The 220000-nt window shown below is 45.8% G+C and overlaps 2 protein-coding genes and 1 long non-coding RNA gene across 4 annotated transcripts in view; all 3 read left to right on the forward strand.

The window, feature by feature from the left end:
• LOC112259590 (glypican-5-like) overlaps nt 1-6443 on the forward strand; it is a 222053-nt gene extending 215610 nt beyond the window's left edge. The window contains exon 8 of the mRNA XM_042328696.1: nt 3063-6443. Coding sequence (XP_042184630.1) covers nt 3063-3238 — 176 coding nt within the window. The 3' untranslated portion in view covers nt 3239-6443. The remainder of the gene's footprint in view (nt 1-3062) is intronic.
• Nucleotides 6444-34785: 28342 nt separating this feature from the next.
• Nucleotides 34786-155409, forward strand: LOC112236614 (glypican-1). Of its 2 annotated transcripts, XM_042328698.1 has the most exons (12): nt 34786-34941; nt 35051-35590; nt 86529-86614; nt 86843-86915; nt 127904-128131; nt 129728-129891; nt 140875-141040; nt 141147-141277; nt 149804-149929; nt 150437-150570; nt 150757-150932; nt 151965-155409. In XM_042328698.1, the coding sequence occupies exons 2-12, from the start codon at nt 35428-35430 to the stop codon at nt 152171-152173; spliced, it is 1656 nt and encodes a 551-aa protein (XP_042184632.1). In that variant the 5' UTR covers nt 34786-34941; nt 35051-35427; the 3' UTR covers nt 152174-155409. The 2 variants fall into 2 exon arrangements, with proteins under 2 accessions (XP_042184632.1, XP_042184631.1); XM_042328697.1 differs by lacking the exon at nt 86843-86915 and having other exon boundaries at nt 86529-86687.
• A 2980-nt stretch (nt 155410-158389) lies between these two features.
• LOC112236616 lies at nt 158390-164468 on the forward strand. The gene is made up of 3 exons (XR_002951251.2): nt 158390-158509; nt 163542-163668; nt 163800-164468. It is a non-coding gene; the product is annotated as an uncharacterized LOC112236616 (long non-coding RNA).
• Nucleotides 164469-220000: the final 55532 nt, after the last annotated feature.

Consider the following 220000-nt stretch of genomic DNA (forward strand, 5'->3'; position numbering starts at 1 on the left):
GTGGGGTTGTGTGGGGTTGTGGGGTTGTGTGAGGTTGTGTGGGGTTGTGTGGGGTTGTGTGAGGTGGGGTTGTGTGAGGTTGTGTGGGGTTGTGTGAGGTTGTGTGGGGTTGTGTGAAGTTGTGGGGTTGTGTGGGGTTGTATGGGGTTGTGTGAAGTTGTGGGGTTGTGTGAGGTTGTGTGGGGTTGTGTGAGGTTGTGTGAGGTTGTGTGGGGTTGTGTGAGGTTGTGTGGGGTTGTGTGAGGTTGTGTGAGGTTGTGTGGGGTTGTGTGAGGTTGTGTGGGGTTGTGTGAAGTTGTGGGGTTGTGTGAGGTTGTGTGGGGTTGTGTGGGGTTGTGGGGGTTGTGTGAAGTTGTGGGGTTGTGTGAAGTTGTGGGGTTGTGTGAGGTTGTGTGGGGTTGTGTGAGGTTGTGTGGGGTTGTGTGAAGTTGTGGGGTTGTGTGGGGTTGTGTGAGGTTGTGTGAAGTTGTGGGGTTGTGTGGGGTTGTGTGAAGTTGTGGGGTTGTGTGGGGTTGTGTGAAGTTGTGGGGTTGTGTGGGGTTGTGTGAAGTTGTGAGGTTGTGTGGGGTTGTGTGGGGTTGAGTGAAGTTGTGGGGTTGTGTGGGGTTGTGTGAGGTTGTGTGGGGTTTGTGTGAAGTTGTGGGGTTGTGTGGGGTTGTGTGAAGTTGTGGGGTTGTGTGAGGTTGTGTGAAGTTGTGGGGTTGTGTGAGGTTGTGTGAAGTTGTGGGGTTGTGTGAAGTTGTGGGGTTGTGTGAGGTTGTGGGGGTTGTGTGAAGTTGTGGGGGTTGTGTGAGGTTGTGTGAAGTTGTGGGGTTGTGTGAGGTTGTGTGAAGTTGTGGGGTTGTGTGAGGTTGTGTTGTGTGGGGTTGTGTGGGGGGTTGTGTGAAGTGTGGGTTGTGGGGGTTGTGTGGGGTTGTGTGAGGTTGTGTGAAGTTGTGGGGTTGTGTGAAGTTGTGGGGTTGTGTGAGGTTGTGTGAGGTTGTGTGGGGTTGTGTGAGGTTGTGTGGGGTTGTGTGAGGTTGTGTGAAGTTGTGGGGTTGTGTGAGGTTGTGCGGGGTTGTGGGGGTTGTGTGAAGTTGTGGGGTTGTGTGGGGTTGTGTGAAGTTGTGGGGTTGTGTGAGGTTGTGTGGGGTTGTGTGAGGTTGTGTGGGGTTGTGTGAGGTTGTGTGGGGTTGTGTGAAGTTGTGGGGTTGTGTGGGGTTGTGTGAGGTTGTGTGAAGTTGTGGGGTTGTGTGAGGTTGTGTGGGGTTGTGTGAAGTTGTGGGGTTGTGTGAAGTTGTGGGGTTGTGTGAGGTTGTGTGAAGTTGTGTGAGGTTGTGTGGGGTTGTGTGAGGTTGTGTGGGGTTGTGGGGTTGTGTGAGGTTGTGTGAAGTTGTGGGTTGTGTGAGGTTGTGCGGGGTTGTGTGGGGTTGTGTGGGGTTGTGTGAAGTTGTGGGGTTGTGTGGGGTTGTGTGAAGTTGTGTGGGGTTGTGTGAGGTTGTGTGGGGTTGTGTGAGGTTGTGTGAAGTTGTGGGGTTGTGTGAGGTTGTGGGGGTTGTGTGAAGTTGTGGGGTTGTGTGAAGTTGTGGGGTTGTGTGAGGTTGTGTGAGGTTGTGTGAGGTTGTGGGGTTGTGTGGGGTTGTGTGAAGTTGTGGGGTTGTGTGGGGTTGTGTGAGGTTGTGTGAAGTTGTGGGGTTGTGTGAGGTTGTGTGAAGTTGTGAGGTTGTGTGGGGTTGTGTGAGGTTGTGTGAAGTTGTGGGGTTGTGTGAAGTTGTGTGGGGTTGTGTGAGGTTGTGTGAGGTTGTGTGAGGTTGTGTGGGGTTGTGTGAAGTTGTGGGGTTGTGTGAGGTTGTGTGAAGTTGTGGGGTTGTGTGGGGTGTGTGAGGTTGTGTGGGGTTGTGTGGGGTTGTGTGAAGTTGTGGGGTTGTGTGAAGTTGTGGGGTTGTGTGAAGTTGTGGGGTTGTGTGAGGTTGTGTGGGGTTGTGTGGGGTTGTGTGGGGTTGTGTGAGGTTTGTGGGGTTGTGTGGGGTTGTGTGAGGTTGTGTGGGGTTGTGTGAGGTTGTGGGGTGGGGTTGTGGGGTTGGGGGGTTGTGTGAAGGTTGTGGGGTTGTGGGGGTTGTGTGAAGTTGTGGGGGTTGTGTGAAGTTGTGGGGTTGTGTGGGTTGTGTGAGGTTGTGTGGGGTTGTGTGAGGTTGTGTGGGATTGTGTGAAGTTGTGGGGTTGTGTGAAGTTGTGGGGTTGTGTGAGGTTGTGTGAAGTTGTGGGGTTGTGTGAGGTTGTGTGGGGTTGTGTGAAGTTGTGGGGTTGTGTGAAGTTGTGGGGTTGTGTGAGGTTGTGTGAGGTTGTGTGGGGTTGTGTGAGGTTGTGTGGGGTTGTGTGAAGTTGTGGGGTTGTGTGGGGTTGTGTGAGGTTGTGTGAAGTTGTGGGGTTGTGTGAGGTTGTGTGAGGTTGTGTGAAGTTGTGAGGTTGTGTGGGGTTGTGTGAGGTTGTGTGAAGTTGTGGGGTTGTGTGAAGTTGTGTGGGGTTGTGTGAGGTTGTGTGGGGTTGTGTGAAGTTGTGGGGTTGTGTGAGGTTGTGTGAAGTTGTGGGGTTGTGTGGGGTTGTGTGAGGTTGTGTGGGGTTGTGTGAGGTTGTGTGGGGTTGTGTGGGGTTGTGTGGGGTTGTGTGAAGTTGTGGGGTTGTGTGAAGTTGTGGGGTTGTGTGGGGTGTGGGGTGTGTGGGGTTGTGTGAAGTTGTGGGGTTGTGTGGGGTTGTGTGGGGTTGTGTGAAGTTGTGGGGTTGCACGTAGGCCAACAGTACATTTCAATTATTGATTACACTCCCATTCAACTATGGTTACAAATAGCAGCTAAAAATTGCTCTACTGTTATGTCTTTCTTATCTTATCATGTTCTCTCTCTCTCTCTCTCTCTCTCTCTCTCTCTCTCTCTCTGTCTCTCTCTCTCTCTCTGTCCTCTCTCTCTCTCTCTCTCTCTCTCTCTCTCTCTCTCTCTCTCTCTCTCTCTCTCTTCTCTCTTTCTCTCTCTGTCTCTCTCTTTCTCTCTCTCCCTCTATCTCTCTCTCTCTCTCTCTCTCTCTCTCAGCCCCTGATGGTCGACCAGAGGTTTCCAGCGACAAACCCGTAGGAAGTAACCCTGGTGGTCGTGCTCCCCCGGTGGTGAGGCTGAGAGGTGCAGGGTGCCCCCCTGCCTGTCTGTCTCTACCCACGGCCCTCACCCTCCTCCTGGTCACTCTGGCTCTACAGTGGAGCATGCTGTGATCAAATCATAGTGCCCCCTACTGACCTGGCCCCATCCACACACACAGTGGAGACTACACCCCTACACCACCTCCTATGTACCCCAACCCCAATGCACAGACTGGACTGGGGTAGAGGAAGGAGGATGGGTGAAGAAATGCGAAGAGGACGGAGAGAGAGGGAGGAGGGGGTGAAGAGAGAAGGAGAGAGAGAGATGTGTGTGTGTGTGGGGGGGGGCTCCTCACAAGCAGATTGTTACAGTACTCAGCCTGCTGCTTCCTGTGTGTATGCTGTGGACTAGTCTCCCTCCACAGCTCTCCTGCTCTCTGCTTTAACAATGCACTCACATTCTCTACCACTGAGACGGACTACCACACGGTGGGATGGACTACCACGTGGTAGGACGGACTACCACGCGGTGGGACGGACTACCACGCGGTGGGACGGACTACCACGCGGTGGGACGGACTACCACGCGGTGGGACGGACTACCACGCGGTGGGACGGACTACCACGCGGTGGGACGGACTACCACGCGGTGGGATGGACTACCACGCGGTGGGACGGACTAACACGCACTGGGACGGACTACCACGCACTGGGACGGACTACCACGCACTGGGACGGACTACCACGCACTGGGACGGACTACCACGCACTGGGACGGACTACCACACACTGGGACGGACTACCACACACTGGGACGGACTACCACACTGTGGGACGGACTACCACACACTGTGGGGACGGACTACCACACTGTGGGACGGACTACCACACACTGGGACGGACTACCACACACTGGGACGGACTACCACACACTGGGACGGACTACCACACTGTGGGACGGACTACCACGCGGGACATCTGGGCCTCAATATGCAAAACTCGCTCACATACTCACGTGCACACTTTCACACACACACACACACACCTAAACTAACGCATATGCAGGCAAGCATGCATACACTTGCGCACGCACACACTTTTCAATCTGCTGCTGGTTTTCTGTGTTGTCAGCTACAGTACTTACCTCTGTGGATACTTTTCATCTTTAGCCAATCTTCTCCCGGGTTTCAACGCCATTGGGCAGACTTCTCTCGGCTGTTTATATGCTCTAAAGGATTAACACATATAAGAAATGCATGCCGGATGAATAATACAATCCCTTTCCCACCAGGCCAGCGTAGCCGATTGGACCCACTCTAATTGATTAATCCTAATCCACGTCCTCATTTTGTATTGCCTGTTGCTGCAGGATTATTTTCCCTCTGTGGCAAACTGACTCAGACGAGGACCCCATGTCTGTATGCAACAGTAGAATGTATCGATCTCATTGGTAGAGAAGGGCAGGGAACGCACACGCTCGTCAGACGCGGCATGCGTGTGTGGGCGGCCATGTACTGTGTATAGACCGATTGATTTGTTTGAGTATATTTAGATATCGTTCTATCGAGCTCTCCCAACATCAGCCCTTTATCGATAAGAGTTGAATGGATGAAAGGTGCCTGAATAGATTCTATTTTTGTTTCTATTTTCGTTTCCTGAATAGCTTTGAATGAACTGCGCTTGTCCCCGGATTAAATGAAACGCAATGCAATAGTATCAGAGATATATTTTGTAATCCGACTATACCGAGAATGTGCACGTGTCTTTTGGTACACCAACATGCTATACGTGAAGTGTTGGCAACCTCCTTTCACCAGAAACCATCGGTCAAAGCCTGTTTGTACATTGTTGATCCACCATTGTTCGTCGTTCGTCCACTTTCGTCGTTGCCGTCTGCGTTTCGCTCTTTGAATTGCTCATATGCATGTCTACCCTTCATAGTTATCATTGTTTTGTTACGTTAGTAACTTGAGACAGTGTACTGTATTACATTGCAACAGTCTGTTACCTCTACAGGAAAAGAAGGGAAAAAAAACATTTCATGCTGCTCTGCACCTCTCTCTTTTATCTCCCTCTCTCGCTCGCTCTCACTCATCTGTCTCTCTTTTCCATAACCCATTCAATTGCTTTAGTTCTGTTTGGACAAGGTGATCAAAAGACGTAACCAGCTTATTCTACAGTTACCATATTAACCCATATTTAGGATAACAACCGTTGGACTATACATTATATCAGTCATGCAGAAACATACACAATGCAGTTACATCCACGGCAGGGCATTTCTATCGCTTCCTCAAAATATTCAATCAATCTTGTTGTTTGATTTAATATTTTGATTGGAGTCTGTTTTATTTTTAATTTTTAAACATTTTTAGAAGGGAATGTTGGTACCGTAGAGGTTTGTACACTTGGAAGTGATTAAAACCAGCAGAATGAATGTCTCAAAAAACACAGAAGTTTATACTGTTAAGGCCATTCGGTTTCTGCTGACCACGGGATCTGACGAGTAAAAAAAACGATGCTACATTTAGCCTACACCTGGGTCATGTTCAATAGGGCACGCAAAGGAAAGTGAAAATGAGACGTTATCATGACCTCTTTTTTTTATTTTTAACGTTTTTTTTTTCTTGCTGCCTAAATGAACACAACCCTCGCCTCCTCTTTCTGCTGACAAGGGCGTGACCTATATTGGGCGAAAAGTACTTTACTGTGTCTCCAAAGTTGGAGTGGTGCATTGCTTCCCGCAGCATCTGTATTGAACTGAGTTGGCCTCATGCAAAGTTGGCCGACAGACATTTTGTTTTCAGGCCACATTCAGAGCTGTACTGCCGACACATCACCTGATTCTCTGCTACCATTTCTTTAACTCGCATCCAATGCATTCAGATCACTTCTTATCGCATGTGTATAAATGTATATATTTTAAGTCCCTCTCCATTTGTGGTTTCATTTCCTTTCTTTTATATTGGAAACATCACAGTGTAAGAAATGTGGTGTTGTAAAGGTATATCACATTTATTCTACTATAATGCTGGACTGAAGATTTCCCCCCCATCAGCAAGATTACTATCGTAATGGCCATTGAGTGTGAATGCAGTGGACATTTGCCTGACAACTGATATTGTCTCTTTCTCAATTCATCTTTCTCCAATTCATTGTATCCTCTCGCCACGCCTCATTCTCAAACCGCTTTGGAGAAGGAAGCGAGCGGAGGGACCTTGGACCTTCTCCAATAGGGTTGAGAAGGTGGTGAGGAATCCCGGGAAGGACTAGTTAAGATAGGATGAGAACAACGGCTCTATGTGACTTATTCCTTATTAAAGGGCTCCCACTGTTACTGCCGAGTGTTGGGTAGTGTGTAAGTAAGGACTCTTTCTTCACCACACACATTTATGTACTTCTGTCGTTGAGCTCTTCGTGTGTGTTCATGTTCTGTATTGTGTCATGTTTTCGGGTGGACCACATGAAGAGTAGCTTCTGCTTCAGCAACAGCTATTGGGGATCCTAATAAAATACCAAATACACACACACACACACACACACCGCCAGGTGCCCAGAGGAGAGAACATCCTCACACTGTTCACCTGCCCTCTGTAGCACACGGCATGATGGGAAATGGAACTGACAGGTGAGACAGCCAATCAGTGAAGAGGAAAGGAAAGGGGGGAAGACAAAGAAGGAGTACGGGGAGAGGTGAGGAGTTTCTCCTGACCTTTTCTCAATGTAAAAGTCTTTCAAATATTATGTCGGCATTTCCAGAAATGTTGATGATATTAGATGTAATGTCAGATACACAGTAACCTAAGGGGCGAGACTGTCAGGTCAGGTCGAGAGTTTTTCTAACATGAGATTTGAGAGGGTTGATCTGTGGACGTGTGTGGGCTCCCTGTGAAGGAAAACACCATAGCCAGCAATGCCCTTCCATCCTACCACCTGTCTGGGTGTTCTTCAGACAGCATTAGGTTGGTTACCCGCCTGGGTAACTCCCGGATAGGGTTACACTATCCTAAAGACTGTCTGTCTTTTTCCACTGCAGTGGACCTGAGCCCTCTGCTTCCTCCTTGGTCCTTCTGAAGAGTCACCCAAGCTGAGCTGCTTGAGTCCACTGATTTGTTGACCTGATCTTATGTCACAGACATCTCCAGTTCTCCCCCTTTCCCCATCCGTTTGGTAGTGAAAGAGCACGGTCTCTTGTTGTGTGTGTGTGTGTGTGTGTGTGTGTGTGTGTGTGTGTGTGTGTGTGTGTGTGTGTGTGTGTGTGTGTGCAACCAGGTCAGAGACTATAGCTGGTGCCACTGCCACTGAAGCGCTGATGTGGGCTGCAGTTGAAAATAGACCAGACAGACCAGGCAGGGAGCAGCTGTGACCCTGGATCCCCCTCACTCTCACTCTTTACATGTACACGGTGTGTGTGTGTGTGCATTAATATGTGTGTCTGCCCATTTTTTCTGGCCTGAATAGTCAGCACTGCAGAAACCCAGCCAATCAGCCATCTGAACACAATGTGGGCTCCATCTTTAATTTGATTACAATATACTGTCTTTGATCAGCTGTGTGTTTTATAGACTAGGAAAGGAAATGGAGATACCTAGTCAGTTGTGCAACTGAATGCTTTCAACTGAAATGTGTCTTCTGCATTTAACCCAATCCCTCTGAATCAGAGAGGTGCAGGGGGCTGCCTTAATCGACAGCCACATCTTCGGTGCCCGGGAAACAGCAGGTTAACTGCCTTGCTCGGGGGCAGAACAACAGATTTTTTACCTTGTCAGCTCTGGCATTTGATCCAGCAACCGTTTGGTTACTGGCCCAACGGTCTAACCACTAGGGTACCAGCCGCCCCTAACTAAACTGCTTACGCACACACATTGCATTCACTTGCGTCAGTATCAAGCTGTACGCTCATATAAAGTCATTAGTCATGTCTCATCTCTCTGAGTCCTGTCAGAGACCAGTCAGAGTACTCATCCAGAGATCTAATACTCATCCGTATAGATCAGCATCCTGTTTCAGTTTGGCGCTCTGGACTAATACAGATGTAGAAACGTAATTTGAGGCAGTTTGCCACAGCTGGAAAATAATCCTGCAGCAACAGGACATGTTCATTATTATTTGGATTATAATTAATGGACATTTTTGTAGGAGTTGATACATTTCTCAGAAGGGAAAATCAAGTCTGAAATTTCAAAGTGGAAATTACAAACTTGAAAAGCCTTTTTAAACCTCAAATACACGACAAGTTCTCCTGCAACAGGGTGATCAAATTAAGATCCTACTCCTCTCTCGCTTTCTCCATAGACAAGTATTTATGCATGCACACACACACACACACACACACAGATCTTCTACTCATGTGTGTGTGCGTCAGTGTAGGTGAGATGACACAGACGTTCCCAGGCACAATGTAGTCCAATTAATGTTGAGCCTGTGAAGTGTCAGTATGTGGCCTTGGACTGTAGACTGTCCTCTCTCCTCTCATCCTTTTCTCTCCTCTTCTCTTTATTCCTCTCCTGTCTCCTAGCTAGACACTGACTCACTGTCTCTCAGTAAGAAGCATTAAATAGAGTCACTGTGTGAGTGTGTGTGTGTGTCTACATGTGTTCGTGTGTGTCTACATGTGTTCGTGTGCAGTGTGTGGGCAAACATCTGTGTGTGTGTGTGTGTGTGTGTGTGTGTGTCCAGTCTCAGTGCAGGCCAGGAAACTACCATTACTGATCTGTTTTCACACTGATGGTTTTAACAGTGGGAGGTGTGGTCAGGCTACAGATGTAGGACCTTAATTTGAGCCAATTTTCTACAGTAGGAAAATTCTCCGGCAGCAATAGGAAATGTGAATTGTTATGTGCATTATAATTAATGGACAGTTTTGTAGGGTGTGATGCATTTTTTTGTAAGAGAAAATTAAGTCTGAAATTTAAAAGTTTAAAGTTTAAAAGTGAAATGACAAACTTTATAAACCTCAAAAAGTTCTCCAGCAAAAGGGTGATTAAATTTAGATCTTAAATCTGTAGTGTTGCCCGTCTATCTAATGTGTTCACAGTTACAGTGGAGCGATGGGGAATGTAACTACTGCCGTAAGGCAGTGAGGAGTGTTGTAAACGATGATGATGATGGAGATGACAATTAAGTCAACAACGATGACGAAGATGACAGTGATTATAATGCATGATGATGATCATGACAAACGACAATCAGGACTTGTTTGCCTGACGTGTTATGAGTGGAGGATGTAAGCCCTGAGGATGCCCTGTAAGCCCTGGTCCCGCGCGCTCTAACGTTGGCCACCCCAACGGGTTGCAACGGGGGGTACTGGAAACGTTCACCAGTTCACCAGTTAAACTACCAGAATTTTGACATCGTTCAAGAATTGTATGTAGTCTATCACAAGGCATCTAATGGCCCTTTTGGGTACCTCAGATTATCTCAGTTGTCTGTACTTATCTCTGGCCCTCTGTGTGGCCTAATCACATGTCAAATATATGAAGTCATTAAAGAAGATGATAAAAACAAATAGATGTACAACATGATCATACATATACACCATCAACTTAGTGAACACCATTGGTGTTTAGTATGATGGTTTCAGCATGAAATATCCTTTCAAAAAATATGTTTTACAAACTTGTATTTATTTGACTATGTCAAGATGTATTTGTTGTCAATGTTTTGGCGTCAAACTGGTGGCAGTTGTGAACACAGTCAATAGTTGGAAGAGTTACAGAGTTAATTGAAATAATCCCGTTGTTCATTAATTAGGCTATTTTCTCTTAACCATATGGTCTGTCTACTAGAAACTCATGGACAATATGGACACAGATATAATTAATGAATACTATATATTCATATATATTTTTGTAAGTTATTCAAGTACAAAATGACCAAAGTTACGATAGATTGCCATAGTTTTCTGTTAACTACCAAAATTACTGGTAGCTTTGCAACCCTAGTCGCCCCAGCCCGAGCCAGGACAGAACGACAGTGGGTGCACCATCACACCGCATGTCTCTAAGGACACATACCTCTGGCTGTGTGTGTGTGTGTGTGTGTGTGTGTGTGTGTGTGTGTGTGTGTGTGTGCGTGCGTGCGTGCGCGTGTGTGTGTGCGTGTGTGCGTGAGTAGATCGAACACCACTGGCTAATTCTGGGCAATTATCTTCCATAAATAGCAACGTTTCCTCCATTGGAACTTCCATCCAGCCAGCCAACCAGCCATACAGACTCTGAACTAGCCAGCCAGTCAGTCACATCAGCTGAGAGAGCTACAGTAGCTGTCAACATCGATGCCAGTGTCACCACCACTAACTCACTACTGGGACTATCCTTCCAGCAGCAGTGACTTTTCCAGCCAGAAGTGTCTTTAAAGTATTCCTGGGGCTTTTGGCACATGCTGCTCTCTGCTCTGTTGTCACACAGACACACAGTTACGTTCAGCCAGTGGCTTCCTGAATGGAAATAGAGATGGTTGGAGATGCAACTCTGCCCTACTCTGCTCTTCTCCAAAGTCCTCTTAGGACTCTCCTAGATAAAGGAGACAATGGGAATGGAGCTCTGAGAGTTTCTACCCTGGTCCAAGATCTGTTTGTGCTGTCTTGCCAATAGCGCACACAGGTCTAGGACCAAGCTACAGGGTGTCTGCTCAAACTGATCAAACAACCACTTTGCAAAAAATGAACTTACTGTGACATTCTCCAACATTCACTTCTTTCTGCAGTATATTTAGAAATAGATCACAAATGCTGTATGTATTAATACACTACATTGACTTCATGTCCTATGTAGTCTGATCCCACTTGGCACAGAAGTCAATTCAACATCTATTCCATGTTAGTTCAACGTGGAAACATTGTGGAAACCATGTTGATTCAACCAATGGATGCCCGGTGGGATGTGGCATTGCAAAGAGGGGGTGGGAACAGGTAAGGAACTGCCCACTGGGCACAAACCGCTTGTTTCAATGTCATTTGTCAACATATTGTAACTTGGAATCTACATGGAAAATACAGTACTTTACGTGTAAAAAAAAAGAAGAAGAACGTAAACTGTCATCAACGTAAACTGTCATCAACGTAAACTGTCATCAACGTAAACTGTCATCAACGTAAACTGTCATCAACGTAAACTGTCATCAACGTAAACTGTCATCAACGTAAACTGTCATCAACGTAAACTGTCATCAACGTAAACTGTCATCAACGTAAACTATCATCAACGTAAACTGTCATCAACGTAAACTGTCATCAACGTAAACTGTCATCAACGTAAACTGTCATCAACGTAAACTGTCATCAACGTAAACTGTCATCAACGTAAACTGTCATCAACGTAAACTGTCATCAACGTAAACTATCAACGTAAACTATCATCAACGTAAACTGTCATCAACGTAAACTGTCATCAACGTAAACTGTCATCAACGTAAACTGTCATCAACGTAAACTGTCATCAACGTAAACTATCATCAACGTAAACTGTAAACTGTCATCAATGTAAACTGTCATCAACGTAAACTGTCATCAACGTAAACTGTCATCAACGTAAACTGTCATCAACGTAAACTGTTTTTTTGATGGTAAGATTTCAACCACTGGATTAATTCATCATGGTAACCAATTTTCAACGTGGACATACCTTGAAACAAAATATGTTGAATTTGTACCCTTGCAACAATGTCAGATGTTCAACGTAATATCAAGTATAAGAGACAAAACAATAGCCTGGGCAGCACCTACAGCTATCCCTTCTGTCTCCCAACCAGGGTTTCAACCAGACCCAGCCCTGCTTAGCTTTGATGTATGTCACCCTCTGACTATTACCAATGTGCTAGCATGAGAATGATTGTTGTGAAATGTCCACTTAATAGATTCAGTGTTGCTATCGTAGTCATTCCAGAGGGTAGGTTCAACAGAGCAAATGAATGGTAAACATTTGTGAACAAGTCACGAGCGGCTATTGTTTAAATTCAGCCCAGGATTAACCTACAGTTAGACAATGCATACAGGCCAGGGGTTTCAAACGGTGGTCGGTTTCAAATGGAATCTACAAGTTAATAAGAAATATGTTGGATTCACGTCTCCATCTCAAGCAGATAACTTCCACCTTTAAAAGTTGATATTTGGTTCCAATGGTAACCAAACACAATTCAATATCACTTTTTTTTGCAACACGGTAAATACCCTTATTAGCTTGTCGAAAAGTTAACAAATGACATGCTGGATTCATGTCTCCATTTGAACCAAAAATGAAAGTTAAAGGAGAAGATTAAGCCATTGGCTCAGATGGAACTAATCCAAGCAGTAGATACATCTCCTTTAAAATGTTGATATTTGGTTGTGTTGTCAACCAAACACAATTTAACATGACTTTCTGTAAGACAGCAAATAGGCTAAAGTTAAGAATATCTTACAAACTAATATACAGTATTTATTTAACTTTAGAATGTGCAACACATTTTAGGTTACTGTAACAATGCATTTCTTCTTATGTAATCATAGAAAGTGTACATGTTCAGGGTCGCAGGTCTGTGGAAATCTTCGCAATTGCTATAATAGTCTGCACAGAATATCAAACGGCAATTTGCACCGTGTACTTCAGTGATCTCAGTTGCAGTCCAGATCATTTGGTTGTGCCGTTAGATATAGCACGGTGACAACACATTCTTGTTGTTGTATAAATGAACAAATGATCCGACATTGTATTCCCATTCAAACTTTGCTGTGCTATTAAAAGGTTGAAGAGGCAGTGATAACAAATTGGGAAATCAACAGACTTTTGTCTGTCTTTATGAGTGGCTGGAAATAGGTTGGAATCTCATTGATCAACGTATCAACCAAATATTAGCCATTTCTCCAACTTTGATGTATGTGCCTGGTGGGAGGTCACCTTGTGTGTGTTGAAATACTGAATAGAAGTTTCTTTATCACTGTATGGAAGTTTGCTTTTGCTTTGCTGAAGTATGTGTGTGTGTGTGTGTGTGTGTCTTTCTTTCTTGAGATGCACACACACACCACAGATTCCTAATAGCACCTTGGTCCAATACCCAGTAGAGCCTTTTGGCGAGTCATTAGAAAGCATCTTGAGGAGGACAAACATAGATGATTATGATCAAAATAAGGCTGAGATACACACACACACACACACACACACACACACACAATCCGCTCCCTGCAATAAAGCTGTATCCCAGAGGAATCCACAGTTATTTTGGAGGTTATTAAAGGAAAATAGAGAGAGGCACGAACAGCCCTGTAACCCAAAGCCTAGTCTGGACCCCTCACTGACTGACTGACCGAGGCAGGGACTGAGAGGGGACAGAGGGGTGAGGAGATCCTAGTCGCCCCCCTACTTAAGTGCCTACGGGTGGGTTAAGGCAAGGTGACAGAGGCGCATGAGAGCAGAGAAGGAGGTTTAAATCACTTCCTGTTCATTGTACACGCATTGACGCACACACACACACACACACACACACAGCCCTACCCCCTCTCACAAAAAGTCTTACCCCCTCACACACACACACACACCCCTACCTCCTCACACACACCCCTACCCCCTCACACACACACACCGTACATCCCAATGCTCCTCTCCCTCTTCTCTCTAGTGGAGTGTACAGTGAGCTAGTTGTCATTAGAATATATTGTGTCTTAATAAGGTGGAGAGTAGTAGGGCCCAGGGCATTACTCACAGTGAAGCTGTGACTGTTAGGGAAACAGATTAGTCGCATCGCCCCGATGAGTACGGCCCTGCCGTGGAGATATGTGGCCCCGCAAGGCGTCCACATCCTCACCAATTCCAATTAAACGCTAGACTGCGCTGAGGGTAGGTTTGTGTGTGTGTGAGTGTGAGAGGATGTGGGGCCACTGGGGGGATGGGAGGGTCTGCCCTGGTCTTGGGCACCGAGCATTACTCAAGCCTACCGCATCGTAAGCTGAATCACTGAGGAAATGGTACAGTGTTCTTTCTCTGTGTGTGTTAGTTTGCTGGCAGTGAAACGTGCAGTCTGGTGCAATCCGGGTTTTGAGTCAAGTTAACATTCAGTGGCATGTAAATCATGTAATCATGTACAAACAATGCAGGCGGCAAAGGGAAAAACAGACGTCTGCAATACAGGGTGGCCCAAAACAAGCTCCTCTTGTCACTAAATCACATACAAAGACCAGTAGATCATCCCTGCAGATGAAATGATAGAAACCTGTAAGAGATCGTTTCTCATCTTCTATCCATCAGACGGAACTGACATGCTCTGTTTGGCGTTCTGCCCTGTTCTCCTTCCTTCATGTCTAAAATCGAGGAACGCTTCTGTGAATGCTCCTCCCGTCCTCCTCTCCTCCCTCCTCTCCTCCCTCCTCTCCTCCCTCCCTCCTCTCCTCCTCCCTCCTCTCCTCCTCCCTCATCTCCTCCTCCCTCCCTTCTCTCCTCCCTCCCTCCTCTCCTCCTCCCTCCTCCTCCTCCTCCCTCCTCCCTCCCCTCCCTCCCTCCTCCTCCTCCTCCCTCCCCCTCCTCCCTCATCTCCTCCCTCACTCCTCTCCTCCCTCACTCCTCTCCTCCCTCCTCTCCTCCCTCCTTCCTTTCTCCCCTGGGTGCTATTCCTCCACCTAGACCGCGGTTAAATCCCCCTCTACCTTTCACTCATCCCCCCTACCTCTTTCTCTCTCTACCTCTTCTCTCCCCCTCTTCCCCCTTCTCCTTATTCTTCCCCCGGACACTCCTCATCTCAAAGGGTAGAGATCATAGGGGAGTGTCGGAACCACGATTGATGTGCTTGTGTGTACGTGTGTGCCTATGTGCACTTGTGTGTGTGCGTCACAGTGTGTGTGCGTCACAGTGTGTGTGTATGCGTGTGTATTACATGATGGATGTGTGTGGAGATCCTGGGGGGGGTCATTGATCTAGTGTGTATCCTGTGAGTGTCTGATGGTCCCATGCTGCCTGACCAGTGTGGAGATCGATGCTGCTGTGGCTCTCTCCTCTGACTCATAGGGACAGGAGTTTATACTGACTACATAAGCTGACCAGTAAAAAAATCTGGGTCCTAGGTAAAGCATCAAGGATGAACACTCCAAAATAAAAATGAATGCTGGGTTCAAAACATCCTTGGACACGGAACACACTCTGGGTTATTTGGAGGGGTTGGGTTTGTGTGAATAACCGAACATGTTGGGTTGTTTGGAGCGGTTGGGTTTGTGTGAATAACATGTTGGGTTGTTGGGAGCAGTTGGGTTTGTGTGAATAACATGTTGGGTTGTTGGGAGCGGTTGGGTTTGTGTGAATAACCAAACATGTTGGGTTGTTTGGAGCGGTTGGGTTTGTGTGAATAACATGTTGGGTTGTTTGGAGCGGTTGGGTTTGTGTGAATAACATGTTGGGTTATTTGGAGCGGTTGGGTTTGTGTGAATAACTGAACATGTTGGGTTGTTTGGAGCGGTTGGGTTTGTGTGAATAACCGAACATGTTGGGTTGTTTGGAGCGGTTGGGTTTGTGTGAATAACCGAACATGTTGGGTTGTTTGGAGCGGTTGGGTTTGTGTGAATAACCGAACATGTTGGGTTGTTTGGAGCGGTTGGGTTTGTGTGAATAACCGAACATGTTGGGTTGTTTGGAGCGGTTGGGTTTGTGTGAATAACCAAACATGTTGGGTTGTTTGGAGCGGTTGGGTTTGTGTGAATAACATGTTGGGTTGTTTGGAGCGGTTGGGTTTGTGTGAATAACATGTTGGGTTGTTTGGAGCGGTTGGGTTTGTGTGAATAACATGTTGGGTTGTTTGGAGCGGTTGGGTTTGTGTGAATAACATGTTGGGTTGTTTGGAGCGGTTGGGTTTGTGTGAATAACATGTTGGGTTGTTTGGAGCGGTTGGGTTTGTGTGAATAACATGTTGGGTTATTTGGAGCGGTTGGGTTTGTGTGAATAACCGAACATGTTGGGTTATTTGGAGCGGTTGGGTTTGTGTGAATAACATGTTGGGTTGTTTGGAGCGGTTGGGTTTGTGTGAATAACATGTTGGGTTGTTGGGAGCGGTTGGGTTTGTGTGAATAACATGTTGGGTTGTTTGGAGCGGTTGGGTTTGTGTGAATAACATGTTGGGTTGTTTGGAGCAGTTGGGTTTGTGTGAATAACATGTTGGGTTGTTGGGAGCAGTTGGGTTTGTGTGAATAACATGTTGGGTTGTTGGGAGCAGTTGGGTTTGTGTGAATAACATGTTGGGTTGTTGGGAGCAGTTGGGTTTGTGTGAATAACATGTTGGGTTGTTGGGAGCAGTTGGGTTTGTGTGAATAACATGTTGGGTTGTTTGGAGCGGTTGGGTTTGTGTGAATAACCGAACATGTTGGGTTATTGGGAGCGGTTGGGTTTGTGTGAATAACCGAACATGTTGGGTTGTTGGGAGCGGTTGGGTTTGTGTGAATAACCGAACATGTTGGGTTGTTGGGAGCGGTTGGGTTTGTGTGAATAACCGAACATGTTGGGTTGTTGGGATAACACAGTCAAACATGGATTTAACCCTCTGGCTCATATATCATATCTCAACAACCCAGCATCAACAACCCAACCTGGCTCTTTATAAAGACATCAACCCAACGAAGCAAACCAATGCCTGCAGCCCAGCAGTTGGGTCATCTTAACAACCCAGCATTTTCTTTTTGAAGTGAAGAGGCTAATGGGGATTGAACTGAGAGCTAAACCACAGCAGAGACTGGGGCAGTGGTCACCAGCAACTGAGTTTCACGTCGTGCTGGAGAAAGTCTCTCCCTATGCCCATGCAGAACACAGCACATAAGGAAAACGAACCACTTATTACTGGTATGACACATACGGTACGAAACTCATTGTTTCCCATGTAATTGCCCATAGCCTCATACACAAACCCATGTAATTTGTGGCCTTACTAAATGGAGCTCCAGTCAAGTGGCCTCTATTGTAAATCAATAGAAAACACACAACACGTTCCATCCCCCGCCTGCCTACAAGAAATGTACCAGCCGTATTGCAGCCTCATTGGATACGCGACCAAAAAAACAGAATGTTTTTCCCCCTAGACAGCTTTACAAGATTTGTTTTACAATGCAGTTTACAACACCAGATGAGGAGTGTGCTGAAATGACTTCATCTAAATGCCAATTCGCCATTAGCCAGGCACTGCTCTGGGCTCGTTTGCCGATGGCGATGGAACTTAGGCTTACGAGTCTTTTAACAATGCATCGTTCTTACAACGGCCGAAGATGTAACTAGCGTTTCCCAAAACACCGCTCAGAGAGAACGGCTGCCGAGTGCGTCGCTGGGGAACGTGTCGATACTGATAGGATCGTAGAGAAAGGGAGCACTGCTCTCAGATCAGCTTTCTACATTCAAATCTTTCCTTAAAACATTAGAATGATTTCACAGTACTGATGCAGGATCAGCTCCCAGAGCGATATTACCACCTATGGCTGCAAATATTGAGGCGGCTTTATACTAATGCTTACCGCACGTGCTACACATCAGGAAACATATTGAGACGAATGACAGACCGCAGCCTCTACACGTAGCAAAAATAGATCTCAATTGATTGAACACAGCTTACTGTTTATATTTTAATGCAGTTACATTAATACAACATATTTGTATAGGTCACTTGTTTGTGTCAAGACATTGGCAACTTTGTATTCCTCGTCAAAGCTGAAGCTATCCGGGTCACAGAGAGACGGAGAAACGTCTCTATGTTTTGATTCTATGTTTGGCGGAGATCTGTGTAGAAACCACGCGCTTAGCCGTTCTACGAGTTGTTTGAGGCAGGCGTTAGACTTCGAGTTGTTTGAGGCAGGCGTTGGACTTCGAGTTGTTTGAGGCAGGCGTTGGACTTCGAGTTGTTTGAGGCAGGCGTTGGACTTCGAGTTGTTTGAGGCAGGCGTTAGACTTCGAGTTGTTTGAGGCAGGCGTTAGACTTCGAGTTGTTTGAGGCAGGCATTAGACTTCGAGTTGTTTGAGGCAGGCATTAGACTTCGAGTTGTTTGAGGCAGGCGTTAGACTTCGAGTTGTTTGAGGCAGGCGTTAGAATTCGAGTTGTTTGAGGCAGGCGTTAGACTTCGAGTTGTTTGAGGCAGGCATTAGACTTCGAGTTGTTTGAGGCAGGCGTTAGACTTCGAGTTGTTTGAGGCAGGCATTAGACTTCGAGTTGCTTGAGGCAGGCGTTAGATTACGAACGTCTTCAAGTGCTACGTCAATAACGATGGTTTTTGAGAAACAGCTCAGAGATTGAACAATGGTCATACGAAGGTTCTAACGATGAACTTAGCCTTGAGATGCATTTGGGAAACCGGGCCCAGATCACTGTGGACTGTAGAGGCCGGTATGCCAGGCCCCATGCCCAAATCACTGTGGACTGTAGAGGCTGGTATGCCAGGCCCCATGCCCAGATCACTGTCACCACTGGGAGAAAGGAAGAGAGAGAGAGAGAGAAAGAGTGAGAGAGAGAGAGAGAGAGAGAGAGAGAGAGAGAGAGAGAGAGAGAATACCTATACCATCTATCACTACAAGTGCTGAAATGAAGACAGTTTCTCCCAGAAGGTCAATTCATTATGAAAACAAACAGACAGAGATGGAGGAAAGTTTGAGTAACTTGATAAAACTGAAGAGGAAAGTATTGGAATGCTGTAGGAATGTTCCGGAGTTCCCAGCGTTCCGGAGAGGCTGTGGGAACATAATTAAGAGTTCCACACAGGGGTCTGAGAAGCTCCCAGAGATATGACCCCCCACACACACACACACACATAGTGAACCGATCTCGGACATGGACAAGGTGCCAATTGTTCCTGTTTGTTTGGGGTTGAGGACTGGAGGTTACTCCTGATACTTTGAGCTGGACACAACAGATGGCGTGGGATATAGACTTGCAGCTTGACTTGGGAGCTCTTTTGAGGTATGAAAATGTGTGACAAACGACCCTTTAACCACTTCCCATAACATCCCATAATGAAGCTATGCAGGTACAGAACCTGTGTTGCGGCAATAGGTTATAACACATTAACAAGCACTGCATTGCAGCTTCGTAAGCTCTGCGTCAACGTTCATAAATGCTCCCGTCAAATGCACCCGGGCGGCAAACTTGTGGCATGTCACACGATAGCGCAAAACGTAGGGCCCTAGTCGCGCAGTCTACATCGACCTGCAGTTCTTCACCTCGGCATGCTTTTTAATGGTCTGAGTTGTTTGTGTCCATGGCTTGCCATGCGAAAGGCCCAGAGTGTGGTTTGTGTCCCCTGACTCACTCCCCAGCCTGCCGTATCCTCCTCACTCCCTCCCCGAGACGTCATGAGTTCTTAGTATTTCTCCAAGGCAGCCGCCAAGAGAGGTTCATTTATCCACCAAGACGCATTACAAATAGATAAGCTGAAATATGTATACGGGAACAGAAGCCAGCGAAAAGAGTCATTGGATGAAGGGGTCGGTAGAGGAGTGGAGAGCCAGATGGGTACAGTGATGCTACAGTATGTAGGTGTGTAAGGAAAACCGAAGGAAGAAAGAGAGAGGGGGTTATACTGTCAGTGTGAGATAGACGTTGATGCTGTATAGGGCATTGGGTTTCCTGTGTCTATCATCTCCCTCTGACCAAACAGCCGACCTCCATCCATTCTCATCCATTCCTAACCACTTTCGTTCTGTCCCTCCTCTACGTCTCCCAACAACTTCTCTCCGTCCATGCCTGCAGTCACAGTACCGAACCTTACTGCCATTCATTTCACCACTCTGTCACATAAACGCTTGCTACCGACACCCGACACGGAAAGACCCAGTTGAGCTGATGAGGTGATTGATTGAAATATTTATGGCCTGGAAGACGGTTTAATGAGACTGTGTGGAATGTGTTCAGATTGGTAATTACCTAGGAGACGTGGTGGTTCAGAGTTACCAGGCTACCCACAGGGAGAGGGAATGGCTAACAGACCTCTACCCACACTCCCCCATGGGGCACCGCTCAGCCCCAACAATGGCCCTCCCACTAGGACAACAACAGAATATCTGGGAAAGGAGCATGTTGGCTGGCGGGGCTTCTACGCCTCCGCTCCTTTCCCTCTTTCCTTTCTCTCCTCCCTCTTTCCTTTCTCTCCCTCTGACATCTCTGTCTATAGGCGGTTCATTGGTCTTTCTGTTTTCTGTGCTCTCACTCCATCTTTCTAGTTTCTCACTCTCTCTCTCTCTCTTTCTCTGCCTCCCCATTCTATTTCTCTCTATTGTTTTCTCAGCCTTCTCTTTCTCCTCCCGCGACTTTCATCGATATTTCTCCCTTGCTGCCTCTCAGCCTCTTTCCGTCTCTCTCTGGGCTCTGTGTGGAGGATAATTCAGCTCTGGTATTTGTGTAGACACTGATAGACAGCGTGCCAATGGAATCGCCGTGTGATATAGCACACGTATCCAATGGCCCAGATACTGGAGAACGAGAATCCTGAAAACATCCCTTTGAGTTATACGCGACCTCGAGAAAGAGGGTGAGAGTGAGAGGGAGGGGAGAGCGAGCGATGGGAGTGAGACAGAGAGTGAGAGGGGGGAGAGCGAGCGATGGGACAGAGACAGAGAGTGAGAGGGGGTGAGAGAGCGAGCGATGGGACAGAGACAGAGAGTGAGAGGGGGTGAGAGAGCGAGCGATGGGACAGAGACAGAGAGTGAGGGGGTGAGAGAGCGAGCGATGGGACAGAGACAGAGAGTGAGAGGGGGTGAGAGAGCGAGCGATGGGACAGAGACAGAGAGTGAGGGGGGGGTGAGAGAGCGAGCGATGGGACAGAGACAGAGAGTGAGAGGGGGTGAGAGAGCGAGCGATGGGACAGAGACAGAGAGTGAGAGGGGGGGAGAGAGCGAGCGATGGGACAGAGACAGAGAGTGAGAGGGGGTGAGAGAGCGAGCGATGGGACAGAGACAGAGAGTGAGAGGGGGTGAGAGAGCGAGCGATGGGACAGAGACAGAGAGTGAGAGGGGGGTGAGAGAGCGAGCGATGGGAGTGAGACAGAGAGTGAGAGGGGGGGTGAGAGAGCGAGCGATGGGACAGAGACAGAGAGTGAGGGGGGTGAGCGAGCGATGGGACAGAGACAGAGAGTGAGGGGGTGAGAGAGCGAGCGATGGGACAGAGACAGAGAGTGAGAGGGGGGTGAGAGAGCGAGCGATGGGACAGAGACAGAGAGTGAGGGGGGATGGGACAGAGACAGAGAGTGAGAGGGGGTGAGAGAGCGAGCGATGGGACAGAGACAGAGAGTGAGAGGGGGTGAGAGAGCGAGCGATGGGACAGAGACAGAGAGTGATAGGGGGAGAGAGAGCGAGCGATGGGACAGAGACAGAGAGTGAGGGGGAGAGCGAGCGATGGGACAGAGACAGAGAGTGAGAGGGGGGTGAGAGAGCGAGCGATGGGACAGAGACAGAGAGTGAGAGGGGGTGAGAGAGCGAGCGATGGGACAGAGACAGAGAGTGAGAGGGGGAGAGAGAGCGAGCGATGGGACAGAGACAGAGAGTGAGAGGGGGGTGAGAGAGCGAGCGATGGGACAGAGACAGAGAGTGAGAGGGGGAGAGAGAGCGAGCGATGGGACAGAGACAGAGAGTGAGAGGGGGGAGAGAGAGCGAGCGATGGGACAGAGACAGAGAGTGAGAGGGGGAGCGATGGGACAGAGACAGAGAGTGAGAGGGGGAGCGATGGGACAGAGACAGAGAGTGAGGGGGGGGCGATGGGACAGAGACAGAGAGTGAGAGGGGGTGAGAGAGCGAGCGATGGGACAGAGACAGAGAGTGTGAGGGGGGAGCGATGGGACAGAGACAGAGAGTGAGAGGGGGTTGAGAGAGCGAGCGATGGGACAGAGACAGAGAGTGAGAGGGGGTGAGAGAGCGAGCGATGGGACAGAGACAGAGAGTGAGAGGGGGGCGATGGGACAGAGACAGAGAGTGAGAAGGGGGTGAGAGAGCGAGCGATGGGACAGAGACAGAGAGTGAGAGGGGGGGGAGCGATGGGACAGAGACAGAGAGTGAGAGGGGGGATGGGACAGAGACAGAGAGTGAGGGGGAGCGATGGGACAGAGACAGAGAGTGAGAGGGGGGAGCGATGGGACAGAGACAGAGAGTGAGAGGGGGAGCGATGGGACAGAGACAGAGAGTGAGGGGGGAGCGCGATGGGACAGAGACAGAGAGTGAGAGGGGGAGCGATGGGACAGAGACAGAGAGTGAGAGGGGGGAGCGATGGGACAGAGACAGAGAGTGAGAGGGAGGGAGCGATGGGACAGAGACAGAGAGTGAGAGGGGGGAGCGATGGGACAGAGACAGAGAGTGAGAGGGGGGAGAGCGATGGGACAGAGACAGAGAGTGAGAGGGGGGAGCGATGGGACAGAGACAGAGAGTGAGAGGGGGGGAGAGAGCAAGCGATGGGACAGAGACAGAGAGTGAGAGGGGGGAGCGATGGGACAGAGACAGAAAGTGAGAGGGGGGGGAATGATGGGACAGAGACAGAGAGTGAGAGGGGGGGAGAGAGAGCGAGCGATGGGACAGAGACAGAGAGTGAGAGGGGGTGAGAGAGCGAGCGATGGGACACAGAGACAGAGAGTGAGAGGGGGGAGCGATGGGACAGGGAAAGAGAGTGAGAGGGGGGTGAGAGAGCGAGCGATGGGACAGAGACAGAGAGTGAGAGGGGGGAGCGATGGGACAGAGACAGAGAGTGAGAGGGGGGAGCGATGGGACAGAGACAGAGAGTGAGGGGGAGCGATGGGACAGAGACAGAGAGTGAGAGGGGGAGCGATGGGACAGAGACAGAGAGTGAGAGGGGGGGAGCGATGGGACAGAGACAGAGAGTGAGGGGGGGCGATGGGACAGAGACAGAGAGTGAGAGGAGGGGGGCGATGGGACAGAGACAGAGAGTGAGAGGGGGAGCGATGGGACAGAGACAGAGAGTGAGGGGGGGGGAAGCGATGGGACAGAGACAGAGAGTGAGAGGGGGAGCGATGGGACAGAGACAGAGAGTGAGAGGGGGGAGCGATGGGACAGAGACAGAGAGTGAGAGGGGGAGCGATGGGACAGAGAGTGAGAGGGGGGAGCGATGGGACAGAGACAGAGAGTGAGAGGGGGTGAGAGAGCAAGCGATGGGACAGAGACAGAGAGTGAGAGGGGGGAGCGATGGGACAGAGACAGAAAGTGAGAGGGGGGGGAATGATGGGACAGAGACAGAGAGTGAGAGGGGGGTGAGAGAGCGAGCGATGGGACAGAGAAGAGAGTGAGAGGGGGTTAGAGAGCGAGCGATGGGACACAGAGACAGAGAGTGAGAGGGGGAGCGATGGGACAGGGAAAGAGAGTGAGAGGGGGTGAGAGAGCGAGCGATGGGACAGAGACAGAGAGTGAGAGGGGGAGCGATGGGACAGAGACAGAGAGTGAGAGGGGGGAGCGATGGGACAGAGACAGAGAGTGAGGGGGGCGATGGGACAGAGACAGAGATTGAGAGGGGGGAGCGATGGGACAGAGACAGAGAGTGAGAGGGGGGAGCGATGGGACAGAGACAGAGAGTGAGAGGGGGAGCGATGGGACAGAGACAGAGAGTGAGAGGGGGGTGATGGGACAGAGACAGAGAGTGAGAGGGGGGCGATGGGACAGAGACAGAGAGTGAGGGGGGGAGCGATGGGACAGAGACAGAGAGTGAGAGGGGGGAGCGATGGGACAGAGACAGAGAGTGAGAGGGGGAGCGATGGGACAGAGACAGAGAGTGAGAGGGGGGTGATGGGACAGAGACAGAGAGTGAGAGGGGGGGCGATGGGACAGAGACAGAGAGTGAGAGGGGGGAGCGATGGGACAGAGACAGAGAGTAAGAGGGGGGAGCGATGGGACAGAGACAGAGAGTGAGAGGGGGGAGCGATGGGACAGAGACAGAGAGTGAGAGGAGGGGGGGGGCGATGGGACAGAGACAGAGAGTGAGAGGGGGAGCGATGGGACAGAGACAGAGAGTGAGAGGGGGGAAGCGATGGGACAGAGACAGAGAGTGAGAGGGGGAGCGATGGGACAGAGACAGAGAGTGAGAGGGGGGAGCGATGGGACAGAGACAGAGAGTGAGAGGGGGAGCGATGGGACAGAGACAGAGAGTGAGAGGGGGGAGCGATGGGACAGAGACAGAGAGTGAGGGGTGGGGAGCGATGGGACAGAGACAGAGAGTGAGAGGGGGGGAGACGTTTTTGTTGTTATTATTATTATTGAACTTTTATCTTTATTTGTATTAATATTTGCTACCATTTTATATTATTCTTCTTTATTCTTCATTTTCTTTACAATGTATATTGTATTATATATATTGTATACATTGTTGCTTTGGCAATATTGCCGCAATGTTTTTCATGCCAACAAAGCAGCTTGAATTTGTACATTTGAGAGAGGGGGTGATGTGACAGAGAGAGAGAAAGAGAGTGGGAGAGGGTTGGAGGGAGAGAATGGGATGGGACAGAGAGAGAAAGAGAGACAGGGAGAGGGTTGGAGGGAGAGAATGGGATGGGACAGAGAGAGAAAGAGAGAGAGAGACAGGGAGAGGGTTGGAGGGAGAGAATGGGATGGGACAGAGAGAGAGAGAGACAGGGAGAGGGTTGGAGGGAGAGAATGGGATGGGACAGAGAGAGAGAGAGACAGGGAGAGGGTTGGAGGGAGAGAATGGGATGGGACAGAGAGAGAGAGAGACAGGGAGAGGGTTGGAGGGAGAGAATGGGATGGGACAGAGAGAGAGAGAGACAGGGAGAGGGTTGGAGGGAGAGAATGGGATGGGACAGAGAGAGAGAGAGACAGGGAGAGGGTTGGAGGGAGAGAATGGGATGGGACAGAGAGAGAGAGACAGGGAGAGAATGGGATGGGACAGAGAGAGAGACAGGGAGAGGGTTGGAGGGAGAGAATGGGATGGGACAGAGAGAGAGAGAGACAGGGAGAGGGTTGGAGGGAGAGAATGGGATGGGACAGAGAGAGAGAGAGACAGGGAGAGAATGGGATGGAACACAGAGAGAGAGAGAGACAGGGAGAGGGTTGGAGGGAGAGAATGGGATGGGACAGAGAGAGACAGGGAGAGGGTTGTAGGGAGAGAATGGGATGGGACAGAGAGAGAGAGAGAGAGAGAGAGAGACAGGGAGAGGGTTGGAGGGAGAGAATGGGATGGGACAGAGAGGGAGAGAGAGAGACAGGGAGAGGGTTGGAGGGAGAGAATGGGATGGGACAGAGAGAGAGAGAGAGAGAGAGAGACAGGGAGAGGGTTGGAGGGAGAGAATGGGATGGGACAGAAAGAGAGAGAGACAGGGAGAGGGTTGGAGGGAGAGAATGGGATGGGACAGAGAGAGAGAGAGAGACAGGGAGAGGGTTGGAGGGAGAGAATGGGATGGGACAGAGAGAGACAGGGAGAGGGTTGTAGGGAGAGAATGGGATGGGACAGAGAGAGAGAGAGAGAGACAGGGAGAGGGTTGGAGGGAGAGAATGGGATGGGACAGAGAGAGAGAGAGAGACAGGGAGAGAATGGGATGGGACAGAGAGAGAGAGAGAGACAGGGAGAGAGTTGGAGGGAGAGAATGGGATGGGACAGAGAGAGAGAGACAGGGAGAGGGTTGGAGGGAGAGAATGAGATTGAACAGAGAGAGAGACAGGGAGAGGGTTGGAGGGAGAGAATGGGATGTGACAGAGAGAGAGACAGAGACAGGGAGAGGGTTGGAGGGAGAGAATGGGATGGGACAGAGAGAGAGAGAGAGAGGGAGAGGGTTGGAGGGAAAGAATGGGATGGGACAGAGAGAGAGAGAGACAGGGAGAGGGTTGGAGGGAGAGAATGGGATGGGACAGAGAGAGAGAGAGAGAGACAGGGAGAGGGTTGGAGGGAGAGAATGGGATGGGACAGAGAGAGAGATAGACAGGGAGAGGGTTGTAGGGAGAAAATGGGATGGGACAGAGAGAGAGAGAGAGAGAGAGACAGGGAGAGGGTTGGAGGGAGAGAATGGGATGGGACAGAGAGAGAGAGAGAGAGAGACAGGGAGAGGGTTGGAGGGAGAGAATGGGATGGGACAGAGAGAGAGAGAGAGAGAGAGACAGGGAGAGGGTTGGAGGGAGAGAATGAGATGGAACAGAGAGAGAGACAGGGAAAGGGTTGGAGGGAGAGAATGGGATGTGACAGAGAGAGAGACAGAGACAGGGAGAGGGTTGGAGGGAGAGAATGGGATGGGACAGAGAGAGAGAGAGACAGGGAGAGGGTTGGAGGGAGAGAATGGGATGGGACAGAGAGAGAGAGACAGGGAGAGGGTTGGAGGGAGAGAATGGGATGGGACAGAGAGAGAGAGAGCGACAGGAAGAGAATGGGATGGAACAGAGAGAGACAGAGAGAGAAAGAAACAGAGAAAGAGAGAGAGAGAGAGAGACCATGTTAGACCGCACACATATTAGAGACACATATTTCCCTCAGATTACACAGACCCACGAAGAATTAAAAAACAAACCCAATTTTGATAAACTCCCATTTCTATTACAGTGTGCCATCACAGCAGCAATATTTGTGACCTGTTGCCACAAGAAAAGGGTACCATTGAAGAACAAACACCATTGTAAATACAACCCATATTTATGTTGATTTATTTTCCCTTTTGTACTTTAACTATTTGGACATCGTTACAACACTGTACATAGCCATAATATGACATTTGAAATGTGTCTATTCCTCTGAAACTTGTTAGTGTAATAATTACTGTTCATTTTTTATTGATTATTTCACTTTTGTTTATTATCTACTTCACTTGCTTTGGCAATGTTAACACGTTTCCCATGCCAATAAAGCCCTTTGAATTGAACTGAATTGAAAGAAAGCGACACACACACACACACACACACACACACACACACACACACACACACACACACACACACACACACACACACACACACACACACACACACAGACACACCACACACACACACTCAGAGCAGCAGCTATGGGGTTTATATGTAAATGCCTGTGTGCTGGCTTAACCTCTCCTTAGGTGTAATCCTGGGGTGAAACAGAGAGCATCCGCTCACCGTGTGTGTGTGTGTGCGTGTGTGTGTGCGTGTGTGCGTGTGCGTGTGTGCGCGCGTGCGCTTATACTAATCCTAAAATGTTTTTAACTCTATGATTTGAGGTTACTAGAACAGTATAATTTATAAAGAACAGTTTATCACTCCCTAAAAATGCCTGTCATGTAATAAGATGTGTGTTTCCCTCTCACCCTCTCACCCCCTGGGCCTCTCTCCTCCCGCCTCCTCCCCCTCACCTCCCCCTCCAACCAACCAACCAACCAAACACACACACACACACACCCTGCATCCTGCTACTCGTTAGGAAGGCTTTTATGGTCAGGCCCAATAAAACTTCAATGGTGGAGCCTGGAGACAACATGCCTGTGTTGTGGCTTTAACCCACGTTAATTGCATAACCCCCATACCAACCACTGGAGAGCTTCCCTATCAAGCTGTCCATATATACCACAACCAAGGGCCAACCTAGGGCCAACCAAGGGCCAACCTAGGGCCACACGTGTTTGATAAACACTCACATAGACCTGCAAACACACTCTTGAGCAGATTTCCATTTGAGTCATTTAGCAGACGCTCTTATCCAGAGCGACTTACAGTTAGTGCGTTCATCTTCAGATAGCTAGGTGGGACGACCTCATATCACAGTAAGTACATTATGCCTCATTAAAGTAGCTATCAGCAAAGTCAGTGCTGGTAGGAAAAGACAAGTGCAATTTTCGACGAGGGGAGGACGTCTCCTAATAATGGAAACCATGTGTGCGGTGTTCGATAACACTCATTCTGTTCCTGCCGACACTACGAACCCGTCCGTCCTCCCACCAGAAATTTGAGACACACACACCAACCTAAGGCCATGTGTGAGACACTCTGCTCGGGTAGCAAGTCACACAGGATAAAGCGAGGGGAAAGGGAACAACAAGGCAAAAAAAGATGTCTTGACGGTACCTCACAGCATTTTGCTCGGTCTACAGTAGCCAATGTGGGGTACCTAGAACTACCTTACTACCGGCCGTGCCTGTGGGACCCAGAATATCTACAAAGTACACTACAAAGTAAAACAAAAACCTACAAAGTAAGACAATAAAATGAGGCATTACAATGCAGGAGAATTAATGTTACAATAGCAATTCATTTCCACTAAGAATAACTATTATGTGTTATAGGAGAGGGGGTGGGGGGGGGGACTATGTATTTGTGGGTGTACTGTGATATGTGAGGCCTGTAGCTAATGTTAGGAGTGATCAAGTCACATGGAACACCTAAGAATAGAGTGACCGTCGCTAATGTATTCCTCAACATTATCAGATGATCACAAATAGATTCATGAGGTAGGATGGATATGACTATTTATGGCATATGGCACACTTTCTCTCTCTCTCTCTCTCTCTCTCTCTCTCTCTCTCTCTCTTTCCTTCCCTCCCTGTCTTTTAACAATGTACAAATGGTTTAAGGACACAAGATAAAATAAATAAGCATAAATATGGGTTGTATTTACAATGGTGTTTGTTCTTCACTGGTTGCCCTTTTCTAGTGGCAACAGGTCACAAATATTGCTGCTGTGATGGAATTTCACCCAGTAGATATGGGAGTTTATCAAAATTGGATATGTTTTCGAATTCTTTGTGGATCTGTGTAATCTGAGGGAAATATGTCTCTCTAATATGGTCATACATTGGGCAGGAGGTTAGGAAGTGCAGCTCAGTTTCCACCTCATTTTGTGGGCAGTGAGCACATAGCCTGTCTTCTCTTGAGAGCCATGTCTGCCTACGGCGGCCTTTCTCAATAGCAAGGCTATGCTCACTGAGTCTGTACATAGTCAAAGCTTTCCTTAATTTTGGGTCAGTCACAGTGGTCAGGTATTCTGCCGCTGTGTACTCTCTGTGCAGGGCCAAGTAGCATTCTAGTTTGCTCTGTTTTTTTGTTAATTCTTTCCAATGTGTCAAGTAATTATCTTTTTGTTTTCTAATGATTTGGTTGGGTCTAATTGTGCTGCTGTCACCTCTCCCTCTCTCTCTCTCTCTCTCTCTAGCCCTCCTTCCTCTCTCTCTCTCTCTCTCTAGCCCTCCTTCCTCTCTCTCTCTCTCTCTCTCTAGCCCTCCTTCCTCTCTCTTTCTCTCTCTAGCCCTCCTTCCTCTTTCTTTCTCTCTCTAGCCCTCCTTCCTCTCTTTTCTCTCTCTAGCCCTCCTTCCTCTCTCTTTCTCTCTTGCCCTCCTTCCTCTCTCTCTCTCCCTCTTTCCCTCTCTTCTCTCTCTCTCTCTCTCTCTCTCTCTCTCTCTCTCACTCTCTCTCTAGCCCTCCTTCCCCTCTCTCTCTAGCCCTCCTTCCCCTCTCTCTCTCTCTCTAGCCCTCCTTCCTCTCTCTTTCTCTCTCTAGCCCTCCTTCCTCTCTCTTTCTCCCTTGCCCTCCTTCCTCTCTCTCTCTAGCCCTCTTTCCCCTCTCTCTCTCTCTCTCTCTCTCTCTCTCTCTCTCTCTCTCTAGCCCTCCTTCCCCTCTCTCTCTAGCCCTCTTTCCCCTCTCTCTCTCTCTCTCTCTCTCGCTCTCTCTCTAGCCCTCCTTCCCCTCTCTCTCTAGCCCTCCTTTCCCTCTCTCTCTAGCCCTCCTTCCCCTCTCTCTCTAGCCCTCCTTCCCCTCTCTCTCTAGCCCTCTTTCCCCTCTCTCTCTAGCCCTCTTTCCCCTCTCTCTCTCTCTCTCTCTCTCCTCGCTCTCTCTCTCTCTAGCCCTCTTTCCCCTCTCTCTCTAGCCCTCTTTCCCCTCTCTCTCTAGCCCTCTTTCCCCTCTCTCTCTAGCCCTCTTTCCCCTCTCTCTCTAGCCCTCTTCCCCTCTCTCTCTAGCCCTCCTTCCCCTCTCTCTCTAGCCCTCCTTCCCCTCTCTCTCTAGCCCTCTTTCCCCTCTCTCTCTAGCCCTCTTTCCCTTCTCTCCCTCTCTCTCTCGCTCTCTCTCTAGCCCTCTTTCCCCTCTCTCTCTCTCTCTCTCTCTCGCTCTCTCTCTAGCCCTCTTTCCCCTCTCTCTCTAGCCCTCTTTCCCCTCTCTCTCTAGCCCTCCTTCCCCTCTCTCTCTAGCCCTCCTTCCCCTCTCTCTCTAGCCCTCTTTCCCCTCTCTCTCTAGCCCTCTTTCCCATCTCTCTCTCTCTCTCTCACGCTCTCTCTCTCTAGCCCTCTTTCCCCTCTCTCTCTCTCTCTCTCTCTCTCTCGCTCTCTCTCTAGCCCTCCTTCCTCTCTCTCTCTAGCCCTCATTCCTCTCTCTCTCTCTCGCTCTCTCTCTAGCCCTCTTTCCCCTCTCTCTCTCTCTCTCTCTCTCTCGCTCTCTCTCTAGCCCTCTTTCCCCTCTCTCTCTCTCTCTCTCTCTCGCCCTCTTTCCCCTCTCTCGCTCTCTCTAGCCCTCATTCCTCTCTCTCTTCTCTCGTTCTCTCTAGCCCTTTATTGGCTCTCTCTCTCTCTCGCTCTAACTCTAGCCCTCTTTCCCCTCTCTCTCTCTCTCTCGAGGTAGATAATTCCCCTCTCTCTCTCTAAACTCTGCTCTCTAACTAGCCCTCTTTCCCCATCTCTCTCTCTCTCTCTCTTACACTCTCTCTCTAGCCCTCTTTCCCCTCTCTCGCTCTCTCTCTCGCTCTCTCTCTAGCCCTCTTTCCCTCTCTCTCTCTCGCTCTCTCTCTAGCCCTCTTTCCCCTCTCTCTCTCTCTCTCTCGCTCTCTCTCTAGCCCTCTTTCCCCTCTCTCTCTCTCTCTCTCGCTCTCTCTCTAGCCCTCTTTCCCCCCCTCTCTCTCTCGCTCTCTCTCTAGCCCTCTTTCCCCTCTCTCTCTCTCTCTCTCGCTCTCTCTCTAGCCCTCTTTCCCCTCTCTCGCTCTCTCTCTCTCTCACCTCTCTAGCCCTCTTTCCCCTCTCTCTCTCTCTCTCTCTCTCTCTCTCTCTCTCTCTAGCCCTCCTTCCTCTCTCTCTCTAGCCCTCATTCCTCTCTCTCTCTCTCGCTCTCTCTCTCGTCAGCCTCTCTCCTCTCTCAATTCAATTCAATTCAGTTCAATTCAAGGGCTTTATTGGCATGGGAAACATGTGTTAACATTGCCAAAGCAAGTGAGGTAGATAATATACAAAAGTGAAATAAACAATGAAAATTAACAGGAAACATTACACATAAAAAAGTTTCAAAACTATAAAGACATTACAAATGTCATATTATATTTATATATATACAGTGTTGTACAAATGTACATCTCTCTCTCTAGCCCTCCTAACTCTCTCTCTTTCTCTCTCTCGCTAGCCCTCCTCTCTCTTTCTAGCCCTCCTTCCTCTCTCTCTCTAGCCCTCCTATCTCTCTCTCTTTCTCTCTCTCTCGCTAGCCCTCTCTCTCTAGCCCTCCTTCCTCTCTCTATCTAGCCCTCCTTCCTCTCTCTCTCTCTCTCTCTCTATCTAGCCCTCCTTCATCTCTCTATCTAGCCCTCCTTCCTCTCTCTCTCTCTCTCTCTTCTCTATCTAGCCCTCCTTCCTCTCTCTATCTAGCCCTCCTTCCTCTCTCTCTCTCTCTCTCTCTCTCTCTATCTAGCCCTCCTTCCTCTCTCTATCTAGCCCTCCTTCCTCTCTCTCTCTCTCTCTCTCTCTCTCTAGCCCTCCTTCTCCTCTCTCTCTCTCTCTTTCTAGCCCTCCTTCCTCTCTCTCTCTCTAGCCCCTCCTTCCCCTCTCTCTCTCTCTCTCTCTCTCCCTCTCTCTCTAGTCCCCTTCCTCTCTCTCTCTCTAGCCCTCCTTCCTCTCTCTCTCTCTCTCTCTCTCTAGCCCTCCTTCCTCTCTCTCTCTCTAGCCCTCCTTCCCCTCTCTCTCTCTCTCTCCCTCTATCTCTAGTCCCCTTCCTCTCTCTCTCTCTAGCCCTCCTCCCTCTCTCTCTCTCTCTCTAGCCCCCTTCCTCTCTCTCTCTCTCTCTCTCTCTCTCTAGCCCTCCTTCCCCCCTCTCTCTCTCTCCCCACTAGCCCTGCTTCCTCTGTCTCTCTACCCCTCCTTTCTCTCTCCCTTTCTCTCTCTCTCAGTTCAATTTAAATTCAATGGGCTTTATTGGCATGGGAAACGTGTTAACATGTGTTAACATTGTAGATAATATACAAAAGTGAAATAAACAATAAAAATGAACAGTAAACATTACACATACAGAAGTTTCAAAACAAAATACATTACAAATGTCATATTACATATATATACAGTGTTGTAACGATGTACAAATGGTTAAGAGTACTCTCTCTCAGCGAGGGCCAGCTTTCAGACTGTGATCAAACAAGGAAAAGGATGTTCCAATTCAATGATAGACATTTATATCATTATACAGTGCACTTCAGAGTATGGTTTTGTGCAAGTAAGCCGGTAGAGATGTATTTTATTGTGCTTCACTGGCCATTGAGCCCCATTCGATCTGTTAGCTAAAAAAAGATACAACCGAGAAAGAGATGTCGTTGAGTAAGACCGGCTTTAGAGAGGAAGGTGTGAGAGGAACGAAGGACTAAAGAACTGAAGTGTGTGATTACACAGCCGGCTGGCGAGAGAACCAGTGGGACGCTTTCTCACTGACGCATCCGCTCACACGTGTACTGCCCTTAAAAATACACGGACATCACACTTACATAACCACACAAAGGGATACGCCGCCAAGAGAGGGGCATGAGAAGAAGAGAGAGAGAGAGAGAGAGAGACAGACAGATGGTAGGAGAAAGAGACCAGACAGACAGACAGACAGACAGACAGACAGACAGACAGACAGACAGACAGACAGACAGACAGACAGACAGACAGACAGACAGACAGAAAGAAAGAAAGAAAGAAAGAAAGAAAGAAAGAAAGAAAGAAAGAAAGAAAGAAAGAAAGAAAGAAAGAAAGAAGGGAAAACAGATACAAATCTGTGAAACTGAAATGTAGAAAACTCTTCAGGTATCCAAGACAGGTGATAAGGCAAGAGAGTATGAGTTTCTATGCATATCCCAATGTTGGGATAGTTACTACTTTGATATAATATGAAACGAATCATGTTGTTAATTTTAGAATAAAATATGTAATTTGCAACACATATTTAAGGAAAATTGAAATTTGCACTGTAAAAACCTAACATGAGGAACATGAATGACGTTTACTCTCACTTGTGAGCCAAAAATAACTATCTGAAAGCCACGCCCCCAATAGGCCATGCCTTTGGATTACTCAAAGGTGTTCATTTAACCATCAGTTGGGTTTTTAGACACTTTCATGCTGGGTTGATCCAGCAGCTGGGTCCTTTTTGAGTAATAGATATGCAATTCCCATTTAAAGGAAGTCTAAGAAGTGGTAGATCTGTTCTATGTGTGATATTTTTATGCTTCCCGTTCTGAAGTTTCGTTTTTGTGTCTTTTACTTTCGGTTTTGTACACCAGCTTCAAACAGCTGAATATACACTCTTTTTGGTTATGAAAAATATATATCACAGCAGTTTAGAGGTGTACAATGATTCTCCACAAAACGACTGCTTGTTTTGTCACAAACTGAAATAAGGCAAACTATTAGAATTTTTGAAACCAGGAAATGGCAGAGCGATTTCTGCAAAGTGCATCTTTAATGTCATCCATAGGTTATTTTCAGGTGCTGTGGCCCCTCTGTCTCGCTCTCTCTCGTTCTGACTCTCCACCTCCTCTTCCTCCTCATTTGACTGTATCGGCGCCGGAAGAGCATCATTAAAGTGACCTAGACTGGATGATCTCCGTTACTGCAATTTTACTGGACGCTCCTCTGCTGAACGCTTTCAAATAGGTATTGTGGGCCACCCATGAGAGTAAATGTCATTACTTTTCATCATGTTTGTACACTGCAAGTTGACATTTCCCAAAAATATTTTTGCACATGACATATTTTAATATACAATTAATAACATTATTGTTTCAATATCATGTCAAAGTGGTAACTATCCAAACATTGGGACACACATACTGTAGGTACTCGAGGAACTCAACTTGTGTACACCTCATTATGCTACAGAAGTGTCACTGCTCAACCTTAACATGTGTTGACAATACAGCAGGACAGATTAACCGGGATGACATTTACTCTCACGGTTGGCCAAAAAGAAATATAGCAACTAAGCCACATGTCGAGTCGTCTGATCTGACCTTGGGTTGTTGAGCTATGATCCACAACGATGTGACCCAACTGTCTGAGCCAAAAATAAATCTAACTGTCCACTATTTACCCAGCACTTGGTTGTTTTTAACCCATCATTTTTTTTGTGTACTTTACACATGCATGGATAAGTCCACATGTCCAATGTAGCCTCAGCTAATGTATTTTCTGTACTGCATTTAATCATTCAAAAATATGTTATACAGCGTAAAACGTCCCTAAAAACGAACTTGATCTAGGAATTTACCCAAGTAGACCAGACAAGTTAGTAAGGATGGCCTGGTGCCCCAGGGAACAGCTCACCAACCACCCAAGCCTAACTACCCATCATTAGGGGCTATTGCAGATCTCAGAACGGTTTAGCGTCCTCATCGCCAAAACAAGGCCGTTTCGTGAGTCTGTGGCACACGCCACCAGAGGAATGAAGTCCGTTTCATTGGCCCGATCAACGGTTGGTTTGATGCAACATCCTGTGGGGAAGCTCCGTCGCAGTCACGAGCTCCGCCGTGTCCTCCAGCAGTCGGTGCCTCTCTCTTTCTCTCCCTCTCCCCCTCTTTCTTTCTTTCTCTCTCTCTCTCTCTTTCGTTCTGACTCTCCGCCGCCTCCTCATTCGACTGAGTGGCAGCGCCGGGAGAGCATCATTAACTTGAACTAGACTTGACGGTCTCCCTTACTGCCGTTTTACCGGGCTCTCCTCCGCTGAAAGCTGCCTTATGGGCTGTCATCGCCGGTAATACCATAAAGTGACGTTATTTTCCATTAATGTCACCTGTTGATTTTCTGGAATTTTGTAAATTCATGTTTTGGCTACTAATCATGTTTCTATTGCCTTTCCTCAGGTGACTGCACATTGTTAACGGAACTGTCTATGAGAAGGCGCAGATCATTTGTGTGAAATTGCTCCAGTGGTTGATTTATCTACACCGCGTCCAAAAAGGCCTGCAAGCTGCCCAGAGAAGAGACGGGACTGCTCTCCCCCTCCACACACACACACACACACACACACACTCCCTCTCATTCCGTGCAGCACAGCGCAGAGACAGGACGCAGCGAACCAACCACGACAGTATAGCGAAGCCCAACGCAACTGAGAAGTTTTGACGAGCGCCTGCTATCGGGGCAGCGGGAGTGGATGTCTCCGGTTGTTTAGGACTTAACTCAATCACACGACACCCCTCTCTCGGATTTGCACTTGGCCGTGTGGCTGTACTACTGTATGATGGATTTCGCGGTGGTTATAGCTCTGGTGCTTTGCGCCCTGACGGTGCCGGGATTCGGGGATACCGGGAGCGGAAAAGCTCAGAGTTGTTCGGATATCCGACAGTTCTACAACGGCAATGGTTTTAGTCTGAAAGGAGTGCCCCAGTCGGAAATATCAGGTAGGTTAGCCAATCTCTGTTACTAAAATGATGCTTTGCGCACCGAATTGACTTTGTTTGTGTACGAAATATATGTAACGCCCCTGACCACCTGCAACTATGGATTCTTAACCGTTCTGAGAAATAGCTAACCTGGTAGTAAGTACCTGTCTGATAAAAATGATGTTCCAATAACAGAACCCCAAACTTCCCATCCCCTGCAAATACACTAGGCTACTTAGGTTCACTCAGGTTTGCAGGTTCAATTGATAGTTATTGTGCCTCAGGATTCCTTGTCACGCCCTTAGAAACGGTTGGCTATGTTCAGTAGTGTTATTGCGAGGATATGAATTGTCGTATATGGCAGTGGCACAAGTTAAACATGCGACATTTAAAACTATGTACATTAAATATTGTCCTTTACATTTTGTAGCCCACTGAAAATATTTCAGTTTGGCAGAACATTTCAGTTTCAAATTGAACCACACCTTGGATTAATATAAACAGTATGTCAACAAGCCCTCATTGACTTCCTATTGCAATCGGTGCCAGCAGTACTTCTTCTGATCTAGCCAGTATTGATCATGAATATCCTTCATCTTGCTGAGGGAAAAAAAAAATCTCTCTCTCTCTCTCTCTCTCTCTCTCTCTCTCTCCCTCTCCCTCTCCCTCTCCCTCCCTCTCCCTCTCCCTCTCTCCCTCCCTCTCTCCCTCTCTCTCCCTCTATCTCCCTCTCTCTCCTCTCTCTCTCTCTCTCTCTCTCTCTCTCTCTCTCTCTCTCTCTCTTTCGCTCTCACACTCTCTCTCTCTCTCTCTCTCTCTCTTTTTTTTCTCTTTCTCTTCCCAGGAAACTCCCGCTAGCCAGACGATCACTTGACCACAAGCATAACCGCGCAAATATGATGATACACACACTAACCTCACACACTGACTGTGTGTGTATTGCACTGTGATGTCAGAGCTAGCTCTTTTCAAAGACACAGTCACAAGTCAGCATTCAGCACAGCTGATTATATGTGTGCCTTCCCAGGAATTCACCATGCATGGGCTGACACAAATGGCACCTTATTCCCTATATAGTACACTACTTTTGACCAGAGTCCTATGGGTCCTGGTCAAAAGTAGTGCGCTATATATGGAGTAGGGTGCCATTTGGGACGTGACCATGGTGGTTAGTTACCACACTGTGCTGGCTCCGCAGTCCACACTCTAGCCACATTGAGAAAGCGATCACTAAATAATATACAGTAGGTTAAAGTCAGATACCATAGGGAGTAATACTTATATTCGATGCACTGGCCAACTATTTACAATTCAAATACAATGTGCCACAATGCAGGACACTTGCAATAATAATGAATTGATAATTAACAACATGGGTGTTGTGAACCCGCGTCTATATATCCTCCAAACACCAAACACCTAATGCCTTTGAGGGCATTATCACTTTTTTTACAACGGGTTACCATATTTAAATAATGAATAACATATTTTCATAAAAAAATGTTATGTTGATTAATTTATTCAAACTATTTCCTACTTCCACAAGATATAGTCCCGACACAAATCTAGGGTTGCTACCCAAGCCGGCTGGTTATTCGTTCTATTGGTTCGGTTGCCAGAGACGTGACCCAGTCGTTCAGTCTTTTTGTTCTGTATCTATGGAAGCGACCCAGTCGTTCAGTCTTTTTGTTCTGTATCTATGGAAGCGACCCAGTCGTTCAGTCTTTTTGTTCTGTATCTATGGAAGTGACCGAGTCGTTCAGTCTTTTTGTTCTGTATCTATGGAAGCGACCCAGTCGTTCAGTCTTTTTGTTCTGTATCTATGGAAGCGACCCAGTCGTTCAGTCTTTTTGTTCTGTATCTATGGAAGCGACCCAGTCGTTCAGTCTTTTTGTTCTGTATCTATGGAAGCGACCCAGTCGATCAAGTTGATAAATTGCCTGGCTGGGCTGATGAGACAGTGGATTGCACAGTCAGATGGAACAGAGTAAACAGGCATTTTAACGTCATAGATTTAGCCGGTGGTAACTTGTGGAATAGACACCAGATGGAATGTGCTTTTAACCAATCAGCATTCAGGATTAGATCCAAATTTAGGCTATTGGTACATATATTATTCCATATATACCGATACCCATAGTTTACAGTAGTATTAGCATTATAGAGGTAATATTATGTACTTTCTTCCAATGCTAATATATTTTCAAGTACTTCTCTTCCTGAAAATATCTTTACCGCTATGCTCAATCCATAGCCTAATGCTAAAGTTTATCACTATGGGGCTGCGTTTCAAACTCATAAAAGACACACCCTCCTCCACTTACCCTCGTTTTATGCCCTTGGGGGAATCCCCGCGGCCATCTTTGTCGTTGGACAAATGATTAGCCAAGCAAAGGAAGTTGGCAACGTAAACCCCTCAGCTCTCGTTTTTGATGGAGTTTGCGAGTGTACAATTGTGTTCACTCTGGGGCCTGAAACTCCCCATAATTCAACTCGCAATGATTGTACATCCGCTAAGAAAAGTCTGCCAAAACTTAAAGCCAACGTTAATATGGAGAAGTCGACATACAATTGTAAGTAAAAACAAATGTAAATAAGTTAGAAATTGTGCTACTAATGACACGTGACGGCTCAAACACGTATCATAAAATGAATGCTGTTTTTCTTTGGTTAGCTTTTGGAAACGTTAACTTGCTCACATAACTTTCCCCGACGTCACAATTATACATTGTCATTTTCAATTGACCTGATATAGTAGGATGGCTAACATTCACTGTCTGCGGATGCCTTGTCTTCTAGCCAAAATATGCAATGCAATCATAATTGACTGTAGCGCATATAAGCCACACGCAGCCGTTCCATGATGACTGAAAACACAACCGTGGGATGAACGAGTGACACATTCCCGGGCAAGAGCGGCCCGTTTTTTAAAATGAATTCATTCTTCCCCCGCCCCTTGCCCTGCAAGTGTCAACTCGTCAGACATCATGATACGTCCTCAGAAGTGTCCACTTCATTTGAGGGCTGAGGGGAGAAGGTGTGTTTTTTTCTAAGTGCTTGGAATGCAGCCACTATGTGATTGTGATTGCTTACAGGAGTCATGTGATGTGATAGATAAAATGGGACCGTGAAGTGATTGTAATGTTGCTGTGTTGACATGTGGAGAGAGATGTAATGTGGTGAACGTGTCAGCGGCCATACATCATAAAGCCGGGAGGTCGCTGTGCTAATGGGACAGTCTTAATCAAGTTGATTAACCGTGTAAATCAATGGGCGGATTTAACGCCAGTGACAACCCCTTTTTCTTTGAAATGTCTAATCCATAGGGTGTCGAGAACAAATCTGTCTTGACAGTACGTGATTTATTTCTTATTTTTGGTGCTGTGGACTTTACTCTAGTCTGAGGTCAGAGAGAGAGAGAGAGATTGTGGGAGAGAGAATGAGGGAGAGAGGGGAGAGATGAGAGGAAGAGAAAGAAAGGAGGAGAGAGACTGTAACAGAGTGGGCAAAGGAGTGAGAGAGAAACAAAGAGAAGAGTAAGAGTGAGAAAGACAAACAGAGAGAGAGAGAGAATGGGAGAGATAGTTTATATCAGTGCCCTCCATGCTAAGAAAAATAATGTCTTTCTCTGGCATATTAAACAGCTCAGTGAAGTAGTCTCCCAATTATGAGACACCTGAATGTTGCATCATGGCCATTCTTTCTTCCCAGGCAGGGACAGTAAGACTGTGGGCTTGATCAGACTAATGTATTGTCTTTGGCTGGTTCAAGGTTGCACACCAAGTCCATCATTGTGATTCACTCTGGGAGAGAGAGGAGAAGGAGAGGTTCAAATCAAATCAAATGTATTTATAAAGCCCTTCTTACATCAGCTGATATCTCAAAGTGCTGTACAGAATCCCAGCCTAAACTCCCAAACAGCAACCAATGCAGGTGTAGAAGCACAGTGGCTAGGAAAACCTCCCTAGAAAGGCCAGAACCTAGATAGAAACCTTCACACAGGACACCGGATAAGACAGGAGAAATACTCCAGATATAACAGACTGACCCTAGCCTCCTGACACATAAACTACTGCAGCATAAATACTGGAGGCTGAGACAGGAGGGGTCAGGAGACACTGTTGCCCCATCCTATGATACCCCCGGACAGGGCCAACCAGGCAGGATATAACCCCACCAACTTTGCCAAAGTACAGCCCCCACTCCACTAGAGGGACATCTTCAACCACCAACTTACCATCCTGAGACAAGGCCGAGTATAGCCCACAAAGATCTCCGCCAAGGCACAACCCAAGGGGGGCAAAGTTACTCAACCCACTCAAGTGACACACCCCTCCTAGGGACGGCATGGAAGAGCACCAGTAAGCCAGTGACTCAGCCCCTGTAATAGGGTTAGAGGCAGAGAATCCCAGTGGAGAGAGGGGAACAGGCCAGGCAGAGACAGCAAGGGCGGTTCGTTGCTCCAGTGCCTTTCCGTTCACCTTCACACTCCTGGGCCAGACTACACTCAATCATATGACCCACTGAAGAGATGAGTCTTCAGTAAAGACTTAAAGATTGAGACCGAGTCTGGTTATAGGAGGTGGTGGCTGGGTCTCAATACTGTAATATGGACGCCTTTGCTTTTACTGTTTCTTGTTTGTCATCATTAGGACCTGGAGTTTTTCCTGGTCAGGTCATGGGGCAGGAACAGGGAAATCTGCTGTCCTTATTCTTTATCTCTGGTTGGTGAAGGGACTAGAATAGGTTTCCTCCATGTTGCTTAGACCTGGCAGGTGTTGTCAGATCATTGATTGTGGAGTAAAGGACACAAGGAAAGGAGGGTAGTTAATACTATTCAGACACAGCCACTCTCCTTCTCAGTTTTGATTGGAAGAGGCATCGTCAGATGACAGGATAGGCAGCATAGTCATGAGCAGTGGGTTAGCAGATGTTTTGAGGAGTCCACTTTCCATTACGGACCTAGTAAAAACACTGAAATTCACATGTAAGTAATACTGTAAATAATAATTACATATCAATAAATCCTACTTTAGTGTGTATTTCTAGTGTTACTAGCCTACTGTGTAAGATTTATGTAATGTAAAGTGCACATTATCATGCCTGATTATCATCACAGATGTTCACTGTGTTTACTGTGAGGGGAGGTAATGATTTTGTGTGGATCATTCCTCATCACACAGTCACACACACACACACACACACCCTGTCCCTCTTTCTCATTACCCTCATGATGGCTTAACGATTGTTTTGTCTTTGAGAAGATGACATTATGACGTTTATCAAACTGATCGACGGAAATTAATGAGATTTCCGACCTTGATTCATCAAAGCTGTCATTGGGTGTCTGGTCTATTTTGTTTAGCCCTTAGTCACCTCTGGTGTTACTTGATGTAACCTTGTCTTTGTTGTTTTTATGCCATTCTTCAAGCACTTATGCCCTGACTATCACTAAACAAAAGTGTTTGGAAGGCTAAATGCAATTGTCAGCTTTTCAGGATAGCGCCCCCTAGCCTCGGGAGAGGTGTGTGTGTCTGTGTGCATGCCTTTGTGAGCAACAAGATGTCATAGTTTCCCTTCGAAATTCAACGTATTATGGAAGGATAGCTATTTTTGACGCATTAGTTCTGCATGGTTACAGGGTTAATTCCACATGGTTACAGGGTTAAAACAGAAACAACTTAAAAAGGTTAACAGTTTAGGTCTTCATTCCAAGTGGTTACGGTTAGAGCTATGGTTTGGGGAAGGCTTAACAGAATTGTTCAACTTCATATTCATCATCTCCGGCACCACCCCAACATCAATGTAAGGACAGACGCTGGGAGACAAGAAGCAAGTACAGGGAGTGAACATTTAATAAACAACGGACATGAAACAGAAAACGGACAGCATCTGGACAGGGGAAACAAAACGACAATAACGCTGACACGGGGATGAAACAGGAACAGACAGATATAGGGAAGGCAATCAAAATGTGAAGGAGTCCAGGTGAGTCCAATGAGCGCTGATGCGCGTAATGATGGTGACAGGTGTGTGTAATAATGGGCAACCTGGCTCCCTCAAGCGTCAGAGAGGGGGAGCGGGGGCAGGCGTTTCAGTGCCCCCCTCCCCCCCAGGGTGCCGCGCTGCGTCCCACCTGGCAAGCCTGACGGGCCCGGCCGAGGCATGGGCGCTGGACAAGCCGGCTGATGCGTAGAAGCCAGACAAGCCGGCTAAGGCGTGGGATCCTGACGAGCCGGCTGAGGCTTGGGAGCGTGACAAGCCGGCTGATTCATAATGTGGGGTGGGAGCCTGGCAAGCCAGTTGAGGCGTAGGAGCCTGATGAGCCGGCAGAGACGTGGGAGCCAGACGAGCCTGCAGAGGCATGACATGGGGTGGGAGCCTGCCGAGCCACCGAGGCAAGGAGACCTCTCGAGCAAACTAAGGCGTGGGAATCCCGATGAGCCAGCTGAGGCGTTTCAATCGGTGGTGGCACCCGGACCCGACGTCACCAACAAAATCAAACAAAAACTCCCTGGTGCTTCAAATTGTGGTGTCAGCATTCTGTAAGGACAGACGCTGGGAGACAAGAAGCAAGTACAGGGAGTGAACATTTAATAAACAACCGACATGAAGCAGAACATGGACAGAGTCTGGACAGGGGAAACAAAACGACAATATCACTGACACGGGAAAGTAACAGAGGAACAGACAGATATAGGGAAGGCAATCAAAACCTGAAGGAGTCCAGGTGAATACCAAGAGCGCTGATGCGCGTAATGATGGTGACAGGTGTGCGTAATGATGTGCAGCCTGGCACCCTCGAGCACCAGAGAGGGGGAGCGGGAGCAGGCGTGACTATCAACATATGTAAAAATGTCTTGTTTCTATGTTTTTTTAGTAAAAAAAAGATAGAGAAAGATAACTGTTTCCAATGACATCATCAACCAATTTGTAGAAAATTAGTAGGCTAGCCCACTCACAATTGGTCAAAATCACAAGATGCACACTGATGATGTAATTGGAAACACATAGCTAGTTTCCCTTTAACCTTTTACTGCAGTGGGATAAATTTAGGGTCACACAAGGTCAAACAAAAGTATAAACCTCCTCACAAGAAGACACCTGTACCATGTCAGATATAGAGTAGGACTGTATTATATTTTGAGTTTGCATCCCAGTATTACACTTTCTAGACATGACAGAAGACTGAAATATAACAAAACCGTTTGACATAGAAACACCGGCCTTTCGGAGGTAAAAAATAAATACATGTTTATTAATGATGAAATCCTGAAAAATATTATGAACATTCCATCCATGAGGTCCACTAGAGGGCACTTCTGGTCATGCGACTGCAGGAAAGGGCTATAACAAAATAATACAAAACGACGTGTTTGGTATCATCAGTATTCATCGTATTTCCACGGCGTTATAGAGCATTGTGAGCTGCCGTAGCGCAGTGGTCTAAGCAGCATGCTCAGCTCCGAGCCTCATGAGTTTGTGCCCGAAGCAAGGCCTTTTTTTTGTAGTTGAAAGCGACTAGGAAGTCATATATTGATGTTCTTAGGACCTTTTCAAACGTCCGAAATTGCCGTCTATTTCCAGTGACCAGCCTGTCCGTGAGTGTTTGTGTATGCACGTGGCATGTGTACGCGTGTGCACGCTTGTGCAAGCTCGTGTGTGTGTGTGTCTGTGGTGTGAAGCATGAAGGAACAACACACACACTCCCAGTGGGCAGCTCAATTTCACCTCTTAGACTGGGGGCTAATGATATGCTAATAGTGTCTGTGTGTCTGCTGCCCTTACACACTGCTCTCAGCCCAGAGGTTAAATACAGACATTTGGAACACTGCACACTGGCGCAACAATGAGGATCAGCTGACGACTCAAAACTAGTCAACTACAACATGCTATGAGGCAAATGCTATTAAGTATTGTAGCCTACGGATGTTGTCGAGCTTTTAAACTACTGTAAAATGTATTTTGAAGGAAGATTTCCTCAACTGACTCTCCCTTCTCTTTTGTGAGTGAAGATTGCTTACACTCTTTGACAAAAAAAGGTGCTAAGTAGAGCCATGTAGGGGGAACTCTCTTGGTGCCAGATAGAACAAATTATTTACTATGTGTATTCACTAGATGACTGAAAGGGGGCGCTGTTCAGGTGTCACCGTCCGCCATTATGTTACTCCTCATAAGGAACAGCCTCCATAGGAATTCATGGGATTTTACAGTATTTCAATGTAATGTTTCAAAAACACATGCATTTAAGTATGTTGTTGTTGTTCTGGGGACTGAGACGTAAGAACTCTATATGAAACATTTTCCATTTTTATTGAGAAATTATGAGAATCTGTTTTGTTAATACAATACAATATGTATTGTTTAAAAAAAGTATGTGTGCTGACCAATTTAAGATCAATCTGATTTGAAGTTACTCCCCCATGAAGCCAGTAAAGTCATGATCAATAAAGTACAATAAACCTAGGAACAGGTCCATTTTACATTCGCATCATTTAGCAGACACTCTTATCCAGAGTGACTAGGGTTAAGTGCCTTCCTCAAATGCACAGGCAGATCTTTCACCTAGTCAGGTCTGGGATTTCAACCAGCAACCTTTCAGTCACTGGCACCAACGCTCTTAATCGCTAGGCTACCTGCCACCGTCACACACGGACTGAAAAACACTGTTCACCGGGGCCCTTTTTGTATACATGGTGTCGCGTGGTACTTGGCTGGCTGCTAACATTTTATATCACTGACTGTTACGTTAATGTAACTCCTGAATCAACAGTAGAAATGTTACACAGATAATTCAACATGGGGTAAATCTGGCCAATTTGTTGTCTACCATATAACACGCGGCTGGTTCAATCATACTCCCTCCTATTCTACCACTCTCACAGACTTGAAATATCACAGAAAGCACGCTACAATAAAAAAAAAGCTTATTCAGACTCAGAAGGGGTTGTTCTCTGTAGAACCCTTCACGCTTCCCAAAGAATCGCCAAAGAACACTTTCTTCCAAACAGGGTTCTTAGGATGTTAAAGGTTAAAAAAACTTTACCTTACAAAGAGCCCTCGTCTTCCAAAAATGGCTGATGAAAACAGTAAAACCCTATCCGTCTGCAAAAGAACCCTTTTTTCCTAAGTGTACTTGATTTCAAGATAAGGATTAATGAGGACCATTTGAAGGTTAATGTTAGCATATGGCAATGTGTTCGGCTATAGACGTCTGATAGATAGATGTGTGTTAGATAAAAGGACTTGTGCTATCTCACTGTCTGTCTGTTTTGTCTGTCTCACTGTCTGTCGAGCAATAAATCCTTCAGCAGTTCAAAGTCTGTGAGCTGGGCGTTGATGTGTGTGAACATGGGTGTTTGAACATGTGTGTGTGTGTGTGTTTGAGCGTGTGTGAGCGTGCGTATTGTTGTCAGTCTCGTAATAAATCCTCAGCAGTTGAAAGTCAGCATGCTGCTGTGCATTGGTGTGTGTGTGTGTGTGTGTGTTGAGACTGTCTGGTGGACGTGCAGGAGTTGTTAAAATGCTGGTGTCAATAGTCAAGTCTCTTGAAGCATTAAGCCGTGATGGTGTGCCGGGAGCATGAAACAGACCACCGTGTGTTTGATGTTCTCCAGAGGGGAACACAGGAGGTTGGGGGGCCCTGCTCTGCTTGGCCCTGTACCTTGGCCAGGCTCTGGCCTGGATGTCGGGGAAGAGAAGACAGGAGGAAGAGGAAGAGGAGGTGGACGATCCTTGATTGGTCCAGCTCTATGTTCCACATTGGCGAAAGAGAGAGGATAGGGGGAATAGAGGAAGAGGAGGTGGACGATCCTTGATTGGTCAAGCTCTATGTTCCACATTGGCGAAAGAGAGAGGATAGGGGGAATAGATGAAGAGGAGGGGTGAAGAAATGTTGTTTGGCATTGCTCTGGTGTTCTTTAACAAAAGAAAGAGGTTATGGAGGTGGTACATTTAATTTAATAAGTTGGTCAAGTTGTTTTTTAGTTGGTCATACCAAGGATTATTTAGCTAGTTGATTTGGAAATTTAAGACCCCTTAAGGTATCAAAAAAATATATAAAACAAATATTGGGTTAAACATTGAATTTGGCATTACTGCTATTAGCCAATAGAAACACATTGAATAAGGGATACATAGGCAAAAAATAATAATCTAAAGGAAGTTTGTTCTGAAGTGTCCTATATCTGAGAGATACAGTGCATTCGGTAAGTATTCAGACCCCTTGCCTTTTTTACACATTTTGTTACGTTACAGCCTTATGCTAAAATGGATGAAAAAAACAACCCTCATTAATCTACACACACAATACCCCATATGACAAATCAAAAAACTGTTTTTTAGAAATGCTTGCAAATTTATTAAAAATAGAAAACAGAAATACCTTATTTACATACGTTTTCAGACCCTTTGCTATGAGACTCGCAATTGAGCTCCATTGATCAACCGATCGACCGAAACAGATGTTTCTACAACTTGATTGGAGTCCACCTGTGATAAATTCAGTTGATTGGACTTGATTTGGAAAGGCACACACCTGTCTATATAAGGTCCCACAGTTGACAGTGGATGTCAGAGCAAAAACCAAGCCAGGATGTCGAAGGAATTGCCCATAGAGCTCCGCGACAAGATTTAGTTGAGGCACAGATCTGGGGAAGGGTACCCAAACATTTATGCAGCTTTGAAGGTCCCCAAGAACACAATGGCCTCCACCATTCTTAAATGGAAGAAGTTTGGAACCACCAAGACTCTTCCGAGAGCTGGCCGCCCGGCCAAACTGAGTCATCGGGGGTGAAGCGCCTTGGTCAGGGAGGTGACCAAGAACCCAATGGTCACTCTGACAGAGCTCTAGAGTTCCTCTGTGGAGATGTGAGAAGCTTCCAGAAGGACAACCATCTCTGCAGCACTCAGCCAATCAGGCCTGTATAGTAGAGTGGACAGACGGAAGCCCCTCCTTAGTAAAAGGCACATGACAGCCCCCTTGAAGTTTGCCAAGAGGCACCTAAAGGACTTTCAGACCATGAGAAACAAGATTATTTGGTCTGTTGAAACCAAGATTGAACTCGTTGGCCTGAATGCCAAGCGTCACGGCTGGAGGAAACCTGGCAGCAGCCCTACGGTAAAGCATGGTGGGGGCAGCATCATGCTGTGTGGATGTTTTTCAGTGGCAGTGACTCTGGGGACGAGTCAGGATCGAGGGAAAGATGAACTGAGCAAAGTACAGAAAGATCCTTGATGAAAATCTTCTCCAGAACACTCAGGACCTCACACTGGGGCGACGCTAAGCACACAGCCAAGTTAATGTAGGAGTGGCTTTGGGACAAGTCTCTGAATGTCCTTGAGTGGCCCAGCCAGAGCCCGGACTTGAACCCGATCGAACATCTCTGGAGAGACCTGAAAATAGTGACGCTCCCCATCCAATCTGACAGAACTTGAGAGGATCTGCAGAGAGGAATGGGAGAAAGTCCCCAAATACAGGTGTAGCCAAGCTTGTAGCGTCATACCCATGAAAACTCAAGGCTGTAATCGCTGCCAAAGGTGCTTTAACAAAGTACTGAGTAATGGGTATGAATACTTGATATTTAAGTTTTTAATTTTTTATAAATGAGCAAAAATGTCTAAACTAGTTTTTGCTACGTCATTATGGGGTATTGTGTATAGATTGACTCAAGAAAAAACGAAACAATTTTAGAATAAGGCTATAACAAAATGTAGAAAAAGTCAAGGGGCCTGAATACTTTCCGAAGGCACCGTATAAGAAAGATCAAGAAACTATTTATATATTTTTTGACATGTATTTATCCCCTTATATTAGGCATTAAAACTATCTCCATATATACTTCCATTAATTTCTTTAACCGGGACCTTCAGACAAGTCTTTTGAGGCTTCTGGGCATCCTAGAGCAAAACGGAGGACACCATCGTGTAGGCCAAACTGTTAGGACGCTACAGATGTTTTGTGAGAAGACCGATTTTTCGGGTGGTCTGACAAACACCCCTCCAGCTACCATTCACCGCAGATGCGGAAGGGCGATACCGGCGGATGCGGTGGATTGAGACGCAGCCCATGCAAAAAAATAAAAAACAGATATCTCTAGCTTAAACAGAGAGCTTGCTGGGGATTTGTTATTACGTTAATTAGATTCCCACCGGCTGTGGAAATGGTAGGCTAAAGGTTAACTGACAAGTGGCCTGTGCAAAGCTGGACACCTCAAGGTCTGCTACTGTTCTCCCCCATTTGTTTTCTCTTCTTTTCTCCTTCAATCTCATTGGCCCCTGTTGTTCTTCAGATGTGAGAGGGGGAGTTAACCGATACAGTTATGCCCCCCCAAGATGCAGACACACACACACACACACACACACACAAAGCACAGAACAGCCCCCTGCAAGGTCACAGCAGTTCAGAGGAGAGCTGCCCAGCATGTCTCACTTTGTGTGTGTGTGTGCGTGTTTGTGGTTGGGTGTCAGCGTGTTTGTATGTGTGTCAGTGACTGTGCCAGGGTGTGTGACTGTGACTGCATGTGTGTGTGTCTGCGGGGGTGGCAATGTGTCTCAGCTTTTGTCTTCAGAGGAATGGGTTCTGTCAAACGCAGAATTGTAACCCCTCATTACAGCAAGAGGGCTTGTGTCTACCCTGCTCCTCTCTGGCAAAGGCTTTGTGTGTGTGTGTGTGTGTGTGTGTGTGGTTTGTTTTAACAAGGATAATAAAACAAAGAAAATGTAGACAAGTGGGGACATTTCACCGGTCCCCACAAGGGAAAAGGCTTTTTAGGTTTCGGGGGTTAGGATTAGAGTTAGAATTAGGTTTAGGGGTTAGGTTTAGGATTAGGAGTTAGGGTTAGTTTTAGGGTTAGGATTAGGATTAGGATTAGGAGTTAGGGTTAGTTTTAGGGTTAGGATTAGGGTGAGGCAACCTTCAGGGGCTGACATTTTCCATGGAAAGACTTGCTGCCATAAAGTTGAGATGTGGGGGAAGCAGTAACTAGGTTCCAGGCAGGTTTAGAAGTGAATAATGTTTGAGGATCGGAGCACATGCCAGAGCAGTAAAAGAAAGGGAATAGAAAAGTAATAGAGCCAGAGGAAATTAATGTAGCTTCTTGTCACTTCAGACGTTCTACTGACAATACCGCTAGCAAGGACATGATCCACAAAAGATTGACTTGGCTGGCCTATATGCACGTACGCACACACAAACAGCAACAGTGCAGCGACATTGGCTAAGGTGACCCAGCCCGGCCCGCCCCCTCACGTGGGTGATGCCATGTTTGATGGATCTCCTCTGTACTGACAGAAAAAGAAGGGGTGACAGTGAGAGGTTGAGAATTGTCCGATCTGTACATCAGACTACAGGATGTCTCTCTATGGTTGTAATAGGGTTTGGTCTGTGCTGTGCGATCTAATCACTGTACTGCCAGCTGACAGGACGACTGAGTGTGTGTCGGCCAAATCCCCCCTCTGTCAATATATACACACTCTTTCACTAGGTTAGCCATGTCAGCTTAGCACTACAAACCTCCCGTTGGCAATTATTTTTTGCTTTTCTCTTTTCATCTCTCTCTCTCTCTCTCTCTCTGTTGCCCTAGAGAGTGCCTTCTCTCTCTCTCTCTCTCTCTCTCTCTCTCTCTCTCTCTCTCTCTCTCTCTCTCTCTGTTGCCTTTCCCTAGAGAGTGCCTTGGCTCTCTCTCTCTCTCTCTCTCTCTCTCTCTTCTTCCTCTGTTGCCTTGTCCTAGAGAGTGCCTTGGCTCTCTCTCTCTCTCTCTCTCCCTCCCTCTGTTGCCTTGCCCTAGAGAGTGCCTTGGCTCTCTCTCTCTCTCTCTCTCTCTCTCCCTCCCTCTGTTGCCTTGCCCTAGAGAGTGCCTTGTCTCTCTCTCTCGTTCTCCTGCCTCTCCGCTTTCACCCCTCCTTCACTGTCCTCTGCTCTCTCTCTTTTTCTCTCTCTCTCTGTTCTGCTCTCTCACCTTCTCTCCATTTCCCCATTCCCTCTCTCATACAGACTGAAGAAATTGAATCAGATCCTAGGTAATTGTTCTGGGGATGATAATGTTGCCAGTGTGATTGATGATCTATCCTCTCTTTTTTGATTTTCTTCTACCTGGCTACATGCAGGTCTGCATTGAACACTTTATGTTGTAGCTACCTGAATGAAAACGGGGCTAGATTGTGTGTAAATAAGACTATGTGCCATATTCACGTAGTGTCTCAGAGTAAGAGTCCTGATCTCGGATCAGTTTCTCGTTTCAGAGTGATAAGATCACACATGGACAGCGGGGACGTGATCCTAGATCAGGATCCCTACTTTACCCCTGATTCCATAGTCTAGACAGAGCTTGTATACAACCTGTTCTATTATGTAGATTGCATGTAGAACTCGACAGATTACATCATACATGCCCGTATGCACGCACAGAGCATATGTTTTACTATCCTTGTGGGGACCTACAATGTATTTCCATTCAAAATCCAATTTTTTTTTAAACAAGTGTTGTGTTCGAGATGACCTAAAGCGAGACCGGTTCAAGACTAAGACCGGAGCAAATCGAGTCCGATTCAAGACTAAGACCGGGGGGTGGTAAATCTAGTTGGCTAAGTCATTCATTGGCTAGGCCATCAAGAAGCTAGATAAAGGCATCTGCCATTTGACTGAATTAGGGCAACATTTTGGAGTGACAGTGGAATCAACCAATCACATTTTGACTTAATGGGTGGGACCGTTTTTACAAAAACCTAGCAGAGCTGGTTAGACTGTTTACATGTTATCTAGAACGTTCTTGACTAACTGTAACTTTTTCCCCTACGTTTACTGACACGGGTCATATTCAGCGGGTGTTGCCTGTTTGTAAATTCATCAGTTATTCTGAGTAGAGTGACCACAGTGAATTTGACAACATAAGAGATATGCTAACTGGATAGCAGTCGTTCAAGATCTTGCCAGCTAGCTAACCAAATGACACCTGCATCTCTAGCTGTGTATAGCCACCGAAAAATGATATGAGGGGAAAAAGTCACCCACTCCTTCAATGGCACCTTCCTAGCAGATAGCTGGGTATAGTCTAATGTTCCCAAACGGCCCACCCAGTAAAGGAAAGGCACGGTGTGCGAAAAATACAATGTTTTACCATAGTTTTTATGAGGTGTCTTATAGATTTTTCAGATGATTTTCACATCATACTTTTGTCAATGGAATAAAGACAAAATATGTCATGATCTAAGTCCACAACCATGCTTAACCCACATCAATCTGATCGAGGGGCCTGTCAGGGCCTGGCTCCCCAGTGGGTGGGCCTGTGTCCACCCAGGCCCATCCTTGTCTACGCCCCTGATGCAAATGGTGACAATTGCGCATCACAAATGGCCAACTAACCAACACTTCGGAATAAACTTTTCAAATGTCAAATTGGTTGAAACGTCTTTCCTACCCTACCGGCTACTGGTGTCATAATTCTGTGAGCTGCTCCATGCCAAAACCAGCTGAGAGCTGCACACACTGAAACTAGGCGGTGTGCGGCGCGCAGGTGAATATATTTCACATGTTTTGTGTTTGTGTAGGCTACTTTGTGCATGATTTCTCTATTGTACAACGTAATTGATAAGTGGTATACCTCCACTACACTACTTTGATACGCATCAGTAGGGATTAAGAAGTGAGTATACGCAATGCCCACTGAAAATAAAGTGGGTACACGGTTTATACATGCATATACAGTACCTTCCTCTACACCACTGACCCTTTGTGTTTCACAAAAAGTGCACTCTCCTACATGAGACCTGTCACACGCTCAAGGCCTATAGGTTGGCCACTGCAGCAAACATGTCTACAATAGATATAAAGGCTCATAAGATATTCATGTTTCAAGAAAGGTGTGTATATATTTGGGCTGGAGAAGCAGTTTTATGCGGAGACTTAATGGAAGCTGATAATTTAGTTTTTTTCTTCGCTGGTCTCGGGAAGCAATTATGAGGCTTCACTGTCCGAGACTGAGTCAAGACCCAGTACAAATGTATCCGACTAACTTCTAACCATAATAATAATCTTAACCCCTAAACCTAACCCTAGTTTTAACCCTAACACTGATTCTAACCCCTAAGCCATAAAATAGCCTTTGTCCTCATGGGGACCTGGGAAATGTCCCCACGAGGGAGAATTTTCCTTATTTTACTTTCCTTGTCGGGACTTTTGGGGGATTTCCAGTACCCATGAGGATAGTAATACAAGCCAACACACACACACACACACACATCATTAGAGGAGTTGTAAAGTGCAGACTCTCTCAGTTCCTAACCACTACTGCCCCCTCCTCTCTAAGACGACCCACGTCATTCCCTCAGTGTACTCTCTTTATTTAGTGTTGGTGTGTAATGCCAAGCAGCTCTCCTCATTTTATTGAGTGCAGCCACTGTGATCCACCCCCCCCCCTTATGGTCAGTTTAATCAAATACCTTCACTGTACATCAAGTGTTGATGAATACTGTAGTTGTGTGTGTTCCATTAAATTACCAGGTGGCTATTTTAGACGAGAATAGATGACTTACCTGGCTAAATGTTTTTTATTTTTTAAATCATTTGCAGGATGAAATCTCTTGAGATGCACCATCTCGTTTTCAAGAGTTTCCAAATGAAAAGCAAACAAACAATACCGAGTAACAAGAATAATATGACAATATGACGCTAAAAGAGGAAATGAATAAAGAAACGTGGGTCTCCAGGGGCAGGATTTAAGAACCTGGGTATAGTATACTGGAGGGCATGTGTTCCTGCTGTGTGATGGATGAGAGGAACAGGTTCAGACAAACAAACCCTCTGGCACAGGAACATACAGACATATAGTACAGAACTAGTGCATATAGACCTGTCTGAATGGACACCATTTACGTCTTCAAATGGAAATTTCAAGAGATGTTCTTTCATGTGTCAGTTACAACTTTTTTTTTTATACCGGAGGTCATTCTATTTTAATCTTTGCCTTTCAGTTTCTGTCTCTCTTCAAACAGTCTCTCCTTAAAGGCCCAATGCAGCCATTTCTTTGTGTCACTATCAAATCATTTCTGAGTAACAATTAAGTACCGTACTGTAATAGATTTCCATTCAAATAGGTTTTTTAGCAAAAAACTATTTCTCAAGCAGGGATTTTGCTAGGACTGCCTGGGAGTGGTCTGAGTGGGGAGGGGGAAACTGAAAACCAGTTATCAAATCAAATGTATTTATTTATATAGCTGATATCGCAAAGTGCTGTACAGAAACCCAGCCTAAAACCCCAAACAGCAAGCAATGCAGGTGTAGAAGCACCAAAACCTAGAGAGGAACCAGGCTATGAGGGGTGGCCATTCATCTCATGGCTGTGCCGGGTGGATTTTTATAACAGAACATGGCCAAGATGTTCAAATGTTCATAAATGACCAGCATGATAAAATAATAATAATCACAGTAGTTGTCGAGGGTGCAGAAAGTCAGCACCTCAGGAGTAAATGTCAGTTGGCTTTTCATAGCCGATCATTAAGAGTATCTCTACCGCTCCTGCTGTCTCTAGAGAGTTTAAAAGAGCAGGTCTGGGACAGGTAGCACGTCCGGTGAACAGGTCAGGGTTCCACAGCCGCAGGAAGAACAGTTGAAACTGGAGCAGCAGCACGGCCAGGTGGACTGGGGACAGCAAGGAGTCATCATGCCAGGTAGTCCTGAGGCATGGTCCTAGGGCTCAGGTCCTCCGAGAGAGAGAGAAAGAAAGAGAGAATTAGAGAGAACATACTTAAATTCACACAGGACACCAGATAAGACAGGAGAAGTACTCCAGATATAACAAACTGACCCTAGCCCCCCGACACATAAACTACTGCAGCATAAATACTGGAGGCTGAGACAGGAGGGGTCAGAGAGGTTTGGAACTCTCTTTGTTATTGTTTTATTAACCAATTTACCGCATGGTGATGTCACCTGGGAAAGCGTAAACTCCCACCCATGCTAACCTGCTGATTAGAAGGGCCTGTGTAGATTGTATTTTTAATCAGCCACTATCAGGAAATGATCAAATGTTGATCAAATGTTGTCACACTATTAACATGCTACTTATAACAGTTGTTGTAGGATATGTTACAAAACACAGGAGAAACTGAATTTTGACTGCACTGTGCCTTTAACATATATCCAAAGTGTGGATCTGCGTCTTGGAACCCAATGTATAATTCTGGTATGGATGGTCTAATTCTGGTATGGATGGTCACAGGGTTGTAGACATCATTCAGGATACAGAGAAAGACAGAGAGCTGACGGCATGCCTTCAAAAGGACTAAAAGGGTCCTCTCCCCTTTTCCCCACTCCACTTCCCTAAGTAAGAGGCGAGCATTGATCTAATGAACGTGAAATGCAACAAGCTCTCACAGTCTCACGTCAGAATGAGACGTTCATCCAAATGTCAGATTCTGAAGTTGTTCCAAACGTCAAATTTCAACGTTTTTACGGTCAGGTTTAGGCAATAACTCTGAATTGTTAAGGTTACGTTTAACTTTAGGCATTGACTCCCAAATCTTAAGGTTAGGCATTAACCACAAATGGTTAAGGTAAGGGTTAACGTTTGGGACAGGCTTAAAACAAAAATCTCAAAAACAACTTTCTATCACTGGTTTCCAACACAACCTTTTGCCCCAGATGCCAAGCCACCATCCGCGTCCACAGCATCCTAGCAAAACAGAAACCTACTTGAAGGTAACAGCGCTCACTGTTGCCCCTAGTGGCTGATTTCCACGTCACCTCCCGACGTCCTCAGATATGGATGGACGTCTAATACACGGGTGACCTGGCTGGCAAATGACAATGACTTATTCAGTGTTCATACAGTATCTTCTACTGTAACGCAGGGCATCTCAGCCTCTCTCTCTATCCCAACCTCCCTCCCTCCCTCCCAGTTCCTCTCAATTTTCATCTCATCTCCCCCCTGCAGAATTGTCTCTCATAAATATTTGACTTGTCTAAAACGAACCCCCTGAACTCAGGCTTTGTGCACAGCTGGATGGCCTGTGTGTTTTTGGTATCAGTGCGTGTGTGTTCGATGTGAATGTGTTGATTTCTACTTTCTTCACTTCTATGCCTGTGTGTACATGCAAGATGTTTGTAATATACCATGTGACTGTAGTATGCATCTCTGTGCCACGTCACAGGTATGTACACAGTGTATATGCCATTGGCATGGTGTTAGAGCATCTAGGGAATGTGTGTGTGAGCGCGCATTTGTGTGCAGTCGTGCGTCTTGTTGTGTTGCCAGCTCTGGATCGGGAGTAGCTGCTATGTCGCTCAGCCAACCCTGCCCATTATGTGTATGTCTTAGAGGCCCAGGCTTTACTAAGAGCCTGTCTCTGTAAATCTTTGATGCTCTCGCTGCCTCCCTCCTGAGACACATGGAGTGAGGGAGGAAGGTAGAGAGAGGGATGGAGGAAGGTAGAGAGAGGGATGGAGGAAGGTAGAGAGAGGGAGGGAGGAAGGTAGAGAGAGGGATGGAGGAAGGTAGAGAGAGGGATGGAGGAAGGTAGAGAGAGGGATGGAGGAAGGTAGAGAGAGGGATGGAGGAAGGTAGAGAGAGGGAGGGAGGGAGGAAGGTAGAGAGAGGGATGGAGGAAGGTAGAGAGAGGGATGGAGGAAGGTAGAGAGGGAGGGAGGAAGGAGAGGGGAGGGAGGAAGGTAGAGGTGGAGAAGGTAGAGGGGGAGGGAGGAAGGTAGAGAGAGGGAGGGAGGAAGGTAGAGAGAGGGAGGGAGGAAGGTAGAGAGAGGGAGGGAGGAAGGTAGAGAGAGGGAGGGAGGAAGGTAGAGAGAGGGATGGAGGAAAGAACGAGTTGCGGCTCTGGCTCATGGTTTGGAGACAGCCTTTCACTACCAAGCTTTCTTTTTGTCCTTCTCTCTATCTCACCCTCTTCTCTCTGTGTCCCTCCCTCCACCCCTCTCTCCCTCTCTCTGAATTTATAATCTCCACTCGCTCTTATCTTTCACATAATCCCTCCAGTTTTATCTTTCTCTCTTTCGCCAATTGTTCTTTTCTCTTACATTCTGTCCATCCCTCCTTTCTCAATCCTCCTTACCCTAGAGAGTACGGTATATCTCCCCTATAGCCCTCTCTCTCTCACCCTATCCTAATGATATTCCCTTTCTGTCTGCTTTTCTCTGATCCAGGATGAAATAGTTTACTATTCTAGTTCTCTGACTGTTCTGTGGGGCTATCTTAACTCTGAACTGTGTATGTGAAAGTGTGTGTGCGTGCACATACCTGTGTGTGTAAATCTTATTTCCTCTACCTCGGACTATAAACCAGTGCTGTCCTTTTACCCTCGTCCCAACACCCCAACCCAACACCCCAACCCAACACCCCAATCCAACACCCCAATCCAACACCCCAATCCAACACCCCAATCCAACACCCCGACCCAACACCCCGACCCAACACCCCGACCCAACACCCCGACCCAACACCCCGAACACCCCGATCCAACACCCCGATCCAACACCCCAACCCAACACCCCAACCCAACCCCCCAACCCAACCCAACACCCCAATCCAACACCCCAATCCAACACCCCAACGCAACACCCCAACCCAACACCGAAACCCGACAGCCCATCCCAACAACCCAGGCCTGAGGACATCACTCAGATAAATTGAAATCCAGAGCTGTGCTAGAGGCAGAGAATAGAAATATGAAAGGGCCTGCTGGTCTCACTGTCTGACGGCTGCACTGACGGATGGCTGGGTCTAGAAGGTCTTGGCATACTACTGAGATTTACTGGCGACTTTGCTGTAGGACTACTGTACTGTACTGTTTGGAGGTACCCGGCCATACAGGCCTGCAGGCTCAGTGGCTAGGTTGGTTGAGAATTACAGTTTGGATGAGTAATAGATGTCTCCATTACTCTATCTCTCTATATGGGGTGGCAGGTAGCCTAGTGGTTAGAGCATTGGGCCAGTAACCGAAAGGTTGCTAGATTGAATTCCCGAGCTGACAAGGTAAAAATCTGTTGTTCAGCCCCCGAGCAAGGCAGTTAACTCCACTGTTCCTAGGACGTCATTGTGAAAAAGAATTTCTTCTTAACTGACTTGCCTTGTTAATAAAGGTAAAAATATATATATACAGTTGAAGTCGGAAGTTTACATACACTTAGGTTGGAGTCATTAAAACTCGTTTTTCAACCACTCCACAGATTTCTTGTTAACAAACAATAGTTTTGGCAAGTCGGTTAGGACATCTACTTTGTGCATGACACAAGTCATTTTTCCACCAATTGTTTACAGACAGATTATTTCACTTATAATTCACTATATTACAATTCCAGTGGGTCAGAAGTTTACATCCACTAAGTTGACTGTGCCTTTAAACAGCTGGAAAATTCAAGAAAATTCTGATAGGCTAATTGACATCATTTGAGTCAATGTACCTGTGGATGTATTTCAAGGCCTACCTTCAAACTCAGTGCCTCTTTGCTTGACATCATGGGAAAATCAAAAGAAATCAGCCAAGATCTCAGATTTTCTTTTTGACCTCCACAAGTCTGGTTCATCCTTGGGAGCAATTTCCAAACACTTGAAGGTACCACGTTCATCTATATAAACAATCGTACGCAAGTATAAACACCATGGGACCACGCAGCCTTCATACCTCTCAGGAAGGAGATGCGTTCTGTCTCCTAGAGATGAACGTAGTTTGGTGCAAAAAGTGCACATCAATCTCAGAACAACAGCAAAGGACCTTGTGAAGATGCTGGAGGAAACCTGTACATAGGTATCTATATCCACAGTAAAACGAGTCCTATATCGACATAACCTGAAAGGCCGCTCACAAGGAAGGAACCACTGCTCCAAAACCACCATAAAAAAGCCAGACTAAGGTTTTCAACTGCACATCAAATCAAATCAAATTTATTTATATAGCCCTTCGTACATCAGCTGATATCTCAAAGTGCTGCACAGAAACCCAGCCTAAAACCCCAAAGAGCAAGCAATGCAGGTGTAGAAGCACGGTGGCTAGGAAAAACTCCCTAGAAAGGCCAAAACCTAGGAAGAAACCTAGAGAGGAACCAGGCTATGTGGGGTGGCCAGTCCTCTTCTGGCTGTGCCGGGTGGAGATTATAACAGAACATGGCCAAGATGTTCAAATGTTCATAAATGACCAGCATGGTCCAATAATAATAATAAGGCAGAACAGATTAAACTGGAGCAGCAGCACAGCCAGGTGGACTGGGGACAGCAAGGAATCATCATGTCAGGCATGGGGACAAAAATCGTACTTTTTGGAGAAATGTTTGGCCATAATTACCATCGTTATGTTTGGAGGAAAAAGGGGGAGGCTTGTAATCCGAAGGACACCATCCCAACCGTGAAGCACGGGGGTGGCAGCATCATGTTGTGGGGGTGCTTTGCTGCAGGAGGGACTGGTGCACTTCACAAAATAGATGGCATCATGAATTAGGAAAAGTATGTGGATGTATTGAAGCAACATCTCAAGACATCAGTCACCAAGTTAAAGCTTGGTCGCAAATGGGTCTTCCAAATGGACAATGACGCCAAGCATACTTCCAAAGTTGTGGCAAAATGGCTTAAGGCAACAAAGTCAAGGTATTGGAGTGGCCATCACAAAGCCCTGACCTCAATCCTATAGAACATTTGTGGGCAGAACTGAAAAATCTTGTGCGAGCAAGTAGGCCTACAAACCTGACTCAGTTACACCAGCTCTGTCAGGAGGAATGGCCCAATTTAAAGGCAATGCTACCAAATACTAATTGAGTGTATGTAAACTTCTGACCCACTGGGAATGTGATGAAAGAAATAAAAGCTGAAATAAATCACCTCTCTCTACTCTTATTCTGACATTTCACATTCTTAAAATAAAGTGGTGATCCTATCTGACCTAAGACAGGGAACTTTTACTAGAATTAAATGTCAGGAATTGTGAAAAGTTGAAATGTATTTGGCTAAGGAGTATGTACATTTCCGACTTCAACTGTGGGCCAAACTGTGGGCCAAATACCAGCAACAGTGTGTGAAAACCGTGTGAAGACTTACAGAAAACGTTTGACCTCTGTCATTGCCAACAAAGGGTATATAACAAAGTATTGAGATAAACTTTTGTTATTGACCAAATATTTATTTTCCACCATCATTTGCAAATAAATTCATAAAAAATCCTACAATGTGATTTTCTGGAATTGTTTTCTCTCATTTTGTCTGTCATAGTTGAAGTGGTGAAAATTGCAGGCCTCTCTCATCATTTTAAGTGGGAGAACTTGCACAATTGCTGGCTGACTAAATACTTTTTTGCCCCACTGTATATATATAGTATATATATATAGTATATATACAGTATATATCTGTCCCTGTCTTTCACTTCTCTCCTTGTCTTTTTACTCACCCCAACCCCCTGTTCTTATCAAAAGTTTAAGGAGGTTTCTGTTCACCAACGGCTGATACCTCTACCCTTTCAAATCCCTCTCTCTCTCCTGTTCTATTTCTCTCTCTCTCGCTCTCTCTCTTCATCTCTCTCGCTCAGTCTCCCTCTCCCATGGCTTTGTTCACTTGATTAAGCCCAGCTGTCACCCTCATCCGAAACCGTTCTAGTTGCATTGTTACATAAATTAGCTGTGGTTCTCAGGCCCCTAGCTAGCACTGTTGATTCGGCCTGACGTCACTCTCCCTTGTTTATGCATTTGACACACAGCTCATTTGCTTTCCACTGCACTTTGTCTCGGGCCAGCCAGTGTGTGAGTCTGTGTGTGTGTGTTTGTGGATGTGTCTAACTGTGTTGTGTGGCGTACACCAGCCATTAAACTCAAGTCAATCATGTCCTCCTTCTCCAAACACGTCTCTTCCCTCCATTGCTTCTCCCAGAGTTGATTATTATCTTTCATATTTTGGCAGGCCAATAAAATCAAACCCTGACTAAAGGATTGGTCTGGGTGGGTAGGAATAGATTTGGCTGGCGCTTCTGCTACTGCTGTGTTTTGCCTTCTCAAATCTTCCAGGCAGAGGTTAGTGTATGTGTTTGTGCGTGTGCGAGAGATATATAGAGCGAGGGAGAGTGTTTATGCCCCATGTGTGTGTGTAAAAAGTGTCTCAGAGTGTGTGTCTGTCTTTAGGGTGCCAATGCTTACAAGAAGACCTCACAGTTTGACCAATTTGACTTCCGATTCTGACGTTTGTCCGTTGCTATCGCCTACGCCTCGCGGCTGGCAAAGTTTAGGCATTCATTCCGAATGGTTAAGTTAAGGGTTAAAGTTTTGGATAAAAAATAATTAAACAAGGGCCTATCGCTGGCTTAGGCCCACCCGACACCACTGTACACAACGCCCAAATCTACTTGATGGTAATAGCGCTCACTGCTGCCCCTAGTGGACAGTTGAAGGCATCTCTCAATGTCCTGGACGGACGTCGAATTTTGAAGTTGATCTTGAGCAACCTGGTTGGCCAATGCAGTGTGTGTGCATGAGCGTGAGTGCATTGTGTGTGTGTGTGTGTGTGTCCACAGCAGGGTGCCAAGACACTTAGCGCATGGTGCATGGGCCAGGGTGGACGTGGCTGTGACATTGAGGTGACGGCAGTGTAAATCATTTGTTGCTCTCCCAGGCTGGGGTAAGAAGCTTGACCACTGGAGAGAGAGACAGAGAGAGAGAGAGAGAGAGAGAGAGAGAGTCTGAGGGAAGAAGAGGGGGAGAGAGAAAGAGAGAGGGAGAGACGTTGGGTCTGTGTAGGGAGAAAGAAAGTAAGACTCTAGCCAGGGCCAGGAGATTGTCCTGACCACATGACTCGACAAGGAAAAACTCTGTACCCTAGTGTTGCTGATCAAGTTACATGTCCAGGGAAAACTCCTGGCACTAGTCTGAGTTACTGTCCTTCTGAACAGTCCGTATGAACCTAAAGCAGTGTGATTTTCTTCTGCTGCTTTATTACACAGCGTCTGTTTCTCATTGTCTCTGGGTGGGTGTGAGCAGCATGCGGATGCCGCAGTGTTGTTGTAGACTACAGCATTAGGCAGATAACCAAAGAAAACCTTCATTAAGTAGGACACTGCTACAAAGCGATGCGAAACCAAACCACTCAGACGTCTAGTGAAGATACTTCTAGTGAAGATACTCCCCACAATGAACAACAACAAAAAATACTCTACCTCTCTTTCCCTACCTTTTTTCACCAAACCTTTCTTTACCTTTCGCTCAGTCCACTTTCGTTTCTTCAGTTTTTAACGGACACACGCGCTTATTGTATTTGACGGCCTCAGAGTCTCCGTCGTCTTTCGTCTGACAGACGACACGCAGCCGCTGTTAGGAGCGGGAGGGTTGAACGCTACCCTAGGGCTGTCTCTTCACGCTGCAGGCTTCAATGTGAAGAGACATCTCGTGGGAACACAGCGCCTAATGCGCCGTTATACAACTAAATATACAGCAGACACAGACCCTAGATGACACTTAGACGCTCTCTGGTATATGCTCCTGCCATTAGATAATGATTCATTTCACAGTCCAGACCGATGTTCAGTGCTCTTCGATGCTGGCATGGGCCCACTTCCGCTCTCTGTCTGTCTCAGATTATGTTATTGTAGAGAGAGAGAGAGAGACTGTGTCTGTGTTAGAGGTCGTCCGATTATGATAAAAAGCCGATACAGATTAATCAGATGATTTTTTAATTTGTAATAATAACAATTACAACAATACACTTATTTTAACTTAATATAAAACATCAATAAAATAAATTTCGCCTCAAATAAATAATGAAACATGTTCAATTTGGTTTAAATAATGCAAAAACAAAGTGTTGGAGAAGAAAGTAATATGTGACGTGAAAATATGAGCCATGTAAAATATGTACCATGTGAAAATGTGTGCCATGTAAAATATATGTCATGTAAAATATTTGTCATGTAAACATATGTGCCATGTAAAATACGTGCCATGTAAAACATTTGCCATGTAAAATATTTGCCATGTGAAATATGTGCCATGAAATATGTAAAAATATGTGTCATGTAAAAAAACTAACGTTTAAGTTCCTTGCTCAGAACATGAGAACATATGAAAGTTGGTGGTTCCTTTTAACATGAGACTTCAATATTCCAAGGTAAGAGGTTTCAGGTTGAAGTTAATATAGTATTTATAGGACTATTTCTCTCTATACCATTTATATTTCATATACCTTTGACTATTGAATGTTCTTATAGGCACTATAGTATTGCCAGTGTAACAGTATAGCTTCCGTCCCCCTCCTCGCCCCTACCTGGGCTCGAACCAGGAACACATCGACAACAGCCTCACTCAAAGCTTCGTTACCCATCGCTCCACAAAAGCCGCGTAACAGGCAGGCTACGCGTGGAGTGTAATGGTTAGAGCGTTGGACTAGTTAACTGTGCGGTTGCAAGATTGGAACCCCTGAGCTGACAAGGTAATAATCTGTCGTTCTGCCCCTGAACAAGGCAGTTAACCCACAGTTCCAAGGCAGTCATTGTAAATAAGAATGTGTTCTTAACTGACTTGCCTAGTTAAATAAAAGGTATAAAAATATATTTAAAAATATATTTAAAAATATTTCAATTTAAAAAATAATCGGAAATCAGCGCCATTCCGATTAATCGGTCGACCTCTAGTCTGTGTCTGTGTTTGTGTGTCTTTGTCAGAGTGTGTGCCTGGCTTTGTCAGTGTGTGTGTTTGTGTGTGTCTGTAAGAGGGAGAGAGTGAGCGAGAGACGAAGAGAGGGAGAGCGTGAGCGAGAGACGAAGAGAGGGAGAGCGAGAGACGAAGAGAGGGAGAGCGTGAGCGAGAGACGAAGAGAGGGAGAGCGTGAGCGAGAGACGAAGAGAGGGAGAGCGTGAGCGAGAGACGAAGAGAGGGAGAGCGTGAGCGAGAGACGAAGAGAGGGAGAGCGTGAGCGAGAGACGAAGAGAGGGAGAGCGTGAGCGAGAGACGAAGAGAGGGAGAGCGAGAGAGAAGAGAGGGAGAGCGTGAGCGAGAGACGAAGAGAGGGAGAGCGAGAGACGAAGAGAGGGAGAGAGTGAGCGAGAGACGAAGAGAGGGAGAGAGTGAGCGAGAGACGAAGAGAGGGAGAGAGTGAGCGAGAGACGAAGAGAGGGAGAGCGTGAGCGAGAGACGAAGAGAGGGAGAGAGTGAGCGAGAGACGAAGAGAGGGAGAGAGGGAGAGAGAGCGAGAGACTAAGAGAGGGAGAGAGTGAGCGAGAGACTAAGAGAGGGAGAGAGTGAGCGAGAGACGAAGAGAGGGAGAGAGTGAGCGAGAGACGAAGAGAGGGAGAGAGTGAGCGAGAGACGAAGAGGGGAGAGAGTGAGCGAGAGACGAAGAGAGGGAGAGAGTGAGCGAGAGACGAAGAGAGGGAGAGCGAGAGACGAAGAGAGGGAGAGAGTGAGCGAGAGAGGGAGAGAGTGAGCGAGAGACGAAGAGAGGGAGAGCGTGAGCGAGAGACGAAGAGAGGGAGAGAGTGAGCGAGAGATGAAGAGAGGGAGAGAGGGAGAGAGTGAGCGAGAGACTAAGAGAGGGAGAGAGTGAGCGAGAGAGGGAGAGAGTGAGCGAGAGACGAAGAGAGGGAGAGAGTGAGCGAGAGACGAAGAGAGGGAGCGAGAGACGAAGAGAGGGAGAGTCTCCCTGGAGTTCTCACTATATTGTCCAGTCTGATTATTCTCAAGTTGGATGGCAGTGGAGATCGGTTAGTGTTTTTCTTAACTGCCCCCCAGGGGATGAATAGAGTTTGTCTTGTATTATACTGTACTGCACTATATAATGTGCTTATGTTGTTGTAGTACATTTTTGTCAGTGTAGCACAGACAGGCAGTGAAGGTCTGCAGGCTCATTCCCATCTCAGTAAGCTCATTCTACTTAAGAAAAAGGAAACAAGGAAAGAAAACACACACACACACACTGCGTTGGGTCAGGGAAATTGCCAGGCCACTCAGTCCATCCAGTGTTTACCATCGGATTAGACGCTCCGTTTTCATAATAGAATTTTCCTGGGAACGCCACGGCTATAATCTGTGTCTAAAACACATACTTCACCCACCGCAGACGCACCCGAGGGTGCAGAAGTACCTACCTCATCTAATGGGAAGTAGCAACATGGGGTTTAGATGGCTAAGTGTCCTTTTATTGGTGTTTCTGGGCCCAAACGGATATTGGGTTGTTGGGTTGTAATGAGGTTTTAATGAAGAAATCTGTTTTGTATGTGCATGTGTGTGTGTGTGGATGTGTGTGTGTGTGTACGTACTTGGTGTGTGTGTGTTTTGTATGTGCTGTGTGTATGTGTGTGCCTGTGTGTGTGGAGTGTGGTGCGTGTGTGTGTGTGTGTGTGTATGTGGATGGGATGAGTGTGGTGTGGATGGATGGGGTGTGTGTGTGTGTTGATGATGTGTGTGTGTGTTGATGGGGTGTGTGTGTGGATAGGGTGTGTGTGTGTGGGTGGTGTGTGGGTGGGTGGGGTGGTGTGTGAATACGGTGTGTGTGTGTGTGTGTTATAAGCACATATGGTCTCCCTTTTCTGAGTCTGACTTACTGAGTACAGCATTTCTACTCTCTAATGAAAAGTGTCCTTTCTGTAAAGAGAAAGTCAGTGCTGCTGTAAAGGAACTCCAGAGGAATTTTAGGTAATAAAGACATCTGTCTTGGCTTGGTTGGTGTAGTTAAGGACTACTGCTGTTACAGTGATACAGTGGTGTAGAGCTGCTGGGAAGGAAAGTTACATGTCACTTCGATGGCTGTACTGTTAATGAGACTCCCTGGGCCGAGAAAGTTAAAGGAAGAGCTGTTCTTTTTTTGTTAGGACAAGACTGTTAAGGAATCGCCCCTTTTTTCCAATTTTCACCTAAAATAACATACCCAATGTAACGGCAGATTTCCTCCTCTTCGTCTGAAGAGGAGGTGTAGCAGGGATCGGACCAAAACGCAGCGTTGTAAGTCTCCATGTCGTTTATCATAAAACATAAACTGAACACTAAGAAATACAAAACAATAAATGTGAACATGAATGAAAACCAAACCGAAACAGTCCCGTGTGATGACAAACACAGAAACAAACACCCACAAACCAACAGTGAAACCCAGGCTACCTAGGTATGATTCTCAATCAGAGACAACTAACGACACCTGCCTCTGTTTGAGAACCATACTAGGCCGAAACAGAAACCTAAACATAGAAACACAAAACATAGACTGCCCACCCCAACTTACGCCCTGACCATACTAAATAAAGACGAAACAAAGGAAAATAAAGGTCAGAACGTGACACACAAATCTAACTGCCTGTAGCTCAAGCCCTGAAGCAAGGATATGCATATTATTGATACCATTTGAAAGGAAACACTTTGAAGTTTTTGGAAATTTGAAATTTATGTAGGAGAATAACACATTAGATCTGGTAAAAGATAATACAAAGAAAAAAACAACCGTTTTTTGTATTTTTTTGTACCATCATTTTTGAAATGCAAGAGAAAGGCCATAATGTATTATTCCAGCCCAGGTGCAATTAGATTTTGGGCACTAGATGGCAGCATTGTATGTGCAAAGTTTTAGACTGAACTAATGAACCGTTGCATTTCTGTTCAAAATGCTGTATCAAGACTACCCAAATGTGCCTAATTGGTTTATTAATAACTTTTCAAGTTCATAACTGTGCAATCTCCTCAAACAATAGCATGGTATTCTTTCACTGTAATAGCTACTGTAAATTGGACAGTGCAGTTAGATTAAAAAGAAAAGCTTTCTACCAATATCAGATATGTCTATGTCCTGGGGAATTTTCTTGTTTCTTACAACCTTCTGCTAATCGCATTAGCCTACGTTAGCTCAACTGTCTCGCACGGGACCCACAGATCCTGTAGAGGTTTTAAAATCTGTTCTCTCTAACTCTCGTTTCTGTCTTTCTTCCCGTTTCTCCCACATATTCTCTCTGACTTTTTACCGTTCTGATTCTCTGTTCTACTCTCTCTCTCTCCCCCCTATTGCTCTCTCTCTCATGGGCGTGGCCTGCTGTAAGCCAGTGCCCTTTCTCCGCTCTCGTCTCTCTGTCCCCATCTCCCTCTGTTAGTCTTTGATCTCCAGTCCTTCTCTCAGCACCACTGCTTCACCACTGTACAACAAAAAGGTTTCTCTCCAATTTAGAAGCTGCAGGTGGGAACAGACCTGTGCTTTATGGCTGGCCTTGTTATATGAGCACTGCTATATTATTCACACAGCAGGAGTGTTAAACTCAGGTGGAGCTATTGTATGCCAGCGCATTTTGTACCCTCATTATTTCTGGGCTGTTCGGGGAAAAATGCATGTAACACTGTAGTTATGATGGCAAAACTGGAAAATTAGATGTTTCACGCAAAAGGTCACGCTATGCCAATTTGCCTTTCTTACAATTTACCTCCTCTTGCATGGCTGTAAAGTTCAAACACTTAGGGGAAGTGTTACAAGGAGATACATTGTGAACCTACTGTTACGGTTTTCCTCCGTCGAAAGAGAGTCGGACCAAAATGCAGCGTGGTTAATTCGATACATGTTTAATACACGGAAAAACACGATCAATACAAAACAACAAACGGACCGTGAAAACCTATACAGCCTATCTAGTGACAATAACACAGAGACAGGAACAATCACCCACCAAACACTCAAAGAATATGGCTGCCTAAATATGGTTCCCAATCAGAGACAAAGATAATCACCTGCCTCTGATTGAGAACCACCTCAGGCAACCATAGACTTTACTAGAACACCCCACTAAGCCACAATCCCAAAACCTACGAAAAACCTCAATACACAAACACAACACAAAATAAACCCATGTCACACCCTGGCGTGACACCTACACATTGAAGAAGGCTGTAAAGCCAAAACGTCTTGTGTCCTCGATCCCCGATGCAGCGAGAAAATAAATCAAATGAAGTAAACTTTATGCAAAAACCTTTTTTAGTGCGGACCCATTACACCTGTTGTTTGTTCCGCGGGTTGTACGCACCAGCCTCTGGGAGAACGCCACTGTCCCCTTTTCATCAGATACAACGTGAACCAACACAAATTCTCCTCAACTCCTGTGTTAGTCTTTTGTATAGTAGCTTGACAAAGTGAATGAATGCGTTTTTAAAAAATGAATTGAAGTTAATTGAATGAATGAATGTTCGTAAATACCCAGAACACTCGCTGTGTTGCTGTGGATGATGGGGTTGATGGTCACTGTGTCTCCAGGACCTGTAATTGGTCTGAGCGTGTGCTGACATGCAGGTGTCTGTTTCCCAGTTGACACACTGCTCTTTGTACAGTTTCATCAACACATGTTAAGCTTTCCTCACTTCAAATGAACATGGAAATGATCCCAGTGCATTAAAGGTCCAATGCAGCCGTTTTTATCTCAATATCAAGTCATTTCCGAGTAACAATTAAGTACCTTACTGTGATTCTTTTCAATTTAAATGGTCAAAAATAAACAAAAATAACTTCTTATCAAAGAGCAACTTCTAAAGCAAGAATTTTGCTAGGACTATCTGGGCGTGGTCTGAGTGGGGAGGGGAAAACTGAAAACCAGCTGTTATTGGCAGAGAGGTTTGGAACTCTTCCTTATTGGTCTATTAACAAATTTACCACCTGGTGATGTCACCAGGCAGACCAAAACTCCATCCCACCAAAACAGGCTGAAATTTCAGGCAGTCTTTTCAAACAGCTTTTTACACTGAAAGAGCATTGTCATAATTTTCACAATTCCACATTATTATTCCAACCTCATAGTGTGGAACTGTAAAGCACAGAAAAATCGTGTTCTTGACTGCACTGGGCCTTTAAGTCATTTCATGTAGCCCATAGAGGCATTGATTGATGAACATTGTATAGAAAGTCTGGCTAGTTATCAACAAAGCATCAGTGAAGTCAGAGTTATGCCATCCAGTCTGGACATGTAGAAAGAGGCTGCTGTTTGAAGACATGTTCATTACTGTACTGTAGACACAAAGAGAAACACACACACACACACACATATTTGTGCCTGTGGGCATATTTTTGTGTTCATTGAAATCAAGTGCAACAATATAACCTAAGTAACCTATACAAAAAAGATCGACCACTGCAATCTCTCACTGGTCACGAGACTGTATGAACTTCCTGGTTGACTTTCGAATCACCATCCCATCCTGCTCTCCCATAGACTCCCAAAGATAAAATCCCCCTAAAGATCAACTGTTGCATGATCTGACATGCTCTTTCTGGCATGGCTTGTCGTGTCTGACAGATAAGAAGTGAATTAAACGTGCTATTCTGTCCATTCAGTGTCATTCTCTGATGCCAGTGTGGCATGATCTCAGGGAGTGACTGGCGAGCCACGGTTGGAGAGTTTGACACACAAAGGAGGGCTTTGTGGCTGGCTGTGATGCAGGGGAAAGAGTGCAATGATGTCAGAGGAATACACGCCTGTTGTGTGTAGCTACACGCAACGGGTGATTCTCACGCCCACTCAAAACACACTTTCACTCTGCGTCTCAGAGTGGTTGGGATGAAGATGGTGATGATGATGATGATAATGAGGATGATGATGGGGATTTCATTATGACAAGGATTAACAAGATAAAGTTTAGAATACTAATGATGATGATATCAGTTTGACAAGGATTAGGAAGAGTACTTTTCCCACCCTGCACTGTGAATGTTTACACGGTGTGTTCAATACAGACATGAAATACCTAGAATTGTTTGTGTGTTATTAGTTTAAGCAGTCTGTGTTTGTCTATTGTTGTGACCTAGACGAAGTTCAGATCAAATTTATGCGGAAAACCGGGTATCTCCAAAGGGTTCACAATACAGTGGCAAGAAAAAGTATGCTTGGAACAAATCAAATCAAATTTTATTTGTCACATACACATGCTTAGCAGATGTTAGTGCGAGTGTAGCGAAATGCTTGTGCTTCTAGTTCCGACAATGCAGTAATAACCAACAAGGAATCTAGCTAACAATTCCAAAACTACTACCTTATAGACACAAGTGTAAGGGGATAAAGAATATGTACATAAAGATATATGAATGAGGTTAAGGCGCCGACATTTTATCACAATAAAATCTTAGTATCGAATCACAATGCATGTCGTATCGACACCTAAGTATCGTGAAGTAGAGGCTCCTCAGAGGAGGAAGGAGAGGACCATCCTCCTCAGTGAATTTCATAAGAATAAAAAAGTGAAACATTACAAAAGTTATCCTTTTCAGATAAAACTATGCTATATTCACGTCACCAAAGCATTTATTAAAACACACTGTTTTGCAATGAAGGTCTACAATAGCCTCAACAGCACTCCGTAGGGTAGCACCATGGTGTAGCCGGAGGACAGCTAGCTTCCGTCCTCCTCTGGATACATTGACTTCAATACAAAACCTAGGAGGCTCCTGGTTCTCACCCTCTTCCATAGACTTACACAGTATTATGACAACTTCTGGAGTACGTCCTCCAACCTATCAGAAATCTTGCAGCGTGAACTGACATGCTGTTCACCAGAGAATGAATCTAGTACTAGCTAGCACTGCAGTGCATATGTGGTGAGTAGTTGACTCAAACAAAGAGAAAGACAATAGCTTAACATTTCTGAACAAAAGGAGGAGAGAGTTAGAGAGCTAGCTATATTTTGTTGTATTTTTTAGCTTTCACTTTCACTTAGCTAGCAAATGCAGCTACATAGTTAGGCCTACTCAAACACCCGGCTCAAATAGAGAGGGATGCTATGTTAGCTACCTGGCTATGGCTATCCAATACTGGAACTCTTCCAAGTCAAGGTAAGCTTTTGGTTTTATTAATTTATTGCCACCCGGGGCCCGACAGTGTAACTGCTTGCTGTACACTGTACTGCATGATTGTAGCGGGTTTTCTAACGCGTTAGTCCTAGTAACTATGTTGACTATGACGTTAGCTAATATGGTGACAACGATGTAGGCTGTGTGTGCTGTTAGCAGTTATGGTATGAAGGTTTGGCTTGGAAAGCTTTTTCCCCTGGTCACAGACAGCTGTTGTGTTGTGTACTGAAGTCCAAAAGTGAAGGGAAATGGTGAGAGGAGCAGAGCGCGTAGATGTCAGAAGGAATTATACAACGAGCAAAGTGATCATGCTGTTGTATATGGCTGCTTGAAAGTGAACTGTGTTTGCGGGTGATCAGGGCTATATTCATTCAGCCAATTCTGTTGAAAAAGGTTTCTTAAACGGAAGGAAACGATACGAAATGGGGATAAACATACCTGAATTTGTCCAATACAAATTTTCAAACTTTCGTCTGCAAATGTATGGACTAATGATTACACCGTAGATCAGCTAGATGAAGGCAAGAGTGTCCAAGGCGGTATTGAATGTGTCAACGTCTGGCACCTTGACTACTCCAATTTGTCTGGCAACCTGTTCATCTGCGTTCTAAACTGTCATTTGTAGGCTAGGTTGTGGCAACATCATGATGGGTATAGGACAAATTCGAGTATCATGTAGTAGCCCAAACCTATCAATGTTACATTGACCAGGGTGAATGGAATATGAATGACCGTCATCCAATATGCTGTAATAGAAATAAGGCCGTGCTCATAGAGAAATATATAATACTCCCTCATCTTAAACTGCACCGACCGCCACTGGTATCGTGGTTATATCGTATCACGAGGTTCCTGGTAATTCCCAGCCCTACTGTCTATTCTACTTCTCCTCTTTCTCTCCCTTACTCTCTCTCACACTATTTTTGTCTCTCTCTCTCTGTCGCTCACTCACTCTCTTTAGGTAAGGATAACCATCTACCCTTTCAGCAGAGGCCAGCTCTCTTTCTTTCATACTTTCTCCTTTCCCTCTTTCTCGCTCCGCTACCGCTCTCTCTCCTCTCTCCATCTCTTCCTCTCAGTAGAGAAAGTACAGAGGTAGATAACCATCTACCCTTTCAGCAGAAGCCATCTCTCAGTAATGAGTGTTTGGAGCATGGTAGTGATAGTGGAGAATACCACCTTTGTCCTCTCCTCTGTGGTGCGTTCTAACAGCTCAGGAAAGGGGAGGTTATTTTCTGATTAATATTTGGGCAGCAGCGAGATAAGTTTGTCTAATTTTAATGTGTTGGTTGGATGAGACGGCGTGCTGTATTAACAAGGCTGATTGGTCTATAGATGAGCCTCTCGTGTAATCATTTTACAGGTCATTTTCAGAGGACAGGCTAGCATTGTTAGCATGGTTGCGCAGGTTTTGTCAGGTAGGCATTAATGAATTAGCCTCATGGCTAACGCCTCATTCACCAGACACCATTGGAATATCAGTTATGTTTCATGAGCTAAAATAAAATATCAGATTTTTTTTACATATGCACAGAAAGCGTATTTCTCTCAACATTTGTGCACACATTTGTTTACATCCATGTTAGTGAGCATTTCTCCTTTGCCAATATAATCCATCCACCTGACAGGTGTGGGATATGAAGAAGCTGATTAAACAGCATGATCATTACACAGGTGCACCTTGTGCTGGGGACAAATAAAAAGGCCACTCTAAAATGTGCAGTTTTGTCACAAAACACAATGCCACAGATGTCTCAAGTTGAGGGAGCGTGCAATTAGCATGCTGACTGCAGGAATGTCCACCAGAGATGTTGCCGGAGAATTGAATGTTCAGTCCAGGACCTCCAGGACCTCCACACCTGGCTTCTTCACCTGTGGGATCCTCTGAGACCAGCCACCAAGACAGCGGATTAAACTGAGGAGTATTTCTGTCTGTAATAAAGCCCTTTTGTGGGGAACATTTTTGGGTGGGCCCAGTGGGTGGACCGCTCCCAGTGGGTGAGCCTATGCCCTCCCAGGCCCACCCATGTCCAGTCATGTGAAATCCATAGATTAGGGCCTAATTTATTTATTTCAATTGACCGATTTCCTTTTATGAACTGTAATTCAGTAAAATCGTTGAAATTGTTGCATGTTGCGTTTGTATTTTTGTTCAGTATAGTTACTTCATGCATACATGGCCAGGAGTTTTTCCTAATCACACACGGTCAGGAAGAACTCCTGGCCATAGTCAAACAAACATAGCAGTGGCACACAAATGCCTCTGTTAGCTCGCTAGCAAGCATCTCACATTTTTTACCAGTGAGATCTATTCATATGTATTTCTATAGGGAGCAGGATCTGAGTCAGAAAGACAACCAGACGCTTTGACACTGCAAGCACGTCCTAGCATTTACTCTGCCGGGGGAAGGCAGCCACCTGGCTGTCAAAGTGCTAGATCAGACAGCTTGACAGGTACAATGAGTAAGGGGGAGGGAGAAAGAGAACGAGGGGGTTAAGAGAATGCAAAGCAAAAGAAACCCACAACAAAGGTACAGACCGAGATAATTCTATGTTTGGGAAAGATGGACATGAAACAAGCTGGAATAAAGGGACATACTGTATAGGGATACAGAAAGAGAAAGAGAAGAAGGTTTGGAGACACAAATGCAAAAGAACGAGAAACAAAGTTAGCAGAAAGAGCGTGTCACAAGGGAATGAAAGGAATTGTGAACAGAGGAGAACAAGGGAAATGAACGAGAGAGCGAGGGAAGAGCGGGCGGGAAAGAGCTGTGTTGTCATCCAGGTTCAGAATGAGTGCAGATTTGACAGAAGCGTTTAGTTTTTTTTTCATCCTATGTTTTCATCCTTCCTCCGAAGAGAGCTCGGAGAAAAGCGTCTTTCAGTACGCCGTTGAAAGGGCGGATTAGCGAGAGACTAGGCCAAAGAAGAATGCAAACATTCTTCTGCACACCTTGTGCATTTACCTTGTCATGGTGTCTCAATAAAGCTGGATTCGTGTGGGCCGCAGGCCAATCTTTTGAACTCTACAGACATGACAGAGATTTTCTATGGTTTGTTTTGAACAAGGCTATCTCCAAGTTGATGGAGAGGTCTTTCACCCATGATCCTCATGTGTGTGTGTGTGTGTGTGTGTGTGTGTGTGAGAGAGTCCCCCTGAATATGAACTAAATGTGGCTCTCTGAGGTTCTTCCCCTTTGACCCTGTGGTTCTGTGGATGATGTGGCCCCTGTGGGCATCCTGAAGAATGATAGGCTGCGATTACAGCTGATAAATGTGTGACGAATGCTACGATTGCGCTGCGCAGGACATTATTGTCACGCCGTACATAAATTGCAACTTTCGCTGCCAGCGGGATGGAAACGCATGACATGTTGCGCCGTTACGATCATTCAAGTGTGTGTGAGGGTTGGGAATTGCCAGGGGCCTCACAATACAATATTATCACGATACTTAGGTGACGATATGATATGCATTACGATTCTCGCGACTCTGTATGTAATGCGATTTGATATTTTGCGATTTGATGTTCCAAACATATTGCTCACTATATGTCTGCTGCAGAGGGACCAGAGAGCACGAAAACATTTTGATCAGTCATGGGGGAAAAAAGGGCAGAAAATCTGTTGGCTCACTATTTATAAAGAAGTTGGAGGATAAAGCTATGAAGGTAAAATACCAGAGTTTTGCCTTAACAAATGGTTGAGTGGTCCGGACTCAGGGGGAGGATTTTCCCTGTGGAATGTGTGCAGGCTTTTTCTTCCAGGCAGGGCACACGGGTCTGGCTCTGACAGGTCAAAAGAAAGATGAACCAACCCAGTTTGAGCTGGTGCTGCTGGGCTGGCTTGCTGCTGCTTCCAGGGAGGTTGGTTGGAGCTTGTTTTCACTCAAAGATAACTCAAACACCACACAAACATTTGGGAGGAGGACTTATGGTCACTGAAGAGATTTCTGAGCAAACAACTGCAATGTATGTGCAGACTTGAGCTATGTAGGCCTAAACCTCATACTAAAAATAAGGAGGACAAACATACCAAAACAACAGTGAGCGTAGTGTACGATTCACATTGGTGCTCCCATATCAGAGAAAGGAATTGCAATGTTGAGAGCAATATCAATGGACTTTCCCATATGATGATGTCACTCTATGCCTTACACGATCACACTAAACCAGGGGTCTCCAACCCTGTTCCCTCCAACCCCAGTTGGAACTAACCTGGTTCAGCTCATCAACCAGCTAATTATTACAATCAGGTGTGCTTCATTAGGGTTGGAGTGAAAACCTACAGGATGGTAGCTCTCCAGGAACAAGGTTGGAGAGCCCTGCACCAAACGATCTAAACAACAGAGACCCAACCCTATCCCATCCAATCCCCCTACTGCTACCAAAGGTCAAATGACTCATCTTCCCAATTTTGCCTGGTATTTGCTCTGTGACCGTGGGGGAAGCTGGGAGTTGCGGTCTCTGAAACATGATTTTGAATTACTGGTCAAGCTCCACGCTGCTCTGCAATGAACATGAAATGTTGTGGCTTACATTAGCTTGTGGCCTACATTGAACAATGGGCAACGGTGGTGGCCTAGTGTTCGGAAGTAGCTGCTGTACTGTGATGTTGTGTGCTGTTTTGGGGTTTGTGTCATTGTGGTTTGGATGGAAAACATGGTGGTTTACATTCTAAATGATCACTCTCTTTCTCTGTCTTTCTTTCTCTCTCTGTTTACCTCTCACTCTTTCTCCCTTTTATTCTGTATCTTTCTATCTCTCATCTCTCTGTCCCCCTCTCTCCCTACCTCTTTTTTTTTTACTCTGTCTCTCCCTCTCTCTGCCTGTCTCTGTCTCAATCAGTGTGTCTAATAGAAGCCTGGAGGACTAGCCTGTCCTGACCCGTTTAGAAATGAGACCCCCCAGCCTGCTCCTCATATGCAACACACTCACAACATTCGAACGACATTATTTTCAGTGTGAAACATGATTTCCCATGTCAGTGAGTCTCTCTCAACCGGAGGACGCTGCATGTTAGGATTCATCCTCAGCCACAGTACAACTGTACACAGGCGCATTGAAGACCGTCAAAGCGGTCTACGTTGGTAGTACCAAGACCGTTAGAGCCACTCATTTATTCATGCTTTGTTGTTTTCCCTGTTTAGGAATTGATTTAGGTGTGGGTTGTTGTATTCTGAACAGAGCTGCAAGAGTACCCAACACTGACATCCCTGCTACCAGACTACCCAACACTGACATCCCTGCTACCAGACTACCCAACACTGACAGCACTGCTACTTACAATATATTGACCCAACTCAAACCAAATACTGCCGCAAAGCATGAATTTCCATTTCCAGGTCTCCTTTGGGAAAGAGGCCTGATTGACAATGGGGCTTCCTGGTGTGGTTAAATAAAAGTTCAATATATATCTGTTATATACACGGAACAAAAATGTAAATGCAACATGCAAAGTGTTGGCCCCATGTTTCACGAGCTGAAATAAGATTCCAGAAAATGTCCATACAGACAAAAAGCTTATTTCTCTCAACTTTTTGTCTGAGACCAGCCACCCGGACAGCTGATGAAACTGAGGAGTATTCTGTCTGGTTCACCAGCGTGTGAGCCTATGCCCTCCCAGGCCCACCCATGGCTGCACCCCTGCCCAGTCATGTGAAATCCAGGGCCTAATAAATGTATTTCAATTGATTGATTTCCTCATATAAACTGTGGACACTCCTTCATATTATTGGATTCGCTATTTAAGCCACACCCGTTGCTGACAGGTGTATAAAATCGAGCACCCAGCCATGTAATCTCCATAGACAAACATTCGTAGTAGAATGGCCTTACAAAGAGCTCAGTGACTTTCAACGTGGCACTGTCATACGATGACATCTTTCCAACAAGTCACTTTATAAGATTTCTGCCCAGCTAGAGCTGCCCCAGTCAACTGTAAGTGCTTTTATTGTGAAGTGGAAACATCTAGGAGCAACAACAACTCAGCCGCGAAGTGGTAGGACAATCAAGCTCACAGAACGGGACCGCCGAGGGCTGAAGCACGTAAAAATCGTCTGTCCTCAGTTGCAACACTCACTACCTAGTTCCAAACAGCCTCTGGAAGCAACTTCAGCACAATAACTGTTCGTTGGGAGCGTCATGAAATTGGTTTCCATGGCAGAGCAGCTGCACACAACCTTAAGATCACCATGCACAATGCCAAGCGTCGGCTGGAGTGGTGTAAAGATCGCCGCCATTGGACTCTGGAGCAGTGGAAACGTGTTATCTGGAGTGATGAATCACGCTTCACCAGTCCGACGAACGAATCTGGGTTTGGCAGATGCCAGGAGAACGCTACCTGCCCGAGGTTTGGGGTAGGCCCCTAAGTTCAAGTGAAGGGAAATATTAACACTACAGCATACAATGACTTTCTAGATGATTCTGTACTTCCAACTTTGTGGCAACACTTTAGGGAAGGCCCTTTCCTGTTTCAGCATTACAATGCCCACTTTCACAAAGCGAGGTCCATACAGAAATGGTTTGTCGAGATCAGTGTGGAAGAACTTGACTGGCCTGCACAGAGCCCTGACCTCAACCCAATCAAACACCATTGGGGTGAATTGGAACGCCGACTGAGAGTGCCCGACCTCAATAATACTTGTGGCTGAATGGAAGCAAGTCCCTGCAGCAATGTTCCAACATCTAGTGGAAAGCCTTCCCAGAAGAGTGGAGGCTGTTATAGCAGCAATGTTCCAACATCTAGTGGAAAGCCTTCCCAGAAGAGTGGAGGCTGTTATAGCAGCAATGTTCCAACATCTAGTGGAAAGCCTTCCCAGAAGAGTGGAGGCTGTTATAGCAGCAATGTTCCAACATCTAGTGGAAAGCCTTCCCAGAAGAGTGGAGGCTGTTATAACAGTGAAGGGGGGGGACCAAATCAGGTCACCCTACCAAAATGCCCTGCTAAAACATACCGTAGGTCTGTCTGATCCCTTTTCTTCTTGTCACAGCCTAAATGCCAATCACAAACGAGGGAATTAATGCAAATGTGGATGAAATCGATTTTCGCACATGCTGTCAAGAGGCTACATTCTGGAATAGGAACAGGAGTAACAGCAACCTCATTTTGTTGACAACATTGTACATAAGACAATGCTACCGCGGTGCTCTTTTTACAGTTGTATAAACTCAGCAGAGAACGTCCTCGCTCCTCATTCAGCTCCACTCTAATCTTGAGGGGCGTTTCTTTAAAATGCGCATCCAATGCCCTTTATCCCTTACGTAACTAGACCATTCACATGCTTCAATGAACTGCGTTTCACAATGCTGTGGCAAGAAAGGACAATTATAGCGGGTCTGCTCGTAATGTTACATTTCAGGCGCAGATGCTTCTATTTCAAAACGGTTTGGAGCACAGTTGAAAAGGTAACGCACTCACTATACAATGGATTCATTCGACAAATGAAACCAGTACTTTTGAATGCGTGAGATATAAGAGGTGTGGCGTGTAGGCGTGAGAAGATGGTCCAATACTTGCGTCTCGCTTCTCTGACAGACTGTCCCCAGTCATGTGACAGGGGTGTTCAGTATGAAGCGTGTCAACCTGTGAGTCATGCTGTCTAAAGACCAGAGAACCATTCACGCCATATGGCAGGAGGAAAACAGAAATGCGGTCATCACAGGCGGTTGTTGTCTTGCTTTTTAAATGACCTAAGACAGACCGAAACTGTTACGAGTCACACACACACACAGAGAAAACACAGACACACACACTTGCCCAGTCATGTCTATGACCCAGAGGTTTGTTTATGAAGGGGCTAACTAGTACAGGATGGTGATTCGTCTGTTTTGGTGATGTTGTAGAGAGCTAGGAAGCTGTGTTGCCACCGTGTCTTCTTGGTTCATCAAAAATACAATACGACAACACACTTAGGTGACCTCATGTAGATGTTTTCATGCTGCTGTGCGTTGTGACTGGTTCCTGTTGTGTTTAGACACTAGACATACTGTCAATTTGACCCAGATCAGGGCTGTATGTTTAGACAAAACACCCAAACGCATGTGTGTCAAACACTTTAGAAGCCTGAGGAGCCCATTGACTGTGCACATGCTGTAAACGCACACATCTGTAACAGTGTTGCCTGCGTGGTGATGCTCACAGTCCCAGCTCATACACCCATTGGTTATTCATCGGGTGACATTACCACTGGGATGTGTGTGTGTCTGTCACATGCCTGTCATGGAAGGCAGCCATGTTTCTGCAGGCTACAGCAACTTAATTACAAAACCTGTTATAATCCATCATATTCCTGTCTCCTGTGTTTGAGCCAGTGTGTGTGTGTGTGTGTGTGTGTGTGTGTGTGTGTGTGCGCGTGCGTGCGTGCATGCGTGAGCAAGTGAAGCGTATTGTGTGTGTGTGAGTGTGTGTGTGTGTGTGTGTGTGTGTGTGTGTGAGTGAGCAAGTGAAGCATATTGTGAGTGTGTGTCTATCAGGGTCTCAAATTGTTGGTGGGTACCTAACAGCAACATTTGAGGAGCCTGTGGGAGTCTCAGCCCCCCAGACTGCAGACAGACATAAGACGAAGGTGAAGCAGCTAGCGAGGTACTGCTCCTTGTCAGCAGTCATGGACAGCCTTGCTGTACGGGGAACAAGGTGCTATCTCTTTCCCTAGGTGTCCAGATATCCCTTTCCGGAAATCTTTGAATCATTATTGTATGATTTGTGGATTCAAATAAAGTATGTCAAATGTGTATGTTCCGGTACGTGGTGTGTGTGGGTGGCCTGTGAGAAGGTGGATTGGTTTAGGTTGTACATAGCCCAGAGGTCAGCCAGCCCAGCCAGCCACCAGTAGTCATGTGTTATGACCTGCTGCTATTGCTGCTGGAGGGAGGAAGCTATTTCTGTTGCCAACCTCTAGATCACATTACAATACCAACCTGGTGATCAGACACATGCACCAAGGGGATATTATTGCCTGGGTGGGCTGAAGACGCGTGTGGGTGTGTGTTTGTGTGTGTGTGTGTGAGAGAGAGAGAGAAACAGAGAAAAATAGAGTCCACTACACTAACCTCTCCACACTATATCCCAGTGATTTCCAAATGCCTATTCCGAACCCACTTATGAGTGACAGACAGTTTCTCTTGGGCCGCGGCTAAGGTCTAGGGACTGAGTTGTGGTTAAAATCATTTTTTATTTCTATTACGTAGGTTACAGTCGCATTGGACAGTCTTTAGGTAAATCCCAGGATTATTAGACAGTCTTTAGGTAAATCCCAGGATTATTGGACAGTCTTTAGGTAAATCCCAGGATTATTAGACAGTCTTTAGGTAAATCCCAGGATTATTGGACAGTCTTTAGGTAAATCCCAGGATTATTGGAAAGAACTCTAGGTGGGTCACTGTGCAACAAGCTCAGTGACCACTGCTGTGACTTTCTGTCAACCCTGTGGAGTTTTCACCTGGCTTGTTTTATAATCCTCAGCAGGACACAGTGATTCTACTTCTGCGTTGGTTGCTGTTTGGAGTCCTAGGCTGTGTTTCTGTATAGCACTTTGTGACATCGGCAGATGTAAAAAGGGCTTTATAAATTTGATTGATTGATGGTGTCATCATCTCATCCCTGGTGATGTTGGGTAGTTCCTCTAGCAGTGACGTCAATGTGCCCAGCTGCGGATTACACACACACTGGCAAAAAATGTTGGGAAAGTTACCAGAATTTTGCATTTAATTTTTGTTTTGTTTTAACCTTTATTTAACTAGGCAAGTCAGTTAAGAACAAATGATTATTTTTCAATTATGGCCTAGAAACAGTGGGTTAACTACCTTGTTCAGGGGCAGAATGACAGATTTTTACCTTGTCAGCTTGGGGATTCAATCTTTCAGTTACTAGTCCAACGCACTAACCACTAGGCTACCTGCTGTCACAGTTTTGAGAGTATTACCAAATATTTTTATGAGTAAACAAAGAATGGTCCACAGCCTGTCGTTTCCAATGGGAACAAATTAGTCATAGTGGGGAGAACAAGCAAGGAGGTGGGCAGAGTCAAGCATGAGCTAACGGGATCCTATCGGTGCATTTTTGTTACATTTGCATATTTCTGTTACTGAACGCCTACTCTGTGAAGTGCGCATTTGCAAAAACTCAATTCACTTTTGCATTCCCTCTAAACTCAATTTGATAGTGAGAGGAAACACTAAGTGGATGCTTCACAGTCCAGTGAAATATATGTCTCATTTTTCTATCTGAGGTATTACTGCTGAACTGATTCAAAACTTAAGTGCTATGGCTTTTCAACCTCTTCCATATCGTGGATTCAGAGCTACCTTTTCTAATAGGTTTTCTTTAATGGAGGCATCTCTGTCAAACATGTAAATTGTGGTGTACTGCAGGGCAGCTCTCTAGGCCCTCTACTCTTTTCTATTTTTACCTGCCTCTGGCATTAAACAAAGCATGTGTGTCCATGTATGCTGATGATTCAACCGTATACACATTAGCAACCACAGCTAATGAAGTCACTGAAACCCTTAACAAAGAGTTGCAGTCAGTTTTGGAATGGGTGGCCAGTAATAAACTGGTGCTGAACATCTCTAAACCTAAGAGCATTGTATTTGGTACAAATCATTCCTAAAGTTATAGACCTAAGCTGAATCTGGTAATGAATGGTGTGGCTGTTGAACAAGTTGAGGAGTCTAAATTACTTGACTTTAGATTGTAAACTGTCATTGTCAAACATATAGATTCAATGGTTGCAAAGATGGGGAGAGGTCTAGCCGTAATAAAGAGATGTTCTGCTTTTTGACAAAGAAAAAGCAAAAAGCAAGTTCTGCAGGCTCTAGTTTAGTCTAATCTTGATTATTGTCCAGTTGTGTGGTCCAATGCTGCAAGGAAAGACCTAGTTAAGCTGCAGCTGGTCCAGAACAGAGCAGCATGTTTTGATCTTAATTGTAATCAGAGGGCTGATATAAATACTATACATGCCAGTCTCTCATGGCTAAGAGTTGAAACATAAAATGTGTTGAAAATCCCAAATTGTTTGCATAGTAAACTTACACACAACTCTGATATACATACTTATCCCACCAGACATTTTCATAGTCCCCAAATCCAGAACAAATTCAAGAAAACGTACAGTATTATATAGAGCCCTTATTGCATGGAACTTCTATCTCATATTGCTAAAATAAACAGCAAACCTGGTTTAAAAAAACAGATAAAGCAACACCGCACAACGCCTCTCCCTTATTTGACCTAGATAGTTTGTGTATGCATTGATGTAGGCTACGTGTGCCTTTTAAACAATGTATGTAGTTCTGTCCTTGAGCTGTTCTTGTCTAATGATGTTCTGTATTATGTTTCATGTTTTGTGTGGACCCCAGGAAGAGTAGCTGCTGCTTTTGCAACAGCTAATGGGGATCTTAATAAAATACTAAATTACAACTCTCCTTCAACAAAGCCAAAGGATTTTTCGGTAATCAGCGTCTGGGACAGTCTGTTTCAACAGGTCATTTTGTTGTTGTAAATCTCTGAGTAATTTGTCACAACGGGGCATCAGAGATAGGACACATTGAAGGACAGCTCTGACAAATTGCTCTTCCTGTCATTTGTATATTCTAGCAAAAAGGCAGACTGTTTGTGAAGGCGCAAGGCAACCATTTCTAAATGTAGGCTATAGCCAGTGTCACTCCTTCAGCTTTGTGTAATTTGTTCAATATGGAAGTTCTATGTTGACAAGTATTATTCAAATGGTTTTTAGACAGCCTACTTGACTGGCCGTCTTAGACGGTGGTCCTTTCAAACGGGTCATTATTTCATTGTGGATCTCCCTTGGGCACCGCCTCCTTCTCTTTTCTCTCTATCCCTCTCCCTTCCCTTCCTCTCTGTCTTTTTCCCCTGACTCTTGTATTCACCTCTGTCACAGCAGCCCAGACCGATAATTGAAACAATCCGGCAATGAACCCCTTTGATTCTCTCTTTATTTCTCTCTTTTATTCCCCCCAACATCCTCCCATTCTTTAAAAGCCCTGTCTATCTGTTTCTGGACGGGTTTATTGGAGTGTGCGCAACATTATTTAGCCCCCCCCCGATTGGTTTTTAATAGTGGTTTTCCTCCCTGGTGGCCTATGATAAGTTAATGGCCTGAGAATTGTTCCCTGTTTAGTGACTCTTATGTGTGTGTGCCTGTGTGTGTGTGCGTGTGTGTGCAAGGAGGAAGTGGCTCGGGGGGGAACAAGGAAACTTAAGTGCTTCATAACATCCCTCCTCTCGCTCACGCCCCCTCTAACACCCTCTCCCGGGGGGCTAAGGGGTGAGGTGGGGAGACACAAGGACATGGGAGGCTGCTTTGCTGGGGTGTGTAGGAAGGGTCAGACCAGGTCAAGTTTGTGTGTCTGTGCGCGCGTGTGTGTGTGTGTTTGTTGTCGTTACTCTGAACATAAATAACGTGCATGGCTGGCACAACATCTTTGTGCTTATTCCTCCAACATTTGCATTTAAATATTTAAGAAGAAAGGTCACTTTTATAGAGCCATTCCATATACCCATCCCTTATCCTCATTTTCCCTGTGCTTTCCGACAGGATCATTCCACAGCTTCAAAAGAATATAACTTGTCCGCAACCAATACCTCCCAATACCTCCCAATACCTCCCAAGCACAATACATCCCAATACCTCCCAAAACCTCCCAAGCACTATACCTCCCAATACCTCCCAATACCTCCCAAGCACAATATCTCCCAATACCTCCCAATACCTCCCAAGCACTATACCTCCCAATACCTCCCAAGCACTATACCTCCCAATACCTCCCAAGCACTATACCTCCCAATGCCCTTTGAAAGCACTATCAATACCTCCCAATACCATCTTAAAAGTCGTGTGACTCTACGACAGTAAAGTATGTGTTCTTCAGTAAGAATACTGTTGTGATTGCTCTAGTGTCCTCTGGGAAGGAAATGGAGTGTGAGTGATGACTGGCGAGGGGGGGACAGAGACTACCGTTAAGGAACGCTGCTTCTTCAATCTGCTCTACCATCTGATTGAAAGTGATTTGGCTGGCTTGCCCACGCACAGGCACAGGCACGGACAAATGCACTCACACACACTCATACAAACGTACACACACTCCTACACACCTTTGAGTGTATGAGTGTAATGCGGAGGTCTGTTCTGCTTCGAACCGACTGGAGAAACAACACTATTACGGATGAGCTGTGCAAGGTGGAGGTTTAGGAGGCTGTGTGTGTGTGTGTGTGTGTGTGTGTGTGTGTGCCAGCTCACTTAGTTCAGACGTCCTTCAGACAGCAGGCAGCAGGCAATAGACCAGGCAAACACACACCCACGCACACACAGACCCCCCCCCCCCCCAACCGCACACAGCTTCACACACATGAGTCAGAGGAATGAGTGTATGAGTCCGCCGTGGTCTTGATGTAATTGCGGTGACATGGTAAGATGAGGGCTGCTCAGTGTCACTCTACCTTCCATACTGAGGCAATCTCCTCGCCAGTACCTCGAGAGGAAAATAACAGCTAATTCATACACTGACATAGGACTGAAGAGACACTCCGGGACTATATACACACAAGTCACACACGCACACAAGCACACACACACACACACACACACACAGTCTTGTTTATTAACTAACCTTGTTGGGACACACAATTGATTCCCATTCAAAATCCTATAACCCTAACCCTGACACTAATTCTAACCTTAACCGTAAACCCCCTAGAAATAGTATTTTGTCACCGGTTGGTCAAATTGGTTTTGTTTACACTCACGGCACAGCACACACAGTCATAAATGTAGAAACACACACACACATATCGATTAATGGCAGGCTACAGCTAAATGAGGGCAAAATGATTGGCCTTAACAGTTGAGGTCCCGCACAGCAGATCAGTATCTTTGATCAGTAAAACTGTTGGGCTATCATTCTGATATTCCCCTCTGTGTGCCAAACATACCCTTCTATAGATGCCAGCCTGGTCACTGGAAATAGAAGGCGATTTCAGACGTCTGAAAAGGCCCCGAGAACGTCGATATACTGTATACCTTCCTCAGTGCTCACCACAACAACAACAAAAACATTGCCCAGCACTGGTGCTGCTCGGAGCCGGAGCACTCTGTTTAGGCCACCGCGCCACCACAGTTCACAATGCTCTAGCAAGGCGCGGGAATACTTGATGATAGTTGATTGGAAAACAGCGTGTTGTTTTTAAATGATTTCCTTTTACGCCTCTCCCAAACCGTAGCCCCTCGAGAATGAATAACCAAACTTAACCCTTTGAGTTGTTTCAGTTTAAACCCTGTCAACCACGCGGAATTAACCAGGTAACCATGCGGAATGAATGCGCCAAAAATAGACGTTTGTCCGTAATAGGGGAACTATGAGATCTGGTATCAGCAAGATACAGCATTTGCATCCTAAATTGACACTATTGGACACCTGAAATGGACACTATTGGACACCTGAAAGAAAATCACTACCACAAGCACTTAGTGTGTGTTTTCTACGTCATATTCACTGTGTAACGTTGTGTAATAGACTATCATTGATCAGTGTGCAGCCAGGTGTTACTCAATCGACAGGCAGTCTCTGCGTGTCGGTCCCGGTGTGAGTGTGTGTGTGTGTGTGTGTGTGTGTGTGCGTGCGCGCGCGTGTGTGTAGAGCTTTCTGTATACACTATGAGTCACAGAACAAAAGATTTCCAGTCATTTAAGAGTTGTTGGTGAGCCAGACCTCTGTCTACTTTAGCGAGAGAGAGAGAGCAACATGATGTGAATACAAAATGGTTTTCTTTGTTAGATACAGCCCACACTCTCTGTCTCACCTTGGCAGGACTAGAGCAGTGATCAGAGAGAGAGAGAGAGAGAGAGAGAGAGAGAGAGAGAGAGAGAGAGGTTTGTGTGCCAGAGGCTTAATACAGCCTCTTAAGAAAGGGAATGTAATTAAACAGTGAAAGGATGTTGACATGCTCCATCTGACAGTATGCATAGCGTGTGGGTGGATGTGAACACGTTCGGAATGTGATGAAGAATCTATTCAGTTGAACCTCTTAAATATTGTATCTATTTTTGATTGGCTGATAACTGTTCCCAATCTCCACACTGTGTGAGGCCTATGTGTGAATGTTTGCAGAAGGTTTATTGCCTGAGGCCAAATAACAGCAACGTGTATAATATGTCATGTACAATTGAAGTCGGAAGTTTAGCTACACCTTAGCCAAATACATTTAAACTCAGTTTTTCACAATTTCTGACATTTAATTAAGAGGTTTACATGCACTCAATTAGTATTCGGTAGCATTGCCTTTAAATTGATTAACTTGGGTCAAACATTTCAGGTGGCCTTCCACAAGCTTCCCACAATAAGTTGGGTGAATTTTGGCCCATTCCTCCTGACAGAGCTGGTGTAACTGAGTCAGGTTTGTAGGCCTCCTTGCTCGCATACGCTTGTTCTGTTCTGCCCAAAAGTTTTCTATAAGATTGAGGTCAGGGCTTTGTGATGGCCACTCCAATACCTTGACTTTGTTGTCCTTAAGACATTTTGCCACAACTATGGAAGTATGCTTGGGGTCATTTGCGACCAAGCTTTAACTTCCTGACTGATGCCTTGAGATGTTACTTCAATATATTCCCATAATTTTCCTTTCACGTGATGCCATCTATTTTGTGAAGTGCACCAGTCCCTCCTGCAGCAAAGCACCCCCACAACAGGATGCTGCAAAGCACCAGCACAACATGATGCTGCCACCCCCGTGCTTCACGGTTGGGATGGTGTTCTTCAGCTTGCAAGCATCCCCCTTTTTCCTCCAAACATAATGATGGTCATTATGGCCAAACAGTTCTATTTTTTTTTCATCAGACCAGAGGACATTTCTCCAAAAAGTACAATCTTTGTCCCCATGTGTAGTTGCAAACCGTAGTCTGGCTTTTCTATGGTGGTTTTGGAGTAGTGGCTTCTTCCTTGCTGAGCGGCCTTTCAGGTTATGTCGATATAGGACTTGTTTTACTGTGGATATAGATACTTTTGTATCTGCTTCCTCCAGCATCTTCACAAGGTCCTTCACTGTTGTTCTGGGATTGATTTGCACTTTTCACACCAAAGTATGTTCATCTCTAGGAGACAGAACGCGTCTCCTTCCTGAGCAGTATGACAGCTGCGTGGTCCCATGGTGTTTATACTTGCGTACTATTGTTTGTACAAATGAACGTGGTACTTTCAGGCGTTTGAAAATTGCTCCCAAGGATGAACCAGACTTGTGGAGGTCAACAATTTTCTTTCTTTGGTCTTGGCTGATTTCTTTTGATTTTCCCATGACGTCAAGCAAAGAGGCACTGAGTTTGAAGGTAGGCCTTGAAATACATCCACAGGTACACCTCCAAGTAACTCAAATGATGTCAATTAGCCTATCAGAAGCTTCTAAAGCCAAGACATAATTTTCGGGAATTTTCCAAGCTGTTTAAAGGCACAGTCAACTTAGTGTATGTAGACTCCTGACCCACTGGAATTGTGATACAGTGAATTATAAGTGAAATAATCTGTCTGTTAACAATTGTTGGAAAAATGACTTGTGTCATGCACAAAGTAGATGTCCTAACCGACTTGCCAAAACTATAGTTTGTTAATAAAACATTTGTGGAGTGGTTGAAAAATGAGTTTTAATGACTCCAACCTAAGTGTATGTAAACTTCTGACTTCAACTGTACATACATACCTTTTTCATGTAAAGAACAATGTATTCATTTCAAGGTTGTAGTTGTAGTTCCAGAGGTGAAGCATCTCAGAGTAGCATTTCACCTTTTAGATCACAATGAATAATATTGTAACGACAGGTCCTAGATCAGCACTCGGAGACACTTTGCGGCTACGGGCCCTGATCTTGGTGTTCGGTATGCTGTTTCTGCTTCATCGTTCGACGAGCCCTCGCCTAGGGCTCGTGAATAGTAAACAAGGGCTCGTCCATAGCGTCTGTATCGCAGTGCAACTTGCTGTCGCTTCAGTAAGGCTCTTGCCGTGCTGTATGTCCTTAGATATAACGGAAATGTTTTGTGTTGATCTGTGGACGGTACCAGATAATCAATCAATCAGTCAATGACACTGACAAAACTAAGCAACTACAGTGTGGCCAAACCGTACCTGTCAAACCTGTGATGCTAAGTGACCTATAGTGTTAATCGACTCTCTGCTCTCTCTCTCCCTCCACTAGGAGAGCACCTGAGGATCTGTCCCCAGGGCTACACGTGTTGCACCAGTGTCATGGAGGACAGCCTATCCAACCTGAGTCGCACCGAGATGCAGGGCCTGATCAGAGACGCTGGACGAGCCCTGCAAGCCTCCCTCAACGGACAGTACAAGGCCTTCGACGGTGAGTGGGGAGATTGATCAAGGTGGGGGAAGGGGGGACAGATGCAGGGCCTGATCAGAGACGGGGGGAGCCCTGCAAGCCTCCCTCAACGGACAGTACAAGGCCTTCGACGGTGAGTGGGGGAGATTGATCAAGGTGGGGGAGGGGGGGGACAGATGCAGGGCCTGATCAGAGACGCTGGACGAGCCCTGCAAGCCTCCCTCAACGGACAGTACAAGGCCTTCGACGGTGAGTGGGGGATTGAGGTGGGGGGGACAGATGGAGGGACTGGTGAAGCATCCCTTATTGGCTTTACAAGGCCTTAGACCCTGAGTAGGAGAAAGGGAGGGAAGAACAGACAGAGATTGAGAGGGAGAAGAAACCCTGTGTCTCTTTCCCTCCACATCTCTGCTATCTCAATCAGGCCTGTGTCATCTCTGTTCTCGTTAATTAATTTCTCCATCGTTCTGATTGGCTCGGATCACTGTGTGCTAGTTAACCAAGATGTCGGAAGGTCTGTGTGTGTGTGTGTGTGTGTGTGTGTGTGTGACAGTGAGAGAGGGGCTGTTTAACTGCATGTATATGTTTGTATGTGTTTGCCTCTATGTGTGTCAGACTGAGTGTGTGTGATTGCTTTGCGTTCATGTGCTTGTACGTCGTGGTATGTGTCTGTATATAAATACAACCAGCTGGTTGTCAGTACATCACTGTGAGCTATTTACTGTGGAACCATTCAATTTATTTCAGCGGAAGTGTTTTTCCTAGCGCACTCTTTGAGTAATGCTGGTACGTGTTGTTCTTGGTCCTCAAGTCCAGACAGGACAGCTGGGCTGTCTCCCCCTCCACTCCCTCCATCCCTCTATTCTAACCCGCTCTCCATACACAACACACTTGACAAATCATCCCTTGCTTTTCCTCTCCTCCGCCTACTCAAGTCTCAACTGTCACTCTACTATCAAGCCATATAGGGTTTCTCTTAATCACCTTGTGTCCTATGGAGGGAACCCCCCCCACACACACACACACACACACGCACACACACACTCGCTCCAGAGTATTCCTGTGTGTGAGAAGATAATATTGCTTTAATCCTCCCTGATTGATGAGGAATCTCACACACACACTCATGGTCCTGCGGCATAACTGACTGATCAATGCAGAGTAAAGAGGTTCCATAATATCAAGCCATCTAAAGTACACGAGAGAGAGAGAGAGAGAGAGAGAGAGATGGTCAAGCTTGGGTAGTGTCAATATACAGAAATATCATAACATACACCATTTCTGTTTGTGAAGTAAGAGTCTATTTGTGTAGCATGTACAGTATACCGAAGTATGATATCATTCCATATTAAATACATTGATATCCTACCATTTTATATACATTCATATGATTACTGTATGTTTAATGAACAGTTGTGTATTTATTTTTAGTGAAGGTGAATTTCAAGCTGTTCTGTGATTCAGGGGTCCGGCTGAACCCAGATTAAAGTGATTAGAACGTACAGTGATTGGGACATTGATGATGTGATTATTTACGTTTAATGTTACAGTACAATCTGTTCCAGTCGACAGGAAGTGACTAAGCATCTGCCTCTGCTCCACTCGTTCCTCTGGTTGATTGATCTGTCATATGGATCTGTTTGTCAGCCTGACCTTTCTGGGCCCATCCTGATTAGTGGATGAGTGACGTCTGTGTACAGGGTATTCTCTCTCTCTCTCTCTCCCCTCTCTCCCTCTCTCTCTCTCTCTCTCTCTGTCTGTCTCTCTCTCCTGTCTGTCTCTCTCTCCCTCTCTCTCTCACTCTCTCTCCCTCTCTCTCTCTCTCTCTGTCTCTCTCTCTGTCTGTCTCTCTGTCTGTCTCTCTGTCTCTTTCTCTCTCTCCCTCTCTCTCTCTCTGTCTCTCTCTGTCTGTCTCTCTGTCTCTCTCTCTCTCTCTGTCTGTCTCTCTCTCTGTCTCTCTCTCTGTCTCTCTATCTGTCTGTCTCTCTGTCTCTCTCTCTGTCTGTCTCTCTGTCTGTCTCTCTGTCTCTTTCTCTCTTTCTAGCTCTCTCGTCATCCTCTCTGTACCCAGGGTGTTATAGCAATGCCAGAGCAGCATCCGTCTCATTTCATGGACAACCTGTCCAAAACGTACAAATACGCACACACACACACACACACACACACACCAACATGGCCCATTCAAGACACACAAACACGTTTATGTGCTTGAGAAGTATCTGGACGGCACCCAGCATGCAGGAAACAACTCTTCCACAATCACACAGCCCTGATAAACTACACAAAGCACACAGAAATGCTCCGTCAAGCATCACTCACTCAGCTACGTAAACACACTAACGAAGTGCTTCAAACACACACACACACACACACACACACACACACACACACACACACGTACAGTCGTGGCCAAAAGTGACACAATGAGAATGACACAAATATAAATTTACATACAGTTTGCTGCTTCAGTGTCTAGATATTTTTGTCAGATGTTACTATGGAATACTGAAGTATAATTACAAGCAGTGTCAAAGGCTTTTATTGACAATTACATGAAGTTGATACAAAGAGTCAATATTTGCAGTGTGTACCCTTCTTTATCAAGACCTCTGTAATCTGCCCTGGCATGCTGTCAATTAACTTCTGGGCCACATCCTGACTGATGGCAGCCCATTCTTGCATAATCAATGCTTGGAGTTTGTACGAATTTGTGGGGTTTTGTTTGTCCACCCACCTCTTGAGGATTGACCACAAGTTCTCAATGGGATTAAGGTCTGGGGAGTTTCCTGGCCATGGACCCAAAATATCGATGTTTTGTTCTCCGAGCCACTTGGTTATCACTTTTGCCTTATGGCAAGGTGCTCCATCATGCTGGAAAAGGCATTGTTCGTCACCAAACTGTTCCTGGATGGTTGAGAGAAGTTGCTCTCAGAGGATGTGTTGGTACCATTCTTTATTCATGGCTGTGTTCTTAGGCAAAATTGGCTGAGAAGCAACCCCACACATGAATGGTCTCAAGATGCTTTACTGTTGGCATGACACAGGACTGATGGTAGCGCTCACCTTGTCTTCTCCAGACAAGCTTTTTTTCCAGATGCCCCAAACAATCGGAAAGGAGATCCATCAGAGAAAATGACTTTATCCCAGTCCTCAGCAGTCCAATCCCTATACCTTTTGCAGAATATCAGTCTGTCCCTGATGTTTTTCCTGTAGAGAAGTGGCTTCTTTGCTGCCCTTCTTGACACCAGGCCATTCTCCAAAAGTCTTTGCCTCACTGTATGTGCAGATGCACTTACACCTGCCTGCTGCCATTCCTGAGCAAGCTCTGTACTGGTGGTGCCCCAATCCCTCAGCTGAATCAACTTTAGGAGACGGTCCTGGCGCTTGCTGGACTTGCTTGGAAGCCTTCTTCACAACAATTGAACCTCTCTCCTTGAAATTCTTGATGATCCGATAAATGGTTGATTTAGGTGCAATCTTACTGGCAGCAACATTCTTTTTTGTGCCCTTTTTGTGCAAAGCAATGGTGACGGCACATGTTTCCTTGCAGGTAACCATGGTTGACAGAGGAAGAACAATGATTCCAAGCACCACCCTCCTTTTGAAGCATCCAGTCTGTTATTCGAACTCAATCAGCATGACAGAGTGATCACCAGCCTTGTCCTCGTCAACACTCACACCTTTGTTAACGAGAGAATCACTGACATGATGTCAGCTGGTCCTTTTGTGGCAGGGCTGAAATGCAGCGGAAATGTTTTTTTGGGGGATTCAGTTAATTTGCATGGCAAAGAGGGACTTTTAAATTAATTGCAATTCATCTGATCACTCTTAATAACATTCTGGAGTATATGAAAATTGCCATCATACAAACTGAGGCAGCAGACTTTGTGAAAATTAACATTTGTGTCATTCTCTAAAACGTTTGGCCAGGACTGTATGCATGCACACACACACAAACATTTGCGTGAAAACCCAAATGCATGTGCAAACACACAAGCATGCACCTGCACAAAGACAAACTTTCAAAATATAGATTTTTTATTGATATAAAATAGACAATAGCCTTACTATACTTATGAATCTTATCTTATCTTTCTACTACTTTGCAAAAATAAATCAGACATCAGAGAAGGCCATCTCGGGAGCCAACTCCAACCGTCGGTAATGGCTTCCAGTTTCCCCATCTCTTCATCAGAAAAGAGCCACTCCTCACTCTCCTGGAAAACGCCATCTTGGGTCTCATCTCCGTGTGCCTGTGGAAAAGACGTTGTTCTCCTGCTCAGGCATGTGCTGATTGTGGTAGCGGAAGCTGGCTATGTTTAGGGACTTCCAGTATCACTCACAATGCAAGATCTCTGAGACACCTGACCCAAAGGCACACATAGATCCATTTGTAGATGTACCTAAATTCATTCAAAATAAGCAATTAAACAACTCATGTTAAGAATGTACTTTCTGATTCTTACCATTGATGATGGCAGGAAGATACTGATACTGTCCCTGTGCCATTCATTGTCCAGACTGGTTTAATCCCTGGGTGTTGAAGCTCATTGTTGGATATTGAAAATCTTGCAAAGCAGAAGCAAGTCGCATGTCTAGGCTTGGGGGTTGTTGCCACCAAAACTGAGTTCCAAATCAATATTGCCTATCAACCGAACATTCTAAAATTCAAATTCTACTCAAGTTGCTCTTCTCAATTGTGATATTATCATAACTGTCATATTATGAATTAAATCACCATGGAATGAGTTTTTAAATCTACACTGTTGCTCTTATCAACCACACATTCTACCAACTTTGCTTTGCATGATTCTGTATTTTTAGGATTCTGAATTGCCATGGCAATGTAAAAGAGAAATGAATTGGTGTGATGTGCATCATCATGTAAAATCATTTTTACATTGAATCCACCATATAAATATTTTGATTTCTAAATCGATGGAAGCCACTAACACCACAGCTAGCACATATCGTTAACGTTCACATATCGTAGCACATGTTTTTCTTGGTATTTCATTACTTTAACAGAAGGTTTCCAAAGTGTTCAAACATGGTTACATTTCATTTCAATGATGGTAATGTTCTAGGAACGTTATCCAACTGGTTTGACATTGTGTTCAGAGAACGTTAAGAAAAATCGTGGGAATTTCAGTACTTCAGCATAACGTTTCCTACAGGTTTCCTCATGGTTCTTTTTAAAGTCATGTTCTCAAATTGTTCAGAGAATGTTAAGAAAGCATATTTTTATGATTAGATTTAGGATTTTTTTGGGGGGTTCAATACCAAACATACATATACATACAAATGTCAAAATACAGATGCACACAAACTTCCACAACATCACCCCTGCCCAGACCCACATCTCCAGCACCCGTATCACTCTTCACCACATGGCCTCAAAATGCGCAAAATGTTTCTCTCCATCACCAACACGCTTTCAACATTTAGATAATCAAGCATTTTACATGTTCATTGTGTTAACAATGGAGGATTGGTTGATTTCCAGTTTTCTAGAATACGCTCTTTCAAGATGATTGACGAGAAAAGTATCGTCCAACCCGTCGGGTATCTCACTGCACCGTCATATGCCATGTCTTTGTCACGGATGAATAGGAGTGGAAGGTAGGAGTCAGGTGCAGAGAGCAGAGGGTTCAAGAAAAAAATAGGTCATTTATCCCGGCACAAACGGTCGTGCCCAAACACAGGGCGGAAAACACCGACCAACCCAAAACACAGGGTAAAACGGTCCAGAGCACAAAACCACCTCCAACACTAAACGTGAACACAAAATAATCCCGCACAAACTAGAGCGAACCTAACAAGCTTAAATAGACTAGAAAATCAAGAAAACACAAATATGAACAGGTGCAACTAATACGACTAAATTAACAGAAAAGGAAAAAGGGATCGGTGGGGGCTAGTAGACCGCCGAGCACCGCCCGAACAGGCAGGGAAGCCACCTTCGGCGGGAGTCGTGACAGTCTTGAAATATTTATTTATTTATTTTTACTTATTTAACCTTGATTTAACTAGGCAAGTCAGTTAAGAACAAATTATTATTTACAATGACGGCCTATGCAGGCAGACGGACTAAAAGTACATTTACAATGTATTCTGACAGCCAACTTTCTAACTCTGCCCATAACTTTTGAACTTTATAGCATTCCCAGAAGGCATGGATTATTGAGTCAGTGTTAGTTTTACACTTAAGACATGACTATGCTGTTGTGCTGTAGAATTTGTCTCTTGTATAATACATTCTATACATTAGTTTATACTGGATTAAGCATACATTTTTGTAAACTGTAATTTCGTTAGTTATGTTCCAACATTCCCTCCACATTCCCTCCAATTATACGTTATCAGTTCCAGCAGTTTCCAGCAGAGATTGTCAGTTGGATAGGCTCTCTGTAAGGTTTTGTCAATCTTACCTATCATATAAATACAATTCTGACTCAAATAGGGTTCCCTCAAGATTACTCTGATGTCCAAAATATTTCAATTTGAAATGTCTTGATATGAAACTATTAAGTTGCATGTATTTGAAAATATCTTACATTGATCAGTCCAAAATAGCTTTTTATTTCTGTCATGGAAATATATTGATTTCCTATTACCAAGTAATTTAATTTACATTTATTTATGCCTTTGGACCCATTTATCGGCTAGCCTCTGGATTGTTCCACTGGGTTGTGTTTTTAGGGCGTAGAATTAATTACACTTTCTTCCATATTGTTTTAGTGTTTTTAACTATGAAGTTGTTAATGTTCTTAGCTTTATCCTGAGAAAATCGACACGTTAAAAAGGTTCTGGGGATACAATTCCAAGTCTGAAAGGTTAAAGCCATCCTCTGACATAGGAAGATGTAAAACTTTACTTTTTATTCTATGAGTTTTATTTGCTCATATAAAGTCTGTTATGTCCGAATATACTTTTTTAAAGAATGTCTTCAGTGGGGTAATTGGTATTACCGAGACTAATTATATAAACTTTTGGAGCCATTCTCTTCTGAAGAGGTTTATTCTACATGTAAGATTTATGCGAAGATTGTTCCATTTAATTAGATCTGATTTCACATGGTTGAGTAATGGGATAAAGTTATCTTCATGTATTTGTTTGTTGTCACTTATTAAGCATCTTAAGTATTTTATATTTTTTGTGGTCCACTTAAAGTATTTCTGTAGATCATGAGTTATTCATTAGTATTTCTCACATTCATTTTAAATAATTTGAGAGTTTTCTGAAAATATTTTTAGCAAGGAGGGCATTGTGTTTTCAATATTGGTCAGGTATATCAGAAGATCATGTGCAAATAAGTTTAGTTTATTGTCATGTTTACCAATTCTGATACCTGTTACGTTTGGGTCTATCAGCACACGATTCAATTGCCAGTGCAAACGAGGGGGGAGAGAAGACATCCCTGTCTTGTGCCCCTTTCTAAAGCAATTTCATCAGATATACAGTACACTACCTTTCAAAAGTTTGGGGTCACTTAGAAATGTCCTTGTTTTTGAAAGAAAAGCAAATGTTTTGTCTATTAAAATAACATGAAATTGATCAGAAATACAGTGTAGACCTTGTTAATATGAAATATCTACATTGGCGTAAAGAGGCCCATTATCAGCAACCATCACTCCTGTGTTCCAATGGCACATTGTGTTAGCTAATCCAAGTTTATAATTTTAAAAGGCTAATTGATCATTAGAAAACCCTTTTGCAATTATCTTAGCACAGCTGAAAACTGTTGTTCTGATTTAATAAGAAGCAATAAAACCGGCCTTCTTTAGACTAGTTGAGTAACTGGAGCATCAGCATTTGTGGTTTCGGTTACAGGCTCAAAATGTCCAGAAACAAATAACTTTCTTCTGAAACTCGTCAGTCTATTCTTGTTCCGAGAAATTAAGACTATTACATGCGAGAAATTGCCAAGAAACTGAAGATCTCGTACAATGCTGTGTACTACTCCCTTCACAGAACAGTGCAAACTGGCTCTAACCAGAATAGAAAGAGGAGTGGGAGGCCCCGGTGCACAACTGAGCAAGAGGACAAGCACATTAGAGTGTCTAGTTTGAGAAACAGATGCCTCACAACTGGCAGCTTCATTAAATAGTACCCGCAAAACACCAGTCTCAATGTCAAGAGTGAAGATGCGAGTTCCTCTGTCCAGTGTCTGTGTTCTTTTGCCCATCTTAATCTTTTATTTTTATTGGCCAGTCTGAGATATGGCTTTTTCTTTGCAACTCTGCCTAGAAGCCCAGCATCCCGGAGTCGCCTCTTCACTCTAGTTGTTAGAATCACCTTTGGCAGAAATTACAGATGTGAGTCTTTTGAAAACCTGGAGTGTACAATATTTGCACATTATTCTTTAAAAAGATATTCAAGCTCTGTCAAGTTGGTTGTTGCTAGACAGCCATTTTCAAGTCTTGCTATAGATTTTCAAGACGATTTAATTCAAAACTGTAACTAGGCCACTCGGGAACATTCAATGTGGTCTTGGTAAGCAACTCCAGTGTATATTTGGCCTTGTATTTTAGGTTATTGTCCTGCTGAAAGAGGAATTTGTCTCCCAGTGTTTGTTGGAAAGCAGAAAGAACCAGGTTTTCTTCCAGAACTTTGCCTGTGCTTATCTCTATTCCCTTTCTTTATGTTAAAAACACTCCGTAGTCCTTTCCGATGACAAGCATACCCACCACCATACTTAAAAATATGAAGAGTGGTACTCAGTGATTTGCCTGCCCCAAACACCACGCTTTGTATTCAGGACATAACATTTCTTTGCCACATTTCTTGCAGTTTTACTTTAGTGTCTTATTGCAAAAAGGATGCATGTTTTGGAATATTTTTTATTCTGTACAGGCTTCCTTCTTTTCACCTTGTCATTTAGGTTAGTATTGAGGAGTAAGTACATTGTTCTTGATCCATCCTCAGTTCTCTCCTATCACAGCCATTAAACTCTGTAACTGTTTTAAAGTCACCATTGGCCCCCCTAAAAATCAAAAGGAACTGTCAGTATCTGGCGTGGCCACCAGCTGCATTAAGTACTGCAGTGCATCTCCTCTTCATGGACTGCACCAGATTTGCCAGTTCACCCCTGGTGAGGCAAAACCGCAACTTGTCAGTGAAGAACACTTTTTGCCAGTCCTGTCTGGTCCAAACAGGTCACTGACCATCTCGAATCCCACCGTACCTTCTCCACTGTGCAATCTGGTTTCCGAGCCGGTCACGGGTGCACCTCAGCCACGCTAAAGGTACTAAACTAAGCAGTTTCTATGGGGGTGCCACAGGGTTCAATTCTCGGGCCGACTCTTTTCTCAATAATGTTGCTCTTGCTGCGGGCGATTCCCTGATCCACCTCTACGCAGACGACACCATTCTGTATACTTCCGGCCCTTCCTTGGACACTGTGCTATCTAACCTCCAAACGAGCTTCAATGCCATACAACACTCCTTCCGTGGCCTCCTACTGCTCTTAAACGCTTTTCAACCGTTCAATGCCTGCACCCGCACACCCGACTAGCATCACCACCCTGGATGGTTCCGACCTAGAATATGTGGACATCTATAAGTACCTAGGTGTCTGGCTAGACTGTAAACTCTCCTTCCAGACTCATATCAAACATCTCCAATCTAAAATCAAATCTAGAGTCGGCTTTCTATTCCGCAACAAAGCCTCCTTCACTCACGCCGCCAAACTTACCCTAGTAAAACTGACTATCCTACCGATCCTCGACTTTCGTTCCAGTTCTCTGCTGCCTGTGACTGGAACGAATTGTAAAAATCGCTGAAGTTGGAGAATTTTATCTCCCTCACCAACTTCAAACATCTGCTATCTGAGCAGCTAACCGATCGCTGCAGCTGTACATAGTCTATCGTAAATAGCCCACCCAATTTACCTACCTCATCCTCATACTGTTTTTATTTATTTACTTTTCTGCTCTTTTGCACACCAGTATCTCTACCTGCACATGACCATCTGATCATTTATCACTCCAGTGTTAATCTGCTAAATTGTAATTATTCGCCTACCTCCTCATGCCTTTTGCACACAATGTATATAGACTCTTTTTTTCTTCTTTTTTCTACTGTGTTATTGACTTGTTTATTGTTTACTCCATGTGTAACTCTGTGTTGTTGTCTGTTCACACTGCTATGCTTTATCTTGGCCAGGTCGCAGTTGCAGATGAGAACTTGTTCTCAACTAGCCTACCTGGTTAAATAAAGGTGAAATAAAAATAAATTAAATACAAATCTTTGAAAGACAGGGTCCTGAAAAAGGGACGTATGTGTAGGGTACAGAGATGAGGTAGTAATTCAAAAATGATGTTAAACACTATTATTGAACACAGAGTGAGTTCATGCAACTTATTATGTGACTTTACTCCTGGCTTACCACAACAAATGGGATGAATAATTAATGACTCAAGACATTTCAGTAAAAAAAAAAAGACATTTCGCTTTGGCATTATGGGGTATTATGTGTGGGCCAGTCATACACAATTTCAAATCTGATGCATTTTAAATTCAGGCTGTAACACAACAAAATGTGGAAAAAGTTAAGGATTGTGAATGTTTTCTGAAGGCACTGTATGTATTAAGTCTTGCCAAGACTTTTTCCATTCTGTGTTGTTATTTTATAGTCACAATGTATTAAACGTATGGGTCTGTAATCAGCAGGGAACTCTTCATATTTTCCTGGTTTTAATATAGCTGAAATAACTGTATAACACATGGAAGTGGAAAGCACTGATTTGAGTGACATGTGTTGTGTAAATAGGGTGCTTTTTGTGTAAATTGGGTGCTTTTCTCTTTGCTAATGTTTTGTGTCAAATTACTGACTTGTTGGAAAGGTGGCATCCGATGTCACTGACCTCGTTCGTAAGGCCATTCTACTGCCAATGTTTGTCTATGGAGATTGCATGGCCGTGGGCTCGATTTTATACACCTGTCAGCAACGGGTGTGGCTGAAATAGCCAAATCCACTAATTTGAAGGGGTGTACACATTTTTTGGAATATACTGTACAGTGCATTCGGGAATTATCCCATAATGACAAAGGGAAAACCATTTTGAGAAATGTTTTTTAGAAATACCTTATTTAAGTAAGTACTCAAACTCTTTGCATGAGATGCGAAATTCAGCTCAGGTCCATCCTGTTTCCATTGATCATCCTTGAGATATTTCTACAACTTGGAGTCCACCTGTGGTAAATTCAATTGATTGGACATGATTTGGAAAGGAACACACTTGTCTATGTAAGGTCCCACAGTTGACAGCAAAAACCAAGCGATAAAGTCGAAGGAATTATCCGTAGAGTTCCGAGACAGGATTGTGTCGAGGCACAGATCTGGGGAAGGGTACCAAAACATTTCTGCATCATTGAATGTCACCAAGAACACAGTGGCCTCCATCATTCTTAAATGGAAGAAGTTTGGAACCACCAAGACGCTTCCTAGAGCTGGCCGCCTAGCCAAAATGAGCAATCGGGGGAGAAAGGCCTTGGTCAGGGAGGTGACCAAGAACCCAATGGTAACTCTGACAGAGCTCCAAAGTTCCTTTGTGGAGATGTGAGAAACCTTACAGAAGGACAACCATCTCTGCAGTACTCCACCAATCAGTAGCCAGACGGAAGATACTCCTCAGTAAAAGGCACATGACAGCCCGCTTGGCTCGGAGTGCTGCATTGTGCCCTACTCCCTGAGTGGTGCGTGCTCCGAAGCACCTCTCACTCACATGGCTCTCCATCACTCGATCGGGTCTTTCTCACAGGCTACAAGTGAAGACATACACACCGGGGACGCAACTGCGCGCATCCTTATCCAATTCAGAGGTGCATATTGACGATATTGGAAGAACTGTCCACATTTACTTTTCGTCAGCCAACAACATGGGTAGACCTAACGAACAGCAAATGCACTAGCCTATGTCAATCTACTATCCCCCATAGTACAAAAGTTGATCTATTCTGTACGTTTGTACAGATGAACGTGGTACCTTCAGACATTTGGAAATTGCTCTCAAGGATGGACCAGACTTGTGGAGGTCTACAATATGTTTTCTGAGGTGTTGGCTGATTTCTTTTGATTTTCCCATGATGTCAAGCAAAGAGGCACTGAGTTTGAAGGTAGGCCTTGAAATAGAACAGGTACACCTCCAACTGACTAAAATTATGTTAATTAGCCTATCAGAAGCTTCTAAAGCCATTACCTAATTTTCCAAGCTGTTTAAAGGCACAGTCAATTTAGTGGATGTAGATTTCTGGAATTGTGGTACAGTGAATTATAAGTGAAATAATCTGTCTGTAAACAAATGTTGGAAAAATTACTTGTGTCATGCACAAAGTAGATGTCCTAACCGACTTGCCAAAACTATAGTTTGTTAACAAGAAATGTGTGGAGTGGTTGAAAAACGAGTTTTAATGACTCCAACTTAAATGTATGTAAACTTCCGACTTCAACTGTAAGTGGTCGTTTGTCAGAAAATGTTCCTTAAGGGGGTGTAAATGAACAGATGTGAATAAGAGTTCATGTTGCTACAACTGTATGTGTGAAATTTGTTTTGATTTAGAATGTACCGTTATCATGCACCTGTCTCGAAACAGGTGCAGGGAGGACGCTTTTTCTGTGCACTTAAAATGGCGAATGGAGGACGCTTTTCCTGTGGCTCATTTTCATGCCGGCCAGGTCGGCTATACTCCTGTTTTACAGAGATACAATGTGCTTTATATAAGGAAAGTTGATAAATAAATATAGTAGGTCTAGCCTATCGAAAGCTGATGATATCCTCCTGTGTGTAATAGAGGCCATCACTCTGTTTTCTCATAATTACAGAGCCTATAGAAATGTTGAGCAACATGAGCTTATAGGCGCTCATGAAGTGTTTGATTCGATTTTCAATTACATTTGCATTGATGTCAGAGTGATTAAATGGACAATATAGTGCTGAGTAGCAGACCGTTAGCAAGTTTGGTAGGCTAGTAATGACCATTAGCAGCATCAGAGCTTGGAGATGCCTAATTACCGTGACTAAACAGTCACATGAAATTTAACTGCCTTCATGACTGGTGACTGCCAGTGTGGCGGTAATACAGTCACCACAACAGCCCTAACCTACACCCCTGATGTTACTACAGTACTTGGCAGCATAGACCTTTCCAACCCAGCGCCTCTTTAAATTTTTTATTTCTCCTTTTTTGAAATGTAACTCTTGCAAGAAAACCACATCTGCTGACAATCTCTTTAAGTGTTCACATTCCATGTAATAATAAGCTGGATTTTTTTTTTGGTCTTCACTTGTATACAATCAAAGTTAAACTGTTCCTTCTATCACTGAAGAACCTGACAAAACATTTTAGTAGCGTTCAGAGAATGATCTAAGAATCTTATTTAAACAACAGACATTCCGTTCTCAGCATCAACAAACTCTCTCTCTCCTCTATCTTGATAAGTGTGTTCAGGTGGGTTGGCTGCAACCAGTAATTGGCCACACCTGATCTTAATGAGTGCTTGTTTCCTTTGAAATTTGGTCTGTTTGAATAGTCTAAAATGAACAGCTTTGTATGAGTAAAAAAAAAACGCGGCATGCTAGCTCCACCCTGGTGGCGCCGTGAACTAATTCCATGGATAGAGAGCAGAAGATCATAGGTTTGAATCTCATTGAAGCTGTGCCGCCACAACAACAAAAAATGTGTTTGGAAGATTAATGCCTAAGCAACCGATTTTTTTCATGTGCCATATCTGTGCCTGGAGTTTAAAACAGTTTACCCAAACTAAGCTGGAAGTGTTAGTAAAAGTCTTATTGTAACACGTCTGTACTGGTGCATCAAAGCTGAGACCGAGAGACTGAAAAACTGCTCCTATCTCAAGGCCATCACTAGCTGGTCTCCACCTAGTACCCTGCCTTGAACTTAATCACTGTCACTAGCTGGCTACCACCCAGTTACTCAACCCTGCACCTTAAAGACTGCTGCCTTTATATACACTGCTCAAAAAAATAAAGGGAACACTAAAATAACACATCCTAGATCTGAATGAATGAAATATTCTTATTAAATACTTTTTTCTTTACATAGTTGAATGTGCTGACAACAAAATCACACAAAATCTATCAATGGAAATCAAATTTATCAACCCATGGAGGTTTGGATTTGGAGTCACACTCAAAATTAAAGTGGAAAACCACACTACAGGCTGATCCAACTTTGATGTCCTTAAATCAAGTCAAAATGAGGCTCAGTAGTGTGTGAGGCCTCCACATGCCTGTATGACCTCCCTACAACGCATGGGCATGCTCCTGATGGCGGATGGTCTCCTGAGGGATCTCCTCCCAGACCTGGACTAAAGCATCCGCCAACTCCTGGAGAGTGTGCAATGCTGTCATCAAGGAAAAGGGTGGCTATTTGAAGAATCTCAAATATGAAATATATTTTGATTTGTTTAACACTTTTTTGGTTACTACATGATTCCATTTGTTATTTTATAGTTTTGATGTCTTCACTATTATTCTACATTGTAAAAAATTGTCAAAATAAAGAAAAACCCTTGAATGAGTAGGTGTTCTAAAACTTTTGACCGGTACTGTATATATATGTTTATATTTATACTCCGGACTCCGACATTGCTCGTAGTAGGGAACCATAGTAAAACGTTTGCAGAACCTCTCTGCAACCTAAAAATGTAAGTTCCCAGAACAGGCAACATTTTATTTAAATTTCTATTTTACCAGTCAGCAAACTTATAGCTTTGTTCCCAGAACCAATGGGAAACCAAAAACATACGTTCCCACAACTTCCAAGGAACGAAATGTTCTAGCTGGGACAGTGGCAGAATATTAACACAGAAATAACACGTACACACACAGACACACAGCCCTATTAAAGGCCACTCAAGCGATCAGTAGCTCAAAGCAGGAGCGGGGTTTCATCAGTCCACTAACACCGTAGATTTCTTATTGGGATTGCAGTGTACTGCATACACCAGATGCGTGATGGATGTCAGAATTTTGGTTTGGTTTGCAGGTCAAGTCAAGGTCGTTTTCTCTCTGTTGATTGTTTTTGTGTCGTGTTCATGTAGTGGTGAAAGTGTACAGCCCTGTCCATTCTCTCTCATTACCTCCAGTCATGCGATCTCTCCCTTTTTGTGTGCCTTCTCTCTGCTTGTTTCTCCCCAATGGATTGTGTGTGCGTGCCACTATTTGCAACATTAAAATGCATCATTACTAGACATCCTCAACCTCCCTAACCTCCCCTTTCTCCCCTCTTCTTCCTTCATTCCTAACTAGCATACTTTTCCCTTCTCTGTGAAAAAAGAGTGTTTGACCCTACCTGACCTGAAACAGTGACCCGACCCATCCCCTCCACCCTCCTTCCCACCTCCTCATCTATCTCACTTCCCTGAGCATCAGAAGTAGAAGACAGCAGGATGGGGGGGGAGGGGGGATCACAGAGGGATGGAGGGATGAGAGCGGAGAGAGAAAAAGAGAGACGGTCAGATGTAAACCATCTGTTGTTGAGTTTCTTTTATTATGAGATTAGAAGTGGAGCGTGTTAATTGGAGTGTGATAAGCCACATTAGATACAGTATCACAGCTCATCACTTCCCTGCCTCCTCCTAGTTACCTCTGTGGACACATCAGACTGTCTGGATAGACATTTGATTTGATTTGGCTATTTTGAATAGATTAAAATGTTACACCAGGCAACAGATACAGATACCAAAATAGCATAGGACCACTGCATCTATATTTATGTAGCCAACGTTTGGGAGGAAAGACCACACCCAAAACATTCTCAATCCCTCCCCTCTAATCATTGCCTGCATTTATACTTTTTCTACCACTAACCTGTGTGTTTGCTTCCTGCGTTATACCAGAAGTCGCAAGCTTTCGTAGTTCGCTACTCTTGCCTGCCCAACAGCTTTTGCGATTGCCATTTCTATGGCTAATTTGACCAACTAGCCACTTTAACCGCTAGGTCTTTGTTTTCACAGTTTCTGCTTAGTTATTCAATAATGATTAGTTTGTTTGTTACTCACCACCTCCGCCATGGAACAGCTCTCTCCTTCCGATGATGACCTGTTCTAGGATACTCAGTTACAGCGCTCAGCCAGACCGAGCCAGCCGGTTCAACCATCCACTTGCTCCCCCACTAAACAAAACCGACTTCAAGACCCGCGCCCCCGTCACTCCAGACAGACACTGGGAGCCAACGAGATCTCCACGATCCACCCGAAAAAAGCCATGCACCGCCGGCTTCTTCTGAGCACCACTTCTGAGCACCTGGGACCCCAGGCCCAGATACCCAGCCAGACCTTCCAGACCCATCCGCCGGCCCAGTGAATCCCTGTCGTCTCAAAGCGACTCCCAGCCTCCTCCACTTGACTCTCTTGCCAACGCCGCACATCCCCGGTGTCGCCTGACAAGCGCCATAAGGCCCACCACACCAGCTACCTTGGCTAACTCCTCTTGCTACTCTCGAGGGCGATTTGCGGCCTACAGCGGCAACAAGTGCAAGCCACTAGCCATCACAGACTGGATGGTGGTCGGCCTCAAGAGGTTCCTCCGCGAGCAAGCAATCAATTTTTACCATGGAGATCCCATGCTTGCTCCCCTCTCCATATTGTCTTCTCTGTTGTCCGTTTCTGCTGCCTCTTCTGGCTCTGCTCCGCCTGCTGGCTCAGAAGAGGAAGTCATCTCGTTCTCATGCCTGGAGGCCAAAACTCCATCCTTCCTCACCCCCAGCACAACACGCAACACACCCCAACCCCAGTGCAAACACCCCCCTGCGCAACGTACAAACACCCCACCCCACCCCAATCATTAAATCTACCTCTCTTCCTTCCAATCTCTCTCGGGTACAGTTCCTGACACCACCACCGCTCCATCCTTCCTCTCTCCATCCCCTGCCTATCCCAGATCTCTCTTTCCCTAAACTCTCTATATCCAACATCCCCCTCATCCCTTCTTCACAGGCACCCTCCACGCCGGTTGGGCCGGAGACCTGAACCCACTACCGCCGCCATTCCATCCACAGCCGACTTCTTCAACATGGAAGTGAACCACACATCAACAGCTTTACTATCCCAACCATCTCCCAGCTCACCTACGTCTTTGACCCAGCCTTCACCAGTCTTCAACCCAGCCCAATCTTCCACACAGCCTCGTCGGTGTTCGACACCAGCCTCGGACCCGGCCCCACCAGTCTTTGTCCCAACCTTTGACCCAGCCTCATCAGCGGTTGACCCAGCCTTCACCAGTCTTCATCCCAGCCATCGACCCAGCCTCATCAGCCGTAGACCTAGCCTTTAGCAGTCTTCAACCCAGCCTCATCGTTGTTCAACACCAGCCTCCTCAGCCTTCAAACCAGCCCCGTTGGCCAACGACCCAGCCCGTCATCCTTCGTGCCCACAGCCTCCGAATTAGCCTCCAACGCAAGCCCACAGGCTCAGATTAGCCTCGGACACGACCTCTAAGTTAATAACCTATTCCCTGCTCCAGCAGGCCACACCGCAAAGCAACTTCCTCTGCTCCACATACCAACCATATCCTGACCGTTTGCGATCACACTCCTTGGGCCTTCAACCTCCCAACGTCCTCCTCACACTTCACTGAAGCCTGTCTATCCTCTTCACCCGGTTCAAATCCGATAAGCAACAGCGTGTCTCTCCATTCCCCCACACAGCTCACCACCATCCCTCAGCCTTCAGCCGGCCCCTGTCTCAGCCTCCAAAGCCTTCTTTGTGATGGCTTCCATCATCTGGTGCCCTTGCTTGCAACCTGCCAGAGAACCACACCCCTCCACCAAAAGTGCCTGCTCTTCATCGTCCTACGGACAACCACGCACCTCCACCAAAAGAAACTGCCACACTTCATCGTCCTACGGATAAAAACACCTGCACCTACCTCGATCATTACGATCCCCCCCTTCACCAAGCTACCTCAACTACCACCCCATTCCCTTACAAAAAAATAACACTATTGTGTTAAAGGTGTGGTCTATATCTAGTGAATATACACAAAAGAAATCAAAAGACTTGCTTCCATTGTGGACCTCTATTGGTAGGCAAGGGCCCCCTTTGACTTGTCCAGCTGTGCCCTACCATTACTGGACTGTCCATTGGACTGGACAGAGTCTTAGCTGTGCCCTACCATTACTGGACTGTCCATTGAACTGGACAGAGTCTTAGCTGTGCCCTACCATTACTGGACTGTCCATTGGACTGGACAGAGTCTTAGCTGTGCCCTACCATTACTGGACTGTCCATTGGACTGGACAGAGTCTTAGCTGTGCCCTACCATTACTGGACTGTCCATTGGACTGGACAGAGTCTTAGCTGTACCCTACCATTACTGGACTGTCCATTGGACTGGACAGAGTCTTAGCTGTGCCCTCCCATTACTGGACTGTCCATTGGACTGGACAGAGTCTTAGCTGTACCCTACCATTACTGGACTGTCCATTGGACTGGACAGAGTCTTAGCTGTGCCCTACCATTACTGGACTGTCCATTGAACTGGACAGAGTCTTAGCTGTGCCCTACCATTACTGGACTGTCCATTGGACTGGACAGAGTCTTAGCTGTGCCCTACCATTACTGGACTGACCATTGGACTGGACAGAGTCTTAGCTGTACCCTACCATTACTGGACTGTCCATTGGACTGGACAGAGTCTTAGCTGTGCCCTACCATTACTGGACTGTCCATTGGACTGGACAGAGTCTTAGCTGTACCCTACCATTACTGGACTGTCCATTGGACTGGACAGAGTCTTAGCTGTGCCCTACCATTACTGGACTGTCCATTGGACTGGACAGAGTCTTAGCTGTACCCTACCATTACTGGACTGTCCATTGGACTGGACAGAGTCTTAGCTGTGCCCTACCATTACTGGACTGTCCATTGGACTGGACAGAGTCTTAGCTGTACCCTACCATTACTGGACTGTCCATTGGACTGGACAGAGTCTTAGCTGTGCCCTCCCATTACTGGACTGTCCATTGGACTGGACAGAGTCTTAGCTGTGCCCTACCATTACTGGACTGTCCATTGGACTGGACAGAGTCTTAGCTGTACCCTACCATTACTGGACTGTCCATTGGACTGGACAGAGTCTTAGCTGTGCCCTCCCATTACTGGACTGTCCATTGGACTGGACAGAGTCTTAGCTGTACCCTACCATTACTGGACTGTCCATTGGACTGGACAGAGTCTTAGCTGTACCCTACCATTACTGGACTGTCCATTGGACTGGACAGAGTCTTAGCTGTGCCCTACCATTACTGGACTGTCCATTGGACTGGACAGAGTCTTAGCTGTGCCCTACCATTACTGGACTGTCCATTGGACTGGACAGAGTCTTAGCTGTGCCCTACCATTACTGGACTGTCCATTGGACTGGACAGAGTCTTAGCTGTGCCCTCCCATGATAACAATAACTTATTTGTCTTTTTGAATGTGCAGGGCATGAATTGTGTGTATCATGAAGCGTATGAGGTTTGAGGACTTCAGTGACTTTTACTCTATCCGAGCAATTCATCATCTGGTAGTAGTTTAGTATTTTTGCTTGCTGTGGTGATGGTTAAGTAGTTAAGTGACAGAAGTGTTGATGGAGGAATGTACAAGTGCATAAGATTACAAGTGGCCTAGTCGGTTGTTTCCACATCATTTCAACCAAACAATTCAATGTGATGACATTGAATCAACTAAAACTAACATTGACATGACGTCTGTGCCCAGTGGGGAAGTGTATAACTTATGTCCTAGTCCCGTCTGGAGTCTCTCCTCATCAGTGTGTGATTAGCTGGGTGTGGGCCTGTGCCATGTGGCTAAGTGTAGGGTGTTACCGTCCCAGCCGGGATAGGCAGGCAGGCTGTACTGTAGACCCGAAGGACTGTGGAGGTCTAACTCTAACCCATTAAGAGCAGAGCACATCTGTTTCAGAAGACGCTATTCCACACTGCAAGTGTGACTCTCACCAAGAGGAAATATAGATGTGCTATCTTAAACTTGGCCCTGCTTCTCACAGCAGGAAAATCATTTTGCAGCAACAGTAGATGTGAATTATTATGTGGACGATTTGCATTTCCTGCCATGACAACAGAGGGATCAAATTAAGATAGCAGTATCTGTATTAACTCGCTAAGTTTCGGAGAACTGTAACATGTAAAATGTCTGTGTGTGCGCTCCTCCTTCCTCTGCCTGAGTCACCTTTGTGTGTGTGTGTGTGTGTGTGTGTGTGTGTGTGTGTCTGCATGTGTGTGTTTACAACAGATCCACCCTCCTTTGTATCACTATAAACACAAATCGAGAGACATAAACAATTCGTCAGGCTTGGGCAAATATATCTGTTGAATAGATTTGCACCGAAGCATCAGCTTAGCCAAAACCTCTAATTCTTCATAAATGAGGGGTTTATCATAGTTTCCCTTCTCATGGACTCCTCATATGGTCCTATGGAAAAGACTGTGGAGCCGTGGAGGCAGAAGTGCGTGTGTGTGTGGAGAGAGAGCAGTGGGTGCTACCAGCTGCCAGCTGCTAACAATGGAAAGAAATGGACAGCAGGGGTCAGCTTCCACTGCCCACAGAGGAAAGTGGGTTGGAGCTCTGTGACGAAAGAGAAAATGAGAGAAAGAGAGAAATAAATCACGATAGAGGGCGAGTGTGTGTGTGAGGATGAGAGGGAGTCAGAAAGTGACAGGCGAGGCCAAGTGACAAACACCTGAAGAGACCAAACGAACATTGGCGGCTGAAAGTCAACGAGAGAGAGAGAGAGGTGGAGGAGTAGAGGTCAAAGAGGACGTCAAGGAAAGACACCTAAGGGAGAGGTGTTGGATGGCGGGCAGCTGTGCCAGACAGAAGGTGCTGTTATCCTGGCAGGTGGTGGAGGGGCTGATGGTGTCATGCCAGGCATGTGAGAGTGAGTGAGTGAGTGAGTGAGTGAGTGAGTGAGTGAGTGAGAGAGAGAGAGAGAGAGAGAGAGAACACAACCCTGGCACTTTGAACAGCAGCCCTTCACACACACTCGACAGACACAACACTCCAGTATCACTAGCCAGTGGGTTATTGCCTTGTGTATGTCAGCCAATTTAATTTTGTTTGCCTGCGATGCAGATTACTCCTCATTTAAGTAGATGTGATCACAGAGCTCTGGCTGACGGGCACACTCAGTTCTACACTTAGAATAAAGGGTGACTCCGTGAACCCTGGAGATGTTCAATTCTTCGAGCGCGTTCCACAGCCAAGGCCCTCGACGCGACAACCAATGGCTGCGTGCCACGCCATCGACTGTGTGATCGACTAACAAACTGCTACAGCATATGATGTGGCTAGCTGACACTTAAAACAACCACACAGGCGTTCTAAGATCTGTCAGGCGTCGGCCACGTCTAAGCTCTGCAACACGGCCCTTATTAAAGAAGGTTCAAAATGGAACCCCTCGCGTTACGTAAAGGTTCCATTTCAGAGTTCTTCGAGGAACCTTTTTGAACTGGAAGGATTCCCCGTGTGACTTTTACATTCATGACATGTCGATATCGATTCATGAAGGTTATAATTTAGAAATGCCTCTCGGGCTTAGTTCAGCTGTCTTACCCCGATCAGAGACCCCAATATCAGCTTGTTTTATCCCTTTGTTTGTAAACAAACACAGTACAGCCTCAAAAGATGGTTCAAAGTATAATGCTGATATCACGGATGGTCAGCAATTGCATCTGTAGTTCTGTCTGTGAATTTCAGAGGGTTTACATTTCCAGCCCCATCCCCCTTCTTTTTTTTTTTTACGAAACAGTGATGGGGTAACCACTGTGATATTGTTTAAACTGCAGATTGCCCCGTTAAGAAACTCTGTTTCAAATTGGGTTGGCTGGGATTGAATGTCCCGAAGAAGTTGTTTTCATGGTTGTCTGAGCAAAACAGTGGGCTTTCATCAAATGACGAAGTCGTTATATAGTTCTAGGATTATACCACCTATAAGCAGAAAGAATCATATCATAATCTGTTAGGATTTATAAGCAGTTCAATGAGGTTTAATACATGAATTTAAGTGTCTTGGAACCATCAGTAAACATTAGGATTGTCCACATTACGTGATTTTTTCCCCCCTAAATTAGACCCAGCATGGCGTTTATTTTGGCGCCAACACATTTGATTCATTCTCAGACAAATGTCCTGCTTTCAGGGTCACCTCTGCTGATGTCATAAGTGCCAAGGACATATGCTCCATTAATGCCGCCTGATTGGCTCGTGGTCTCAGCATGCAAATCACGTCGGGCAGCAGCCAGTGTTACAGCTTTCTTAATACACCAAGCACATTACTTACTGCGAAGAGAGGATGGCGGGAGGGAGAGGAGGGACGCAGGCGGGCGACAGAGAGAGGAAAAGGAGGAGAGAGGAATATGGAGAGAGGGACGGGAGACGGTTAGAAGGAGAAGAGGGAAGAATGGAGAGACAGGAGAGAGGTAGAGGAGGAGGAGAGAGTTGGCAGGAGAAGGAGAAGAGCAAGGGGGAAAGGGATGGACAGCGAGCAATGAAGGGGGAGAGAGATGGAAAAATATGACATTTTGGAGAGGGACAGCGAAAGAAAGAGGGAGTGGAGGAGGGAAAACCAGATGAAAAAGAGGTGGGAGTGGATATAGGGAAGAGGAGGGAGTAGATAGAGGGAAGAGGAGGGAGGAGTAGATAGAGGGAAGAGGAGGGTGTAGATAGAGGGAAGAGGAGGGAGTAGATAGAGGGAAGAGGAGGGAGATAGAGGGAAGAGGAGGGAGTAGATAGAGGGGAAGAGGAGGGAGTGGATAGAGGGAAGAGGAGGGCGATAGATAGAAGAGGAGGGAGTGGATAGAGGGAAGAGGAGGGAGTAGATAGAGGGAAGAGGAGGGAGTGGATAGAGGGAAGAGGAGGGGAGTAGATAGAGGGAAGAGGAGGGTGTAGATAGAGGGAAGAGGAGGGAGTAGATAGCGGGAAGAGGAGGGAGTGGATAGATGGAAGAGGAGGGAGTGGATAGAGGGAAGAGGAGGGAGTAGATAGAGGGAAGAGGAGGGAGTAGATAGAGGGGAAGAGGGGAAGGGTGTAGATAGAGGGAAGAGGAGGGAGTAGATAGAGGGAAGAGGAGGGAGTAGATAGAGGGAAGAGGAGGGAGTGGATAGAGGGAAGAGGAGGGAGTGGATAGAGGGAAGAGGAGGGAGTGGATAGGGGAAGAGGGGAGTGAGGAGGGGAAGAGGAGGGAGTGGATAGAGGGAAGAGGAGGGAGTGGATAGAGGGAAGGGAGGAGGGGGAGTAGATAGAGGGAAGAGGAGGGAGTAGATAGAGGGAAGAGGAGGGAGTGGATAGAGGGAAGAGGGATAGGGAAGTAGATAGAGGGAAGAGGAGGGAGTGGATAGAGGGAAGAGGAGGGAGTGGATAGAGGGAAGAGGATAGGGAGAGATAGAGGGAAGAGGAGGGAGTAGATAGAGGGAAGAGGAGGGAGTGGATAGAAGAGGGAAGGGAGGGAGTGGATAGAGGGAAGAGGAGGGAGTATAGAGGGAAGAGGAAGGGAGTAGATAGAGGGAAGAGGAGGGAGTGGATAGAGGGAAGAGGAGGGAGTAGATAGAGGGAAGAGGAGGGAGTGGATAGAGGGAAGAGGAGGGGAGTGGATAGAGGGAAGAGGGAAGAGGAGGGAGTGGATAGGATAGAGGGAAGAGAGAGGGAGTAGATAGAGGGAAGAGGAGGGAGTAGATAGAGGGAAGAGGGAAGAGGAGGGAGTGGATAGGGGAAGAAGAGGAGGGAGTGGATAGGGGAGAAGAGGAGGGACTGGATAGATGGAAGAGGAGGGAGGGATAGAGGGAAGAGGGAAGAGGAGGGAGTGGATAGGGGAAGAGGAGGGAGTGGATAGGGGAAGAGGAGGAGGGAGTGGATAGATGGAAGAGGAGGGAGTGGATAGAGGGAAGAGGGAAGAGGAGGGAGTGGATAAAGGGAAGAGGAGGGGAGGGAAGAGGAAGGAGTGGATAGAGGGAAGAGGGAAGAGGAGGGAGTGGATAGGGAAGAGGGAAGAGGAGGGAGGAGTGGATAGAGGGAAGAGGGAAGAGGAGGGAGTGGATAAAGGGAAGAGGGAAGAGGAGGGAGTGGATAGAGGGAAGAGGGAAGAGGAGGGAGGGAGTGGATAAGGGAGGGAAGGGGAAGAGGAGGGAGTGGATAGAGGGAAGAGGAAGAAGGGAGGGAGTGGATAGAGGGAAGAGGAGGGAGTGGATAAAGGGAAGAGGGAAGAGGGAGGGAGGGAGTGGATAGAGGGAAGAGGGAAGAGGGAAGAGGAGGGAGTGGATAAGAGGGAAGAGGGAAGAGGAGGATAGAGGGATAGAGGGAAGAGGGAAGAGGAGGGAGTGGATAGAGGGAAGAGGGAAGAGGAGGGAGTGGATAGAGGGAAGAGGAGGGAGTGGATAGAGGGAAGAGGGAAGAGGAGGGAGTGGATAGAGGGAAGAGGGAAGAGGAGGGAGTGGATAGAGGGAAATAGAGACATACAGAGTGAGAAACATAGTTTAAGAGAGAGAGAGACTGAGGCATCAGAGTGTGGTGTTTCAGAACAGCTCTCCATCCATCACAACACTTATCAGCTGTGCGGTTAGCGCCATTAGCCGATGAGTGCAACGGCCCCTTAAGAAGCATTTAGACGCCATTAAAGACCACTATATTAAACAGACACACACACACGCTGAGAGACACCATTCATCAACTGATGTCTGCAGGCTAACATCCCCCTGTTGTCTCGCTCTCTCTCTATTTATCTCTCTCCGTCTCTCACCACAACATCCTCTTCCACTGTCTGACTATGGCCTTGGGAATGTGGTCCATTGTTTGGGCAATGTGAATATACAGCTGGAGGTAGTTGAGACTCATTGAGATGTATGATTTGACAGAATTATGAGGGCGTTGAAGCATCAAGGGTCATTATGGTAGGCTGTTGTGATGGAGTGTTTTGTAACAGAATAGGTTACATTTGGCCCCAACCAAGGCCCAGAGTAAATTTGTTGGTTTTGTTTGTTGTGCATGAGAGAGAGAGAAGAGAGAGAGGGAGAGAGAGAGAGAGCGAAAAAAGAGAAAAGAGAGAGAGAAGAGAGGAGAGAGAGGGAGAGAGAGAGCGAAAAGAGAGAAAAGAGAGAGAGAAGAGAGGAGAGAGAGAGAGAGAGAGAGAGCGAAAAGAGAGAAAAGAGAGAGAGAAGAGAGGAGAGAGAGATAGAGAGAGATAGAGAGAGAGAAGAGAGAGAGAGAAAAGAGAGAGAGAAGAGAGAGAGGCATCAATGAACGGCCAAGCTAGCCAGGCCTAAAGCAACCACATGCATCCCATCCAACTCTCCCTCCTCTCTTCCCTCGATCTCCTCGCTGTCTCACTCAGTCCATCTCTCTCCCTCCTCTCTTCCCTCGATCTCCTCGCTGACTCACTCAGTCCATCTCTCTCCCTCCTCTCTTCCCTCGATCTCCTCGCTGACTCACTCAGTCCATCTCTCTCCCTCCTCTCTTCCCTCGATCTCCTCGCTGACTCACTCAGTCCATCTCTTTCTCTCCTCTCTTCCCTCGATCTCCTCGCTGACTCACTCAGTCCATCTCTTTCCCTCCTCTCTTCCCTCGATCTCCTCGCTGACTCACTCAGTCCATCTCTCTCCCTCCTCTCTTCCCTCGATCTCCTCGCTGCCTCACTCAGTCCATCTCTCTCCCTCCTCTCTTCCCTCGATCTCCTCGCTGACTCACTCAGTCCATCTCCCTCCCTCCTTCCCTCAGCGAAGGAGCATACTGTTAATCTGATCATTCACTTGTCAAACTAGACAAATGCAATTAGGAGGACGGGATACATTGGCGCCGAGGCCTCGACAGTTCACTCCTCCTCCCTCTCTCCATTTATCTCTCTCTCCCTCTGTGTCTCCATTTCCTGCCTCACCACAAATTAATGCACAGGCTATCCGTGTCCAGAACCATACAGAGCTATTACAGTGTGTGCGTGTGCGTGCGTGCGTGCGTGCGCGTGTGTGTGTGTGCAAATGTGTATGCCAGTTTGCTACAGCGGGAAAGAAATCCTGCAGCAACAAGAAATTTGAATGATTATGTGGATTATAATTAATGGACATTTTTGTAGGGTTTGAAAACCTAGTCTGAAATGTTCAACTGGAAATCACATAGTTCAGAAGATTTTTAAACCTCAAATACACTATACGTTTTAAATGTCCGTCATCGCAGGAAAGTTCCCCTGCAACAGGGTGATCCGATGATGATCCTACATCTGTACATGTGTGTGTGTGTGTGTGTGGTGAGATGGAGAGGTTTCAGATGACCCTCATTAGTGCTGTTCTGTAGAGGACAGAGTCGGGAGAAGGGCCTGACAACAGATACAGCTAGTCTGTTTCTTATCCAGAGAATGGCCTGAGAATGACCCAGGAGGATAGCATGCCTTGTGCTGACCTATTTTCACACGAGGTTACACACACAAACGCAGGCACGCACACACCCCTCTGGATATAGCTCTGGTGGTGGTAATGTCATACGGTATCATGATGTCAGAGTGGTGAGTGATCAGATTGGGATCATCAGGTTATCACATCAGCATCACTATGTATAAGGCTCCTGTGGGGGACAGTAATCCAGGATCATTAGGATGAATAGCAGTGGTGCAGTACACTGAGCCCCCTGGGTCAGAAACTGATTCAAGATCAGTTGTTTGTAGCCAGGCCACAGTAAGCCCTCTGAAGGAGAAACTGATTCAGGATCAGCCTGCAATGAGCAGACATGGTACAGGGTAGGCCCAGTAAGCTTTCAGTAGGAGTAATTGGTAGTGGGAGGAGGATCAACATCAACTCTTAAACACAAAGGCACTGAATCCCACATCAATACCAGGGCTTATCTTGTGAGGGGTGAGAGGAGAGAGAGGGGAATGGAGGAGAGAACGAGAGAATCAACAGGATTATGGAGAAGGATAGAACGCGTAAACTACTGAGAACACTGTGTGTGTGTGTGTGTGTGTGTGTGTGTGTGTGTGTGTGTGTGTGTGTGTGTGTGTGTGTGTGTCCGTGGGTGCATGTTTTTGTGGACTATGCAAAGTGGCTGGTATTGAGTATGTGGTTTCCAGTAGTCAGGTATGAAGGGTGAATATTTCAAACAGAGAAAGGGAGTTAGTTACACTACCGTTCCAAAGAAAAAATTGTCCATTAAAATAACATCAAATTGTCCAGAAATACAGTGTAGACATTGTTCCAGAAGAAAGTATTTGTTTCTGGCCATTTTGAGCCTGTAATCGAACCCACAAATGCTGATGCTCCTTATACACCAGCATCCCAAAGTCGCCTCTTCACTCTTGACATTGAGACTGGTGTTTGCGGGTACTATTTAATGAAGCTGCCAGTTGTGAGGCGTCTGTTTCTCAAACTAGACATTCTAATGTGCTTGTCCTCTTGCTCAGTTGTGCACCGGGGCCTCCCACTCCAGTTTGCGCTGTTCTGTGAAGGGAGTAGTACACAGCATTGTACGAGATCTTCAGTTTCTTGGCAATTTCTCGCATGGAATAGCCTTCTTTTCTCAGAACAAGAATAGACTGATGAGTTTCAGAAGAAAGTTATTTGTTTCTGGACATTTTGAGCCTGTAATCGAAACCACAAATGCTGATGCTCCAGTTACTCAACTAGTCTAAAGAAGGCCGGTTTTTATTGCTTCTTTAATCAGAACCACAGTTTTCAGCTGTGCTAAGATAATTGCAAAAGGGTTTTCTAATGATCAACTAGCCTTTTAAAACGATAAACTTGGATTAGCTAACACAACGTGCCATTGGAACCCAGGAGTGATGGTTGCTGATAATGGGCCTATGTAGATATTATAGTGCTTTTCTTTAAAAAACAAGGACATTTTTAAGTGGCCAGAAACTTTTGAACGGTATACTGAACAAAAATATAAACGCAGCATGTAAAGTGTTGGTCCCATGTTTCATGAGCTGAAATAAAAGATCCCAGACATTTTCCAAACGCATAAAACTTTTATTTCTCTCAAACTTTTATTCCTCCTTTGCCAAGATAATCCATCCACCTGTCAGGTGTGGCATAAGAATAAACTGATTGAACAGTGTGATTGTTACACAATGCATCTTGTGCTGGGGACAATAAAAGGCCACTCTTAAAATGTGCAGTTTTGTCACACACTAACGCCACTGATGTCTCAAGTTTTGAGGGAGTGTGGAGTTGGCATGCTGACTGGATGAATGTCTACCAGAGCTGAATGTTCATTTCTCTACCATTAGCCACCTCCAATGTTGTTTTATAAATGTTGGCAGTACATCCAACGAGCCTCAAAACCATAGACCGTATGTAACCACACCAGAACCTCCACATCCGGCTTCTTCACCTGCGGGATGGTCTGAGACGAGCCACCCTGACAGGTGATGAAACTGTGGGTTTAGACAACCAAAGAATTTCTGCAAAAGTGTCATGAACTGTCTCATGGAAGCTCATCTGCGTGCTCATCATCCTCACCAGGGTCTTGAACTCTCTTCTCTGTATATATCAATGATGTCACTCTTGCTGCTGGTGAGGCCCTGATCCACCTCTACGCAGATGACACCATTCTGTATACTTCTGGCCCTTCTTTGGACACTGTGTTAACAACCCTCCAGACGAGCTTCAATGCCATACAACTCCCCTTCCGTGGCCTCCAACTGCTCTTAAATGTAAAACTAAATGCATGCTCTTCAACCGATCGCTGCCTGCACCTGCCTGCCCGTCCAGCATCACTACTCTGGACGGATCTGACTTAGAATATATGGACAACTACAATTACCTAGGTGTCTGGCTAGACTGCAAACTCTCCTTCCAGACTATTTTGCAACAAAGCATCCTTCACTCATACTGCCAAACATACCCTTGTAAAACTGACCATCCTACCGATCCTCGACTTTGGCGATGTCATTTACAAAATAGCCTCCAACACTTTACTCAATAAATTGGATGCAGTCTATCATAGTGCCATCCGTTTTGTCACCAAAACCCCATATACAACCAACCACTGCGACCTGTACGCTCTCGTTGGCTGGCCCTCGCTTCATACTCGTCGCCAAACCTACTGGCTCCAGGTCATCTACAAGACCCTGCTAGGTAAAGTCCCGCCTTATCTCTGCTCGCTGGTCACCATATCTGCACCCACCCGTAGCACACGTTCCAGCAGGTATATCTCACTTGTCACCCCCAAAGCCAATTCCTCCTTTAGTCGCCTCTCCTTCCAGTTCTCTGCTGCCAATGACTGGAACGAACTGCAAAAATCACTGAAGCTGGAGACTCATATCTCCCTCACTAGCTTTAAGCACCAGCTGTCAGAGCAGCTCACAAATCACTGCACCTGTACATATCCCATCTATAAATAGCCCATCTATCTACCTCATCCCCATACTGTATTTATTTATTTATCCTGCTCCTTTGCACCCCAGTATTTCTACTTTGCACACTCATCTACTGTCAAATCTACCATTCCATTGTTTTAATTGCTATATTGTATTTACTTCGCCACCATGGCCTATTTATTGCCTTTACCTCCCTTATCTCACCTCATTTGCTCACATTGTATATAGACTTATTTTTCTACTGTATTATTGACTGTATGTTTGTTTTACTCCATGTGTAACTCTGTGTTGTTATATGTGTCGAACTGCTTTGCTTTATCTTGGCCAGGTTGCAGTTGTAAATGAGAACTTGTTCTCAACTTGCCTACCTGGTTAAATAAAGGTGAAATAAAAAGATGTAAGCAACTTCAGTGGGCAAATGCTCCCCTTCGATGGCCATTGGAACACTGTAGAAATGGGCCCTTCACGGGTTAATCCTGGTTTCAACCCCTCTTTCCTTTCAACAGGTAAGTTGACTGAGAACACATTCTCATTTACAGCAATGATGTGGGGAGAGGAGGGGGAATGAATGAGCCAGTTGGAAGCTGGGGATGATTAGGTGCCAGATTGGGAATGTATCCAGGACACCAGGGTTAACATCCCTACTCTTACGATAAGTGCCATGGGATCTTTAGTGACCACAGAGAGTCAGGACACCCGTTCAGCGTCCCATCCAAAAGACGGCACCCTACACAGGGGAATGTCCCCAATCACTGCCCTGGGGCATTGGGATATTTAATTTTAGACCAGAGGAAAGGGTGCCTCCTACTGGCCCTCCAACACCACTTCCAGCAGCATCTGATCTTCCATCCAAGGACCGACCAGGACCAACCATGCATAGCTTCAGAGGCAAGCCCGCAGTGGGATGCAAGGTGTGTGTGTGTGTGTGTGTGTGTGTGTGTGTGTGTGTGTGTGTGTGTGTGTGTGTGTGTGTGTGTGTGTGTGTGTGTGTGTGTGTGTGTGTGTGAGAGAGAGAGAGAGAGAGAGAATATATTTAACCTTTACTTTGTTAGGGAGCCATGTTGAGACCAAGGTCTCTTTTGTAAATGAGCCCTGTAATTACAAAGATACACATCAACTACAAAATGCAAAACAGGATCATAGAAGAACACATTCCTCATCAAAAAGGTCCTCAATCTGCAGTGTACTGTCCTCCTTGAGGTGTCTCTAACCAAAATTAGACATCCAGCCAAGCGACATGGGTCAGAAAGTAGCCTCCTACCTCCAGTGGTTTGTTGAAGTCATACGGGAAGTCAATGAATACGGAGTGAAACCGGAAAGATAGATTCAGTACGAAAGCATTGTCCCGACAAGCTCTCTATACATAACAGGAATTGCTTGCGCCAAATACTGTTAGATTGAAAAGCTTAGCTGACAGCTGTGTTTTATACAGAAATACAGCATATAAGTTCAAGTGCACTGTTCCAAGCACCTAACATGCTAATTAACTCTGCTGATGTGAAATAATAGGCTATACCAATGGTAGCCAGCATATGTACACTGGACGGCAAGCGGCTAACATAACTAGCAATGTAAAGGTACATAATCACAATGTTCTAAGCATTAGAAATGCAAAATACTTCCTAATGTAATTAGATGAATGGCTAATTAAACATTTTAATATTCACAAGCCATGCCTACGCAGGCATAAAAGGATGGCACATAATCATGAGTCCATTGCTGGCCTGACCAATGTGCTTCATCAAACGAAACACTTCCTGCTTCCTGTTTTACAGCGCCACAGAACAAAGTCCCATAGAAGAAATACGAGGTGCCATACATGATATGGGCAGCAAATGGCACTAAATCACAAAGTGCGTACAAAACATGAATGAGAGGCAGAACAAGCAGTCTGAAATTGGCCTGGACGTACCAAAATGTAGAAGTGTGTGAGCAGGTACATGTGCAGGTTATTATATGCATGTGAAATAATATTCCTAATTGTACATTATACCTGGGTTATTGTGTTAGCATATGCCCAGTATGGAGCAGTGTATAGCTTTACAGCGCCTAGAGCCACCTGTAGGCACTCTCCTATCCCTCTGGTCACCACAACCCGGTGCTCTGTCACTGGGGATGATTATCTCTCCACCCCCCGGAGGTCATGGTGCTGATGAGGGAGAGGTGGAGAGGAAAAGGTTGAGAGGGGGATGAAGGGGAGTTGGAGGGCTAGATTGTGGTCCCTCTGGGGTCCCTTAGAAACAAAATGGAAGAGCAAGGTCATACACACACACATGTTCGTGCCCGGGCACACACACACACGCACACACTGTGTCATGTTAATGATGGTCATTAGTCACCAGGGCTGAAGGGCACTGGCTGGGGACTGGCTGCCCTATGGAACAGTAGGAGATTACTAAACACTCGCCCTGTTCTGGAAAGAAATGTCTAGGATTTCTGACATGCCCATGTGTAAATCTTATCTGAAGGGATACCATGTATTGTCTGACTGCTATTTACTCTGTTGTATAAAAAATATACATGACTTTGAGCCAAAGCATGGCTGTTCTGTATTTTTCTATTTTAGCCAGTGTGTCTTCTAAGCCAGCTAAGACAACCGTAAAACCCCAGCAACAGTCTGCTCGTGTCACAGGCTGTCAGTCTGTAAGTACTGTTTACTCTTGGACAGGGCTCTCCAACAGGTCTCTCAGCCCACCTATGAGGAGCTCGCCAAACAATTCTGAAAGTGCATGGAATTTACACGTGTTCCACCACAAACTGTCATAAACAAATCTCACGAGTATCAGACACAGCCAAGCACCCAGCTACTATCTAATCAACGCAACATTGACATCATCCCACCCCTGTTCAGCCACTATTGGCTTAAAAAGCCAAACCTAATACAATATCTGCCAATTCAGTTCCAACAATATTTCCCCTGTATGTCTGTGTGGTGCGTGCATTTTGTCTATCACTCTGTGTAAAGCCAGTTGATGTGATAACCGTCTTGTGGGTTGACAGAAAAACTATCCCCAAAACCTTAAATGTTACCTGCAAAATAGACTTTCCTGGCAGAAGCATATCATGAGTAAGTATATCATTTGTATGTATTATTTGTTATTTGGTAACTTTGCCATGAAATGAGCAGCAGCTGTACAGAACCATCACTAGACCGGCACAGTAGATGCACATTCCTCAGTTGCTAGATGTGCAATTAAAGGGAAATTACAATCAAGAATCAAATGTCTTCTGATGTGATTTGAGCGAGGACATGGACTCAGAACATCACATTTCTGTTGTTTCTCTATGAACAATTGGAATTTTAGTAAAACGGAGAACATCATTTGTGAAAATATAAAACAGAATTTGCAGGGGAAAATCACAGATTTTATAGGGGCCTCCTTAGAGTTGTTTATGAACCATTATTTTACGAGGTATATTTGCAGAAAATTCTCTTGTACACTAAGGACCCGGAGAGGAGTTGACAACATAGTGCACTACTTTCTCTTTTACACTAAGGACCCGGGGAAGAGTTACAGGGGAGAGGAGAAGAGATGAATGTGCCTATTTGAAAGCTATATACAGTATATATATATTTTTTCATTTAAAAAGTAGCTCTCATGCTACAAAAGGAGACCCCTGCCCTAGGATAAACACACAGACAGTGTCAGTCTCTCTGAGATTTTAGTGTATGTGTGCGTGCGTGCATGAGTGTGTGTGTGTGTGCGTGCATGAGTGTGTGCGTGCGTGCATGTGCTCTAAGAGTTCAGTGTGTGTATGTGTGTGCGTGCATGAGTGTGTGTGTGTGTGCGTGCGTGCGTGTGCTGTGCTCTAAGAGTTCAGTGTGTGTATGTGCGTGCGTGCATGAGTGTGTGTGTGCGTGCGTGTGCTCTAAGAGTTCAGTGTGTGTATGTGTGTGCGCATCTATGTGAGTGTGTGCCTGCCTGCGTGTGTGTGTGTGTGTGACAGCAGAGCGGCACTCCCGGCTAATCCTAACAGACACAGAGTTCTGGAGAAGTCTGTTTGACTGGCATTGGGTCAGGTGGCAGGGGAACGATCTGTCATCCAGACAGAACCACTGCGACCAAGCGCTGCTCTGAAAGGCCTGGAATATCAGGCCTTTTTGTGTTTTTTTTTATTTTTACCCTGAGCGTTCAGGTAGCTGCTGGGGATACAGTATGTTGTTGTTGTAGGTCTTCTCGCGGTGTCTGTGTCTCAGTCGCCCACCTGTCCCACTGTGTAGGCATTTGGTTGAATTCAAAACAAAAGCCTTTAGCGATGCTTACTGCTAGCTTAGAATCCGCTACACATCAGTTGCACTGTACAGCAACGTTTGCATTGCCTTGAAAGGCTCAACTTTGTCCCCCAGCTAGCCCTGAAATGTCACCATAACAAAGCCCATTATCAGTATAGACATCCAGTAAACACTCTGTTCGCCTCTAGTCATTATTTCTCTCTGTTAGTAGTGTTGGCTTTAATGAGGATACTTGATACTTGAGGAAACAGTAGAAAGCACATATTCCCAAAAATCTCACTTTTCCCCCCATTTAATGTCTAGTAATAATGAGCAGGACTATAGGAGAATAGTGACACATCATCAGACAAGGCCATGCTTAGATAACACTGAGCAATGATTACCATTATATTCTATCATTTATTCAACACTGTCGTATCATCTTCAGGCAGTGTGTCTGCGTGTGTACTGGATGTGTGGTGAATGTATGCTGTGTGTGTGTATGACCCCATAGGGACCACAATCTAACAGGGGTGAGTGTTTGAGTGTGTGAGTGAGAGAGAGAGAGAGAGAGAGAGAGAGAGAGAGAGAGAGAACAAAACATTACTATAGGTGAGGTAATCTTTTTCCACTCCTCAATTGTCCAGTGTTGGTGATCACGTGCCCAGTGGAGCCACTTCTTCTTGTCTTTAGCTGATAGGAGTGGAACCCAGTGTGGTTGTCTGCCGCAATAGTCTGCCGCTCCGAGATGCTGTTCTGCACTCCACCGTTGTTCTGCGCCGTTATTTGCCTGTTTGTGGCCCGCCTGTGAGCTTGCACAATTCTTTCCATTCTCCTTTGACCTCTCATAAACTAGCTGTTTTCGCCCACAGGACTGCTGCTTGACTAGATGTTTTTTTTTGTTTGTTGAGCCATTCTCGGTAAACCCTACACACTGCCCCAGGAGGCTGGTTGTTTCGGAGATACGCCTGGCACCACGCTCAAAGCCACTTAGGTCACTCATTTTGCCCAGTCTAATGTTCAATCGAGCAGTAAGTGAATGCCTCAATGCCTGTCTGCCTGGCTTATATAGCAAGCCACAGCCACCTGACTCACTGTCTGTTGGAGCGATCCATTTTCACAGACTGACCAGGTGAATCCAGGATAAAGCTGTGATCCCTTATTGATGTCACCTGTTAAATCTTCTTCAATAAGTCTAGATGAAGGGGAGGAGATATTTAAGCCTTGAGACAATTGACACCTGGATTGTGTATGTGTGCCATTGAGAGGGTAAATGGGCAAGACAAAATATTTCAGTTCCTTTGAACAGACTAGGTTAGTAGGTGCCGGGCGCACCGCTTGGAGTGTCAAGAACTGCAACGCTGCTGGGTTTTTCACGCTCAACAGTTTTGCTGTGTGTATCAAGAATGGTCCACCACCCAAAGGGCATCCAGCCAACTTGACACAATTGTAGGAAGCATCGGAGTCAACATGGGCCAGCATCCCTGTGGAATGCTTGTCGAGTCTATGCTGTTCTGAGGGCAAAAGGGGTGTAACTCAATATTAGGAAGGTGTTCCTAATGTTTTGTACACTCACTGTATTGTATGCAAACAAAAAAGGGAAATTATATTATTTTATACCAATACAATTGCTCAGAGAAAGATTTTGTTTAACAAGTAATAACTTTTTTTCTCAAAAAGGTAGGGGTCAAAAAGATTGTGACCCCTGTTTTCCATACATGTCAGTACCTCACCTTGCAAGGATACCAGTACTGAGCCTGTTCTAAAAAGGTTTTATGAGATTGGAGAACACATTGGGAGGAATCTTGCACCATTCCTCCATACAGAATCCTTCCAGATCCTTGATCTTTTTCATCTGCCCTTATGGTCTGCCTTCTTCAATTCAAACCACAGGTTTTCAATGGGTATCATGTCTGCAGTCTGAGTCGTCCATAGGCAAAATGTTGATTTTTGTGGCCAATTAACCATTTCTTTGTGGATTTAGATGTGTGCTTGGGGTTTTTGTCTTTCTAGAAGATCCACTTGTGGCCGAGTTTCAGCCTCCTGGCAGAAGCAACTCGATTGGAGTGGATTTAACAAGTGACATCAATAAGGGATCACAGCTTTCACCAGGATTCACTTGGTCAGGCTATGTCTTGGAAAGAGCAGGTGTTCATAATGTTTTGTACACTCAGTGTAGTTCAGTATGTTAATTCTTTGTTTTATATTGTAATTTTTTCTCATATTTATCAATAATTTTGGACACCACTGTTTTATTTTTATTTATTTAAACTTTATTTAACCAGGCAAGTCAATGAAGAACTAATTCTTATTTACAATGATGGCCTATCAACCTATAACCTAAGCTTGATGCCCTCAATCTCACACAAATTATCAATGAACCTACCAGGTACAACCCCAAAGCTGTAAACACGGGCACCCTCATAGATATCATCTTAACCAACTTGCCCTCTAAATACACCTCTGCTGTTTTCAACCAAGATCTCAGTGATCACTACCTACATCCGTAATGAGTCTGCGGTCAAACGACCTCCCCTCATCACTGTCAAACGCTCCCTGAAACACTTTAGCAAGCAGGCCTTTCTAATCCACCTGGCCCTGGTATCCTGGAAGGATATTGACCTCATCCCGTCAGTAGAGCATGCCTGGTTATTCTTTAAAAATTTGGAAATTTAGAACCAGGAACAGATATAGCCCTTGGTTCTCTCCAGACCTGCCTGCCCTTGACCAGCACAAAAACATCCTGTGGCGTTCTGTATTAGCATCGAACAGCCCCGTGATATGCTTTTTAGGGAAGTTAGGAACCAATATACACAGGCAGTTAGGAAAGCGAAGGCTAGCTTTTTCAAGCAGAAAATTGCTTCCTGCAATACAAACTCAAAAAAGTTCTGGGACACTGTAAAGTCCATGGAGAATAAGAGCACCTTCTCCCAGCTGCCCACTGCACTGAGGATAGGAAACTATGACACCACCGATAAATCCACTACAATTGAGAACCTCAATAAGCATTTTTCTACAGCTGGCCATGCTTTCCACCTGTCTACCCCTATCCCGGCCAACAGCCCTGCACCTCCCAAAGCAACTCACCCAAGCCTCCGCATTTCTCCTTCTCCCAAATCCAGTTAGCTGGTGTTATGAAAGAGCTGCAAAATCTGGACCCCTAAAAATCTGCCGGGCTAGACGATCTGGACCCTTTCTTTCTAAAATTAAGAAACCTTTTTTTGCAATTACGGAGATCATACGTTTCCTGTAGTTCTTGACCAGGTTTGCACACACTGCAGCAGGGATTTTGGCCCACTCCTCCCTACAGACCTTCTCCAGATCCGATCCTTCAGGTTTTGGGGCTGTCGCTGGGCAATACGGACTTTCAGCTCCCTCCAAAGATTTTCTATTGGGTTCATGTCTGGAGACTGGCTTAGGCCACTCCAGGACCTAGAGATGCTTCTTACGGAGCCCCTCCTTAGTTGCCCTGGCTGTGTGTTTCGGGTCGTGGAAGTCCCAGCCACGACCCATCTTCAATGCTCTTACTAAGGGAAGGAGGTTAGAATTGGCTTCCTATTTCGCAAAACAAAGCATCCTTCACTCATAATGCCAAACATACCCTCGTAAACCTGACCATCCTACCGATCCTCGACTTCTGCGATGTCATTTACGAAATAGCCTCCAACACTTTACTAAATAAATTGGATGCAGTCTATCACAGTGCCATCCGTTTTGTAACCAAAGCCCAATATACTACCCACCACTGCGACCTGTACACTCTCGTTGGCTGTCCCTCGCTTCATACTCGTCGCCATACCCACTGGCTCCAGGTCATCTACAAGACCCTGCTAGGGTTAGGGATAAAGCCCCACCTTATCTCAATTCGTTGGTCACCATAGCAGCACCCACCCGTAGCACGTGCTCCAGCAGGTATATCTCATTGGTCACCCCCAAAGCCAATTCCTCTTTTTGGCCGCCTCTCCTTCCAGTTCTCTGCCGCCAATGACTGGAACGAACTACAAAAATCACTGAAACTGGAGACTTATATCTCCCTCACTAGCTTTAAGCATCCGCTGTCAGAGCAGCTCACAGATCACTGCACCTGTACATAGCCCATCTGTAAATAGCCCAAACAACTCCCTCTTCCCCTACTGACTTGATTTATTTATCTTGCTCCTTTGCATCCCAGTATTTCTACATTGCACATTCATCTTCTGCACATCTACCATTGCAGTGTTTCATTTCTATATTGTATTTACTTTACCACCATGGCCTATTTATTGCCTTTACCTCCCTTATCTCACCTCATTTACACACATTGTATATAGACTTGTTTTTCTACTGTATTATTGACTGTATGTTTGTTTTACTCCATGTGTAACTCTGTGTTGTTGTATGTGTCGAACTGCTTTGCTTTATCTTGGCCAGGTCGCAGTTGTAATTGAGAACTTGTTCTCAACTTGCCTACCTGGTTAAATAAAGGTGACATTTTAAAAAATGAGGCAGAATGAATCCTGTGAGGATGAGGCCTGGGATTCAAAATAAGAATGTTGAACAAAACTTGCATCACGACAAAGAGAGACCTAAGACAGCAACACAAAATGGTAGCAACACAAACATGGCACAAACACTGTTAGGCACAGACAACATATACATATATACAGTTGAAGTCAGAAGTTTACATACACTTATGTTGGAGTCATTAAAACTCGTTTTTCAACCACTCCACAAATTTCTTGTTTACAAACTATAGTTTTGGAAAGTCGGTTAGGACATATACTTTGTGCATGACACAAGTACTTTTTCCAGCGATTGCTTACAGACAGATTATTTCACTTATAATTCACTGTATCACAATTCCAGAGGGTCAGAAGTTTACATACACTAAGTTGACTGTGCCTTTAAACAGCTTGGAAAATTCCAGAAAATAATGTAATAGCTTTTGAAGCTTCTGATAGGCTAATTAACATAATTTGAGTCAATTGGAGATGTACTTGTGCATGTATTTCAAGGCCTACCTTCAAACTCAGTGCCTCTTTGCTTGACATCATGAGAAAATCAAAAGAAATCAGCCAAGACCTCAAAAAATAATTGTAGACCTCCATAAGTCTGGATTGCTCATTGGGAGCAATTTCCAAATGCCTGAAGGTACCACGACCAACTGTACAAACAATAGTACGCAAGTATAAACACCATGGGACAACACAGCTGTCATACTGCTCAGGAAGGAGATGTGTTCTGTCTCCTAGAGATGAACGTACTTTGGTGTGAAAAGTGCAAATCAATCCCAGATCAACAGCAAAGGACCTTGTGAAAATGCTGGAGGAAACAGGTACAAATGTATCTATATCCACCGTAAAGCGAGTCCTATATCGACAACCTGAAAGACCACTCAGCAAGGAAGAAGCCAATGCTCCAAAACCGCCATAAAAAAGCCAGACTACGGTTTGCAACTGCACATGGGGACAAAGATCGTACTTTTTGGAGAAATATCCTCTGGTCTGGTGAAACAAAAATAGAACTGTTTGGCCATAATGACCATCGTCATGTTTGGAGGAAAAAGGGGGATGCTTGCAAGCCGAAGAACACCATCCTAACCTTGAAGCACGGGGGTGGTAGCATCATGTTGTGGGGGTACTTTGCTGCAGGAGGGACTGGTGCACTTCACAAAATAGATGGCATCACTAGGAAAGAAAATAATGTGGATATATTGAAGCAACATCTCAAGACATCAGTCAGGAAGTTAAAGTTTGGTCGCAAATGGGTCTTCCAAATGTACAATGACCCCAAGCACACTTCCAAAGTTGTGGCAAAATGGCTTAAGGACAACAAAGTCAAGGTATTGGATTGGCCATCACAAAGCCCTGACCTCAATCCTGTAGAACTTTTGTGGGCAGAACTGAAAAAGCTTGTGCAAGCAAGGAGGCTTACAAACCTGATTCAGTTACACCAGCTCTGTCAGGAGGAATGAGCCAAAATTCACCCAACTTATTGTGGGAATCTTATGGAAGGCTACCTGAAACGTTTGATCCAATGTTAACCAATTTAAAGGCAATGCTACCAAATACTAATTGAGTGTATGTAAACTTCTGACCCACTGGGAATGTGATGAAAGAAAGAAAAGCTGAAATAAATCATTCTCTCTACTATTATTCTGACATTTCACATTCTTAAAATAAAGTGATGATCCTAACTGACCTAATACAGGGAATTTTTACTAGGAGTAAATGTCAGGAATTGTGAAAAATTGAGTTGAAATGTATTTGGCTAAGGCGTATGTAAACCTCCGACTTCAACTGCATATATAATAGAGAGGGAGAGAGAAAGACAGAGAGAGAGAGACACACAGAGAGAGACAGTACTGCTGAGCTACGGGAATTCTCTAACCCATACTTGGGGGTTTCATAGAGGCTCAGTGATTCCTCTCCTCAGCTGCTCCCCATCTGGGGTGTATGGCGGGCCGGAGGAGATAAGAACGCCATCAAAGAAAACGACACAGTCAGACACACGCACACGCATTAAAGACCATGCAATGAAAATGTATTCTTGAACAGTGCAGTCGCTGCGCAGCCTGTTATTGTGTAGTGTGGTTTTGGTCACAGCCATGATACTGACAGATTGGAGAGTCCCATTCCAGCAGGACTGGGTTTGTCTGCTGTCGATTTTGCTCTCTGCTTTTTGTTTGTGTGTGTCTCTGCAGGCCTGTATGTGCCTGTGTCTGTTGGTGCCAGTTTATGCTGCATGCCTCTGACTGTGTTTTTTCTACTGTCTCTGTATCCCACTCATTGTGTTTTATGTGTTTGGCGTACAGTGCACATCCTATCCTTATCCTGAGAATACATTTCAAACACTTCCTCTCCGGGTTCATCTCTGTGGCATCTTTTCATACGCAGTACAAAGCCATGAGACGCAGAGAGAGAAGTGGTGTAAAGTTTCGGCGAAGTCGGTGCAGAGCCCCAGTCCTCACAGCTAAACTACACTAAACGTCAGGGAGCTGTATCATAGGCAACACCGCTCTTTGAGACTGACCTTTGTCCTACTGTTGTTTGTCGCAAGGGGGATTCTGGGAAAGAAAACACATAAAAGGGAAATTATACCCTTTCATTTTTGCATTTACTCTGCTTCCAAACCCCCTGTGAAGAGATGACTGTGTCATGTAAAGAGGGTGAGAGAGAAAACAGAACAAGGAGGAAAACATCGATCAACAGCTCAGCTAAGAACCACTAAAGCTATGCACAACAAAGTAAAGCACTACCACTGCCTGAACGTGACGTCTGTAGAGAACATAGACGGCCTATCTAAATCCTCCTACTAGGACGGCTAGTAGCCTAGTTCACTGGTTCTCAATCCTGGTCCTGAGGACCCAAAGGTGTTGCACATTTTTGTTGTTGCCCTAGCACTACACAGCTGATTCAAATGATCAACTCTTCAAAAGGCAAAAACTAAAATGTGCTCCCTTTGTGTCCCCATGACCAAGGTTGAGAAGCACTGGCCTAATTGTTTAGAGCATTGGGCCAGTAACCAAAATGTTTCTGGTTTCCCCAAGATGACTAGGCCCAAGATGACTAGGTCAAAAATCTATCAATGTGCCCGTGAGCAAGGCACTTAATCCTAGTTGCTCTGGATATAAGTGTCTGCTAAACTGTAAATGTAATCCCACCAGATTGGACTTCCTGTTTTACACTGTTTTACACTTCCTGTTTCCTGTCACATTCCAGATTACCTCCTGGAGCTGCTGAACCGTTCTGAGGTTGTCCTGCAAGAGTCCTACCCCCCGGTGCTAGGTTTCCTGTACACCCAGAACACCCGCGTGTTTTCTGACCTGTACACAGAGCTGAGACGGTACTACCGCGGTTCCAACATCAACATAGAGGAGGCGCTCAACGAGTTCTGGGCCCGCCTGCTGGAGAGGCTGTTCAAGGGAGCCAACGGACAATACCTCATAGGTACGTAAACATTACACATTGAACTTAAATATGATCTTTGAAATATTCACTTTTAAAATCTCCATTGAAAATAAATGCTGCTCCCCCCCAACTTATCCAAACATTAAGTAGAATAATAATAAAATGATTTCATCAATCTGACTCCAATGTTATGTGAATGAATGCAACCGGCCCTGTGCGTCTCTGGAGGATCGAGCAAGATAGCGAATAATTGCATCAGTGACTCAGTATGTCTATAATGAACATGTGTCTGTTTTGCACCGTTATGCAATTATTAAGAGGCTGGGTACAAACAGCTAATCCCGGCGACCAATGTTCCAGCATGAATTTTTTTGCGGCTAGCAGCTCTGGGATATTAAGTTGGTACCCAAGCATGTGCTCTGTGTGTAGTGTAGTTAATTTAACATCTATCAAATTATAAGCATATAGCCAATCAAATAATGACTCTGTGAAAGGAGGAATGGATTTACCAACAGAATGTATTAGTCACAAAATAATTGACACTCAAACAATTACAGTGTACATGAAACATGACAAACCACTCAGAATAAATGGCTATAACCAATAGGCTCAGACCTTTATTTAACCAGGCAAGTCAGCTAAGAACAACTTCTTATTTACAATGACGGTCTACTGGGGAGCAGTTGGTTAACTGCCTTGTTCAGGGGCAGAACGACCTCAGGGGTTCGATCTAGCAACCTTTCGGTTACTGGCCTAACGCTCTAACCACTAGGCTACCTGCAGACATAAAGTGGTTACACTTGTCTTCAGTTCAGAATATTCTCTAAGAGACACACACACAAAAAGGACGCGTGTCTGACATACACAGGAGCTTAGTAGCAGGTTCTCAAGGTGTGAGCCAATTCACGGCTCTTTAAACCACATTTCAAATAGCTCAAGTGGGAACCCAACCTGAATGAACATTTCTTTCGAACATTTCTTAACACTTTGCTAGTGAAAGCAAAAGACAGCAAAACACCAGGCAGATTCGAATCTAATCATCTCAATTTGAATGTTATGACCAAACAACAGGAATGTGCCTGACAAACCAGTCAACCCGACATACCATTTCAATTCCAGTCAGACATCGGCCAGAAGACACAATGCCATCAGACATATTAACATGTGCAGCCCTTGGAACAAACCCAACACGACAACTTAATTCACACGGTAACATGAATTGAATTTGTTTCGAGTTTACGTCAGTCATCACACCTCTCCTAGCGCCAATGTCCCTAAGGACTTCCGTCGGGACGTCTCTTTCCCGAGATTGCCACGGCCAAGGTGTTGACTTTCTCCTATGAGATGTAAATATACAGCCGTCCATCCAGACAATGCCAAATTGTATGAACGTGCCAGGCCGGCGTCTATCACTGGCCTTCGTCATCGTTCACATTTGTTCACTCTCTATTTTTCCACCCCACAAACTCTTGCGTTGAAATTGAATAACCTCAACCCTGGTAAATATTGTCATGATTTTCATCTTGTTTGCTGTCAACTTTTATTCTTTACTATGTGAGGTTGTTATATTGCTTTAGCTGTCATTATGAGGGAAGTATGAAGGGTGTTTCACTAATAAAGTTGTTTTGATTGTAGGTGATGACTACCTAGAGTGTGTGTCCAAGCAGTCGGAGACGCTGCGACCCTTTGGTGACACCCCCCGCGACCTCAAGTTGAAGGTGACACGTACATTTGTGGCGGCACGCTCCTTTGTCCAGGGACTGGTGATCAGCGGGGAGGTGGTTCGCAAGGTGTCACAGGTAAGACAGATTTATGTTTCTCCCTCTTATGTTTGCCAGTGTCTTTGTCTCTCTCGCTCTCTCTCGCTCTCTCCCTCTCTCTCTCTCTCTCTCTCTCTCTCTCTCTCTCTCTCTCTCTCTCGTGCACGCTCTGTCCCTCTCTCATCCTGTCAATTGAACCTACCGTACATCAATCTGCCACTTTATACACCAAGTATCTGGAGCTTTTTGATACGTTCATGAGAAACGTTCTACCAAACTAATGCCACGGCATGAGAGAAGAATCCCCTGTGCCTCTTCTTCTAATGTAAACAAAACACCCACACTACAGGCAGCTAAATGGACGGCTCAAATCCTCCATGAATCCTACAGAATCCGGCATTTATTTTGTCTTGTCGTGTTGTCTGTGGCTTCGGACCTTTGTAGCGGCTGTGCGTCACACTGTGTACAGTAGTTCTATGGCGGCTCTGTACTGCTTCTCTAGAACAGTGTGTGGTAAACACACTCAGTCACGGGGCCCATTAACAGCCTATAAATAGGGCTGTGCGTCTCATTACTGGCCAATTAATCTCTGATAGAGTTACGGCGCATCAGAGGGAGAAATCTAAGAGCAGAACACTAGGTCGTTCACACATACAGTGTTTACAGGAGAGCAGGGAGAGAAGGGAGAGCAGGGAGAGAAGGGAGAGAAGGGAGAGAGTGAGCCACAGCTCTGGACAATGTCAATGGAGCTACCTGAGGTAGAGGAAGGGGAGGTAGGAGAGTAGAGGAATGGGTTGAGAGTAGAGGAAGGGAAGGTAGGAGAGTAGAGGAATGGGTTGAGAGTAGAGGAAGGGGAGGGTTAGAGGAATGGGCTAGGAGAGTAGAGGAATGGGTTGAGAGTAGAGGGAATGGGTTGAGAGTAGAGGAATGGGTTGAGAGTAGAGGAATGGGTTGAGAGTAGAGGAATGGGTTGAGAGTAGAGGAATGGGTTGAGAGTAGAGGAATGGGTTGAGAGTAGAGGAATGGGTTGAGAGTAGAGGAATGGGTTGAGAGTAGAGGAATGGGTTGAGAGGAATAGAGGGAATGGGTTGAGAGTAGAGGAATAGAGAGTAGAGGAATGGGTTGAGAGTAGAGGAATGGGTTGAGAGTAGAGGAATGGGTTGAGAGTAGAGGAAGGGGTTGAGAGGAATAGAGGAATGGGTTGAGAGTAGAGGAATGGGTTGAGAGTAGAGGAATGGGTTGAGAGTAGAGGAATGGGTTGAGAGTAGAGGAAGGGGGTTGAGAGTAGAGGAAGGGGTTGAGAGTAGAGGAATGGGTTGAGAGTAGAGGGTTGAGAGGAATGGGTTGAGGGTTGAGTAGAGGAATGGGTTGAGAGTAGAGGAATGGGTTGAGGAATGGGTAGAGGAATTGGGTTGAGAGTAGAGGAATGGGTTGAGAGTAGAGGAATGGGTTGAGAGGAATGGGTTGAGAGGAATGGGTTGAGAGTAGAGGAAGGGGTTGAGAGTAGAGGAAGGGGTTGAGAGTAGAGGAATGGGTTGAGAGTAGAGGAATGGGTTGAGAGTAGAGGAATGGGTTGAGAGTAGAGGAATGGGTTGAGAGTAGAGGAATGGGTTGAGAGTAGAGGAATGGGTTGAGAGTAGAGGAAGGGGTTGAGAGTAGAGGAATGGGTTGAGAGTAGAGGAATGGGTTGAGAGTAGAGGAATGGGTTGAGAGTAGAGGAATGGGTTGAGAATGGGGTTGAGAGTAGAGGAATGGGTTGAGAGTAGAGGAATGGGTTGGAATGGGTTGTAGAGGAATGGGTTGAGAGTAGAGGAATGGGTTGAGAGTAGAGGAAGGGGAGGAAGGGGGTGAGAGTAGAGGAAGGGGTTGAGAGGGTTGAGAGTAGAGGAATGGGTTGAGAGTAGAGGAATGGGTTGAGAGTAGAGGAATGGGTTGAATGGGGAAGGGGTGAGAGGAATGGGTAGAGGAATGGGTTGAGAGTAGAGGAATGGGTTGAGAGTAGAGGAAGGGGTTGAGAGTAGAGGAATGGGTTGAGAGTAGAGGAATGGGTTGAGAGTAGAGGAATGGGTTGAGAGTAGAGGAATGGGTTGAGAGTAGAGGAATGGGTTGAGAGTAGAGGAATGGGTTGAGAGTAGAGGAATGGGTTGAGAGTAGAGGAATGGGTTGAGAGTAGAGGAATGGGTTGAGAGTAGAGGAATGGGTTGAGGTAGAGGAATGGGTTGAGAGTAGAGGAAGGGGTTGAGAGTAGAGGAAGGGGTTGAGAGTAGAGGAATGGGTTGAGAGTAGAGGAATGGGTTGAGAGTAGAGGAATGGGTTGAGAGGGTAGAGGAATGGGTTGAGAGTAGAGGAAGGGTTGAGAGGAGGAATGGGTTGAGGAGAGTAGAGGAATGGGTTGAGAGTAGAGGAATGGGTTGAGAGTAGAGGAATGGGTTGAGAGTAGAGGAAGGAGGAAGGTAGGAGAGTAGAGGAATGGGTTGAGAGTAGAGGAATGGGTTGAGAGTAGAGGAAGGGAAGGTAGGAGAGTAGAGGAGGAAGGTTGAGAGTAGAGGAATGGGTTGAGAGTAGAGGAATGGGTTGAGAGTAGAGGAATGGGTTGAGAGTAGAGGAATGGGTTGAGAGTAGAGGAATGGGTTGAGAGTAGAGGAATGGGTTGAGAGTAGAGGAATGGGTTGAGAGTAGAGGAATGGGTTGAGAGTAGAGGAAGGGGAGGTAGGAGAGTAGAGGAATGGGTTGAGAGTAGAGGAATGGGTTGAGAGTAGAGGAAGGGGTTGAGAGTAGAGGAATGGGTTGAGAGTAGAGGAAGGGAAGGTAGGAGAGAGTAGAGGAATGGGTTGAGAGTAGAGGAAGGGGTTGAGAGTAGAGGAATGGGTTGAGAGTAGAGGAAGGGGTTGAGAGTAGAGGAATGGGTTGAGTAGAGGAATAGAGGAAATGGGTTGAGAGTAGAGGAATGGGTTGAGAGTAGAGGAATGGGTTGAGAGTAGAGGAATGGGTTGAGAGTAGAGGAATGGGTTGAGAGTAGAGGAATGGGTTGAGAGTAGAGGAATGGGCAGGAAGGGGTTGAGAGTAGAGGAATGGGTTGAGAGTAGAGGGGGAGGAAGGGAAGGTAGGAGAGTAGAGGAATGGGTTGAGAGTAGAGGAATGGGTTGAGAGTAGAGGAATGGGTTGAGAGTAGAGGAATGGGTTGAGAGTAGAGGAAGGGAAGGTAGGGTTGAGAGTAGAGGAATGGGTTGAGAGTAGAGGAATGGGTTGAGGAAGGGGTTGAGAGTAGAGGAATGGGTTGAGAGTAGGGGGTTGAGAGTAGAGGAATGGGAGGAAGGGGAGTGAGAGTAGAGGAATGGGTTGAGAGTAGAGGAAGGGAAGGTAGGAGAGTAGAGGAAGGAAGGTGGGTTGGGTTGAGAGTAGAGGAATGGGTTGAGAGTAGAGGAATGGGTTGAGAGTAGAGGAAGGGAAGGTAGGGAAGAGGTAGAGGAATGGGTTGAGAGTAGAGGAATGGGTTGAGAGTAGAGGAAGGGAAGGTAGGAGAGTAGAGGAATGGGTTGAGAGTAGAGGAATGGGTTGAGAGTAGAGGAATGGGTTGAGAGTAGAGGAATGGGTTGAGAGGGTTGAGAGTAGAGGAATGGGTTGAGAGTAGAGGAATGGGTTGAGAGGAATGGGTAGAGGAATGGGTTGAGAGTAGAGGAAGAATGGGTTGAGAGTAGAGGAATGGGTTGAGAGTAGAGGAATGGGTTGAGAGTAGAGGAATGGGTTGAGAGTAGAGGAATGGGTTGAGAGTAGAGGAATGGGTTGAGAGTAGAGGAATGGGTTGAGAGTAGAGGAAGGGTTGAAGGTAGGAGGAATGTAGAGGAATGGGTTGAGAGTAGAGGAATGGGTTGAGAGTAGAGGAATGGGTTGAGAGTAGAGGAATGGGTTGAGAGTAGAGGAAGGGAAGAGGAATGTAGAGAGAGGTTGAGAGTAGAGGAATGGGTTGAGAGTAGAGGAATAGAGTAGAGGAAGTAGGGGGTTGAGAGTAGAGGAATGGGTTGAGAGTAGAGTAGAGGAATGGGTTGAGAGTAGAGGAAGGGAAGGTAGGAGAGAGTAGAGGAAGGGGTTGAGAGTAGAGGAATGGGTTGAGAGTAGAGGAATGGGTTGAGAGTAGAGGAAGGAGGAATGGGTTGAAGGTAGGAGAGGGTTGAGAGTAGAAATGGGTGAGGTTGGGTTGAGAGTAGAGGAAGAGGAATGGGTTGAGGGTTGAGAGTAGAGGAATGGGTTGAGAGTAGAGGAATGGGTTGAGAGTAGAGGAAGGAGAGTAGAGGAATGGGTGGGTTGAGAGTAGAGGAATGGGTTGAGAGTAGAGGGGTTGAGAGTAGAGGAAGGGTGGGTTGAGAGTAGAGGAAGGGTTGAGAGTTGAGAGTAGAGGAATGGGTTGAGAGTAGAGGAATGGGTTGAGAGTAGAGGAATGGGTTGAGAGTAGAGGAATGGGTTGAGAGTAGTGGAATGGGTTGAGAGTAGAGGAATGGGTTGAGAGTAGAGGAAGGGGAGGTAGGAGAGTAGAGGAATGGGTTGAGAGTAGAGGAATGGAGGAGAGAGGAAGGTGAGGAGGAGAAAGGGGAGATTTATGCATTATGTGGAGTTTTGAGTCTGATTGGACCAGCCAGGGGTGCAGCGGGCTGAGCAGAATGCCAGATGGCATGCTGGGATATGGGTACGCCCCCTCCCCCCATCTCTCTCTCCTCCCTGTAGTTCCAATCAGACTGTAGTTGGGATTGTGTGGTTAGGAGAAAGGGAAACGGAGAGAGAAAGAGCCGGTAGAGAGGGTTTAGATGAGGTAGAGAAGAAAGAGCGAATGGAAGACAACGGGTAACAGAGGAGTGAGAGGGACAAACAATGTTGACCTTGGCTGTGACAATAGATCACTGTGAGATGTACACCTTCTCTCCCCCCTCCCCTGCCATCAAATCACAGCGTATCCCAGAGTACTGTCTGTGTGCCTGTGTTAATGCGTGCCAGAATACTCCCTGACCTCATTGAGAATAGCAACGGTTGCCCTGCGCCCCGGCATTAGTGCAAGGATGACATTTTGTCATTTGTAAGAGCCGCACTCATTACTTACGCATTTTCCCCAGCCAATGCCGTTTAATGGACACATCGCTGAATGTCCTTCAGCAGCAGCAACACGGCTATAGTCAGGAAATATGGATCAGATCAAGAAGCTCTGGGGGAGAGGAGGAGAAGGGAGGGGAATAGGTGTGTGGGGGTGAGATAGCTAGCAACTGCTTATCAGCCTGACACCCTGCGGGCTGGCAGTGCTCTGTAGTCCAGCCTAGCAGGTCTGGAGAGTGGATCCACAGGGTATACGTCATAAATAGAAATGCCAGCTTAGCGTCTGGCTGTCTGCCCATGCTAATACTATTCCTTGTTCCCCTGCTAGGCTAGGCTACACTAACTGTTGCCATGCTAATGCCTGGCCTTTTACCCTTAAGCCCATGCTAACTCTAATGCCCACTTACAGTATGCCTGTGGCATGGCTAGGCTAACTTCTGCCATGCTTTCCCTTATTCCCCCGGCTACGCTAGGCTACACTATGCTAGCTGTGGCCATGGCAATTCTGGGCCTTATTCCCTTATGCTCGCGGCTTCGCTTCGCTAGGCTTCGCTACCTGTGGCCACTGTAATTCTAGGCTTTATTCCCTTATGCTTGCAGCTAAGCAATGCTACGTTGTGCGCTTAATTGAGTTACCCGAAGGTCCCTCTTTGTGGGCTGTGTGTCTTATCCCCTCTATAGGGACACACTTAGAGAGGTGCATCACGCTAACACGCTAACCTTCACATCAGCACAATACCCTGACCTTGCCTTATGGAGAGGACAATTATATAGTAGTGAACACACTTTTAGTAGGCTATACCTCCTCATGACTGTTGCAAAGAGATGACCTCAAACAGTTTATAAAAGCCTAATTTCACTTTAATAACTGCACTTTCCGTATTTCAGAATGTGAGAGAGTGTGAACTGTATCTTTCCCTATTGCGGTAATATCAACAAATGTCATTGGTGCGCTGATTATAACACTCCCCTTGCACTATGCATGACGGGGGGGACATTTTTCACCATCGCATCAATATTGACCCCCTACAGAAGAGCGGATGTTTCTCGGTAGTAGTGCTCTGATTTGAACCTTACTCTTGTCTTGTGTGTGGAGGGGGCCATTTCTCATGGGTGCGTTGACATTAACTGCTGTAGCAGGAGCTGATTGCCTGAGCCCAGGGCTATACTTTATGGTGCCTCTCCTTTCCAACCGCCTGCAGATGTGTGTGTGTGTGTGTGTGTGTGTGTGTGTTAATCTGTGAGTGTGGGTTAGTGTGCACACATAAAGGAACAGGAAAGATTGAGAGAGAGAGAGAAAGAGAGAGAGAGAGAGAGAGAGAGACAAAGAGAGGCTCAGAGGTAGTTCTCTCTCTCCTCCCTGTGTGTATTCCCTACCTTCCAACATCACCACCAGTTTTCAGGGACGCTCTCTGTCCTGATGGTACAGTAGGAAGTAGGCCACAGCACGCGCCATATATATCACTACGAGGCTTGGAGTCTAGTACGGCTAACGCAGGGGGAAGAGGCTACTCATATATCTTCATTAATTACACAATGAGAGAGAGAGAGAGAGGCCACCCTATTCCCAGGACCTCTCTGACATGTATACAGTATATGGAGATGTAGTGTAGTCAGGGTCACAGTGGTAAGGTTGAATAATGTACTGTTTACATGTAGTACTGATAATGTCATTGGTGTGGCACGTGCGCGCACACACACACACACACACTTGCTCTTAATTCACAATTCTCCAAAGGTTACCTAATTAGTGTAAGGTCGGTGTGTAGAACTGTGTAGTTTGTGTCTGTGTCAGTTAGCCAGGCCCAGCATCTCTCTCTCTCTCTCTCTCTCTCTCTCTCTCTCTCTCTCTCTCTCTCTCTCTCTCTCTCTCTCTCTCTCTCTCTCTCTCTCTTTCTTCTTGGTGTGCATCCAAAGAATTACAGGGAGGGAAACTGTGAGCATTAACCTCAAGCAATCAGGGCATGGATGATTTGCTCACTCCATTAAGCCTATTGTCTATGGTTTGGGATGTCAGAGCTACAGTATGCTAGTCTGAACCCAGATTTGTTTGTGTCCCTCTCATTGCCTCATTGTTTGGCATGACAATGAATGAAAAGGAGTTGACAAGACAGCACAAACAGATCTGGGATCAGGCTAAACAGTATAGCGTCGCTGTCTGATGAAAACCTCTCATCTTTGACAGTTTACTTTTTTTTTTAAAAACATTTATTGAAGACAATGACTCCCTTCCATGTACTCTGAATATTTCAAGACTCTAGGACCAAGAAAATGTATGGAAAATAGCTTCTGACGTTTCAGAACTGTATGTTCTGTAATGGGAAAATATTTGTCCATTTCCTGAAAAGTTTCTGTTTTGGAGATAAGAGTTTTCCATCAGACGGTGACGATAATAGGCTTCTCTGGCTGCAGTCGTGCTACAAAGCCCTCAGTTCATTGAATGTGTGCAGGATGATAACATTAACTCAAATAAAGGAAAAATCCTTCCTTTCAAATATTCTGTCTCTTCCTTTGTGTCTACTCCCTGACTCTAGGTCTTCGTGTTCTCTCTCCCATCTCTCCGTTTGCTTTCTGGGACTTTATTATTGTCAACTCTTTTCTTCGGGCTCCACATATGCCTTTTCCACCCCCAACCCCCTCCCAAACAGCCCCCCCCTCTCTCTCTCTCTCTCTCTCTCTCTCTCTCTCATCAAAACAGTGATTGCCTGACTCATTCCTTTGCCTAACGAGCGGAGGAGAAAAGGAGTGAAGGAGGAGAGGAGGGGGGACACGGGGCGTGCTGTCGAGTCAGGATGTGAAACAACACTATTTTATGTCATCACCAGAACCCTGCATTCCCATTGATTCATATTGACTGTTTCCTAATCAATAGATAGTCACTGACCTGCTGTCAACATCAATATCATCAACAGTCTATTTTTATGTAAAGTCAACTGTCTCCTGGTACGATATCAATAGCAGGTTAACAATCCCATTATAATTAGTAGATAAGGAACCTAGCTCATCAGTGCCATCACTGTCAGGTATCATTAGAGGAAGAGGCTTCTGTCCGTGGTCCTGAGACCATGTGCACAATCGAGAGCATCCTGGCGGGCTGTATCACCGCCTGGTATGGCAACTGCACCGCCCTCAACCGTAAGGCTCTCCAGAGGGTAGTGAGGTTTGCACATCGCATCACCGGGGGCAAACTACCTGCCCTCCAGGACACCTACACCACCCGATGCTACAGGAAGGCCATAAAGATCATCAAGGACATCAACCACCCGAGCCACTGCCTGTTCACCCCGCTGCCATCCAGAAGGCGAGGTCAGTACAGGTGCATCAAAGCTGGGACCGAGAGACTGAAAAACAGCTTCTATCTCAAGGCCATCAGACTGTTAAACAGCCACCACTAACATTGAGTGGCTACTGCCAACACACTGTCAATGACACTGACTCTACTCCAGCCACTTTAATCATGGGAATTGATGGGAAATGATGTAAATATATCACTAGCCACTTTAAACAATGCTACCTTATATAATGTTACTTACCCTACATTGTTCATCTCATATGCATACGTTGATACTGTACTCTATATCATCGACTGCATCCTTATGTAATACATGTATCACTAGCCACTTTAACTATGCCACTTGGTTTACATACTTATCTCATATGTATATACTGTACTCGATATCATCTACTGTATCTTGCCTATGCTGCTCTGTACCATCACTCATTCATATATCCTTATGTACATATTCTTTATCCCCTTACACTGTGTATGACAGTAGTTTTTTTTGGAATTGTTAGTTAGATTACTTGCTCGTTATTACTGCATTGTCGGAACTAGAAGCACAAGCATTTCGCTACACTCGCATTAACATCTGCTAACCATGTGTATGTGACAAATAAAATTTGATTTGATTTGATGTTCATTTGTCTAGAACATTGGATACTGTTAGCTAATGTCTGCATGTTTCTGCTAACTACGCTTTGTCTGACTTTGGTATGACAAGGGTGGCGGTTTCCAGGAAAAGCATCACACCGCCCCCGATGTCAGCTAAGAGGAGTTTGGTATTCCGAGCTGAGCTCTCAGTCTCCCTCTCACACAGATACACACACACACACACACACTTATACTGGAGTTTTGTATGCGTAGCCGGGGCTCTCTTACTAGCAGGGCTTACTGGTATTAACCCAGTTTCAGTCATAATGCACCAAGGCCCTTTCCTGAGGGAACAGCCCAGTGGGATAGCGAGAGAGAGAAAGAGAGAGGGAGAGAGAGAGAGAGAGAGAGAGGCGGAAGAAAAGAAGGATGGAGGGATCTGGTGGAAAGTGAAGACGGATGTGTCATGCAGTGGGGAAAAAAGCTCATTCTCTCGGCTGATCAGTTTCCACGGTAACCAGGTTGACTAAAACCTACAAGCGCGGCGCTAGCGTAAAAGGATGGCCATGGGAAGTGAACTCCCGCTGTATTGTGTGTGTGTGTGTGTGTGTGTGTGTGTGTGTGTGTGTGTGTGTGTGTGTGTGTGTGTGTGTGTCGTTTGTTCGCCCATCGCCAAGGAAACTCGCGTATTCACAGGATCTTAAGCTGTTCTCCTTTCCACATATCTCAGGACCCATGATAGCGAATGACAATAATGGAACTATTGTAGTAGTGGCAGAAGCAGTAGTAACCGTTGGAATGGCAGGGACAGTCACTGGAGGGCCTGATGCATTTCTTTCAGTCTTGTTTGTCATTAGAACATATATGCTATTGCTCATAGAGGTGTTGGAACGGCCAAGGCTTTGTATGAAAAGAAAACCATAAGAACTCACAGGGACATTAATTTCATGATTGAAGGGAAACATGTCGGTCTGTATTTAGCCTGGATGCCAGGCTGTTTCTGCCTCTGATTTGTCAATGCTCACAGGGGCATTTGTGTCTTTCCTACACTGTGTAAAGTACCTCAATTGAGTGTATGCATTAATATTGAAAGGTATTTATGATATACAGTACCAATCAAGAGTGTGTTGGGTCATTGTCCTGTTGAAAAACAAATGAGAGTCCCACTAGGCGCAAACCAGATGGGCTGGCGTATCGCTGCAGAATGCTGTGGTAGCCATGCTGGTTAAGTGTGTCTTGAATTCTAAATAAATCAATGACAGTGTCACCAGCAAAGTACCATCACACATCCTCCATGCTTCACGGTGGGAACCACACATGCAGAGGTCATCCGTTCAACTCCTCTGTGTCTCACAAAGACACGGTGGTTGGAACCAAAAAATCTCACATTTGGACTCATCAGACTAAAGGTCAGATTTCCACCGGTCTATTGTCCATTGCTCATGTTTCTTGGCCCAAGCAAGTCTCTTCTTCTTATTGGTTTCCTTTAGTAGTGGTTTCTTTGCAGCAATTTGACCATGAAGGCCTGATTCACGCAGTCTCCTCTGAACAGTTGATGTTGAGATGTGTCTGTTAATTGAACTCTGTGAAGCATTAATTTGGGCTGCAATCTGAGGTGCAGTTAACTCTAATGAACTTATCCTCTGCAGCAGAAGTACCTCTGGGTCTTCCTTACCTGTGGCGGTCCTCATGAGAGACAGTTTCATCCTAGCGCTTGATGGTTTTTGCGACTGCACTTGAAGAAACTTTCAAAGTTCTTGACATTTTCTAGATTGACTGACCTTCATGTCTTAAAGTAATGATGGACTGTCGTTTCCCTTTGCTTATTTGAGCTGTTCTTGCCATAATATGGACTTTTACCATATAGGACTATCTTCTGTATACCCCCCTACCTTGTCACAACACCACTGATTGGCTCCAATGCATTAAGAAGGAAGCAAATTCCACAAACTTTTAACAAGGCACACCTGTTAAATTGAAGTGCAAGAAAAACTTTTGAATGAGTAGGTGTGTCCAAACTTTTGACTGGTACTGTATGTGTCATCTGTTTTGTTGTGTGCTTCCTCTCCCAGGTGCCCCTGAGCCCAGAGTGTGTGCGTGCCATCATGAAGATGACGTACTGTCGCCACTGCCGTGGCGTGCCCTCTGCCAGGCCCTGTGCCAACTACTGTGCAAACGTGCTGAAGGGCTGCCTTGCCAACCACGCCGACCTGGACACAGAGTGGAGAAACCTGGCTGGTGAGACACTCATGCAGACATTTGCACACTCATTTCATTCAATGCCTATAAGCATACATTCGCATTTTAATATTGTATCCCCCCCCCCCTGTCTCTGTCTCTGTAGATGCCATGCTGCAGGTGGCTAACAGGTTTGAGGGTGCATCCAGTGTGAATGTGGTGTTCCTCTCTCTCCCCAAGCGCATCTCAGAGGCTATCACCACCATGATGGACAACATAGACACCTTTAACACCAAGGTCAGTACAGCAGTCAGCACACTCACACACGCGCACTCACACACGCACATGCACACTCACACACAAAACACGCACGCACACGCACACTTACAGATATACTACCGCCAGTCCACACTTTATAATATTATTACCGATCAAACTAATACGGTGTTGATCAGGGCTCATAGCCATATCACGTATTCAGAGCCTGATGTTGAATACCTGTGCTGATTTAATGTAATAATGTTCCACATACCTGAACAGGGACTCATAACACAGTCTCAAGGCCAGCCATTAACTTCTCCTTTTAATGGTGTACGAGCACCACTTTTATGTGCCTGTTAAAAAGCATAAGGAGCCATGAAATCTTACTTTTTTTATTTAGTGAAGGTGGGAAAATATGTAAATAGTGTTGGGGAACAAAGGCTTCTCTGTACTGCGCAGGTGTCGAGGTCAGATTTGGCCTGAGGCTCTGCCATGACCTGGCAGACTAGCCTTCACAACACCAGACAGGATCAGATTACATGATTCTAACCTTAACCACTAGGGAGGAAACCAGCTGACCTGAGATTAGTGTCTAGGGACAGCTTCACCTGCTTATTGACAGTCTTCTATCGATGATCGATGATCTTCTATCGATGATGTATAGGCCTATTCGTCCTACCAGGTTTAGAAAGTCAGTTTGATTCATAAAGTGTTTCAATGTGCAACTACTGCTATTGCAGCTGCCCTGGTTTCATTAGTTATCACATGTCAACAGAGTTACAGTTAGGATTGGGAGTAGGACAAATTAGTTCTACATCCGTGAGTAGGGGCACCTTCTACCTCAGGTTGGTACCATACAGTATTTCATAGATGTGTGTTTACGTGTTTTATAGAACAGTTATTTATGCAGGAGAGGCAGAGAGCCTCAGAGCTATCCAAAACAGACTAAACAAGAGGCCAGTTTAACTTAAATCTGAAGGAGCGTAGGAGGTGTGTGTGTTCTTGGCATTGAAATTCTTAGGTTACTATATGATGTTAAATCTGAGTCCTCTGGCATTGTATGTAGTGCTAACTACTGTAAGTGGTGCGAAGTAGTGCTAACTACTGTAAGTGGTGCTAAGTAGTGCCCAGTACTGTAAGTAGTGCTAACTACTGTAAGTAGTGCTACAGTAGTAGTTCTTAGTGGTGCTAGTAGTGCTAACTACTGTAAGTGGTGCTAAGTAGTGCTAAGTACTGTACATAGGGCTACAGTAGTAGTGCTTAGTGGTACTAGTACTGCTAACTACTGTAAGTGGTGCTAGTAGTGCTAACTACTAAAGGTGGTACTAGTAGTGCTAACTACTGTAAGTAGTGCTAACTATTGTAAGTAGTGCTAGTAGTGCTAACTATTGAAAGTAGTGCTAGTAGTACTAACTATTTTAAGTAGTGCTAACTATTGTAAGTAGTGCTAGGAGTACTAACTACTGTAAGTAGTGCTAACTATTGTAAGTAGTGCTAGTAGTGTTTACAGTAGTAATGCTAAATTCTGTAAGTAGTTATACAGTAATAGTGCTAGTAGTGCTAACTACTGTAAGTAGTGCTAGTAGTACTAACTATTGTAAGTAGTGCTAACTACTGTAACTAGTGCTAACTATTGTAAGTAGTGCTAGTAGTGCTATCTACTGTAAGTGGTGATAAGTAGTGCTAGTACTACTAACTACTGTAAGTAGTGCTAACTATTGTAAGTAGTGCAAGTAGTACTAACTATTTTAAGTAGTGCTAACTGCTGTAAGTAGTGCTAACTATTGTAAGTAGTGCTAGTAGTACTAACTACTGTAAGTAGTGCTAACGATTGTAAGTAGTGCTAACTACTGTAAGTAGTGCTAACTATTGTAAGTAGTGCTAGTAGTACTAACTACTGTAAGTAGTGCTAGTGGTGCTAACTATTGTAAGTAGTGCTAACTATTGTAAGTAGTGCTAGTAGTGCTAACTACTGTAAGTAGTGCTAGTAGTACTAACTACTGTAAGTAGTGCTAACTATTGTAAGTAGTGCTAGTAGTGCTAACTATTGAAAGTAGTGCTAGTAGTACTAACTATTTTAAGTAGTGCTAACTATTGTAAGTTTTGCTAACTATTGTAAGTAGTGCTAACTATTGTAAGTTGTGATAGTAGTGCTAACTACTGTAAGCAGGGCTAGTAGTGCTAACTACTGTAAGTGGTGCTCAGTAGTGCTAGTAGTGCTAATTACTGTAAGAAGTGCTAACTATTGTAAGTAGTACTAACTATTGTAAGTAGTGCTAGTAGTACTAACTATTGTAAGTAGTGCTAGTAGTGCTAACTATTGTAAGTAGTGCTGGTACTACTAACTACTGTAAGTGGTGCTAGTAGTCCTAGTAGTGGTAACTACTGTAATTAGTTATTGTAATGCTAACTACTGTAAGCAGGCTATTAGTGCTAACTACTGTAAATAGTGCTAGTGCTACAGTAGTAGTGCTAAATTCTGTAAGTAGTTATACAGTAGTAGTGCTAGTAGTGCTAACTACTGTAAGTAGTTCTACAGTAATAGTGCTAGTAGTGCTAACTACTGTAAGTAGTGCTACAGTAGTAGTGCTAACTATTGTAAGTAGTGCTAGTAGTGTTTACAGTAGTAATGCTAAATTCTGTAAGTATTTATACGGTAATAGTGCTAGTAGTGCTAACTACTGTAAGTAGTGGTAGTAGTACTAACTATTGTAAGTAGTGCTAACTACTGTAACTAGTGCTAACTATTGTAAGTAGTGCTAGTAGTGCTATCTACTGTAAGTGGTGCTAAGTAGTGCTAGTACTACTAACTACTGTAAGTAGTGCTAACTATTGTAAGTAGTGCTAGTAGTACTAACTATTTTAAGTAGTGCTAACTATTGTAAGCAGTGCTAACTATTGTAAGGGAACACCCTCCTGAAATGGACAGAAATGAATGGGAACACATTGGCACCGTACGAAACATATACACGATGTACAATACCACTCAATTGGACAACATTTCATTTCAATGCCATGTGGCAAATGCCAAGTGTAACACTGCAAAAATCCAATAGATGGCGAGTGCGCTCTACCGTAATTTTTCATATTGCAAATGTAACACAAGTCAAGACCCAAGAGTAAAACGTATGACCCCCTTAAAAAGTGCTTTCTGGACCGTTTTTCGAAATTCTTTGGATTTTTTTTGTTGTCAATTACACATGTATAAGAACTGTATGAACACACTTTTGTCAAATTTTAGCATCATTATTTATTTTTTATTTTTTATTGTCTATAAGGCATATGTTTGGTCCATTTGCAAGATGATTTCATAGGAAGTCAAAAGTCAAAAATGTGAAAAGAAAATCAAAAACTTATCAACCCTTAAAAAAGTGTTTTCTGGACCATTTTTCGAAATTCTTTAGATTTTTTTGTCAATTACACATGTATAAGAACTGTATGAACATACTTTTGTCATATTTTATTACCATAAAAAAATGATTTACTTGTCCATAAGGCATATGTTTTGTCCATTTGCAATATGATTTCATAGGAAGTCGAAGTCAAAAGTCACTTTTTTTGTTGCCAAATGCCATAAGAAATGTACAAATGCATTGTGAAAGATTTGAAAGTGCCAAATCAGGATGTTATATCTATTTGCCATGTATAATCAATGGAAGTTGGTTTGCAAACCCAAAAGTCAGTGAACCATGTCCAAAAGGCATTTATACTGCCCAAATGATATATAGCACTATGTTAAACCATGAATCAACCTAGATGGTCTATTTGTCATGTATACTGAGGGAGAAGTGGGACGTCCAAAATGACAAGGGGCGCCCCCTATTGGATGGGCACGGGTGGGGGCTACTCCCTACCCAACCGTGGACCCCTTGCTACCCTGAAATGGCATTAAAAAACATTTTTTTAAATGTGCTCCTGGTAACCCATTCCAATCACCAGGTGCACGGCTGTCCATTTGCAATATGTTTCAATGGGCAGTTACCGTCACGAATTTGACATGCTCAAAAATTCAGCAGAAATGCAAAATTGACTGGCCTGATGAACTCGGGATGGCCGGGCAGTGCTAGTGGTACCTCTCCATCGCTCGATGGTGACATGAGAGAAGTGGGACTCGTTTTTTAACGTTTTTTGAAAAACGTCCAAAATCCTCTCCATCTCTCGTTGGTGTTGATTTCAGAATGTAATTTTGGTGATTTTACCTCACTGTTTAAACATATTGCAAATGGACAAAAGTCAGCCAGCAAGTCACCGTCCATCAGTAAATTAGATCTCATTCTGACACCAAACTGACACCACACCCACTTCTCTAACTCGTTTAGAGGCCAACTATCACATATTTCAGGGCAGGCCCAAAATTCACAGCGCCTTCTGTTCAAACCATAATAAAAACATAAACCACATAGTTACGTTCTAGCTGCGGGTCCAGTTCTGACATTATATGTAGGCCTAGCTGAGGCAACCCCGAATCCCAAGTTTCGGCTCGATAGGTCATTTGGAGCCTGAGTAGCGACCTTAATTGGTGTTGAAAATCCATATTTTCTGGGCATTACTACAGGGTCCTTGAATGAGCTATCGGACAGAAACGTTAGGGTCCATCTCTATGGGCCGAGGCGGTTTCAATGCACCTCGTCGTGCGACTCTGGGACATTTCTAAATGTCGTCATTTTCGTGATGTCAAAATGAATTGAAATTATTGCAAATGTACGAGGCTGTTTCTCGTTCTGAGAACCTCTAGAGCCACATAACTCACCGTGCAATCTCGACTTAAGCTCTAGAACGGGTTTCTAAAGTTTTAGAGCTCTAGTTCTAACGGTTCTTTGATAGTTTGAACAAAGGTAACTATTGCAGGCTCTGTCTGTCTCTAAGCCCCACACGGTGTCACTTCATCCTTGCTGTGTGCGTGTGTGAGTTTTTCTTTGAAATTTGATGGGATGAATGACTGATTTACAGTTCATGAGTGTTGCCTAATCACACATATGAAGTTTTGGAAAGATCTGACTTTTTTAACCCTTCGAAACAGCCCCTTTGACCCCAATTATGGCACTTCCGGTTGGCACAGGAAGCTAAAAGTAAACACATATCCTCATTGGGGTAGGCTTTTACGTAATCCTGAGTTTTAAGTCTATATATTAAGAACTGACTGATTTACACAGGGTTGAATGCACTATTTCTATCAAACTGCAGGTTGGGCATGGCAAAACACTTTTAGGGTGATTTTAACCACTTCCGGTTGCTTCAGGAAGCTTAGAATCGACACAGGTAGACCTCATAGTGGCCTGATGGATTGTCATCGAAGACAGGTTCATAAGGCATTCATAACCCACATAGGCTACAGGTTGAATTTAGAGGAGCAGGCAATGTATTCCTATGGGGAGAGATGTCATTGTAAACTATGAGATGAAAAAACCCTGTTTTCACTGTTAAGGGTTAATGCCACATGGTCAAGGTTTGCACAGATCGGGAGGACCTCAGGAACGTTCCTGAGGTCAAATTGTGCTTCTAACCTTAACGGTTCTCTCTCTGTCTCCCAAAAGCACTTGAAATTTAGGTCCAGGCTTCATTATGGGCCTTCTTTTTTTGACGGTCACTGCACTCAGACCAAGCGAGCTACGGTCAAGGTGGGCATCTCGTTGAACTCGGCACAGCCTAGACATAATGGTAATGCCATTGCAGGCTCTGAGTGTCTTTAAGCACCGCACTTTTTCACTCCATCCTTGCTGTGTGTGTGAGAGAGCTTTTCTTTGACATTTGTTGGGAGAAATTACAGATTTACAGCTCATGAGGGTTGCTTAATCACACATATGAAGTTTTGAAAAGATCTGACCTTTTTAACCCTTCGAAACTGCACCTATGACACCATTTTAAGGCACTTCTGGTTGACACAGGAAGCTGAAAGTGAACACATATCCTCCTTGGGGTAGGCACTTGTAGAATTTTGAGTTTTAAGTCTTTTATGTTAAGAATTGATTTATTTACAAATTACTTAAAAAATATTTGTCTGAACACGCTGCAACTGGATCTGTAACTTTTTTGGTAAAAAAACACAATTTTTTGAACATCACCAATTGTACAATGTACGATTTCTCTTAAATTACAATAGATAAATGGCTGGTTCTTTTTTCCCTGACACCGTAGGTTTATGTACTTTGACGTGAGGGGTCAAATTAGTGCTCTATTTTAGTTTTTGACCTTTAATCCCAGAAAAATGGCCATAACTCAAAAAGTGTTGAGGCCTCGATGCCATCTTGTTTGGGACCAACTCCCCATTATGCCAAACCTATCCTCACCAAGTTTCGTCTTCAAAGTCTTTTCCTTTTAGGAGAAAAGGCCACATTGTGATTGGTGATGTGTTGTACATTTGCAATATGATTCCATTCGCCCTCTGGCGGGATTTACAGGGACAGCGGAAAAATGAAAAAATTTGAAAATTTTATAAAATGGAAACCGAATGTCCGAGAGACTTCGTTCGATGACTTCCCGGAAGATCTGGCCCAGATCTGGCCCGCCGCCGTCCGCAAATTTTAGAAACATTCGCGGACGTCTAGTAAGGGACCGTACATTTGCAATATGGAGTTTCTCATCAACCATATGGCAAATGTCAAAATGTTCCCTTCATGTATGTAAGTTGTGCTAACTATTGTAAGTAGTGCTAACTATTGTGAGTAGTGCTAGTAGTGCTAACTATTGTAAGTAGTGCTAGTAGTGCTAACAACTATACGTGGTGCTAGTAGTGCTAACTACTGTAAGTGGTGCAAAGTAGTGCTAGTACTACTAACTACTGTAAGTAGTAGTGCTGGTAGTACTAACTACTGTACGTTGTGCTAACTACTGTAAGTAGTTCTAACTAATGTAAGTATTGCTGGTACTACTAACTACTGTAAGTAGTTCTAACTACCTTAAGTGGTGCTGGGAGTGCTAATAGTGCTCACTACTGTAAGTAGTGCTACAGTAGTAGTGATAGTAGTGCTAACTATTGTAAGTAGTGCTAGTCGTGCTAACTACTGTAAGTAGTGCTACAGTAATAGTGCTAGTAGTGCTAACTACTGTAAGTAGTGCTACAGTAGTAGTGCTAGTAGTGCTAACTATTGTTAGTAGTGCTAACTACTGTAAGTAGTGCTACAGTAGTAGGGCTAGTAGTGTTAACTACTGTAAGTAGTTATACATTAGTAGTGCTAGTAGTGCTAACTACTGTAAGTAGTGCTAACTACTGTAAGTAGTGCTAACTATTGTAAGTAGTGCTAGTAGTGCTAACTACTGTAAGTAGTGCTACAGTAGTAGTGCTAACTATTGTTAGTAGTGCTAACTACTGTAAGTAGTGCTACAGTAGTAGGGCTATTAGTGTTAACTACTGTAAGTAGTTATACAGTAGTAGTGCTAGTAGTGCTAACTACTGTAAGTAGTGCTACAGTCGTAGTGCTAGTAGTGCTAACTACTGTAAGTAGTTATACAGTAATAGTGCTAGGAGTGCTAACTACTGTAAGTAGTGCTACAGTAGTAGTGCTAACTATTGTAAGTAGTGCTAGTAGTGCTATCTACTGTATGTAGTGCTACAGTATTAGTGCTAGTAGTGCTAACTACTGTAAGTAGTGCTACAGTAGTAGTGCTAGTAGTGCTAACTATTGTTAGTAGTGCTAACTACTGTAAGTAGTGCTACAGTAGTAGTGCTAGTAGTGCTAACTACTGTAAGTAGTTATACAGTAATAGTGCTAGTAGTGCTAACTACTGTAAGTAGTGCATTAGGGCTAGTAGTTTTAACGACAGTAAGTGTTGTTGTGTGAGATGTTAAAGAGATCACACACAATTCTGTATTGTTTCGTCATGTATAAGGTGGCTAAGTACTGGGTTTAGAGTTTTCAATTCAGAAGGGGAAGTTTCAGTACTGGAGAGTAAGAGTTTAGAGGACAAAGTTTCATTACGATGCTGAAAGTTGAGTTCAACTGTCATTTTGACATTGTAGTTTTTGTCCCTAAATATTCAACCGAATATTTTTCTCACTTTCTCCCTCTATTCTCCCTTTCTCTCCTTCTTACTCTCCCCTTTCTCTCCTTCTTACTCTCCCCTTTCTCTCCTTCTTACTCTCCCCTTTCTTTCCCCTTTCTCTCCTTCTTACTCTCCCCTTTCTCTCCTTCTTACTCCCCCTTTCTCTCCTTCTTACTCTCGCCTTTCTCTCCTTCTTACTCTCCCCTTTCTTTCCCCTTTCTCTCTTTCTTACTCTCCCCTTTCTTTCCCCTTTCTCTCCTTCTTACTCTCCCCTTTCTCTCCTTCTTACTCTCCCTTTCTCTACTTCTTACTCTCCCCTTTCTCTCCTTTCTCTACTTCTTACTCTCCCCTTTCTCTACTTCTTACTCTCCCCTTACTCTCCCCTTTCTCTACTTCTTACTCTCCCCTTTCTTTCCCCTTTCTCTACTTCTTACTCTCCCCTTTCTCTCCTTCTTACTCTCCCCTTACTCTCCCCTTTCTCTCCTTCTTACTCTCCCCTTTCTCTACTTCTTACTCTCCCCTTTCTCTCCCCTTTCTCTCCTTCTTACTCTCCCCTTTCTCTCCCGTTCTCTCTACTCTCAGGTGTTTCAGGCCTGTGGGAACCTGAGGGAGGGAGGAACCAGCAACATTGGGTTGGAGGAGGTGAAGAAGAGGGGGAAGGTTACAGTGCAGGACAGCCCAACCTCTGGGGCCAGACTGGAGAAACTGGTCAGTGATACTGTCGATAGTACTCTCTCTCTCTTGCTCTCTCTCTCAGTCTCTCTCTCTCTCTCTCTCTCTCTCTCTCTCTCTCTCTCTCTCATTTCTCAGTCACTTGAGATATGATACTGTTCCTGTTTAGTCATGTTTATTCTTAATCTGTGAAGAATGCATAAATAGCAAAGCTACAGTCAAGAATGCAGTGAGTCAGATGCATATCAAATGTGAGGGAATGGAAACAAGAATCATTGTTTTCCTACAATAAACAAACTGTTTGTTGCTAATACAGAAGCTGTCTGCAGAAAATGTAAATGCTTGAACAAACTTGATATCGAATAGCTTTTGATAGCAGTTTCCAGTACACAGGTAGTTTTCATTAGGCACCAAACGAAAGAAAAGGGACTGAAACAGGGAGGGTCTACCTGAACTTGTCCAATAAGAAATGCTCATTTTCATTTTCCATTGTAAAACGTTTTGCTACTGTATGTACTAATGACATAATGTCATGGTCCCCAGGTTTCTGATGTGTCGAGAAGGCTGAGGGACATGCAGTCCTACTGGGTCTCATTACCCAGCACCCTTTGCAGCGACAGGGTGGCAACCAGGGCCCAGGGCGACGACAAGTGCTGGAACGGGATGGCTCGTGCCAGGTATGACCTTAAACCACGTCTGTATGTGTGTGCGCGCAAGCATGCTATATGTGTGTGTATACTGTTTGTATATGTGTGAGTGAGTGTGCATGCTTTCGGGTGTCTCTGTGCGTGTGTGAGTGTGTGCATTTGTGAGTGTGTGTGTATTTGAGTTCTCCCCAGTCATCCTCTCTCCTTGTCTCCCAGGTACCTTCCAGAGGTGATGGGTGACGGCCTGGCTAGTCAGATCAACAACCCTGAGGTAGAGATCGACATCACCAAGCCAGACATGACTATACGCCAACAGATCATGCAGCTCAAGATCATGACCAATCGCCTCAGAAACGCTTTCAATGGCAACGATGTAGACTTTCAGGACACCAGTGAGTACAGACCTAGGATCAGCTAATACAATGTGCATACTGATTCAGGTACAACATCCTCCAGCTATGAAAGAGATTGTGTCATGTTGACATCATACGACTGCCTGGAAATATTTGATATGCTGTTTTAATTGTCTTCAGCTTGTTGTTTTGCGTAGAAAATAAATTGTCCCTTTTATAGCTATTCTGAAAGCTATTGTTCTACACAATAAAGGAGGCCTAGAGAAAGAGAGAATATTTAACCATGAAGAGCTCACTTTCCTACTTCTGTGACGTGTGTTTGATTTAAATAGACAGTGCAATTTCAGTTTTTATAGGATGGAGCTGGAATTAAGTTACGGAGAAAAGAACTTGGCCTAAATTGTGATGCCGTTTCTAACAATTGAGGGCAGACTTTCGTGCTGCATTATTGTCAGTCTTATTTCCTTATATCTGGGGCTTGAACCCGAGTGCCCTCTTCCTGCTTCTGAGGTGTCTATCACATGCCTGATTTAAATGCTGTTTGTAGTTACTAGGAATTATAACAGGATAAGGTATTAGAGAATATATGTCTTCATTTTGGGATTCCAGCCAATGAAGTATTCTACATGTACAAAGTGGGCTGCAAATGGAAAAGCACCTTTCAGCCAGCAGAGCTTGCATGTATTATCAACTCTTTAAAGAGCAATTCCACCACTTTTTAACTCATATTCATTATCTCTAGCACAATATCAGTGTCTTCATATGTGAAAACGGCGCATTTGTATGTTCTGTGGTTAAAAAGGTAAGAAAGGTCCTTAAAAAGTACTTCTCAATGACATCAAAGTGGGATTAAATGTAAAAAACAGGGATTTTGGAAACCTGTAACGAGATTCTTCACATGTAGACACTGGAATGGTGCTGGGACATTATGAATGTAAGATTGAAAAGGGGTGGTATTGCCCGTTTGACTTAGTGATTACTGGCACATAAGGCAGAGACATTTTCTTGCTGTACCATACAGATCAGATTCTTTCTCTAAAAATGTATTTTATTTTTCTGCTCTGTCCCCAGGTGATGATGTCAGTGGTTCAGGAAGTGGCATGTGTGCTGACGATAACTGTGCTCGGGGCCCACGCCTCATGGCCCCAAACACAGACAGACCCAAACTCTATGCCTACCCCCCGGAGAACAAGAAGGTTGTGAAAGCCTCAGCCAACCACAATCTCCCCTTCATCGCCCTCTACCTGCTCTCATTGGTCACGTTGTTGCTCCGGCGGTAATTGACAGGGGATTCCAGGGGATTCCACCAATTGGGACTGAGTTTGGTACATGGGGGGCAGGACGAGGGGTGGGAGGAGAGGCGAGGAGACGATGTCGGGGGTTTACCTAGTTAATTTGCCAAAATAAAACTAAAATAAGGAAAAATACTTCCTTTTGGTCTCAGATCAGAACAAAAATGGAGTAATGAGTATTATATTATTCATAGATTTTGGGGTTCTGTTCTTGTCTTTTATTTTACGGTATACGGCACCACTACAGCTGGTCTTTTCACATTTTTCTTTAGTTTTGCTTTCTGGTGTTTGGGTGCTCTAACATATCTGTACCGAAGACATGTTAAGAGTCAGTCTATAGACCATAGCGATATAGAGGATGTAAGTCTTGGTTGACACTGTGTAGGGGGGACTTTTCAGCCACGTTGAGCCAAATGTTTGTTTTCCCACTCTTTTAAACAGTCTTTATGTCTGAGGACATCATTTATTAAAAACAGAATATCAAACCCCCTGGAGCATCTTTGGGGCGAAAAAGTGTTCCCAAACTCAAGTGAAATAAAGTATTGATGAGTTTTAAGGAGGATAAGCTGGCCCCAGGGGTTTTGGTAAGATCCTGAAAACGTCTTAGCGTTAAACCCACACAACATCACAGGGCACAACAGTGAGAAAATGAAAGCGCTTTGCATCAGCAGTTTTTTTCCCCTCCTCTGCTTGGTAATGTAAGCTGTAATATTAGGCGTGATCATATTCACAACGACTTGATCCTCTGCTGTGGGAGTAACATGACCCTTCCATCCCTCTATCCATATTTCCTCCCATCCCTCCACCCCTTGTTCTATCTCTCCCAAAGCAGATATGTTTCTCTAGGCTTTAGTTGGATTGGGGAATTTGTTGGAAACATAAAACATATTTGTGTCAATGTGACCACAGTAGTCCTCAGTATCGACATTATATTGGCAGTATATGGTAGAACCTGTATTTAGGTTGAAGTTTGTGCTCTACCTTACAGAAAGAAGGGAAACTAGGAGAGGGCTGGGTGTGTGTTTGTTCTGTCTTCGGGTAATGGAGCTCAGTTAGCATTATAATGTGTTACTTTGTAGCTAATGATTGAGTTGTTATGGTACCAATGACCAATATTTTCAGACTGAGCCAGTCAGCTACAGTGGAGGGGTTATACTGCACTCAAACCACATGTTGCAAAGCAGACTGTTTGCATGTCTGAACGACTGCTTCTTTGCTTGGACTAGTTGACTTAGCGATTGGAACTCCGTGACGCTGACTTGTTTGTCTCCAACCCCCACCCTCTCTCTGTCTTTTCCGTTGCGTCCCAGCTCCCTCCGTCCCCGATCTTGCTCCCTTCCGTCTTATCTCCCACGTTCTTCTCCCTCTTCTCCCTCACACTCCCAACACTCTTTAATCTCTCCCTCCCAGGCTGTCCTTCATGGCATACTATTCATTTGCAAATGACGACCTTCTGTGCTCTCCGAAGCTTTGACGTGACAGCGTGGCTTCATGACAATGACACAGTGCTTCATTATACTGCAAAAGTGTGTGGTCGCTTGACAAAGAAGGTCTATTTGGGCTTATTCGACAAGATGGAAACGGATAGAAACGTTTTGCAATAAGAACTGATTCCGTGTTTTACTCCACATGATATTGAAAGCATTGAACAGCCATAGATTCTTACACAATGTTGCGGACATTTCCATTAGACTGAATGGGCCCCCTGAGGGCCAGATGGAGAGGTTTTGATACGGACTGTGCTCGTCAATAGCCAACATCGAAAGTGCGATGAATGAGGAGATTGGGGAGAGTTAGGGCTCCAGAGATATGGTCACACACTATAATTGAGGGTCTTCAGTCTATGGCTGTACCCCAGAACCGGGGAAGCTAAGCGACCCGTCCGCTAGGCCTGTACTTCGGCTTCTGAGGCAGAAAATGCTGAGAATTCAGGAGGAACACACAGGAAATAACATGACCCCATTCAGAATCATAGAGTTCAGAGCACTCACGCAGGAGGACTGCAGCTGTTATCAAAGCCGGTCCTGGCGGAGTCAGGAGCTTTTGCATCCAGGTTTTCCTTCCAGCCTTCACACAATTCTATTCCATTGATCTGATATGCACTTCATTATTCAATCAATTGGCTCAATTGAACATAATTAAGTAAAGGTTGGGTGAAAACCTAAGAGTCCTCTCGGACTGACTATGAACCTTGGTCTCAGAACACATGTATTGAATAGGTGAAAACGCCTAGAAACAAGCATTATGATAGTGACACTGGGTAGTGATCTGATGAACAGGTTATTATGTGAGTAGGCATAGGGTTCCCTAGAGCGTACCATGTGAGCTGCCCGTGGCTGCCCCACAGTGACATTCCAATGCAAAAACACAGTTAACCACTCACTCACGCTGACTTCACTCACTTTTAATGGCCACGCCTCTCAATGCCACTGAACAAAATTTGCACAGCACCCCCCCCTCTCCCCCAGCACCCTTCATCCCCCTCTCCTGTCCTCCTCTAACCCCTCTCCCGCTCTCGTCTGTATAATTCAAAATCCCCCCTCTTTATAAACGCTGCACTTTTATGACGTAAGAGGCCTAGGAAGTCGATAAGATGGTATTGTCTGCACAAAGACTGAGATCAGAGATCACAAGATGACGGATCGATAGGTGAGTCGACACTCTCCATAAACGTCTATCGATGAGTGTTTGTGTATGCAGATAAATATGGACCACTGAGATGGCTGCAGTTTGAGACGGGTGAAATAGCATAATGTATAACTTGAACCTGGGTTCAACTACTATTTGAAATCTTTCAAACACTTTGTGTTTGCTCTACCCTGCCTTTGTGTTTGCAGATGGGTGGGGGTTGCAGTTTTGGGACTATTCTATTGGTCCATTAAGCCAGGCCAGCTCAATCAAGCACAGATAAAGTATTTGAAATAATTTCAAATAGTATTCGAACCCAGGTCTGATATAACCAGGGGTCCTGGACATGTTTATTTCCCCTTTATGAGTTGAATGTGGCAGGCATTTCTGAAAGGTGCCAATTTGAAAGAAAACCATTGGAATTTAATTTTAAATTTTTTGGGTTCTATTTGTTTTCAGAAAAAAAACCTGTGGAGATTTTGTGTTTATGGTGACGATAGATGCAAGAAAAAACAGGTTGAATAAATATGTGTAATTTGCTGTTGTTTGTTCCTGGAACCTTGTGTCAATTATATGCCTTGTAAGATTTTAAAGATGCCCTGTGTCATGTTCATTTTGTGGTGGATGTTTGTGTGATTGATGAACGAATGAATGAACTTTATCAACCCGCAGAAGGGAAATTCCAAGACAGGACAAACCAACAGGAGAGCAGTCAAAGAGAGAAAAGCAGGGTTCACACAGACACAACAAAAATCTGAATGTTTAATAGTCAACAATGCATTTTATTCTGGGCTTTTTTTTAGGGAGTTTGCCAGCCTCACTCTAAACTATACTGAACAACAATATAAATGCAACATGTAAAGTGTTGGTCCCATGTTTCATGAGCTGAAATGAAAGAGAAGAACTTTCCATAAGCACAAAAAGCTTATTTCTGTCAAATTTTGTGCACAAATGTATTTACATCCCTGTTAGTGAGCATTTCTCCTTTGCCAAGATAATCCATCCACCTGACGAGTGGCATATCAATAAACTGATTAAACAGCATGATCACTCTAAAATGTGCAGTTTTGCCACACAACACAATGCAACAGATGTCTCAAGTTTTGAGGGAGCGTGCAATTGGCATGCTGACTGCATGTCCACCAGAGCTGTTGCCAGAAAGTTGAATGTTAGAGAATTTGGCTGTTAGTCCATCCGGCTTCACAACCGCAGACCACATGTATCCACGGCAGCCCAGGGCCTCCACATCCGGCTTCTTCACCTGCTGGATGGTCTGAAACGAGCCACCCGGACAGCTGATGAAACTGTGTTTGCACAACTGACGAATTTCTGCACAAACTGTCAGAAACTATCTCATAGAAGCTCATCTGTGTACTTGTCATCCTCACCAGGATCTTGACCTGACTGTAGTTCAGCGCCATAACTGACTTCAGTGTGCAAATGCTTACCTTCGATGGCCACTGGCCTGCTGGAGCAGTGTGCTGGTCACGGATGAATCCCGGTTTCAACTGTACTGGACAGATGGCAGACAGTGTGTATGGCATCTTGTGGGCAAGCGATTTGCTGATGTAAACATTGTGAACAGAGTGCCCAATGGTGACGGTGGGGTTATGGTATGCGCAGGCATAAGCTACGGACAACAAACACAATTGCCTTTTATCAATGGCAATTTGAATGCACAGAGATACCGTGATGAGATCTCGAGGCACATTGTTGTGCCATTCATCCGCCACCATCACCTCATGTTTCATCTTGATGATGCACAGCCCCATGTCGCAAGGATCTGTACACAATTCCTGGAAGCTGAAAATGTCCCAGCCTGCATATTCAACAAGACATGTCACCCATTGAGGATGTTTGGGATACCTTGGATCGACGTGTACGACAGCGCGTTCTAGTTCCTGACAATATCCAGCAACTTCGCACAGCCAGTGAAGTGGAGTGGGACAACATTCCACAGGCCACAATCAACAGCCTGTTCAACTCTATGCGAAGGAGATGTGTCGCGCTGCACGAGGCAAATAGTGGTCACACCAGATACACTGGTTTTCTCATCCACAACCCTACTTTTTTTTTAAAGGTATCTGTAACCAACAGATGCATATCTGTATTCCCAGTCATGTGAAATCCATAGATTAGGGCCTAATTCATTTATTTCAATTGACCGATTTCCTTATATGAACTGTAACTTAGTAAAATCTTTCAAATTCTTGCATGTTGTGTTTATATTTTTGTTCAGTGTACATCCCCATCTCCTATCAGACTGGGATGAGCACTGCAGATCATTTAGCCTGTAACAGGAATCCTTAAGTCCTTTTCCAATCTGTCTGTTCTGTCAGCGACTCATCACATGTCAGTGAACAGTTTCCATTATCATTACAATACAGCTACTATACACCGTGTTGACAGTAAACTGGGTTGGAACGCAGTGTACGTTTCACTGCCTTGCGATGGTGAACTAATAAAACCCATACAGTCTGATTGAATGTGAAATGCACTTTGCCATTTTAATAGCACCACAGTCCTCACCTATGACATATTTTGATATCCACAGTAAGGTTACAGACGTGTGTTTACTTGGATGTAAGAGAGAGAGAGAGAGAGAGAATGAGAGAGATATAACACAAACAGTAGAGCTCCACGGGACATCCCAGACAGCCCTCGCCACCACAAAGACAAGCGACCAGAGAGGGAGAGAGGGGAAGAACAGTTCAACGTCTAGTTTTGCTATACATTTGGTTGAGTTGTCAACTAACGTGAATTTAACGTGAAATCAACCAAAAAAAGTCACCATGTCTTTGGATTTAGGTTCAAAGTTGGGTGGAAAAAATGCGATATGCCCTTACGTTGATGGCTTTTTGCAAATCTAATCAGTTTTCCAAGTTTATTCAATGTCATCACAGGTTGTATGGGTTGAAATGACGTAGAAACAACATTGATTCAACCCCCTTTGCCCAGTGGGAACAGCGAGAGAGACAGGAACAACACACGTCAACACACGCATCCGCTCAGTGGATGATGTCAGAGATGACATCTGCTTTAAGGTCTATCTGGTGAACAGGGACTTGCCGGTAGCTACACTGTGTGCTAAGTGGTTTGTCTTATCTGTGTGGATGGACACTTAAGTGGCCAGTCAAGCCACTCGCTTTCCGTTCATCCCCAAGGGAAGTTTTAGCACATTTTACTAGTCGATGATGCTCTGAGAGACTAACAAGTTCTAGTTCATAGAAAATGTATTCTCTGTGTTCCTCTGGGAACCCAGGAGAATACAAAAACGTGTGCTGTTACTCAGTGGAACATTGAAGAGCTTAGATACAGGTTCATGAGCATTTGGACTCTTTAGAAAGTTTGATGAACAAGTGTCTGAATGTAACCTAACCAGCTCTCTATCTGCTAGTGAGAAGATATCAGTCCCTCCCAGGACAGATCCCAGGACAGATGCCAGGACAGATCCATTGCTCACAGCAAAGAGAGACATTGTTTGATGTCACAACACCAAAGGAATTTGAACGAGCCAGACACCAGTTGATAGCCTCATTCTGTGGTATAAATAAAGACTTCGAAAACCATTACACAGAGACTTACCACACCAGCGCCATACCCTTTGGTTATTTTTCTCCCAGACAGATGAGACAACCTCTGCGTGACCCTGGCCAGGCCCAAGGGAAAGAGTAATATCCACTCTTCTGTCCACAGGTAGGTGCTAGACAAGACGTAGGGTTGCAACGTTGTAACTTTCCAAACGTTCTTAGGTTTTTCCAGAAATCGAGTTTTGGAAGATTCCCCGGGAATAAGCAGGACATCCGGAGTCTTCCAACCAGGATTTCTGGAGAACCAGCGAATTTAGGGAAAGTTACCAGCATTTGCAAACCCGAGACAAGAATCACTCATGACAGGATCAAGCTGAATCCTCTAAAGCCTGGAGAGATTATTTGACAGGAATGCATGTCGGCTCAAACCACATTCTGCTACAAAACATGATCAACTGCAGCTTCATTAGATGTAAAGATATTCAGGTACTGATAATAATACCTTCCTACTAATTCTGTCCAGCTGTATTGATTACTGACCGCGTATTAGGATGATTGGACATTCAGACAGGAGTGTGCATTCACGAACACACACTACCCGACTAAACTCTCTCACTAGCCCTCTCTAACTCACAACTGGACCCTAGTCGTGCTCTGATAGACACGTACCGGAACTTGAAGATTGGATTATACAAGTGCACAAGAGGATGAAGGATTCTACCCTATTAAAGGAGCTACAGTGGGGAGAACAAGTATTTGATACACTGATGATTTTGCAGGTTTTCCTACTTACAAAGCATGTAGAGGTCTGTAATTTTTTTAATCATAGGTACACTTCAACTGTGAGAGACGGAATCTAAAACAAAAATCCAGAAAATCACATTTTTAAGTAATTCATTTGCATTTTATTGCATGACATAAGTATTTGGTACCTTAGAAAAGCAGAACTTAATATTTGGTACAGAAACATTTGTTTGCAATTACAGAGGTCATACGTTTCCTGTAGTTCTTGACCAGGTTTGCACACACTGCAGCAGGGATTTTGGCCCACTCCTCCATACAGACCTTCTCCAGATCGTTGAGGTTTCGGGGCTGTCGCTGGGCAATACGGACATTCAGCTCCCTCCAAAGATTTTCTATTGGGTTCAGGTCTGGAGACTGGCTAGGCCACTCCAGGACCTTGAGATGCTTCTTACGGAGCCACTCCTTAGTTACCCTGGCTGTGTGTTTCAGGTCGTTGTCATGCTGGAAGACCCAGCCACGACCCATCTTCAATGCTCTTACTGAGGGAAGGAGGTTGTTGGCCAAGATCTCGCGATACATGGCCCCATCCATCCTCCCCTCAATACGGTGCAGTCGTCCTGTCCCCTTTGCAGAAAAGCATCCCCATAGAATGATATTTCCACCTCCACGCTTCACGGTTGGGATGGTGTTGTACTCATCCTTCTTCTTCCTCCAAACACGGCGAGTGGAGTTTAGACCAAAAAGCTATATTTTTGTCTCATCAGACCACATGACCTTCTCCCATTCCTCCTCTGGATCATCCAGATGGTCATTGGCAAACTTCAGACAGGCCTGGACATGCGCTGGCTTGAGCAGGGGGACCTTGCGTGCGCTGCAGGATTTTAATCCATGACGGTGTAGTGTGTTACTAATGGTTTTCTTTGAGACTGTGGTCCCAGCTCTCTTCAGGTCATTGACCAGGTCCTGCCGTGTAGTTCTGGGCTGATCCCTCATGATCATTGATGCCCCACGAGGTGAGATCTTGCATGGAGCCCCAGACCGAGGGTGATTGACCGTCATCTTGAACTTCTTCCTTTTTCTAATAATTGCGCCAACAGTTGTTGCCTTCTCACCATCCCAGCCTTGTGCAGGTCTACAATTTATCCCTGATGTCCTTACACAGCTCTCTGGTCTTGGCCATTGTGGAGAGGTTGGAGTCTGTTTGATTGAGTGTGTGGACAGGTGTCTTTTATACAGGTAACGAGTTCAAACAGGTGCAGTTAATACAGGTAATGAGTGGAGAACAGGAGGGCTTCTTAAAGAAAAACTAACAGGTCTGTGAGAGCCGGAATTCTTACTGGTTGGTAGGTGATCAAATACTTATGTCATGAAATAAAATGCAAATTAATTACTTAAAAATCATACATGTGATTTTCTGGATTTTTGTTTTTAGATTCCGTCTCTCACAGTAGAAGTGTTCCTATGATCAAAATTACAGACCTCTACATGCTTTGTAAGTAGGAAAACCTACAAAATCGGCAGTGTATCAAATCCTTGTTCTCCCCACTGTATATAAGTGATGTTACAGAAAAACAGGTTTATTATTGTTCTTTTTGTTTGTATTTTTTATTTAGCCTTTTTAAAGTTAACGAGGTCAGTGATTTGCGTAGGCTTCAAGTACTGTACTTTTCAAAGCAAGGTAAGTACTTTAGTCTTACAGGGGAGTTTCAAGATGCTGTGTCCACGTATGAACAAACTATGTGTCTCTTTCTGTCCCTCTACTCAGAAGGACACTGTTCCATTATAATCATCATTGCAGTTCATTGCGTTTCGCAACAGGTGTGTGGGGGTGTGGCTACAGCTGTGACCTACTGTATATCAGATGATAAATCTCCAATCATCTGATCTAGGATTAGTTGTGCTTTTTGAAATCATGGGGGAAACTGGTCTTAGATCAGCACTCCTACTCTGAGAATGTTACAGGCCCAGTGTTTGATACGGTTATGAGCTCAATTTATTGTTTCAGTCCTTCATTCGCATCTGTCTTTGAGAGAGGGTTACAGAGATAACAGCCTTGAACTGTAATGCCACAGATTCATAACTGACTCAGAAATCCCCTTTTAAACATTCACTTCAGAATCAAGAGATAGGGCCAAAGGAAGCAGTTTGGTTCAACTAAATCTCCTTAAAGGGCCTGTGGACTCACAGCACTGTGTCTCTTGGCTCGGAAGTGTGATATTTCTCCGTTAATATGTCATGTGATAGATGTTTTTTTTTACAACAACACATGTTTATAAATTACATTTAGGGAATTCCAATGGCCATCTGTAGGTCATTTGGTCTGTCTATCTGTCTGTCACACATACACACACACACACTCTCTCTCTCTCTCTCTCTCTTTCTAGATGACACAGGTCAGTTTAAGTTGTGTTGTTGATTCAGCCCTCAGCTTAAACTGGCGGCGTCAGAGAATGAAAATAGCCTAATTTGTTTTCTTTGTCAAAGATGTAGTTTTACTCAGTAATTCATCTCTCTGTCCTGTTTCCTAACCATGAGTCATCATTTGATCATCTGTTTCATGTAATAAATCTACAGCGCTATCTCTGTTCTCGTTTCCAAAAGCAATGCTGTCGACCTTGAGTTGTATCATCTGGGAGGTCAATTAAATCTTGTCTATCATCAAGCCAAGATCTCTGTCCAAAACTTCCATCATATTGGGTCCTAGGCTTTAAACTGTTTCAGTCCTAGTGTAAAAGATAACTCAGTCAACCACTACGACACTGATGCTTTTAGGCTTGTATATACCTCCACCTTGTGGCTGCTTTAGTTCATTACAGCATCCCTGCACAGACAGAGTGTACCTTGAAGAGCCAAATACAATCAAAGCCAATCCATGTGAAGCACTTTTTTTTAATGCATTACCAACATGAGTGTAGTAAGGGTTCATGTTCAGGTTTGAGAGACACACCGTGGGGGTCAGGGGTCAGACTGGGGGGTGAGGGGTGACTTTGTCCAGTCCAGACACAGCCATTTCAAAGGCGTGGATGACCTCAGAGCGAGTCATGGTGTCCTCTTCATTCTACAATAAGAATGACATAACTGTCAATAATGGGGCTTGCAGCTACTTGAAGCTGTTTTATAGGTAGCATGGCTACATTCTTTCTACAGTAGTAAGGTCACTGCCGCCCTTTACTGAAATCCATATAGATCGGATGAAGCCATACATTCTGTAGCACAACACAACAGTACCACCTTTAATATGACACTAGTGAGGTCTTACAGGACAGTCATGTAGAACTTACAATGGTCTCCGAGACCAGTAGACGGCACATAATCATTTTTCTGTTTCCTGAGTCAGAGGGAGAATGGAGCGTCATAAATACAGGACATGAACAGATACAACATAAAAAATGGTTTTATTATCAACGTTGTTCTCATATTGAAAAGGAGAGATACCATTATGTTTACTTCAGAAACACCTTTACTAACATAACACCGGATATGTTACACAGAGCCTGATGGGTACTGTAGTCCATCCTACTACAGCTCTCAGTCAGAAGGCCTTGTGAGATGTATGTCACTGTAGTGTTGGGAATGTTAACTGTACCTGAAGTTTTTGTAGCGCTCGTCCAGCTTCCTCTGGCAGAGAGGGTAGAGGTCCTGGGATTAATTGCCCCACATGGTCCTCCAGTTCCTTGGGTTGGGTCACAGAACGTTCCTGGGCCTGGATCAGAATGTCCCTCAAGGAAGGAACACTGACCGTGATGTCATGTATGCATATGAAGGTCCAAGAATGGCTAAAAACAGGAGCCTTCACACAGGGAAAGAGAGGGGAGGGGGGAGAGGGAGGACGTGAGAGAGAGAGAGACATGTAATTACTGCCCCAGAGGACTGTTGCCTTACACGTTACTCCTCCCCCCAGTACATTACATGGGACTGGAGGGGAAGGGGGAGAAACAGTGGGAATGAGAGAGGTATGAAAAAAAGAGAAAGGTGAGTGTCTGTGTGTGTGTGTGTGTGTGTGTCTGTTTGTGTGTGACTGCGCACGTGTCTGTAACAGTGTTGCCTGCGCGGTGATGCTCACAGTCCCAGCTCATACACCCATTGGTTATTCATCGGGTGACATTACCACTGGGATGTGTGTGTGTCTGTCACATGCCTGTCATGGAAGGCAGCCATGCATGTTTCTGCAGGCTACAGCAACTTAATTACAAAACCTGTTATAATCCATCATATTCCTGTCTCCTGTGTTTGAGCCAGTGTGTGTGTGTGTGTGTGTGTGTGTGTGTGTGTCTGGGTCTCAAGTTGTTGGTGGGTACCTAACAGCAACATTTGAGGAGCCTGTGGAAGAATCAGCCCCTCGAATAGGCTGGTCCCCGGTGGCAGTGCTCATTTTCTGCGTGTGTGTGTGTGTGTGTGTGTGTGGGCATCTCACTGGGTTCTCCCTCACTCTTCCTCATTCCTCTCATTCCCAGCCACAACATCTACATTAGTGGCCTCCTCTAGCTCCAGAGTCTCAAAGTCCCACTACTCAAAGACATCGGGGGCTGGACAGATACCTGGTGTGATAAAGAGAGAGAAAGAAAGAGAAAGACCAAAAAGGTAAACCATTCCTTTAATGGTATTCCATGAGAAAATGTACTGATTACTCCTCCATGGAAGTGGCAAGCTTCCCTTTCTCTCTGGCTGTTATGATCTGTAACTGCTGTCATTTCTGTTTGTCTAATTCTCAGTGAGGGTGTGCAGCGTCACCTCCTGCCCACTGGGAGGCAGTGAAGCACACCGGGATGAGGAAGGCGTCACTGCGGATGGTGCTGCAGGACTGGGGGAATCACCCGCAGAAGCTGCTGTACACCGTCTGGACCAGGGTACTGGGGAACTCCTCGAGGAAATACTACTATTTAGAATATGATGTTATAATATACTGTATGATATCAATATGGAAAATGGTTTGATCATATAGGCCACAGGTATCCTAGTGGTTATGAGCATTGGGCCACTAACCGGAAGGTTGCTGGTTTGAATCCCTGACTAGGTGAAAAATCTGTTGATGTGTGTCCTTGAGCAAGGCAACACTAGTTTCTCTGGAAAAGAGCATCTGCTAAGTAACTCAACTGTAAACATAAAAAACACTGTGCTCAGTTGAATCGTACAATACTGAATGTTGTGTGCGGGATTATTCCTTATCATTGTACACAGGAGAGGAACAACTACAGGTTCCACGTCAGTAGACTGCACTGCAGGGATCATCAACTAGATTCAGCAGCGGACCGATTTACTAAAATCTTGAGAGGATATTTTTCCACACAGATATGATAGTTGACAAAAAAAAACAATCAGGGGCCTCCCGGGTGGCGCAGTGGTCTAGGGCTGCCACCAGAGACCCTGGGTTCGCGCCCAGGCTATGTCGCAGCCGGCCGCGACCGGGAGGCCCATGGGGCGACGCACAATTGGCCTAGCGTCGTCCGGGTTAGGGAGGGCTTGGCCGGTAGGGATATCCTTGTCTCATCGTGCACTAGCAACTCCTGTGGCGGGTTGGGTGCAGTGCGTGCTAACCAAGGTCACCAGGTGCTTGGTGCATGGTGTTTCCTGAGGCTGGCTTCCGGGTTGGATGCGCGCTGTGTTAAGAAGCAGTGCGGCTTGGCTGGGTTGTGTTTCGGAGGACACATGGCTTTCGACCTTCACCTCTCCCGAGCCCGTATGGGAGTTGTAGCAATGAGACAAGATAGTAACTACTAACAATTGGATACCATGAAAAGGGGGTAAAATTCAAATAAAACACAATAATTTAAAAACATTATAATCACATATCTCTCTATTATGCGTAGGAATACTTTGGAACAGATTTCCAAAATTCAAATCACTTGGAGATGATTTGCTGGTGTTTTTACAGTCGTGTCCAACAAGTAAAAATCAAAGAAAGTCTCCTCCATGATAGAAACGGGATACTTTGGAACATTACCTTGTACCTAGGCTACAGGAAAGGGTTCAAATTGGTTCAAAATCCACTGAGGAATATTGAACATTAAAAATGAATGTTAAAGAGCTATATAGCCTGAGTATCAAACTCATGTTTCAGATTCAACACTCCACAATTGTCTCACAAAAGCAGACATGTTGGATAGAGCAGAAAAGACTCAAACTGCTTAAATTCAGGAAGTCATATTTGATTATGAGGAGCTTCCTGACAGACGGGGCAGTGCTGTATCTTGTGGGTGAGTTGTGGCTGTGCCCTCACTACGTGGATGACGATGGTAGAGAAGGCGATGCTGTGTGACAGGGGCACTGGCATGTCGTCTCTGAACCCTGGGTATTGATACAGCTCCACCAGCTTGGGCATGCTCTCCTCACGCTGAGGGTTAGAGAGAGAAAGCAGAAAGATACACATCATATCTCAATGGGCACAATTGGAAAATGATGTCATTGGGACTTCCCATACCCACTTTTGCCTGCTGGACAACACGCATTGCTATTTGAACACAAACACAAAAGATTATCAGTTGAATTCAGTCACAAAGCTGTTGAATGTGATACATATGTTACTGTACAGAAGGGCCTATGTCATTAATTCCATGATGTATTTAGGAGAACACCATTGACTAGTCAGCCTCAGGTTGTGGCCTACTTATCTTTACCAGCTCTCGCTGATTATAGATCAAAACACAATTTACATAATAGGCAGGTGACATTTGGGTTTCACAAGCGATACGTCACTCCTCATCATTGTGACCTCTAACCCATGACCTTTGACAAATCGTTATAGTATTTTTTTGTTGCAACTCATAAAATAGATGAACTGCTCCTACTGTACATTCATTTCCTCTCATTCTTTATCAATGTAATGCATGGAGAACATCATGTGTAACAATGTTCAGGTAACCTCTGTGAAATTAGCTAATGATCAAGGTCAGTGTTTCTATTCGAAAAATTTGTCAATAACTTTTACTCTGTGCACTTGTAAATGAGTTACTTTTTACTTTTACTTGATTCTGTTTTTTTTACACCATTAGTTTTACGTCTATGTGAGTACAAATTAATTCAAGTAAAAGTAGCCTACTTCTAATTGAGTAGGATATTTCAGGACTCTTTCCACCCCCGTGGGCATAGAAAGCCAAGCATCCCATACTTGGCCCTCTGTAATAGCAGCTAGGTGAGTATGCAGCATTGGTCCGTGGTCATAAAACACAGGCAGCATCCAGTTGATACAAATACTAACTATGAGGTGTGTGTGTGTGTGTGTGTGTGTGTGTGTGTGTGTGTGTGTGTGTGTGTGTGTGTGTGTGTGTGTGTGTGTGTGTGTGTGTGTGTGTGTGTGTGAAGAGAAACAGTTTGGAGGGAGCAGATCGACGGTAGTTGATGTTTAACAAGGCAGCTCAGCAGCTTTCGCCATGTTGGTGTTGTAACACAGGGGGCATGGTGTCACATTTTGACTCAGGTAGCACACATCACACCAGGTAGCCCCCAGCAGCAGGCCTCACTGTAGTGGAGGGAACCATTACCTCAAAGCCTCTAGTTTCCTCTAGTTCCTCTCACAGGCAAACCTTTGACTGGGAGAGGCTAACCGTGAGGTGTTTTACCCAGGTAATCAAATCCAAAAGCTAACAACTGTGTGTGTGTGTGAAGGGTACACTCAAAGAGCTGAAGAGGGAAGGTAGACGGACGATCCTTTCACTGACAGTCCCCATGGAACCCACCAAACAAGCTGTCGCACCTCGTTAAGGCCAAACAAAAAGTCCAAATGTAACTCTATTATTTAAATATTTATCTAAATATTTATCTAGAATATTGTCGTGGAAATTCTACACAGGGACACCTGAAGTCAATCTTAAATAAATCACTATTTATTTTCAGCAATATTACTTGATGCTAAGCAGTAAAAACCAATGTAGGAAACTACAGACCTGTGTCAATCCTCAGCACAATCTCCAAAGTGGTTGAGAGATGAGTTTTTAATCAATTTGAGGGATACTTTTTTGAGCACAAACTTCTTCATGAACTACAATCTGGCTTTAGAACAGCTCATTCCACTGCCTTATCCACCTTTTTGACCACATTAAGCAGGAAAGTGAGAAGGGGAACTATACAGTTATGGTCATGTTAGACTTGCATAAAGCTTTTGACACTGTGAACCATGAAATTCTCCTGATGAAACTGAAACGTATGGATCTAAATTATGTAGCAGTGAATTGGTTTGGGTCTTATCTGACTAACAGAACAGAAGTATTTAATGTTGGTGATGTTCTGTCAGAGGCCAAGGAAATAGCCCGTGGAGTACCGCAGGGATCCGTTTTAGGACCTCTCTTATTTCTTATATACGTTAATGATATGCCAGATACAGTAAAGGGAAAACTCCTGCTTTATGCTGATGATTCAGCCATACAGGTATCAGGGAAGGATACAGTTTACATAGAGGAGACCCTGAGTAAGGATATGCATTTTGTTAGAGATTGGTTGTCTGACAACAAATTGTCACTACATTTGAGAAAAACTGAATCGATTTTGTTTGGAAGAAAATGTAGATTGCTTAGGGCTGATAAGATAATGGTAAACTGTGAGGACAAGAAGATTGAATCTAAAACAAGTGGATCTTATATTGGTGTGTCCCTAGATCAATCCCTTTCTGGAGACCTGATTGCTGCTAAAATTCTTTCTAAAATGGCAAACAAATTGACATTTTATATCGTAACACCAGATATTTTAACATTAAAGTTAAGAAACTGCTTGTCTCAACATTGATTCAGTGTCATTTTGATTATGCCTGCTCAGCTTGGTATAGTAGGCTATCAAAAAAGCTGAACTGGAGAATGCAGGTCATGCAAAATAATGTTATCAGGTATATGCTGAATGTCCCCCCTAGTACCCACATGGGGGTGCAGGAGTTCCGGGAGGTGGGCTTGTTGCCTTTGGAGTCCAGAGTGGACCAACTTAAACTTAATCATATGTTTGACATCTTAAATGATCGTGCTCTAGGTTACATGAAAAACCACATTGATATGGTCTATAACCAACACAGTCACAATACCAGAGCTAGTGTTATGTCTTGTAAAATCCCAAGAGTAAACTTAAACTTAATCATATGTTTGACATCTTAAATGATCGTGCCCCAGGTTACATGAAAAACCACATTGATATACTGCGAGGAGCACATTTTTCCATACAGGCATTTGTCTATGGAGGCATTTGCCCATGTGCATCTTCAACGATTCTAAATGCCTACAATAACACCTTGTGCTATGATCAGTGGTTCTAAGACACGTAGACCTTTCTATCGTTACACCCTGTGTATCTTCAACAGTTCTCTTGCCACTACTTCCTATACATATAAAACACCCCGTGCTCAACAACACTTGTGCTGGTAGTCCCTGACTACGATGGGCGATGTTGGACTGGAACACAGAACTGGAAAACCTTTCCCATCACGTGCCCCATTTGTGGTAATGACAGATTGGTATCTCAATGCATTCTTAGTCTAAATTACTATAAACTTTGCAGTGTTCAGACCTCCACAATCAACCTGATACCCCAAATAAACCATTTTGGATATGCCTCAATCAATTACGGGCACGGTTGACCACCCACCTCCCTTCCGGCACTCATCCTTTTGGCATTTCAGTTCATCCTCCCAATGGCACATGTTCAAAGTGGATGACCCCTGGTAATGTCTCTCACTTTAGCAGCCACTGTCCTTTACAGTCCATTATGTCTTTGTCCATTTTCCTACCAGTACACCAGCGTGTTTGGATGGATCTTTCTCCATGCTCACTCCTCATGTCGCACTCCTGAGAGCAAAGGCAGTTGATAGTGTTGACTGGATGCTGTGTACAGGTTGCTGGCTTGGACTCAGGTCTCACGGTAGAAGTGGTGAAGGACCATAATGAACGCCATTGTCACCATTATTTCAGCTGGTTAGGGGGGGTTGAGGTTCACACTGTTCTTGGTCAAATTATCCCTTCCGTGCATCTAGATACCATCTGTGGTCACCTTCGCCATAACCTTGAGAGAGGACAGACCAGAACAACAGTTTAGTTTAGGGCATTTATGATTCAGGAAATCCAGACAAATGATTTACTGTATGACTAATTATTACTACTACCAATATTCTTAATACAAATTTCTAACACAAATGTCAAAGAGAATAACAACACATAGTTAAAAAAAAAAAATCTCCCAAATTGTCCTATACTCTCCTATCATCTTGGTGATCTCACTGCAGAGTTACAGGTCAAGGAGTCAGAGGGCTAATCCTTAGGGAGAAATCCCGACCATCCAGCAGACCCAGTCTGGTGAGATTTGTTACTGAAGCAAGACAAGAACAAAGAAAACAAAAGAAAACAACAACAGCAATACACATACTGTATATCACTTGAAAACTTAAATCCATTTTGAGTAACTGTCAACCATTACCAACATAAATGTTTTCCTTTTACAGGCAGGCAGGTGAAAAAAATCAAGGGACTGGTATTTCCCTCTTTGGACACATGACTCACAGAGAATGTGCATGGCATCAATTCAAATTTTCCATCAAATGCAAAGCATGTCAAACACACTGTATCAACACTTAAGCAGAAAAAAACTGCACAACATTACCATTTATTTTTGCAATCACTGCAAAGGGAAGGGAACATGGCCATTACCTCGCTCTCCAACCAAATTGAGGAGCAAACTGAGGAGCAACTCTTGGAGGGCAGTAAAGGTGATAAAGATGCTGCTTTGTTGATAAACCCAGCACATTTCGGCCCCTCATCCTTACTTTCAAATAAAATCTAATTGTATTGGTCGCTTACATAGTTAATTGGGGTTTACAGAATGGAAAATGAAGGAGGCTTTTATATATAAAATAACTTACAGTATGGGGTCCTACTGCTCAGTCTATGTCTGAACACAGATGGTCAGATCTTTGCAACTCATTCACTAATCAAATCAAATCAAATGTATTTGTATAGCCCTTCTTACATCAGCTGATATATCAAAGTGCTGTACAGAAACCCAGCCTAAAACCCCCAACAGCAAGCAATGCAGGTGTAGAAGCACGGTGGCTAGGAAAAACTCCCTAGAAAGGCCAAAACCTAGGAAGAAATCTAAAGAGGAACCAGGCTATGAGGGGTGGCCAGTCCTCTTCTGGCTGTGCCGGGTGGTGATTATAACAGAACATGGCCAAGATGTTCAAATGTTCATAAATGACCAGCAAGATAAAATAATAAAAATCAAAAGTAGTTGTCGAGGATGCAACAAGTCAGCACCTCAGGAGTAAATGTCAGTTGGCTTTTCATAGCCGATCATTGAGAGTATCTCTACCGCTCCTGCTGTCTCTAGAGAGTTGAAAACAGCAGGTCTGGGACAGGTAGCACAACCGGTGAACAGGTCGGGGTTCCATAGCCGCAGGCAGAACAGTTGAAACTAGAGCAGCAGCACGGCCAGGTGGACTGGGGACAGCAAGGAGCCATCATGCAAGGTAGTCCTGAGGCATGGTCCTAGGGCTCAGGTCCTCCGAGAGAGAGAAAGAAAGAAAGAAAGAAAGAAAGAAAGAAAGAAAGAAAGAAAGAAAGAAAGAAAGAAAGAAAGAAAGAGAGAAAGAGAGAATTAGAGAGAGCATACAGGAGAAATACTCCAGATATAACAAACTGACCCTAGCCCCCCGACACATGAACTACTGCAGCATAAATACTGGAGGCTGAGACAGGAGAAATACTCCAGATATAACAGACTTACCCTAGCCCCCCGACACATAAACTACTGCAGCATAAATACTGGAGGCTGAGACAGGAGAAATACTCCAGATATAACAGACTTACCCTAGCCCCCGACACATAAACTACTGCAGCATAAATACTGGAGGCTGAGACAGGAGAAATACTCCAGATATAACAGACTTACCCTAGCCCCAGACACATAAACTACTGCAGCATAAATACTGGAGGCTGAGACAGGAGAAATGCTCCAGATATAACAAACTGACCCTAGCCCCCGACACATAAACTACTGCAGCATAAATACTGGAGGCTACAGATTCCTTTGCCCAGGTGTTACTGACAATTGCCATATCTTACAAAGCCTAGAAAATCATTTTTACATATCAGCTAACACAATAATATATTACAGAAATCTGGTGCCCGACGGCACAGTCCATGATGTGGCGCGCAACCATTGGTTGATGGATGCATCATCTGAGCAGGGGAATTCCCATTGGGCATGTTCTTCTGCCCAGGCGTTGCTGATGCATGCCAGATCTTTCAACGCCTAGGTAGGTACTTTACGTATCAGCTCACCACAACATGGTCGCATTCCCCTGCTCAGCCATTGCATGCATCAACCAACGGTATGGTGCCATGTCATTGACTGTGTCATTGGCTGATTGCTATGCTAGATTGCTATGACATACACTACAGTATATGGTATGTGTACACCCCTTCAAATGAGTGAATTCGGCTATTTCAGCCACACTCATTGCTGACTGGTGCACCGTCATAGGATGCCACCAACAAGTCAGTTCGTAAAATGTCCGCCCTGCTCGAACTGCCCCAGTAAACTGTAAGTGCTGTTATTGTGAAGTGAAAACATCTAGGAGCAACAACGGCTCAGCCACGAATTGGTAGGCCACACAATCTCACAGAACGGGACCACTAAGTGCTGAAGCACGTAGTGTGTAAAAATGGTCTGTCCTCGGTTGCATCACTCACTTCCGAGTTCCAAACTGCCTCTGAAAGTAACGTCAGCACAAGAATTGTTCGTCAGGAGCTTCATGAAATGGGTTTCCATGGCTGAGCAGCCGCACACAAGCCTAAGATGACCGTGCGCAATGCCAAGAGTTAGCTGGAGTGGTGTAAATCTTGCCGCTATTGGACTCTGGCGCAGTGGAAACACATTCGCTGGAGTGATGAATCACGCTTCACCATCGGGCAGTCCGACGGACGAATCTGGGTTTGGTGGATGCCAGGAGAACACTACCTGGCTGAATGCATAGTGCAAACTGTAAAGTTCTGTGGAGGAATAATGGACTGTGGCTGTTTTTCATGGTTCGGACTAGGCCCCTTAGTTCCAAGGATGGGAAATTTTAACGCTGCAGCATACAATGATTTTCTAGACGATTCAGTGCTTCAAACTTCGTGGCAATAGTTTGGGGAAGGCTCTTTCCTGTTTCAGCATGACAATCCCCCCGTGTACAAAGCGAGGTCCATACAGAAATGGTTTGTCGAGATCGGTATGGAAGAACTTGACTGGCCTGCACAGAGGCCTGACCTCAACCCCATCGAACACCTTTGGGTTGAATTGGAACGCCGACTGAGAGCGGAAAGCCTTCCTAGAAGACTGGAGGCTATTATAGCAGTAAATGAGGGACCCCATATTAATGCCCATGATTTTGGAATGAGATGTTCAACGAGCATGTGTCCACATACATATTTTTAGAAATGTTTTTAAAAATGTTTGCTATTTTATTGAAAATTAAATACAGAAATATCTCATTTACGTATAGTATTAACACCTCTTTGCTATGACACTCCAAATTAAGCTCAGGTGCATCCAATTTCCTTTGATCATTCTTGAGATGTCACTACAACTTGACTGGAGTCCACCTGAGGCCAATTCAATTGTTTGGACATGGTTTAGAAAGAAACACACCTGTCTATATTAGGTCCCACGGTTGACAGTGCATGTCTAAGCAGAAGCTACACCGTGAAGTCCAAGGAACTGGCTGTAGAGCGCCGAGATAGAATTGCGATGAGGGATATATCAGCGGAAGGGTATAGAACAATGTATAGTGTTGAAAGTTTCCAAGAAAACAGTGGTCTCCATCATTGGGAAATTGAAAAAATATGGAACTACCCAAACATCACTCCTGGATTTCGCAAAACAAATGCATGTGAAAGACTCTGAGATCATAAAGATTCTGTGGTCTGATGTTACAAAAATGTTACTCTCGGCTTGGATGTGAAGCGCTACATCTGGGGAAAACCAGGCCCAGCTCATCACCCGTTTAACACCATCCCTACCGTGAAGCATGGTGGTGACAGCATCATGCTATGGGGATGCTTTTCAGCGGCATGGACTGGGAGACTGGTAAGGATAGTGGGAACAACGAATGGAGCCAAATACAGGCAAATCATTGATGATAACCTGTAAGGGGGGTGAAGATTTACGTTCCAGCCGGTCAATGACCCCAAGCATACAGCGAAAGCAAAGCTGAAATGGCTTCAGAACAAGAATGTGAAAGTCCTTGAGGGGCCCAGCCAAAGCCCAGACTTGAATCCCATTGAAAATCTGTGGAAAGATTTGAAGATTGCTTTTACCCCGCCGCTCCCATCTAACTTAACAGAGCTGGAGATTCTTATAGGAGGAATGGGAGAAAATCCCCAAATCCAGATGTGTAAAGCTGATAGACATACCCAAAGCTGTTATCGCCGTCAAAGGTGCTTCTACAAAGTATTGACTCAGAGGTGTGAATACATACAATATATCCTCCCTCACCAATAAAAAGTTAAGCTCGATAAACGTCTCACATCTACAGTATAGCCAGTATTTAAATTACTGCATCACTATCATTTCAGCCTATTTTTCCATCTAAAATAGCCAAATGTATTAAAAAAATAGTGATACTGAATGACTTTGTTTTTGTTCTCAATTCAAAATTAAACCTGTAGCTAGCTAGATACATTTAGTTCCCTCTGCAGCCTGTGGTTTCCTTGGCAACCCACATTCACTTGCCATTGCCCTTGACTGTCTGTGTATCAGACATCTATTGTCTCCAGACACCTTAAATGTGGTCCTGTGGCCTACAATCTTTCACCTGTGCAGGGAACGGTGAAACCATACACTGTCATCTGCGCTAGACATATAATTGTCGGGGCTGAGTGGTGGTGACTGAGCTTGAGTTTCACATACACACACACACACACACACACACACACACACACACACACACACACACACACACACACACACACACACACACACACACACACACACACACACACACACACACACACACACACACACACCTCCTCTCATCTCCTCTTGTCCCATTAGAAGTGCCTGACAGGTGGGAGAGGGAACTAGTCTACAGTAGCAGTGTTTTTCATCTAACAACAATCACCTGTACCGCAACTGTCTGACATTATTTTAGGAAGCAACAGCGAATGTTGGAAAACAAGGGAAGAGTTTATTTCCAAAAACACTATATCCACCAATTTTGACATATTTGTGTTTTTTTCATCAGAAATTATTGGATATCGCCACCTTCATGTGTCTGTAGAATATTACTGTTCTCAGATCTGAAAAAAAAGATTTTAGGTGTGTGTGAGTATGTGTTTTTTTTGTTGCAAAACACTATATATCCATTGTTTAGTTGGAATGGAATGTTTGTATCCTGTATATTTGACTGTGATTACAGTATGTGGTTGTCTCACCTAGCCATCTCATCTGACGAATGCACCGAATGTAAGTCGCTCTGAATAAGCATCTGCTAAATGACTAAAATGTCAAATGTAAATGTTTTACAAACAGATCTCATATTACTGCATTAAATGAAAACAAATATATACAATTGATGTCACAAATGTATATTTTGTACAGTTTTTTACAAAAATGTATTTATTTGTCACATTTGACTGTGTAAAACCTAGCAGTACAATTGTTTTCACTGAGAGTGAGGCGGATTAGCATTTCGCCCGAAAAACATTTGTCTTTCTGAAATGAAACCATCAAGAGATAGAGTTGAGACAAATACATGTCTGTCATTGAACAACCCCATGCCATGATTAGATAGTAAAAAAAAAACTGCCAATCTCTTTCATTATTTCTTCAAACAACAAAAGCTAATTTACCAACATTTCGGAAGTGGATACATGTATATAGCGTTTGGTAATGAAACTCTTCAAGTGTTATGCACGAGGTGTGGGGAAGTTTTTATGTGGTATATTGTCTGGGATTTTTACTCCTACATAAAGTTGGATTGTAGGCTACATTGGTGGTGACAGAGCATGTTTTATACCAAAAATGCAAAGTAGTAACAGAAAGGCAGATGATTTATCCCAGTGTTGTGTTAGACTGGCAGACGGCAGACACACCAGTGTTGCATGTCTGCCTCGGTATGTCATGTGCATTCGCTTAATGCACTGTTTACCTTTCTGATGCTTGCAGCTGCCACAACAACCCTGAATATTCGGAATACGGACAGGAGGACACTGTTCTTTTTGAAATAGTCAATAGTTTTGAGGTTGCATATTGTAAGTCTCAGTATCTGCAAACATAATTATATTGATCGCATATACATATTTCTAAAATAAAAAAGGTTAGAAAAGAATACTGCTAGAGAGACAACCCGTGAGATCTGTAAGAGATTGGTTCACATTCCCTAGATGTCAAAACAGTGATCCGTCTATTCACGGATCACTGTTTTGACATTTATTGTCTGACAGGGACGGGGATGCTCAGGGCCTGTGTGTGTGTGTGTGTGTGTGTGTGTGTGCACATCCATCTGCTTGTGTATCATCTGTGTGTGTGGGCTTCCATCCCTGTGTGTGTGTGTGTGTGTGTGTGTGTGTGTGTGTGTGTGTGTGTGTGTGTGTGTGTGTGTGTGTGTGTGTGTGTGTGTGTGTGTGTGAGTGTGCGCTGTTAGGTAGCCTGTGACACACCGATAATGGCCTGGGCCATGTCCGAAGGCCATGTTTATTGATGTGATGATGCATGCTGGGATAGACGTTCGCTCTTAAAGGTCTATGTGTGTGTGTGTTTGTCTCTCTCTGTCTGTTTCTCCGTCTCTCTCTGTCTGTTTCTCCGTCTCTGTCTGTCTGTTTCTCCGTCTCTCTGTCTGTTTCTCCGTCTCTCTGTCTGTTTCTCCGTCTCTCTGTCTGTTTCTCCGTCTATCTCTGTCTGTTTCTCCTTCTCTCTCTGTCTGTTTCTCCGTCTCTCTCTGTCTGTTTCTCCGTCTCTCTCTGTCTGTTTCTCCTTCTCTCTGTCTGTCTGTTTCTCCGTCTCTCTCTGTCTGTTTCTCCTTCTCTCTCTGTCTGTTTCTCCGTCTATCTCTGTCTGTTTCTCCTTCTCTCTCTGTCTGTTTCTCCATCTCTCTGTCTGTTTCTCCGTCTCTCTCTGTCTGTTTCTCCATCTCTCTGTCTGTTTCTCCGTCTCTCTCTGTCTGTTTCTCCGTCTCTCTCTGTCTGTTTCTCCTTCTCTCTGTCTGTCTGTTTCTCCGTCTCTCTCTGTCTGTTTCTCCTTCTCTCTCTGTCTGTTTCTCCGTCTATCTCTGTCTGTTTCTCCTTCTCTCTCTGTCTGTTTCTCCATCTCTCTGTCTGTTTCTCCATCTCTCTGTCTGTTTCTCCTTCTCTCTCTGTCTGTTTCTCCATCTCTCTGTCTGTTTCTCCGTCTCTCTCTGTCTGTTTCTCCGTCTCTCTGTCTGTTTCTCCGTCTCTCTCTGTCTGTTTCTCCTTCTCTCTGTCTGTCTGTTTCTCCGTCTCTCTCTGTCTGTTTCTCCTTCTCTCTCTGTCTGTTTCTCCGTCTATCTCTGTCTGTTTCTCCTTCTCTCTCTGTCTGTTTCTCCATCTCTCTGTCTGTTTCTCCGTCTCTGTCTGTCTGTTTCTCCGTCTCTGTCTGTCTGTTTCTCCGTCTCTGTCTGTCTGTTTCTCCATCTGTCTGTCTGTTTCTCCGTCTCTCTGTCTGTTTCTCCGTCTCTGTCTGTCTGTTTCTCCGTCTCTCTCTGTCTGTTTCTCCGTCTCTGTCTGTTCGTTTCTCCGTCTCTGTCTGTTCGTTTCTCCGTCTCTCTCTGTCTGTTTCTCCTTCTCTCTCTGTCTGTTTCTCCGTCTCTCTGTCTGTTTCTCAGTCTCTGTCTGTTCGTTTTTCCGTCTCTGTCTGTCTGTTTCTCCGTCTCTCTCTGTCTGTTTCTCCGTCTCTCTCTGTCTGTTTCTCCGTCTCTCTGTCTGTTTCTCCGTCTCTCTCTGTCTGTTTCTCCGTCTCTCTGTCTGTTTCTCCGTCTCTCTGTCTGTTTCTCCTTCTCTGTCTGTCTGTTTCTCCGTCTCTCTCTGTCTGTTTCTCCTTCTCTCTGTCTGTTTCTCCGTCTCTGTCTGTCTGTTTCTCCTTCTCTGTCTGTCTGTTTCTCCGTCTCTCTCTGTCTGTTTCTCCTTCTCTCTGTCTGTTTCTCCGTCTCTGTCTGTCTGTTTCTCCGTCTCTCTGTCTGTTTCTCCGTCTCTGTCTGTCTGTTTCTCCGTCTCTCTCTGTCTGTTTCTCCGTCTCTGTCTGTTCGTTTCTCCGTCTCTCTCTGTCTGTTTCTCCGTCTCTCTGTCTGTTTCTCCGTCTCTGTCTGTTCGTTTCTCCGTCTCTGTCTGTCTGTATCTCCGTCTCTCTCTGTCTTTTATTCCATCTCTGTCTGTCTGTTTCTCCGTCTCTCTGTCTGTTTCTCCGTCTCTCTGTCTGTTTCTCCGTCTCTCTCTGTCTGTTTCTCCGTCTCTCTGTCTGTTTCTCCGTCTCTCTGTCCGTTTCTCCGTCTCTCTGTCCGTTTCTCCGTCTCTCTGTCCGTTTCTCCGTCTCTCTGTCTGTTTCTCCGTCTCTGTCTGTTTCTCCGTCTCTCTCTGTCTGTTTCTCCTTCTCTCTCTGTCTGTTTCTCCATCTCTCTGTCTGTTTCTCCGTCTCTCTGTCTGTTTCTCCGTCTCTGTCTGTTCGTTTTTCCGTCTCTGTCTGTCTGTTTCTCCGTCTCTCTCTGTCTTTTATTCCATCTCTGTCTGTCTGTTTCTCCGTCTCTGTCTGTCTGTTTCTCCGTCTCTGTCTGTCTGTTTCTCCGTCTCTCTGTCTGTCTGTTTCTCCATCTGTCTGTCTGTTTCTCCGTCTCTCTGTCTGTTTCTCCGTCTCTGTCTGTTTCTCCATCTCTCTGTCTGTTTCTCCATCTCTCTCTGTCTGTTTCTCTGTCTGTCTGTTTCTCCGTCTCTCTGTCTGTTTCACCGTCTCTCTCTGTCTGTTTCTCCGTCTCTGTCTGTCTGTTTCTCCGTCTCTGTCTGTCTGTTTCTCCATCTGTCTGTCTGTTTCTCCGTCTCTCTCTGTCTGTTTCTCCGTCTCTCTCTGTCTGTTCGTTTCTCCGTCTCTCTGTCTGTTTCTCCGTCTCTGTCTGTCTGTTTCTCCGTCTCTCTCTGTCTGTTTCTCCTTCTCTCTCTGTCTGTTTCTCCGTCTCTCTGTCTGTTTCTCCGTCTCTGTCTGTTCGTTTTTCCGTCTCTGTCTGTCTGTTTCTCCGTCTCTCTCTGTCTTTTATTCCGTCTCTGTCTGTCTGTTTCTCCGTGTCTCTATCTGTTTCTCCGTCAATGTCTGTCTGTTTCTCCATCTCTGTCTGTCTGCTTCTCCGTCTCTGTCTGTCTGTTTCTCCGTCTCTGTCTGTCTGTTTCTCCGTCTCTCTGTCTGTTTCTCCGTCTCTGTCTGTTTCTCCATCTCTCTGTCTGTTTCTCCATCTCTCTCTGTCTGTTTCTCTGTCTGTCTGTTTCTCCGTCTCTCTCTGTCTGTTTCTCCGTCTCTCTGTCTGTTTCTCCGTCTCTCTCTGTCTGTTTCTCCGTCTCTCTGTCTGTTTCTCTGTCTGTCTGTTTCTCCGTCTCTGTCTGTTCGTTTCTCCGTCTCTCTCTGTCTGTTTCTCCGTCTCTCTATCTTGTTCTCCGTCTCTGTCTGTTTCTCCGTCTCTGTCTGTCTGTTTCTCCGTCTCTGTCTGTCTGTATCTCTGTCTGTCTCTGTCTGTTTATCCGTCTCTCTCTGTCTGTTTCTCCGTCTCTCTGTCTGTTTCTCCGTCTCTCTGTCTGTTCCTCCGTCTCTCTCTGTCTGTTTCTCCGCCTCTGTCTGTCTGTTTCTCCGTCTCTCTCTGACTGTTTCTCCGTCTCTCTCTGTCTGTTTCTCCGTCTCTGTCTGTTTCTCCCTCTCTCTGTCTGTTTCTCTGTCTGTCTGTTTCTCCGTCTCTCTCTGTCTGTTTCTCCGTCTCTCTCTGTCTGTTTCACCGTCTCTCTCTGTCTGTTTCTCCGTCTCTGTCTGTTTCTCCGTCTCTGTCTGTTCGTTTCTCCGTCTCTCTCTGTCTGTTTCTCCGTCTCTCTATCTTGTTCTCCGTCTCTGTCTGTTTCTCCGTCTCTGTCTGTCTGTTTCTCCGTCTCTGTCTGTCTGTATCTCTGTCTGTCTCTGTCTGTTTCTCCGTCTCTGTCTGTCTGTTTCTCCATCTCTCTCTGTCTGTTCCTCCGTCTCTCTCTGTCTGTTTCTCCGCCTCTGTCTGTCTGTTTCTCCGTCTCTCTCTGTCTGTTTCTCCGTCTCTCTGTCTGTTTCTCCGTCTCTCTGTCTGTTTCTCCGTCTCTGTGTGTCTGTTTCTCCGTCTGTCTGTTTCTCCGTCTCTCTCTGTCTGTTTCTCCGTCTCTCTCTGTCTGTTTCTCCGTCTCTCTGTCTGTTTCTCCGTCTCTCTGTCTGTTCCTCCATCTCACTGTCTGTTCCTCCGTCTCTCTATGTCTGTTTCTCCGCCTCTGTCTGTCTGTTTCTCCGTCTCTCTCTGACTGTTTCTCTGTCTCTCTCTGTCTGTTTCTCCGTCTCTCTGTCTGTTCCTCCATCTCTCTGTCTGTTCCTCCGTCTCTCTCTGTCTGTTTCTCCGCCTCTGTCTGTCTGTTTCTCCGTCTCTCTCTGACTGTTTCTCCGTCTCTCTCTGTCTGTTTCTCCGTCTCTCTCTGTCTGTTTCTCCGTCTCTCTGTCTGTTTCTCCGTCTCTCTGTCTGTTTCTCCGTCTCTCTCTGTCTGTTTCTCCGTCTCTCTGTCTGTTTCTCCGTCTCTCTGTCCGTTTCTCCGTCTCTCTGTCCGTTTCTCCGTCTCTCTGTCCGTTTCTCCGTCTCTCTCTGTCTGTTTCTCCTTCTCTGTCTGTCTGTTTCTCCGTCTCTCTCTGTCTGTTTCTCCTTCTCTCTCTGTCTGTTTCTCCGTCTCTCTGTCTGTTTCTCCGTCTCTGTCTGTTTCTCCGTCTCTGTCTGTTCGTTTTCCGTCTCTGTCTGTCTGTTTCTCCGTCTCTCTCTGTCTTTTATTCCGTCTCTGTCTGTCTGTTTCTCCGTGTCTCTATCTGTTTCTCCGTCTCTGTCTGTCTGTTTCTCCATCTCTGTCTGTCTGCTTCTCCGTCTCTCTGTCTGTCTGTTTCTCCATCTGTCTGTCTGTTTCTCCGTCTCTCTGTCTGTTTCTCCGTCTCTGTCTGTTTCTCCTTCTCTCTGTCTGTTTCTCCATCTCTCTCTGTCTGTTTCTCTGTCTGTCTGTTTCTCCGTCTCTCTCTGTCTGTTTCTCCGTCTCTCTGTCTGTTTCACCGTCTCTCTCTGTCTGTTTCTCCGTCTCTGTCTGTCTGTTTCTCCGTCTCTCTCTCTGTCTTTTATTCCATCTCTGTCTGTCTGTTTCTCTGTCTCTCTATCTGTTTCTCCGTCTCTGTCTGTCTGTTTCTCCGTCTCTGTCTGTCTGTTTCTCCATCTGTCTGTCTGTTTCTCCGTCTCTCTCTGTCTGTTTCTCCGTCTCTCTCTGTCTGCTTCTCTGTCTGTCTGTTTCTCCGTCTCTCTCTGTCTGTTTCTCCGTCTCTCTCTGTCTGTTTCACCGTCTCTCTCTGTCTGTTTCACCGTCTCTCTCTGTCTGTTTCTCCATCTCTCTGTCTGTTTCTCCATCTCTCTCTGTCTGTTTCTCTGTCTGTCTGTTTCTCCGTCTCTCTCTGTCTGTTTCTCCGTCTCTCTCTCTGTCTGTTTCACCGTCTCTCTCTGTCTGTTTCTCCGTCTCTGTCTGTTTCTCCGTCTCTGTCTGTTCGTTTCTCCGTCTCTCTCTGTCTGTTTCTCCGTCTCTCTATCTGTTTCTCCTTCTCTCTGTCTGTTTCTCCGTCTCTGTCTGTCTGTTTCTCCGTCTCTCTCTGACTGTTTCTCCGTCTCTCTCTGTCTGTTTCTCCGCCTCTGTCTGTCTGTTTCTCCGTCTCTCTCTGACTGTTTCTCCGTCTCTGTCTGTCTGTTTCTCCATCTCTCTCTGTCTGTTCCTCCGTCTCTCTCTGTCTGTTTCTCCGCCTCTGTCTGTCTGTTTCTCCGTCTCTCTCTGTCTGTTTCTCCGTCTCTCTGTCTGTTTCTCCGTCTCTCTGTCTGTTTCTCCGTCTCTGTGTGTCTGTTTCTCCGTCTGTCTGTTTCTCCGTCTCTCTCTGTCTGTTTCTCCGTCTCTCTCTGTCTGTTTCTCCGTCTCTCTGTCTGTTTCTCCGTCTCTCTGTCTGTTCCTCCATCTCACTGTCTGTTCCTCCGTCTCTCTCTGTCTGTTTCTCCGCCTCTGTCTGTCTGTTTCTCCGTCTCTCTCTGACTGTTTCTCTGTCTCTCTCTGTCTGTTTCTCCGTCTCTCTGTCTGTTCCTCCATCTCTCTGTCTGTTCCTCCGTCTCTCTCTGTCTGTTTCTCCGCCTCTGTCTGTCTGTTTCTCCGTCTCTCTCTGACTGTTTCTCCGTCTCTCTCTGTCTGTTTCTCCGTCTCTCTCTGTCTGTTTCTCCGTCTCTCTGTCTGTTTCTCCGTCTCTCTGTCTGTTTCTCCGTCTCTCTCTGTCTGTTTCTCCGTCTCTCTGTCTGTTTCTCCGTCTCTCTGTCCGTTTCTCCGTCTCTCTGTCCGTTTCTCCGTCTCTCTGTCCGTTTCTCCGTCTCTCTCTGTCTGTTTCTCCTTCTCTGTCTGTCTGTTTCTCCGTCTCTCTCTGTCTGTTTCTCCTTCTCTCTCTGTCTGTTTCTCCGTCTCTCTGTCTGTTTCTCCGTCTCTGTCTGTTTCTCCGTCTCTGTCTGTTCGTTTTCCGTCTCTGTCTGTCTGTTTCTCCGTCTCTCTCTGTCTTTTATTCCGTCTCTGTCTGTCTGTTTCTCCGTGTCTCTATCTGTTTCTCCGTCTCTGTCTGTCTGTTTCTCCATCTCTGTCTGTCTGCTTCTCCGTCTCTCTGTCTGTCTGTTTCTCCATCTGTCTGTCTGTTTCTCCGTCTCTCTGTCTGTTTCTCCGTCTCTGTCTGTTTCTCCTTCTCTCTGTCTGTTTCTCCATCTCTCTCTGTCTGTTTCTCTGTCTGTCTGTTTCTCCGTCTCTCTCTGTCTGTTTCTCCGTCTCTCTGTCTGTTTCACCGTCTCTCTCTGTCTGTTTCTCCGTCTCTGTCTGTCTGTTTCTCCGTCTCTCTCTCTGTCTTTTATTCCATCTCCGTCTGTCTGCTTCTCCGTCTCTGTCTGTCTGTTTCTCCGTCTCTGTCTGTCTGTTTCTCCGTCTCTCTGACTGTTTCTCCGTCTCTGTCTGTTTCTCCATCTCTCTGTCTGTTTCTCCATCTCTCTCTGTCTGCTTCTCTGTCTGTCTGTTTCTCCGTCTCTCTCTGTCTGTTTCTCCGTCTCTCTCTGTCTGTTTCACCGTCTCTCTCTGTCTGTTTCTCCGTCTCTGTCTGTTCGTTTCTCCGTCTCTCTCTGTCTGTTTCTCCGTCTCTCTATCTGTTTCTCCGTCTCTCTCTATCTGTTTCTCCGTCTCTCTGTCTGTTTCTCCGTCTCTCTGTCTGTTTCTCCGTCTCTGTCTGTCTGTTTCTCCGCCTCTGTCTGTCTGTTTCTCCGTCTCTCTCTGACTGTTTCTCCATCTGTCTGTCTGTTTCTCCGTCTCTCTCTGACTGTTTCTCCGTCTCTCTCTGTCTGTTTCTCCGTCTCTCTCTATCTGTTTCTCCGTCTCTCTGTCTGTTTCTCCGTCTCTCTCTATCTGTTTCTCCGTCTCTCTGTCTGTTTCTCCGTCTCTCTGTCTGTTTCTCCGTCTCTGTCTGTCTGTTTCTCCGCCTCTGTCTGTCTGTTTCTCCGTCTATCTCTGTCTGTTTCTCCTTCTCTCTCTGTCTGTTTCTCCATCTCTCTGTCTGTTTCTCCGTCTCTGTCTGTCTGTTTCTCCGTCTCTGTCTGTCTGTTTCTCCGTCTCTGTCTGTCTGTTTCTCCATCTGTCTGTCTGTTTCTCCGTCTCTCTGTCTGTTTCTCCGTCTCTGTCTGTCTGTTTCTCCGTCTCTCTTTGTCTGTTTCTCCGTCTCTGTCTGTTCGTTTCTCCGTCTCTGTCTGTCTGTTTCTCCGTCTCTCTCTGTCTGTTTCTCCTTCTCTCTCTGTCTGTTTCTCCGTCTCTCTGTCTGTTTCTCCGTCTCTGTCTGTTCGTTTTTCCGTCTCTGTCTGTCTGTTTCTCCGTCTCTCTCTGTCTGTTTCTCCGTCTCTCTCTGTCTGTTTCTCCGTCTCTCTCTGTCTGTTTCTCCGTCTCTCTGTCTGTTTCTCCGTCTCTCTCTGTCTGTTTCTCCGTCTCTCTGTCTGTTTCTCCGTCTCTCTGTCTGTTTCTCCGTCTCTCTGTCCGTTTCTCCGTCTCTCTGTCCGTTTCTCCGTCTCTCTCTGTCTGTTTCTCCTTCTCTGTCTGTCTGTTTCTCCGTCTCTCTCTGTCTGTTTCTCCTTCTCTCTGTCTGTTTCTCCGTCTCTGTCTGTCTGTTTCTCCGTCTCTGTCTGTCTGTTTCTCCGTCTCTGTCTGTCTATTTCTCCATCTGTCTGTCTGTTTCTCCGTCTCTCTGTCTGTTTCTCCGTCTCTGTCTGTCTGTTTCTCCGTCTCTCTCTGTCTGTTTCTCCGTCTCTGTCTGTTCGTTTCTCCGTCTCTCTCTGTCTGTTTCTCCTTCTCTCTCTGTCTGTTTCTCCGTCTCTCTGTCTGTTTCTCCGTCTCTGTCTGTTCGTTTTTCCGTCTCTGTCTGTCTGTTTCTCCGTCTCTCTCTGTCTGTTTCTCCGTCTCTCTCTGTCTGTTTCTCCGTCTCTCTGTCTGTTTCTCCGTCTCTCTGTCTGTTTCTCCGTCTCTCTGTCTGTTTCTCCGTCTCTCTGTCTGTTTCTCCGTCTCTCTGTCCGTTTCTCCGTCTCTCTGTCCGTTTCTCCGTCTCTCTGTCCGTTTCTCCGTCTCTCTCTGTCTGTTTCTCCGTCTCTGTCTGTCTGTTTCTCCGTCTCTGTCTGTCTGTTTCTCCGTCTCTCTCTGTCTGTTTCTCCGTCTCTCTGTCTGTTTCTCCGTCTCTCTGTCTGTTTCTCCGTCTCTGTCTGTTCGTTTTTCCATCTCTGTCTGTCTGTTTCTCCGTCTCTCTCTGTCTTTTATTCCGTCTCTGTCTGTCTGTTTCTCCGTGTCTCTATCTGTTTCTCCGTCTCTGTCTGTCTGTTTCTCCATCTCTGTCTGTCTGCTTCTCCGTCTCTCTGTCTGTCTGTTTCTCCATCTGTCTGTCTGTTTCTCCGTCTCTGTCTGTTTCTCCTTCTCTCTGTCTGTTTCTCCATCTCTCTCTGTCTGTTTCTCTGTCTGTCTGTTTCTCCGTCTCTCTCTGTCTGTTTCTCCGTCTCTCTGTCTGTTTCTCCGTCTCTCTGTCTGTTTCTCCGTCTCTCTGTCTGTTTCTCTGTCTGTCTGTTTCTCCGTCTCTGTCTGTTCGTTTCTCCGTCTCTCTCTGTCTGTTTCTCCGTCTCTCTATCTTGTTCTCCGTCTCTGTCTGTTTCTCCATCTCTGTCTGTCTGTTTCTCCATCTCTGTCTGTCTGTTTCTCTGTCTGTCTCTGTCTGTTTCTCCGTCTCTCTCTGTCTGTTTCTCCGTCTCTCTGTCTGTTTCTCCGTCTCTCTGTCTGTTCCTCCGTCTCTCTCTGTCTGTTTCTCCGCCTCTGTCTGTCTGTTTCTCCGTCTCTCTCTGACTGTTTCTCCGTCTCTCTCTGTCTGTTTCTCCGTCTCTGTCTGTTTCTCCATCTCTCTGTCTGTTTCTCTGTCTGTCTGTTTCTCCGTCTCTCTCTGTCTGTTTCTCCGTCTCTCTCTGTCTGTTTCACCGTCTCTCTCTGTCTGTTTCTCCGTCTCTGTCTGTTTCTCCGTCTCTGTCTGTTCGTTTCTCCGTCTCTCTCTGTCTGTTTCTCCGTCTCTCTATCTGTTTCTCCTTCTCTCTGTCTGTTTCTCCGTCTCTGTCTGTCTGTTTCTCCGTCTCTCTCTGACTGTTTCTCCGTCTCTCTCTGTCTGTTTCTCCGCCTCTGTCTGTCTGTTTCTCCGTCTCTCTCTGACTGTTTCTCCGTCTCTGTCTGTCTGTTTCTCCATCTCTCTCTGTCTGTTCCTCCGTCTCTCTCTGTCTGTTTCTCCGTCTCTGTCTGTTTCTCCGTCTCTGTCTGTTCGTTTCTCCGTCTCTCTCTATCTGTTTCTCCGTCTCTCTGTCTGTTTCTCCGTCTCTGTGTGTCTGTTTCTCCGTCTGTCTGTTTCTCCGTCTCTCTCTGTCTGTTTCTCCGTCTCTCTCTGTCTGTTTCTCCGTCTCTCTGTCTGTTTCTCCGTCTCTCTGTCTGTTCCTCCATCTCTCTGTCTGTTCCTCCGTCTCTCTCTGTCTGTTTCTCCGCCTCTGTCTGTCTGTTTCTCCGTCTCTCTCTGACTGTTTCTCTGTCTCTCTCTGTCTGTTTCTCCGTCTCTCTGTCTGTTCCTCCATCTCTCTGTCTGTTCCTCCGTCTCTCTCTGTCTGTTTCTCCGCCTCTGTCTGTCTGTTTCTCCGTCTCTCTCTGACTGTTTCTCCGTCTCTCTCTGTCTGTTTCTCCGTCTCTCTCTGTCTGTTTCTCCGTCTCTCTGTCTGTTTCTCCGTCTCTCTGTCTGTTTCTCCGTCTCTCTCTGTCTGTTTCTCCGTCTCTCTGTCTGTTTCTCCGTCTCTCTGTCCGTTTCTCCGTCTCTCTGTCCGTTTCTCCGTCTCTCTGTCCGTTTCTCCGTCTCTCTCTGTCTGTTTCTCCTTCTCTGTCTGTCTGTTTCTCCGTCTCTCTCTGTCTGTTTCTCCTTCTCTCTCTGTCTGTTTCTCCGTCTCTCTGTCTGTTTCTCCGTCTCTGTCTGTTTCTCCGTCTCTGTCTGTTCGTTTTCCGTCTCTGTCTGTCTGTTTCTCCGTCTCTCTCTGTCTTTTATTCCGTCTCTGTCTGTCTGTTTCTCCGTGTCTCTATCTGTTTCTCCGTCTCTGTCTGTCTGTTTCTCCATCTCTGTCTGTCTGCTTCTCCGTCTCTCTGTCTGTCTGTTTCTCCTTCTGTCTGTCTGTTTCTCCGTCTCTCTGTCTGTTTCTCCGTCTCTGTCTGTTTCTCCATCTCTCTGTCTGTTTCTCCGTCTCTCTCTGTCTGTTTCTCCGTCTCTCTGTCTGTTTCTCCGTCTCTCTGTCTGTTCCTCCATCTCTCTGTCTGTTCCTCCGTCTCTCTCTGTCTGTTTCTCCGCCTCTGTCTGTCTGTTTCTCCGTCTCTCTCTGACTGTTTCTCTGTCTCTCTCTGTCTGTTTCTCCGTCTCTCTGTCTGTTCCTCCATCTCTCTGTCTGTTCCTCCGTCTCTCTCTGTCTGTTTCTCCGCCTCTGTCTGTCTGTTTCTCCGTCTCTCTCTGACTGTTTCTCCGTCTCTCTCTGTCTGTTTCTCCGTCTCTCTCTGTCTGTTTCTCCGTCTCTCTGTCTGTTTCTCCGTCTCTCTGTCTGTTTCTCCGTCTCTCTCTGTCTGTTTCTCCGTCTCTCTGTCTGTTTCTCCGTCTCTCTGTCCGTTTCTCCGTCTCTCTGTCCGTTTCTCCGTCTCTCTGTCCGTTTCTCCGTCTCTCTCTGTCTGTTTCTCCTTCTCTGTCTGTCTGTTTCTCCGTCTCTCTCTGTCTGTTTCTCCTTCTCTCTCTGTCTGTTTCTCCGTCTCTCTGTCTGTTTCTCCGTCTCTGTCTGTTTCTCCGTCTCTGTCTGTTCGTTTTTCCGTCTCTGTCTGTCTGTTTCTCCGTCTCTCTCTGTCTTTTATTCCGTCTCTGTCTGTCTGTTTCTCCGTGTCTCTATCTGTTTCTCCGTCTCTGTCTGTCTGTTTCTCCATCTCTGTCTGTCTGCTTCTCCGTCTCTCTGTCTGTCTGTTTCTCCTTCTGTCTGTCTGTTTCTCCGTCTCTCTGTCTGTTTCTCCGTCTCTGTCTGTTTCTCCATCTCTCTGTCTGTTCCTCCGTCTCTCTCTGTCTGTTTCTCCGCCTCTGTCTGTCTGTTTCTCCGTCTCTCTCTGACTGTTTCTCTGTCTCTCTCTGTCTGTTTCTCCGTCTCTCTGTCTGTTCCTCCATCTCTCTGTCTGTTCCTCCGTCTCTCTCTGTCTGTTTCTCCGCCTCTGTCTGTCTGTTTCTCCGTCTCTCTCTGACTGTTTCTCCGTCTCTCTCTGTCTGTTTCTCCGTCTCTCTCTGTCTGTTTCTCCGTCTCTCTGTCTGTTTCTCCGTCTCTCTGTCTGTTTCTCCGTCTCTCTCTGTCTGTTTCTCCGTCTCTCTGTCTGTTTCTCCGTCTCTCTGTCCGTTTCTCCGTCTCTCTGTCCATTTCTCCGTCTCTCTGTCCGTTTCTCCGTCTCTCTCTGTCTGTTTCTCCTTCTCTGTCTGTCTGTTTCTCCGTCTCTCTCTGTCTGTTTCTCCTTCTCTCCTCTGTCTGTTTCTCCGTCTCTCTGTCTGTTTCTCCGTCTCTGTCTGTTTCTCCGTCTCTGTCTGTTCGTTTTCCGTCTCTGTCTGTCTGTTTCTCCGTCTCTCTCTGTCTTTTATTCCGTCTCTGTCTGTCTGTTTCTCCGTGTCTCTATCTGTTTCTCCGTCTCTGTCTGTCTGTTTCTCCATCTCTGTCTGTCTGCTTCTCCGTCTCTCTGTCTGTCTGTTTCTCCATCTGTCTGTCTGTTTCTCCGTCTCTCTGTCTGTTTCTCCGTCTCTGTCTGTTTCTCCATCTCTCTGTCTGTTTCTCCATCTCTCTCTGTCTGTTTCTCTGTCTGTCTGTTTCTCCGTCTCTCTGTCTGTTTCACCGTCTCTCTCTGTCTGTTTCTCCGTCTCTGTCTGTCTGTTTCTCCGTCTCTCTCTCTGTCTTTTATTCCATCTCCGTCTGTCTGCTTCTCCGTCTCTGTCTGTCTGTTTCTCCGTCTCTGTCTGTCTGTTTCTCCGTCTCTCTGTCTGTTTCTCCGTCTCTGTCTGTTTCTCCATCTCTCTGTCTGTTTCTCCATCTCTCTCTGTCTGCTTCTCTGTCTGTCTGTTTCTCCGTCTCTCTCTGTCTGTTTCTCCGTCTCTCTCTGTCTGTTTCACCGTCTCTCTCTGTCTGTTTCTCCGTCTCTGTCTGTTCGTTTCTCCGTCTCTCTCTGTCTGTTTCTCCGTCTCTCTATCTGTTTCTCCGTCTCTCTCTATCTGTTTCTCCGTCTCTCTGTCTGTTTCTCCGTCTCTCTGTCTGTTTCTCCGTCTCTGTCTGTCTGTTTCTCCGCCTCTGTCTGTCTGTTTCTCCGTCTCTCTCTGACTGTTTCTCCATCTGTCTGTCTGTTTCTCCGTCTCTCTCTGACTGTTTCTCCGTCTCTCTCTGTCTGTTTCTCCGTCTCTCTCTATCTGTTTCTCCGTCTCTCTGTCTGTTTCTCTGTCTGTCTGTTTCTCCGTCTCTCCCTGTCTGTTTCTCCGTCTCTCTGTCTGTTTCTCCGTCTCTCTGTCTGTTCCTCCGTCTCTCTGTCTGTTCCTCCGTCTCTCTCTGTCTGTTTCTCCGCCTCTGTCTGTCTGTTTCTCCGTCTCTCTCTGACTGTTTCTCCGTCTCTCTCTGTCTGTTTCTCCGTCTCTGTCTGTTTCTCCATCTCTCTGTCTGTTTCTCCATCTCTCTCTGTCTGTTTCTCTGTCTGTCTGTTTCTCCGTCTCTCTCTCTGTCTGTTTCTCCGTCTCTCTCTGTCTGTTTCACCGTCTCTCTCTGTCTGTTTCTCCGTCTCTGTCTGTTTCTCCATCTCTCTGTCTGTTTCTCCATCTCTCTCTGTCTGTTTCTCTGTCTGTCTGTTTCTCCGTCTCTCTCTGTCTGTTTCTCCGTCTCTCTCTGTCTGTTTCACCGTCTCTCTCTGTCTGTTTCTCCGTCTCTGTCTGTTTCTCCGTCTCTGTCTGTTCGTTTCTCCGTCTCTCTCTGTCTGTTTCTCCGTCTCTCTGTCTGTTCCTCCATCTCTCTGTCTGTTCCTCCGTCTCTCTCTGTCTGTTTCTCCGCCTCTGTCTGTCTGTTTCTCCGTCTCTCTCTGACTGTTTCTCCGTCTCTCTCTGTCTGTTTCTCCGTCTCTCTCTGTCTGTTTCTCCGTCTCTCTGTCTGTTTCTCCGTCTCTCTGTCTGTTTCTCCGTCTCTCTCTGTCTGTTTCTCCGTCTCTCTGTCTGTTTCTCCGTCTCTCTGTCCGTTTCTCCGTCTCTCTGTCCGTTTCTCCGTCTCTCTGTCCGTTTCTCCGTCTCTCTCTGTCTGTTTCTCCTTCTCTGTCTGTCTGTTTCTCCGTCTCTCTCTGTCTGTTTCTCCTTCTCTCTCTGTCTGTTTCTCCGTCTCTCTGTCTGTTTCTCCGTCTCTGTCTGTTTCTCCGTCTCTGTCTGTTCGTTTTCCGTCTCTGTCTGTCTGTTTCTCCGTCTCTCTCTGTCTTTTATTCCGTCTCTGTCTGTCTGTTTCTCCGTGTCTCTATCTGTTTCTCCGTCTCTGTCTGTCTGTTTCTCCATCTCTGTCTGTCTGCTTCTCCGTCTCTCTGTCTGTCTGTTTCTCCTTCTGTCTGTCTGTTTCTCCGTCTCTCTGTCTGTTTCTCCGTCTCTGTCTGTTTCTCCATCTCTCTGTCTGTTTCTCCGTCTCTCTCTGTCTGTTTCTCCGTCTCTCTGTCTGTTTCTCCGTCTCTCTGTCTGTTCCTCCATCTCTCTGTCTGTTCCTCCGTCTCTCTCTGTCTGTTTCTCCGCCTCTGTCTGTCTGTTTCTCCGTCTCTCTCTGACTGTTTCTCTGTCTCTCTCTGTCTGTTTCTCCGTCTCTCTGTCTGTTCCTCCATCTCTCTGTCTGTTCCTCCGTCTCTCTCTGTCTGTTTCTCCGCCTCTGTCTGTCTGTTTCTCCGTCTCTCTCTGACTGTTTCTCCGTCTCTCTCTGTCTGTTTCTCCGTCTCTCTCTGTCTGTTTCTCCGTCTCTCTGTCTGTTTCTCCGTCTCTCTGTCTGTTTCTCCGTCTCTCTCTGTCTGTTTCTCCGTCTCTCTGTCTGTTTCTCCGTCTCTCTGTCCGTTTCTCCGTCTCTCTGTCCATTTCTCCGTCTCTCTGTCCGTTTCTCCGTCTCTCTCTGTCTGTTTCTCCTTCTCTGTCTGTCTGTTTCTCCGTCTCTCTCTGTCTGTTTCTCCTTCTCTCTCTGTCTGTTTCTCCGTCTCTCTGTCTGTTTCTCCGTCTCTGTCTGTTCGTTTTTCCATCTCTGTCTGTCTGTTTCTCCGTCTCTCTCTGTCTTTTATTCCGTCTCTGTCTGTCTGTTTCTCCGTGTCTCTATCTGTTTCTCCGTCTCTGTCTGTCTGTTTCTCCATCTCTGTCTGTCTGCTTCTCCGTCTCTCTGTCTGTCTGTTTCTCCATCTGTCTGTCTGTTTCTCCGTCTCTCTGTCTGTTTCTCCGTCTCTGTCTGTTTCTCCTTCTCTCTGTCTGTTTCTCCATCTCTCTCTGTCTGTTTCTCTGTCTGTCTGTTTCTCCGTCTCTCTCTGTCTGTTTCTCCGTCTCTCTGTCTGTTTCACCGTCTCTCTCTGTCTGTTTCTCCGTCTCTGTCTGTCTGTTTCTCCGTCTCTCTCTCTGTCTTTTATTCCATCTCCGTCTGTCTGCTTCTCCGTCTCTGTCTGTCTGTTTCTCCGTCTCTGTCTGTCTGTTTCTCCGTCTCTCTGTCTGTTTCTCCGTCTCTGTCTGTTTCTCCATCTCTCTGTCTGTTTCTCCATCTCTCTCTGTCTGCTTCTCTGTCTGTCTGTTTCTCCGTCTCTCTCTGTCTGTTTCTCCGTCTCTCTCTGTCTGTTTCACCGTCTCTCTCTGTCTGTTTCTCCGTCTCTGTCTGTTCGTTTCTCCGTCTCTCTCTGTCTGTTTCTCCGTCTCTCTATCTGTTTCTCCGTCTCTCTCTATCTGTTTCTCCGTCTCTCTGTCTGTTTCTCCGTCTCTCTGTCTGTTTCTCCGTCTCTGTCTGTCTGTTTCTCCGCCTCTGTCTGTCTGTTTCTCCGTCTCTCTCTGACTGTTTCTCCATCTGTCTGTCTGTTTCTCCGTCTCTCTCTGACTGTTTCTCCGTCTCTCTCTGTCTGTTTCTCCGTCTCTCTCTATCTGTTTCTCCGTCTCTCTGTCTGTTTCTCCGTCTCTCTCTATCTGTTTCTCCGTCTCTCTGTCTGTTTCTCCGTCTCTCTGTCTGTTTCTCCGTCTCTCTGTCTGTTTCTCCGTCTCTCTGTCTGTTCCTCCGTCTCTCTCTGTCTGTTTCTCCGCCTCTGTCTGTCTGTTTCTCCGTCTCTCTCTGACTGTTTCTCCGTCTCTCTCTGTCTGTTTCTCCGTCTCTGTCTGTTTCTCCATCTCTCTGTCTGTTTCTCCATCTCTCTCTGTCTGTTTCTCTGTCTGTCTGTTTCTCCGTCTCTCTCTCTGTCTGTTTCTCCGTCTCTCTCTGTCTGTTTCACCGTCTCTCTCTGTCTGTTTCTCCGTCTCTGTCTGTTTCTCCATCTCTCTGTCTGTTTCTCCATCTCTCTCTGTCTGTTTCTCTGTCTGTCTGTTTCTCCGTCTCTCTCTGTCTGTTTCTCCGTCTCTCTCTGTCTGTTTCACCGTCTCTCTCTGTCTGTTTCTCCGTCTCTGTCTGTTTCTCCGTCTCTGTCTGTTCGTTTCTCCGTCTCTCTCTGTCTGTTTCTCCGTCTCTCTATCTGTTTCTCCTTCTCTGTCTGTCTGTTTCTCCGTCTCTGTCTGTCTGTTTCACCGTCTCTCTGTCTGTTTCACCGTCTCTCTCTGTCTGTTTCACCGTCTCTCTGTCTGTTTCTCCGTCTCTGTCTGTCTGTTTCTCCGTCTCTCTCTGTCTGTTTCACCGTCTCTCTCTGTCTGTTTCACCGTCTCTCTGTCTGTTTCTCCGTCTCTGTCTGTCTGTTTCTCCGTCTCTCTCTGTCTGTTTCTCCGCCTCTGTCTGTCTGTTTCACCGTCTCTCTCTGTCTGTTTCACCGTCTCTCTCTGTCTGTTTCACCGTCTCTCTCTGTCTGTTTCTCCGTCTCTGTCTGTTTCTCCGTCTCTGTCTGTTCGTTTCTCCGTCTCTCTCTGTCTGTTTCTCCGTCTCTCTATCTGTTTCTCCTTCTCTCTGTCTGTTTCTCCGTCTCTGTCTGTCTGTTTCTCCGTCTCTCTCTGTCTGTTTCACCGTCTCTCTCTGTCTGTTTCTCCGTCTCTGTCTGTTTCTCCGTCTCTGTCTGTTCGTTTCTCCGTCTCTCTCTGTCTGTTTCTCCGTCTCTGTCTGTCTGTTTCTCCGTCTCTCTCTGTCTGTTTCTCCGCCTCTGTCTGTCTGTTTCTCCGTCTCTCTCTGTCTGTTTCACCGTCTCTCTCTGTCTGTTTCTCCGTCTCTGTCTGTTTCTCCGTCTCTGTCTGTTCGTTTCTCCGTCTCTCTCTGTCTGTTTCTCCGTCTCTCTATCTGTTTCTCCTTCTCTCTGTCTGTTTCTCCGTCTCTGTCTGTCAGTTTCTCCGTCTCTCTCTGTCTGTTTCTCCGCCTCTGTCTGTCTGTTTCTCCGTCTCTGTCTGTTTCTCCATCTCTCTGTCTGTTTCTCCATCTCTCTCTGTCTGCTTTTCTGTCTGTCTGTTTCTCCGTCTCTCTCTGTCTGTTTCTCCGTCTCTCTCTGTCTGTTTCTCCGTCTCTCTCTGTCTGTTTCACCGTCTCTCTCTGTCTGTTTCACCGTCTCTCTCTGTCTGTTTCTCCGTCTCTGTCTGTCTGTTTCTCCGTCTCTCTCTGTCTGTTTCACCGTCTCTCTCTGTCTGTTTCTCCGTCTCTGTCTGTCTGTTTCTCCGTCTCTCTCTGTCTGTTTCACCGTCTCTCTCTGTCTGTTCGTTTCTCCGTCTCTCTCTGTCTGTTTCTCCGTCTCTGTCTGTCTGTTTCTCCGTCTCTGTCTGTTTCTCCGTCTCTGTCTGTTTCTCCGTCTCTCTCTATCTGTTTCTCCGTCTCTGTCTGTTTCTCCGTCTCTGTCTGTTTCTCCGTCTCTGTCTGTCTGTTTCTCCGTCTCTGTCTGTCTGTTTCACCGTCTCTGTCTGTTTCTCCGTCTCTGTCTGTCTGTTTCTCCGTCTCTCTCTGTCTGTTTCTCCGTCTCTGTCTGTTTCTCCGTCTCTCTCTGACTGTTTCTCCGTCTCTCTCTGTCTGTTTCTCCGTCTCTCTCTGTCTGTTTCTCCGTCTCTCTGTCTGTTTCTCCGTCTCTCTGTCTGTTTCTCCGTCTCTCTCTGTCTGTTTCTCCGTCTCTCTGTCTGTTTCTCCGTCTCTCTGTCCGTTTCTCCGTCTCTCTGTCCGTTTCTCCGTCTCTCTGTCCGTTTCTCCGTCTCTCTCTGTCTGTTTCTCCTTCTCTGTCTGTCTGTTTCTCCGTCTCTCTCTGTCTGTTTCTCCTTCTCTCTCTGTCTGTTTCTCCGTCTCTCTGTCTGTTTCTCCGTCTCTGTCTGTTTCTCCGTCTCTGTCTGTTCGTTTTCCGTCTCTGTCTGTCTGTTTCTCCGTCTCTCTCTGTCTTTTATTCCGTCTCTGTCTGTCTGTTTCTCCGTGTCTCTATCTGTTTCTCCGTCTCTGTCTGTCTGTTTCTCCATCTCTGTCTGTCTGCTTCTCCGTCTCTCTGTCTGTCTGTTTCTCCTTCTGTCTGTCTGTTTCTCCGTCTCTCTGTCTGTTTCTCCGTCTCTGTCTGTTTCTCCATCTCTCTGTCTGTTTCTCCGTCTCTCTCTGTCTGTTTCTCCGTCTCTCTGTCTGTTTCTCCGTCTCTCTGTCTGTTCCTCCATCTCTCTGTCTGTTCCTCCGTCTCTCTCTGTCTGTTTCTCCGCCTCTGTCTGTCTGTTTCTCCGTCTCTCTCTGACTGTTTCTCTGTCTCTCTCTGTCTGTTTCTCCGTCTCTCTGTCTGTTCCTCCATCTCTCTGTCTGTTCCTCCGTCTCTCTCTGTCTGTTTCTCCGCCTCTGTCTGTCTGTTTCTCCGTCTCTCTCTGACTGTTTCTCCGTCTCTCTCTGTCTGTTTCTCCGTCTCTCTCTGTCTGTTTCTCCGTCTCTCTGTCTGTTTCTCCGTCTCTCTGTCTGTTTCTCCGTCTCTCTCTGTCTGTTTCTCCGTCTCTCTGTCTGTTTCTCCGTCTCTCTGTCCGTTTCTCCGTCTCTCTGTCCGTTTCTCCGTCTCTCTGTCCGTTTCTCCGTCTCTCTCTGTCTGTTTCTCCTTCTCTGTCTGTCTGTTTCTCCGTCTCTCTCTGTCTGTTTCTCCTTCTCTCTCTGTCTGTTTCTCCGTCTCTCTGTCTGTTTCTCCGTCTCTGTCTGTTTCTCCGTCTCTGTCTGTTCGTTTTCCGTCTCTGTCTGTCTGTTTCTCCGTCTCTCTCTGTCTTTTATTCCGTCTCTGTCTGTCTGTTTCTCCGTGTCTCTATCTGTTTCTCCGTCTCTGTCTGTCTGTTTCTCCATCTCTGTCTGTCTGCTTCTCCGTCTCTCTGTCTGTCTGTTTCTCCTTCTGTCTGTCTGTTTCTCCGTCTCTCTGTCTGTTTCTCCGTCTCTGTCTGTTTCTCCATCTCTCTGTCTGTTTCTCCGTCTCTCTCTGTCTGTTTCTCCGTCTCTCTGTCTGTTTCTCCGTCTCTCTGTCTGTTCCTCCATCTCTCTGTCTGTTCCTCCGTCTCTCTCTGTCTGTTTCTCCGCCTCTGTCTGTCTGTTTCTCCGTCTCTCTCTGACTGTTTCTCTGTCTCTCTCTGTCTGTTTCTCCGTCTCTCTGTCTGTTCCTCCATCTCTCTGTCTGTTCCTCCGTCTCTCTCTGTCTGTTTCTCCGCCTCTGTCTGTCTGTTTCTCCGTCTCTCTCTGACTGTTTCTCCGTCTCTCTCTGTCTGTTTCTCCGTCTCTCTCTGTCTGTTTCTCCGTCTCTCTGTCTGTTTCTCCGTCTCTCTGTCTGTTTCTCCGTCTCTCTCTGTCTGTTTCTCCGTCTCTCTGTCTGTTTCTCCGTCTCTCTGTCCGTTTCTCCGTCTCTCTGTCCATTTCTCCGTCTCTCTGTCCGTTTCTCCGTCTCTCTCTGTCTGTTTCTCCTTCTCTGTCTGTCTGTTTCTCCGTCTCTCTCTGTCTGTTTCTCCTTCTCTCTCTGTCTGTTTCTCCGTCTCTCTGTCTGTTTCTCCGTCTCTGTCTGTTTCTCCGTCTCTGTCTGTTCGTTTTCCGTCTCTGTCTGTCTGTTTCTCCGTCTCTCTCTGTCTTTTATTCCGTCTCTGTCTGTCTGTTTCTCCGTGTCTCTATCTGTTTCTCCGTCTCTGTCTGTCTGTTTCTCCATCTCTGTCTGTCTGCTTCTCCGTCTCTCTGTCTGTCTGTTTCTCCATCTGTCTGTCTGTTTCTCCGTCTCTCTGTCTGTTTCTCCGTCTCTGTCTGTTTCTCCATCTCTCTGTCTGTTTCTCCATCTCTCTCTGTCTGTTTCTCTGTCTGTCTGTTTCTCCGTCTCTCTGTCTGTTTCACCGTCTCTCTCTGTCTGTTTCTCCGTCTCTGTCTGTCTGTTTCTCCGTCTCTCTCTCTGTCTTTTATTCCATCTCCGTCTGTCTGCTTCTCCGTCTCTGTCTGTCTGTTTCTCCGTCTCTGTCTGTCTGTTTCTCCGTCTCTCTGTCTGTTTCTCCGTCTCTGTCTGTTTCTCCATCTCTCTGTCTGTTTCTCCATCTCTCTCTGTCTGCTTCTCTGTCTGTCTGTTTCTCCGTCTCTCTCTGTCTGTTTCTCCGTCTCTCTCTGTCTGTTTCACCGTCTCTCTCTGTCTGTTTCTCCGTCTCTGTCTGTTCGTTTCTCCGTCTCTCTCTGTCTGTTTCTCCGTCTCTCTATCTGTTTCTCCGTCTCTCTCTATCTGTTTCTCCGTCTCTCTGTCTGTTTCTCCGTCTCTCTGTCTGTTTCTCCGTCTCTGTCTGTCTGTTTCTCCGCCTCTGTCTGTCTGTTTCTCCGTCTCTCTCTGACTGTTTCTCCATCTGTCTGTCTGTTTCTCCGTCTCTCTCTGACTGTTTCTCCGTCTCTCTCTGTCTGTTTCTCCGTCTCTCTCTATCTGTTTCTCCGTCTCTCTGTCTGTTTCTCCGTCTCTCTCTATCTGTTTCTCCGTCTCTCTGTCTGTTTCTCCGTCTCTCTGTCTGTTTCTCCGTCTCTCTGTCTGTTTCTCCGTCTCTCTGTCTGTTCCTCCGTCTCTCTCTGTCTGTTTCTCCGCCTCTGTCTGTCTGTTTCTCCGTCTCTCTCTGACTGTTTCTCCGTCTCTCTCTGTCTGTTTCTCCGTCTCTGTCTGTTTCTCCATCTCTCTGTCTGTTTCTCCATCTCTCTCTGTCTGTTTCTCTGTCTGTCTGTTTCTCCGTCTCTCTCTCTGTCTGTTTCTCCGTCTCTCTCTGTCTGTTTCACCGTCTCTCTCTGTCTGTTTCTCCGTCTCTGTCTGTTTCTCCATCTCTCTGTCTGTTTCTCCATCTCTCTCTGTCTGTTTCTCTGTCTGTCTGTTTCTCCGTCTCTCTCTGTCTGTTTCTCCGTCTCTCTCTGTCTGTTTCACCGTCTCTCTCTGTCTGTTTCTCCGTCTCTGTCTGTTTCTCCGTCTCTGTCTGTTCGTTTCTCCGTCTCTCTCTGTCTGTTTCTCCGTCTCTCTATCTGTTTCTCCTTCTCTGTCTGTCTGTTTCTCCGTCTCTGTCTGTCTGTTTCACCGTCTCTCTGTCTGTTTCACCGTCTCTCTCTGTCTGTTTCACCGTCTCTCTGTCTGTTTCTCCGTCTCTGTCTGTCTGTTTCTCCGTCTCTCTCTGTCTGTTTCACCGTCTCTCTCTGTCTGTTTCACCGTCTCTCTGTCTGTTTCTCCGTCTCTGTCTGTCTGTTTCTCCGTCTCTCTCTGTCTGTTTCTCCGCCTCTGTCTGTCTGTTTCACCGTCTCTCTCTGTCTGTTTCACCGTCTCTCTCTGTCTGTTTCACCGTCTCTCTCTGTCTGTTTCTCCGTCTCTGTCTGTTTCTCCGTCTCTGTCTGTTCGTTTCTCCGTCTCTCTCTGTCTGTTTCTCCGTCTCTCTATCTGTTTCTCCTTCTCTCTGTCTGTTTCTCCGTCTCTGTCTGTCTGTTTCTCCGTCTCTCTCTGTCTGTTTCACCGTCTCTCTCTGTCTGTTTCTCCGTCTCTGTCTGTTTCTCCGTCTCTGTCTGTTCGTTTCTCCGTCTCTCTCTGTCTGTTTCTCCGTCTCTGTCTGTCTGTTTCTCCGTCTCTCTCTGTCTGTTTCTCCGCCTCTGTCTGTCTGTTTCTCCATCTCTCTGTCTGTTTCTCCATCTCTCTCTGTCTGTTTCTCTGTCTGTCTGTTTCTCCGTCTCTCTCTGTCTGTTTCTCCGTCTCTCTCTGTCTGTTTCTCCGTCTCTGTCTGTTTCTCCGTCTCTGTCTGTTTCTCCATCTCTCTGTCTGTTTCTCCATCTCTCTCTGTCTGTTTCTCTGTCTGTCTGTTTCTCCGTCTCTCTCTGTCTGTTTCTCCGTCTCTCTCTGTCTGTTTCACCGTCTCTCTCTGTCTGTTTCTCCGTCTCTGTCTGTTTCTCCGTCTCTGTCTGTTCGTTTCTCCGTCTCTCTCTGTCTGTTTCTCTCTCTCTATCTGTTTCTCCTTCTCTGTCTGTCTGTTTCTCCGTCTCTGTCTGTCTGTTTCACCGTCTCTCTGTCTGTTTCTCCGTCTCTCTCTGTCTGTTTCACCGTCTCTCTGTCTGTTTCTCCGTCTCTGTCTGTCTGTTTCTCCGTCTCTCTCTGTCTGTTTCACCGTCTCTCTCTGTCTGTTTCACCGTCTCTCTGTCTGTTTCTCCGTCTCTGTCTGTCTGTTTCTCCGTCTCTCTCTGTCTGTTTCTCCGCCTCTGTCTGTCTGTTTCACCGTCTCTCTCTGTCTGTTTCACCGTCTCTCTCTGTCTGTTTCACCGTCTCTCTCTGTCTGTTTCTCCGTCTCTGTCTGTTTCTCCGTCTCTGTCTGTTCGTTTCTCCGTCTCTCTCTGTCTGTTTCTCCGTCTCTCTATCTGTTTCTCCTTCTCTCTGTCTGTTTCTCCGTCTCTGTCTGTCTGTTTCTCCGTCTCTCTCTGTCTGTTTCACCGTCTCTCTCTGTCTGTTTCTCCGTCTCTGTCTGTTTCTCCGTCTCTGTCTGTTCGTTTCTCCGTCTCTCTCTGTCTGTTTCTCCGTCTCTGTCTGTCTGTTTCTCCGTCTCTCTCTGTCTGTTTCTCCGCCTCTGTCTGTCTGTTTCTCCGTCTCTCTCTGTCTGTTTCACCGTCTCTCTCTGTCTGTTTCTCCGTCTCTGTCTGTTTCTCCGTCTCTGTCTGTTCGTTTCTCCGTCTCTCTCTGTCTGTTTCTCCGTCTCTCTATCTGTTTCTCCTTCTCTCTGTCTGTTTCTCCGTCTCTGTCTGTCAGTTTCTCCGTCTCTCTCTGTCTGTTTCTCCGCCTCTGTCTGTCTGTTTCTCCGTCTCTGTCTGTTTCTCCATCTCTCTGTCTGTTTCTCCATCTCTCTCTGTCTGCTTCTCTGTCTGTCTGTTTCTCTGTCTCTCTCTGTCTGTTTCTCCGTCTCTCTCTGTCTGTTTCTCCGTCTCTCTCTGTCTGTTTCACCGTCTCTCTCTGTCTGTTTCACCGTCTCTCTCTGTCTGTTTCTCCGTCTCTGTCTGTCTGTTTCTCCGTCTCTCTCTGTCTGTTTCACCGTCTCTCTCTGTCTGTTTCTCCGTCTCTGTCTGTCTGTTTCTCCGTCTCTCTCTGTCTGTTTCACCGTCTCTCTCTGTCTGTTCTTTCTCCGTCTCTCTCTGTCTGTTTCTCCGTCTCTGTCTGTCTGTTTCTCCGTCTCTGTCTGTTTCTCCGTCTCTGTCTGTTTCTCCGTCTCTCTCTATCTGTTTCTCCGTCTCTGTCTGTTTCTCCGTCTCTGTCTGTTTCACCGTCTCTGTCTGTCTGTTTCTCCGTCTCTGTCTGTCTGTTTCACCGTCTCTGTCTGTTTCTCCGTCTCTGTCTGTCTGTTTCTCCGTCTCTCTCTGTCTGTTTCTCCGTCTCTGTCTGTTTCTCCGTCTCTCTCTATCTGTTTCTCCGTCTCTGTCTGTCTGTTTCTCCGTCTCTCTCTGTCTGTTTCACCGTCTCTCTCTGTCTGTTTCTCCGTCTCTGTCTGTCTGTTTCTCCGTCTCTCTGTCTGTTTCACCGTCTCTCTGTCTGTTTCTCCGTCTCTGTCTGTTTCTCTCTCTCTGTCTGTTTCTCCGTCTCTCTGTCTGTTTCACTCTCTGTCTGTCTGTTTCACCGTCTCTCTCTGTCTGTTTCTCCGTCTCTCTGTCTGTTTCTCCGTCTCTCTCTGTCTGTTTCACCGTCTCTCTGTCTGTTTCTCCGTCTCTCTGTCTGTTTCTCCGTCTCTCTGTCTGTTTCTCCGTCTCTCTGTCTGTTTCTCCGTCTCTCTGTCTGTTTCTCCGTCTCTCTCTGTCTGTTTCTCCGTCTCTCTGTCTGTTTCACCGTCTCTCTGTCTGTTTCTCCGTCTCTCTGTCTGTTTCACCGTCTCTCTCTGTCTGTTTCACCGTCTCTCTCTGTCTGTTTCTCCGTCTCTCTCTGTCTGTTTCTCCGTCTCTCTCTGTCTGTTTCTCCGTCTCTCTCTGTCTGTTTCTCCGTCTCTCTCTGTCTGTTTCTCCGTCTCTCTCTGTCTGTTTCACCGTCTCTCTGTCTGTTTCACCGTCTCTCTGTCTGTTTCACCGTCTCTCTGTCTGTCTGTTTCACCGTCTCTCTCTGTCTGTTTCACCGTCTCTCTGTCTGTTTCACCGTCTCTCTGTCTGTTTCACCGTCTCTCTGTCTGTCTGTTTCACCGTCTCTCTCTGTCTGTTTCACCGTCTCTCTGTCTGTTTCTCCGTCTCTCTCTGTCTGTTTCTCCGTCTCTCTCTGTCTGTTTCACCGTCTCTCTGTCTGTTTCACCGTCTCTCTGTCTGTTTCACCGTCTCTCTGTCTGTCTGTTTCACCGTCTCTCTCTGTCTGTTTCACCGTCTCTCTGTCTGTTTCTCCGTCTCTCTGTCTGTTTCACCGTCTCTCTGTCTGTTTCACCGTCTCTCTCTGTCTGTTTCACCGTCTCTCTGTCTGTTTCTCCGTCTCTCTGTCTGTTTCTCCGTCTCTCTCTGTCTGTTTCACCGTCTCTCTGTCTGTTTCTCCGTCTCTCTGTCTGTTTCTCCGTCTCTCTCTGTCTGTTTCACCGTCTCTCTCTGTCTGTTTCTCCGTCTCTGTCTGTCTGTTTCTCCGTCTCTCTGTCTGTTTCACCGTCTCTCTGTCTGTTTCTCCGTCTCTGTCTGTTTCTCCGTCTCTGTCTGTTTCTCCGTCTCTCTGTCTGTTTCTCCGTCTCTCTCTGTCTGTTTCTCCGTCTCTCTGTCTGTTTCTCCGTCTCTCTCTGTCTGTTTCTCCGTCTCTCTGTCTGTTTCTCCGTCTCTCTCTGTCTGTTTCACCGTCTCTCTCTGTCTGTTTCTCCGTCTCTGTCTGTCTGTTTCTCCGTCTCTGTCTGTCTGTTTCTCCGTCTCTCTGTCTGTTTCTCCGTCTCTCTGTCTGTTTCACCGTCTCTCTCTGTCTGTTTCACCGTCTCTCTCTGTCTGTCTGTCTGTCTCCGTCTCTCTCTGTCTGTTTCTCCGTCTCTCTATCTGTTTCTCCGTCTCTCTCTGTCTGTTTCTCCGTCTCTCTGTCTGTTTCTCCGTCTCTGTCTGTCTGTTTCTCCGTCTCTGTCTGTCTGTATCTCTGTCTGTCTCTGTCTGTTTATCCGTCTCTCTCTGTCTGTTTCTCCGTCTCTCTGTCTGTTTCTCCGTCTCTCTGTCTGTTCCTCCGTCTCTCTCTGTCTGTTTCTCCGCCTCTGTCTGTCTGTTTCTCCGTCTCTCTCTGACTGTTTCTCCGTCTCTCTCTGTCTGTTTCTCCATCTCTCTCTGTCTGTTTCTCCGTCTCTGTCTGTTTCTCCGTCTCTCTCTGTCTGTTTCTCCGTCTCTCTCTGTCTGTTTCACCGTCTCTGTCTGTTTCTCCGTCTCTGTCTGTCTGTTTCTCCGTCTCTCTCTGTCTGTTTCTCCGTCTCTGTCTGTTTCTCCGTCTCTCTCTATCTGTTTCTCCGTCTCTCTGTCTGTTTCACCGTCTCTCTCTGTCTGTTTCACCGTCTCTCTCTGTCTGTCTGTTTCTCCGTCTCTCTCTGTCTGTTTCTCCGTCTCTCTATCTGTTTCTCCGTCTCTCTCTGTCTGTTTCTCCGTCTCTCTGTCTGTTTCTCCGTCTCTGTCTGTCTGTTTCTCCGTCTCTGTCTGTCTGTATCTCTGTCTCTCTCTGTCTGTTTATCCGTCTCTCTCTGTCTGTTTCTCCGTCTCTCTGTCTGTTTCTCCGTCTCTCTGTCTGTTCCTCCGTCTCTCTCTGTCTGTTTCTCCGCCTCTGTCTGTCTGTTTCTCCGTCTCTCTCTGACTGTTTCTCCGTCTCTCTCTGTCTGTTTCTCCATCTCTCTCTGTCTGTTTCTCCGTCTCTGTCTGTTTCTCCGTCTCTCTCTGTCTGTTTCTCCGTCTCTCTCTGTCTGTTTCTCTGTCTCTGTCTGTTTCTCCGTCTCTGTCTGTCTGTTTCTCCGTCTCTCTCTGTCTGTTTCTCCGTCTCTGTCTGTTTCTCCGTCTCTCTCTATCTGTTTCTCCGTCTCTGTCTGTCTGTTTCTCCGTCTCTCTCTGTCTGTTTCACCGTCTCTCTCTGTCTGTTTCTCCGTCTCTGTCTGTCTGTTTCTCCGTCTCTCTGTCTGTTTCACCGTCTCTCTGTCTGTTTCTCCGTCTCTGTCTGTTTCTCCGTCTCTCTGTCTGTTTCTCCGTCTCTCTGTCTGTTTCACCGTCTCTGTCTGTCTGTTTCACCGTCTCTCTCTGTCTGTTTCTCCGTCTCTCTGTCTGTTTCTCCGTCTCTCTCTGTCTGTTTCACCGTCTCTCTGTCTGTTTCTCCGTCTCTCTGTCTGTTTCTCCGTCTCTCTGTCTGTTTCTCCGTCTCTCTGTCTGTTTCTCCGTCTCTCTGTCTGTTTCTCCGTCTCTCTCTGTCTGTTTCTCCGTCTCTCTGTCTGTTTCACCGTCTCTCTGTCTGTTTCTCCGTCTCTCTGTCTGTTTCACCGTCTCTCTCTGTCTGTTTCACCGTCTCTCTCTGTCTGTTTCTCCGTCTCTCTCTGTCTGTTTCTCCGTCTCTCTCTGTCTGTTTCTCCGTCTCTCTCTGTCTGTTTCTCCGTCTCTCTCTGTCTGTTTCTCCGTCTCTCTCTGTCTGTTTCACCGTCTCTCTGTCTGTTTCACCGTCTCTCTGTCTGTTTCACCGTCTCTCTGTCTGTCTGTTTCACCGTCTCTCTCTGTCTGTTTCACCGTCTCTCTGTCTGTTTCACCGTCTCTCTGTCTGTTTCACCGTCTCTCTGTCTGTCTGTTTCACCGTCTCTCTCTGTCTGTTTCACCGTCTCTCTGTCTGTTTCTCCGTCTCTCTCTGTCTGTTTCTCCGTCTCTCTCTGTCTGTTTCACCGTCTCTCTGTCTGTTTCACCGTCTCTCTGTCTGTTTCACCGTCTCTCTGTCTGTCTGTTTCACCGTCTCTCTCTGTCTGTTTCACCGTCTCTCTGTCTGTTTCTCCGTCTCTCTGTCTGTTTCACCGTCTCTCTGTCTGTTTCACCGTCTCTCTCTGTCTGTTTCACCGTCTCTCTGTCTGTTTCTCCGTCTCTCTGTCTGTTTCTCCGTCTCTCTCTGTCTGTTTCACCGTCTCTCTGTCTGTTTCTCCGTCTCTCTGTCTGTTTCTCCGTCTCTCTCTGTCTGTTTCACCGTCTCTCTCTGTCTGTTTCTCCGTCTCTGTCTGTCTGTTTCTCCGTCTCTCTGTCTGTTTCACCGTCTCTCTGTCTGTTTCTCCGTCTCTGTCTGTTTCTCCGTCTCTGTCTGTTTCTCCGTCTCTCTGTCTGTTTCTCCGTCTCTCTCTGTCTGTTTCTCCGTCTCTCTGTCTGTTTCTCCGTCTCTCTCTGTCTGTTTCTCCGTCTCTCTGTCTGTTTCTCCGTCTCTCTCTGTCTGTTTCACCGTCTCTCTCTGTCTGTTTCTCCGTCTCTGTCTGTCTGTTTCTCCGTCTCTGTCTGTCTGTTTCTCCGTCTCTCTGTCTGTTTCTCCGTCTCTCTGTCTGTTTCACCGTCTCTCTCTGTCTGTTTCACCGTCTCTCTCTGTCTGTCTGTTTCTCCGTCTCTCTCTGTCTGTTTCTCCGTCTCTCTATCTGTTTCTCCGTCTCTCTCTGTCTGTTTCTCCGTCTCTCTGTCTGTTTCTCCGTCTCTGTCTGTCTGTTTCTCCGTCTCTGTCTGTCTGTATCTCTGTCTCTCTCTGTCTGTTTATCCGTCTCTCTCTGTCTGTTTCTCCGTCTCTCTGTCTGTTTCTCCGTCTCTCTGTCTGTTCCTCCGTCTCTCTCTGTCTGTTTCTCCGCCTCTGTCTGTCTGTTTCTCCATCTCTCTCTGACTGTTTCTCCGTCTCTCTCTGTCTGTTTCTCCGTCTCTGTCTGTTTCTCCATCTCTCTGTCTGTTTCTCCATCTCTCTCTGTCTGTTTCTCTGTCTGTCTGTTTCTCCGTCTCTCTCTGTCTGTTTCTCCGTCTCTCTCTGTCTGTTTCACCGTCTCTCTCTGTCTGTTTCTCCGTCTCTGTCTGTTTCTCCGTCTCTGTCTGTTCGTTTCTCCGTCTCTCTCTGTCTGTTTCTCCGTCTCTCTATCTGTTTCTCCTTCTCTCTGTCTGTTTCTCCGTCTCTGTCTGTTTCTCCATCTCTCTGTCTGTTTCTCCATCTCTCTCTGTCTGTTTCTCTGTCTGTCTGTTTCTCCGTCTCTCTCTGTCTGTTTCTCTGTCTGTCTGTTTCTCCTTCTCTCTGTCTGTTTCTCCGTCTCTCTGTGTCTGTTTCTCCGTCTCTGTCTGTTTCTCCGTCTCTGTCTGTTTCTCCGTCTCTGTCTGTTTCTCCGTCTCTGTCTGTTCGTTTCTCCGTCTCTCTCTGTCTGTTTCTCCGTCTCTCTATCTGTTTCTCCTTCTCTCTGTCTGTTTCTCCGTCTCTGTCTGTTTCTCCATCTCTCTGTCTGTTTCTCTGTCTGTCTGTTTCTCCATCTCTCTATCTGTTTCTCCTTCTCTCTGTCTGTTTCTCCGTCTCTGTCTGTTTCTCCATCTCTCTGTCTGTTTCTCCGTCTCTCTCTGTCTGTTTCTCCATCTCTCTCTGTCTGTTTCTCTGTCTGTCTGTTTCTCCGTCTCTCTCTGACTGTTTCTCCGTCTCTCTCTGTCTGTTTCTCCGCCTCTGTCTGTCTGTTTCTCCGTCTCTCTCTGACTGTTTCTCCGTCTCTGTCTGTCTGTTTCTCCATCTCTCTCTGTCTGTTCCTCCGTCTCTCTCTGTCTGTTTCTCCGTCTCTGTCTGTCTGTTTCTCCGTCTCTCTCTGTCTGTTTCTCCGTCTCTCTCTCTGTTTCTCCGTCTCTCTGTCTGTTTCTCCGTCTCTGTGTGTCTGTTTCTCCGTCTGTCTGTTTCTCCGTCTCTCTCTGTCTGTTTCTCCGTCTCTCTCTGTCTGTTTCTCCGTCTCTCTGTCTGTTTCTCCGTCTCTCTGTCTGTTCCTCCATCTCTCTGTCTGTTCCTCCGTCTCTCTCTGTCTGTTTCTCCGCCTCTGTCTGTCTGTTTCTCCGTCTCTCTCTGACTGTTTCTCTGTCTCTCTCTGTCTGTTTCTCCGTCTCTCTCTGTCTTTTTCTCCGTCTCTGTCTGTTTCTCTGTCTCTCTCTGTCTGTTTCTCCGTCTCTCTCTGTCTGTTTCTCTGTCTCTGTCCATTTCTCCGTCTCTCTCTGTCTGTTTCTCCGTCTCTCTGTCTGTTTCTCCGTCTCTCTCTGTCTGTTTCTCCGTCTCTCTCTGTCTTTTATTCCGTCTCTGTCTGTCTGTTTCTCCGTGTCTCTATCTGTTTCTCCGTCAATGTCTGTCTGTTTCTCCATCTCTGTCTGTCTGCTTCTCCGTCTCTCTGTCTGTCTGTTTCTCCATCTGTCTGTCTGTTTCTCCGTCTCTGTCTGTTTCTCCTTCTCTCTGTCTGTTTCTCCATCTCTCTCTGTCTGTTTCTCTGTCTGTCTGTTTCTCCGTCTCTCTCTGTCTGTTTCTCCGTCTCTCTGTCTGTTTCACCGTCTCTCTCTGTCTGTTTCTCCGTCTCTGTCTGTTTCTCCGTCTCTCTGTCTGTTCGTTTCTCCGTCTCTCTCTGTCTGTTTCTCCGCCTCTGTCTGTCTGTTTCTCCGTCTCTCTCTGACTGTTTCTCCGTCTCTCTCTGTCTGTTTCTCCATCTCTCTCTGTCTGTTTCTCCGTCTCTGTCTGTTTCTCCGTCTCTCTCTGTCTGTTTCTCCGTCTCTCTCTGTCTGTTTCTCCGTCTCTGTCTGTTTCTCCGTCTCTGTCTGTTTCTCCGTCTCTGTCTGTTTCTCCGTGTCTCTCTGTCTGTTTCTCCGTCTCTGTCTGTTTCTCCGTCTCTGTCTGTTCGTTTCTCCGTCTCTCTCTGTCTGTTTCTCCGTCTCTGTCTGTCTGTTTCTCCGTCTCTCTCTGTCTGTTTCTCCGTCTCTGTCTGTCTGTTTCTCCGTCTCTGTCTGTCTGTTTCTCCGTCTCTCTCTGTCTGTTTCTCCGTCTCTCTCTGTCTGTTTCTCCGTCTGTCTGTTTCTCCGTCTCTCTGTCTGTTTCTCCGTCTCTCTCTGTCTGTTTCTCCGTCTCTCTCTGTCTGTTTCTCCGTCTCTCTCTGTCTGTTTCTCCGTCTCTCTCTGTCTGTTTCTCCGTCTCTCTCTGTCTGTTTCTCCGTCTCTCTATCTGTTTCTCCGTCTCTCTCTGTCTGTTTCTCCGTCTCTGTCTGTTTCTCCGTCTCTCTCTGTCTGTTTCTCCGTCTCTCTCTGTCTGTTTCTCCGTCTCTCTCTGTCTGTTTCTCCGTCTCTGTCTGTTTCTCCGTCTCTCTCTGTCTGTTTCTCCGTCTCTCTATCTGTTTCTCCGTCTCTCTCTGTCTGTTTCTCCGTCTCTCTCTGTCTGTTTCTCCGTCTCTCTCTATCTGTTTCTCCGTCTCTCTCTGTCTGTTTCTCCGTCTCTCTCTGTCTGTTTCTCCGTCTCTCTCTGTCTGTTTCTCCGTCTCTCTGTCTGTTTCTCCGTCTCTCTCTGTCTGTTTCTCCGTCTCTCTCTGTCTGTTTCTCCGTCTCTCTCTGTCTGTTTCTCCGTCTCTGTCTGTCTGTTTCTCCGTCTCTGTCTGTTTCTCCGTCTCTCTGTCTGTTTCTCCGTCTCTCTCTGTCTGTTTCTCCGTCTCTCTGTCTGTTTCTCCGTCTCTCTGTCTGTTTCTCCGTCTCTCTATCTGTTTCTCCGTCTCTCTCTGTCTGTTTCTCCGTCTCTCTCTGTCTGTTTCTCCGTCTCTCTCTGTCTGTTTCTCCGTCTCTCTCTGTCTGTTTCTCCGTCTCTCTGTCTGTCTGTTTCTCCGTCTCTCTCTGTCTGTTTCTCCGTCTCTCTCTGTCTGTTTCTCCGTCTCTCTCTGTCTGTTTCTCCGTCTCTCTCTGTCTGTTTCTCCGTCTCTCTCTGTCTGTTTCTCCGTCTCTCTCTGTCTGTTTCTCCGTCTCTCTCTGTCTGTTTCTCCGTCTCTCTCTGTCTGTTTCTCCGTCTCTCTCTGTCTGTTTCTCCGTCTCTCTCTGTCTGTTTCTCCGTCTCTCTCTCTGTTTCTCCGTCTCTCTCTGTCTGTTTCTCCGTCTCTCTCTGTCTGTTTCTCCGTCTCTCTCTGTCTGTTTCTCCGTCTCTCTGTCTGTTTCTCCGTCTCTCTCTGTCTGTTTCTCCGTCTCTCTATCTGTTTCTCCGTCTCTCTCTGTCTGTTTCTCCGTCTCTCTCTGTCTGTTTCTCCGTCTCTCTCTGTCTGTTTCTCCGTCTCTCTCTATCTGTTTCTCCGTCTCTCTCTATCTGTTTCTCCGTCTCTCTCTGTCTGTTTCTCCGTCTCTCTGTCTGTTTCTCCGTCTCTCTGTCTGTTTCTCCGTCTCTCTATCTGTTTCTCCGTCTCTCTGTCTGTTTCTCCGTCTCGCTATCTGTTTCTCCGTCTCTCTGTCTGTTTCTCCGTCTCTCTATCTGTTTCTCCGTCTCTCTATCTGTTTCTCCGTCTCTCTGTCTGTTTCTCCGTCTCTCTATCTGTTTCTCCGTCTCTCTATCTGTTTCTCCGTCTCTCTATCTGTTTCTCCGTCTCTCTATCTGTTTCTCCGTCTCTCTGTCTGTTTCTCCGTCTCTCTGTCTGTTTCTCCGTCTCTCTGTCTGTTTCTCCGTCTCTCTCTGTCTGTTTCTCCGTCTCTCTATCTGTTTCTCCGTCTCTCTGTCTGTTTCTCCGTCTCTCTGTCTGTTTCTCCGTCTCTCTGTCTGTTTCTCCGTCTCTCTGTCTGTTTCTCCGTCTCTCTATCTGTTTCTCCGTCTCTCTGTCTGTTTCTCCGTCTCTCTCTATCTGTTTCTCCGTCTCTCTGTCTGTTTCTCCGTCTCTCTCTGTCTGTTTCTCCGTCTCTCTATCTGTTTCTCCGTCTCTCTATCTGTTTCTCCGTCTCTCTGTCTGTTTCTCCATCTGTCTGTCTGTTTCTCCGTCTCTCTCTGTCTGTTTCTGGGTCTCTCTCTATCTGTTTCTCCGTCTCTCTGTCTGTTTCTCCGTCTCTCTATCTGTTTCTCCATCTGTCTGTCTGTTTCTCTGTCTCTCTCTGTCTGTTTCTCCGTCTCTCTCTGTCTGTTTCTCCGTCTCTCTCTATCTGTTTCTCCGTCTCTCTGTCTGTTTCTCCGTCTCTGTCTGTCTGTTTCTCCGTCTCTGTCTGTCTGTATCTCTGTCTCTCTCTGTCTGTTTTTCCGTCTCTCTCTGTCTGTTTCTCCGTCTCTCTGTCTGTTTCTCTGTCTCTCTGTCTGTTCCTCCGTCTCTCTCTGTCTGTTTCTCCGCCTCTGTCTGTCTGTTTCTCCGTCTCTCTCTGACTGTTTCTCCGTCTCTCTCTGTCTGTTTCTCTGTCTGTCTGTTTCTCCGTCTCTCTCTGTCTGTTTCTCCGTCTCTCTCTGTCTGTTTCACCGTCTCTCTCTGTCTGTTTCTCCGTCTCTCTCTGTCTGTTTCTCCATCTCTGTCTGTTCTGTTTCTCCGTCTTTCTCTCTCTGTTTCTCCGTCTCTCTGTCTGTTTCTCCGTCTCTCTCTGTCTGTTTCTCTGTCTGTCTGTTTCTCCGTCTCTCTCTGTCTGTTTCTCTGTCTGTCTGTTTCTCCGTCTCTCTCTGTCTGTTTCTCCGTCTCTCTCTGTCTGTTTCTCCGTCTCTGTCTGTTTCTCCGTCTCTGTCTGTTTCTCCGTCTCTGTCTGTTTCTCCGTCTCTGTCTGTTTCTCCGTCTCTCTGTCTGTTTCTCCGTCTCTGTCTGTTTCTCTGTCTGTCTGTTTCTCTGTCTGTTTCTCTCTGTCTGTTTCTCTGTCTGTCTGTTTCTCCGTCTCTCTCTGTCTGTTTCTCCGTCTCTCTCTGTCTGTTTCTCTGTCTGTCTGTTTCTCCGTCTCTCTCTGTCTGTTTCTCCGTCTCTCTCTGTCTGTTTCTCTGTCTGTCTGTTTCTCCGTCTCTCTGTCTGTTCTGTTTCTCCGTCTCTCTCTGTCTGTTTCTCCGTCTCTCTGTCTGTCTGTTTCTCCGTCTCTCTCTGTCTGTTTCTCCGTCTCTCTGTCTGTCTGTTTCTCCGTTTCTCTGTCTGTTTCTCTCTCTCTGTCTGTCTGTTTCTCCGTCTCTCTCTGTCTGTTTCTCCGTCTCTCTGTCTGTCTGTTTCTCCGTCTCTCTGTCTGTCTGTTTCTCCGTCTCTCTCTGTCTGTTTCTCCGTCTCTCTGTCTGTCTGTTTCTCCGTCTCTCTCTGTCTGTTGTCTGTCTGTTTCTCCGTCTCTCTCTCTGTCTCCGTCTGTTTCTCCGTCTCTCTCTGTCTGTTTCTCCGTCTCTCTCTCTGTCTGTTTCTCCGTCTCTCTGTCTGTCTGTTTCTCCGTCTCTCTCTGTCTGTTTCTCCGTCTCTCTGTCTGTCTGTTTCTCCGTCTCTCTCTGTCTGTCTGTTTCTCCGTCTCTCTGTCTGTCTGTTTCTCCGTCTCTCTGTCTGTCTGTTTCTCCGTCTCTCTGTCTGTTTCTCCGTCTTCTGTCTGTCTGTTTCTCCGTCTCTCTCTGTCTGTTTCTCCGTCTCTCTGTCTGTCTGTTTCTCCGTCTCTCTCTGTCTGTTTCTCCGTCTCTCTGTCTGTCTGTTTCTCCGTCTCTCTCTCTGTCTGTTTCTCCGTCTCTCTGTCTGTCTGTTTCTCCGTCTCTCTCTGTCTGTTTCTCCGTCTCTCTGTCTGTCTGTTTCTCCGTCTCTCTCTGTCTGTTGTTTCTCCGTCTCTCTGTCTGTCTGTTTCTCCGTCTCTCTGTCTGTCTGTTTCTCTCTCTCTCTGTCTGTTTCTCCGTCTCTCTGTCTGTTCCGTCTCTCTCTGTCTGTCTCTCTCTGTCTGTTTCTCCGTCTCTCTGTCTGTCTGTTTCTCCGTTCTCTCTGTCTGTCTCTCTCTGTCTGTCTGTTTCTCCGTCTCTCTCTGTCTGTTTCTCCGTCTCTCTCTGTCTGTTTCTCCGTCTCTCTCTGTCTGTTTCTCCGTCTCTCTGTCTGTCTGTTTCTCTCTCTCTCTGTCTGTTTCTCCGTCTCTCTCTCTGTCTGTTTCTCTGTCTGTCTGTTTCTCCGTTTCTCTCTCTCTGTCTGTTCTGTTTCTCCGTCTCTCTCTATCTGTTTCTCCGTCTCTCTGTCTGTTTCTCCGTCTCTCTGTCTGTTTATCCGTCTCTCTCTGTCTGTTTCTCCGTCTCTCTGTCTGTTTCTCTGTCTCTCTGTCTGTTCCTCCGTCTCTCTCTGTCTGTTTATCCGTCTCTCTCTGTCTGTTTCTCTGTCTCTCTGTCTGTTCCTCCGTCTCTCTCTGTCTGTTTCTCCGCCTCTGTCTGTCTGTTTCTCCGTCTCTCTCTGACTGTTTCTCCGTCTCTCTCTGTCTGTTTCTCCATCTCTCTCTGTCTGTTTCTCCGTCTCTGTCTGTTTCTCCGTCTCTCTCTGTCTGTTTCTCCGTCTCTCTCTGTCTGTTTCTCTGTCTCTGTCTGTTTCTCCGTCTCTCTCTGTCTGTTTCTCCGTCTCTGTCTGTTTCTCCGTCTCTGTCTGTTTCTCCGTCTCTGTCTGTTCGTTTCTCCGTCTCTCTCTATCTGTTTCTCCGTCTCTCTGTCTGTTTCTCCGTCTCTGTGTGTCTGTTTCTCCGTCTCTCTGTCTGTTTCTCCGTCTCTCTCTGTCTGTTTCTCCGTCTCTCTGTCTGTTTCACCGTCTCTCTGTCTGTTTCTCCGTCTCTCTGTCTGTTTCACCGTCTCTCTCTGTCTGTTTCACCGTCTCTCTCTGTCTGTTTCTCCGTCTCTCTCTGTCTGTTTCTCCGTCTCTCTCTGTCTGTTTCTCCGTCTCTCTCTGTCTGTTTCTCCGTCTCTCTCTGTCTGTTTCTCCGTCTCTCTCTGTCTGTTTCACCGTCTCTCTGTCTGTTTCACCGTCTCTCTGTCTGTTTCACCGTCTCTCTCTGTCTGTTTCACCGTCTCTCTGTCTGTTTCTCCGTCTCTCTGTCTGTTTCACCGTCTCTCTGTCTGTTTCACCGTCTCTCTCTGTCTGTTTCACCGTCTCTCTGTCTGTTTCTCCGTCTCTCTGTCTGTTTCTCCGTCTCTCTCTGTCTGTTTCACCGTCTCTCTGTCTGTTTCTCCGTCTCTCTGTCTGTTTCTCCGTCTCTCTCTGTCTGTTTCACCGTCTCTCTCTGTCTGTTTCTCCGTCTCTCTGTCTGTTTCACCGTCTCTCTGTCTGTTTCTCCGTCTCTGTCTGTTTCTCCGTCTCTGTCTGTTTCTCTGTCTCTCTGTCTGTTTCTCCGTCTCTCTCTGTCTGTTTCTCCGTCTCTCTGTCTGTTTCTCCGTCTCTCTCTGTCTGTTTCTCCGTCTCTCTGTCTGTTTCTCCGTCTCTCTCTGTCTGTTTCACCGTCTCTCTCTGTCTGTTTCTCCGTCTCTGTCTGTCTGTTTCTCCGTCTCTGTCTGTCTGTTTCTCCGTCTCTCTGTCTGTTTCTCCGTCTCTCTGTCTGTTTCACCGTCTCTCTCTGTCTGTTTCACCGTCTCTCTCTGTCTGTTTCTCCGTCTCTCTCTGTCTGTTTCTCCGTCTCTCTCTATCTGTTTCTCCGTCTCTGTCTGTCTGTTTCTCCGTCTCTCTGTCTGTTTCTCCGTCTCTCTGTCTGTTTCACCGTCTCTCTCTGTCTGTTTCTCCGTCTCTCTGTCTGTTTCTCCGTCTCTCTCTGTCTGTTTCTCCGTCTCTCTCTATCTGTTTCTCCGTCTCTCTCTGTCTGTTTCTCCGTCTCTCTATCTGTTTCTCCGTCTCTCTCTGTCTGTTTCTCCGTCTCTCTGTCTGTTTCTCCGTCTCTGTCTGTCTGTTTCTCCGTCTCTGTCTGTCTGTATCTCTGTCTCTCTCTGTCTGTTTATCCGTCTCTCTCTGTCTGTTTCTCCGTCTCTCTGTCTGTTTCTCCGTCTCTCTGTCTGTTCCTCCGTCTCTCTCTGTCTGTTTCTCCGCCTCTGTCTGTCTGTTTCTCCATCTCTCTCTGACTGTTTCTCCGTCTCTCTCTGTCTGTTTCTCCGTCTCTGTCTGTTTCTCCATCTCTCTGTCTGTTTCTCCATCTCTCTCTGTCTGTTTCTCTGTCTGTCTGTTTCTCCGTCTCTCTCTGTCTGTTTCTCCGTCTCTCTCTGTCTGTTTCACCGTCTCTCTCTGTCTGTTTCTCCGTCTCTGTCTGTTTCTCCGTCTCTGTCTGTTCGTTTCTCCGTCTCTCTCTGTCTGTTTCTCCGTCTCTCTGTCTGTTTCTCCTTCTCTCTGTCTGTTTCTCCGTCTCTGTCTGTTTCTCCATCTCTCTGTCTGTTTCTCCATCTCTCTCTGTCTGTTTCTCTGTCTGTCTGTTTCTCCGTCTCTCTCTGTCTGTTTCTCTGTCTGTCTGTTTCTCCTTCTCTCTGTCTGTTTCTCCGTCTCTCTGTGTCTGTTTCTCCGTCTCTGTCTGTTTCTCCGTCTCTGTCTGTTTCTCCGTCTCTGTCTGTTTCTCCGTCTCTGTCTGTTCGTTTCTCCGTCTCTCTCTGTCTGTTTCTCCGTCTCTCTATCTGTTTCTCCTTCTCTCTGTCTGTTTCTCCGTCTCTGTCTGTTTCTCCATCTCTCTGTCTGTTTCTCCATCTCTCTCTGTCTGTTTCTCTGTCTGTCTGTTTCTCCATCTCTCTATCTGTTTCTCCTTCTCTCTGTCTGTTTCTCCGTCTCTGTCTGTTTCTCCATCTCTCTGTCTGTTTCTCCGTCTCTCTCTGTCTGTTTCTCCATCTCTCTCTGTCTGTTTCTCTGTCTGTCTGTTTCTCCGTCTCTCTCTGACTGTTTCTCCGTCTCTCTCTGTCTGTTTCTCCGCCTCTGTCTGTCTGTTTCTCCGTCTCTCTCTGACTGTTTCTCCGTCTCTGTCTGTCTGTTTCTCCATCTCTCTCTGTCTGTTTCTCTGTCTGTCTGTTTCTCCATCTCTCTCTGTCTGTTCCTCCGTCTCTCTCTGTCTGTTTCTCCGCCTCTGTCTGTCTGTTTCTCCGTCTCTCTCTGTCTGTTTCTCCGTCTCTCTGTCTGTTTCTCCGTCTCTCTGTCTGTTTCTCCGTCTCTGTGTGTCTGTTTCTCCGTCTGTCTGTTTCTCCGTCTCTCTCTGTCTGTTTCTCCGTCTCTCTCTGTCTGTTTCTCCGTCTCTCTTTCTGTTCCTCCATCTCTCTGTCTGTTCCTCCGTCTCTCTCTGTCTGTTTCTCCGCCTCTGTCTGTCTGTTTCTCCGTCTCTCTCTGACTGTTTCTCTGTCTCTCTCTGTCTGTTTCTCCGTCTCTCTCTGTCTTTTCACCGTCTCTGTCTGTTTCTCTGTCTCTCTCTGTCTGTTTCTCCGTCTCTCTCTGTCTGTTTCTCTGTCTCTGTCCATTTCTCCGTCTCTCTCTGTCTGTTTCTCCGTCTCTCTGTCTGTTTCTCCGTCTCTCTCTGTCTGTTTCTCCGTCTCTCTCTGTCTTTTATTCCGTCTCTGTCTGTCTGTTTCTCCGTGTCTCTATCTGTTTCTCCGTCAATGTCTGTCTGTTTCTCCATCTCTGTCTGTCTGCTTCTCCGTCTCTGTCTGTCTGCTTCTCCGTCTCTGTCTGTCTGTTTCTCCGTCTCTCTGTCTGTTTCTCCGTCTCTCTGTCTGTTTCTCCATCTCTCTCTGTCTGTTTCTCTGTCTGTCTGTTTCTCCGTCTCTCTCTGTCTGTTTCTCCGTCTCTCTGTCTGTTTCACCGTCTCTCTCTGTCTGTTTCTCCGTCTCTGTCTGTCTGTTTCTCCGTCTCTGTCTGTTCGTTTCTCCGTCTCTCTCTGTCTGTTTCTCCGTCTCTGTCTGTCTGTTTCTCCGTCTCTCTCTGACTGTTTCTCCGTCTCTGTCTGTCTGTTTCTCCGTCTCTCTCTGTCTGTTTCTCCGTCTCTGTCTGTTTCTCCGTCTCTCTCTGTCTGTTTCTCCGTCTCTCTCTGTCTGTTTCTCCGTCTCTGTCTGTTTCTCCGTCTCTGTCTGTTTCTCCGTCTCTGTCTGTTTCTCCATCTCTCTCTGTCTGTTTCTCCGTCTCTGTCTGTTTCTCCGTCTCTGTCTGTTCGTTTCTCCGTCTCTCTCTGTCTGTTTCTCCGTCTCTGTCTGTCTGTTTCTCCGTCTCTCTCTGTCTGTTTCTCCGTCTCTGTCTGTCTGTTTCTCCGTCTCTGTCTGTCTGTTTCTCCGTCTCTCTCTGTCTGTTTCTCCGTCTCTCTCTGTCTGTTTCTCCGTCTGTCTGTTTCTCCGTCTCTCTGTCTGTTTCTCCGTCTCTCTCTGTCTGTTTCTCCGTCTCTCTCTGTCTGTTTCTCCGTCTCTCTCTGTCTGTTTCTCCGTCTCTCTCTGTCTGTTTCTCCGTCTCTCTCTGTCTGTTTCTCCGTCTCTCTATCTGTTTCTCCGTCTCTCTCTGTCTGTTTCTCCGTCTCTGTCTGTTTCTCCGTCTCTCTCTGTCTGTTTCTCCGTCTCTCTCTGTCTGTTTCTCCGTCTCTCTCTGTCTGTTTCTCCGTCTCTGTCTGTTTCTCCGTCTCTCTCTGTCTGTTTCTCCGTCTCTCTATCTGTTTCTCCGTCTCTCTCTGTCTGTTTCTCCGTCTCTCTCTGTCTGTTTCTCCGTCTCTCTCTATCTGTTTCTCCGTCTCTCTCTGTCTGTTTCTCCGTCTCTCTCTGTCTGTTTCTCCGTCTCTCTCTGTCTGTTTCTCCGTCTCTCTCTATCTGTTTCTCCGTCTCTGTCTGTTTCTCCGTCTCTCTCTGTCTGTTTCTCCGTCTCTCTCTGTCTGTTTCTCCGTCTATCTCTATCTGTTTCTCCGTCTCTCTCTGTCTGTTTCTCCGTCTCTCTCTGTCTGTTTCTCCGTCTCTGTCTGTTTCTCCGTCTCTCTCTGTCTGTTTCTCCGTCTCTCTCTGTCTGTTTCTCCGTCTCTCTCTATCTGTTTCTCCGTCTCTCTCTGTCTGTTTCTCCGTCTCTCTGTCTGTTTCTCCGTCTCTCTCTGTCTGTTTCTCCGTCTCTCTCTGTCTGTTTCTCCGTCTCTCTCTGTCTGTTTCTCCGTCTCTCTCTGTCTGTTTCTCCGTCTCTGTCTGTCTGTTTCTCCGTCTCTGTCTGTCTGTTTCTCCGTCTCTCTCTGTCTGTTTCTCCGTCTCTCTCTATCTGTTTCTCCGTCTCTCTATCTGTTTCTCCGTCTCTCTGTCTGTTTCTCCGTCTCTCTATCTGTTTCTCCGTCTCTCTGTCTGTTTCTCCGTCTCTCTGTCTGTTTCTCCGTCTCTCTATCTGTTTCTCCGTCTCTCTGTCTGTTTCTCCGTCTCTCTCTGTCTGTTTCTCCGTCTCTCTATCTGTTTCTCCGTCTCTCTCTGTCTGTTTCTCCGTCTCTCTCTGTCTGTTTCTCCGTCTCTCTCTGTCTGTTTCTCCGTCTCTCTATCTGTTTCTCCGTCTCTCTCTATCTGTTTCTCCGTCTCTCTCTGTCTGTTTCTCCGTCTCTCTCTGTCTGTTTCTCCGTCTCTCTCTGTCTGTTTCTCCGTCTCTCTCTGTCTGTTTCTCCGTCTCTCTATCTGTTTCTCCGTCTCTCTCTATCTGTTTCTCCGTCTCTCTGTCTGTTTCTCCGTCTCTCTGTCTGTTTCTCCGTCTCTCTCTGTCTGTTTCTCCGTCTCTCTCTGTCTGTTTCTCCGTCTCTCTCTGTCTGTTTCTCCGTCTCTGTATCTGTTTCTCCGTCTCTCTGTCTGTTTCTCCGTCTCTCTGTCTGTTTCTCCGTCTCTCTGTCTGTTTCTCCGTCTCTCTGTCTGTTTCTCCGTCTCTCTGTCTGTTTCTCCGTCTCTCTGTCTGTTTCTCCGTCTCTCTGTCTGTTTCTCCGTCTCTCTGTCTGTTTCTCCGTCTCTCTGTCTGTTTCTCCGTCTCTCTGTCTGTTTCTCCGTCTCTCTGTCTGTTTCTCCGTCTCTCTGTCTGTTTCTCCGTCTCTCTCTGTCTGTTTCTCCGTCTCTCTATCTGTTTCTCCGTCTCTCTCTGTCTGTTTCTCCGTCTCTCTCTGTCTGTTTCTCCGTCTCTCTCTGTCTGTTTCTCCGTCTCTCTCTGTCTGTTTCTCCGTCTCTCTCTGTCTGTTTCTCCGTCTCTCTATCTGTTTCTCCGTCTCTCTCTATCTGTTTCTCTGTCTCTCTGTCTGTTTCTCCGTCTCTCTGTCTGTTTCTCCGTCTCTCTCTGTCTGTTTCTCCGTCTCTCTCTGACTGTTTCTCCGTCTCTCTCTGTCTGTTTCTCCGTCTCTCTCTGTCTGTTTCTCCGTCTCTCTATCTGTTTCTCCGTCTCTCTCTATCTGTTTCTCCGTCTCTCTGTCTGTTTCTCCGTCTCTCTGTCTGTTTCTCCGTCTCTCTATCTGTTTCTCCGTCTCTCTGTCTGTTTCTCCGTCTCTCTCTGTCTGTTTCTCCGTCTCTCTATCTGTTTCTCCGTCTCTCTCTGTCTGTTTCTCCGTCTCTCTATCTGTTTCTCCGTCTCTCTATCTGTTTCTCCGTCTCTCTATCTGTTTCTCCGTCTCTCTATCTGTTTCTCCGTCTCTCTATCTGTTTCTCCGTCTCTCTATCTGTTTCTCCGTCTCTCTATCTGTTTCTCCGTCTCTCTATCTGTTTCTCCGTCTCTCTGTCTGTTTCTCCGTCTCTCTATCTGTTTCTCCGTCTCTCTATCTGTTTCTCCGTCTCTCTATCTGTTTCTCCGTCTCTCTCTGTCTGTTTCTCCGTCTCTCTGTCTGTTTCTCCGTCTCTCTATCTGTTTCTCCGTCTCTCTATCTGTTTCTCCGTCTCTCTATCTGTTTCTCCGTCTCTCTATCTGTTTCTCCGTCTCTCTATCTGTTTCTCCGTCTCTCTATCTGTTTCTCCGTCTCTCTATCTGTTTCTCCTCTCTATCTGTCTCTCTCTCTATCTGTTTCTCCGTCTCTCTCTGTCTGTTTCTCCGTCTCTCTATCTGTTTCTCCGTCTCTCTATCTGTTTCTCCGTCTCTCTGTCTGTTTCTCCGTCTCTCTATCTGTTTCTCCGTCTCTCTGTCTGTTTCTCCGTCTCTCTCTGTCTGTTTCTCCGTCTCTCTCTGTCTGTTTCTCCGTCTCTCTCTATCTGTTTCTCCGTCTCTCTCTGTCTGTTTCTCCGTCTCTCTGTCTGTTTCTCCGTCTCTCTCTGTCTGTTTCTCCGTCTCTCTCTGTCTGTTTCTCCGTCTCTCTCTGTCTGTTTCTCCGTCTCTCTCTGTCTGTTTCTCCGTCTCTGTCTGTCTGTTTCTCCGTCTCTGTCTGTTTCTCCGTCTCTCTGTCTGTTTCTCCGTCTCTCTCTGTCTGTTTCTCCGTCTCTCTGTCTGTTTCTCCGTCTCTCTGTCTGTTTCTCCGTCTCTCTATCTGTTTCTCCGTCTCTCTCTATCTGTTTCTCCGTCTCTCTATCTGTTTCTCCGTCTCTCTGTCTGTTTCTCCGTCTCTCTATCTGTTTCTCCGTCTCTCTGTCTGTTTCTCCGTCTCTCTGTCTGTTTCTCCGTCTCTCTATCTGTTTCTCCGTCTCTCTGTCTGTTTCTCCGTCTCTCTGTCTGTTTCTCCGTCTCTCTCTGTCTGTTTCTCCGTCTCTCTCTATCTGTTTCTCCGTCTCTCTGTCTGTTTCTCCGTCTCTCTGTCTGTTTCTCCGTCTCTCTGTCTGTTTCTCCGTCTCTCTGTCTGTTTCTCCGTCTCTCTCTATCTGTTTCTCCGTCTCTCTGTCTGTTTCTCCGTCTCTCTGTCTGTTTCTCCGTCTCTCTGTCTGTTTCTCCGTCTCTCTGTCTGTTTCTCTCTCTCTCTCTCTGTCTGTTTCTCCGTCTCTCTATCTGTTTCTCCGTCTCTCTGTCTGTTTCTCCGTCTCTCTGTCTGTTTCTCCGTCTCTCTATCTGTTTCTCCGTCTCTCTGTCTGTTTCTCCGTCTCTCTCCGTCTCTCTCTCTGTCTGTTTCTCCGTCTCTCTGTCTGTTTCTCCGTCTCTCTGTCTGTCTCCGTTTCTCTGTCTGTCTCTCTCTCTCTATCTGTTTCTCCGTCTCTCTGTCTGTTTCTCCGTCTCTCTGTCTGTTTCTCCGTCTCTCTATCTGTTTCTCCGTCTCTCTGTCTGTTTCTCCGTCTCTCTGTCTGTTTCTCCGTCTCTCTGTCTGTTTCTCCGTCTCTCTGTCTGTTTCTCCGTCTCTCTATCTGTTTCTCCGTCTCTCTATCTGTTTCTCCGTCTCTCTGTCTGTTTCTCCGTCTCTCTGTCTGTTTCTCCGTCTCTCTCTATCTGTTTCTCTGTTTCTCCGTCTCTCTGTCTGTTTCTCCGTCTCTCTGTCTGTTTCTCCGTCTCTCTCTATCTGTTTCTCCGTCTCTCTATCTGTTTCTCCGTCTCTCTGTCTGTTTCTCCGTCTCTCTCTGTCTGTTTCTCCGTCTCTCTCTGTCTGTTTCTCCGTCTCTCTATCTGTTTCTCCGTCTCTCTCTATCTGTTTCTCCGTCTCTCTCTGTCTGTTTCTCCGTCTCTCTATCTGTTTCTCCGTCTCTCTATCTGTTTCTCCGTCTCTCTATCTGTTTCTCCGTCTCTCTCTGTCTGTTTCTCCGTCTCTCTGTCTGTTTCTCCGTCTCTCTATCTGTTTCTCCGTCTCTCTCTGTCTGTTTCTCCGTCTCTCTATCTGTTTCTCCGTCTCTCTCTGTCTGTTTCTCCGTCTCTCTGTCTGTTTCTCCGTCTCTCTCTGTCTGTTTCTCCGTCTCTCTCTGTCTGTTTCTCCGTCTCTCTCTGTCTGTTTCTCCGTCTCTCTCTGTCTGTTTCTCCGTCTCTCTATCTGTTTCTCCGTCTCTCTGTCTGTTTCTCCGTCTCTCTATCTGTTTCTCCGTCTCTCTATCTGTTTCTCCGTCTCTCTCTGTCTGTTTCTCCGTCTCTCTGTCTGTTTCTCCGTCTCTCTGTCTGTTTCTCCGTCTCTCTATCTGTTTCTCCGTCTCTCTGTCTGTTTCTCCGTCTCTCTCTGTCTGTTTCTCCGTCTCTCTGTCTGTTTCTCCGTCTCTCTCTGTCTGTTTCTCCGTCTCTCTCTGTCTGTTTCTCCGTCTCTCTCTGTCTGTTTCTCCGTCTCTCTCTGTCTGTTTCTCCGTCTCTCTCTGTCTGTTTCTCCGTCTCTCTCTGTCTGTTTCTCCGTCTCTCTGTCTGTTTCTCCGTCTCTCTCTGTCTGTTTCTCCGTCTCTCTATCTGTTTCTCCGTCTCTCTCTGTCTGTTTCTCCGTCTCTCTGTCTGTTTCTCCGTCTCTCTCTGTCTGTTTCTCTGTCTCTCTGTCTGTTTCTCCGTCTCTCTCTGTCTGTTTCTCCGTCTCTCTCTATCTGTTTCTCCGTCTCTCTGTCTGTTTCTCCGTCTCTGTCTGTCTGTTTCTCCGTCTCTGTCTGTCTGTATCTCTGTCTCTCTCTGTCTGTTTATCCGTCTCTCTCTGTCTGTTTCTCCGTCTCTCTGTCTGTTTCTCTGTCTCTCTGTCTGTTCCTCCGTCTCTCTCTGTCTGTTTCTCCGCCTCTGTCTGTCTGTTTCTCCGTCTCTCTCTGACTGTTTCTCCGTCTCTCTCTGTCTGTTTCTCTGTCTGTCTGTTTCTCCGTCTCTCTCTGTCTGTTTCTCCGTCTCTCTCTGTCTGTTTCACCGTCTCTCTCTGTCTGTTTCTCCGTCTCTCTCTGTCTGTTTCTCCATCTCTGTCTGTTCGTTTCTCCGTCTTTCTCTCTCTGTTTCTCCGTCTCTCTGTCTGTTTCTCCGTCTCTCTCTGTCTGTTTCTCTGTCTGTCTGTTTCTCCGTCTCTCTCTGTCTGTTTCTCTGTCTGTCTGTTTCTCCGTCTCTCTCTGTCTGTTTCTCCGTCTCTCTCTGTCTGTTTCTCCGTCTCTGTCTGTTTCTCCGTCTCTGTCTGTTTCTCCGTCTCTGTCTGTTTCTCCGTCTCTGTCTGTTTCTCCGTCTCTCTGTCTGTTTCTCCGTCTCTGTCTGTTTCTCTGTCTGTCTGTTTCTCTGTCTCTCTCTGTCTGTTTCTCTGTCTGTCTGTTTCTCCGTCTCTCTCTGTCTGTTTCTCCGTCTCTCTCTGTCTGTTTCTCTGTCTGTCTGTTTCTCCGTCTCTCTCTGTCTGTTTCTCCGTCTCTCTCTGTCTGTTTCTCTGTCTGTCTGTTTCTCCGTCTCTCTGTCTGTTCGTTTCTCCGTCTCTCTCTGTCTGTTTCTCCGTCTCTCTGTCTGTCTGTTTCTCCGTCTCTCTCTGTCTGTTTCTCCGTCTCTCTGTCTGTCTGTTTCTCCGTCTCTCTCTGTCTGTTTCTCCGTCTCTCTGTCTGTCTGTTTCTCCGTCTCTCTCTGTCTGTTTCTCCGTCTCTCTGTCTGTCTGTTTCTCCGTCTCTCTGTCTGTCTGTTTCTCCGTCTCTCTCTGTCTGTTTCTCCGTCTCTCTGTCTGTCTGTTTCTCCGTCTCTCTCTGTCTGTTTCTCCGTCTCTCTGTCTGTCTGTTTCTCCGTCTCTCTGTCTGTCTGTTTCTCCGTCTCTCTGTCTGTCTGTTTCTCCGTCTCTCTGTCTGTCTGTTTCTCCGTCTCTCTCTGTCTGTTTCTCCGTCTCTCTGTCTGTCTGTTTCTCCGTCTCTCTCTGTCTGTTTCTCCGTCTCTCTGTCTGTCTGTTTCTCCGTCTCTCTCTGTCTGT

Source organism: Oncorhynchus tshawytscha, linkage group LG10, assembly GCF_018296145.1.
Source record: "Oncorhynchus tshawytscha isolate Ot180627B linkage group LG10, Otsh_v2.0, whole genome shotgun sequence".
In the NCBI taxonomy this organism is placed as follows: domain Eukaryota; kingdom Metazoa; phylum Chordata; class Actinopteri; order Salmoniformes; family Salmonidae; genus Oncorhynchus; species Oncorhynchus tshawytscha.

Coding starts and splice junctions, on each gene's coding strand:
- LOC112236614 (XM_042328697.1), top strand. CDS start 35,428: ATGATGGATTTCGCGGTGGTTATAGCTCTGGTGCTTTGCGCCCTGACG. Junction 129,892..140,874: donor TGGTTCGCAAGGTGTCACAG/GTAAGACAGATT, acceptor TTCCTCTCCCAG/GTGCCCCTGAGCCCAGAGTG. Junction 141,278..149,803: donor TAGACACCTTTAACACCAAG/GTCAGTACAGCA, acceptor CTCTACTCTCAG/GTGTTTCAGGCCTGTGGGAA.